Source organism: Coenobita brevimanus, chromosome 13 (assembly GCF_032717465.1).
Source record: "Coenobita brevimanus isolate Jiangsu-jjx chromosome 13, ASM3271746v2, whole genome shotgun sequence".
NCBI lineage: Eukaryota > Metazoa > Arthropoda > Malacostraca > Decapoda > Coenobitidae > Coenobita > Coenobita brevimanus.
The window spans coordinates 26,743,106-26,997,884 of NC_136966.1; the positions used below are offsets into that span (position 1 = coordinate 26,743,106).

At 41.9% G+C, this 254,779-nt stretch overlaps 1 protein-coding gene across 1 annotated transcript; it reads right to left on the reverse strand.

The window, feature by feature from the left end:
* Positions 1–47,551: 47,551 nt before the first annotated feature.
* Positions 47,552–241,110, reverse strand: LOC145415212 (adenosine deaminase 2-like). Its single transcript, XM_080284565.1, has 9 exons — positions 241,059–241,110; positions 235,221–235,338; positions 232,690–232,820; positions 229,045–229,214; positions 227,212–227,345; positions 166,884–167,074; positions 139,077–139,234; positions 94,466–94,668; positions 47,552–47,651 (listed from the first exon to the last, which is right to left on the reverse strand). The coding sequence occupies exons 1-9, from the start codon at positions 241,108–241,110 to the stop codon at positions 47,552–47,554; spliced, it is 1,257 nt and encodes a 418-aa protein (XP_080140691.1).
* Positions 241,111–254,779: the final 13,669 nt, after the last annotated feature.

Below are 254,779 nucleotides of genomic sequence, written 5' to 3' on the forward strand. Positions count from 1 at the left end.
GGGTGGTACTACTACACTGCGGCCAGGTTGTGTTAGGAAGAATACTGCCACCGTATTCCCTGCGTGTCGTAAAAGGCGACTAAAAGGGGCGGGGTGAGGGGACTAGGGACCCCCTCCTCTGTTTTTTAGTTCCTAAAAAGAGACAGGCCAGAGAAAGGGATGGGGGATGGAGTTATCCCCGTACCCTGAAGATTGGGTCTATGAATGTGCGTGGATATAGTACAATTGAGGCTAAAAGGGAGGAGATTGGAAGAATGTTTGTGAGAAGAAAGTTGGATGTGTTAACTTTGAGTGAAACGAAGATGAAAGGGAAGGGTGAGTCTATGTTTGGAAGTGTGAATGGAAGATTGTCAGGTGTTGATAAAGGAAGGGCAAGAGAAGGTGTGGCCTTGTTAGTGAGTCCGGAAGTACAGCAGTGTGTGATTGAATGGAAGGAGGTGTCATCGAGACTGATGTGGGTGAAAGCGAAATTTGAAAGTGAGTTGTGGGTGTTTGTGAGTGCATATGGGCCTGGTAGTGAAAGGGATGAAGAAGAGAGGGAGTTTTTCTGGAATGATGTTGATGAGTGTCTGTAGAGTTTTGGAGCGAATGTGAATGTGGTAATGATGGGAGATCTGAATGCTAGAGTGGGAAATGTAGCAGTTGAAGGTATAGTTGGTATGCATGGTGTGCCTGGAAGAAATGAAAATGGGAACGAATGATAGCGATATGTGTTGAGCGAGAAATGGTGATTGGAAATACCCTGTTTGAGATGAAAGATATTTATAAGTATACATGGGTGAGACAGGAGGGTGGAAGGGTTGTTGATAGAGCTTTGATGGACTATGTGGTTGTGTCTAGGAATGTAATAGGAAGATTGTTGGATGTGAGAGTTCTGAGAGGGCAGGGTGGAGGTATGTCTGACCACTACCTGGTGAAGGGAAAGTTAAGAGTAGGTAAGAGATGGGTGAGAGCTAGGAGGGTTAGGTGTGGCAGGGAGGTTTTGAAAGTGAGTGGGTTGGATAAAAGAGAGAAAAAGACAGAGTATCAGGAGAAATTGAAAGATGAGTGAAACGCACTGAAATATCAGGAAAATGGCAGTGTGGAGGAGGAATGGCAGTTGTTTAAGAGTGCTGTGGTGGGGCATGCAGAAGACGTGTGTGGTGTGAGACGTGTGGGTAGTGGTGTAAGAAAAGGAAGTGAATGGTGATGTGAGGAAGTAAGTATGGCTGTGGCTGAGAAGAGACGTGCATATGAACTGTGACTGCAGAGGAAGGATGAGATGTCATATGAAAGGTATAAGGAAAAGAGGAATAGGGTGAGAAGGGCTGTGCGTGATGCTAAAGTGGCAGCAGATGAGAGGTGGGGTAGGCGGCTTACAGAGAATTTTCAACAGAATAAGAAAATGTTTTGGAAGGAGGTGAAAAGGGTGCGAAAGGGAGAGTCTGGGAAGGAAGAACGAGTAAAAGCAGAGGATGGAAGGATGTTAATTGAGATGGATTCAGTAAGAAAGAGATGGGCAGAGTATTTTGAAAGATTGTTAAATGTAGAGGAGGAAAGGGTGGCTGAGATTCTGGCAGATGGAAGGGTGCAAGGAATAAATGTGTTGGGAGAGTTGAATGATTCTTTGATCACGAAGGAGGAAGTGGAAAAGGCAGTAAAGGAGATGAAAACAGGGAAAGCTGCAGGTATGGATGGGTGTGCTGTGGAATGTCTGAAAGGTGGTGGAGTGACCATTGTTGACTGGTTAGTAAGATTGTTGAATGTGTGCTCTGTGAAAGGTATGGTGCCAATTGACTGGGCAAGTGCTTGTGTGGTCCCGTTGTATAAAGGCAAGGGTGATAAGTATGAATGTACTAGCTTTAGGGGTAAAAGTCTGATGAGTGTTGTAGGTAAGGTTTATGGTAGAGTGTAAATTATGAGAGTTACAGAGAGTACAGAGGGAGTGATTGGTGAAGAGCAGTGTGGCTTTAGAGAGGGAGGGGATGCGTGGATCAGGTGTTTGCTGTGAGACAAGTGTGTGAAAAGTATTTAGCGAAAGGCAAGGATGTGTTTTGGGCATTCATGGATTTAGAGAAAGCGTATGATAGAATTGATAGGGAGGCTTTGTGGACTGTTTTAAGATTGTATGGACTTGATGGTAGGTTACTAAAAGTGGTCAAAAGTTTTTATGTACATAGTAGAGCGTGTGTAAGAGTGGGAAATGCTGTGAGTGACTGGTTTCATATGAGAGTGGGGCTGCGACAGGGATGTGTGATGTCGCCTTGGTTGTTTAATATTTACATGGATGGTGTTGTAAGGGAGGTGAATGCAAGTGTTTTAGGTGGAGGTCTGAGTCTGGTGAAGGTTGATGGTGGAGAGTGGAATCTGAAGCAGCTGCTGTTTGCAGATGTTACTGCACTGGTGGCTGATTCAGAGGAGAGATTGATACAGTTGGTAGAGGAGTTTGGAAGGGTGTGTGAAAGGAGGAAATTGAAAGTAAATGAGAATAAGAGTATAGTGATGAAGTGTACGAGGTTGGTAGATGGTAGGGGGATGAATATAGCTTTGAATGGCGAGTTGCTTGAGGAGGTAGAGTGTTTTAAATATCTAGGGTCACATGTTGCTGTGGATGGAAGAATAGATGCAGAAGTGAAGTTTAGAATAAATGAAGTAGGAAAGGTGCTGGGAGGAATGAAAAGTGTTTAGATGTCGTTCGCTTAGAATGGATGTAAAGAGAAGGTTGTATGAGGGTGTTGTAGTACCGACTGCGTTATATGGGGTTGAAACATGGAATATGGGTGTAGCAGAGAGGAAAAGTTTGAATGTAATGGAGATGAGGTGTCTGAGGAGTATGTGTGGGGTGACGTGTATGGATCGAGTGCGAAATGATGAAGTGCGAAGGAGAACTGGAGTTGTTCGGGAGATGGCTGGTAGAGTTGAGCAGAGGGTGTTGCGATGGTTTGGGCATATGGAGAGAATGGATAATGAGCGATTGGTGAAAAAGATAACTAGATCTGATGTGAGAGGTGTAAGGTTGAGAGGAAGACCACGAATAGGATGGATGGACAGTATGAAGAGAGCACTGGATGCGAGAGGGATGTCTGTTGAGCAAGGAAGAGTGGCTGTACGTGACAGAAATAAATGGAGAGAAATTGTGAATGAATAAGTGATGACGCAGCCCTGAGGGGATATTCTCCCGCATTTGGTCTGATCAGCTAGTCAGGTCAGGTGCGGGTAAGGGGATGGGTCTGTTATGATGTGGCAGGGGTAAACCAGCTCTGCTGTCGGGCCCTGCTGAGGATGTCACTGATTGCATTGCGCAGTTGACCCTTGTGCGATGTGGTGCGGTGAGGATCTGTCCGTTCTCCCCTTGGGGCTAAGATGCGAATGAATGTGTTTGAATGGATGAGTAAATGGGGAGTGTGTCGTCCTGTCTCGGCTACCTCCCTTTCCTTGGGGGAAGCAGCCTAGGTATATATATATATATATATATATATATATATATATATATATATATATATATATATATATATATATATATATACATATATATACATATATATATATATATATATATATATATATATATATATATATATATATATATATATATATATATATATCCATCCATCATCCAATCCTACATTGCCCCATAAGGAGCGTTGGAGCCCGGGGCTAGGCAGTTGCTCCTGATATTTAAGATAACAGTGACCAGCCTCACTCATCCCTGAGTGGCATTACATGAGCAGTCAATCCCAACCACCCCTTGGAAATAAGCCATCACCGGCTCAATCCGATTGGAGCGCAATAATTACCCACTAAACCACCAGGCACCAAAATTTGGTTATATGGTTACCACCCAGAGTAGTAAATGGTTTCTTGGTGTACAGGAAACCATTTGGCTTGTCATTCAGTGTAGAGTCACCCACAATAAGAAGGAAGAGGAAAGAATGAAGGAAAGAAAGACAGAAGAAGGAGTGGAAAGTTACCCGCAGGCAGAAGGATGAGGAAAGAATGAAGGAAAGGAAGACAGAAGAGGATGGAAGGAAAGAATGATGGAGGAGAGGAAAGGGCAGGCACCAGGGAGCAGCACTACATCGAGTGAGTGGATGTTGAGCGCCCCTACCCACCACAAAGGATAATATATATATATATATATATAAATATATATATATATATATATATATATATATATATATATATATATAGGTAGATATATATATATATATATATATATAGGTAATATATATATATATATATATATATATATATATATATATATAGATAGATATATCTATATATATATATATATATATATATAAAATCTCATCTTATCAGCCGTTTGGGTGTCCACTGCAGGACCGGCCTATCCCGGCCGAAGTGGGGATGATACAGCCAATGTATCTCTACCAAGTGGCTTAGGCTGTCTGGTAAAGACTGTATGTAGGGTGAGAAGTGCTTGTAAGTGTAATTGTTATGTTGGAGTGGCTTTGGATGTGTGGGTAGTCTGTGAACCAACTATAATCGGCCCATGCAATCCGAGTGGGTGCAAACATACTTTACAGTATGCGACACTGGTTCAACCACAGCACCCCTTGTGTCCGCCAATGCAGTACGTGGCCTGAAGAACGCTCCCAAAATTTATTACCCTGGCAGGGCGCGAACCCTCGTTCTTCAGTGTACAAAGATGCACACTTTACCACTGTACCACAGAGGCTCCGTACATATATATATATATATATATATATATATATATATATATATATATATATATATATATATATATATATATATATATATATATATATATATATATATATATATATATATATATATATATATATATATATATATATATATATACAGTAATCCCTCCAAGATCCGACGTGATAAAGCCAAAGGCTTGTCCGGGACTTGGTTTTTGTCTGGGGCTTGGAAAAAATGCCCCTGGACAGGTGCTTATAGACCCCAACCCAACCTAACTTTGAAAGCCACCAAAATAACCCCCTACTGCACACGCATAGCACCTATTTAAGACCCTATTCACACAAATAAGGGATAGAAACCTTGAAATAAATGAAAAGGAACCAGAGAATGAGAAATTAGAAATGAGTATGGAAAATATTTAGCAGTGGACAGGGTACTTACGACACGTCAATGGCCGTCACGAAGATCAACCCACTTCTTCTATGGCTCTGACAGTGGTGCAGGTGCACTTGAAGCACGTGTAGTAATCCAGTGTTGTTCTGCACTTAATTCTTTGCACTGTGAATTATAATTATTTAACACAGCACGTTCTGTTCTTACCTGCACCACGCCAGTTGCAACACACCAGGAGTTGCACTCTGCACTTAATCCTTTTCACTCTGAATTCTAGTTTCTTAACACTGCACAACACTCTAAATTCCCTTCTGGTCTAGTGGCGAGGTACTGCAGTTTATTCACTGTTTATTCACAAAAACGAGCATGTGGGCAACCATGGCGACGAGCATGCAGTCACGACGGTAGGTAGGTGGTAATTGGGGAGGATGCAAGGGTGCTCTAGTGGATGCTGGAAGAACTACGTGCCAAAATACAGCTGTTCGTCACTGCACGGCAAGTTTAAAGAAGGGGTGAACACATACTGGCTTTTTCTTTTTTGTATTTTTGCGTTTTTCGGCCATTCTTGGTGTCCAAGGATCCGAACCCAATATGTCCGGGACTTGAGGTGTCCGGGACTTGGGCATCTGGGTCTTAAAGGGATTACTGTATATATACTGTACAGTATACTGTGGTGTGAAGTGTTCAAAGTGCACTATGAAAACACAGAACAGTGTACAATCTAAGACGAAACCATCTTCCTAAAGTTTGACGAATATCTAAGGGAAAAATAGAACCATTTGAAACACGAAAAAGTAGAGATGGGTTTTCATTGAATTTCTCCAGGTGTAAATTTTCTTCAGATGGTTGTCTTAAATTGTACATAATTGTTCATTCGTTCGTTTTTGAAGGCTCCAATATGCTTGCATGCGTCTGCCTTGGTCACCCAATGGCCACTTTCCATGCTGCTCGATCTCTGGCAGTTTCCCTATTCCATCCCCTATCCCTGAGGTCACACTCAATGACCTCGTCCCAGGTCTTTTTCGGTCTAGCTCTCGCAACCCTACCCCTAACAATAACACTTCTCACTTTCTGCACCCAATTATCATCCCCCATCCTCTCCACATGCCAAAATCTCCTCAATCTACCTCTCCTCATCACAATACCAATACACACCAGTCCCATCCTACCCTTCAACTCTTCCATCATAAACCTAGCCTCCCCAGGGTTCACATTCAGGGGTGCACTCCACATCCACCTAATCATTGTCAATTCTGAACGTTTGAGCCTGTGAATATCCTCTTCCTTTACTGCCCAGGTCTCACAACCGACAGCATTATACTCCTAACAAATCTATCTATCTATCTACAGTATATACCTAGGCTGCTTCCCCCAAGGAAAGGGAGATAGCTGAGACAGGACGACACACTCTCAAATACATTCATTCGCATCTTAGCCCCAAAGGGGAGAAGGGACAGATCCTCACCACACCACACCGCACAAGGGTCAACTGCGCAGTGAAATCAGCGACATCCTCAGCAGGGCCCAACAGCAGAGCTGGTTTACCCCTGCCACATCATAATAGACCCATTCCCTTACCCGCACCTGACCTGATCAGCTGATCAGATCAAATACGGGAAAATATCCCCTCAGGGCTGCATCATCATTTATTCATTCACAATTTTTCTCCATTTATTTCTGTCACGCACAGCCACTCTTCCTTGCTCAACAGACATCCCTCTCTCATCCAATGCTCTCTTCACACTGTCCATCCATCCTATTCATGGTCTCCCTCTCAGCCTTACACCTCTCACATCAGATCTAGTTATCTTTTTCACCAATCGCTCATTATCCATTCTCTCCATATGCCCAAACCATCACAACACCCTCTGCTCAACTCGATCAGCCATCTCCCGAACAACTCCAGTTCTCCTTCGCACTTCATCATTTCTCACTCGATCCATACTCGTCACTCCACACATACTCCTCAGACACCTCCTCTCCATTACATTCAAACTTTTCCTCTCTGCTACAACCATATTCCATGTTTCAGCCCCATATAATGCAGTCGGTACCACAGCACCCTCATACAGCCTTCTCTTTACATCCATTCTGAGTAAACGACATCTAAACACTATTTTCATCCCTCCCAGCACGTTTCCTACTTCATTCATTCTAAACTTCACTTCTGCCTCTATTCTTCCATCCACAGCAACATGCGACCCTAAATACTTAAAACACTCTACCTCCTCAAGCAACTCACCATTCATCCTCCTACAATCTACCAACCTCGTACACTTCATCACTTTACTCTTATTCTCATATACTTTCAATTTCCTCCTTTGACACACCCTTCCAAACTCCTCTACCAACTGTCTCAATCTCTCCTCTGAATCAGCCACCTAACACATGCTGCACACAAAGATCTCTTGGCATGGAGGGATAGCCCTCTCAATGTCAGGAGAGGCAACAGCTCCCTGAACTTCTTCCAATCATTCCTCACTCTAGTCACAGAGCTAGCTCCAGTCACACCTCCAGCACACAGCATGTCTCTCAAATAATAAAACTCTTCCTCATACTCAAGAGACTCACCAGCAAGTTCAATCCTTTCACACCTGACAATCTCAACCTGCTCTCCTCGACACACTGCACACATGAAGTCAGCATTATCTCGCAGTCTACCTCTGATACCACTACATCTCTTATGCACCCACTTATCACAGGCACTGCAGAAGATAGAATTACTTCCAATGCCCTTGTGGCAAATCACACATGGCCACTCTCCCTCTACTTTGACAATACCGCCACCAGCCCTAGATACCATCACTTCTGTTTTATCTACATTTACTCTTAAGTCCTTGAGCCCCATACTATCTCCATATCATCTCTCTTCTTCCTAAATCTTTCCTCCACCTCCCTCTCATTTTCTGCAATCAACACCGATTCATCAGCATACAACATCTCCTAGGGGAGTCCATTTCTGAAGTCATATGAGAGGGCTTTTGGTTCCATGATAAACAACAAAGGAGATCAAAACGACCCTTAATGCACACCAACATCATCATCATCACCTGGACCTCCGCAGGGTGAGGAGTAGCAATGTCCAGATAGCCCAAATTTGCTCAGTCCAATGGACCACAATTGCATTCACTCATCATTCAAGCCCCTGGAAACCTGGATCTATCAGATACGGCAAAAACATTCACCACGTTCTAAAGCTTCACATAAACATATCCGATAGAGTCAATCCGGATGCTGCCACATTAAAAAGGGGTGCCAAATCCCTGATCATGCACTTCTCCTCACAACATTCATCCAGCCAGCTCGATCATGTGTCAGTTCCCTAGCCTCACCGACTTCCAAACCTCTCTTCCTCACACACTCATCCACCATATCTCTCCACCTTCTCCTTGGCCCATCTCGCCTCCTCCCTCCTTCAAATTCGCTCAGATATACCTTCTTCACCATTCTATTATTATCCATTTTCTCCACACGACCATACCATCTCAGTACACTCACTTCGATTCTGGTGTCCACAGACTTCCTCAATCCACATCTTTCACGAACCACATTATTTCGTAACCTATCTACCCTCTGTACTCCATATACAATCCTCAGTAGTCGTAGTCCCATCTCCAATGCTCGTACTTTTGACTTTTCAATTTCATGCCACACCATACTCTCACATACACATGTTAAAGTTGACACTAACACTCCTTCATGTAAGCCTCATGCAGCTGTGACACTCAAGCCTGTTTCTTACCAAGGCCTTCATTGCACCAGCTACTTTTCTTTCTTATGTTACTCTACTTTCCACTTCTTTTGCACATTTTCCTCTCTTTTCTATCTCTCCATCCAGGTATTTTAACTCTCTTACCAAACCCAGTCTCTCTCCATTCACTGTAACATCGTACTGGGAGTCACCTTCTCTTTCAACAACCATCACTTTACTCATTTTTGCATTTACTCTCAAGGCACGATGCTCACAGACATCAACAAAACTCTGCACTAACCTACCAAGTTTTTGTCCGGCATTTGCAAATAGTACTGCATCATCAGCATACAACAAATTTGAGATATTCCATCCATCACTGCTCATTACCAACGCCATCCCCTTCTCCATTACTCGTGTTTTTACTTCTCTACTCACCCCATCCATATATATATATATATATATATATATATATATATATATATATATATAGAACAATCATGGGGACATTACACAACCTTGTCACACGCCCACACCGATTGTGAACCATTCACTTAGATGCCCATTAACCCTTACACATGCTTCACTACCATCATAAAAGCTCTTGACGGCACCTAGCAGCTTACCATCTACAGTGTACATGCGCAAAACTTTCCACAATCCTTCTCTGTCCACTTTGTTGTATGCTTTTTCCAGATCCATGAATGCCATAAACACCTTATGGTCGTTCTCACAGCCTTCTCTGCTATCTGTCTCACTGCAAATATTTGATCCACACATCCTCTGCCACTCCTAAAGCCACCCTGTTCATCACTCACTAGGACTTCTGATATCTCTCTTACTTTCTCTACAATAATTCTTCTATATACCTTCCCTACAACACTCAGTAAACTTATACCACAATTACTCTTGAACTCACTTCGCTCACCTTTATTTTTGTTCAGGGGTGCAATCACAGTCTTTTTCCACTCTGCTGGCAGTTTAACTCATCCATGCCTTCTTACATATCTCCAACAAGCACTTCATTCCACTCTCTTCACTACACGTAATCTTTTCTGCATGCACCTCGTCAACCCCAGCTGTTTTCCCATTTTTCAGCCACTTCACAGCACTCTTCACCTGGGCGAGTGTCAAGTCTGCTGGCACTACATTCCTTCTCCGCACACCCCCAAAAGCAATCATGTTTACAGCCGCTCTGCTCTCTTTATTCCTATTCATCAGGCTTTCAAAATATTCTTTCCATCTGGTCCTTACTTCATCCCCATAGGGTATAATAATCTACCACCTAAATCCTTCACATTTTCACATTTCTTTCCGCATTCACTTCTACATTTCCACACCTCTTTCCACAATAACTCCTATTTCCAGAGTATTTTGCATTAATTTTTCTTCCTAGATCATCATTTACATCCTTCTTATTCCTCTTCGCTAGTCTCTTTACGTGCTTCTTGCTCTTAATATATTCAGTTCTTATTTCAAGTGAACCCCTGTCCTGTAACTAGTTTATCCGCTTCTTCCTCTTTGCCTCCACTGCTCTCTTAATCACATCATCCCACCATGCCATAACTTTCTTCTTTGTTGTTACTCTTTCCACACCACACACAACTTTAGCATTTCTAACTAAGCAATCCGTATATGTATTCTACAGGCTGTCCAGATCCATTTAATTCCAATTCACTAATTCTAACTCCTCTCCTACTTTGGTCCTGTAATCATCTGCCATTTCTTTTATCCTCAGCTCCTCAACTTTTAGTCTTTCTCCCTGACCGCTCCTCTCTCTCCTGATCCACCTCACTCCTCTCAGCTTGATCTTGCATACCACAGTCATCATATGATCTGACAGACCTCCACATCGTCCTCTCACGGCAGTAACCATTCCCAGCATCGACCTCTCTACAAGCACGTAAATCATTCAGGCTTTTTTCAGCCTGATCCCCGTTCCCTCTATACTACGTATATTTATGAGCATCTTTGTGTTTGAAATACGAGTTACAAACGCACAACCTCCTCTCCTGATGCATATCCTTCAGTCGCTTCCCATTATCATTTTCTCCTGGTACCGGTACTCCATTACAACCCATTATGTATCCTCAGGACCAGTGCTTAGTCTTTCGTCCATATTATCCATTATGATCACTTTATAGCTCCTGGGCATTTGTCCCACTACTTCATCCTGCCCATCCTAAAACCTGTCTTTCTCACTTCTGTCATTGCACGGTGCATACGCTACAATCACCAACATTTTCACCTTCTCAAACTTGAACTTGACATACATACACCTCGAGCTGACACACTTGTAGTCTCTCATTCCACTCTGCCACACCTCATTCGTCAACAAAGCAACTCCTTCCTTGCATCTTTCCTTCCCATTCATGCCTGATCTTAAACATTTCACCCCCTCCCACTCCTCCACTTCACACCCTTTCATCTTGTTTCACATAATGCTATCACGACAAATCTCGCACTCTTGAACACATTCATCACTTCCACCCTCTTGCGCTCCTCATTCACACCTCTCAAATTCCACATGGCCATGCGAATCTACCCATTTTGTTGGGACCTTGGGCAGGTATTGGGGCCTCCGAGTCTGTCCGTAACAACTGCCATGATTAAATGATTTTGGATAGGGGAATCTGGGGGACACTTAGCCCTGCCAAAAAACCCGGTTATATGGTTACTACCCAGCGTAGTAAATGATTTCCTGGCCACAGGAAACCATTTGGCTTGTCACTCAGTGTAGAGGTCATAAGGCATCTCTACATTGAATGAGTGGATGATGGGTGCCCCATCCACCACCACATGCATACAAAAAAACAATTTACTCAACTCTTCTTGACATGCTTATCTATTTATGTTGCAGTTACATGATGATCCAATCAAGCATATTCACTTCATAACTTTAGTTAACAGCAAATTGAAAACAGTTTGGCAAGAATACAGAGAGTCGACTTGGATAAAGAAGAGTGCAAAAAGTACTTTGCAGCTCAAATGTCCTGACAAAGAGCATTACCTGATGCTTGAAACCTGCTCTTCTACTGCAATTTGGCAAGTGAAACATGTATCTCTCCTGAGTGATGGTTAGTTTTAATCCCTTCCATCCAATGATGTGATTTTACATATTTTTCTAGCTACGTCCAAGATGGCTTCGTTCAACATTTACAAGATCTTCAAACTGGGGGGGGGGTTAAAAGTATCATTCATTAACCCCTACAACACAGGAACAGGACCTTAAGTTGAATGGAATCATATAATGGTGGCAAGAATTACAAAAAGTACACCACCCGATCAGAAGGATATAGCGTGATATAAACGCGTACTTACAGTACGGTACTGTACTCAATCTGTACCTGCGCTGCTATTGGGTTACCTAGTGCACTGCTATCATGGTGCTGCACAAACACTGGTATACTTAGTTAGGTTATAGTATTAACACTGGGCTGGTAGCATACAAGTTTACCGTATTAAGTATAAAACTTTTCTGAATTCATTACAAGTATAGCGCTACACAGCAAACAGATTTATTTGTTCAGTCTCAATATGCAAATGAGACATGAAGGAGCGGATAAACTAGATGTGTCAACGTACATACACCCGACTTCTGTCATAATGTATCCACTGATAAAACTGGTTCCCAGGCTATAAGCGTCCAAAACTGACGATAAACAAGATATTATCCATTCCCTAGTTATAATTTCAGGAAATCAGTGAAAAATGATTTTAACACCTCAGCCATGACATGCCTTTCAAGACATTTCTGGCAGCATTGGTATGCCTTCCAGATTCTCACCAAATCAGTAAATGTTACAGGTTTTCCTTACGATGCAAAGCATGCGTTCATGTTTGATAAGAGGCCAGACACAGGATAATGCAACCTTTGTGTCATACACTGGCGGTAGTAGCTGCTTCCTGTCTATTGGGGAATTAGTTGGCCAAAACATGCCCTAATGCCTCCAAATGGCCGAAAACTAGGTGTCTTCAACCCATCGCTACTGTAAGTGTGTATGGGGGAGTTTGAGTGGACACCAATATTCACAGAAAATCCATCACTCTAATCTCCATTCACCCTTACCTGGGTGCGGGCACCCACATACATGGCCGCAACCACCCTAACCAGCCACCCCTTGATCCCAAGCTTTCTCATTGCCCAGTTCACCACCTCTCTAGGGACTCTGTCAAAGGCCTTATCCAATTCAACAAAAACAAAGTATATACAATATCTTTTTCTTTCTTACGTATTTTTCCTGGATCTGTCAAACAATGAATATGGCATCAGTGGTCTTTGCCTAGCATAAACCCAAACTGCATAACATCAGTATTCACTCATTCTCTAATCATACCGTACCTTCTAGACCTCTCTCCATTACCTTTTTTATCTGGTCTAAAAGCTTTATACCTCTAATTTCCTCTTTCCAGGGCATCACTCTTCTCCTTGCATACATTTACAGTTACTCTCTTCAGCCAATCATCTCAAATATAATCGTATTTATCAGGTCGGTGACTAACTTCAGTCCTATATCTCCTGAGGCTTTCAGTATATCAGCAGTCAAACAAGACACACGTGCTGCCTTCCCCTCCTGCATCCTGCCTATTGCGCCACTCACAGTAGCAGCATCAATCAAAGGCCAAACTCTCAAGAGGTTGCTCTTGAGGGCCTGTACTGTTCATTAACATTTCTGTAAACATCTCCCTGTTCAGCCACCACTCTTTTCATCTCGCTATAGAAGACATTCTTTTCTGCTTGTTTTTTCAACTTCCATATCTTCCTCCTAGGTATACATAGATCCTCTTTTCCATCACCTGCTCCTTAGGTACCATGTCACATATATAAATTGTGTTTCTGCACCCAATCCTCGCTCCCTATAATTTTAACATCTCTCACTAACCCCCTATCAGCCCTCCTGACCAGGAAATAATTTATTTGGCTGTTATTTCCCCTAACTCGTATGCAATCACAGGCCATTCCATGAAAATGTCGACCTTTAGTGTTAATCTTAGAACTGATTAAAATTTTAAAAATATATACCCCGTATCAATTTAAAGCTTAAACACTGAATTTTATGAATCTAGTTTGAAAGTTTCTAAATTGTCTACTGAGAGTGGGGCATAAGAAAATGTACAATGTCACTGGAGAAAAGTTCATGCTGAAATTAGCGATTCTCTTATCATCATTGAGTAGTATCTATTGGTTTGAAATGGTGTCATTGGTTTTTATTGAAATGGAATCTATTTGAGTTGTGATTGCCATTACATTAGTTTACATATACTCTGTGGTCAGACTGTGACACGACGTTGAAGCGGAAGTTCTTCAGGAGTAACGTGCTTGATTTTTTTTTTTTTTTTTTTTACATTTTCCTCATATACAACTTATGAATTGGAGAAAACTAACATAACTTTATATTATAAACAGGCATCCTAGCACCTTACTAATGTAGCCCCGTGGTATCTGGTAAGAGACTCTGGTAAGCCATATGCGCCATCACACACGTTACATGCATGGAGTGAGGAACATTGCCGGAAAAGGACCTAATTTTTCTCACGCATACCTTTAAACAAGAAATCACTGCAGTTACAATAAATTCAGGGGAAGATGGGTGAGTACGGTGGGTGGGCTGGATGGTTTGATGTCATGGATGGCAATGTTTGGTGAGCAGGGTGGGTGGCATTCATGAGTGGGGAGGGTGGATGACCGTGGCTGGTATGTAGAATGGGTCATCAGAAAGTGTGGATCGCCAGGCTGTGTGGTGACACGGTGGGTTGTCAGGGTGGTTGAGAAGATTGTGTGGTCGGGGTGCTCTGCGTGGGTGGGTGGGGTTTAGGGTGGGAAACTGTGTTGGGTGGCATTGTTGGTGGGTGGCACTCGTGGGTGGGCAGGGTGGATGGCCGAAATCAGCGTGCTTGGTGAGTCGCACAGGTGGCTGGGAAGGGTGAGCGTTGGATGGGCTGAGTGAGCAGGTGTATATGTGGCTCCCCACATGACAAGGCAGAAGTGGAATTTTTAGGGCTAGTGATCATATAACTTGTCACTGTTAATATGTTGAACATTACGAATATGTTGAATTTTATGAATATATCATTGAATATGTTGATGATGGGAAGGGTGAGTGTTGGATGGGTTGAGTGAACAGGTGGATATGTGGATGGGTGGACATGTGGCTCCCCACTTGACAAGACAGAAGTGGGACTTATAGGGCTAGTGATCATATAACTTGTCGGAGATAATTAGACTTTAGTACATCGTTTAGATGACGAATTAATATTTGGAATATAATTCTATACAGCGAGATCATTCTATTCAAATCCGCTAAAGCCTCAACATAATTATTTCTCAGTGAGTTGAAGGTCGATGAGTTCATGTATTAATACTGTAATAGTTGAATGAATTACTGTATGCTAATGTTAAATGCGGCGAGACGTGAGAGAGAAAGCGAAGCATCAGATACCCGATCCATCCGCCTATCAAACCGGTGGTTACGTGAGGTAAGGAGGGGGAGTTGGGGGTGGAAGTGTGCGATTAACCTGCCTTCTGTCGTCTGTGGCATTTTGGAGCCGCGAACTGGGAGGCCCTCAGGCAGTACTTCTTTGATTTTCCCTGGAATGATTATTGCTTCCATGGCCGTGAGCCATCTGAGTGTGCCTTGCGCATTACGGAGTTTATTCTCTCGGGCATGGAAGCATACATTCCTTTCTCATATCCTTTGACTAACGCAAGAAAGCCTTGGTTTAATCACGCTTGTTCTAATGCTGTCCGCAACAAGGAGAAGGCCTACAAAAGGTACCAGAGCCAACCCACCCCTGAATCACATCATCTTTACGTTTCTGCCCGGAATCGTGCTAAGTCTGTTCTTCGCTCTACTAAAAATAATTTCATCCATACTAAATGCTCTCAACTCTCCAACTCGAATTCTTCCCGCTCCTTCTGGCACCTTGCCAAAAATCTTTCTAACAACTAAACCTCATCATCCTTCCCTCCTCTTTTCTACTCTGATGGTTCTGTAGCTATTTCTTCTACTGATAAAGCAGATCTCTTTGCACAGACTTTCTCCTCCAATTCCACCTTAGACGATTCCGGTGCTGTTCCTCCACCACTTCTCCCCTCTGACTTCCTCATGGCTGACATTAAAATTTCTTCAGTTGATGTATTTTCTGCCATCACTGGCCTCAGCACTAACAAGGCATATGGGCCTGATGGGGTCCCTCCTGTTGTTCTCAAGAACTGTGCTTCTGTGCTTACACCCTGCCTAGGCAAACTCTTTCGCCTTTGTCTGTCAACTTGTACCTTTCCTTCTTGCTGGAAGTTTGCTCTCATTCAGCCAGTCCCAAAGAAGGGTGACCACTCCCAACCCTCCAACTATCGTCCAATTGCTTTAACGTCCTGTATTTCAAAAGTTTTCGAGTCAATTCTTAATAGAAAAATTTTAAGGCATCTTTCCTATCACAACCTTCTTTCCGATCGTCAGTATGGGTTCCGTCAGGGACGCACCACTGGCGATCTTCTCACCTACCTTTCAGACTCCTGGTCATCCTCCTTTCGGGACTTTGGCGAAAGCTTTGCCATTGCACTTGACATCTCAAAGGCTTTCGATCGAGTCTGGCATAAATCTTTAATTTCCAAACTGCCCTCCTACGGTTTCTATCCTTCTATCTGTGCCTTCATCGCTAGCTTCCTTTCTGGTCGTTCTATAGCCGCTGTTGTAGACGGCCATCGTTCTTCTCCTAGATCTATCAGCAGTGGTGTTCCTCAGGGCTCTGTCCTATCACCAACTCTCTTCCTTTTATTCATCAATGATCTTCTAAGCCGTACATCTAACCCTATCCACTCATACGCTGATGACTCCACCCTTCACGTTTCCATTCGGTTCCCGCAACGCCCATCTCAGCAGTTACTTCAAGAAACAAGGGATGAGGCTATGGCACACCTAATGTCTGACTTGGCTCGTATCGCTGACTGGGGTAAAAATAATATGGTTGTCTTTAATGCATCTAAGACTCAGTTCTTACACCTATCAACCCGACAAAATCTTCCACAGGTATACCCATTAATGTTTAATAATATTCAGCTTAATCCTGCATCATCCTTGAACATGCTTGGGGTTTCATTTACTCGGGACTTATCTTGGAAAGACCATATTACATCTCTTGTAAAATCTGCTTCCAAGAGATTGGGTGTGCTAAGCCGACTCCGCTCTTTCTTTACCCCTGCACAATTGTTGACTCTATACAGAGGTTTTATCCGCCCCTGTGTGGAGTACAACTCTCATGTGTGGGGAGGCTCCCCACATGCAGCTCTTCTCAATAGGGTGGAGTCAAAGGCTTTTCGTCTCATTAACTCTCCTCCTCTTACTGACTCCCTTCAACCTCTGTCTCTTCGCCGCACTGTTGCATCTTTATCTCTTTTCTATCGCTACTTTAATGGTCACTGCTCTGCTGAACTGTCTGCTTGCATTCCTCCACCTCTACGACGGGCGCATAGCACCCGTCTGGCAGCAAACTCTCATCCCTTTTCCGTCCAACTCTCTAATGCAAGAGTTAACCGTTACTCCCAGTCTTTCATTTATGCAACAGGTCAGCTCTGGAACTGTCTCCCTCTATCTGTATTTCCTGCTGCCTATGATCTCCAGTCTTTCAAACGCAGTGTGTCCAGGCATCTCAAAATGATCGGATCTTGAATTTGGCTCTCTCTTGTATTTTGTTTTTCTCTTGGAGGAAACTGTTACTGCGGGCCATGGCCTTTGGTTCCTTCTTCCTCGCATAAAAAAAAAAAAAAAAAAAAAAGACTACCCTGTCCCCTTATTAGTGTTCACTGCTGTAATGCCTCATTATACAACCAAGAAGTTGCCTAAACATTATGAACTGCAGTCTGTGAGTCAGTGCCTCAAGAGGGCATGATCAAAGTTAATAACCTTAGAAAGAGAGACATCAACAGAGTGGGTCATACTCAGTTTCATTTCCCTGACAACCCAAACAGAGATGAGACAGAAGAGGACATGGTTGTGCAGGCTTTGCCAACCCCTCATGTATCAAGAAAGATACATATTTTCAGTGGGGTGACTTTTCCCTCCTTGATCAACCAGTCTATATTGATGTCATGTTGATGATGTCACATTAATATACTGATGTCACTTAAACATGAACTGTCTTCTGGTTAGTTCACTCAACCATTCATCATCCAATCCAGTGCTGTCCATGAGGCACGTAGAAGCCCGGAGTTAACCCGTCACGTCCCGAGGTTTTCCGCACCTATGACATCCCCCAGTCCCGAGCCTTTTAGGAAAAAAAATTTTTTTGCTAAAACTTCCGCTTAGGTCGAGAAACGAAGGAAAACCACAAAGAATGTGGTTCCCACGGTCTATAAGTGGTCCGTACAGGTGCGATTCCCCCCGGCAGGTATGGTGTTCTCTAATGGGCTGGATATGCGTTTACGTTTTCTATGGTAAGGAATAATGAGAGAAACAACACACAACACCTCTATATTTATTGAATTTGAACTAATAAACAATAACAGTAAGAATATAATGGATTTCAGACACATATATATGAAAAATAAGCATTGTACCATCGCGCGAGCATAGCGAGTTTGGTCCGAGTCGTAACATGCTATATGCTAAGTGTCTGGTATGAGTCAACCTATCATTTTTTCTACTTGTATACTTCTGTTTCAATGACATTTTACCAATTACAACTGTTTGTAAGTGTTTTCAGATGTTTTCATTCATTATGATGACATGCAGCATAAGTATAGCGCACATCAGCTTAGTAAGCGCACTCGCTATGACTCGTATTTCAACATACCAAATTGTTTTATCACTTTCCAATTATTTTCCCCTTTACATAGAACCTTTCCTCCACCACTGTAAAGGTTTTCAATTATTTTCATTCATTACGAGGCCATTTAACGATATGCTAGCGCATATTCACGTAGCAACCACGATCTCAAACACTCGTGTTTCATCATCTACTTTATTTATTCACTCCACTTATAATTTCCCACTTACATTACACACGTTTACACCCCTATAATGCACTGTACATACTTACTGCCATTATTTATTCAAGTGAGCGTGAGAATATCGCCTGAAAATACCCTCGCAAGGAATGTTTCCACAAACATAATACTCACACACTTATATACTAATTCACTCACACACTTATATACTAATTATTCATTTTATCACTTGCTGACTTTTATTTTGACTAATACGTGCCTTATTCATTCAACTGAGCGTCAGGAAATCGCATCTCTATACACACGCTTTGAATATTGGACTTAGAATATATATCAGCACTTACAATAATTTGAATTTATATTATACCCGTAAGAATTTCCAATAATAATAATTATGTAATTACGGGCCGTATTTATTGCACTGAGCGACAGAATATCGCATCATAAAACCCTCGCTATGTAAGTTTCAACTGAGGGCAGATTTATATACTTACATACAATGTTTTCACTTATGTTCTACCCGTATGCACTTTATACTAATATTTGGAGATCAACATGACTGATAATTTCACTGAGCGTCTGTCTGTCGCATTTACCTCATAATTTCTGCGTCCTTTCGCATTCACACCATACTAAAATTGCATCAACGTGTGATATTCACTAAAACATGGGTGAATACAGAGACCCACGTCACACTGCACGCACTCATAGCGGGTGTCCTTCCTCTGTGTCGTGAGTCTCACCTGGGAATTACTGCACACGTGACACCTGCGTTGGGGCCTAGGTCTGTTTGGCTGGGGAGGGATAGGAGTGGGGAAATGGCGGCCGGATATTCTCTGGGGAGTTTGGGCAATATGGGCAGTGCGGGTGCGATGTTGGGGCCTTTCAACAGCATGCTTTGCAAAGATTTCTCTCGTGAGCTCCCTCACAAACCCTTCAAATGTTTCCTGAACTCCTGTGGTCATGGCATGAAGGTGGTGGCAATTCAGAGCAGTGATATCTAGCAAGTGAAAGAACAGTTTTTTATACCACTTCATCGTGGTCCTGGCACACTCTACCGTCGATATCATGGAGTCTGACTGGTCCACGAGGCGCATGTTTATATTGTAATCCATAACACACTCAGGTTTCCAAACACGACGCCTGCTCTCGCTACGGTAATCTACTGAATCAGTACGGTGCATCAAGGGGCGGTGAACCGTGGACAAGAGGCTTACTTCTCTGTTGTGGTTCCACATTGTTGCAAGGATGTTGTTGGCTTTGAAGAAGACAACCTCATTCCTTGCAAGTTTCCGCCCTACCTTGGCCATGTGACGCCGGTTCACCTTTACGGTTCCACAGACTCCCCTTTCATGTGTGTGAAGATAACGAGCGAGAAGAGGGCCAGTGGTCCAATTGTCAAGGTAGAGAACGTGACCACGATGAAGGTAGTCTTCTATCATCGTCTTTACCACTGCTCCCGACAGTCCAATACTTCGATCTTCTATTATGTCTGTCTGTGCACCGGTGTACAAGACTATGTCTTGCACGTATCCAGTCCTACAGTCGCACATAACAAAGATCTTGAACCCAAAACGGTGCCTTTTGCTGGGTATATACTGTCTGAATGAAATATTGCCTCTCCACAACACGAGACTCTCGTCTATGACGAGGTCTCTGTAGGGATAGAATGAGGAACGTAAGGTTTGCCTGAGGTGATCAAAGACCAACCTAATTCGCCTCATTTTATCAGTGTTGTTTGCATTTGCAGGGTCATGAGCATCATAGAAATGGAGGCGACTTAGAATTTGTTGAAACCGACTACGGCTCATCACTTGACCAAATATGGGGGTAAACATAACAGAGTCCCTAGTCCAGTAAGCAGGAATTCTATTCTTTCTTATAATACCCATCAAAAGGACCAGGGCAAAAAATAAGAACATTTCTGGAAGGGAGACAGGGTAATCATAGATGATAGAATGCCTACTCCTTGTTCCCAATCTTTCACTCTCTAGGCACTGGGCGCTTGCAAACAGGTTGGTTTGGTATACGATCTGATCAACAAATGCCTCACTGAAAAACAGGTGGAAAAAATCCAACCTGGTGGAATTACGGTGAATTCCTGGAGCAATGCAGCCAGATCGCCCCTGCTCAGTGAAGGGGTGAATTAGGGGAGAAAAATCACTCCCATCATCCCAATCCCACGACACAAATCCCTCGTCCCCATCAGCCCCATCACCGCCTTCGTCTGGGTGGGGAGGAGATCCTGGTTGGGGAGGTGGGGGAGAAGGAGTGCGGAGGGCTTCCCCACTGTCACTCCTCTTCCCTCTGCCTTTACCCTTTCCCTTTCCCTTACCCTTACGGCCTTGAGGAACATTAGGGGGCTGTGGGGATGAAATAGGGGAATATTGGGGAGCAGAAGACGTGCTGGGGAGTGGTTCCTCCCCACCTTCCCCCTCCATGACAACACCACGTGCTTTCTCACGCACCCTAGCTCGACCACGTGTTAGGGGATATTGGGGAGCATAAGACGTGCTAGGGAGTGGTTCCTCCCCACCTTCCCCCTCCATTACAACACCACGTGCTCTCTCACGCAAACTAGCTCGACCACGTGTTAAGGGATATTGGGGAGCATAAGACGTGCTTTGGAGTGGTTCCTCCCCACCTTCCCCCTCCCTCACAATCCCACGTGATAAGGAACGCACCTGCACTGGCCCACGTGATCCACTACGCCGCCTCACACTACGTAGGGAGAGCAATGACTCACTCACGTCACTCTCACTTTCCCTAATCCTCCCTGGACTTTCCATTTCACTCCCCACTCCCTCCATTTGACTTCCTAGCTCCCCAAACAAAATGCTAGGCCCATACCTGCTCATACGACATGGTGTGCGCTCTGGGCCACAATGTGTTATAACCTCCCGTCCATACCACGTGGCAGCACGTCCCACGGCTCCGTCATCGTCCTCATCCTCGTCCTCATCCTCGAATTCTGGTTCCAAATCACGCTGGGGATAGGGATAGGATATTGCACGTGCCTTCTTTGCCTCCTGCCCCTCTCTAGCAGCACGGTAAGTCATGTACTGCCGCTTCCTGGGAGACGGAACTTCCTCTTCACTGCTGGTGGTTTCTTCCTCCTCCGGCTGCACATAATCCTTGTCCATATCCTCGTCGTCCAGTGGGGAATCACTGTCGCCGATAAAGGTGTCCAGGGCGACTTGAATTTCACTGTCTGAGAGACCTCTCTTAGCCATGTCTGAGCAGGACCGTGGCTACCAGGTGAGTGGACGAGTGGTGGGCTAGCGCGGGTCGCGCGGGGTCGCCGAGTGTTCCCGCCTGGTGGCAGGTAGGGGAAGGTCATGCGAGGGTACGTACCGCAAATCAAGTGGGATTTTTGAAAATTGTCGAAATTATGCAAATTGCAATTGCACGACGTACCGGTACGTCGCCGGGACTGGCAAATGCAAATCGTTGCAACGTACCCATACGTCGACGGGACGGGGCGGGTTAAGCAAGTTGGTCCTGATATTTAAGATGCGAGTGACCAGCCTCACTATCCTTGAGTAGCATTACGTGAACTGTAAATCCCAACCACCCTGCACCAGTTCAATCCGCTTGCAGCGCCCTAACTCCCCACTAAATGACCAGGTGCCATAAATTGGTTATGTGGTTACCACCCAGCATGGTAAATGGTTTCCTGGTGTGCAAGAAACCATTTGGCTTGACACTCAGTGTAGAGTCACCCTTACACAGCAGGAAAAAGAAAAATGAAGGGGGAAAGACAGAAGACGAAGGATGGAAAGGAAGGATGGAAGAAAGGAAAGGGCAGGTACCCGAAAGCAGCACTACATCCAGTGAGTGGATGGTGAATGCCCCCACCAACCACTTTCTGGTTAGTTTATCATATACATTTCACATCAGCACACGTTTCGCTTATGACTGTGATGCTTACAATTACTGTAACTGTAATAAGAGTTGATTGTACAATCATGTAAAAACTGCCAAAGTAATGTTTCTCATTTTGGGGGGGACGTGTCTTACGGTCACGTTTTCCTTAACAGCACAGCAGTTCCTAGCGATAACGAAATTTGCTGGGTATGGTTATGATCCTTATCTATCGACATATTACTGATATGAAGCACTCCTTGACTGAACCAGTCATATCACAGACTTACTGAAATTACTTATGCCAACTATAAGAGGGGGTAGCATCGTGGTAACGTTCCTCATGCAGCTTTTGAAAATCTATATAACATCCAGAATAAAACATTCGAACAATCCGATTGTGGTATGACGTAGGGTGAAGTGTTGGTTAGCCTAATAGCTTGCAAAAAACATTTGTTTATATTGCATATTTTTGCAGATATAACTGAGAGTAGCTCAATAACTTGTCTCTGAATGAAACGTTTCTCACGATGGAATGACCCTCATCCTACTGTCTCTCTTCCTAACCCTGGATAGGTAACCTTCAAATCATGTTTTTAACGGTAACCTGGTACCGAATGTGGTTCAGTAACTTCAGAAATAATGTGTTCGTAAAGTTGCGATCAAAGACTTTGTTTACACATGTCCAAAATTCAAGCAACTTTCCCTTAATACTAGGTAAGAAGTTCATGATAATCACATGATATTTAGTATTTTAGTTATATTTTTTACAAAAATAAGTGACGTAAAAAAGTGACTAGTAAAAAAATAAAAAAAAAACTACAAGTTCCCTGAGTGAGTTGCCTCTTGGTTGGTATGGAGGGTAAGGGTGGACGTCCTTGTGGTGGTAGTCTTGGCCCTGTAGTGCCCATAGGAGTCGAAATGGAAATAAAATAAAATAGTGTATGTTTTTTTTTTACCCCCCATATCATCCCCCATTTTCAAAAATTCGTAGGGGTACCTAATTATACAGGGATTGGCAGGAAAATCTATATGCATTTGCCCATATCATCTAAGAACACTGCTACCATAGAAAGAAGGGAATCAGAATGCAATAGATGCCACCAAAAATCATTATGTAAAGTTGTATCACGTGGCACAAACATCTGGCTGAGTTGCTTATGAACATCACAAACCAAACTCTATTACCCTGTGCTATAAGGCAGAAATTGGCAAGATAATGAAAAAAATAAAAAGTACTTACTAGGTAATGTGGGGTCGTTTTCGTTCCCAGCAGACTCGCTGTTGCCAAGGATATGGGAGGGATCAGAGCAGCATCTCCACTCACCATCCACTCAAGGCCTATACCGAATTGATGCATGTCAACCCACCAGGTATTGGCCCACCTGACTGTGTGAACGTGAAAAATGACTCTTTGCACAGTTGCCTGGGACCTTTTTGACCCCATTTTTTCTCTCCAGGGTAAAATGTGTGTTGCACACAATCATGTTCACTGCCTCTCCCAACTAGCGTATCCTTTTCCTTTCCTCATTTCTTGCATCATATGCACATCCCCCATGTTCTCCTTTATATCCTTGAGCTGCTTCACCTACATGACCATTCATGTCCCCTCCCAAAACTACAATCTCATCATCCCCCATACCACTTACTACACCTATTAAGTCATCCCAAAATCTGTCCTTCTCTACCTCATCATAGCCTGCCTGTGTAGGATATGCTGGTAACAGTAACCATTTTTCCACCGGACAAAATGTTCACTGCAATTATCCTATCACTTACTCTCATAACATTCATGATATATTCCACCCATTTCTCCCCAACCAACACACCCACACAACCATATCCATCTGTCCTACTCTGCCAAAACAACTTATAATGACAATCCCTCCCCATAATCTTTCTAGCTGATCAACCACTATACCAGACTTCTTGCACACATCCCACATCCATCCACCTCCTACCCAATGCCACAAACACTTCCCTCGCTCTACCCCTCAAACTTGCCACATTCCACGAAGCCATTCAGGATCTCCTGGGTGATTTAGTGTCCTCAGGCTTGCTTTGAATTTCAATCTTTAACTTTGTCATATTCAGTAAAATAATAAAGAGGAGATACATGCCACAGGCCCCACCCACTGCACAGTCCCTGGTCCAGGCAATGGATCTGGGATCCCTAGCCCACCAGCCTTGACCATTGGCTGTGGTAGTGGCCTCGGGGCACCCTGTCTGGACAATTACAGGGACACCCTCCAAGCGCAACTTAGCACTGTAACTGCCCAACTATTATACATCCAATGATAGGGCTGCTTCATGGGACACTACTTCCAGGTTTGGGCCCTTCTCTATTGGGCAGAACCGGCAACCTGGGAACTGGACTGCCCTGTACCCTCTTGCGCAGGTTCGAGCCCTATCTCACCCCCGCCCCACGATCTATGCTGGTGGAGCCCACGTCATGCCTCCCCTCAAAAGTTGTGCCATTAGGTAGTGGGGGCAAAGTTTTCTGGCCGCATGCTCTTGGTGGCGTCATCCCTTGTGATGCAGTTGGTCCATTGTGTAATATGTAAAGCACATGTGGTGTAGTGTATGAGATAGTTAGAGGAAGTGTTTGTGAGAGTATGCTGGTCATCTCTCCATATTCGTGTCACAATGAAAAGGTCAGCAAAGGGGGATGGACAGATAGCTAGTGAAACAGAAGCTCCAGCTCTCCGTATCACCAGCAATCCCATTCCCTTTGGGAGTGCCACCCTGATCGGCTTGTGCTGTATTGGGACTCCATATTGTAGTTACAAATCATAATAGATAGATAGATAAATAGAGAGATAGACAGCTCTATGCGAGCCTGGGAATGGGAAATGAGCTTAAATGTCATAAAAGGCTTTGTAACTCCTTTGTGGTTACTTGTAGTTGAGTTATATATAAATTAGACTTGTGGACGAGCGGTTATTATACTGGAGTAGCTTTGTAAGTAGGTAATCTTCTTTCCCATTTGTCATGTAGTGACAGGAGAGGTAAAGAATAGTATGGAACTATTTTTATTTGTCTTGGAAATATTAACAAGTCTCTCACACAGAGCGAAGTATAGAGTCCCGCTAGCTATCTCTCTGTCTCGCTCTCGCTCCCTCTCTCTCTCTCTCAAGTTGCCAAGCCCTTCTCCCTGCGACCTGTCTGTTCTATGGCCTGTCTCCTTCTGCCCTCTCTTTCCTAAATTCTGGTGAAACAGGAGACGTATCACGTGTGTTCCTTGTGGATGGAAAGTTCTAGAAGCCTGTGTGTGAGTATGTGTGTATGTGTGTGTATGGTCACTAAGGCTTTGTTCACCGGTGGATTGCTGACAAATAACTGCATTATCTCCTTACTGGCCACTGTCGTCAGCTTTCCTCAGTGTAATTTGCAAGCTCATTTCCCATTCCCAGGCTCGCATAGAGCTGTCTATCTATCTATTTATCTATCTGTCTATTATGATTTGTAACTACAATATGGAGTCCCAATACATTGCTCGGTCACGCGAAAATGGCGTACCATCGACAGTTAATAGTCCTAACATATTAATACATATTATATACACATTATAATGAACTTATAAGCTAATTAAGTGAAATACATACTATTGTAAAAGTAACATAATTGTATGAATATTGTATACATATAATATTTATAGTAAATAGTGATTATTCAGTAATATTACATTTTAAACAAGTTGTATACATATTTGAATAAATGCATTAAAGTAAATTATTTAACTGTAATACAGTATGTACTTGGATTTTTGTAGTGAAATGCATACATGTGTTGGCCTTATAATTGTAGTTACATTTTGTTAATGCAACTGTGACATAAGTGTCTTGGCCTTATAATTGTAGTTAAAGTTACATAAAAGTTACATCTTCTTAATGCAACTGTTACATAAATGGTACATAAAAGTTACATCTTGTTAATGCAACTGTTAATTGGCAAAGTGTAACATAATGCAATCGTTTGTCGTTACGTAATTGTTACATATCGTTTGTAGTTACATAATTGTAGTTAGTTACATAAAAGTTACATCTTGTTAATGCAACTGTTACATAAATGGTACATATTGTTTGTAGTTACATAATTGTAGCAAGTGTAACATAATGTAATCGTTTGTCGTTACATAATTGTAACATATCGTTTGTAGTTACATAATTGTAGTTAAAGTTACATAAAAGTTACATCTTGTTAATGCAACTGTTACATAAATGGTACATATTGTTTGTAGTTACATAATTGTAGCAAGTGTAACATAATGCAATCGTTTGTCGTTACATAATTATAATATGGAGTTACATAATTGTTACATATCGTTTGTAGTTACATAATTGTAGCAAGTGTAACATAATGCAATCGTTTGTCGTTACATAATTGTAATAATTGCAGTCCTAACATATGCTGCGGTCGATGATATGATGTGCCATGCCACTAGCTTGTGGAGACAACCGTTTGCTTTTTTGTTTGTAGTTTATGTGGTATTTTGGCATTTGTAGTAACACTTACACTTATTTTCATTTGTTTGTTATGTGATCTTACTCTATTTCTCTCTTTTTTCTTTCTTACTTTTTCTTTCTTTCTTTCTTTCTTTTTTGTATGTATTGATTTTCTATAGTTTGTTTTTCTTCGTTTGTCTACGTTTTTTTCAGTGTTGCTCGAGGTTGCATAATTGCTGGCTAATTTCCTTGGGATACTTTTTTAAAGTTTAGTTTATATTGCACAGATATTATTGAAAATGATATTATATAGTCCCATATATTGTTATTTTATATAAAAATATATATATACACTATATACAGTATTAACTATATACACTGACTTGTTGTTCACTTGTACCTATCGTGGGTAATATGTGTGTCAGCACTGTGTGGAAATCATTTTATTCACGATTGTGTGGAAGATGTTCACTCTTGCTAACGTCATTCGTGTTGGCCATTTTTTTTTTTCTCTCTAGTTTACCTTGTAACTTAATTTATATGTTTCCACTAGGTACCTTTAATTAATAAATGTTAAATACAGTTCTTTTAATCGCTCACTGAGTAACTGTGATGGTATATTTTCTTTATTACTTTGTAGATGTAATAATGTATAGCTGTATGTATGAAACACGTATTTTATGTAGGTATAAATAGTAACACTCGTTGGTAGTAAATAAATGTTCTAATAAATGAATGAATATATACAGTGTAGAATATTTATTGTTGGTGATTATTTAGTGTTTGAGTTATGCAGATAACTGAAGTAAGTATGTGTATTTAAGCTGTAACTATACAGCACGTTTTATATGTTTGTGCAGAAGCATATTGTCTATCACTGTGTATTGTATAAATGAAGTAACTATGTAACTCACTAATTTTTATCGTGGTGGGAATGGTGTGAGTGGTGGTGCAGGTGGTGTGTTGACTGACGTGGCGTCTTTTCAGCAAGCACGCATGATGACGTCGACTTCCCACACTGGTAGCTGTGGTGAGTGAATGAGTAGCGATGAGTAACTTGAGTGAAGACGAGTGAGTAAGATGAGTTGTGAATATGGACTTGGTATTTGCTTCGTCGTCTTGACCTCTTGACTCCTGCGTCAGCGTCGGGGGTTGGGTGGATGTAGCAGAGAGAGGAGGGTGAGGTCTGGTGTTTATGAGGTATGAGTCGTGTCTCACTCTTCGTTTGTTTGTTCCGTTTTTCTTTGTCGATGTTTTCTCGGTCCTTTTCTCTTGTGATTTACTCGTTGTGGGATGAAGACTGCGTCATCACTTATTCATTCACAATTTCTTTCCATTTATTTCTGTCACGCACAGCCTGATCAACTAGTCAGGTCAGGTGCGGGTAAGGGGATGGGTCTGTTATGATGTGGCAGGGGTAAACCAGTTCTGCTGTCGGGCCCTGCTGCGGATGTCACTGATTGCATTGTGCAGTTGACCCTTGTGTGGTGTTATGCGGTGAGGATCTGTCCGTTCTCCCCTTTGGGGCTAAGATGCGAATGAATGTGTTTAAATGGATGAGTAAATGGCGAGTGTGTCGTCCTGTCTCGGCTACCTCCCTTTCCTTGGGGGAAGCAGCCTAGGTATATAGATAGATAGATAGGATGAAGACTGCCGCTACTTGTAGGTGCGTGTAGAAGATTATACAGACGATTCGTAGAGTTGTTACTTGTAGTTGATTGTAGATGGTTGTAGTTTGTTGGTTCGTCGTAGAAGTTGCAAGATTGTTTGTATCAATATATTGTTAAACTACTTGCAAGGCGTCCTGTGACCTCTTCACCTCTGCATCAGCATGATGATCGGGGAGACGGAGGGGGCTGGTTGGAGAGAATATTGTCAGGAGCTGGTCGAGTTGTTGGTTGTGAGAGGTATTTTTTTGTTTTCAATCTTGATATTTTGTAGGAATTCACTGTTGATTCGTAGACGAGGTTCGTATACGTTCGCTGCTACCAAATGTCATAAAGACTTTGTAACTCCTTTGTGGTTACTTGTAGTTGAGTTATATATATATTAGACTTGTGGACGAGCGGTTGTTATACTTGAGTAGCTTCGTGAGTAGCTAATCTTCTTTCCCATTTGTCATGTAGTGACAGGAGAGGTAAATAGTATGGGACTATTTTTATTTGTCTTGGAAATATTAACAAGTCTCTCACACAGAGCGACGTATAACGTAGAGTCCCGCTAGCTATCTCTCTGTCTCGCTGTCTCTGTCTCTCTCTCAAGTTGCTAAGCCCTTCTCCCTGCGACCTGTCTGTTCTATGGCTAGCTTCTTTCTGCCCTCTCTTTCCTAAATTCTGGTGAAACAGGAGACGTATCACGTGTGTTCCTTGTGAGTGGAAAGTTCTAGAAGCCTGTGTGTGAGTATGTGTGTATGTGTGTGTATGGTCACTAAGGCTTTGTTCACCGGTGGATTGCTGACAACTAACTGCATCATCTCCTTACTGGCCACTTCGTAATCTGTCGTCAGCTTTCCTCAGTGTAATTTGCAAGATCATTTCCCATTCCCAGGCTCGCATAGAGCTGTCTATCTATCTATTTATCTATCTATCTATTATGATTTGTAATTATAATATGGAGTCCTAACAGCTATATGGATCACAGATTATGGCTGTTTGCCGCAAAAATATAATAAAAAGGGAAAAGGGGAGAAAAACGCAGTTGTCTTCCATTCAGGCGAAAAACTTTGGTAAAGTAATGCAGATTTGGAATGCATCGCCAACAACAATTATTAGTAATATTATTAAACGATGAAAAATTATTTTTAAATATATACCAGTGGACAATATGCAGCATATATATATCTTCCTGACAGTCAGGTAATTGTAGATTTTTTTTTTTTCTAAAGATCTTATGCAGCCACCATCTACTCGTATTGTTATCACCTGCTGTTGGAAAGCGGAGCGATAATGTTTTCGTTTGCCTCTGTGTGTGTGTGTGTGTGTGTGTGTGTGTGTGTGTGTGTGTGTGTGTGTAACTGTTCCCATTATATCTCATGAACGGCTTGAGCTATCAACATGAAACCTTCAGGATTTCAAGATATGGCCAAAATCCTGCCTGATTTCGAAAATGGGCACTCGGGGTCAATGTCATGAACACCAAAATGGCCGCCAAAGATCAACTAGTTTTTATCATCTGCCTTTAGCACCAATATATCTCATGAACGGCTTAAGTTATAAACATGAAACCTTCAGGGTATCAAGATATGGCCAAAATCTTGAACAAGTTCTAAAATTGGCACTCGGGGTCAAGGTCAAGGTCACCAAAATGGTTGTCAAAGGTCAACTAGTTTTTATTGCCCGCCTTTAGCATCATCATATCTCATGAACGGCTTCATCTATGAACATGAAACCTTCAGGGTGTAAAGATACGGCTAAAATCTTGGACGAATTCGAAAATGGGCACTCGGGGTCAAGGTCAAGGTCACCAAAATTGCTGCCAAAGGACAACTAGTCTTTACCACCCACGTTTAGCACCATTATATATTATGAACGGCTTGAGATTTCAACATGAAACCTTCAGGGTATCAAGATATGGCCATAATCTTAGACGAGTTCGAAAATGGGCAAAAGTCAAGGTCATCAAAATGGCGTCCGAATGTCAACTAGCTGTTATCGCCTGCCTTTTGAACCATTATATCTCATGAACGACTTGAAACATGAAACCTTCAGGGTATCAAGATATGGCCTAAATCTTGGAATTAGCCAACAGCATATTCTGGTGGGCGATTAGTGCCTTTCTTTCATTGTACTAGGGTTTGCTGATTAAATAGTCCTAGTTTAAATACGAATCTGACCAAAAGAAAATAATTAAATAACATTTCCAAAGTATTTTACTACCATTTTGCTACAATCACAGTGAAATGTGATCATTTTGTGGACATTATTGTAAAAAGTACGGTAGGTATCACCTGCAACATTAACATTATTACTCATTAAGCCCATACCTCTTGAAATATTTACAGGAGCCTGTTAATAAATATACATGAATTACAGTCCGTTCTAGGTGGAGCTTGATGGAGAAATACGACGTAGGAATAATTAATCCAATATGTTTTACTGGGGTTGGCGCTTCTGGTCCTCCCTTAAATCAGTCACTCATAAATATTGTAAAAGTAACCTATCACACTCCGATTTCAGAGCCTTTCTCGACCAAGAGTTAATACCTCGTTAGAATTTCTCTTTGCCCTCACTCTCACCATCATTCTTTCAGCTTTATATCAGAGGATATGAAGACAGGCAGAATGCGAAGTGACAAAATGTGGAGCAGCGAATTTACGTGATACCCCTTGGAATTTGCGCGGTATATGTCGTGAAGCTTCGTAATTAGCGTATTGGTCGAACACGCCAACGTGTCCCTGAGCCAGACAGCTCCGGCTTATAAGGGGCCGCCTTTGTCTGCACCATGGGATCAATAGGGTATTGTACAAGACTGTAGGTTATAACACCTTGGAACTAATAACCTTCTCGAGTTCAAGGAAGTGAAACTCGCTTATGCTGGCTATGCTATAATAAATACAAAATAAGCTGAAGTATTATTAAATTTGCACGTAATAGATTCCTGTCTGTCTCTCTGTCTGTCTGTCTCTCTCTCTCTCTCTCTCTCTCTCTCTCACACACACACACACACACACACACACACACACACACACACACACACAAGTTGAATAAGATCAATAGTTTCATCAGCGAAATCTGGACCATGAAGTACACAATATCCCAATCAGTGAAAGACCTTGTACGTGATCTGGAAATAAATTCTTTATTTGGGAAGTAAGGTGTTGGCGGACAGTATAAGAAAAAATAAAAATTGTTTCGTAGCAGATGAGAGTGATCAGAACCCCATTTATAATCAGTAATTTTCATTTGCATCCACCATCCCCTCATTTAATGTACTGCAGCCTTCGGGTGACTACATTGTGGCTAACCTCATGGCTTCCAGTTATCCAAGAAACATTTTCAGCGCTCTGCGGTAACTACACTACAAGTGGACTTCTGGTGATCTAGTCTAAGGAGCTTTAACCTGTTTAGGTTTATTAAGTTTTTCATCCGAGGGAAAGTAATAGTTTATTGTTTATAAAATGGCATTCGGTGTTGGACTTATCACACTCACATTAAAAGTCCAGGCCCAGTAGCATAGCCCTGTACCCTTGCACTCCTCCTGGACAAAAATATGCATGATTGATGAATGGAATGGATTGTAAGTACAACCTAACTAACATTAATAAATCAGGGACAAATACTGGATATAAAATATAAAAGGAAGTTCAAACATATCTGGACTACATTCTTTGAATTCCCTTTCAGAACAACGACAAAGAAGATAAATGGGAAACTATAAGTTTGCTCCTAAAGGAACTTGACATTCAAGTCTAATTCATATCCTATCACAGTTCACATACCGATTGTGTATACAATTTTCATCACAGTTAAGATGGTGCATATGTTTACTGTGGGGTAAAATCATGATAGCTTCGACTAGAGGACATTTTTTCAATATACTTTGGTTACTGTAAAACAACATCATTTAGCTTAAGAAAAAATCGTACTCGAAATGAAGGAACTAAATTAAAGTCCTTTAATACCCAGTGTCCAATTAATAATCCTATTCGGTCTACAACAAGAGTTATGAATTAAGGAATATCCTGTTATATAAAGCTGTGAAAGAAAGCTTAAGGGAATGTATGTTCGCTAAAGTGCAAAACAAAGGCCATTTATATGAACTGCAGAAACAATGCGTCACGCAAAAAGGGAGCTGGGACGGACTTTGAAAAGAGAAAAAAATCGGAGACCTCGTGGACATGTTCCATTCTGTTGCGGTAAGCGTTACCTACCACTCAGAGCCTATGACACGGTAGTTATTTAGAATTCTGTTCCCAGTCAAAAGTAGTTATAAAGCTGCTCGCAGGTAACATTTTTTATTATAAATTTATAGTTTATTCAGAATCTTCAGCGTTTAGTCTTTTTTAAACATTTGAAATGAATATCAAAATAAATGACATGCATTAAGAAGAGAAATCCAAGAGTAACTGATGACATTTCCCATACGTAGTACTAAAGTTGGCCAGTGACTGGGAAGGGATTTGTGTGGTCCACAGAAGAAGGATTACTACTAAAACGGTTTGGATACATGACCTTTATTTCATATCACGTATTGGGTATACTTTTGCATATAATTAAATATACAATACTATTTAATTGTCGGTTCGGCGTGTGAAAACACATGTACCTTTAATGGGTTATAATTTGTATTGAAGCAAAATTCGGCACATTTTGCCATCTTTCTTTAAGATGCTGTCTTTCGCTATTTGTTCTTGTTGCTTCCTTGCGAAAAATTCAGCTTAGAATCCTTTAAAAGTAAAGAGGTTTATGAAGGCTGAACCTATCATTTCCCGTTTGAAATGGTTCGCCTGGGATCCATGTCCAAACATAGAAGGAAAAAAAAAAAGCAACTAACGCCCGCAGCCTGAAGTGGATAATAGTTCATCTGTGTTAGTTCTGTGACAGCAATTCTTTTCTGAATGGGGCTAAGCATGGCATCTGGTAATGTTAACTGTGCGGGAATATGAAGGTCGTATAACTTTTTATTCTTCATATTTAGCCCCTCCCACCCCCAATTATGTATTTAATGAGTTAAATAAACGCTTGCTGCAGCCAGTATTAAAACTGGTTAAAAACTGATTTTCACACACACACACACACACACACACACACACACACACACAGAATTTAAGCATAAAATACCGCATTCGCATAGCGAGTGCGAGTATACATTTTTTTTCTCTCTCTCTCTCACGTCCTCTGACACTCCCAAGGATAGGCTGCTGCCATATTATAGAAGCAAGTTGGGGACCCCTTCTTAATAATTTCAGCAGAATTAAAGGATCTATTTACACCAGTATTGGGCAAGGTAATTGCTCATGTAACATACAGTATGTTTATCTATCTCTTGCCAAACACCTTTATCCCGATAGGATTGGTCCCTTGCCACTCTGCAGTTTGGCTGCCCTCCCCCCAACTCAGACCCTCTTCTCTCATATATCTCTTCTCTCCATCCCTCCAACTCATCCTTGATTTCTCCTCCTCCTCACTTTCATACACTCCTCAAGTAAGTCTCTTATTCTCAGACCTTTCCACATGGGGAGACCATTTCAAGGTACCTCTCTTAAAACTTTTAATAACATATAAATCAACACCACAATGCTTCTTCACTTCTTTGTCAGTCTGTCTCTCAATGTAACTCCACATTCTCCTAAGATAAGTCATTTCCACTGCTGTCATTCCTGACTGCTGTGGTGTCCTTCCAGCGGGGTTCAAGAATCACTTTTGTATGTTTGAACTGGGACCACAGTACTGTTATGCAGCGATTTTTTGCTTCCATGCTGTTTTCCCTGTTCCTTATCACTCCCTTCATTGAAACAACAACCTTTCTGCCCTGCTGTATCCTTTCAAGTACTTCATCATCACACTATCTAAATACTTCATTTCAAGCACTTCAATCATCACACTACCTAAATACTTCAGTGAGCTCACATTTCAGTCTTCCTATGCGTTCTGGGACTTCAATTCTCTCAGGACCATAAGTTTAATCATATCTACATTCGCTTTTACATTCCATTTGCCACATGCTCGTACACCCCAAACTCTTTCACCAAGCCTTGCTCCTACATTCCTCTTCACTTAATGCAGTATCATCAGCAAACAGAACAGGAAGTTTTCAACACACTGCACCCTCTCTTATTAGAAAGACTACAACATTTACTGCCCTACAATACTGAACAACCACGGAAACATGACACGCCCGTGCTTCAGTCCACCACTCAGGTCAAAGAACACACTGCTTTTGTTATCCACAAGTGCTGCAACCCTAGCGTCCGCACATATACTCTTCACAGCATTCAGCGATTTGCCATCTACTCCATGCATTTTTAATACCTTCCACATTCCGTCAGTCCACTCTGTCAAATGCTTTTCCAGATTCATGATGGCAGCATACATTTTTTTTCTTCCTCAGTTTCGTTTCCACTAAACATCTTAGAAATAATATTTGATTTGTCTGTCTATCTGTCTATCTATCTATCTATTGCCAGACGCCTTAAGCCCGTAAGGGGTGGCCACAAGCAAATCGCCTCCATGTCGCCCTGTCCCTCGCCATTTCACTGCCCTGCTCCCAGCTCACACACCTCTCTCTCATATACCTCTCCACTCCATCCCTCCATCTCATCATTGGCCTCCCCCTCCCCCTCCCTCTCCCCCCCCCTCCACCTCACTCACATACAGTCTCCTCGTCGGTCTTTCACTCCCCATCCTCTCCACATGGCCAAATCACCTCCATGTGTTTCTCCTAACGCTTCCTATCACATCCACATCCACACCATAACACTCCTTCACTGCCTCCTTTGTCAGTCTGTCTCTCCATGTGACTCCACATGCTTCTCTCAGATAACTCATTTCCACTGCTCTCGCTCTTGACTTGAGTCCCTCCAACAAGGTCCAAGCTTTTTTAATTCTTTCCTCGGTTGTTACCATAACTCTTTAATATATGTGTCTCTTACCATATATTTTTTTCTGTGCCACGTTGAAGAATATCCTCTATTATTACCACACACTGCTCTTTCCCTTATGCTTAATTTCTAATCCTTTAGGACCTTACCTTCCTCCGAGACCAGTCAGCACATCTTCCATACTCATTCTGTCACTAACTCTCCCCCAGACTCCAATATTTCACCATTCACTGCATCCACTCTTGGAGTTTTCCCCATTTTGACATTCTTCATCGTTTCTCATGCTTTCGTTCTACCGATCTCTGCCGTTCTACCCGTTTGTCTTTCTCACAGCCATTCCCCGAGCTCATATACTTGTGCTACTTTTGTTCTCCATATTCAACATATTCAACCATTCTTTAAAGCGTTCTCTCCGTCTGCTAACTTTTTGTCCCTTCTGGTATTTTTATCTTTCATTTCTCAACTGCTTCACTCTTCACCCTGTCTTACCTTCTTGACTTCCTTGCAAAACAGTTTTGTTCATTCCCTCCACTGTACACTCAGATTTCTTCTAAACCTCATCCACTCTTCTCTTACTCCATCATATTAATTTTTTACCTCTCTCCTCTTCCCTGCCTATAACTCTTTTCCGTCTCCCTACATCATCCAATCATCTACTTCACAAATCCCACCCTCTATGAGCTTTCTTTTCTATCACCACTTGTTTCACCTCTTCATTTGGCCATGCTATTCCTTGCGTCTAGTTACATCTGCTCTTCGCCCTACATACTACTTCACCTGCAACACACTCTTCTGTGAATAACCTATCACATACCTTCCCAGACCTCCATCTGCTCCAAATCACATCTAAACAGTTGGTCCTCCACTACTTATTTGTTCTGACTTTTTCTTCAATTCTCCTGCAGCTTTTTTACCCTCCATGCGGGAACTTCTTCTCCCTGACCTTCTCTTCTTCAGCTCACTCATAACTTCTGCACCCTTATCTTGGACACTGTTATACAGTGATCAAATAGTCCACTCCACCATCTTCAGTACACTCGTGTTCAACACCGACCTCAGTCGTTCATCCACAGACACTTAATAAATAATTGCCTTTCATTCATTCAGCGCACCACCTACCCTCGTTATCACTCACCATGTATACCTGTAGATCACTTTGTACCTAAACAAGGTATGATTTATTGCCAAGCCCTTCCCTGCACGAATGTCCACCAGAGCACTACCATTCTCAACCACATTAGCAGGTACACCTCACTTACCAACCATGCTGTCTATTCTGACATTCCTCGCTTTTCCATGTACCAGCAGAAACACTTCATTCCTTTGAAACATTTCCATGTACGCTTCCACTGACAGGAAGTAGACTATTGCACCAGTCAAACAGGGCGGTACCCCCGAGGTGGATTGGAAACTGGTGACAGGGAGAGCTGGAACTCCCGTTTCGCCAGCCCTCACGACCTACTCATGACCATCTCCATTTGCTGAACATTTTCAATGTTTTCATTAACTCATAATGCCTCTACCGCCAACACTCTACACCACATTACATGCACATTAGATATCATACCTTCTACTTGCATCACCTCAGTGCAATGGCTGCTGCATTAATATCAGGAAAATCGGAGGTACTTTGGAATGCCACCTCCGGTAGGGTAGGGCTGGAAGCACAGGGCTCTCCTGGTCGCAATCAGGCGACTGTGCCGACAGTGGTTATATCAAACACTGATTGTCGACAGAGGAGAAGTGTGTGTTCAGCCTTATATTTTATTAACACTCTGAATTCTGTTCGCTTTTCCCTCCTGTCTGTATCCCCTCTAACTCTATTCCTCACAGAAACCCAAGTCACCCCCTCTACTGATTTAGGCTATGTTACTTAATTTTTCTGGTTACCATCGCTTCACAAACTTCCATAACAAGGGTAGCACCTGTTGTTATATCAAATCAGAATATGCAGTTGACACTGTTTTGAACTTCACTTCAGCTACCTTATTCGTTATACAAACTAAATAACTTAAATATTACTAAATAAATCTGCATAGTTTTTCGATCTCCCAATACTTCTTCAGAACCTCGCGTAATTGACTTCATATCCACACAGTTGACCATCCTTAACCTCACCCTTACCAGTGAACTTACAATTTTGGGTGATTATAACATCCAGAAAGTACTGTAGAGTGGTTATTGCATTCTGTCAGGATTATCGATACGGGTCTAAAATGCGAATGTTTGCAGAATTGTTTAATCTCACGCAACTGGTAAAACAACCAACCAGAATACTAGATAATCCTTACCATAGCGACTTTCTCTTGGACATATTCCTGATAAACAATGCAGATCAATTCAGGATAGATATACTGTCACCACTGGGATGCTCCGACCACAATCTCCTAAAATCATTACTCAGTTTCCCCAAACCTCCCCGTTCTGAGCCAGTCAGGGTGACCAGATAACACTGATAACGCAGCAGGAGATGGATTTAGAAATTACCTTGCTCATATTCCATGACAGTCTTTTTTTTCCACTGGCATCAGTTCTACATTTACCCATGGCGTCTGGCATATGTTTCTGCTTAAAAATTTACATTACCCAGTCTACTGTTTCTTTGTAAGTAAAATATTTCTTTGCATGCCTTTGTATAGGTCAATTTTTATTTTTTGAATGGAGCTTGTATTGCATATCCACAGTCAGCTGAAATAATGCCATGAGACGTACTATAGACCTACCTAATGCCAATATATTACAGCTTACAATAATCCAAAATAATAAAGATATAATTATAATCAGATAGGTCCATTAGATTCACAACCAGTCTAGATACTTGGTTGTTCCTTCTCTTCATATTTATCTCTGAGCATACAGAGTGGTACATAATTCTTATCTTCCTTTAATGGGAATTCTAATGTAAGATTGATTGATACAACTGCCCATTAGTTGACTTAACAGAGTAGTGAATTTATGATGCTTATAATATCGCTGTCATCATGCATTGAACACTTCATATGTCGCAGAATGATGTCCACTTAATTTCATCATCACGCTGTTAGAAAATAATCTTTGATAATTTATCCCTGTAACAAGCAGTTGCTTCATAATTACCTGGTGTAGCAAGAAGCTCTCTCTCTCTCTCTCTCTCTCTCTCTCTCTCTCTCTCTCTCTCTCTCTCTCTCTCTCTCTCTCTCAACATACTCTGTAATACCTTTTCATGACTTCTTCTCACTGATATTAAGCTGTGTTATCCCCTTATCAGGATAGCTGCTTCACATTTTTCATAATTTTCTTATTTTTTCCATTTTCCTTAAAAGTAGGCACCTTTTGAATTTACCTTTAGATAAAGTAATTTCTGTAATAGCCTCATCCTGGTAATGTACAGTACTTCTCTGATCTCCCACCCCTGTCCGATTCTGACTTCACTGTTGATTGAAAAGTCAGTTTGATATTATAGGAAACTTGACAAATCCACTGGAATATTAAAGTACAATATTCTATAATCCTCTGTGTGTGTGTGTGTGTGTGTGTGTGTGTGTGTGTGTGTGTGTGTGTGTGTGTGTTTTATCCAAGGAAAAAGGAACGAAAGTCCCGGAGCCCGCAAATTGGCCCCTCCAGGGGAAAAAAAAAAAATAAGAGAAAGCCAAACTCAAGATCAGCCCATTTTGAGATGCCTGGACACACTGCGTTTGAAAGACTGGAGGTCATGGGCAGTAGGAAATGCAGATCGAGGGAGACAGTTCCACAGTTGACCCGTTGCATAAATGAAGGCTGGGAGTAACGGTTAACTCTTGCATTAGAGAGGTCGACAGAAAAGGAATGAGAGTTTGTTGCTAGACGGGTGCTACGCGCCAACCAGAGTGATGGAGCGATGCAAACAGACAGTTCAAAGGGGCAGTGGCCATTTAAGTAACGATAGAAAAGTGATAAAGATGCAACAGTGTAGCGAAGAGACACAGGTTGAAGGAACCAATTAAGTGGAGGAACGTTAATGAGACGATAATCCTTTGACTTCACTTCGTTTAGAAGAGCTGTATGTGGGGAGCCCTTCCACAGAGAAAGTTGTACTCTACGCAGGGGAGAATAAAACCAGTGTATAAAATCAACAATTGTGCGGGGTAAAGAAGGAACAGATCGGCTTAGCACATCTAATCTCTTGGAAGCAGATTTTACATGGGAGGTAACATGATCTCTCGAAGATAAATCCTTAGATAATGAAACCCCAAGTATGTTTAAAAGTAATGTAGGATTCAGTTGGATATTGCTAAAAATTAGAGGATACTCCTGCGGAAGACTTTGGTTTATAGATGTAAGAACTGGTTTTTTTATGCGTTAAAAAACAGGATGATTTTTATCCCAATCAGAGATATGAGCAAAATCAGAAATTAGGTGTGCCATAACCTCATCGCTTGTTTGTTGACGCAGCTGCTGAGATGGACGCTAAGGGAAGGTGAAAGGTGAAAATGTGAAGGGTGGAGTCATCAGTGTATGAGTGGATAGGATTAGATGTACAGTTTAGAAGGTCATTGATGAATGAAAGGAAGAGAGTTTATGATAGGACAGAGCGCTGAGAAATACCACTACTGATATCTCTAGTGATATCTCTAGGAGATGAACGGAGGCCGTATACAACAGCAGCTATTCAAAGATCAGAAAGGAAGCTAGAGATGAAGGTGGAGATAAAGGGATAGAAACCGTAAGAGGGCAATTTAGAAAATAAAGATTTATGTCCGACTCGATCGAAAACCTTGGAGATGGCAAGTGCAATGGCAAAGCTTCCGCCAAAGTCCCGAAAGGAGGATGACCAGGAGTCTGGAAGGTAGGTGAGAAGATCGCCAGTAGAGCGTTTCTGGTGAAATCCACACTGACGATCAGAAATATGGTTATGATAGGAAAGATGCTTTAATTTTTTATTTTTTTGTTAAGAATAGGTTCGAAAACTTTTGAAACAGGATTATAAGCAATTGGGAGGTAATTAAAGGAATGGGAATGGCTACCCATCTTTGGGGCAGGCTGAATGAGAGCAGTGATAACTAAGAAAAGGATTTTCGTGAAGCTTAGAAGAATCCTTGAGGTCCCAGATAGACCAGTTTCAGTTCCATGTAGATAGAAATATTCAAAAGTGGTGTTTCAGCCCTCTAATATAATTGTCCACACAGGTGCTACAACACACACACGTGAAGGAGACGGCGGGGCATACCCGTGAAATTTCATACGTCTTGGGGGTGGTGCTGTACATCTGCAATCTATAAACAGACGATTTTATTCAGCAGACAATGGTGGCAGCTTTAATGGTGATGGAGGTGGTGGTGGTGATGGTTTCAGAAACGGCTTTCATTTGGGCAAGTGCTTTACGACCCGATTGGGCGGTGAGGCTCTTGTCTTTTCTCCATGTTAAATTTAGAAGATTTCCCTAAGGGCATATTGGCCTTTCTGGATTAGATGTCATTCACCACAAGTATTACAGGTATATATAATTTTAAAGAAAAAAAAACGATAATGGTTATTTTAACTCTGGTCATTCTGTAATATAACTGCGAATGAATGATTGGTTGTAAGAAATAACTGTGCCTACTCGGGATTTATTCAGACTACCCAGTGTGTGTGTGTGTGTGTGTGTGTGTGTGTGTGTGTGTTGTACGGTAAATACTGTAAAAACTACAATTCTGTATTTGTGTGTGTGTGTGTGTGTGTGTGTGTGTGTGTGTGTGACTCTGGGCATAGGCTTTACAGCCCGTTCCGTGAGGCTCATCAGTCCTCTACGAACCTTACATCTTCACTTGTCATCAATACGGCGCTAACACCCACCATCCGTATTGAATATACGCTAAGGTAGTGTCATACAGGACTTGTGTATTGGTATTAGTAAAGATGTTTTAACGACTTGCCACCACGTCTTTGGTAGATCAGTGAAGCCTATTTTAACCAAATGCAAATCTTGTACACTGTTCCTTGTCCTAACCAGAATTCGAAACCTTGTCAACTGCGACAGTAGACCACCTGTCTACCTACTAGGCCACTGCTTCTCCCTAAATGAGTGATAAAATGCCTAAAAAGACATAAGCAGTTTACATGTGTGTCATAAGTGCATTAATACCACCTGTACCTATTCAATGAATTATTTTTGCTGCACCGACGTTTAGTATGATATTATAATGCACCACAGTGGTTACCGCATATATAAATGCAGTGAGATATACTTGATTTACCACCTTCACACTTGATGCTGCAGTTTCTGTAAGTTTATAGAAAATGAAAAAAAAAAAAAAAAAAGCGCATTCACGCCCAAATGACGCCAAAACAGCGTTCCAGACGTGATTTTTTCAGAAAAAAAAAAAAAAAAAGTGCACTCATATTTGACTCTCTGATCAAAATGTGTCCGGTTCACAAGTGCTAGTCTGATAAAAATCTTGGTTTCTAAATACTGCCGTTAAAGGCAAATCTGTTCTGTATATATTAATTCTTTTTAACATATTATGCATCACTGCTAATAATCATTCATTCTCCATAATCATATGAAAGTAGTTACTGTTTACGGACAGTCTGTCAGCCCATAATAATAAGATGCAGTATCATAATTATCAATTAACCCTCCAGAGCCCAGTGTCCCCTGTAGCTTACACAAGTTTGTCTGGATGTGGATTATTAACCTTTATTAGTTTGTCCTTAAATTTTGGTTTTCTATGGAGCTCAAGCATGTCTGTTTTCTTTGATATGATCAGTGTGACCCACTGTTTACATATATATGAAGCTGCAGCCAGAGGTGAAAGAGGGAGTGTTGAAGTCTTTTCACCAAATTATTGAGTACTTTACTCATTATGGCTACCAGAAAAGTAAAGGAGTAAGTGATGGTAACTCAGTGTCTCTTTTGAACAGCCTAAATAGTTGCTAAATAACAGCAAACCACCTAAATAACCATATGATGACTGACATCACCTCTATATCATCTTTTATAAAGCCTGTCACCTGTAGGGGACACTGAGCACAAGCTAATACTGTGAAACCTGTGTCCAGTAACAACAGATGATTTATGGTTTTCTATGGTTTTATTTCATGGTTTGCAGTTTATATGTCCTTGAATATATTGTAATCTTTGTTTATTTATTTGTTGATTATTGATTGAACTGCTATTTAGATTATTCATAGTTTCTTTTATTTTCAGTCTTGAACTGCTATTTAGATTATTCATAGTTTCCTTTATTTTCAGTCTGAGTCTTGAAGAGGCAGTTAAATTACTAGAGAAACTAGACAATGAGAACCAGGGTCCAGATGAAGAAATTAGAGGCAGAGATGTAGAGGAAATCACAATTTTCCCTCCAGTAGATGGGGCTGAAACAGATAATGATTCAGATGATGAAAATTCTGGAAACCTGAATCACCTTACTTCATCTCAGTTAGTGTCAGAATGTGAGATAAAAGTAGCTGTCAGGGAGGCACGAGACAGTACAAATGAGAATAATGAGGATAAATGTAAATCAAGGAACAAGAAAAAGAAAACAGACTGTGGAAAGCTAATGTAGAACTCCCTAAATTATCTGTACCTGAGCAAGATGTGCAAGTGAATGACACTCTGGGAGAGTTTATGACACCTATTAAATGTTTTGAACTCTGCTTTGACAAGTCATTGGTGAAGCTATTAGTGGATATGTCAAATAGATATGCATCTCAGAAAAACCATGAGCTACAGGTGACTGAAAGTGAGATGAAGGTGTATATAGGAATCCTTTTGTTGACAGGATATCTAACTCCAAAAAACATACGCATGTTTTGGGAGACAAAATCTGACACCCACAATCAACTGGTTTCAAATAGCATGGGAAGGGGGAGATTTTTTGAGATTCACAAATACCTACACACGTGACAATGAGCAACTCCCCGATAATGAAAAATTTGGAAAAGTGAGACATTACTCTGATCATTTGAACGAATGTTTTGTGAAAAATTCAAAGTATGTAATAACTAGTAACATATCTATTGATGAGACAGTGGTGCCATATTATGGGCATCATGGCAGTAAACAGCATATACATGGAAAACCAATTAGATTTGGATATAAATTATGGTCAGCTGCAACTCCAGGAGGATATCTGGTATACTTCATACCATACCAGGGATCAAAAACAGCCCCACTGCCAGATCAACTGAGGCTAGGACTTGGTGCTTCTGTTGTTTTGTCTCTCACATCTCACTTACCTAAGACAAGTCATACAGTCTTTATTTTGACAACTTTTTCATTAGTCTGCCACTTCTGGATGAACTAACTGAATTGGGACACAAAGGAACAGGAACAATCCGAGAACTGAGAAGTGTCCTTTGGAAAGTCCACAAGTGATGAAGAAAAAGGCAAGAGGATCAATGACCATGAGAACAACAAAAAATATGAGTGTTGTCAGGTGGAATGATAATAATATTGTGACTTTGGCATCTAACTGTCATGGATGTCAGCCTGTTACAAAAGCAGACAGAATAGCAACTGTGAATAACAAGAGACAGAAAATCAGAGTTGACTGCCCACATGTAGTGACCATGTACAATAAGCATATGGGAGGAGTGGATCGATTTGACCAAAATGTAGACTCGCAAAGGGTGGCATTTAGAGGAAAGAAATGGTGGTATCCTCTATTTGCATTTGGAATTGATGCAGCGTGTCAGAATGGGTGGCAGATTCATAAAGTGTGTGCTACTAGTAAAATGACATATTGTGACTTTAGGCAATCAGTGGCGCAGGGTTACCTTGGAACCTTACTGTAGTGGTAGAGGGGAAAAAAGAGTGCATCCCTACGTGTCAAGTGGGGTTGTTGGAGGATTAGTGCCCCTCCCTGTAAAACAATTAACTCTAAGCCCTTGGCCACCCCATTTGGGATACATGGCGTCTGGCAATGGATGGATGGGTGGAGAAAGTACGCACTGATGATGATATAACTGGTCATGTACAAGACTCGTGCAACCAAGCTCGATGTGCAGAGTGTCACAGGCATACCAGAATCATGTGCAAAATGTGCAAAGTACCTCTTCACATTCACTGCTTTTATGTTTTCCATTCCAAATAGACTACCATAGTTTACTGTTGGGTTTTTTTATCTCTACATTGATTACTTATATGTGTTTAGTCAAGTTTCATTTGCTTTGATTCAGAACCTACAGTATTGTTTTTATGGACAAATGGCATCACATGATTATGATTTTTTTCCTGTATACATAATACTTGTATCTATTGAATAATTCATTATGAATGAAGATATGAAATGTGAGTACTTTGGTATTTCAAGCAGAAGGAAATCTTTTTCTCTTTTGGCATAGTTTAGACACTTATAGTCGTTACTGTTCTGTAATTACTAATATTTTCAGTAGAAATGTGTGGCATCATGAACAAATATTGAAAAATAAATCTTCAGTAAGCACTTATAATGCATTTTATTCCATTTATCATGCCTGCTAATAACAAAAGTTATGTAAACTATGCAAACAAATATCAGTTTATATGTAATGGATGGGATAAAGCATTCCCCACATTAAGTTGCTCCGGCAAAAGCCCAGTGTCCCCCGTAGGTGACACCCATATTCTAGCTAAACTATGGCTCTTACAAAAAAAGTCATACCAGTAAACGTGTCTTGCAATTGCTTTCTAAGTAACATATCAAATTTTCGAAAAGATTGCTTCAAAAATAAATGAATGGGCTTTGAAGGGTTTGAGTCACTTTGGACACATCCATGTAATATACAACAGAGCAAATATTCATGAGGGGTAGGTTTTCCCTGCCATTATTCTATTTATTTTTATTTATTTATTTTTGGGGCAGCAATCACAAATTTACGGGAAACCTGTTCTACTGAACAGGCAACTGAGGGCTACATCTATCCCCTCAAAAAAAAAAAAAAAAAAATCTCCCATAACCTGTATAGAATTGTCTCATAAAAGCAAACATATTACAAAAACAAGACAAACAGGATAATTCTTTCACTCTACAACCTTGAAGCAAGTGAATGTATGAAAATTCTATCAGTTTACCAACGTGTACCTAAGTATGTTTCTAAGGTTAAACTCGTCTCTGCCATATTAACAAACTTCGTAGCCAACATTTATATATATGTAACTCATCTTGTAATAGGTGAGTCTTGAGTTTTGGTTAAAGTTATTTTGGTAATTGAAGAGCATGAGGAGTTAAAGATGCATGCAGGGAGTTGCTCTTGATTTATTATCTTCAGAGAAAGTCTAAGTTGAGCAGCATATGTATTACACAGGGACTTATTATACTAAGTCTAGTTGGACCTCTCTTCTTATTCCCTCTCTCCACTACCTGCCAGTTCTATGGTCAGTCCCCTTCTCAGCTCTGATACCTACATTTTCGTTTAGCAGGGGTCGTGTCACGTGTGCTACACTGTTGTTGAAATGTTCTAGAAGCCTGTGTGTGTGTATGTGAGTGTACGGTCATGAGGCGCTGTTCGTGGGCTATTTTGCTGGTGAGAGGCATTCTGGAGAGGTGCTAACGTCATTTCCTTTTGGCCCCTAGGTTTGACATTGCCCTAACCTCTAGACTATATAAGTATGTTGCTAGCTATTATGTATTAAGACATTTAGAGTCCTGACATCGCTCAGTCACGCAATTGGCGGTCCTCCAACAGCAATCATCACTGACATATGCTAATCTGTTAATACATAATATTCTTCTTCCTCACTCTTAATACATAATATTGACTTATAATATTGTATAGATATAATATGTTAATATTGCAATGATCCAGTAATATTACATTTTAAACAAGTTGTATACATAACTGAATAAATGCAATGTGGTTAAATTGGTTATTGTATGACATATTGTAAGATATGTATGTATAACAGACATACACATATAACTGTGCAATGGTAATACTGCTAGGTCATTACATTACATATGGAGTTATCCCTTTAATAATGTCTAATATTTCACCTAACTTGTGTGATGATTCTGGTAATACAGACTTGTAGTAACATTGTATGAATTGTTACATAATATTGTAGTAACATTGTAGTAATGCATAACTGTAACATTATATGAATGGTTACACGCACATATATATATATATATATATATATATATATATATATATATATATATATATATATATATATATATATATATAAACTCTCTCTCTCTTTATATATATATAGAGAGAGAGAGTTTGCATCATTAAAGTAGGCCTAGTTAATTATGAAGTCTCCGCCCATTTACGTTCATCGACTGCTTGGACTGGTTTTGAAATTATTCAGTAATGATATTTCACATTGCGTTTATACGCTATCGAATACGATAGCATGTAAACTTTATACATAGTTCCATGGAATTAGGCTAGTAAACAAAATTTTAAAAACTTTTCCTTAATTGTAAGAAAACATTTTTTGTTGCAGGTTGCTTGTGAGCTGCATTCACTGTTATGTTCTGCTGGTGTGATATCATCTGAATTATCTGTTACACTGAGCATTTTTTAGTGGTGTACGAGAAAATTATGCTTAAGTGATGCTGTATTAACACAACTGGTTCATTGCATCTGTCCTGTAATTGGATGGTTGAATTTACTGGTTTGAGACGGATTGTCTAATAAGACTGATAATGTGTTCGCCTACTAATTCTACCCATGAAGGTACATCTTCCTTCCAGTATTGCAAATTTTATCACGAATTAGGGAGCAGCGATGGCCAAGCACGGATTTAATGAGGGGTTAGGGCTTGGAGGGCGGTGACCCCTACCTCCATTTTCGTTAGACCAACCAAGATATATGCAATAAATATTTTACATTAATGTTGTCACAGGAATATTTCAATGAAAAAAGGGGTCTGATAATGCATTTTAAGGAATTTGATAGTGTATGATTCTGCTTGGAATCAGCCCCCCCCCCCTCTTTTATGATATAATGGATTTGGCCCTGTTGGTAGTGGTGGTAACACAATTCTTGTCGGGGTTAGGAGATAAACTAACTTCTCTGCAAACTGTTTTGAGGATGTAGTCACTGAGATTTTAATTCCCTCCAATATTACATTCACCCTAGTTGTGTTGCTCTAACATGCTGGCCACGAATTCCTTCCATTTTCCAGTCCATTGCCGCATCAGCTTGGTCTTCTTAGCCTTGTCTAGACTGCTGTACCTGGAATAGAACGGTATTGTCATGGGATCTGGGAACAAGAAACAATCTTTCATATATGATTTGTTAATTCCATGACGAAAAGACTCCGTAACATTGAAGGCTTCCTTGTGGAGGCATGAAACTATTGAAGATTGCAAAGTAACTGTCATAATATTTATTTTTTAGTTCCTACACTCACCATTGTTAATACTAAAGGGTAGTATGGAAGTGTGAGGGCAATGAAGATTTCGTTTGTCAGCATCTTGACAAAAAGCAGCGGCTGTGGGAGTGTCCATGAATACACACTGACATAACAAAATAATAACACCTGGACTGAACCAATTAATCTCAGGATCACAAATAATGCACAAAAGATTTCTTCATACTGAGGAGGGAAAAATATGGTAGGCTTTCTGTATGATTTTACTACTTTCAGCCAATATTTCTTAATCCCTATAGCCAGGCGTTGAATCTGGCATGCTGCTCACTGTACCCGTGGATTTTACAGAAATTGCTTGTTTTCAGACCACCATATCTCAGCATCTACAACAGCCAGAATATCAATAAGAGGCCAAAATACTCAACAATCCTCCGTTTCTCCAAGAAAGTGACCCCAGGTATCTAGACAGATGCATTGTGGAGTGCAGAGGTGAAGAAGAGAGGTCACTTTTGCAGTAGCACCGAGGGTCCTTTCGGATGGGCACACAAGGTCGTGGCTAGGACAGTCTGCACAGGATGTAAGCACAGAACAGGGCAGCCTAGATATAACATCACTAGCACCTCCAATTCCCCCCCCCCCCCCGTTTGACAGTGTCACTCAATCTCTTCCTACCATGGATGAATGGTTTAGCTGGGGTAGAGGTGGTGCAAAGTGGGTTGGCAGCAACAGTGAGCAAATCGCATGAAGCAGCTTATTTCGCTGGGCGTGACTACCATCCACTCACTCAATGTAGTGATGCTTTATTTCATGGTAACTGTGCACTGAGTGACAAGCCAAATGATTTCCTGTAAACCAGGAAATCATTTAATATGCTGGGTGGTAACCTTATAACCAACCAACAAGTGGTCCCTACGTGTCAGCAAGTGGGTTGGCAGAAGGTCAGTGACCCTCCTCGGAAAACAACTGAATAAAAATACGAACGAAATGCCTTGGACCAGGAGAAACCAACAGGTGACGACTAAGGACGGGGTAAAGGAGAAGGTACGGATTGCAATGTGGAATATGAGGGGTGCGAATGATGAGGTGAAAGAGTGAGAGAGAGAGATTGTCCAGGTGCTTGAGGATGCAAAAGTGGACATACGTGAATTGGCTGAGAGTAAATGGGTATGGGAGAGTGTGAGAGAGTGGGAGTATGGATGAGGAATAAACGCAGGAGTGGATGAGAATGAGAGAACAAAACAGACGTATGTATTGTGCGGAAGAGATGGAAGGAAAATAATAAGAGAGTATGGATCAGTTGGTTCGAGGATTGTGTGGGTAAGATTGAGAGTAGGAATACAAATGTGGGCGATTGTGTGTGTGTATGTGCCACAGCAAAATCATGCAAGCAAAGTGAAAGAAGAGTTCTGGGCAAATATGGAAACATGGAAAAGTTTGAAAGGAATGAGAGTGCTTTGGATTAAGGAGATATGAATGGAAATGCAGGGAATGTAAAGGTGGATGGAGTAGTTGGTGAGTGGGGTGTGCCTACAGAAGTGGATGACAAAGCAGTGCTCTAGTTGTCATTTGTGTGGGGAGGAGTTTGGTGATAGCCAATACCCTCTTTAGAAACAAAATGATCCACAGCTATACGGGGAGAGTGATGACAAGGGTGGGTGGTGAACTGAAGGAATGGAAGGCAATGACTGATTACGTGTGTATGGATGAGAGAAGGAGAAGGTATGTAATGGATGCAGGAGCATACAGAGGTTGGGAGAGTGGACTTTTGACCACCACTTGGTGGTGGTGAAAGTCAAGGTACAAATGCAGTGGATGAACACAAGGGAAGGATAGGAGGAAGCAGTCAATACTAGTAGGGTAGAATGGTTGCCTGAGGATGGAAAAAAGGCAGAATATATGAAACAAGTGGAGGAGCAATTGGTTAAGTATGATTTGGAGCAGACGGGGGAGGTATAAGGTATGTACAAGACTGATGAGTAAGGGTGGAAGCTTGGAGGATGAAGTGCTTGAAGGGGTAGAACAGGGAAGAAAGGTTGCTGGTTCTTTGAAAGCAATAAAAAATAGGGAAGTGAGCATGGAAGTAAAAAAGTAGCTGCATGATGGTATTCTGATACCAACTCAAACGCATGAAGTGAAGCTTGGGCATTATTGGAAGAACACAAATTAAGAGTGAGAGCAGAGGAAATGAGTTATTTGAGAGGAGCACGTGGAATTACATGGAGAAACAGACTGACAAATGAGGAAGTGAAGGAGAGTTGTGGTGTGAATGTGAATGTGACTGAAAGCGTTAGGCCATGTAGGGAGGATGGAGAACGTGAGACTAATGAGGAGAGTGTATATGAATGAGGTGAAAGGGGGGAGAGTGAGGGGAAGGCCGAGGATGAGATGGAGGGATGGAGTGGGGAGATTTATGAGAGAGGTGGTTGTAAGCTGGAAGGAAGGCAAGTCAAATGGCGGGGGATAGGACCAAATGGAGGATTTTTTTTTTTCTTTTTTTAATGCAGAGAAGAAGAAACCAATGGCCAGGAGCCGGCAAACCGTTCCCTCCAAGGAAAAAAAAAAAACAATACGATAGAGCCAAATTCAAGGTCCGTTCATTTCGAAATGCCTCGACACACTGCATATGAAAGACTGGAGATCATAGAAAGTTCGAAATACAGACAGAAGGAGACAGTTCCAGAGTTGACCTGTTGCATGCATGAAAGACTGGGAATCACGGTTAACTCTTGCATTAGAGAGTTCAACAGAAAAGGTATGAGAGTTTGTTGCTAGGCTGGTGCTACACGCCCGTCGTAGACGTGGAGTGGTGCAAACAGATAGTTCAGAGGAGCAGTGGCCAATGTAGTAGCGAAAGAAAAGAGTTAAAGATGCAACAGAGCGGTGAAGAGACAGGTTGAAGGGAGTCAGTAAGAGGAGGAGAGTTAATGTGACGAAAAGCCTTTGACCCCACCTTGTTGAAAGGAGCTGTATGTGGGGAGCCTCCTCACACATGAGAGTTGTACTCTACATAGGGGCGAATAAAACCCGTGTATAAAGTCAACAACTGTGCATGGGTAAAGAAGGTACAGAGTCAGCGTAGCACACCTACTCTCTTGTTAGAAGATTTTACAGATTATGATCTTTCCAAGATAAATCACGAGAGAATGAAACCCCAAGTATGTTTAAAGATGATGCAGGATTGAGCTGGATATTATCAAACATTTGTGGGTATTCCTGTGGAAGATTTTGATGGGTTGATAGGTGTACAAACTGTGTTCTTGATGCATTAAAAACAACAAGATTACTTTTAACCCAGTCAGAGATACGAGCCAAGTCAGACATTAGGTGTGCCTTAGCCTCATCCCTTGTTTGTTGAAGTAACTGTTGAGATGGACGCTGTGGGAAGTGAATGGAAAGGTGAAGAGTGGAATTATCAGCGTATGAGGGGATAGGGTGAGACATACAGCTTAGAAGGTCACTGATGAATAAAAGGAAGAGAGTTGGTGATAGAACAGAGCTCTGAGGAACACCGCTATTGATAGATCTAGGAGAAGAACGGTGGCCGTTTACAACAACAGCTATAGAACGACCAGAAAGGAGACTAGAGATGAAGGCGCAGATAGAAGGATAGAAACCATAAGAGGGCAGTTTAGACATTAAAGATTTATGCCAAACTCGATCGAAAGCCTTTGAAATTTCAGGTGCAATGGCAAAGCTTTCGCCAAAGTCCCGAAAGGAAGATGACCAGGAGCCTGAAAGGAAGTTGAGAAGATCGCCAGTGGAGCATCCCTGGCGGAACCCATACTGCCGACCTGAAAGAATGTTGTGATAGCAAAGATGCTTTATTTATTTAGTCATTTTTTTTTTTTGTTAAGAGTAGACTCGAAAATTTTTGAGACACAGGATGTTATAGCAATTGGGCGATAGTCTGAGGGTTGGGAATGGTCACCCTTCTTTGGGGCAGGTTGAATGAGAGGAGACATCCAGCAAGAAGGAAAGGTATAAGTTGACAGACAAAGGCGGAAGAGTTTACCTAGACTGGGTGTAAGTTCAGAAACACAGTTCTTGACAACAACAGGAAGGACCCCATCAGGCCCATATTTGTGGCCACCCCTTCCAGATTTTAGGCGTCTGGCAATAGATAGATAAACCAAAATGCATCTTTCTTAACCCTTCTGTGGTCCGAGATTGATACCCTATGCCTTCCGCCTTCCTCCTCTTCACTTGTGTTGCGCCGTGGTGACTAGAGAAATTGGCAATCACTTCAAACTGTCGGAAGAAAGCACTCATTACGTCATCTGGGCATTCCCAAACACCTTATATCCGACGGGCAGTGCCTTCAGCCAAACTTAAGGGGTTCAAGATGACAATTGCACTGTTTCCAAAAGCTTAAAGGTTCTGGAAATGTCTTCAGTAGAGAAAATCATCACACAAACCTTCTTTATTACTATATTGAAATAATTTTATTATAATTATTTTCAATTATTCTTTTTCTACAAGAAGCTAAACGGTATACGACTAATATATTTGTTGACGTTTCCATTTTGGGGGACCTTCTTAGGATATTTATTCTTCTCACAATATATTTTCATTTCCAAAATTAATACAGGCAATTTATTTTCAGTTTGTTTTCACTCTGTGCTAATTAGAATACTTTTGTACTAAATAAGATTTTTTTAAGTTTATCAGAATGATTTTCTGGCTTAAATAAATACAAATGACTGTACCTCAGGCGTCTTTCCATCTCTAAACAATCCCACTAATATGTGAACTAAAGTATGGAGGTAAAAGAAATAGAGTCAGAGCATTATTACCGTCATATTTCTGTGTGAGGAAATTCTAAGTAGTTTAAATCTCAGACTGGTACCAAATTATTATTCTTCAATGCATGATTATATATGAGGACACTATGGCACTATGGCTGCTGGGAGTGGCAGTGTGGAGAGTGAACTAAGTTTACTTTTTTTTTTTACCTGAATATTGGACCGAAACATATATGTGACATATCTCCATGGCTGTTCAATGTTGTCATAAAAGAGGTACAAAATAGTGCAATGGATGTTGGAGTGTCCTTAGTGAGAATGAGTAGGGTTGAAAACTCCATGAACTATTCTTTGCTGATGACACTACTGTTAAGTGAAGGTGAATGGGAGTTGTAAGGGTTAGTGAATATGTTTTGGAGTGTGTGTAAGAACGAAATCTAAATGTATGTGTACCTATGAATAATATTATGGTCGTTGAAAGATACGACGACAGAATGCACACTGAGGTTGGGTGGGCAGGATATGGAGAATGTGAGTGCATTAAAGTATTAAGATAGTGTAATGAGTAAAGATGGAAAGTTATAGGATTGTATGAATTATAATAAGTTACACAGAGACAACGAGACAAATAAATAAGTGAAAATAATTGTTTTGATGTGGGTGTGATTCAAACTGTTATGAGAAATACTCTTGAGATCCTCTGGTAATGTGAAGACGATGAAGAAGATCCTCTAGAAAACTGTATGAGAAAAGAGTGATGTGGAGGGGGGAAGGGAAGGAATGATATGAAGGGATGGGGTTGAGAGATGTATGAATGGAGGAAGAACAGCCACATGGAAGAGAATAGGGCGTAATGGAGGAGATCTGCTTTTAGACATCGCTTGCAGGATTAATGTGTATGTCTGTTGATAGACAATCAGTACGTGGGTGAGAGTAAATGAACAGAATATAATAAACCCAAGTCAGAATGATAGAAGAATCTTACAAAACAATTTTCATGGGTGACAATGTCAGGAAATATTACCTATGTTAGGGAGGGAATATAACTTATACTAACACTCAATACAAATATTTGTTTCTTTTTAGAAAAGTGAAATGAAAGTCAAGGCTTATTTCTGCTGACTACTATTACACCTTGTATTTCATACTCTAAACAAACTAACTTCCTGAATAGAGTCATTAAGCTGCTGCAAAACAAATAATAAGGAATAGAGGTACTTGTGTAGAGACAACACCGACTTGCGAACTATGGTACTGCAACATTTGGAGAATTCAATGAATGGGGACAGCATGTAGTTCATTACATCTACCCGTTGTGAAGCAGGGAGCAGTCACCCGTCACGCCACATCATAACTCGACGGCATAAAGTATTAGTCATCTCTTCATGAAACACTAATGTCGTTGTACTATTAATACATTTCGTGAACCCAGTGAACATGGAAGTTTGGCTTCGGAATATGTGGGTCCCTCAAGAAGTAGTCTGCCTAATCCAAAAACGTCACAGGAGAAAGATTGTTCTTTAATTTTTTCTCTGCATAGTCTCCCATAAATTCAAAGCATTTGGTCCACCGATGTTCAAGCTCTGCCACATCTCTGTGGAAGAAGGTCACATCTTGAGCTTTAAAATACGCCTGAACAGCATTAAATGGCTTCATCATTGCTAAGAAAACGGTGACCACGCAGGTGAGGTTTCAGTTTAGGAAACAAATAGAAGTCAGACGGAGCTGGGTTGAGTGGGTAAGGAACATGAGACAACAGTCCAAGGTCACAACTGACTGCTTCAGCCACTGCCATCTATGCCATATGGACAAGGGCATTGTCCTGGAGCACCACCACATCTGCTTGCAGCTTTCCTCTCTGATTCTGTGTAATTGCATATTTCAGCTGTACCAATTCTGATGCATAGTAGGCCTCATTAATGGTCTGAACATTTAGCAAGTAGTCATTCATGAGAACTCCCTCAGTGTCCCAAATCACTGAGGCCATCACCTTACTAACAGATTCCAAGTGATTGAATTTTGAGGGAGGCTGAGAACCGTGCTGTGTCCATGGCTTGCTCTGATTCAGGTTCAAAGTGGTGAAACCATGTCCCATCCTGGTCACAAATCTCCGCAAGAAATTGGCTGGAGCATCCTAGAAACGAGCCAAACAGTGTCCTTGAAATTTCTTATTTGTCTGTTGTTGACATTCTGGGCACCCATCTTGCAAACAGCTTGCCCTTATCCAAGATGTCAATAAAAATAATCGTGACCTATGCCCATGGTGTTAGGGGATGATTCTTGTTCATATTTTGGTCAATTTTTCGATTTTCAGGTTTTGAAATATTTATCAAGTTTAATTCCTATATTTCCATTTCTTACCATCAAAATAGCTGATATAAAACTGCATATATTTTATTTCGATTTTTTAAGGTATGCTCTGACGGCGTCTTTCCCGGTGTACATCATATTGGACCTGAAAAAAAAAAAAAAAAAAAATGTGGCTAGAAGGTAATTTGGAACAGCTTATTCAGAGATTATTGTTATTTTCGCTGTCATATTTAGCTAAATCCACCATAAAAATGCTTTATATATGTATATATAGATTGTTTTCGTCTTCATTTGCAATCATATGATGTAAGCGAAATAATATCGCGCAGCAGTCAGCTGCTATAGACAGCTTACAAATTTTATCTATACCCCCCCAAAACCTCACGTAGAGCAGTTTTCTCTAATGCAGAGGTGTCAAACTAGGGGCCCGCAAGCCACATAATTTATGGCCCTCGAAGAGGAAAAGAGTGGTCTGCGATGTCAAGGAAACCTATCACTCCAAATATTGACCAACTTGTGGAAGCAAAGCGCCAGCAGTGCAGTGGAAAACGATAAACGTATTTGATTCTAATAAACTTATGTATTTTATGTTTCATTTCAGTTTCTAGAATTATACTTAATAAAATTGTAGAGATAGCCCCCTCCCCCCACCTACAGTAAAATTACTTTAAAACATACCTCTCCATCCATCCATTCATCATCTTATCCTACGTCTCCCCATCAGGAGTGTAGGAACCCGGGACTAGGCAAGTTGGTCTTGACATTTAAGATGAGAGTGATCAGCCTCATTCATCCCTGAGTGGCATTACTATCTCTATCTATCTATTGCCAGACGCCTCAGTCCCGTTTGGGGTGGCCACAAACAAATCGCCTCCAAGTCGCCCTGTCCCCCGCCATTTCACTCCCCTGCTCCCAACTCACACCCCCCTCTCTCATATACCTCTCCACCCCATCCCTCCATCTCATCCTCGGCCTCCCCCTCCCTCTTTCCCCCTCCACCTCACTCACATACACTCTCTTCGTCAGTCTTTCACCCTCCATATTACGTAAGCAATAAACCCCAACCACCCCTTGGATATAAGCCTACACAGGCTCAATCCGATTGGAGCACCTTAATTACCCACTAAACCACCAGGCACCATAATTTGGTTATATGGTTACCACCCAGAGGTGTAAATGGTTTCCTGGTGTACAGGAAACCATTTGGCTTGTCACTCAGTGTAGAGTCACCCATAGGCAGATGGAAGAGAGAAGAAAGAAGGAAAGACCGACAGAAGAGGGAGTGTAAAGTCACCCGTAGGCAGAAAAAAGAGGAAAAAATGAAGGAAAGAAAGACAAGACGAAAGATAGAAGAGAGGAAAGGGCAGACACCCAAAGCAGCGCTACATCGAGTGAATGCATGGTGAGCGTCCTCACTTACCACTCAAATCTACGTTTACTCATATAAATTACAGGCAATGAAGAGGGAACAGAAGAGTATGAAGATAAAATTATATGTGTAAGCCACCTTCAATTGTTTTCTAAATAAATGTATTGGACACCTCATAATGTAGGCAAAGATAGGCCTCTCCTACTAGGAACTCTTATTTTTATCTCAGAAAAAATATGTGGATTGGAGGAGAAACTAAAAATATGTTAAAATTAAACCTTGAGGTGTAAACCATATTTGTATTTAAACAGTATATGTCTCACTTCACTATGTACTCTTTTTATATACCTACACAGATTTCGATAGAGTTAGGTAGAATTGGCCCGCAAACGATCAGCAAAACTGAAGTGTGGCCCTTGGGAAGGACTGAGTTTGACATCATTGCTCTAATGCCTAGTGTTCAGAGAATGGAAATACTTTGTTTAGTGATTGGCTGATTCTGATGGATATCCTCAGTTATTATTGGCTGAGAGAGAGAGAGAGAGAGAGAGAGAGAGTGTAACTTGGAGATATTCACTGCTTAGGGCTCACACTGAAGCTGTCCAAGTTTCGTACAATTATTCCCAATAGTTTCAGAAATACAAATGTTTTTCTATGTGTATTTTTAGTCTCGATTTCTCGCAATTTACATATTCTCACAGTAAAAATTAGTTGTACGTCAAGTTTTGTGGTGGATTTACAAAGCGTGGATATAAACTTACTCAGCAGGCTTATCTGCTGTGTTGGTAGATCTCATTTTTAGAAATACACAAGATTTTTTTTTTTTTCTGAATAATTTATAAAAGCTCTTTTACTTTTTCAGAAAATATTCACCAAAAATATTTATATTCTCTGATGTCAATTATTTTTCTACCAAGGATTGAAAATGAGTTGATAATGAAAATGCCACCAAAAAAAAAAAAAAAAAAAATCACAGAAGCTTAGATGATATAAGAGGTACAACTCAGGTTCAGGTTCACCTGTAAAATACAGCCTGAGAATGCGGCTTTGCCTCTATTCCAAATGTCAATCAAAACATCGTGACCTATGTCCATGGTGTCAGCTATCTGTTGCACAGACAAACGTCTGTAATTCAAGATCATGGTGAATGGCCATCATTCCATTGTCCGTGGTAGATGATCTGGGGCGTCCTGACCGTGGGTCATCTCTGGTGCTCTCCCTGCCGCAATTGAAATCAGTAGCACACTTTTTTATGGCGGAATAGCAAAGAGAGTCCTCAACAAGCGTGTTGACTATGTCGTCTTGGATATCCTTGGGGGTTATACTTTTTTTTTTTTATTTGACACACATGATCACAACATAGGCTTCTCTCATGTCCATGTTTCGGTTTTGCTATAACCTAGCGAATCTCAAGGGGCCTCACCTGCAAACAAATAGTGACAAAGATTTGAGTTCTTGTGTATTTTCATATGAGGCTTTATAAAATACAGTCATAACCAAAAGTTCTGGTTACCCTCCTTGTTTCTAGGCGAGGCCGAGAACTTTTTTAAGGATCCATGCACCAGTGCTACAAAACACTGGTGCCATACACAACACAGATACTGATCCAGGTCTCCGTATTTCTCCTGATCCCTTGCACGTACTGATGCAACACAGTAGAGCAATCAAATGACATTAGAAGAGCAACAACTTAGTATTAAAATGTTACTGCAGCTTGCTGAGTTTTGATAATCTAGGATGTACTGCTCTCAGTGAAATAACCTAACAAAACGTAAAACACTTCATGTGTCCACTTAGTCTCCACCGTATGAAATGAAGCTACAAGAAAGAGTGGTGATGTCAGTTAAATAATCGATAATATGAAAATATCTCGAAAATTAACACAAACAAACTTATATGGATGTAGATGTGTATGATATGTAGCAGGACTACTGGGCCTTGTGAGCAGGCTAAGAAGCCTATGCCCAGAGTCAAGGACATAAAAAAAAAAAGCCCACAAAATATCGAAAGCACCACCATCATCATCATCATCAATGACAATAACAACAAACAAGCACAGTAACTAAGTTTGGTGTGGTGTGGTGTTATATTCCTCACTAATTTACCAGACATTTATTTTTTTTTATAAAAAATACTTTGATATTGATTTTTTCTTTAATGACTGAAAACTGGTAACTGTAAATCAAGTGAGAACTGTCGTGCAAAGGAATGGAAATGTGCTGTGACATGTGGAAGTAATGTGGAAACTGTCAAAATCCTATCACCATTAATGATGATGACTCAGTGCTAAAGAAATACTACTACTACTACAACTACTACTACTACTACTACTACTACTACTACTACTACTACTGCTAATAATAATAATAATGATAATAATAACAATAATAATATTAGTACTGACTGTATGCTAAAGAAATATTAATAAAGTAATTGAAATTATAATAAAAATAACTAGAGGGGCACTCACTTGAGCACATCTCTCCGACAAAGGCAACGTAATTTCCAAACCACACATCATAATGGGTTCGGTTTTCTCATCACTGATTAGGGTTTCACAAATAAATGTTTTTCAGATCCAGAATCTGTAATACGATCCGGATAAGTCCCAAAAGTTCTTCGATTGATCTCTGGGATATGGGCTATCTAACCACCAAGTTTGGTCCAAATCTCCATTTTAGTTTTTGAGTAATCCTGCTACCAGACAAACTAACAGACAGACGAACAAACAGGGGTGAAACATTTCTTTTCAGAGAGAACAATGATAACTAGAAAGACTCAGAAAATGCATACTACACCAATGTCATTGCCATTAGAAAGGACCTAGATCCGTGGATATAGGATCTGGACCCTCCTCAAAATGTAATCAATTGTTTCATGGCCTTTGGCCAACCTTTCCACAAAATTTCATTGAAATTAACTGAGAACTTTTGGAGATATTGAGTGGGATACTCTGGATCCGAATCCTGATCTACTTCAAAATTAAAGGCCGATGGCCCACCCTTCCACAAAATTTCATCAAAATATGTTCATAACTTTTTGAGTAATCATGCTGACAAATCCTTGGATATAGCATCTGGATCCGGATCCTCATTCCCCCCCCCCCAAAAAAAAAAAATAATAATAATAATAATAATAATTTCTTCCTTGGTCCATGGCCCACTTTTCCACAATCTTACATTGAAATTATGTGAAAACATTTGGAGATATTCCGTGAAATACTCTAGATCCGAATCCTGCCCAAAACTTGATCATTTCTTTCTTGGCCGATGGCCCACCCTTCCATAAAATTTCATCAAGATTCGCTCATAACTTTTTGAATAATCCTGCAAACAGACAGACACACAAACAAACAAATTAACGAACAAACCAATGCTAGCAAAAAGATGATCTCCTTGGCAGGAGCAATAATAATAGTAATAATAATAATAATAATAATAATAATAATAATAGAGAAAGCACTCAGAGAGCACATACTTCCACCAATGCCACTGAATTAAATAGGATCCGGATCCGGATACATGGATATAGGATCCGAATTCGGATCCGCCCCACATAATTAATCAATTATTTCTTGGCCCATAGCCCACTTTTCTACAAAATTTCACCGAAATCCATTGGGAACTTTCTGAGATATTCTGCGGGATACTCCGGATCTGGATCCAGATCCACCTCAAAGTTTAATCATATTTCCTTTGGCAGTGGTCCACCCTTCCACAAAATTTCTTCAAATTCCGTTCATAACTTTACGAGTAATCCCGGATCCAGATCCGTGGATATAAGATTCGGATTCGGATCTACCCCCAAATTTAATTAATTCTTTCTTGGCCCATGGCCCACCTTTCCACAATATTTTATTAAAATTCATTAAGATATTTTGGAGATATTGTGCTGGATACTTCACATCCGGATCTGGCCCAAATATAATAATTTCTTCCTTGGCCCATATCGCACTCTTTCACAAAATTTCGTCACAATCTGTTCATAATTTTTTGAGTAATCCTGCTAACAACTAGACAAACCAACCAACCAACAAACAAACAAACCAACATTGGGTAAAGCATGACCTCCTTGACAGAGGTTATAATAGTAATAATAACCAGAAAGCACACAGAGAGTGCATACCTCCGCTAATACCATTGACATTAAAAAGGCTCCGGATCCGGATCTGTGGATATAGGATCTGGATCTGGATACGGATCCACCCCAAAGTTTAATCAATTCCCTCTTGGTCCATGGTCCACCTTTTCACAAAATTTAATTGAAATTCATTGAGATCATTTGGAGATATTGTGCGGGATACTCTAGATTTGGTTCCTCCCCAAAATTAAATAATGCCTTCCTTGGCCCATTGCCAACCCATCCACAAATGTTCATCAAAATCCGTTCATAACTCTTTGAGTAATTCTGCAAACAGATCCGTGGATGTAGGATCCGGATCCTGAACCAGTTCTGCCCCAAATCATTATTAATTCTTTGTTGATCCGTGACACATCTTTTCACAAAATTTCATTGAAATTCACCGAGCGTCTTTTGGAGATATTTTGTGGGATACACCGGATCCGGATCCAGATCTGGACCAAAATTTAATCATGTCTCCCTTGGGGCATGACCCACCATCCATAAAATTTCATCAAAATCTGTTCATAACTTTTTTAGTAATCCTGCTAACAGACAGACAGACAAACAAACAGATAAAAAAACAAACCAATGCGGGATAAAATATAACCAACTTCACGGAGGTAATAAAAACTAATGTAACTGATGTTTGTTTCTAAAAAGGGCTCGTTCTTCTGAATAATTCATTGGTACTGAAACCCTATTGTAAAGAAATGTTTTATTTCAAAAGTAGAGGTACAGGACAGGGTAGGGAGAGGCACCATTACATACTCCAGCTTTAGCTTTTTTTCTCCTCACATCCACCTCCTTACCTTTGAAGATGCTGTCAGACGTGTCAGTGGTTGGTACAAGCACTACTTTAGGCAGCTTGGCTTGCTACCCACTCAGTTGGTTTAGGATAAGGGGGTTATTGTGGGAAACGGGGAAATGCTGTTCCTCTGTGTGGGGGGGGGGGCGCGGTAGCACAGTGGTAGCGCGCTGGACTCGTAATCGGGGGATTGCGAGTTCGAGCCTCGCCCGGGCTGCCGTGCCGGGAGTTGTAGCTCGCTCCTGTAACCCTAGCGGGGCTATATAGTCCAATACAGGGCTTAGCTCGGGGGAACTCCATTTCTCCCATTTTTTGTTCCTCTGTGGTGGCTAGTGGGTGACTGAGTGATATTACAGTCAGGCAGGGTTGGGGAGGGGGTGCATGTGACCCACTCATCAAGCATAATCAGTGCTTAGGTGGGAGTAATTGAGCATGAAAAAATGAAATTCCCTGCAGGCTCGCAGAGGGACCATCACAACCACCTTGACAGCCCTTCTGGAAGGACCATGACAGTTTAAGGGCTTATATTTACCATCAAATACTTCATTAGGTATTCAATATTATTGTAACTTTCAAAATAAAACTGTGTTTCATATGCAGAGAAGTCACAGTTAACAATAAGGGCTTTCAGCAGGGATGACAGACTAGTATTGTGGACAACATAAAGATGCTGTCCGTCAACCACTGAGACATCCCATGATGCAAAGGAAATTATTCTGAAATGGACTCCGATCACCACACACTAAAACTGGCCTTAGGAATTGGACGAAAAAGTAAAAGTTCATTGTCACAGATGCCAAAAGTCTAAAGAACTTTAAGCAACAGTTTGTTATCGACTCTAACGAAGATTACAAATTGATCCAACATGAATAGTGAGGACATTCCTGTGCAGGAATTTAATACTATGTCAGTATGAAATTTACATAAGGTTTCTTTCTTTTGAATGTTGGTAAATATAAACAGACTGGACACGAAGAATTATGCCATACTCTTAGCAAGGGAAAGAAACTTCAGGACAGCACGCTCAGCATTCTTAAATAAAAAATATTATTAAAGGCACTCACCATCCACTCACTTGATGTAGTGCTGCTCTCGGGTGTCTGCCCTTTCTTTTCCTCTCACCATTCCTTCCTTCCTCTTTTGCCTTTCTTTACTTCATTCTTTCCACGTCCTTCTGCCTACGGGTGACTTCACACTCCCTCTTTTGTCTTTCTGTCCTTCATTCTTTCCTCTTCTTTCTGCCTGTGGGTGACTCAACAATGAGTGATAAGCCGAATGGCTTCCTGTACACCAGGAAACCATTTACTAAGCTGGGTGGTAACCATATAACCAAATTATGGCGCCTGGTGGTTTAGTGGGTAATTACGGCGCTCCAATCGGATTGAGCCGGTGAAGGTTTATATCCATGGGATGGTTGGGGTTATTGCTTACGTAATGCCACTCAGGGATGAGTTAGGCTGGTCACTCTCATCTTAAATGTCAGGACCAACTTGCCTAGCCCCGGGCTCCTAGCTCCTCATGGGGCAACGTGGGATTGGATGATGGTTGGATGGATGGATTAATGACTGCATGGATAATACTTACATCCACCCTCGCTAAATGAGAGCAGATGTTATGCCTTTTCTTGGTGTGTGTGTGTGTGTGTGTGTGTGTGTGTGTGTGTGTGTGTGTGTGTGTGAGAGAGAGAGAGAGAGAGAGAGAGAGAGAGAGAGAGAGAGAGAGAGAGAGAGAGAGAGAGAGAATAAATCAAAACATTCTTATCTGATTTTAACCAAACTTGGCAGAAGTGCTGATGGTCTGCCAAGGGATTCGCCTATTGTTTTTTGGTAATACCAGGTTAAAGGGCAGAGGTAACTAGGCTTTGTCAATTTCAGGCTAGGCCAAGTGAAAAAAAATAAATCTATACCAAGCGTAGTGAAAAGGTTAACAAGTAGGGCTAGACGAAGGACTTCTTTGCGCGCAGTCAATGAAACTTCAACGTCACAGGGCAAAGTTCAAAACGCGTGCCATTGTGTGGACAAAATAGCTAAAACAGCTATTATCTGATTTGGACCTGGCATTATAAAAGGGTTGAGACGAGCCCTGGGGTTAATTGAATATTTTCTCAAGGTCACATGGCAAGGTCAATTTTAGCTGTTTTGATCCGAATTAGACTGAAGGGAAGGGTTGAGTGTAAGGCAAGGACAAACGGATTTCATTTTGAGAACAATCCAATCAAGATCAAGGTCACAGGGAAAGGTAAAAAGATCGGCCCTATAATTAAGCACTTTGATTCAATTTGAAGGAAAATTGATTGACGGTTTGAGGGTCAGCCAACGAGGATGAAATTCAGTTATCAGAACAACGGGTCAATGGTTAAGCCCATAAGGTAAGATTAGCTCAAAGAGTTAAGATTTAAGTGGTTCGTGATCAGACAAGAATGAAGTGATTCAGTGTTGGCATGAATCAGTCGACGGTCAAACTTGAATGCTTGAGCCTTACTCGTAAACCAGCAGATGACCGAGAGTGGTCCACTGTGTGAGTGCTCTTTGTTATGTTATAACTGGTCTTCCTTAGCTGGTACTGTAAATATCACCAGAAACCTTTCTACGGTGTGTTTAGTTAATTGAGCTTTATACTGAAAAATCAGTGTGTCAGCAGCTTCTCTATGTTGCTGCAGATGATACCGACACACTCCTTAGTTTTACCGAAATTAAATCCTTCTTTATTGCCAAACAAAGGGGCTATTAATGGCATATAACCTCAATCCTCGGGCGTTTCTGGGCAGAGGGGAAATAAGAGACATCTAAAACAGGTTATTCCAAAAAAAAAAAAAAAAAATCAAAACATAATCGCGTAAACTGCCAACTTTCCATAGTTTTCTCCTTAAAACAGCTAGTTTCTAAAATTGTCTTAACCATTCATTTTCCTGCAAGTATGATCCCTTGAAATTTGGCCAAGAAAGGCCACAGTTAAAAGTTAAGGTCAGTTAATATTATTTGGACCAAGTTTGAACCACACTTCCTGAAAAGTTGAGGGACAGGTCAAGGATGAAGTGATTCAGTTTTGAAATTAACTATTAAAAGGTTAAGATTACACTAAGCGGTATAAAATTTTCATCAAATATTCGCCCCTTTAACTCAAACACTTTTAACCTGATTGGAATCAAGCTTGGAGGAATGATTTAATTTCGACGAGTATGGTATCTTTTGGTTTAAAAAACAATAGGTCCAAATTCAAAGGCAAAATATGAGGTTAACTAATATGTTCCATCCAACTAGACCAAACTTGATGGCCAGCTTGAGGATCTGACTTGGATGAAATACGTTTAGTTTGAGAACAATCGTTCTAAAGTCTAGATCAAAGGCAAGGTAATAGTTCATATTTTGACCCATGTTTCATTGAATACTACTTGTTACCTTCATTATACTGAGCTTAAGAGATAATTTTTTGAATGGGAAGAGGCTAATTAGAACCTTCATTAACCCACTGACTACCAGGATGCTCGCCCTAGTTGAAGATTATGGTGAAATGCAGCTCCGTAAAAGGCAAGCTGAATCAAATCAGTCAAATTAGCATAATACTGTATATAAATAAGTTTTATGTAATGTATCGAGATACTGGGATGCCAAGGTGCCAAATTGCATGGGAATAAGGCCAAGAGCGTATAAGAGTATGTTACTCTACCGATAGCCACTGACTTTCATTATTATTTTTAATCCAGTAAGTGACATTAAGCTGTAACAATTATACGTGTCCACTAAAAAAGACAAGTTTCATGAGTTTGGGATAAATCTTACTTTACAATATAACTGCTCAATATTATGCCATTAAATAAAAAAATACAATGCTGGGGTTTCATTTGCTTCAACTGCCTCTCGCCTCAGTTCGTAGATTTTTACAGTGTGACATTCCTACATCTTAATACCATTCACAAAACCTGATTTTATATATGTACACAACTGAGTACCGGCATCATATAAAAAAGCATGAGAATGTGCCAATAGTGTTCTTTTTCTTTTTTTTTTTTTTTTTTACACCACTTGATGGTGGTCAAAATCAAGGTCCAAGTAAAATGGAGAAATAGAAGAAGGGAAGGACAGGAGGAAGGAGTAGATGCAAGGAGAATGGAGAGGTTACAAGAGGATGAGAAAAAGTCAGAATTTAAGAGGGAAGTGGAGGAACGATTGTTTATATATATATATATTGGGGCAGATGCGGGACGTGGAAGGTGTGTGCAAGATATTCACAGAAGAAATATATGCAACACGTGAGGTGGTGCGTGGGGTGAAGAGAAGACGAAAGGGGGTGCAAGGAACACCATGGTGGAATGAAGAGGTGAGACAGGCTGTGGCACAACAGAAGAAAGCATATAATGAATGGATGAGAAATAGGGGCGTGGAAAAAGTTGAGAGACGGAAGAGAGACTTATATGTAGAAAGGAAGAGAGAGGTGAAAAGATTAGTAAGAGAGAGTAAGAAGAGAATGGAAGAGGAATTTGGAAGGAATTTGAGTGTAAAGTGGAAGGACTGTAAAAAACTGTTCTGGAAAGAGGAAAAGAGAGTTAGACAAAGTGGCAGTGAAGTTAGTAGGGGAGTGTAAGATAAAAATGGTAGACTACTAGTGGAGACGGGAGAAAAAGTGAGCAAATGGAGAAAACACTTTAAGGAATTGTTGAACATAGAGAATGAAAGTAACGTGAGTATAAGTGGCTGGGGAATGGCTGGGAGAAGGAGGGAGGTAAGAAGACAGGAAGAAATCAATAGGATGGAAGTTGTGGAAGCAATGAAGAAAGTTAAAATGGGGAAAGCCCCAGGAATTGATGGAGTGTGTGGTGAAATGCTGAAACATGGGGGAGAGATAGTAGTAGAATGGATGTGGAAGATGTGCAGATTGGCCTGGGAGGAAGGTAGTGTGCTGGAGGATTGGAAGTCAGGTATAATTATTCCCTTGTATAAAGGCCATGTGGAGAGGATGGAGGGTGAAAGACTGACGAAGAGAGTGTATGTGAGTGAGGTGGAGGGGGGAAGAGGGAGGGGGAGGCCGAGAATGAGATGGAGGGATGGGGTGGAGAGGAATATGAGAGATGGGAGTGTGAGTTGGGAGCAGGGCAGTGAAATGGCGGGGGACAGGGCGACTTGGAGGCGATTTGTTTGTGGCCACCCCAAAAGGGATTGAGGCGTCTGGCAATAGATAGATAGATAGACAAAAGAAAAGGGGAAAAAGAAGTGTGTGGTAATCATAGGGGCATTTGTCTTCTTAGTGTAGTAGGAAAAGTATATGGTAGGATACTTATTGACAGAGTTAGGGAAAGAACAGAGGAATTAGTTGGAGAAAACAGGGAGGTTTTAGGAAGGGAAGAGGTTGTGTAGATCAGATATTCATTCTTAGATCTTTAGTGGAAAATTTTCTAGAGAAGGGAAAGAAGTTGTATGCGGCCATCATGGATCTGGGGAAAGCATATGACAGGGTGAATAGACAAGGATTGTGGAAAGTGTTAAGAATATTTGGAATAGATGGGAAGTTGTTGAATGCTGTGAAGAGGAGGTATGAGGGTGCTAAGGCTGCAGTGCGTGTGGATAGTGAACTGAGTGAATTTTTCTATCTGAAGGTTAGGTTGAAACAGGGATGTGTCATGTCTCCATGGTTGTTCAATCTGTACATGGATGGGGTTATAAAAGAGATACAAGGTAGGGCACTGGATTTTAGAGTGGCCCTAGTGAGAGAGGGCAGTGTTTGGAAACTCCCTATACTGTTGTTTGTAGATGATACTGTGTTGTTAAGTGTAGACGAAGGGGAGCTGCAGTGCTTGGTGGATAAGTTTGGGAGAGTATGTACGAACGGAATCTAGAGGTGAATGTAGGGAAGAGTAAAATTATGGTGTTCGAGAGAAGTGATGTCAGTGAAAGTATAGTGAGGTTGGTTATGGAGGAAATGGAAAATGTGAGTACGTTTAAGTACCTGGATAGTGTGATGAGTAAGGATGGAAGTTTGGAGGATGAAGTGCTTGAAAGGGTACAACAAGGAAGAAAGGTTCCTGGTTCCTTGAAAGCAGTGATATGGAACACGGAAGTGAGCATGGAAGTGAAAAAGTTACTACACGACGGTATTGTTATACCAACGTATGAAGTGAAGCTTGGACGTTGTTGGAAGGACACAAGTCAAGAGTGAGAGCAGTGGAAAAGAGTTATTTGAGAGGAGCCTGTGGAGTCACATGGAGAGACAGTCTGACAAATAAGGATGTAAACGAGCGTTGTGGTGTGGATGTGGATGTGACAGGAAGCGTTAGAAGAAACACATTGAGGTGGTTTGGCCATGTGGAGAGGATGGAGAGTGAGAGACTAACGAGGAGAGTGTATGTGAGTGAGGTGGACGGGGAGAGAGGGAGGGGGAGGCCAAGGATGAGATGGAGGGATGGAGTGGAGAAGTAAATGAGAGACGGGGAGGTGAGTTGGGAGCAGGGCAGTGAAATAGTGGGGGACAGGGCGACGTGGAGGCGATTTGTTTGTGGCCACCCTGTATGGGATTAAGGCGTCTGGCAATAGAAAGGTAGATAGACGTGTAAAAAGTACCGCCGTAGCAAATATTGTAATATTTAACCTAAGTAGTTCCTATCTTTAAAAAATAAAAATTCCATGAGATATATTGTTACAATGTTGAAGGTATCTTTTTTTCCCCCTTGATACTGGATACGTGCTAATAAGTTTTTTTTTTTTTTTTTTTTTCTGAATGATCTAAGGTGTACTTTAGTAGAAGTTGAATTTATCTTTTTTTTTTTTTTTTTTTTTTAATATAGTTAGCAACATCAAAAACTACGTGATAAATCACTAGATTTATGATACTTGGTATCTCCCTACAAAGCCGTCGATACATGAGAGTTTGGCCATGCCTGATTTCATCAGGCCGAACATGATTGGTCAAGTCACGTCACCTCACCTCAAAGTGTCATAATTATTGCCTCCATCTTCTGCTTGTCTCTATCAGCCTACTTCGCTTTTCCCTGTCTGTCCGAGCACAGTAAACCACGATGCGTTTATGTATTAATTTTGAGGGACCATAGTACTGACATGGTTTGCTGTGTAGCAATATGTTGTGCCACACAACCTGGGATTGGCAGAAGTATGCACAGATTCTCCAGGAACTCGAAAAGAAGATGCCAGTTGGAATTTAACCCATTTGCACCAAGTGTGCTCAATATAGGACGGAACTGGGCATTTTAGAATGTTAATAAGGAAGGAAACCCCGGGGAAGGGACCTATGAGCTTGGCGACTATGAGCCTGTAGGCGGAGGGCAGTACACTTAGTACCCTTCCAGCACAATCCCTCACACAGGAACCCCTGGTGATAATGGGTTAAAGTCAAACATTATAAACCGAAAGCTCACAATAATACATATTTATGTCCGGTTAAGGATTTTTCTCATAAGATGCAATTCAAAGTAACTATCCAGGTGGTGTCGAAACCAGAGATCCATAGAAACATCAGTGCAATGGTAGACCGTAGCAATGATTCCAGTACACAAGCACACTAGCAATATTAGTACATGGTATCTTTGTTTTATTCTAGTGGTCTAGTCACATTTCTAGGAGTTGCCTCGCATGGAAAGTTTGGCCTACTTCAGCAATCCCCTTTTCTTGTATTCTTCATACTGGAAATGCTTGTTCTATAAGAACTAAGTGTTGTGTGTATGATGATATTTAACAGAAAAACATAAGTATAACAAAACAAACTAGAACGTTAAACATCTATATTCGTATTACGTAGTCAAAATCATTTTGGGGAGCTTCACTAGGAGTCTGTAAGGGCTGATGATTCGGAATGGCTCAAACCAATTGCTGTCCCTATAAAGTCTGCGTTCACAATTTCAAGTGAGTTACTTAAACCTCTTATATCATGCACAGAGCGCATAGATCGCCTGGCAAATCAAATACTGTACTAACTGAACCCTCATACACAGAATTTATGCTTAGGCCTAATGGTCATGAATCTGAACCACAAACATCGTCTGGTGAAGGCAAGTCTACGTTAGACAGTGCAGTCATAGTAAGTATTATATGTTAGACAGCGCAGTCATAGTAAGTATTATTACATCCATAATTTAAAACTACCATTTTTCACAACCGAAAGACTGAAATGCCCAGTATAGTACAGTGCTACTAAAGCACACACACACACACACACACACACACACACACACACACACACACACACACACACACACACACACAGTTATGCATACATAAATACATGTAGCTAGATAGATAGATAAATAGATAGATTATGAGATTTATAGTGACGGTGATTGGCCGAATATTTCCCCCAAAGCTGATGGTGGGTATTTTGACAGTAATGGAGCAGAAATTATTACTCCATCGAACAGCAGAAAAAAGGGAGCTCCTTACAAAAGAAGAAATTGTGTTTTAAACCCTGTAGGTCAGTGAAGGCAAATAGCAATGATGGCGACAATAAAACTTCTAAAAAAAAAAAAAAAAAAAATCGAAGAATATTGGAAGGAAAAAACGCAAAGATTTAAAGCACAAAGCAGCATTTGGAAATAACAAGTGCATTTACATCAGATACGGGGAGTGTAAAATGGGCCTTTCTGAGTGTAGTCGTGGTCATAAATAATCACCTATCCTTCGGTTCCCTGTGCCTCAGTCTGGCTCCTTTATGCGCGGCAAATCACACTGGAGTAAGAGGGACTCAGAGGTAGGGGCCAGAGGGAGAAGGGAAGGTGGGTGGAGGGACGATTGATGGTGTGAGAGAGGGGAGGGAGGGGAGGTAGGGGAAAGAGAATGATATGCAAAATTATGTTAACATAATTTTTCTATTTTCTTTCATTCAGGGCGTGATATAATGGAGTTAATATTCGGTAGATAATGCTGCGTTATGCCTTGTATAGCGGCGTCAGATAACAAACTTTAGATAGGTCATATCAAGGGTTGGCTGGTGAGAAAAATATACTGACGTGACAAACATTTGTACAGAGCCAGATAATTCTGTTTATCTGTGTATTTTGACTTCGGACGCAGAATGAAATCTGGATGGCTTTGACTTCCGTAATGTTTATATAAGGAACGTCCTCTACCATTACATGCAATTAAATTTTGGAAGTAAATATCATATGCATCCTTTGACACGGCAGTGTCCACAGTAAATATGATCATCCTCTCCATATATAAACCCTCTATACAGTCACCATCATGTCAGCTAATTCATGGCATCTCTATATGAAAAGGCTATTTAATAATTGTGCATTAAAGATAATTAAATTTATTGTCTATGCACATTTGTGATATGATATCGATACCTCTGATAATATGTTAGAAGGAAAATGAAACAAAATCCTACCCAAACTCCCAAAATATATCTCAGTCAATGTTTACCGACATTGTTGAAGCCAAAGCAACCAGGAAAGCCTTATTAAGTACAGTAGTCCAGTGACGTCCTGCCTCAATAACCTCTTGCAGTCTTCGCGGCACCGAGGAAACAATATTGTTGATGGTTTCCTGGTTTCGTCTGAACAGCTGCCACTCGTCACTGATGTGCTGTAAGAGGCAGGCCCGTGTCCTCTCGTTCTCTGGCTCCCACGCATTGACAGTCTGGGCCCACACAGTCTCGATGGCTCTGAACTAATGTTTGATCTGTCACGTCAGTATATTTCTCTCGCGAGCCAGCCCTTGATGTCACCACCTATCTGAAGCTTGTTATCTGACGCCGTTATACAAGGTGTAATGCAGCATAATCTATTGAATATTAACTCCTTTATATCATGCCTTGAATGAAAGAAAATAGACAAATAATGTGACCACCACTTCGCATATCATTCTCCCTCCCTTACCTCCCTTCCTTCCCTTCCCTCATTCCACCCCCGCACCATCACTCTCTCCCCACCCACCTTCCCTGATCTCTCTGACCCCTCCCTTTCAGTCCCTCTTACTCCAGTGTGACTTCCCGGGCATAAAGAAGCCAGCCTGAGGCACGGTATACCGGAAGATAGGTGATTATTTATGGCCACGACTGTATATCTGAAATTACTTGTTCACGTTACTGTAAAGAAGTACACGATTCTCCATTCTTAACCAAAAAAATCCTTCTACATCATGCACGATGTGCCAAGTAAAGTACGTGTGAACATCTCTAGAGAAAGGCAACTTATTCACCTGGGCAAAGCTGCTGTAGAAATAAATGAACAAGTATCGGAGGTGGTGTAAGTTGAGCATGTAAAGAAATTAGTAGTTTTTCAGGATGACAAAGATCTGAAGCCCGCGGTCTTATTAACATCAGTTCATGCTAATCCATCTCACTTTGAAAAAGATAAAATATCTGGTCCTTTAAGTTTCTTGAGCCATTTAGACTGTCAGGACTTGGCCACCAGACGGAGTGTAAAGAACAGTACAAACATACTTACAATAGCATGATTCATTGACCTGATAAATAAATTATTTGATTTAATGTCAAGTAGACACCTAATTATGGCACTAATTAAACTCCTTGTCTGGGCCTTGGTATGAATACCCCATTGAGGGGGGTTACCTTGACGTTGTGGCAGGGCTTGAAAGCGTGGGCTGGCAGTGCCACCAGCTCTGGAGGCCTGCCTACCTTTGTAGGGTTTTACATTTGTTGGTCTCGTGGACCAAGCACTCTCCTACATCACTGTTGGAGGAGGCCTGCCAGCAATGTTGCTCGTCCCTTTTCAATCCCCATCTCAAGCAGGGTTTTTACCTACCCTCGTGTTTGCCACGCATGGTGTCCTGTGATGCTTTGGAACGGGAGTCCTAGGGGTTGAATGATGCCATACAGTGCGCCCTGCAGCTACCAACACACATCTTTGGTCCCCAGTTCTGGCCTGACAGACGGCCTGGTTGGGCCTGACCAGGTCAACCGGCTGATCACATTTGGATAAGGTCAAATAGGCACTAGCAGTCCTGGTGGTTCCTATCATCCTGGGGTGACCCTTGTCCGGGAACCTCGGTGGTTAGCTGCATATACTCGCTTACTATGTTGTCATCAGCGGTGTTATCCCTGGCTTATGGCCTCCCCTTGTTGGGTTCCATGCTGGGTGTGGGGATGGGCGAGTGAAGTCACCCTTTGATGTACAGTCGCAGACACTCATAGTTGGTACAGTCAATGTTGTCAATCCTCTTTTTCTCAGGTGTGAATCCCGGGCAGCTCTACTCAGTTTCTCCGAATCATTTACTGGTGAAAGGGAGCGTCGCCGGGAGATGTCTGGGGCAAGAGTATGAGGTGGCAATGTTGGGGGGTGGAGGGGGTGGGTTGTGGGGTAAGTGACTGAGTAAATGCGGCACTAGTGTGATTCAGATGTGGCACCAGTGAATTTGTTAAAAACGCAAGTGTATGATGTGAATGAGCTGAAATTGTCGGCGTTTCGCTTAATAATGCCCTCAGCTGGACCTCTCATGTCAGATCACTTGGTAAAACAGCCTCAAAGAAACTTGTATTATTGTACAGAGTCCATAACTTCTTCACTGATGAGCAGTTAGCTATAATTTATAAGTCATGTGCGCTCTCAGCTTGAATACTGCTCACCCTTGTGGAATGGATGTGGAGGGGTTGCGTTAAAAAGACTAGACAAAATTCAGAACAAAGCTGTTAGAATTATTAACAACCCTGCCATTACAGGTAAGCCTCGGAGTCCCCAGATAAGCCTCGGAGTCCCCAGGGGGGGGACCATAAATGCCTCCACCATCCGCTCCTCTCCCAGTGACGACTCGAGGTGCCTGGAACCACTGTCTGACTCTCTTCTTCTTCATTTCTGCAACATTCGCAGCCTTTCCTCTAACTTTCGCTCTGTTGAGCACCACCTCTCCTCCTCTAAACCTTACCTTCTTTTTCTAACTGAGACTCAGCTGTCTGAGGCAACTGACAGCAAACCCTTTTCTGTATCCTCCTACTCTCTCTATACTCATTTCAAAGCCATAGGTGGCTGTTGAGTATATATATGCAACGACTTATCTTGCTCTCGTGTTCCTGAACTCGATTCTTCTGAATTCTCTACACTCTGGCTTTGGCTTTCCTGTCATTCTCTGACTAAATATATCTGTGCTGTTTACTTATCCCCTAATTCTACTGAATATCAAAAATTCTTTGACTATCTTACTTCTACGATGGAACACATTCTATCCATTTCTCCATTCTCTGAAATCTCCATTCTAGGAGATTTCAATGTTCACCACCACCTTTGGCTCTCCTCTCCTTTCACTGATCCACCTGGTGAACAAGCCTACATCTTTTCTATCCTTAATGACATAGAGCAGCTTGTACAGCACCCTACCCGTATCCCTGACCGCCTTGGAGAGAGCTCCAACATACTTGACCTCTTCCTCACGACTAATTCTTCTGCTTACTCTGTTAATCTTTTCTCTCCGTTGGGCTCCTCCGATCACAACCTTATTACCCTAACCTGTCCTATTACTCTGGTACGGCCTGTGGACCCTCCAGAGAAACGTCGTCTGTGGCATTTTGGAGCCACGGACTCGGAGGCCCTCAGGCAGTACTTCTTTGATTTTCCCTGGAATGATTATTGCTTCCATGGCCGGGAGCCATCTGAATGTGCCTTGCGCATTACGGAAGTTATTCTCTCGGGCATATAAGCATACATTCCTTTCTCATATCCTTTGACTAACGCAAGAAAGCCTTGGTTTAATCACGCTTGTTCTAATGCTGTCGGCAACAAGGAGGAGGCCTACAAAAGGTACTGGACCAACCCACCACTGAATCACATCATCTTTATGTTTCTGCCCGGAATTGCGCTAAGTCTGTTCTTCGCTCTACTAAAAATAATTTCATCGATGCTAAATGCTCTCAACTCTCCAACTCGAATTCTTCCCGCTCCTTCTGGCACCTTGCCAAAAATCTTTCTAACAACTTTACCTCATCATCCTTCCCTCCTCTTTTCTACTCTGATGGTTCTGTAGCTATTTCTTCTACTGATAAAGCAGATCTCTTCGCACAGACTTTCTCCTCCAATTCCACCTTAGACGATTCCGGTGCTGTTCCTCCATCACTTCCTCCCTCTGACTTCCTCATGGCTGACATTAAAATTTCTTCAGCTGATGTATTTTCTGCCATCACTGGCCTCAGTACTAACAAGGCATATGGGCCTGATGGGGTCCCTCCTGTTGTTCTCAAGAACTGTGCTTCTGTGCTTACACCCTGCCTAGGCAAACTATTTCGCCTTTGTCTGTCAACTTGTACCTTTCCTTCTTGCTGGAAGTTTGCTCTCATTCAGCCAGTCCCAAAGAAGGGTGACCACTCCCAACCCTCCAACTATCGTCCAATTGCTTTAACGTCCTGTATTTCAAAAGTTTTTGAGTCAATTCTCAATAGAAAAATTTTAAGGCATCTTTCCTATCACAACCTTCTTTCCGATCGTCAGTACGGGTTCCGTCAGGAACGCTCCACTGGCGATCTTCTCACCTACCTTTCAGACTCCTGGTCATCCTCCTTTCGGGACTTTGGCGAAAGCTTTGCCATTGCACTTGACATCTCAAAGGCTTTCGATCGAGTCTGGCATAAATCTTTAATTTCCAAACTGCCCTCCTATGGTTTCTATCCTTCTATCTGTGCTTTCATCGCTAGCTTCCTTTCTGGTAGTTCTATCGCTGCTGTTGTAGACGGCCATCGTTCTCCTCTTCTCCTAGATCTGTCAACAGTGGTGTTCCTCAGGGCTCTGTCCTATCACCAACTCTCTTCCTTTTATTCATCAATGATCTTCTAAGCTGTACATCTAACCCTATCCACTCATACGCTGATGACTCCACCCTTCACCTCTCCATTCGGTTCTCGCAACACCCATCTCAACAGTTACTTCAACAAAAAAGGGATGAGGCTATGGCACACCTAATGTCTGACTTGGCTCGTATCTCTGACTGGGGTAAAAATAATATAGTTGTTTTTAATGCATCAAAGACTCAGTTCTTACACCTATCAACACGACAAAATCTTCCACAGGTATACCCACTAATGTTTAATAATATTCAGATTAATCCTGCATCATCCTTGAACATGCTTGGGGTTTCACTTACTCGGGACTTATCTTGGAAAGATCATATTACATCTCTTGTAAAATCTGCTTCCAAGAGATTGGGTGTGCTAAGCCGACTCCGGTCTTTCTTTACCCCTGCACAATTGTTGACTCTATACAGGGGTTTTATCCGCCCCTGTGTGGAGTACAACTCTCATGTGTGGGGAGGCTCCCCACATACAGCTCTTCTCAATAGGGTGGAGTCAAAGGCTTTTCGTCTCATTAACTCTCCTCCTCTTACTGACTCCCTTCAACCTCTGTCTCTTCACCGCACTGTTGCATCTTTATCTCTTTTCTATCGCTACTTTAATGGTCACTGCTCCTCTGAACTGTCTGCTTGCATTCCTCCACCTCTACGACGGGCGCGTAGCACCCGTCTGGCAGCAAACTCTCATCCCTTTTCTGTCCAACTCTCTAATGCAAGAGTTAACCGTTACTTCCAGTCTTTCATTTATGCAACAGGTCAACTCTGGAACTGTCTCCCTCTGTCTGTATTTCCTGCTGCCTATGATCTTCAGTCTTTCAAACGCAGTGTGTCCAGGCATCTCAAAATGATCGGCTCTTGAATTTGGCTCTCTATTGTATTTTGTTTTTCTCTTGGATGGAATTGTTACTGCGGGCTCATGGCCTTTGGTTCCTTCTTCTTCGCATAAAAAAAAAAAAAACTACCTCCCCTACAAGTAAGAAGGAATGTTGCCTCCCTTGCATTATTTTACAGATATCTTTATAGCAAATGCTCAGACGAAGTTGCGTCCATTGTGCCACCTCTCCATGCCTTCCCTCGTGCTACATGGGCATCTGGTAGCGCTCATGACTGGAATGTCACTCAGCCATTCTGGTGAACTTCTGCCTATCAGAATTCTTTCATTCCCCGAACAGCATCTCTCTGGAACTCGCTTCCCCAGAGTTGTTTCCCTCCAAACTTCAACCTACAGCTGTTCAAGTCTAACTGTTACAGATATTTTATGAACAGAGGACACCAGTAATCTGGTGCATGGATTTTTTTTTTTTTTTCATTTGTTTTTCCTTCCTCTGTTCTGTTATTAAAAAAAAAAAAACTCAGTTAGGGATTCCACATATATCTCAGAATGCTACTACGATGTGTGTTGAGGTTAACATATACAGGAATTGTCATTTAACGATAGTGCTAGAAGTCTGATAAATGTTGACAGTTGGAAGTAATGGCATGTTACATATGTTTGACAGGGTAATGATCGGGGAAACTAATTACACTTTTAACGAACAAGCGGCAGAAGGTATTGCAGTAGCATCTGACTTTATAATAGATAACCCTTAAAGAACAACTACAGTAAGTTGTCCATAATATGACCATACCCACAATAATATGAGTTTTTCAAATGTGGTAAATGTAAGTCAGATTGCAGTGTATAGGAAATACTGCAGATATCGACTCCTTTATGGTTCCATAAATTTCGAGTTAGGTAATTTTAATGTTAATGGGGTTATCATGTTACGACCACAAATCATAAGATATCTGTTCTTTTATCTTCTCTGCATTCATGTAATCTTCGTAATGCGAGTCTCTTTCGCTGATTGTGGGAGTGACAACTGGCAATTTGTAACACTACGAGAACAAAGTAAACGCATACAATAGTATGGAAACGACAACACATGTTTTGTAATTTATATTCATTCAGTATAAATGTCCAGCCATCCTCCATTCTATAACCGCTTGGAGAATATTGGTGTTGTTGGAATCTTTCGTAGTGATAAGGCAAGTATAAATCAAACGGTTTAGACCGGGATAGAACCAATAGCTCCTCGTTCCAGCACTACCTAGGCCTTGTGCCAACTGCCAATATAAGTCTGCCGCAGGGGCCAACCTCCAAACCATCAATCTGGCGATTGCCTACACCATTCACAGTTCAGGATTCACAATGAACATACAGAAAAAGCAAGTAGCCCTACGAGGCCAGATCATCGGTCTGCGGAAAGGAGCCTCAAGTATTCGGGCCATCGTCAATCAGTTAGCCATATCCCCAACAACTGTGGCAAAATGGATCGAGAGGTGGGAAGAGACAGTTCTCACTAACCAGGGTAAGAAAGCTTAACTATGGAAGATTTGGTCAGTAGTTCCTTTTTTTTTTGCCATACGTGTATGTCCACCGTGTATGATGTGACTCTGTTTCATAATATTTTGGCTTACAGTAATATTTATATTGTCAACAGTCATATATTTTACATTACCCCGCAGTACAGCATCATCGATGCATGACATACCGGGCACTTTTTACCTACAAAAATGCAAACCAGCGTCAACGACATTATGTTGTACTAATCCTGTTGTATAGGTAACAGGATGCCAGTTTAGTGTGACGTCCCTTGCAATCCTCCCTCACACAACAGTCATCCAAAATTCTCCTCTCCCTCCCTGCCCACCCCAACTCTCCCATCCCCCCTGATCCCCTCCTCCTCCCTCTACCACCACTCCTACGAGCATGTAAAATAGTTGTTTCCCTTTAAAATATTTCCTCAGCCAGGACACCGCGCTCCCGTGTAACGACACCTCTACAGGATGAACGTATTATACAAGCGTGTGAGGAGCCTTCCATAATGAACACAGTGGCATTTCGGAACAGACTCCAGCTGGATGTGTCTGTCGCTACAGTCCAGAGGCGGTTTCATGAGGCCAGAATACATCACCGGGTTCCGCCAAAATGGCGTTGCACACTGAAGCGCACCGTGCTGCAAGGCTTAACTTTGCACGTCAGCATGTTGACAAAGGCCTAGACTTCTGGTCCAGGGTGGTGTTCTCAGATGAGAAAACCTTTCGATCTTCCGATCACGGAAATATACACGTGTGGAGGAAGAACGACACCCGGTAATCACTGAACTGTTGCAGAACATTGAAACAATAATATTAAAATACTTGAACCTGATAATTCACACACACACACACACACACACACACACACACACACACACACACACACACACACACACACACACACACACACACACACCTCGCTAAGATAAGGTTCACTGTTTAATCATTACGTGGTACATAAGTTCGTTTAATCACTATTTAATAACAAAGATAAATGAAAAAGACCACGGTTTACTTTCTAATCATAATGTGGTGTATAAGTTCATATCACTAATTACTAACAAAGATAAATGTGAAGGTCCTGGTGTTGGTGGGTGTTCTAAATTATTAAAATATTCTCCCTTTATTACTTGCAGACTCCTAAACGTCTCCGCAAGAACTTCCCACAATACAGAGATGCAACCCACGGATCACCTTCCTTTGATTTCCAAGGAGTCTGTAGTGAGATGAGTGTAGGCTAGAATTCAAATCAGTCCTATATTTTTTGTTTTAATTTCTATTACGATCACAGTATCTCTATTATATAATTTTTGTTCTTTGCCAGCTATGAACGAGACAATGTTTATGATGAGATGATAAGTGGGCATGTGACATGCGATGTGTGGGGTTATATTTCCATCCATGGGGCAGGAGAGGTAGTGAAGGTGGAGGGATGATTCAATGCACAAAAATATATTGAAATTCTGCAGGATTTCTTTCTACCTTCCCTACGAGAGAAAAATTTCTCCTTCCCTCCTGGACCAGTCATCTTTGTCCAAGATCGTTGTCCCGTACACAAAGCAGGAGCGGTTCAGGAATGGCTTAGTGGTCAAGAAAACTTGCAACTCCTAGATTGGCCGAGCAAGGGTTATGACTGCAACCCAATCGAAAATATCTGGGGAGCAATGGTTAAAACAAGGGAACCAGGACGAGAGAAAACGGCAGACCAGGTGATGGCATACATTATGACTCAGTGGGAAATATTCCAAAAGAAGCCACACCTCGTAAGGAATGATGTGGCCAGCATGGCCGATAGGCTTCGGGAGGTTGTGGAAAAGGAGAGTGGCTGGACTCATTACTGAGTGTAATGTCTATAAGATAATAAATTAAGGTCTGTCAAGTGACATTATATCCCCTAAATTCTTGTTGCCTTATGTTCTAATGCATTATCAACTGTCAGTATCACAGTAAACAATATACCCGTGCCAATGACGTTAGCCCTTCAAGGTCTGCTAAGAACTGGGGTATATTATACTGGCAAACACCGAAGGGGTTACAAAGATAAGATACATCAATCTAAAGTATGTGCCATATCTAATAGTGTTATTTGGGCTAAAGATAATCATGTTTGCTTATAAATACCTTAGTATCGAAAGATTAATGTAACAGTTATTCATGAACAAGCAAATATAGCATACTGCGCAATAGGAGTCCTCATGGTGAACATTACAATGACCTAGGTCAAAAGTTAAGGTATCATCAAGGATTCAATCATTGCAGCCTTTCTTAAGAAATGTCGAACACACTTGAAAAAACTCATATTACTGTGGATATTGTTACATTATGCAAAACTTAATGTTGTTGTTCTTTATGGGTTATTATTAAGTCAGATGCTACTGCAATACCTTTTGCCACTTGTTCGTTAAAACTGTAAATAATTTCCACGATTATTACCCTGTCAGACATAGGTAACATGCTGCCACTTCCAACTGTCAACATTTATCAGACTTATAGCACTGTCGTTAAATGACAATTCCTGTATATGTTAACCTGAACACACATTGTAGTAGCATTCTGAGATATACGTGGAATCCCTAACTGAGTGTCGTTACCACTAAAAAGAGGTTGTTTCAGCTCTTCCACATCGTAAACCTACGTTTTTAACAAATTCGCTGGTACCACATGTGTATTACACTAGTGCCCCATTTACTTAGTCACGTAAACCCCATTCATCCCCAACACCGCCACCCCATACAGCTGCCCAAGACATCTCCGGGCGACTCTCCCTCTCACAAGTAAATGATTCAGCGAAACTGAGTCGAGCTGCCCGAGATTCACACCTAAGAAAAATAGGATTGACAATGCTGACTGTACCAGCTGTAAGTGTACGCAATAGTACATGGCGTGTTCAATTACATATGTTGTTGGCAATGCTGCATCTGTCCCTGGACATACTTCAGACTCTTCTTCTCTTTTTGCAACTCTGGAGCCTTTCCAAGCCCCTTGGGACTGTCCTCCTTTTTCCAGCCTCCAACTGGAACTGGGAAGCGTTCATGTCAGGTTCGTGCAGCTTTGGCGTCAGACTTAGATAGAACAGCGCCTGTTGCATATGTGAAATATCTAGTGGCGAAATCCTCTGTGGGAGGGTCAGTGTCTGATTTTGATATTTTTGACCTTCACTGTGCTGTTGTTTGTGCCTGTAGCCGTTATCCTAATTCTCTTCCCAAGGGGATGGAAACATCCTTGTTGAGGTATCCTCTGCAGTTGAGAGCTCCCGTCTACTGGCGCGGACCTATGTATGTGAAGACGATATTTCTTGTGTTCCTCACGCTATCTCTAACCGAGGAAAGGATGAATTATTTTCCCGTGACCACCTCCGATACTCAGAGGCACAATTGTTGGAGGAACTACGATCTGTATTGGTGACTGTCAAGTGCCTGTAGAAGAAAGTAGATGGTATTCCAACTTCAAGTCCAACCTTATTCCTGACATTTGACAAGTTAACGTTGCCTGCTTCTATGAAACTCGCTTGGCTCTCACTTTCTGTGAAGCCATATTGTTCATGCAAACCCCAAAGAAGTGTTTCCGTTGTCAAGAATACGGACTTGTGTGCCGCTTTTGTCGCCGTGCACAGGCTGGCCTTCCTGGTGTCTGTGTCTCCTGTGGCAGCTTAAGTCATGACAGTGACTATTCAGGACACCTGAAATGCTACCACTGGGGGGGTACGTATGTTGCATTTTTTTGACACTGTCCTCGCTACTGCATGGAGAGGGAGATTTTGTCCATCCATACCCATGAGAAGCTTTCGTTTTCCGAAGCGAAGACAAGTGTCCACACTCTCTTCTTCCATTCAGGGGTCACCTATGCTTATGTCACTTCTTCTGCTCCTGTGTGCCGTCCAGTGTTTTGGAAGCTGCTTCAGTTTATTCCATTGCTGCCCTCCCCGTCTGATGATTTGCAGGACGGTGTTCCCTAGGTTAGGACTGCTTATAAAGGTGTTTGTCCACCCTCATCTCTGACTGTTTCTCCCTCTATTTCGGTGGCAGAGGGATTGCCCATTTCTGTAGTGGTTGTGAATCCCAATATTCACATGTCTCCTTGTCCTGCCTTGTTCAGCCTCCCCAAAACTCTATCTGTATCTGGTAAAGGTCACCGTGTTCTTCAATCTCCTCTGAACCTAATGACCTTCTTCCTAACATCTCAGTTGTGGAACGTTGGGTGGACCATTCTGCTGTTCCCCCCTGCCCTGGAGTCTCTGGAGTCTAGCCAGGCTGACGTTGGTGTTACGCCAGTGATCCGGTTCCCACAGGGGGATGGTGCTACACAGATTGTTGGCGCTTCAGTTTGGCTGCATAAGATGTCATCTCCACAGGGTTCTGGTCCTGTGGAGTCTGCTTCTAGTTATGAGGTTTCCGGTGGCGGCACTGGATACCCAGCTCCACCTAGGGCAGCCAGCAAATCATCTTTCAAACAACCTGTTCTTCCTGTTCAGAAGAGCAATGCTGTAATTTTTTTTTCTTCCTAGTACTCACGTTTGCCTTTGAATGGTCAGCACAATGTGCAGATTCCTGGTGCTGGGCAGATTCTTTCTCAAGGCCTTCCTAAGCATCGGTCAAAACCTACTCACTTGCCAGGGTCTGTCCCACACCTTATTCTGATCCTCCCTCCACTATCATTCATTGGAACTGTCGGAATTAGGTGCCAACTGGGAGGAACTGCGTCATCTTGCTGCACAATTTTCACTTGCATGCATGTGCAACCAGGAGACCATGGTTGGTCATGCTGTTCCATCTGGTCATTATGGTTACCATGCCTTTTATTCTGATCCTGTTCCAATTCGAGGGCATCATGAAGATATTGCATGCTTCCCTCGTCGCTATGTTCCATTCACTCATCTGGACCTTTCATCTCACCTGCAAGCTGTTGCGTATTGGTTTTTCTATGTCGTTCCTATACATTTTCTGGCCTTCATCTTCCTTCTAGTGCTACTGTCGACAGGGTGGATCTGGAACACCTTCTTCATAGCTTCCATTCCTCCGTTCTTTTATTGGGGGATTTGAATGGTCATCATCAACTGTGGGGTGTCAGTAAGGTCAGACCTCTCGGTGCCATGATGGCTTCCTTAGAGGACTAGGGGTGGGGTGTTTTGAATTCCAGTGAGATGACATATTTCCATAGCCAGACTGGGACTTTCACTACCAATGATTTGTCTCTGTGCTCAGCTGATGCTGTTTTAGATTTTAACTGGGATGTGTTGCCAGACCTGTTTGGCAGCAACCATTTCCCATTACTTTTACCTGCTGCTGAGGATGAACCTCGTCTTCCTCACTGGCACCTGGATAGTGTAGTCTGGCCACATATGGAATGAAGTTCTGTTGATTGTTCTGTGTAAGATTTGGGCTGTGATAATGAGGTGGTGTCTTATTTTGCTGATATGCTGCATTCGGCAACCTTGTTACTTACTTAAAAAAAAAAAAGGTGAGTTTCCTAAACGTTTGGTTTCTTGGTGGACCCCTGAGTGCAGTTCCGCAGTGAGAGCCAAATGAGTCACCTTTTCTTGGTTTTGTTGTATCTGTGGGGATCCTCAGAATCTGGTGATGTCTTGGAGGGCACGAGCTCGTGTGTGTCAGGCTTTAAAGGATGCAAGATATTCATCCTGGAAGGGTTATGTTTCCTCCATTAACTCGAGGACTTCCCTCACTCAGGATTGGAACTGGGTGAGGAAAATTCAAGGAAAATTAACCATTCCCTCCTCTCCAGTTTTATCTGCAGCAGGTTGGTCTGTGTCTTGCTATTGCAAAGTTGCTTGTCGATCATTTTGCTGGTGTGTCACAGAAGAAGACAGAATCTCCTTTGGCATACCACTATCGGGCGCTTAGAATCAATTGGTCTCGTTTATGTGTCGTCTGGGAGAGAGTTTTATAATGTCCCATTTTCAATTTCTGAACTTTGCCATAGTGCCATGAGTGCTCTCCTGGCTGTGATGATATTCCTTATGCACTTTTACGTCACCTGTCTGATGAGTCCCTTCCGTTTTTGCTGTAATTGTTTAATAGATTCTGGTGTACTTGTGAGTTTAGGGCTTGCTGGGATGCTGCAGTAATTATCCCCATCCTCTCACCAGGTAAGGATATATTGGCCAACTTCTCTAATGTGTAAGGTCTTGGAGAAGATGGTGAATGGTCAGCTTCTGTGGTTTTTGGAGAGAGGTGACTTCTTATCCACTGTTCAGAGTCATATCGGTAAATTGTGTTCCTAGACACGGTCTTCCCTCCCTATAACTTGAACATCCCTAACCAACCTCCTATCAACTCTCCTGACCAGGAAATTGTCTAAATGGCTACTGTTTCTCCCAAACTTCTATGTACTCAACATATTTTCTCTTTTCCTAAATTATGTGTTGCACAAAGTCATGCTCATTGCCTCCGCAGACTCGAGTATCCTTACCCCTTCCACATTCCTCATTGTATATGCACATCCCCCAAGTACCAATTCATATCTATGAGCTGCCTAACCCACATGACCATTTAATCCCTTCCCAAAACTACAATCTCATCATCCCCCATGCCAGTTACTGCATGTATCAAGTTGTCCTGGAATCTCTCTTTTTCTACATCATCGAAGCCAGCCAGTGGAGCATATGCCAATATATAAGAAATTGTGAGCCTACTAAACAAAATGTTCAGTACTATAATCCTTTCATTCACCCTTGTTACATTCATGACATATTCTACCCATTTTTCCTTAACAGGCACACCCACACCACCATTTCCATCTGCACTTCCCGGCAAAAATAGCTCAAACCTATAATCCCTCCTGGCAATAACTCTGGCTGATCCTCCCCTGTATCTATCCTCCTGTACACAAACATAATCCTCCCACCTTCTATTCATGACCTCAACTACTTCCCCTGTTCTGCCCTTCAAACTACCCACATCCCAAGATGCCACTCTAATTCCCTTGGGCGATTTAGTTTCCTCAGGCTTTCACCTTTTCTAAATTTTTGACATGTCGGTAAAATTAAATAAAGGGACAGTCCCAAGTCCAGACATAGGACCTGGGACCCATAGCCCACCAGCTGTGGCCAATGGTTGTGGCAGTGGCCTCGGGGCAACAGCCAAGACAACTACAGGGACACTTCCCGGGTGTGTCTTGGCACTGTAACTGCCCCACTATTATGCACCCAGCAACAGGGCAGACTCACTGGGCGCTACTCGTGGATTCGTGCACCTCACTATTGGGAGGAAGCAGCAGCCTGGGAACTGCAGTGACCTGTAACCACTGGCACAAATCCGAGTCCCATCCCACCCCGCCCCCAAAAGCTATGCTGGCAGAGCATGCGTCATGCCTCCCCTCAATAAGTTCAACACTAGGTAGTAAGGGCATATTTTTCTGGTCGCATGCCCTTGCTGGCATCATCCTCTGTGACATAGTGGGGTACACCGAGTGGTATGCAAAGCATATGTAGATTAGTGCATGAGATAGAGACAGTGTTTGGGAGACTATGCCGGCCTACTGTCCATGTTAGTGTCACACTAAAAACGTCAACAAAGGGGGATGGTCATTATACACTGATGGCTGATGAAACTGGAGCTCCAGCTCTCCCTATCACCAGCATTCCCATCCCCCATAAGAAGCACCACCCAGATCGACTGGTGATTTTATATATATATATATATATATATATATATATATATATATATATATATATATATATATATATATATATATACATATATATATATATATATATATATATATATATATATATATATATATATATATATATATATATATATATATATATATATATATATATATATTAGCAGGGGTACTCGTCATTCCCGGGCTAAAAGGTGAACACTGTAATCCTATTGTTCTAGTTTAATCTTTATTTCTACTCCTGAAAGACCATCTACCTTTTGTGTTTCTGAAGATGGATTATAAGAGGTCCAGGACCTTTCTATTAAAGCTTTCGTAGACTAACGTACAGTATTTGTAAGCACTTCTTTACTATTACGAGTACTGGTGACCTCAAATGTCCTCTGACAGGTAACCTCAAATGGCCAAGGAGGTCAATCTCTCATAGCCTATGTCCGAACGAAGGGTTGTGTGAGTCTCCATGCCAAAAATTGGGCTGCTGGGTGCAATCATTCGAGCGTGTATTACCGGTGACCTCAAATGACATCCAACTGGCGGACTTGAATCAAAGGTGGGCACCGCAAATGGAAATTCACTTCCACAACACAAATCCGCAAACTAAAAAAATTGCCTTCTCAACTGCAAATCTGCAAAATTCTTGAAATTAGCAGTTCTACAAATGCAAAATCGCAAACACAAACCATTTTTATCCCTTTCACTACCCCGGCATCAGCTTCATTTTATTCTGTATACCATTAGAGGATTATTACCCGTCCCCACCCCGGAGGGGCTTGGGGACAGATATTGTTTTCACACGGTTTTTCTGTCTGTTTATTTGTTTGCTTGTTTGTCTGTTAACAACTTTACGTGAAAACTACTGGTGCAATTCTGACTAACATTACGGGGAAATGGGCTATGACCGGATCACGTGATAAAATTTTGGGCCAAATTGGGCCAAGGCTCAGGCTGTAGGCCCCAAAAATGAAAAAAAAAAATTATATATAGTTTTTTCGCCATAACTCCTTTCAAATTTGCCATATCGACATGAAACCATAATCCAAAGGTGCATCTTTCAAATCTGCATCCTATAACATGCCTCATTACATCAGGGGGGTCACCACTGTCAGTTAGCAATAGGAGGGTCAGTGTTAGGTGGGTCGGGCCTACAATTTAAAATGGGCTTAAAATCGTCAATTTTCACTAATTTACTCCAAATTTGATATGTGACATCTTTGACTAGATATCATGTTGTGTTTATACGTCAGCACTAAAATGACGGCCAGGGACGGGTTTACTGTACCTTGGCACCGCTTCTTGTATTAAGTTTAGGATGATATTTTTTCATAATCAATGGGTTAAAAAAAATCTCTACAATTATATCTTTATTAACTCTATTCTGACTACCAATACGACTTTATGAAGCTTGGAAATTGTCTAAAGTAGTGAATGCGATCTATAAAAATAGTTATAGTAAAACTAAAAGATATATTTGTTATTATTATTAGTATATTAGACTGTTTTTACTACAATACGAGGGTAAATCTTTCACTGTTGTATATAAATGAATTAAATTATTACACTTCACACCTCACGCTTGACAAGTTGACACACCAATCCACCTCTATTCCTTGGCTCTAACCTCCTCAGTCCTCACTCCGTAGTCACAGTCTGATTCCTACTGCAACTGAGATAACTCCCACACATAGTATATCCATCTATCTGTCACTCTATCTATCTATATTGCCGCATGGGGAAAGGTGGTTGTCTGATAAGGAAAATGGTAAAATTGTGTTCAGTTTCATTTCGTGTGTTTCTTGTTGAATCTATTATTTATCTACGTGATTTTTGTTGAGATCAAAATACTGGCACTGGCAATGCTATAAGTCTGACAAATTTGAAATTTAGACTAAAGGTCATATTCTAGGTCCACTGGGAGGCTTCGTAGGACATCTTTGCACTTTTCATTTTGTTACTGACTCGTATGCTAAACAAGTCTTTCTAGCATCGATGTAGTTTAAATCAGTCCCATACATTATAACATCTAAGAATCTGGAAAATAAATTGATCTTGAATTAGGCTTTATATTTCTCTATATTTATTGGGGGGAAAAACATCTTTGCTGGCATTTATCCTCAGATTCTTATTTTCTACCCTCCCCCCAGAATACACACAGTATATCATTAAGATAATGTAGTGAGGAACCCTCCACTGTAAACCAGAATTCGACTTGCTATGACGATGTCATGCTTTATTATTTAATCACGTGTACGAACGTTGCGCCATCTTGGCTTATACCTATTCTCATTCTTTTCCTGAGAGTTTGGTATGAAGCCAATGAATATCAAAAAGAGATGAATCTGATTTTCATCCGTTCTCTCTCCCTCTCTCTCTCTCTCTCTCTCTCTCTCTCTCTCTTTGAAGGAATCGTAAAATTATCGTACAAAATGTACGATAATGAAAATGCTATTGTACATCGTACTGAGAGTGAATTTATCGTATATATTAAAATATTTAACGTACGTATGGCAACAGTGCAGGAGTGGCGGCCGGCGCCGGCGAGCCGGGAACACAGCCAGCCACCGTCTACCGGGCTAGGCCACGTACAGTAGATGTTTGCAGGCAGCTTTGCATCTGCGGAAGTGCTTCCTCAAGCGCAAAACCGCAAATTTCAGTAGACTTTGTCGCAGATGCAAATCCGCAAATGAATGACGCTTCCGCATTTGTGGAATTTGCAGTTTGCTGAAGTGATTGCGGAAGTGCCCAGCTCTGTCTCAAATGACCTCGGAGGTCAACCTCACATAGCCTCTGTCCAAACTGGAGGTCATGTGAGTCTTCATGCCAAAAATTGGGCTTCTGGGTCCAGTCCATCGAACGTTTACTACTGGTGACCTCAGATGACCCCCAACCAGTGACCTCAAATGACCTCGGAGGTTAACCTGGCATAGCCCATGTCCGAACTGGAGGTCATGTGAGTCTTCATGCCAAAAATTGGCTTGCAAGGGTACCCGGCAATGGCCTGGCCAAAAAGGTAAACTATATACCGGTGACCTCAAATGACCCAGATCTGAATTTTGACTGGCCTAAAACCCTCCTTAGGTCACTCTGATTTAGAATATATATGGGACTGGGGGTCTGTGGCCCTTGGTTTGGGCAGGACTCAAGGATGAACAAAGTGGCTCTTTATATCTATCTATCTATCTATCTATATCTATCTATCTATATATATATATATATATATATATATATATATATATATATATATATATATATACAGTATATATATATATATATATATATATATATATATATATATATATATATATATATATATATATATATATATATATACAGTATATATAAATTAGAGACTGGGAGATTAAACAAACTGAATTCCATGAAGATCTATGCATACAGTGTAAGAAGCCTCGCAGAAGACTACAAACTTCATAACTTAATGACTGACTTGGAAAACATTAGTTGGGATATTGTAGGTTTGAGTGAGACCCACAGAAAAGAAGAAAAAGTAATTCAGCAGGAGGACAGCAACAACCTATTTTACTACAGAGGAAGGCAAAATGAAAGAGTTAGTGGTGTAGGATTTCTAATTAACAGAAATCTTGCAGGTAACATTGTTAAATTCAGCAGTGTATCTGACAGAGCAGCATTGGTTGTAATTAGACTATGCAAAAAATATACCCTTAAAGTAATACAAGTACAGTACATGCACCGTTCGTTCGTTCGTTCAAAGATTCCCTGCACCTATAGTGCAGGCCGGGCCATACATTAGCCCGCTCAGTGGGATATGGGCTGGTTAAAAAACACAGTAAGGGGGGAGGATAGGACCTGGGGATTGACCAGCACACACGTCCTGTCTCCTGGCTGGCTTTGTGGTGTGTGTGAGTACATGCACCAACTTCTCAAAGCTCAAATAAGGAAACAGAAACATTATACGACGACACCTACCAGATTATGGAAGAAGAAAAGACCACATATGCTACACTCATGGGAGACTTCAATGCAAAAGTTGGGAAATAAAAAATGGAGAAGCATGGATGGGAAGATTTGGAATGGGAGAAAAGAATGAGAGGATACATGGTGGTAAAATTTGCTGAAATGTATAGCTAACATGAGAATAATGAACACGTTCTCTCACAAAAGAACAGGGAGAAAGTGGACCTGGAGAAGCCCAAATGGAGAAACAAAGAATGAAATCGACTTCGTTATAGCAGATAAGAATAACACGATCACAAATGTCACAGTTATCAACAAAGAAAATATAGGTAGTGATCATAGAATGCTGGGATGCACAGCCAGATTCAATTTCAGAAGTGAAAGAAAGAAGATAATTAAAGCTAAAAAGATATGCCCAACAAAAGTAAACGAAAACAAAGCAGCCTTTCAGTTGGAAATAGGGAACAGATTTCAGGCTCTAAGTAATGCTGAATATGACAATGGTGAGCTGAATGACTGACTAACAAATGTGTTAAGAAAATCAGCGGGGGTAGTAGGAAAACCTACTGTAATACAACCAAAGCCAAGAAGTATTCAGAAAAGAAGCTAGAGCTTATGAAAAAGAAAAGGAAATGAAGGTAGAAACAATGAAAGATGAAACAGAAAGAGCGGAATTAAATAAGCTTATCAACAGAGACAAAGAGAAGAAAAAAGAAAGAGAAACATGGATCACATCAAAGAAACCATCAAAAAAGGAAACAGTCTGAAACAGGTCCGAAGTAAAATGGCACTAGGAACGCAACAAATTACATCACCGGAAGACAAAAACGGTGAAGTCATTAAATGCAGAGACACTGTAAGATGGTGAAGAGAACTGAAGAATTTTACAAAGAACTGTATGCATCAAAGCCAGTAGTACCAACAGCTAACTTTTCAGCTGACATAAGTGAAATACCTGAGGTAACACCAGACGAAGTAAACATTTCTCTTAAAAATATGAAAAGAGGGAAGGGTCCAGCAGAAGATGGAATAGTAGCAGATTTGCTGTTGGATGCAGGAATAGAAGTGCAAAATAGGCTTGCTCACTTATTTACTCAATGTAGAAAAAAAAATCTAAAACATTGTGTAATGCAATAGTTATTTTACTTTACAAGAACAAATCTGGAGGAAAACCAACCTCGTGAACAGGCAGGAATCCGAAGCGGGTATTCGACTACTGATCATCTACACACAACGAATCAGCTAATTGAGAAAACTGCAGAATATAATAAACCACAGTGCTTAGGTTTTGTTGATTACGAAAAGGCTTTCGACTCAGTGGAGCACATAGCAATTATAAATTCATTGCGAGATCAAGGAGTGAATGAGAACGTTGTAAAACTGCTCGAAAACACATTTAAGGAGGGAACTGCTACAGTTAAAAAATTACATAAGGACTCGGAAAAAATTAAGATTGAGAAGGGCGTGTGTCAGGGAGATACAGTTTCACCAAAATTATTTACAGCTTGCTGGAAAGTATTTTCAGAAACCTAGACTGCGCGAAAAACAGAGTAAACATAGACAGAGAAAAGCTAAACCATTTAAGATTTGCAGATGACATTGTCCCAATCTCAGAAACAGCAGAGACGTTGCAAGAAATGCTAAATGACCTGAACAGAGGAAGTCTCAAAGTAGGGATAAAGATGAACCGGAGTAAAACTAATGTTTAGTCCACAAACACCAAAGAGCGTCATCAGAATAAGCATAGAAATTCTTGAAGAAGTCTAGGAGTACAATTACTTGGGGAAAATACTAAAATTACCGAAAGATCTTGATAGCGAAATAAAACGACGCATTACAATTATTGGATGGAAAGCTTTCGGTAAACATAGAGACATTATGAAAAGTAGCTTGCCAGTTTGTATAATACGAAAAGTATATTACAACGTATAAATCCAGCTATGACGGATGGTTGTGAGACCTGGAAACTGACAAAATCGATGGAAAATAAATTAATCCATTGTCAGAGAGCAATGGAAATGTCAATGTTCCGAATATCTTTAAGAAACAGGAAAAGATCAACTTGGGTGAGAGAGCAGACTAAAGTCAGAGATATTATAGAAGTCAATAAAGAACAGAAATGGAGGTGGGCAGGCCATGTAGCAAGAAAAAGGGATAACCGATGGAGCAACAAGCTGACTGACTGGACACCAAGAGATTGTAGGCGTAGAAGAAAAAGGCCTGACAGGAGGTAGAGAGATGAGATAGAGAAATCTGCACAGAAAATGTGGCAAAGATTGGCTCAGTCAAAGAAATCGCGGAGAAGGTTGGGGAAGGCCTTTGTTCAGCAGTGGACTTCTAATAACTGATTATGATGATGACACACACACACACACACACACACACACACACACACATATATATATATATATATATATATATATATATATATATATATATATATACAGGGTGTAACACGACGTATGACAAAGACTTACACCAATGATCTATCATGCAATTTTGAGTTTATTTTGTTCTATAACATATACTCTCTGCGACCCCAGTTCAGTACCCAGCAATCGGCTTTTAAGTGTTAAAGTTTGGTGGCTAGCATGCGCCATTGGATGGGTGCTTCGCAGGGCGACGGGAGACGAGTATTATTAGCTCATACTGTACTGTACGCAAAAATACCATTTCCTATTAGTACAAACGAGTTTTAAGAAGAAACATTACGTAGTCTATTGATTCTTTAACATCGTCATGCATTTCTGCAATTATCTTGCACATATCGACTGTAAATTAAGGATTAAATTCAAATTTTATGGCTTGTGAGGGAGAAAGGAGGGAGGAGAGGGGCTGGTGTGTGTGCCAGTTACGTAATGTGTGGTTTGTAGGATATTCCTAGCAGCATTATCATAACACCCACAGCTCATTCAGTGGAAAGATATTAGTCTAGGTAGTGACCAGGATCACACTAAGTCAGGAGTAATATTATTATTCATTACAGTTTTTCTGCTGCAAGTAAACGTGGCACCAATGCTTTCATATGATGTTGACGTGAGAAAAGTGACACAGGATTGCCAATGTAACGACTATGTAGCTAGACCTATTTTTTGCTTCTACCTAGCTGATTACTTAACATCTGACAGCATGGTATCTAGCTACATTTAGGATATTTTTTGCCATTTTTAGGTGATATTCTAGAGATTTAATCGTATTTTCTAGCGATGTTTTGCAGTGTTTACTATCTAGCGACATTCTACCATGTTTCCATGACTAAACTAGCGAGACTGATGATCAGGACTTGGCAGCCCTGTCCAGTGTCATTTGAACGAGAAAATTTGCAGGCGAGGCATGCACTTCAAATACTGTTCTCCGCGTTCAGCTGTTCACTGGGTTCATGAAACAGCATGCCACGTACGTACAGCAATCAAGAATATGCAGATATCGTTTATTTTTACGGATTCTGCGATGGTAATGCCAGTGTTGCAGAAAGGATTACAGGTGGAGGTACCCAATGGCGCCACGTTTACATGCAGCAGAAAATTTTTAATAAATAGTAGTCTTCCTGACTTAAAGTGAGGCTATTCTTCCATTACAATAACGTTTTTCCACTGAATGAGCTGTGGGTGTTACGAAAATGCTGCTAGCAATATCCTAAAAACCACACATTACGTAACTGGCAACAACACACCAGCCCCTCTCCTCCCTCCCTACTTCCTCACAAGCTATAAAATTTGAATTTTAATCCTTAATTTACAGTCGATTTGTGCAAAAGAATTGCAGAAATGCATGACGATGTTAAAGAATCAATAGACTACGTAATGTTTCTTCTTAAAACTCGTTTGCACTGATAGGAAATGGTATTTTTGTGTACAGTACAGTATGAGCTAATAATACTCGTCTCCCGTCGCCCTGCGAAGCACCCATCCTATGGCGCATGCTAGCCACCAAACTTTAACACTTAAAAGCCGAATGCTGGGTACTGAACTGGGGTCGCAGAGAGTATATGTTATAGAACAAAATAAACTCAAAATTTCATGATAGATCATTGGTGTAAGTTTTTGTCATACGTCGCGGTACACCCTGTATCTATCTATCTATCTATCTATCTATCTATCTATATATATATATATATATATATATATATATATATATATATATATATATATATATATAAACACACACACACACACACACACACACACACATATTAGCAGGGGTACCTGGCGTTGCCGGGCTAAAAAGGTAAACATTCAGATCCTATTTGTTCTAGTTCATTTTTTTTTTCTACTCCAGAAAGACCATGTACAGGCACAGACACAAGTATCTTGCCAAAGTTTGACAAATACATAGCGTAAAAATCGAAGCATCTGAAACACGCCCAGGTAGAGATAGGGTTTTCACTGTTTCGCCAGTTGTATATTTTTATCAGACGGAGCTGGGAAGATGAATGTTTCTGTGACTGTACTGCTTATGCTTTTGAACGGGGATTACAAGAGGTCCAGGAATTTTCTACTTCAGCTTTTGCAGACTAACGCACGGTATTTGTGCGCACCTGTTTACTATTACCGGTGACCTCAAATGACCTCCGCCAGTTGACCTCAGATGACCTTGGAGGTCAACCTCACATAACCCATGTCCGAATGGAGGTGATGTGAGTTTCCGTGCCAGAAGTTGGGTTTCACTGGTGCCCGGCGTTGCCCGGGCCAAACAGGCGAACACTTTACTGGTGACTTCAAATGACCCAGATCTGAATTTTGACCCCCCTAAAACCATCCTAGGGTCACCCTGATTCAGAATATGTATGGGTCTGGGGGTCTCTGGCCCTTGGTTTGAGCGCAATCGAAGGACAAACAAGCAAATATACAAACAACGCGACTTTTATACACACACACACACACACATATATATATATATATATATATATATATATATATATATATATATATATATATATATATATCATCATCATCAGCCGTTTTGAGTATCCACTGCAGGACCGGCCTATCCCGACCGAAGGCGGGACGATATAGCCAATGTATCTCTACCAAGTGCCTTAGGCTGTCTAGTAGAGATTGTATGTAAGGTGAGAAGTCCTTGTAAGTGTAATTGTAGTGTTGGAGTGGCTTTGGATGTGTGTGTAGTCTGTGAACCACGTGTAATCGGCCCACGCAAGCCGACTGGGTGCAAGCATACTTTATAGTAAGCGACACTGGTTCAACCACAGCACCCCTTGTGTCCGCCAATGCAGTACGTGGCCGGGTGAACACTCCCAAAGTTTATTACCCTGGCGGGGCGCGAACCCTGGTTCACCCATGTACGAAACGCACACTCTACCACATATATATATATATATATATATATATATATATATATATATATATATATATATATATATAGTGTGTGTGTGTGTATTCTACAATTCCTGAAATATATTAAGTCATTAACTTCATTCATTGAGGGAAAACATAGCAACATAACGGTATTTACATTTGTTTTACATCAACTATTAGATCATAGGATATTTTATTTTAAATTTGACAATGATGACATGGGTAAATTTAACTTGATCAAGGTAGTGTCAATAACTTGCAGGCCAAGGGATTAGCGATCTGACGAAATACAGCTAAAATTTTTTGCGACAGCTAAGGTGTGAGACGATGCAAAGACCATCATTTACCTGATTGAGTTGATCGCCAATTGTTTGAGGAACCTGAGATCAGCCTTGGCTCCCCCCAGTGCCATGAATGCCTCATAAAAGTCGTAAGAAAGCCCCTGCGACCCCCACGTTGTGACACTATCAGTGGAAACTACGAGGGGGAAGCCCTCTGCCACGAGGGAAGCTGCTGGGTGGTTCCTCAGGTCTGACACCAGTTGCAGCACCTGCGGGAAGGCAACTAGTTTAAATGGAACCGTGGAGAGGTCAGCGAAAGTTGCTGGTACCCATATTACTGGCTGGGAAAAATAACAGCCAGGGTTTCACACAGAACGAAGACAGGCAGCTGTTTGTCCACAGTCGCTCAGGATCTCCAGACAAATATTGTTATAGTGAAAAGTTTTTCATGCAGCCTCTCAGAGCTCTGTCCCACTTAGTACTGGCCAAGTCTTCGTTCGGTGTAAACCCTGAAAATAACTTCCCTCCAGCAGAAACTATGGCTGACAACTGTACATGCTGTACGCTTATTAATGCATGCGTACATACATACATACATACATACATACATACTATTTATAGACACCTGGTGGTCAAGAGGTCTGGAGTACTAGTTGGACTGGTGATCATGTGTCTTGCATGCATTGAATTGCTCTTCCGACTGGTGGCAAGAGATCATTTCAGGTGCACAATGCCTCCAGGGATTTAGGCAATATCATACCTTAAATGTTCTGGGCTGTATGTATCTAGTTTGAGCCCAACATCCTTCAGTGGGTAATGCAGAACTGAATGTTACATTTATGTTAACTGGTATTTCCTACAGCAATATGGGTATATGTCAGAAAACAAATCACAAAGGACACCGACAGAAGTACAAAGAAATGGAAACAGTAAAAACCTAATGGCCCTAAAAAAATAGATAAATAAATACATAAATAAATCATCCAAGAAAAGTCATTTAAACTTCATAGGAAGGGATGGGTTGTATATCATTCTACGTTATCATGATCTTTTGGGGAAATGATACATTCATTTTTAATGTTGTATCCTCCATGATGTACAGGAAAGATGGGAGTATTTTTTTTTTTTTTTTTTTAGTTGCAGGGGTAATTGCTGTGGATTACATTGCAATTTAGCCTATATTGTTTCTGTATTGCAGTTTGCTATATTCTTGTATTTCTCATACGTTTACACTCGAATTCAGGCGGTGAAGAGGACCCTTCATGTGCAGCCGCCATTCCCATGCCTAGAGAGAAGCAGATGCGGTTCTGGCCTGGGAACAAAACTTCCACATATGCCCTGCTTCCTGTGAGGACGGCGTCTCATGCAAGAGGGTACTTGTTCACTACGCTTTTTTTTTTTCTTTACATAAAGGGAAATGACTCTGTGAAGGTCATGTATCTGCTTTTTCACACTAACCGGAGCCACTGAGAGCAATTCCGCGCTCTAAACGCGATACATATGCTTCCTCTGCTCCCTATACATCACAAGCGCCACACAAACTCTTGGATCTTTTCAGTGTAACTCAGATGGGTCCACACCACAGGCACTGTACTTACAAATGTCAGGTGCAAATATGACAGGTGCAACATCTCCACAAACACTCCTCCTTTCACTCCAAACACCATTCCCTCCCCCCACCGCCCCACCCGTCCCTCTTAAACATCCACCCTACTCACAGCCACTGCCATCACAACTCTACCCCTCCGCACAAACACTATACATACAACACAGAGCCACACAAGACACACAACACCTCGAATACGCAGCATAAACGTTTTACAACCGCGGCACTGATGAAATCCAATACGTGGTAACAGTGTGCAGTCCGAGTAAAACATCTTTGGCGTCCACCCCAGAGCCAAATCTTCTCATATTACCCGACACTTCACCGAAGGAAGGACCCTGATACGACCTGGTGAGAATCCACGCACGATGTAGCGGTGTATGTACTGTGGTATACCCGAAGGACGGCCCCACAGAGGCAGTTGCTTCCCTGCTTAGCCAAAGAGGCTGGTTTAAACAACATAAACAGCAGAAAAAACTAAATTTTTATGACCTCATCAAGACATTATAAACTGAAAAGCTTCACTGCCACAACATAGTTACACATTACACTCCTACAAGAAACAAAGCTAACACGCACATAGAAAAGTACACTCATGTCATTTCTCACACATGCGCACAGACAAAGTAATGACCAAAAAGGAGCCCACATCATTTATATCTATTATATAATTCATCCTCTGGGGTTTGCCTGCTGAGATAGATAAGAATGGGAGTGCGTTAGTGGACATTTGTGCTGGGAGGGGGTTGGTGAAATCCAATACCTTCTTCAGGCATAAAATGATCCACAGGTATACAAGGCGAGTGATGAGAAGGGTGGGTGGTGAACTGAATGAAAGGAAGGCAATGATTGATTATGTGTGTGTGGATGAAAGGATGCGAAGATGTGTAAAGGATGCAAGAGTGTATAGAGGTTGGGGGAGTGGACTTTCTGACCACTACTTGGTGGTGGCCAGAATTAGAATTCAAGTAAGATGGAGGAATAGAAGAAGGGAAAGACGAGAGGAAGGAGTAGTTGCATGGAGAGTGGAGAGGTTACAAGAGGATGAGAAAAAGGCAGAGTATAAGAGAGAAGTGGAGGAACGATTGGGCAAATATGAATTGGAGCAGATGGGAGACGTGGAAGGTGTGTGTAAGATATTTACAGAAGAAATATGTGCAACATGTGATGTGGTGTGTGGAAGGAAGAGAAGACGGAGGGGGGTGCAAGGAACAGTGTGGTGGACTGAAGAGGTGAAACAGGCTGTAGCACAAAAGAAGAAAGCATACAATGAATGGATGAGAAATAGGGGCGTGGAAGAAGTTGAGAGGCGGAAGAGAGAGTTATATGTGGAAAGAAAGAGAGAGGTGAAAAGATTAGTAAGAGAGAGTAAGAAGAGAGTGGATGAGGAATTTGGAAGGAATCTGAGTGTAAAGTGGAGGGACTGTAAGAAAATGTTCTGGAGAGAAGTGAAAAGAGTAAGACAGGGTGGAAGTGAAGTTAGCAGGGGAGTGAAAGATAAAAATGGTAGATTACTAGTGGAGAAGGGAGAAAAAGTGAGCAGATGGAGAGAACACTTTAAGGAATTGTTAAACGTAGAGGATGGAAGTAATGCGAGTATAAGTGGCTGGGGAATGGCTGGGAGAAGGAGGGAGGTGAGAAGACAGGAAGAAATCAGTAGGATAGAAGTTGTGGAAGCAATGAAGAAAGTTAAATCGGGGAAAGCCCCAGGAATTGATGGAGTGTGTGGTGAAATGCTGAAGCATGGGGGAGAGATAGTAGTAGAATGGATGTGGAAGATGTGCAGATTGGCCTGGGAGGAAGGTAGAGTCCCGGAGGATTGGAAGTCAGGTATAATTATTCCCTTGTACAAAGGAAAAGGGAAAAAGAAGTGTGTGGTAATCATAGGGGCATTTGTCTTCTTAGTATAATAGGAAAAGTGTATGGTAGGATACTTATAGACAGAGTGAGAGAAAGAACAGAGAAATTAGTTGGAGAAGAACAGGGAGGCTTTAGGAAGGGAAGAGGTTGTGTAGATCAGATATTCATTCTTAGATCTTTAGTGGAAAAGTTTCTAGAGAAGGGAAAGAAGTTGTATGCAGCTTTCATGGATTTGGAGAAAGCATATGACAGGGTGGATAGACAAAGATTGTGGAAAGTGTTAAGAATATATGGAGTAGATGGGAAGTTGTTGAATGCTGTGAAGAGTATGTACGATGGTGCGAAGGCTGCAGTGCGTGTGGATGGTGAACTAAGTGAATTTTTCTCTTTGAAAGTTGGTTTGAAACAGGGATGTGTCATGTCTCCATGGTTGTTCAATCTGTACATGGATGGGGTAATAAAAGAGGTACAAGGTAGGGTAGTGGATGTTGGAGTGGCCCTGGTGAGAGAGGATAGTGTTTGGAAACTCCCTGTACTGTTGTTTGCAGATGATACTGTGTTGTTGAGTGAAGACGAAGGGGAGCTGCAAGGCTTGGTGGATGAGTTTGAGAGAGTGTGTAAGAAACGGAACCTAAATGTGAATGTAGGGAAGAGTAAAGTGATGGTCTTTGAGAGAGGTGAAGTTAGTGAATGTACAGCGAGGTTGGATGGTGAGGAATTGGAAAATGTGAGTACGTTTAAGTATTTGGGTAGTGTGATGAGTAAGGATGGAGGTTTGGAGGGTGAAGTGCTTGAAAGGGTACAGCAGGGAAGAAAGGTTGCTGGTTCCTTGAAAGCATTGATAAGAAACAGGGAAGTGAGCATGGAAGTGAAAAAGCTACTACATGACAGTATTGTGATACCAACTCTAACGTACGGAAGTGAAGCTTGGACATTGTTGGAAGGACACAAGTCAAGAGTGAGAGCAGTGGAAATGAGTTATTTAAGAGGAGCCTGTGGAGTCACGTGGAGAGACAGGCTGACGAATGAGGATATAAAGGAGCGTTGTGGTGTGGATGTGGATGTGATAGGAAGCGTTATGAGGAACACACTGAGGTGGTTTGGCCATGTGGAGAGGATGGAGGGTGAAAGACTGACGAAGAGAGTGTATGTGAGTGAGGTGGAGGGGGGAAGAGGGAGGGGGAGCCCGAGGATGAGATGGAAGGATGAGGTGGAGAGGTATATGAGAGAGGGGGGTGAGTTGGGAGCAGGGCAGTGAAATGGCGGGGGACAGGGCGACTTGGAGGCGATTTGTTTGTGGCCACCCCAAACGGGATTGAGGCGTCTGGCAATAGATAGATAGATAGATCCTCTGCAAAGACAAAACACAAATAGTACAATAGTTTTCCATAATAATACCACATTGGATATATAATTACTCAGTGTCGGTCCTGGTCAGGGACAAGAAATCAATATTTTTAACATTTACATTCTTTCTGACACCTCCCACACCAAACCAGTGTACTACAACCCCTTAACATATTCCCCTAAAACAGATCTCTGGTCAAATAACTGCTGCTAACTTTAATGGTAAATCATAACAGTCTGATATTAGCACACTGAAAACAACGTTCGAGGCCTCGTCATTGCACCACAATGCAACAACTTGTCATTCGCAATCCCATTTCACGAAACAACCACTGTATATACTTCCCACACCAAGCACGCAGAACCCCCTCTTTCACCCGAGATCATATTTTGTTAGCTCATATTTTTATTCACTACCTCGTGGTGGCGAGAACGAAAATTTCCCACAAATAATCTCTGTCCTTATCCTACAGTAATCACACATCAGTTACACAAATTACAATTAAGCAAACTCGACAAAATTCACAGAAGAATCAAAACAACAGTTCAGCATAATAAACAACACGCCCATCACCAAAACTGGCAGGCACATTACGAAATTAAACAAGACCATACATCACGAAGACTAACACAATATTCCATGATTCAGCTGGAGACAATACAACCGAAAGTTTACACTGGAGATTTTTCACTACATAAAACAACGTGACTCATTCGAACACAAGTCCCCACTCCCACACTCACAAAACAGCATCGCAAGATTTCGGCAGTTAAGAAAAGAGACTGACAAAATTAACACAAAACAGAGAACTGGAAAAACCTCTGTAAAAACTCCCATCCACCGCACACTCTTCTTAAGCTTTAAAAAACTAATGACAGTTTCACTAAATCACACACACACACACACACACACACACACACACACACACACACACACACACACACACACACACACACACACACACACACACACACACACACACACACACACACACACACACACACACACCTCCAGGAGCCACACCGCCATCTTCTTACATCTACTAACACATCCTTTCTTACGAAGAATATGCATACATACTTTTGAATAATATGCTAGGCTACGTCATCTTACACAAACACTGTCTGAGTTTGAAAAGTAAATCTCCATAGGTAGTACTTTCCACGTGACCACAACGTAACTCTCTTCTCTACAGAACAGACACATCACATTAAGAAGAAACAAGGAAGTCTATAAGTACAGGGCCAAATGGCATTAGCAAACTACAGATTAAACGTCTATGATTCCACAGCATCCAGACCGTCACAAAAACCAGCAACTACTCTTACCACAGCAAAGCATTTCCAAAGAATGATACATGGAAAAATCTTCATTATTCTTAAAGCAAACAAGGATGAAACACACCCTTCTTTGTACAGCTCCTAACACTACTTAAGCCATCGAAAATAAACACCATATTCTCCAGATAATCTCATTTCATGGACCCCTACCTCCCTCATAACAGTTTTCGAGTAATACACTCCACAAATACCCCACTAACTTAACCCCACACAACATGCATTGGACGGCATCAACTCTGCAGGAGCCACACAGCCTGTACTTCATACAGCAATACACTTAAGCCTTTGATATCAACCCTCAACACAAGCTAGTCACCAGAATCTACATCACAAACAAGGAGGAAAAACATCAAGCACTGCGTAATGGGGTCTATAAATGCCTGCGTTGCCTGTAACCAGTGGCGATTTTAGGGGGTGGCCTGGGGTGGTCACGGCCACCCCTGAAATCTTATTGGCCACCCCTTTGGCCATCCCAGATATAATAGGTAGTTGGTCAAGTTCAACACAATAAGGTGGAACAAACGCTGGTCATTTAACACCACTTTCTGCTTCCTGTGCATTAGCCAGTTTCCTCACAGTTGTTCACAAATACAGTGGTCGCCGCTTAACAAGCGGCCCCGTAGATCTACAAATTTGACTGTTCTTGCGTTTGGCACTTCTGCCAATGATCTGACGATTTTATTGTTATGGTGTGCGAGTTCCGCTGAGGAAGATCCCACGTGTCACACGATAGTTGGACGATTTCATCACAGGTGCAGTTTCTAGTTTAAAAGTTTGCATAACATTATTATATACACTTTGTTTGGAGTTAAGGTTTGTTTAGTTTATGTTATGTTATATGTTGGTTTATGTAATAAATGTTTCTTTGTAGTTTTCATATTTTGATCACCTGCCATTCATTAAAGTTCGTTATGCCATAGCCACCCCACACTAGCTCTATGTCCAATCTTGGCCACTTCAGTTAAAATGTCCTATATGCCACTGCCCATATCCAACACAGATGTATTCTGGCTCAGTGGTATCGTGTGCGTGATTAGATCACGAGGGCCAGGGATCAAAGCTTGGCCATGATGAGGTGATTAATTTGTTAAGTTTCATTTTGGTTATTACATTTGTTGGCAGCTGTATAGGATGTGTGGCGAGGCTTGTGGGGCAATTTGATGTTGCTCCTTGGTTAGCTGACAGCATCCTTGTCCTTACATCCTGAGGGATGAGCTGTTCGGTGTGGTCGGAGCGTTCCCAGTGGTAGCCTTCAATATTACGCTAGCATGTGTGTTCGAAGCTTACCAAGTTAATCACCAGTGGGGGAAAAGAGGGGTATAATGGGTTCTATAAATGCCCGTGTTCCCCGTATAACCGAAGTGAGGGTTCTCTGCCTGGCTCATTGGTAACGTGCGCGCATTTGGAGCGCTTGTCCTGAGAATCCCGACCAAGACTTGTGATGAATTTGTTAAGCTTCATTTCAGTTATTACAACTGGATTGTCAACTACTTATGTGGCAGACAAGTGCATGCTACACTTCCTCGCAAATCATCAAAAAACACTAAACTTTCCTAGCATGGGCTCCTTTCTTTTATACACACTTTTCAACACTTACATGCATGACATTCCTACACCACAACTACTGATAAATATTGTTTCATATACACATGATACTACCGTAACAACAACACATTACTATAGCTACAGCCTGTTCATGGGAACAAGGCTACCTCAACACAATTTGGGCATGGGTAGAGGACAACAGGTTGACGATCACTCTTGCCAAATCCACCACAACTCACATCGCCAGCATTAATCATGAGCAGAGGTATACTAGTAACATAACCCTTAACATGTACCTATGCCACATACCTTCATTAATATCGTTAGAGTGACATACAGTATAATACTGGATGCACCTTCAAGAATCACATACAAACATTAAAAATTGTAGGCTACACCATTAGACTCCATGGAAACAGGGCAATTACATGAACAGATATTGGTCAACATCACAGTATGACTTCCTGAGTTCACTCACACCTTGAAACGAAAGTACTCTCTGTCACAAAATATCTTTGGCATGACAGTCACACAATATGTGCGGCAGCCTGTGCTAATACGCAGTACCTCTGCCATCATACTACTGGCCCACCTGACACCATTAGATACAAAATAGTCAACACGCTAACTTTACCAGATCATATTCAACAGCATCCCACCTCAACCCACCTCTATATCAGCAACAAAAAAACACCTACATACTGTACTCATTTCATGCACAGGGATATAACTCCTCGATGAGAACACTATATTGCACTGTACAGTAACCTCTGCCCTCCTCGGGATCCACCCATCAGAGGGCTTCATAAACCAGTTGATTGCATTTACCTCGCTGGGCTTCGATCAGGACATCAGCCAGTTCTAAGTCATCAGCTTAGATCAGGGGTGTGTGGAATCACATTAGACACGTGCCCCACTTGTAGAAAAAAACATACAACTCCACATTATGGAACATTGCACATTACATGCCACATTAAGACAGACACAACATCAGTGTTACCGGATACCTATGGGACAACCCCGTAGGTGGCTTCCCGTACCTGTGGTCGATGGTTCTGCTTGTCCAGACATGAATTAAGGATATTGAGCTACATTGACCTACATTTGTTTCACTTGGTGGCTTGTCGCTTCTGCACAAGAGAACACCTTATGTACACTAATTTTAAAATGTTCTTTCTTGCAGTATTTTAAACATTGATTCCCTACTGTCTTCTATGTTTCCATTTGCTTACATTACCATTTAAATTAAAAAAAAAAAAAAAAAAGTATCTTGAGTAAGCACTGACATTCAGCTTCAATATGCCGTAGACTTAACGCTTTTATTTTGTTTGTGAGGTTTATGGCAAGCTACAGTAAGTGAAGGCAAGTTTTAGCAGCCTAAATCGAAGCTTGTCGTTACTCCTTTTAAGTTTCGTTTTCTAAGATGCCAGTGCTAGGTTTTCTTTTTTTTATTATAAGAATAACTATTTTAGATTTTTATATCTTTATTCTCCAGCATATTAACACACACACTCCTCAACCTAGGGCTTGCCGGCTTGTTAACAGAGTTGTTCAGTCACGTGAGTCCCTTTCCCCTCCTATCCACCACAATCTTGTGGGCTATGCCAACAACCTAGTTGATAAATGGTCCACCCAATCTCAACTGACATCCCCACCTCTCCCCATCAAGGCTCACCTCTCGGCTGCTAGCAGAAACAGGCTAGCACGCATTGCAAAGACTCTCTCCACGCCCTCTCTCCTCGCTGATCACCCCATCACCAGTGATGAGTTGCACCTTGCACTATGGCAAGGCACTGCAACTGTCCCGGGTGAATAAGGGATCACCTATGCCACACTAAGACACTGCTCAAGTCCCTGCCAATCCCTTACTTACACTGTTCAACCTGAGTCTTATTGATGAAGGTAGTCTCCCTGCAGAATGGACCCGTAGTACCATCATCCCCATCCGTAAGCTTAATTCCTCTGATTTCCGTCCAATCTCTCTAACTTCCTGCATGGCCTATACAAAATCCTAGAGAAAATTCTTTTAGCATGGTTCTGTGATCTTCTTCAGGACTAACTCCCTCCTCATCTCTTTGATTTCCTCTCAGGCAGTAGCACAATTAGGCCTTGCAGAATTACTCATTCACCTCACATCTTTCTGTTCAGCCATCATTGGCCTAAAGCCTATGTCCCACTGTCAGGAACCTTCCCACGACATGCCACGACCTTCATGTCTTCGTGTGTCACCGCATGTTATCATGAATAATGTGGCGTGACTTAGTGACGACGTAGCTCTGACGTGGAGAACTAGGTCATTCTTCGTGGTTCTTGGCACACTATGACAATTTTAGGAATGTTCAAAAATTGTCGGCATGGACGCCGACAGGGAGGAGAACGTGACATGTCGTGACAGTACGTCATTTGTCTTAGCTGTGACTTAGCGTGTCTTAGCTTGTCGTACGTTGTCGTAGCTTGTCGTTAAGTGTAACTTGACGTGTCGTAGCAATAACTTGGAGATCGGATCCCGAAGACCCGCTACGAGACACGAAGTTATACCTACGACAGGTAAAAATATACCTAAGACACGCCGCGACAACTTATGACATGCTATGTGGCGATGTCTTGGCGTGATGTGGAGTCAGAGTGGCCATTATTTTGTAACTGAGGGATGATCGTAGTGTGTCGTCAGGATAACGTGATGCTTCCATAGCGTGTCGTGTGATGTCGTAGAAGTCTTTTGTGTTCTTAGCACTAACGTGTCTGTGTCGTGAAATGGCCATTTAGGCCTACCGTTTGAGGTATGATTGTGGCATTTTACCAAGATCATACCTCGAGGGTAAGATCGTGGTAATAGGGACCATTCTCGAAGATGAACTTGAATATGGGACACTGGCCTAAAGCTGCCGTCACACTGGGACAAAAGTGGCTAACATGCGAGCCAGTTTTGCGACTCGCTAGCCAAACTGACTCATGGTGAGCGAGATTTTGCCTGCGAGGCGAAATGGATAACAATTTTCGCTCACAGCTTGTTGGTGGGATTAGAACTCAAATGAGCCTATATTAATTTTGTAATTGGTGAGAAAATATTCTGTTATTCACAGAAGGAAACTTTAACTAAATTGTTAAGTAAATACAATTTAACTCTTGTGGTTTTTATTCATTTTTATTTTTTTCTTGTAACATGAAATAAATACTCGGACACTCGAGTGCCCAGCTACGGAGGCTGTCTGTTTTGTCTCCAAACAACAAGTAAAAATCAGATTTCAATATGGATCCTGCGGCAAAGAAAACTCTAGAAGACTGCTTTGTGGCTCTGAAGGTGCTAAAGTAGCCTACGTGAGGCGGTTACAGAAATTGAGGAAAAGGGAGTGGGTACTCCGTGGTGCTTTGTTTACAAATGACCATGAGGCGACAAGGCAGACGACATTGATAGCCGTTTTGGCTCTCAAAAACACGCGAGTGTGACGGACACTCGACTTTGCTAGCCGTTTTCACTCGCAAAACTGGCTCGCATGTTAACCACTTTTGGTCTAGTGTGACGCCGCCTTTAACCTGCAATCGACGTCGCAAACCGTGATGTCATCCTTGCCGAACTTGCCCACCTGAGTGTCTCTGGTTACCTGTTCTGCTGGCTGGAAAGCTACCTGTTCTATCGCCACTCTCGGGTTCTGTTTTGTGGGGTGGTCAGTAATTACCAACTCCTCAATTTTGGCACACCACAAGGTTAGGTAGGTAGCCCCTTTCTCGTGAACAGACTCCTCCGTCTCTTAGGTCCTATCTCTGGCTCCCCTGAAATCCTAACCTATGCTGATGATCCACTATGCTTCATCCACTCCCCTTCCCCCGTCACTCTTCAACGTCTCCTGGTTAGGTTCGGCCAGGCTGTATCTACTCCCCTCAGATCCTAACCTATGCTGATGATCCACTATGCTGCATCCACTCCCCTTACCCTGTCACTCTTCAACGTCTCCTGGTTAGGTTCGGCCAGGCTGCATCTGCTTGTGGGTTGATTATCAACGCTGCCAAACTCAAACTGTTTACTCGAACTGTCACCCATAGGCATCCTTGCACAACCATAACCCTCCTCAGCTCTCATCTTGAGGTAGCACAGGCTTATACATATCTCGGAATCACTCTCTCTCCACTCTTTAACCATTCCCAGTATGTCTTCAGTATCTGCTCCCTCCTCCACTGCAACCTTAACTCCTTGTCACACTCATTTGTGACTTGCATGGTGTTAAGATCCTCATCGCTCAATCATTTTACCTGTTATAATTATATTTGCTCTCTTCTTAATAATTATCTCTGTGGAGGGGATAGCTGTGCACAGCTCCAACCACTTGAAGTTGTACAAAATCGGAAGATGCGTCTCATTCTTCACTCCCCTAGGTCTGCCAGAATAGGCAACATGCTCCCTCAACTCACTCTGTGTCCCGTTACCAATCTCATTCATATGCTTGGAGTCTGCTTTGCCACACAGTGTCTGACCACATTTCCGTTTCCTGCTCCATTCTTTTCCTCCCGACTGGTTGATATTCTCTACAATACCACTCACCTCGACCGGATCCGGCACGCTCACGTGCCAGGCCTGGCGTCCTGGCCAAAAAGACAGCACTCAATCGTCCTCTCCAGCTTTCTAGCCGAGATCCCGCCAGTATCCGTGCTGAACTTGTCACTCCAATCCCTACTGACCTTTTGCCCCCAACCTGGACACGTACACAACTCCTGCTATGCACTATACACCTTCTGCCACTGCCTCTGACCGTTTACTAATCTCTTCACAGCTCTCCATTGGTGAAACCCTTAACTCCATAGCCCGCACCTACCCTTCCCATCCTATTTACGTCTACACTGATGGTTCTTTCCTCACTAATGGTTGGGCAGGAGCTGCTTGCATTACCTTTACTAACTCTTGCTTCCCCAGTCTTCACCTCCCACCACCTTCCCAACTGGGCCAGCAGTACACAGTGTGAACTATCTGCTATACACTCTACCCTTGACTTCCTTCTTTCCCAACACCTACCAGGGCTCATCATCAGTGATTCCCAAGCTGCCCTTGCCCTAATTCGCAACGCTTCCCCCAGACTCGCCTCCCCTCTCTTCGTCTCTCTCTACTCCCGCCTCCATCAGGCTCACGCTCTTGGTCTCTGGGTTTCTTTTCTTTGGATCCCAGGCCATGTTGGTCACACCCACCATAACCAGGCAGATCGCCTGGCCCGAGCTGCCTGTAACCTCCCCATAGCTGCCATCCACTTCCCTGTGTCCACAACGATTGTCTGGAGAATTCTTCTCAAGGAGTCCAAGGAGGACCTTGCCCTCCGTGCTGATGCTGAACGTCCCATTAGTGTCACCCTACAACGCTATGACAACTACCGTGGCGTGAGACAGAGCTATGGCAGGCATCTCATCTTCACCTGCCACTGTGATGTGACTGTCGCCCACATTCGCTTGAGGTATCGCTACTCAGGGGGCGTAACCAAACGACCGGCCGCCAATAGGCCATGTAAATTCCATCAGTCCCATGGATGAAGCATTATCCCATCACATCGTTGACTGCCCAGTTATTGCCCACTTCAGACCCCCTGAATTATTGTTTTCTACTTTGTGTACCCACTTCATCACAAATCTTGTGCTCGAAGACTTTCTCACAGTTTACCCCGACTTCCTTTAATTGTAATGCCCTGGCTCTCTGAAAATGATGAAACATTTTAGTATATGCAAGCCTGTGTGTGTGTGTGTGTGTGTGTGTGTGTGTGTGTGTGTGTGTGTGTGTGTGTGTGTGTGTGTGTGTGTGTGTGTGTGTGTGTGTGTGTTGTCCACACACGTACTCATCAGGTGCATGTACAGTCGTGGTCATAAATAATCACCTATCCTTCGGTACTCCGTTCCTCAATCTGGCTCCTTTATGCGCGGCAAGTCACACTGGAGTAAGAGGGACTGACAGGAAGGGGCAGAGAGAGAGAAAGCAAGGTGAGTGGAGGGACGATTTATGGTGTGAGAGAGGGGGGGGAGGGGAGGGAGAATGATATGCGAAATGGTGTTCCCATAATTTTTCTATTTTCTTTCATTCAGGGCGTGATATAATGGAGTTAATATTCGGTAGATAATGCTGCGTTATGCCTTGTATAGCGGCGTCAGATAACAAACTTTAGATAGGTCATATCAAGGGTTGGCTGGTGAGAAAAATATACTGACGTGACAAACATTTGTACAGAGCCAGATAATTCTGTTTATCTGTGTATTTTGACTTCGGACGCAGAATGAAATCTGGATGGCTTTGACTTCCGTAATGTTTATATAAGGAACGTCCTCTACCATTACATGCAATTAAATTTTGGAAGTAAATATCATATGCATCCTTTGACACGGCAGTGTCCACAGTAAATATGATCATCCTCTCCGTATATAAACCCTCTATACAGTCACCATCATGTCGGCTAATTCATGGCATCTCTATATGAAAAGGCTATTTAATAATTGTGCATTAAAGATAATTAAATTTATTGTCTATGCACATTTGTGATATGATATCGATACCTCTGATAATATGTTAGAAGGAAAATGAAACAAAATCCTACCCAAACTCCCAAAATATATCTCTGTCAATATTTACCGACATTGTTGAAGCCAAAGCAACCAGGAAAGCCTTATTAAGTACAGTAGTCCAGTGACGTCCTGCCTCAATAACCTCTTGCAGTCTTCGCGGCACCGAGGAAACAATATTGTTGATGGTTTCCTGGTTTCGTCTGAACAGCTCCCACTCGTCACTGATGTGCTGTAAGAGGCAGGCCCGTGTCCTCTCGTTCTCTGGCTCCCACGCATTGACAGTCTGGGCCCACACAGTCTCGATGGCTCTGAACTAATGTTTGATCTGTCACGTCAGTATATTTCTCTCGCGAGCCAGCCATTGATGTCACCACCTATCTGAAGCTTGTTATCTGACGCCGTTATACAAGGTGTAATGCAGCATAATCTATTGAATATTAACTCCTTTATATCATACCCTGAATGAAAGAAAATAGACAAATAATGTGACCACCACTTCGCATATCATTCTCCCTCCCTTAACCTCCCTTCCTTCCCCTCCCTCATTCCACCCCCGCACCATCACTCATCTCCCCACCCACCTTCCCTGATCTCTCTGACCCCTCCCTTTCAGCCCATCTTACTCCAGTGTGACTTGCCGACCATAAATTAAGCCAGCCTGAGGCACGGGGTACCGGAGGATAGGTGATTATTTATGTTTGTTTACAACGTGTATTAAGACGCGAATGAGTTGGAGGAAACCAGGCATAGTGGTCAGGTACTGACAGCTACATTGCTATGATTTGTGTAGTGCTTATATTATATAAAAGATGTAATGTAATTGAACTTGTGCCTGTAATTCGAGCTTAAATTAAGGTGATGGTGTTGGGACCAAGCAGGGAGTTGAATGTTTCGTACTGCATGTTCAGGGGTGCTGTTGGTCTGAAGCACGCCTTGCTTTACTGAATGAGACGCAGGCCAAAATAAGACATGTCTAGCGCAACGTATAATGGAGGATGAACATATTCATCATATAACCTATATATATATATATATATATATATATATACAGAGAGAGAGAGAGATATGGTAGGCGGGGGTGCTCAACATCCACTCACTCGATGTAATGCTGCTCTTAGGTGCCTGCCCTCTCCTCTCTTCCGTCCTTCCTTCCTCCCTCTTTTGCCTTTCTTTCCTTCATTATTTCCTCTTTCTTCTGCCTATGGGTGACATTGCAATGAGTGTCGAGCCAAATGGTTTCATGTACTACACCAGGAAATTATTTACAACGCTAGGTGGTAACCATGTAACCAAACTATGACGCCTAGTGGTTTAGTGGGTAATTAAAGTGCTCCAATCGATTGAGACTGTGTAGGTTTATATCCAAGGGATGGTTGGAGTTTATTACTCACGTAATGCGACTCAGGGATGAGAGAGGCCGATCACCCTCATCTTAAATGACAGGACCTACTTGCCTAGGCCCCGGCTCCTACGATGTTCATGGATAACAAACGATTAGATGAACTATATATATATATATATATATATATATATATATATATATATATATATATATATATATATATATAGCATCGAAAGAATAATGCAAGCACAATGACCAGAAAACAATTTAGGTATGACATGGATGCAAAGTAATTTATGAAACTGTTCTACAGTGGGAAAAAAAAAAACAGTAAAATTTAAAGGAAAATAAGCAGTGATGAAATGCGGTGGTGTAACACAATAATACCTAATATCACACACCCAAATAGCTCAGGCAGGCCACCATGACAAATAAAAGCTGGTATATGATCATGGGCATAGTATACTCGTAATCTGAACAGCCAAGAGCGACGTATACAAAACCCAGCGGTTCTTAAGAACTAAAGGGGCAGTAGCCAATCAAATTTATTATCAGGCGTTGTAGGCAGCCAACCATGGGCAAACCGAGTTTTCGTCTGGGCATCATAAGTAATACAACGCCAGTCAAAGAAGGTGTTCGTCATGGACAGAAGAAACAGCGAGGTTGCAGTACGAGGACAGATCATCGGTCCTTGAGAGAGTGCATTAAGTATCCAGGCCGTCGCCAACGAATCAGGCTTATCTACTAAGACTGTGGCAAAGTGGATACGAAGATGGCAAGAATCTGGAGATCTGACTAATCTGGGTATGTAGGCATACGGTGAACAACACTGCATTCCTTTTGCACCATTTTTAACTAGTGAACTAATTTGGCCACGTTCCTCTATTGTTACCTCCGCCAGGAGGTTTATTTTCTGCGTGTTTGTCTGTATGTCTATATGTGTCGGTCTTTCTGAGTGTGCGTGTGTGTGTGTGTGTCTGAGTGTGTGTGTGTGTGTCTGAGTGTGTGTGTGTGTGTGTGTGTGTGTGTGTGTGTGTGTGTGTGTGTGTGTGTGTGTGTGTGTGTGTGTGTGTGTGTGTGTGCGTCTTAGTGTGTGTGTGTGTGTGTGTGTGTGTGTGTGTGTGTGTGTGTGTGTGTGTGTGTGTGTGTGTGTGTGTGTGTGCGTCTTAGTGTGTGTGTGTGTGTGTGTGTGTGTGTGTGTGTGTGTGTGTGTGTGTGTGTGTGTGCGTCTTAGTGTGTGTGTGTGTGTCTGAGTGTGTGTGTGTGTGTGTGTGTGTGTGTGTGTGTGTGTGTGTGTGTGTGTGTGTGTGTGTGTGTGTGTGTGTGTGTGTGTGTGTGTGTGTGTGTGTGTGTGTGTGTGTGTGTATGTGTGTGTGTTTGTCTGTGTGCGTGGGTATTTCTGAGTGTGTTCATGTGTGTGTCTGAGTGTGTGCGAGTGTTTGAGTTTGTGCGTGTGTCTGTCTGAGTGTGTGCGAGTGTTTGAGTTTGTGCGTGTGTCTGTCTGAGTGTGTGTGGTGTCTGTCAGAGTCTGTGTTTGTGTCTGTCTTAAAAGTGTGTGTCTGAGTGTGTGTGTGTGTGTGTGTGTGTGTGTGTGTGTGTGTGTGTGTGTGTGTGTGTGTGTGTGTGTGTGTGTGTGTGTGTGTGTGTGTGTGTGTGTGTGTGTGTGTGTGTGTGTGTGTGTGTGTGTGTGTGTGTGTGTGTGTGTGTGTGTGTGTGTGTGTGTGTGTGTGTGTGTGTGTGTGTGTGTGTGTGTGTGTCTTTTACGCAAAACTGATGAACAGATTTTCATGAAACTTGGTGGAGGGATGAAGCATGGGGCAGGAAGAACCCATTAAATTTTGGAGTGCATCCGGTTAAAGGGGCACTCTGTAGAGCGCATACATCCGTCAACTATTGACTGGATATTAATGAAACTTGGTTGAGGGATGGGCCATGGGCCAGGAAGTAACTCGTTAAATTCTGAAATGGATCCGGATAAAGGATCATTCAAATGGAGTGCATACCACCGCAAAGGGTTGTTGGGCCTTTACGGAGGTATGCACTCTAGTGAATGCCCTTCTAGAAAGTTATTATTGTATTTGTAGCTTTCCCATATTGCCCACCATGTTTGGGTAGGGGCACGTGGGTAAGCTGTCGTGGTCCAGATTTTCAAGTGAAAGGTGACAAGCGTGTCCACCTTCATGGGATTACGTGAGTCTGTGACCCCAACCCCCTCGGGGAGACTGGAACCTTTGCGCATGGCATGGCTATCTACCAAGGAATGTTTATAACTGTTTGCCAGTTCTATTTAGATCATATTTTTAGGCTTTATCTCTTTCTGACATACGTATATACCTGATAAATGTATATGTCCCTTAGAAATACTAAATAAGTAATATAATAAACAGGAACTGGGGTTGTAAATCTTCCAAAGAAGTTTGTCAGTTCGTGTGTTTCATCTATCCTACATACTGAGGGACACCGATTTTGTCCCCAAATCACCGCCTCACCCTAAAAAAGACAGCACTTAAATGTTAATGAGGGTTTGCATATGTAGCATTTCCTTAAGGGTCACAACACCGCTATTATTGAATCTCCTAGACACCCCAATGGCTCTCATATCACCCAGAACGGAACCTTTTCCCACACATAACCCCATTAAGCGGAATACAAATCCGCCCTAACTACTCATTCAGTGAAGTAGGAAAATGTTTACAGAGAGATCGACATATTTTCGATCGTCTGACAACGTAAATAACTGCATTTGACAACAAAACGACCACGCTCACGAGTGACGACGCGCCAGCAGGAAGAAGTGTTACTATGTGCGACACTGGAATCACCACAAACAAAATTTACAGTGGCACTCCGGGAGAGACTCGGACTAGAAGTCTCTCTCTACAGTCTGTAGGCGGTTACATTAAGAGGGAATACATCATAGGGTTCTCTGTTCCTGTGATAAAGGAGAGCCTCACAGAAGCGCATCATGCTGCCAGACTGGAATTCGCCCGCCAATATGAGAACCAAAGGCTAGACTTCTTGTCACGGGTTTTCTCAGATGAGAAAACTCCCCGATCGTCCGATCATGGTAGGACTCATGTGTGAAGGAGAAATAGTACCTGCTAAGATGTTTAATATTTTGATGTTTCACCTAAAAGCACTGCCGCAACCAGTGTTTCATATAGCTTTAGAGAGAGAGAGAGAGAGAGAGAGAGCGCTGGAGTAAATCTCGGCAATCGACATTCCCTGCTGGGGAGTTAAAAACCATCACACTCCGTGTTCATTATTGCCCGCAAAAACAATGTCTCCCGAGTCACATTTTTTTTTTTTTTTTTGGTATTAAAAGTAGGTCACCTAATGTAAGAAAGGCTGAATTTTCATGCAATGTAATCAAAATTACAATAAAATAATAACTTGGCAGTGGATAAATAAGGAGTCAGTACAGTTACACAGGCACCCTCAGACGAATGAAGAGAGATACCTTGCTGGGTTTAAACACTTATAATTTCATTGTTTTCTTTTAATTTAACCTTCATAATTTTCTTTTTTTAGACTGATCCTATATTTGCGCAACCTTCAGGAGAGGGTGAAAATATTTGGAATGGGTATATGGAAGGATCAAGCGAATCTGTATTTCTTTCCCAGGAAGAGTAGTGGGTATGTCAATCGCCAAAATTTGCGCCAGCTAGAAAAAAAACTGCTGTATTACTGTAATACATACACCATAATATCATAAATCACAGGATTAGGCCTACGAACTTGATAATTTACTGTGAAATAGGCTCAGAAAATCACATCAGCAACAATGCGAATGGTTTTTCAAATTAAATAAATCACTTTATATTAACCCCTTAACCGCGGGGCATCACTTTCGTGACGCTCAGGCGCAATGGATCATACCGCAGGGCGTCACTTTTGTGATTCTGTGTTATTTTGAATTATCCCGGGCTTACAAGTGGTGGCTTGTATCATCTATCATTACTGCCAAAGCCCATCACTAGTCAGCACTTCAAATCTCATCTGTACTCCCATCCATTGTTGACAATTTAGCTATTTTTCCCCATTTCTGACTCCCCTCCCTACCTCCCATCTATTACCCTGTCCTCTCACCTCCCCAGCCGCGCTGCGCTAAAGCAAATTTCCCCCGGAATTATCCACTGATTTCATCCATTGAAATAAGCCCTATGTCTTATTCTTATACAAAATAATATATACCAAAAAAAAATAAGGTAAGTGATAGTGCTATACACCTTGATTTGGCTAATTATCACCTGACAACACCTCACGTGCACTCGTTTGCTAATTTCCCACGGAAATTTCCCCTTTGAAATATGCCGTATAATCTACTCTCGTAAAAAAAAATTTATATAAGAAAGGAAGGGAGAAGCCAAAGTGACATTTACATTCACCTGGAACTACCTACTTTTTTCTGTATTTTCGAGATTTCCTACTAATCATTTTTTAGCATGTACTGCTACTGTCCACCAATAGTCTGCACTCCTAATCTCATCTGTACTCCCATCCATTGTTGACAATGTAGCCATTTTCCCCCGTTCTTGACTCCCCTCCCTACCTACCCTCCAGTACCCTCTCACCCCTCCCTACCTCACCTCCTTTACCCTTTCCTATCGCCTGCCATGCTGCACTGCGCTAAGCAAATCTCCCCCGGATTTTTCCACAGATTTCATCCATTGAAATAAGCCCTATGCCCTATACTTATACAAAATAATATATACCAAAAAAAAAAATAAGGTAAGTGATGGTGGTATACACCAGGAATTGGCTAATTATCACCTGACAACACCCCACATGCATTCATTCGCTAAATTCCCACGGTATTTTCTCCTTTGAATTATGCCATGTAATCTATTTCTGTAATAAAAATATATATCAGACGGGAAGGGAGAAGCCTAAGTGACATTTACATTCACCTGGAACTACCTATTTCTTTATATATTTATATTTATATTTCCGAGATTTCCTACCAATAATTTCTTAGCATGTAAGTTAGCAGCTGTCAGCCCCATTGTCACTATCAACCCTTGCCTTCTCAGATAAGCCGCGCCATTTAGTTCCTTGTCCTCCTCTGTGGTCAAAGCATGTCGCACTCGTGCCCCGCCATTTCTGCCACTTCTGCGCCCATTGCAAAGGGCCCCGTGACCTCTACACCCAGAAAAACTCGTGGGGAAAGCAGGAAAGGACTAAGTGACTCTGCAGTGGAACGTGAACTAGCCGAATTATCAATGATGATGATGGATAGTGACTATGACCCTTTGGGGGATTCGTGTGATGAGCCGGGTGAGGAAATCGTGCCAGAAACTACTAGTATGAGTGCTTCAGTGTCGGAAGTTATCCCTAGCTCCAAGGGAAAGGAGCCGTTAGTGCAGCAAGGGAAGGAATTTGGGAAGGGAATGAAAAGGCGGCGGGTTAGCCCCGGAACAATGGCCCCGCATGACCCAGCCTGCCATGAGTCCCGAGGTGAATCACCTCCCCGTTCCCCAAGTCCCACTTCACTCATTTCTTCCTCTTCTTCTGCTGAATTTTCTCTGGAGTCTTCATCGTCAGAGTCACCACCAGCATCAACAGTGAAGGCAGGCCGTAGAGGAAGAGATAAATCTCTGACCCGTAAAAGTAGAGTTGCCAGTAGAGTAAGGGCTGCTAGTGCTGTACGGCAACCCAGGGTCAGTGCGAGTGACCTTGAACCAGATAAATCTGCCTCACAGCCACCCTCCACCCTCACCCACCCTACACCGCCACAACAGGGAATCCTGGACGCCTTCGCATGGACGGAAGGGTCAGATTTTTTCCCTGAACATCTCCATTTCAACGAGAGTTCCTCAGGAATACAGCCTGCCTTCACTCTTGACGAGGATGCTGAGTGTGTGGACTTCCTTTTGGCCTTCCTCGATGACGAAATCATGCAGCACATATGTGATGAGACCAACAGGTATGAATCACAACGTGCTGCAAGTGGTACAGGTGCACCCAAGATGCAACAGCGGTCCATGCTGGGAGTGCAGGAGCTGTATGAGTTCTTCGCCCTCATGCATCTCATGCCACACTCAAAGAAGCATGAGTTGGAAGAATACTTGTCCATGGACCCCTTACTACCCTCACCCACCTTCAATAAGTACATGGCCAGAGATCGCTTCCGGAACATCATGGGACACCTGCACTTTGCCGACAATGATGTACCTTCCCAAACCGACTCACTCTGGAAGATCCAGGAGATTCTAAGCAGAATGAAGGATAAGTTTATGACAATCTTCCACCCCTTTCAGAAGGTTGTCATTGACGAATCCTTGGTTTTGTTCAGAGGACATCTTAGGTTTGTGCAGTACATTCCAAGCAAACGCCATTGCCTTGGAATCAAGTTCTTTGTACTGTGCGACTGTAAGACGGGGTACATCCTTGACTTCGTCATTTATTCAGCCAGCACTGTCGATCTTGATAAAACACACCCCGTTGGCTTCTCTGGCTGTGTAGTGAAAGTCTCCTTGAAAGGTATTTTGGTGGGAATCATGTGCTGTATAATGTGTAAATAGCAAGTGAAAGCAATGGATGTACAGGACATATGATTGAACAGTGTAATGTAGTTTTATGTTACTGCAAGTGACAGTGAATAACATAGTGTAAGTAAAATAGAAGTGTAAATAGTGAAAATACAATGGAAAATGTAAATAGAAATGTAAATAATTAGTAATATAAGAATATGAGTACAAATACTTGAGGTTATAACAGTGAAAGTGAATCCATGGCTCTCTAAGTATTTTACTGAATGAAAAATTGAATGACTTCAGTGACAATAAACTAATACTACTGAAGGAAACTTATGGATAAAGACTGCAGATATATATGTGTTATATAGTAATAGAAATATAACATGTAAGGGGTTTTATGAATAATAAATGACAGAATACCAACAGCGAACTAGCGCAAGTGGGAAGGTCATACACGCTCGTAATTTTCATTGCTTTCACAGTGTTTTTTTTTTTGGAGTATGGATCCCAAACTACTTGATAATTATAGAATAGTGTTTCTAGTGATAACATCTGGCTGTGGTAATCATATTACGGGTTGTCGGGAAGTGTAAAGTGGAGACTTCGTTACCCAACTTCAGAGGTCTCCACAAGTCCTACGGTAATCGACGAAGGCTCAACAAACATCCCAGGAGAAAGCTGAAGGTAAGTGCCATAAGCATATATAATTTTAATATTCTAGGACTAATAACTAATTTTTGGAAAATATTTTTTGAGAGTCTGCCGGAGCCCGAATGTGCCCGTGGGACACGCAAAACAGAGCAAAACAAGCCCGCGGTGGAAGGGTTAATATACTTATCTATTACTTAACAGAAACGATAATTTTGTTGACCAATGAATCGGTTACCCAGAACAATTGGGAAGGATAAATGAGTCTTTAAAATGTAGTATAGCATATACCACCCATAGTCTGTAGGGTGAAAGTATGCAAGATAATATAAGAAACACTGCTTCCACCTGTTCACTAGACTAGATAACTGTTATTCCTTCTATAACTACAGTATTATATATATAGCATTTTCCAAACAAAGTAGAGTAGCTTTCAACTAAAGGAGGAAGCCAGAACCAAAACTAACTCCTATAACGTAATATTCTTTTTTTTAGCTATAATCGAATGCCCAAACACCTTCGAGACCAGAAGTGGACATAAAGTGTGCAATGTATGGGGCTGGATATCTATCCATGGACTGGAAAATATTACGAGAGTAGAGGGACGGTTCACAGTCCAGAAGTATTTGGAAATTCTTGAGGAATTTTTCCTACCTTCCCTGCAGGAGCGACATCTCTTCCCACCAGGTCCCACCATATTCGTCCATGATCGGTGCCCATTTCACATGGCACGTGCAGTCCAGGAGTGGTTTGCTACACAGGATAATCTTCAGCTCTTGGACTGGCCTACCAAGGGTTGCGACTGCAACCCAATTGAATGTATCTGGGCGAATATGGTCAACACATGGGAGCCAGAAAGAGAGAGGACAGCTGAGCAGTTGATGGAACATTTAAGGCGAGAATGGGAATCTCTGCGGAGAAAGCCGCACATTGTGAGAAGTGTCGTCTCCAGCATGCCTGATAGACTCCGTGATGTTATTGTGCAAGAGGGAGGATGGAGCCGTTACTAAACACATCAATAAACTGTCTATGATCTACAGTCTCAATTTTCCTATTTCTTATTATATTGTTGCGGATTACCAAATGCTCCTAGTACTGTATATTGAGAGAGTCAGGTAATGCTGTTAATGTGAACCTAGTATGGCCGTCCATAAGGTCAGGAGTTAGGGTCCATGCCGTGCTACGAGTACATGGCCTTCGATGCCTACGCGATTATATACTCGTGTATATATATATATATATATATATATATATATATATATATATATATATATATATATATATATATATATATTTATATATATATATATATACACTGAAGACAAAAGTAGGTCTACTCCGTATACCTTGGCCATGAAATATGAATACTGTGGGTATCTAATTGGAGTGGGATTCAAATTTTAATGATAAACTTCTTTCTCCTCTAGCCGGCGGCAAAACCTACCGGTATGGCTATTCTGGCTAAATACATGACCATATTATTAATGTTAGTGATATTTTCACAGCTATCGATCTGTCAACCATTTCTGATGTTGCTTACCACTACACACGAAAATGCCTTTGGTTTCAATTGCCTGGTGCTATAATGTAATATTCTATCCAAGTCTGTTAACTGAACATTGTCCTGAATTTGAGTGTACTACAAGTACCTGATTATAGTTTTATAGCTTGATTTTTACTAGATTTATGACATAGCATACGTAGTATAAATGGCTTGCTGGAACCAAATTGTCTGAGCACAATAACGCAGTATGGTGGTGTAATGGGTTAGAGATGAAAGTAAGATACATGGAGGGAAGCGTAGTCTGGTAGATACTGTAAGAGCTGATCAAGGAGTGCTGAAATGGTCTGATAATGCGGAATTCATGGATAGTAGGACTGGTGAAATGGATATAAGAATCACAAGTGGAGGGCGCAACAGAGAGGAGAACGAAGAGATGGAAGAATACTGGGAGACAGGCTTTGTGTGGCTGGGAGACAGGCTTTGTGTGGCGGAAGTTTTTCAGATATTATGAATTTGACGACACTAGTCCAGAAGGACTAGGCCGATACGGCAATGCTGTCTTAAGATCCTCCAATATATTACCACCATGCTGGGGAATCGAACCCGGGACTCTCAGATGAGAGTCAGGCAGCAATCCACTACACCAGTACCAGTTAAAAGTTATCCCACATTATCACGATCTTCTTTCTACTCTCTTAAGAACACCGTAATACTTTTTCCCAGTATTGAACAGTTTCATTAGCGACTTCACTTCCTTCTCTTACCTAAATTGCATTACGAGCATTGTTCCTGCAACATAATTTCCATATATTTATAATGATATATACAGTAGAGAGAGAGAGAGAGAGAGAGAGAGAGAGAGAGAGAGAGTTTTACATATATATATATATATATATATATATATATATATATATATTTAGACTGATAGGTAGATAGATGGATAGGATGAATATGTTCGTCCTCCATTATACGTTGCGCTAGGCAAGTCTAATTTTGGTCCGCGTCTCATTCAGTAAAGCAAGGCTTGTTTCGGACCAACAGCACCCCTGAACATCCACTACGAAGCATCCAACTCCCTGATTGGTCCCAGCACCATCACCCTAAATTAAGCTCGAATTACAGGCACAGGTTCAATTACATTACATCTTTTATATAATATAAGCACTACACAAATCATAGTAATGTAGCTATCAGTACTTGACCACTATGCCGAGGTTCCTCCAACTCATTCGAGTCTTAATACGACGATGTAATCAAACACAGTGGTGGCACATCTGCCAAGACGCCACAAGTCGGTGTAGTACTTAGAAGTGAAGGCGACTGTACATGTATTGTCCTTGTGCTGGGTTTTGAATTGAGATAATGTTATCATACGTATCGTTTTTGTCTATCTATCCACCTGGGTTGGTGACTATTTATTTGTATCCATTTAGTTTGTATATATATATATATATATATATATATATATATATATATATATATATATATATATATATGAATATTATTCATATACATGTGTATATGCATATATTTATAGCCTATATATATGTATGCCTGTCTGTTCACATACCCATATCTATCCTGTACATACACAATGTCAATGGCTACATGTGTGAATATATACGTATATGTATAGATATATACTTATATGTATGTGTGCATATGTGCCTCTCTCTCTGCATACATATGAACGTATGTGTCAATGTATCCCTTTCCTCATTCCTAAAGTTATAATGATAATTACTGCAACAGCTTTGTACCATGTGTGTCATTGTATCTCTTTGTTCATTACTGTGCTTGTAATGATAATTACTTCTATACCTTTTATGGCATATGTGTCACACTAATCTTTTGCTCTCACGCACCCATCCCTGCTTCGCCTTCAGGGACAATGTTCCCCAGTGCTTTGGGGCTTGTACTGAATGGTTTGTAAAAAGCATAAATTAAAAAAAAAATAAAAACTTATTGAACTGGAATAATATTTTCGGTATTTCACATCACTATATGTCGAGAAAAAAAAAATCTGGTAGATTGTAGTAGTTTGAATGAATCTGAGCTTCATTTTCTTTTCGGAAATCACTCGTTTTGGAGATAGGAACAAAAACAAAAAATGAAGGAAAACAAAAAATGAAGGAAAGAAAACACCCAAATCACACTAAAACCAGAAAATCACATTTCTTACCTAACCTAACCCAATCTAACCTAACCTAACCCTGCCTCACCTTAAATGTTATCGTCAGAGGATTCAATATCCCCAACGGCCGTCGACTTCCACACTCAGTCCCGCCGAAAACCTATATCTGAGACAAGTGTCTGCCACGTCCAAACTTCGCCATTGCACAGCTGCTCTCGTTGATCTCCACTATATCTTCCCTGGTCCATCGATTGTCTCTTGGTTATAAAAACAAAAATCAGTCACTTCATTGACGTTTGATCTCCAGTTAACACTGGTTTCAGAACTCATGGCCAGGTTCTGTATTATTACCTCCGCCAAGGAGATTGTTTTCACCCCTGTCCGTTTATTTGTTGGTTGGTTGGTTGGTTGGTTTGTGAGCAAGATTATATAAAAACCACTAGACGGATTTCCACGAAACTTGGTAGAAGAATGGGCCTTGGCCCAGAATAAACTTCATTAAATTTTGGTGCTTATCCGGATAAAGGTGCGGATCCAGGATTTTTTTTTTTTTTTTTCACTTTCTTCAACATTGTGAGATAGGAAGTTTTCGACATTTTCGTAATTTTTTTCAGTGAATATTGCATGGATCTTGAAAAAAAATCAGGCATATTGAGGATGTTGGTATCTACGAATGTGTACAGTCTGGTGTGGATCCATATAAAGCTCCGGATCTAGTGGATTTAAATATGCTTTTATAGGGGGGTTGTCTTTTTCCAGCTGTCGTACAGTAACAAATACTGTAGGACTTGACTGAATTCAAAGGATCTGCATGTTGGGCATTGGCAGAGGTATGCGCTCTACTAAGTGCCATTCTAGTTATATCGTGGTTCCAAACTTTTATAAACCAGTGGCTAATGAAAAGCAGTTCCTTCCACGGTTCAAAATGGCACTTTTCAAGATAAGTTCCCATATAATCCGACACTAAAACCTCATGTCTTTCACTTCTTAGATTTGGCATAAATGATTTTCTTGATACAGTACCACAGTTGCTGGTCCTGTATAAAGTGTAGTTCACTTCCACACTTATTACACCTCGGGAAAGAAGGCAGAACACCGTCATGGCGTAGTTCACAGTTCTTTGTTATTCTTTAAAAAACGAGCAGTAGCCTTGTATTCCGTCAAGATTGCCTACACCCACTACAAGAGGAAGCCATCCTGCAACTGAATGAAGGAAGGAATATTTGAAATTTGACGATGTGCAAACGGTGTCAGGGGTTTCATTGGCCCGCCTTTTGGCCAGTTTTAATCCAATTGGCCGCGAGGTCCAAGGATGCACAGTAGTGACGTGATGTCATGCCCGGATGCGGCTCGTGGCAGGGGGAAAAAGCTCCACGTAAGTAAGAAATTGAATAGAGCCAAGGTAATTTGATATAGGGTTTTCACGTTAAATATACATTTTTGAAAACAAGTTTATAGTGGAACAGATTCAAATTCACGTGGTCTAAAATGTGGTTGTGTCAGATTTCCTAGATCGATTAAGTGAACTACAGAAAATTGACCATAAATTCTTTTATTTGCTTCTGTAGTGGAAGCCAACCGAACTGCTGCCCATGGCGGCTCTGATGGTTGCCTAAACAGTGATGTTTGGCTGGATACTGCTTTGTCAATAATATTCTGACTAACGTTACATTTCCGGCAACCAGTGCGACGAAATACCGAATCGGCATCGAATCGGAACTTCTAAAAGGAAACTTATATTTTTTTATCACCATATAAGTTCATACACACCCAGTTATCAGATATTCGGTCGAAAAATTGTGCTTAGTGGAACTGTTAATATAAAATAAGGATTCAGAACGAAAACGTGCATAGGTTAGCGGGTATTTCCCCTTTCAATTGCCAACAAGCCTTGACAGACTTTTATTTTGCATCAGTATTGATTTACAGTGCAAATAAATGTAATTGCATGTCCAAAGTATGTCATGGCGAGTTGTCGAATGAAAGGTGAAGCACCTCTGCTAACTTTTGCAAGATTTTGCTTTGAATTCTGAATTTTTATTAAGTTAAATTAAACCCATATATATATATATATATATATATATATATATATATATATATATATATATATATATATATATATATATATATATATATATAATTTTTTTTTTTTTTTGCCGGATTCAGATAACTGGGTGTTTATGAATCTATATGGTGATAAGAATTATAATATTTTCCAATTAACAGTGCTGATTTGGTAAATATGATAGATATTTCGTCCCACCCTTCGGCAACAGTAATGAATTCTGCGAGTCTGAATTACAATTTCATCAGAGTACTGACGAAATGTCTCCCATTTTTCGCAAAGAACTAGCTTTCATGCTGACACCCTGCCTAAGTAAACGTTTTGCTTTTGCCAACTTGTTTCCTTATGGCAGGAACTTTCCTCTCATTTAGCTTGTTCCGAAGACGGGAAATCAATAAGTAACCTCTAACTACCATCCTCTTGTTCTAATTTCTTGCACTTGGTTTCCGAAACCTTTCAGTTTGTTTTCTATATAATATTCTGAAGCATCTTTCAAGTAACTTTCATTCTAACCATCAGTAATGCTCCTCTTGTGATCTCACTTTGCTCTTTAGATCATCCACCTATCAAGACTTACCTGCCGGTAAAACCTTTGTCACTGCACTTATCAAAAAAAAAAAAAAGCACAGATCCATAATTTCCTGATTGTCATTTACCGTCGCTGTCCTTTCATATTTATGATTTTCCGACTGCCCCTTTTCTTTATGCTCCTGTACCTAGTTTTATTTTCTGACAGCCCTCTCTCTTCTCTCTCTCTCTCTCTGTTTGTGTTTGCAAGCCTGCCATAATCGTAGGATTGCCATACGTCCGGATTTTCCCGGACATGTCCTGCATTTAGGTGTCAAAATCTTCGTCCGGGAGGAATGTAAAAAAAAATCTCCAAAGTTCCGGAATTTCAGCTTCCATCATTTTTCCTCGAATAATTTAATATACCATTAAACTCTGTAATGACGAGAGAGAGAGAGAGAGAGAGAGAGACCTTTATTGTTCTCGACAGCTGGAAAGTGTTGCCAACGCTAGCAGCATGCTAAAATGTCTTGCCTTTTCCTCTTGTTCAGCCACGATTTTTTTTGCTTAGTGCTGTTAGAGCGATAAAGTATATGGTAACTGTACACAATTATTGGCTTAGTTTTCATATTTACACTGTAGCATTTGTTATACTTTTGATCTTATCCTGCATCTAAGGCCCTTTTTCAGTCATAAACTAGCTAATTCTGTACTTTTCCTATTGTCCATTATATTATTGTAAAAAGGTTAAAGATTATGGCACAGTACAGTAGTACTGGTGTATATATATATATATATATATATATATATATATATATATATATATATATATATATATATATATATATATATATATACAAGGTTTTGTTACGCCAAAGACCGAAAGTGTGTGATGGGGGGGGAGGTGAGGGGGGGGTGATGAAGAGCAGGGGTTTCAGCGGAGGCGTCCTGTATTTTGACTTCAGAAATTCTCGTTTACTTTTTGTTTGTTACAAAAGCTGTTGTTGGTCGTCACTCTTCTAAAGATATCACTGGTGAATTTCTCAATGTTCAGTCTTTTCACAATTTCTTCCAACCATCCAAGATTATCTTAGTTACCCTCCTAGCTCTATTCACATCTTCATTTAGGACTCCTTCATTTACTGTATTTTCCAACCCATGCATACACAGCGTATGTCACAGTGGTGAGTACCATGCAATTAATGTGTCTTAACCCACGAGTCCTCTACTTAGAATTCAGTTTTCGTATATGCATATCATTTAACGTATTAAATGGTTTCTTTGATGACAAGAAGCTGCTTGTCGTTCAGTGGAGTCACCTACATCAAGCAGTCGTCCCCAACCTACTGAATAAAACGTAATTACCTCCATTTTTCAACAACAAAAATCTGCCAGAACAAGAGTTCTCAACCTGGAGTTCACGAACCACCAGGGGTATTTAGATGGCTGACGTAAATGTATTTGAAGAGAGAGAGAGAGAGACAGAGCGGCGGTTATGGATGCGCATATCAGGTTGGTTTCCACGCAAAGTTCCCTGAATGAGGAAGGGGGTCTCATTGCATTCAACTAGGCGCAACTGATGCATGCATTTATTGACCGTCTCCAGATATTTTTGTTTATCTAATTGTATGTTGTGTTTTAGGTAATTTGTGATATGGTGCTAGTTGTCATTTTAGAATGTAGTAATGATTGTACTTTCTTAGTGATGTATAGCACTTTGGAAACATGACTTTATGAATGACCAACTGTGTGGCTACTCAGTACTCACTCAGCTGCATATCCTTGATTTTATTGGTGTTGACGGAGGTATGCACTTCCCAATTGCTTTCAGCTTTACGTTTATTAGTTTGACACCGGTGGTAATATAACTCTCGGAAGTTGTTTCGATTATTTGATCATATTGTTGAGAAGCGGGATTTGCTAGTTAGGCTGTCTGGAGGGTTGTCAGTACTTCTCGTATTTGAATGTTTCATGTCAGAGTTGCCAGTTAGCCTGCTGTTCTGAGGGAAGTTATATTGTAAAGCTGTACATTAGTTTCTGTGCTCTTTTTCTCTGTAAAGCTTTATTTATGTGACTGCTTGTCCATCCATCCATCCATTGCCAGCCGCCATGTATCCCAAACGGGGTGGTCAAAGGCTTAGAGTTAATTGTTTTACAAGGAGGGGCACTAATCCTCCACCAACCCCACTTGACACGTAGGGATGCCAACAGCATCTCAAATTATGTAATTTTATTTATGCTCAATAGTGTAGCATTGTGTAATGTAAGAAAACCACACCGAAAGGCTGACCATAAGAACAACTAACTCGTTCGTTCGTTCGTAGATTTCCTGCACCTATAGTGCAGGCCTAGCCATAAACGAACTCACTGGGCATTGTCCTTTCTATTGAATTACTGCAGTTGAAGCCTGTGGCAGTGTGGGACGGAGACGTAACAGTATGACTGACTGATGCTGTTTTTATGGTTTGATCTTTTGTCGCAATGACTACCTGAAAGTTTCTACTGTAGATGAAAACTTCAAGTTGTTTGTACTTCAGTGCGATCTTACAACGGTGGTCATAACGTAACTTCCTATGATTTTTACACTGACTTTTTGACATTTTGAGTGCCGGAAGCTGTTTCTGCTGCATGATCTTACGACAGTGATAATTAGATGAGTGCCTGATGGTGTTTTTATTGTGTAACCTTAATGACGATGGCGATTTATAACTGTGTGTCAGTATTAATATCTTTATGTATGACATTGCTTATATAAGTATTTTTATCACAATTCCAGATATATACTGTTATGGCCCTGTCACCGACGAAACGTAAGTATGATGAAAGCTACATTGTGTGGATTCACTACTACCGTCAAAACATGATGTGAAGTTCCACAGTGTGTTATATACCTCAAAGGTTTATCACTAGACTGCATGAAACCAGCTTTCTCATGCGACATTTGAATAGTTGTCATCCGAATCTGAAAAGTAAGAATGTTGCCTTCTTCATGCAAAAGGAAGAGGGACTGATGCGAGCACGCCATGATCTTTCGGGACAGTTCGGTCAATAAAATGAATCTGGGTTACGTGCATGTACTTGATATAACTGAGAATTGGACATGGAAAAAATAAAATAAAACATTGCAGAGAAGTTAATTGTCCCATGATGTAAAGGCATAGTCTGCTGTGTTTGTTGGATGTGATGCATAGCAGGTCACATACCTCTCTAAAATTATTTCAGTGACGAATATTAGATATGTCTGAAGATATCAAACAATAAGTGACTGCTGACTTAAAAAGGGCATCTTTAAACAGTTTGCAGTCCTTTTGATGAGTCGACTGAGATGGCTGCTTCTGCCAGCTCTGGTGTTTGTACATCAGTGGTGGAGATTTCGTGAAGGATTTCTTTTTCTATCATGCTTTGCAGTCAACTACAAGAGATGAAGTTATTTTCTATGGTCTCAAATTTTTTAGAGACTGAAAAACTTTCTTGGTATATTTGTGCGTGCACAACTGACGGAGCACCAGCAATGTTTGGCTGTTGATCAGAGTTTCGAAAAGGAGTGTATATGACAAATTCATAAACTAGGCATTTTCACTGTATGCTTTATAAGTATGCTCAGACATTAGAACTATCTCCCACCGGAGTTAAGATTAGTACTTGATGATGTGCCTATGGTAAATTGCATGGAGTGTCCTAAGTACACGACTCCTTCATCTTCTGCGAAAGAGTTTGGAGCAGATGAGGACGTGTTACTCTTACACACCGAGGTTCGCTGGTTGTCACGGGTGAATGTGGTATCAAAAGCAGTCAAGAAGGAGTAGCTTTCCGAGTTTTTCGGACGTGACAAGACAAAGTCGCTTGAGTTCACCAAGAAATTATCAGACAACCAGTTGTTTCAGAAGCTGAACTATTTGAGAGACAAATACTTATGTTTAAACTCGTTAAACCTATCCTTCCAAGGCCGTTTTACCACAGTGAATGATTCCATGAACAAAGGACAACCAAAACATTCACCTACGTATGTATATCGCCCGCCATCACTATAAAACTAGATCAGTATCCTTTGCTAAAATAAAATGGTTGCAGTTTAAATATGAGGCCTTATTAGGATGGGTGTTCTTCAAGTACAAACTAAGTTTCAGCGTAATATCTGTTCCTCATGTATGCCAAACAAATATGTGTTTGTAGCATGGAGGCATTAAATAAGAGACTGAGGTCTTCCGGCAATCGGAGGCAGATCATAGCAGCGTTGCCTAAACCTAATCAGTGAAAATCACATTATCCTGGCATACTGCCCCAATGCTTTAGATACAATATGCCCACTTGATTTTGAGATATTTTGGTCACACACACACACACACACACACACACACACACACACACACACACACACACACACACACACACACACAGGCGATTATATAACTGCCTTGCTAGGAGGGTGATAGCTAAGATTATTCATCTTGAAGCTAGCACTGTGAGAAGGGAAGGCCAAAGACGAAAATCTTAGCATGTCTGAACACCATAGTGAGGAATTTCATAAAAACAAAGGCAGTGAAAAAAATTTGTACACCTTCTTCAACTCTTCTTTCCTTTGAGGATGGAATCGCCGTCTTAGTCCCCGAACTGAGCGAGCCAGAATCAAAAATTATCAGAAACCCATTCACTGTGCATGCGCACCTTTTCCCAGATAACATGCAAGAATAATTCGTAGAACTGGTACCCGACTTTGTTGCAAATAAGAGTATGGATCTGAAACTTCTAACCAAGTCCTGGTCTAAAATGAGTGAGTTTGACCCTGCTTATACTAATGTTGCTTTGAGGCCTTTCATGATGTTCTCTAGTATGTTCCTGTGCGAGCAAGATTTCCAGTGCTGTTGAACACAAAAACTAATCACAAAGCACAGTTTAGTGTAGAGCTTGACCATCGAGTATGCCTGTCTAATACTCTTACTCGAATTCAGAATCTTGTTTGCTCAAAAAAGGTAGTTTCCACGATGAATTTTAATGGTGGTTGTCACATTAAACACATGATGTTCATGCCTACTTGTCAGATGAAGTAATTATAATTTCGTTAGTCTTGCAATAGATGGTATAGTACCATCCTACTCAGAATTAATGCTAATGTTTATTTTCACCACAAAGTAACTACAGTTTCACTCACATATAGTATCAGTGTACACTAACTATGATGTTCATGCGTAATTGCTTGATAACCCCTAAAGTCCTGATCACATCAATTGATGTGATTTGAGTATTATGCCAAAATGCTTAATCACATCAAGTGAGCAGGACCTATTAAAAACTGCAGAGCATTTCCTCCGTCCCGATTATGATATACATGGCTTCAGGCCAATAAGATCTCACTCCTGGGTGGCGTGAGGGAGGGATCGGACCATTATGGGCGGTGTGGGGGCACCTCCCCTCTGGGCCGCCTCCATGCCACCCTCTACCCCACTCCCTCACTCCCTCCTTGTCCCCCATCATCCTCCCACCCCTCCACACACCTGCATCCCTCCTCCCACAACCACCTGTGTCCCTTCCAACCCACTCTCATCCCTCCTCCCACCCTGCTAGCTTTGTGTTCCCCCTGAACCCCACCCCATCCCTCCCTCCTTGTCCTCCCACCCACTACAGACCCCCGAGCGGTATCAGGCTGCCAAGATGTTACAGAACACACTGAAGTGCTTTCTTTTCATGCAAAAAGTTGGTTGTATTTCCAACCCCCATACCAATAGGCCTACTCCCCACAGCCTACTTTATCTCCCCACAGCCTAGTAATCTCCCCACACCTACATGCACCTGTTTTCATGACTGGTGTGACAAAACACTTTGAAATGACCTGTTTCAATAAGAAAAATATGTAGTTGTCAAAATTGTCACGTTTTAGAGTGTTTTCGAGGGGTAACTATTATAAACTATTTTTAACTTTGACACGCAATTGTGCGGTAACCATCTGGCCTACAGGGGTGCAGATTGCGTTGTCAGGTGTGTAAATTCTTCCTCTTTAGCCAGAACACAGTCAATTTGCCCTTGGTGAAAGTCGCCAAAACTCCAGAATTGCGGTTGTGGGAGGTACCCTGCCTGAGATAATTGCAGTCTTTAGGCTATACTCGTATTATCGTTCTATATTCAGTGTCAGATTAATGGGGGTACGAGTCAATGGTTTGATAGCGCAGGGGGGGCTTGATGGGAAAAAGGTTAAGAACTCCTATGCTAAAAGAAATTTTCCTTCGTTTTTAACAGTACACAAATGTTGTTCATAACATTACCTTATTTTTGGAGTTTTTATCTCGGAGAGTAGACTATAGCACCAGTCTAGCAGTGTGGTACTCCCAAGGTGGATGGTAAGCTGATGACAGGGAGAGCTGGACCTCCCATTTCATCAGCCCTCAGGACCAGCTCCTGACCATCCCTCTTTGCTGAACTTTTTCAGTGTTTCAATAACACACAGAGCAGCCCAACATGTTCTCTGATACAACTTCCTCTGACTGTCAGTACCAAACTGCATGCACATTACACACTTCTCTTCCTATTCAAAATTTTACAAAAAAAAAAAAAAGAATGGCATCTACTAACCAAGCCTCGGAGTCCCCCTCCCCCCCCACCATTCGCCCCTCTCCTGGTGACAACCCAATGAAATGCCTGGAACCACTGTTTGATTTACTTCTTCATTTCTAAAACATTTGCAGCCTTTCCTCTAAATTTCTCTCTGTTGAGCACCATCTGTCCTCTAAACCTCACCTTCTTCTCCTAACTGAGACCCAGCTATCTGAGGCGACTGATAGCAGACCCTTCACTGTATCCTCCTACTTTCTCTATATACATTTCAAAGCCAAAGTGGCTGTTGTGTATACGTGTGCAATAACATATCTTGCTCTCGTGTTCTAGAACTTGAATCTTCTGAATTCCCTACTCTCTACAGTAGCTTCGGCTTTCCTGTCATTCTCTGACTAAATGTATCTTTGCTGTTTACTAGTTCCCTAATTCTACTGACTATGACCATCTTACTTCTAAGATGGAAGACATCCTATCCACTTCTCCTTTTTCTGAAATCTCCATTCAAATTTCAGTGTTCACCATCACCTTAGGCTCTCCTCTCTTTTCACTGATCCACCTGGTGAACAAGCCTACATCTTTACTATCCTTAATGGCCTATAACTGTTTGCACAGCCCCTACTCGTATCCCTGACCACCTTGGAGAGTTCTGACATACTTGACCTCTTCCCTGCAATTGATCCTTCTGCTTATGCTGTTAATCTTTCCCCACCGTTGGGTTCCACCAATCACGACCTAAGCACCTTAACCTGTCCTATCACTCCAGTAAGGCCTGTGGACCCTCAAAAGAAGTGTTCCTTGTGGCACTTTAGGGCTGCTGATTTGACGGCCCTCAGGCAGTACATATTTGATATTCCCTGGAATGATTATTGTTTCCATGCTCCCATGGCCGTGAACCAGCTGAGTGTGCCTTGCACATTACAGAAGTTTTTCTCTCAGCCATGGAGGCATGCATTCCTTTCTCATATCCTTTGACAAATGAAAAAAAAAATGTTTGCTCACGCTTATTCTAATGCTGTCCACAACAGGGAGAAGATTTACAAAAGGTACCCGAGTCAGTCAACTCCTGAATCTCATCTCTTTTATGTCTCAGCCCAGAATCGTGCTAAGTCTGTTCTTCGCTCTGCTAAAAATAATTTCATTCATACTAAATGCTGTAAGGTCTCCAACTCTAATTATTCCCACTCCTTTTGGCATCTTGACAAAAACCTTTCTAACAACTTTACCTCATCATCCTTCCCTCCTCTTCTCCACTCTTATGGCTCTGTAGCTATGTCTTCTACTGATAAAGCAGAACTCTTCACTCAGACTTTCTTATCCAATTCCATCATAGACAATTTCGGTGCTGTTCCTCCATCCCTCCCCCCTTCCCCCTTGACTTCCTCATGGCTGACATTGAAATTTCTTCAGTTGACGTATTTTCTGCCCTCACTGGCTTCAGTACTAACAAGGCATATGGGCCTGATGGGGTCCCTCCTGTTGTCCTCAAGAACTGTGCTTCTGTGCTAACACCCTGCCTAGGTAAACTCTTTCGCCTTTGTCTATGAACTTGCACCTTTCCTTCTTGCGGAAAGTTTGCTCTCATTCAGCCTGTGCCAAAGAAGGGTGACTATTCCCATCCCTCAATCTATCGCCCAACTACTTTAACATTGTGTGTTTCAAAAGTGTTCGAGTCTATTCTTAACCCCATATAGGCATACCCAGGTGAAATTCACTCAGTGATATTACAAAACTATTTTTCACCTGGTTCCTTTACTTCCAGAACACTCCCTCTCTCAGTAGCTGCAGTGTGTGTGTTGAGACTCGGTGATAGGTTGGTGGGTGACACTCTACGGCCACCTTGGTCTTCATATATTGTTTACAGTGGTCGGATGGTTTTCACCCGGCTATGCCTACAGTGTTAGTAGGGGTCGGGTGATATTTACAAGGCTATGGCTATTGTGTTTGTGGTGTTTGGGTGATCTTCACCTGGCTATGCCTATTGTTTTCAGTAATAAGCTGTAGATGAAGGTAAGAAAATATATAAATCCCATTGGATCCCAGGGGTGCTGGGAGAGGCATGGCACTGGGTAGGTACTAAGCGTACCGCCCTCCGCCTATCGGCTCATAGTCACAAAGCTCATAGGTCCCTACCCGGGGGTTCCTTACTTTAAACAGACCTGAAAAATCCCAGTTCTCTCCAATATTCCGGACACCGGGTTCCATTAGGATATATATATATATATATATATATATATATATAAAATTACTTATAAAATAGAATGTAATTTGGAAAAGGATTTATTTACATATATTACGTATTAGCACATGACTCACTTTTTGTGGATTACTACCGGGCCACCTGAAAATAAAAAAAATTTGACGTAAAATTTATGGTGTATGTTTACCATTCTGGGATGGGATGTTCGAAAGCTCGTAAGGGAAGCTAAGATCATCGTAGTGGATATGATAACCATAGCGTGCTCGTAAACCGCTAAGGTGTATGTTCAAATTTTACGATCCTCCATCCGCCATATTTGCTCATAACACTACGATTTCTGGCAAGCACCTTTAAGCTGATCGTAGGGTTGCATAGTGGATGTTTCTCTAATAAACAAACCATATCAAGTGATGCTGAGTTTGTTTATTTACCCTTTTCTGTGAACGAAGATGGAGTTACAAGTGGTTTCACAGGTAGAACTGGCAGTACGAAAAGCGAGGAGACGTGAGAGGAACTACAACGACAGAATGGATCCATTTGCTTAAAGTGACGAACATTTGTTGAGATATTTTAGGTTTCCCAGACCAGATCTTCTTCATTGGTGTGCAAGAGTTGAACCTCTAGTTGGACCAGCGACAAGAAGATCCTGTGGTGGGCCATGTCATTTGCAGGGGTTAATGACATTCAGATTTTATGCAAGTGGCTTATTTCAGAGTGTGTTGGCAGACACATTCGGCTTAACACAGTGATGTGTGAGCAGAATAATTAACGGAGTAACACGTGTTATACAGGATATCTCTTAGGGAAGTTAAGATGCCAAGCGGTAAGCAAAGAAGGGGAATTTTTCGTTTCTACTGCTTACACCTGTAAATATGCAGACCGATGTAATGTTCATTAAAACATGGTTTAACTCTGTGGGAGTTGCAGTGATACAGTCTGAAGCCCATTGTTTAATCAAGTAAAAGGGTCTCAGTTTGGATCTCGATATTTTCAAAATTATCACTTTTGTTGCTTGAGTGATGTAATGGCGTGCTTGGAGGAGTGTATTTGTTTACATTTTGAAAGTGCATTATGACTGGCTTACAATCTTTCAAGGTTTATGAAATATCTCTTCTGATTGACCCAGCAACAGTCAGCTGGGCTGCATTATGAACAACAGGAACGGAACGAAATGGGTTTTACGATCGCATCATTGTGAGCTACGAGAGTTGTTGCGAGCCTTAGAAGATACACCTCGGAGGTTGTAGTAGCTCACGATCAAAGATGGCCGCTACGAGCACGTTACGATGATCATAGTGGCGTCTCGCAAAGATCGTTTGAACATCCCAGTCTTGGTTTTCAGATACCAGAGGAACTAGAGGAACTAGCAGCCTGGGTTTGGGAAGTTTTGAAGATGCAGGCAAATATTCATAATAAAAAAGAAAAACTAAAGGATCTTTCCTCTCACAACCTTCATTCTGATCATTGATATGGGTTCCATCAGGGACGCTGCGCTGGTAATCTTCTCACCTACCCTTCAGACTCCTGGTCATCCTCCTTTCGGGACTTTGGCAAAAGCTTTGCCATTGCACTTGACATTTCAAAGGCTTTCGATCGAGTCTGGCATAAATCTTTAATTTCCAAACTGCCCTCTTAGGGTTTCTGTCCTTCTATCTGTGCCTTCGTCTCTAGATTCCTTTATGGGCGTTCTATAGTTGTTGTTGTTGTAGACTCCCACCATTCTTCTCCTAGAGCGATCAAGAACGGTGTTCCTCAGGGCTCTGTCCTACCACCAACTCTCTTCCTTTTATTCATTAATGACCTTCTAGGCTGTACATCTAACCCTATCCACTCGTATGCTGATGACTCCACCCCTCACCTCTCCATTCACTTCCCACAGCGTCCATTTCAGCAGTTACTTCAACAAACATGGGATGCGGCTTTCCTTTCACTTCTTATTGCTTTTCTTTCCTTTACAGGTGGCTTTACATTGAGTGACAAGCCAAATGGTTTCCTGTAAGCCAAGAAACCATTTACAACGCTGGGTGGTAACCATATAACCAAACCATACGTGCTCCCTACGTGTGAAGAAGTGGGTTGGTGGAGGGTTAGTGCCCCTCCCCTTAAAACAAATAACTCAAAGTCAAATGGCCACCCCTTAAGGGATTATGGTGTCTGGCAATAGATAGATAGATAGATAGACTTCAACAAACATGGGATGCGGCTATGGCACACCTAATGTCTGACTTGGCTCATATCTCTGATTGGGTTAAAAGTTATATTGTTGTGTTTAATACATCTAAAACTCAGTCCTTTTATATATCAACCCGACAAAATCTTCCACAGGACTACCCTCTAATTATTAACAATATCCGGCTCAATCCTGCATCATCATTAAACATATTTGGGGTTTCATTCTTTCAGGATTTATTTGGGAGAGAACATAATTATTACCTCTGTTTTAAAATCTGCTTCCAAGAGATTGGATGTGATAAGCCGCCTTCTTCCTTCTTTATCCCTGCGCAATAGGAGTGTTCGCGCGCCTGGAGAAATGCCAGAGGTCACCAATATTTAAATTTTTCAGATGGAAAAAAAATCACACGTCTGGCAATAATTTAATATCCTTTTTCATGCAATTACTTACTGTAAAAATACATAAATATTCTATTTCTTCTCTTTAAAACACTATTGTGTCAATGCAGCATGAACAAAAGTAATTATAAAAAAATATTCCACAGCGGTTCCAGTTTGGTTTATGCATGCATAGGATAAAATATGTATATCTGTATCCAATAACAGAAATTAGTTATAATTTATACTAACAAATTACAGTCCCTGTAAGAATAAAACCTAATTAATATCATGAAAGCATGTCGATATTTATATGCTGCCTCCGGTAAAACAAGTTTTCCGAGGAAACTGAAACAGCCGTCTTTCTTCAGTGGCTGATCTACTCCATCACCATGCTTGCTTCATACGTCTGGCAGCGCTAGGCTTCGGTACGCCCTAACATTGAAGGGTCTAATAAATATTAAACTATGGAGAGACCATATGTGCCATTTTTTTTACAAGTCATATTATATACAAATATCAATAATTTTTACTTCTTACAGTCCAAAAAAAAGTCTTTTTGGTAAATATTGCACTAATCCTCTTAGGAAAGAATATACAAATATATTATTTTATCGGCGATATTTTGGGTGAAATAGCATAAGTAAGAGTGATTTACATTTTTTAAAGCTATTTGCTTAACCATTATCGTAATTATCGATCAGAAAATAACACTGAAATTTAACTAAGAGTCCCTTAGCCCGCAGAAACAACAACGAGACATAGTTTCTGGCGGTGTCTGGCAGATTTTCCTAATCGCGCGAACGCTCCCATTGTTGACTTTTATACACCGGTTTTATTCACCCCTGTGTAGAGTACAACTCTCAAGTATGGGGAGGCTCCCCACATACAGCTCCTCTCAGCAAGGTGGAGTCAAAGGCTTTTCGTCTCATTAACTCACCTCTTCTTACTCTCTTCCTTCGACCTCTGTCTCTTTGTCGCACTGCTGCATCTTTTTGTCGCTGCTTCAATGGTCATTGCTCCTCCAAACTGTCTGTTTGCATTCCTTTACCAGTATGGCGAGTGCATAGCACTTGTCGAGGAACAAACTCTCATTCCTTTTCTCTCCAGCTATCCAATGCTAGAGTTAACTGTTACTCCCAGTCCATCATGTATGCAACAGGTCAACTCTGGAACTGTCTCCCTCTGTCTGTATATCCTACTGTGTATGATCTCCAGTCTTTCAAAAGCAGTGTGTCCAGTAATCTCGAAATTGACGAATCTTTAATTTGGCTGTCTGTTATTTTGTTAGTGTTTTTTTTTTTTTCTTGGAGGGAACAATTTGCAGGCTCATGGCTTTTTGTTCTTTCTTCCTTGTATAAAAAAATAAAAAATTGTGAAAGATCACTTTTCTTTCTTTTATAAATCTGTTTCATAGATATTTAATATGCTTAAACGATTCCATATATATATATATATATATATATATTTCTTATCTTGCACATTTGTTAACTTTCTACAATTGCTTTGCCTCTTTGTGGAATGCACCATTTACGTGTGGGGAGATCTCCACCACATACATCTCAAAACGCTTTTGCAGGGTGATCATATGGTTTTCTTCTCATTACCGCCATTGCACTTGCTTACTCCTTTCAGCCTCCTTTTTTTTCTTTTTTCATCTAGTAATTTACATTCACACAGCACACCACTCCTTGGGCCACCTTGCACCCAGTGTGTTATCCTGCACGTCTTTCCCCATGGGCTACCCAGCATTTATGAAGCCATCCTGTACAATATCCCATGACAACAACCCTATACCAACTGTGTCATTGCATAATTGCATCCATCATATTTATCATCCTCAGGATGCACAGACCATACAGAGAACGGGCAACAAGGAACCTAAGTTTTTTGGTAGGAGCAATATCCTATGTCCTGGAACAGAACTGATGCTTTCTGCATAGCAGTGCTGCATAGTATGAATTAACTGCTATTGCAAAGGGATAACAAGCATCCTCAGGGTAATAAGACCTTAGTTCCTAAAAGAGGAACTTTCACCAGCGATGTAGTTCTTTATGACTTACTTCTAGATGAGGGTCGTTACATTATATATCTCTCTATCTTGTGGTTCCAAAATAGGACAGGTGTATATTTCTCATTAGGTACAGTGGACCTTCGTTGTTGCAGTTTCCCTTCTCCAAACATCATCCCTCTTAAGAGGACTAGGTGGTGAGTGAAGGACGTCTGCATAAATGGACAACAGTCTGCAGTGTTACATAAGTGCCACTGCATGAACGCCTCTCTCTCCAGCACTGTAGTTGGTCCCTAATATATCTATACTGGTAAATCTACTGTGCCTCTGTATATGTGTGTGTGGGGGTGCAGGGGTGGACTGTCGAGTCATCTACATACATCTTACACAGACTACACTGGGTCAGGCTGTGGATGTGTAGGTGGGTGAGGGGTTGTGGGATAATAGGTTCATGGGAAACAGGTATATGGGATGAATAGGGTCCTTTGCGGAAATAGGCCTATGTGAGAGAACAGGTCCATAGGGAGTATATTCCTGGGGAAAATGGGCCTTAGGGAGAACATAGGTCCATTGGGTAAAAAGAGGTCTACGGTGGAAGTAGGTCCATGGAAGGAAATACGTCCAGGTGGGGATCCCATATGAGAAATAGGACCGTGAGGGTAAACGGGACTATGAGGGATAACAGTTCATCCATCCATCCATTATCCAATCCCACACTGCCCCATGAGGAGCGTAGGAGCCCGGGGTTAGGCAGTTGGTCCCGACATTTAAGATGAGAGTGACCAGCCTCATTCATCCCTGAGTGGCATTACATGAGCAATCAAACTCAACCATTCCATGGATATAAACCTTCACAGGCTCAATCCTATTGGAGCGCAATAATTACCCAATAAACCATCGGCGCCAAAATTTGGTTATATGGTTACCACCCAGGTTAGTAAATGGTTTCCTGGTGTACAGGAAACCATTTGGCTTGTCACTCAGTGTAGTGTCACCGACTGGCAGAAGGAAGAGGAAAGAATGAAGGAAAGAAAGACAGAAGAGGGAGTGTAAAGTCCCCCGTAGGCAGGACAAGGAAAGAATGAAGAAATGAAAAACAGGAGAGGATGGAAGGAAAGGATGGAGGAGAGGAAAAAGCAGACAGCCGAGAGCAGCGCTACATCGAGTGAGCGGATGGTAAGCGCCCCCAACTACCACAAGGGATAACAGTTCCAAGAAAAAAATAGGCCCTTGTCAAAAATAGGACCAAGGGGGAAAGGGGGATTATTGGAAAAATTGGTTAGTGGGGGCAAATAGCCCCATCGGTGATATTGTTCCATGTGGAAAAATGGGTTCATAAAGAAAACAGTTTCTTGAGCGTAACCAGGTTCATGGGGGAAAGTAATTCATGGAGAAACACGTCAACAAAGGAAGAAAGTACCTGGGGGGAGAATAGATGGGTGAATGACTGACACCTATGAGATGTGCCAAGAAACGGATTTATGTGGTAGTAATTTAGAAAGGTAAGATAAGCTTACATATTTACCTGCCTTAGTCACGTTTTCATACAGGGTACTATCCAGGCTGTACAATCTATTGCTGCATCCTTGTTATGCGATGGTCAAGCAAAATAACAGAGTTTAATTATAGTGATGTTGAGAATAATAAAAAATTAATATCATCATAATGATAATATTCATCATTGTCATTATTATCATAACTTGTATCAAATCCATCTCCATCCTTATAATCGTAATCGTTATTTAAATTTAAATTTCAGTGAGGCGAAGCAGATCAAGATATAAACAAAGGAAATCATAAATTTAGTATTTTTCAATAAACTGCTTTTTATATTTCTCCTTAATAGTATGAAAGTTTGGATTTTCCAAATTTTCTATTGCTATAAATATGTGCCATTTCTGATTACTGGGTTCTGTTCGAGCATTTATCAACAGCGATCCTAATATTTAGTAAGTTTTATAAACAATGTTTTTGGAAATTCTTTATTGATTAACTTACCTAAGACCAGCAGTATTCAACTTCCAAAGCGGATGAAAAGAAAACACAATAATCCACAAAAGCATTTGCTTGGTGCTTCCACCTCTCAAGTGATCTGGTAAAAATAGGTAGCATACCACATCACTGATAGAAAAAAGGGTTGAAAGTGCTCTCATACTTTGGAGTCCAGCTTCATATTTCTGGAGACTCAGACGTATAACGGATATATTCAGTTTCTATGGTACCCGAGCACGGATTGTGTCCATAGGTCACCAACATGGCATATGTGCTAATATTTCTTTACACAGTGGTTAGGAAATTTAACGGACGAGGTAAGTAAATACATGTGGTGGGAGAGCTGTGAAAATGAAGGAACTGTAAAACAAGGACAAAGAAAGCGTATGACAATTTAACAACTGGGTCTGTACGTAAATGAGTAAATAGAAGAAGGTTTGACAAACAAAAAACAGGGTGGGGGGAAAAGCTGTACCTGGTTTGATATGGGGCATACTTCCAGCGGGATATTCTTCTTCTTAGCGAATGCCTTGGCTACTGGATGCTTGACGATGGCATACCCATGACCCAGTCTTGAGGTGTTGAGCAGTAGTGCATCAATCACATTTTCGTCCGGGTCCAGTCCCATCCAGGCTGTCAACATAAACGGGGAGAGAAGGTGAGTACCTCCTTTATCTCGATTCAAAACTGTCAGAATCCAATCGAGATTATGTGAATGTATTTGGAATCAATGTCTTTCGAATCCCGTTTGCTTTGTTCTTTGACACTGTCTGATCCAAAAAATACTTGCAAAACCGATGTCATTTAAGTCTGTATTTAACTTCATTTGCCATTATATCCATAAACAAATAAATAAATAAATAAATATATATATATAAATATATATATATATATATATATATATATATATATATATATATATATATATTATGCTAGAAAGAAGGAACCAAAGGCCATGTTGTTCCTTCCAAGAGAAAAACAAAATACAAGAGAGAGCCAAATTCAAGATCCGATCATTTCGAGATGCCTGGACACACTGCGTTTGAAAGACTGGAGATCATAGGAAGCAGGAAATACAGACAGAGGGAGACAGTTCCAGAGGTGACCTGTTGCATAAATGAAGGACTGGGACAAACGGTTAACTCTTGCATTAGAGAGCTGGACAGAAAAGGGATGAGAGTTTGCTGCTAGACGGGTGCTACACGCCCGTCGTAGAGGTAGAGGAATGCATCCAGACAGTTCAGAGGAGCAGCGCCCATTGAAGTAGCAATAGAAAAGAGATAAAGATGCAACAGTGCAACGAAGAGACAGAGGTTGAAAGGAGTCAGTAAGAGGAGGAGAGTTAATGAAACGAAAAGCCTTTGACTCCACTCTATTGAGAAGAGCTATATGTGGGGAGCCTCCCCACACATGAGAGTTGTACTCCACACAGGGGCGGATAAAACCCCTGTATAGAGTCAACAATTATGCAGGGGTAAAGAAGGAACGGAGTCGGCTTAGCACACCTAATCTCTTGCAAGCAGATTTTATAAGAGTAAATGAAACCCCAAGCATGCTCAAGGATGATGCAGGATTGAGTTGAATATTATTAAACATTAGTGGGTATACCTGTGGAAGATTTTGTCGGGTTGATAGGTGTAAAAACTGAGTCTTTGATGCATTAAAAACAACAAGATTATTTTTACCCCAGTCAGAGGTACTGCCAAGTCAAACATTAGGTGTCCCATAACCTCATCCCTTGTTTGTTGAAGTATCTGCTGGGATGGACGTTGTGGGAACCGAATGGAGAGGTGAAGGGTGGAGTCATCAGCATAGGAGTGGATAGGGTTAGATGTACAGCTCAGAAGATCATTGATGAACAAAAGGAAGAGAGTTGGTGATAGGACAGAGCCCTGAGGAACACCACTGTCGAAAGATCTAGGAGAAGAACGATGGCCGACTACAACAGCGGCTATAGAACGACAAGAAAGGAAGCTAGAGATGAAGGCACAGATAGAAGGATAGAAACCGTAAGAAGGCAATCTGTAAATTAATGATTTATGCCAGACTCGCTCGAAGGCCTTAGAGATGTCAAGTGCAATGGCAAAGCTTTCGCCAAGTCCCGAAAGGAGGATGACCAGGAGTCTGAAAGGTAGGTGAAAAGATCGCCAGTGAAGCGTCCCTGACGGAACCCATACTATCAGAAAGAAGGTTGTGACAGGAAAGATGCTTTAAAATTTTTCTATTAAGAATTGACTTGAAAACTTTTGAGATACAGGATGTTAAAACAATTGGACGATAGTTAGAGGGCTGGGAATGGTCACCCTTCTTTGGGACTGGCTGAATGAGGGCAAACTTCCAGAAAGAAGGAAAGGTACAAGTTGATAGACAAAGGCGAGAGAGCTTGCCTAGGCATAGTGTAAGCACAGAAGCACAGTTCTTGAGAACAACATGAGGGACTCCATCAGGCACATATGCCTTATTAGTTTTGAGGCCAGCAATGGTAGGAAATACATCAGCTGAAGAAAGTTTAATGTCAGCCAAGAGGAAGTCAGAGGGAGAAAATGATGGAGGAACAGCACCGGAATCGTCTAAGGTGGAATTGGAGGAGAAAGTGTAAGCGAAGAGATCTGCTTTATCAGTAGAAGAAATAGCTACAGAGACATCAGAGTAGAAAAGAAGAGGGACGGATGATGAGGTACAGTTGTTAGAAAGGTTTTGGCAAGGTGCCAGAAGGAGCGGGAAGCATTCGTGTTGGAGAGTTGAGAGCATTTAGTACGGATGAAATTATTTTTAGCATAGCTAAGAACAGACTTAGCACGATTCCAGGCAGAAACGTATAAAAGATGTGATTCAGGGGTGGGTTGGCTCTGGTACCTTTTATAGATCCTCTCCTTGTTGCGGACAGCATTAGAACAAGCATGATTAAACTAAGGCTTTCTTGCATTAGTCAGAGGATATGAGGAAGGAATGTATGCTTCCATGCCTGAGAGAATAACCTCCATAATGTGCAAGGCACACTCAGATGGCTCTCGGCAATGGAAGGAAAAATCATTCCAGGGAAAATCAAAGAAGTACTGCCTGAGGGCCTCCCAAGCAGCAGCTTCAAAGTGCCACAGACGGCGTTTCTTTGGAGGGTCCACTGGCCGTACCGGAGTGATAGGACAGGATAAGGTGATAAGGTTGTGATCGGAGGAGCCCAACGGAGAGAAAAGATTAACAGTGTAAGCAGAAGGATTAGTAGTAAGGAAGAGGTCAAGTATGTTGGAGCTCTCTACAAGGCGGTCAGAGATACAGGTAGGGTGCTGTACAAGCTGCTCTAGGTCATTAAAGATAGAAAAGGTGTAGGTTTGTTCACCAGGTGGATCAGTGAAAAGAGAGAAGAGCCAAAGGTGGTGATGAACATTGAAATCTCCTATCTATCTATCTATCTATATACCTAGGCTGCTTCCCCCAAGGAAAGGGAGGTAGCCAAGACAGGACGACACACTCCCCATTTGCTCATCTATTCAAACACATTAATTCGCATCTTAGTCCCAAAGGGGAGAACGGACAGATCTTCACCGCACCACACCACACAAGGGTCAACTGCGCAATGCAATCAGTGACATCTGCAGCAGGGCCCGACAGCAGAGCTGGTTTACCCCTACCACATCGTAACAGGCCCATCCCCTTACCCGCACCTGACCTGACTAGCTGATCAGACCAAATGTGGGAGAATATCCCCTTAGGGCTGCGTCATCACTTATTCATTCACAATTTCTCTCCATTTATTTCTGTCATGCACAGCCACTCTTCCTTGCTCAACAGACATCCCTCTTGGATCCAACGCTCTCTTCACACTGTCCATCCATCCTATTCGTGGTCTTCCTCTCAGCCTTACACCTCTCACATCAGATCTAGTTATTTTTTTCACAAATCGCTCATTATCCATTCTCTCCATATGCCCAAACCATCGCAACACCCTCTGCTCAACTCTACCAGCCATCTCCCGAACAACTCCAGTTCTCCTTAGCACATCATTTCGCACTCGATCCATACGCGTCACTCCAAACATACTCCTCAGACACCTCATCTCCATTACATTCAAACTTTTCCTCTCTGCTACACGCATATTCCATTTCAGCCCCATATAACGCAGTCGGTACCACAACACTCTCATACAGCCTTCTCTTTACATCCATTCTAAGTGAACGACATCTAAAAACTTTTTTCATTCCTCCCAGCACCTTTCCTACTTCATTTATTCTAAACTTCACTTCTGCATCTATTCTTCCATCCGCAGCAACATGTGATCCTAGATATTTAAAACACTCTACCTCCTCAAGCAACTCACCATTCAAAACTATATTCATCCCCCTACCATCTACCAACTTCTTACACTTCATCACTTTACTCTTATTCTCATTTACTTTCAATTTCCTCCTTTCACACACCCTTCCAAACTCCTCTACCAACTAGAATGGAGATTTCAGAGAAAGGAGAAATGGATAGAATGTGTTCCATCATAGAAGTAAGATAGTCAAAGAATTTTTGATAGTCAGTAGAATTAGGAGATAAGTAAACAGCACAGATATACTTAGTCAGAGAATGACAGGAAAGCCGAAGCCAGAGTGTAGAGAACTCAGAAGAATCGAGTTCAGGAACACGAGAACAAGATAGGTCCTTGCGTACATATACACAACATCCAGCTTTGGCTTTGAAATGAGTATAGAGAAAGTAGGAGGATACAGAGAAGGGTTTGCTGTCAGTTGCCTCAGACAGGTGAGTCTCAGTTAGAAAAAGAAGGTAAGGTTTAGAGAAGGAGAGGTAGTGCTCAACAGAGCGAAAGTTAGAGGAAAGGCCGCGAATGTTGCAGAAATGAAGAAGAAGCTCGAGTCGTCACCGGGAGATGGGAGGAAGATGGGGGCATTTATGGTCCCCCCCCCCCCGGGGACTCCGAGGCCACGTGTAGTGCTGCCATGATTTTTTAATTTTGGGAAAGGAAGTGTAGTGTGTACTGTGCATGTAGTTTGGTGTTGATAGAGAAATTTGTATTGGAGAGCATGCTGGCCTACTCTCTGTGTTACTGAGACACTGAAAAAGTTCAGCAAATGGGGATGGTCGGGACCTAGTCCCGAGGGCTGATGAAAAGGGAGCTCCATTTCTCCCTGTCATCAGCTTTCCATCCACCTTGGGAGTACCGCCCAGCTCGACTGGTGCTACAGTCTACTCCTCACAATATAATATATATATATATATATATATATATATATATATATATATATATATATATAAAACATCTTCCTTTGGTTTCAATAATAAAAGACCTGCTACTAGTTATATAAAAGAGGTCAACATGAATTTTCCACGCAAAGGGTTGTATCGATGTAAATTAAAGTCTACATAGCTAATTAATTAGTAACCATGGTATTAAACACACACACACACACACACACACACACACACACACACACACACACACACACCTCCCAATTCCCGGCAACAACTCAGAAAATGAGCCATTGGAACACAATATTCTTGTTTAATATCTCATTTACTACACTTCACATACACCTGTTGGATATAATTTATCTATCAATTATAAGGTTAAAAACTGAGACAATGCCTGCCATTAAAAAGGATCCAGATCCGGATCCGTGGATATCGGATCCGGATCCGGACCAACCCCCAAATTTAATCAATTGCTTCGTGGTCCTTGACTCATCTTTGCACAGAACTTCATAGAAATTCACTGAATACTTTTGGAGATAATGTTCGGGATACTCCGGATCCGGATCCACCCCAAAATTTAAGCATTTTTTCCTTGCTCCATGTCCCACCCTCCTCAAAATTTCATCAAAATCCGTTAATAACTTTTTGAGTTATCCCGGATCCGGATTCGTGGATATAGGATCCTGACCCTGATCTGGATCTGCCACCAAATTTAATCAATTTTTTCTTCTTCCATGGTCCACCTTTCTACAAAATTTCATCGAAGTTCATTGGGAACTTTTGGAGATATTGTGCGGGATACCCCGCATTCGGATCCGGGTCTGCCCCCAAATTTAATTATTTCTTCATTGGCCGATGGCCCACCCTTCCACAAAATTTCATCAGAATTTGTTCATAACTTTTTGAGTAATCCTGCTAACAGACAGACAGACAAAAAAACAAACAAACGTTGACTAAAACATTATTTCCTTCGCGGAGGTAAAAAAGGGTATAGCCTGTCATAGGCATTATCAAGATGCAGCATTTCAAACAGCTGTTTAGAAGTCATTTCAGTTACTTATCGTTCTCACCCAGCATACCCATTAGCTCTGGAAGGAGGTTGTTTTACCCTGCGTTGGCTTGTCTGTCTATCTGTCTGTCTGTTAGCAGGATTACTCAATAAGTTATGAACGGATTTTGATGATATTTTGTGGATGGGTGGGTCATTGGTCAAGGAAGAAATTATTAAATTTGGGGGTGGATCCGGATCCGGAGTATCCCGCAGAATATCTCCAAAATTTTTCAATTAATTTCGATGAAATTTTGTTGAAAAGTGGACCAAGAAAGAATTGAAGAAATTTGGGGGAGGATCCGGATCCCCTATCCACGAATACGGATCCGAATCCATTTCAATGGCAATGGTACTGGCGGAAGGATTCACTATCTGAGCGCTTTCTGGTTTACTCATGCTTTTATTTTCCAAATACACCTGTCTTTGTGTTGGCTTCCCATGCCTGATCCCACCGTCAAACAATCCAGCATAAAGCATTTCCGCCACTTCGGCACTCTATCAATATTTGGTCGATTTATCGACTGACAAAGTTTATCACACCCTGGGAGGGTGAAAAAAAGTTGCGATGGTTATTTCGTTAGTAGAGCCCGAATGGCAGAGGTAAAAAATTACGACTGCAGACTTATATGGTGGTAAGGTCACTGCCTGTTATTGGAAACGAACGGAGAAGGCTGAGAAAGTATTGCTTATACTGAGCTGCATGAAAATGATAACAGAATTTGGTGAAACTGAGGATTGTATCAGTGAAGGAAGAGGGGAAGAAGAAGGGATGTACACGTACACTCATGATCACTAATCTCTGACCAGAGAGTTAGCCAAAGTCGTGGGCAGGCGTAGGCTGCACAGTCAGACACACTCCACCATCGTTTCAGAAAGGTTTAGTGCTTCAATGAACAATTTTCTAAGCATCACTGAAGCATTTTTGTTTCACATTTTATATTACTCTCTCAAGTAATGTATGCATGGTAAGAAATAGACAAATTTGGTTATAGCTGTTATTTCTAGTCTATGATGAGTGCGTGATGATATTTGAATTTCATACTGTGTTTTATTAATCTGTTTATTATTTCACTGACCTACAGTGTTTCTTGAGGCGAGCTTTTAACCGAGTTGTTGGTAGGTGATAGCAGAGAATTATCCACGATTGCCACAGCAGCCGGCATTCACACGACATATTCTAAGTAAGAATGCTTTATGATACTGAAAAAAATTTACTATTACTACTACTTTGAACTGAATGTTTTTCTCCAGTGATAACAGGCCCCGTTGCCCATAGATATAAATAAGCCTAGATGCCGCATGACACTGGGGACTTTGATGCATGGTCGTGAGGAGCGTAGACGTGTTTTCTGTTGCGGTCTTCTCTAGTTTTCAGGGCTGCCTCACCGGCAATAGCTTTTTTTTTCACCCTTCTGGTGACGTTTAGGACTAGCTAGTACTAATTTTCCTCCCTACCCTTGCTAGAGATATAGTAAGTGTCTATATCTATTTACTAAGATTGCCTTTGCTTACTCGCCCACGGAGGGTCCCCCCCACTGATCACTCTGGGGTGTGAAGTAACACGGTCAGGCCTCCCTGGAGTGGTTTGAGAGGGCAATCTTAGCCATAGGTGTGTTGTCCTGGTTTTTTTGTCCCTTGTTTGTTTTTTCTCTTTCTTCCCACTTCCCCCTTTAGGGGGAAGTGGTTACTATGGCGGACGCCACTGCTGCCTCCCCCCCCCCTTCAGGGGGGGAGGTAGTCCTGACCGACCCCCGACTGTCTCACGGACGGACTACCCCCAGACTGAACGGACCCGGACACGCCCTCTGCTAGACATTGATGTAAAAAATGCGAGTTTTGTTTTGCTGCACGCGGTTGGTTCTACTCCCCTGTCCAGCCTCAATCCCTTCATTATCAAGAAGGTGATTGATGGGTGTGTAGGAGAGCTAGAACAGGTCAAAAAACTTGCTAGCGGAGATCTCCTAGTAAAGACTGCAAACTCGTCCCAGGTTAAGGATTTGATGAAGATCAGCAAATTCCATTGCTATGATGTTGTGCCGACGATCCCTCACTCCATGAATTCCTGCAAGGGAGTCATCACTTGCAGGGACCTCATGGTCATGGAAGAGGACGACATCATACGTGAACTTGCTCATGAAGATGTAATTGAAGCCCGTTTCATCACGAGATTTTCCGAGGGCAGGAGGACGAAAACGGCAACGGTTATATTGACTTTCGGTAAAGTGACTCTTCCAACCCATATCAAAGTGGGGTATGAAATTGTTAACGTAAGGACATACATCCCTAACCCACTTCGTTGTTTACGATGTCAGTTATATGGACACCATGAAAAATCTTGTCGGGCTTCTCAATCAGTCTGTGGCAAGTGCGCAACGCAAGGTCATGATGCTGTCCATTGCACATCAGAGGGTGTCAGCTGCTTTCACTGCAAGGGTGCTCACTTCACTTCCTCTAGGGATTGTCCCAAGTGGAAGGAGGAGAAAGAGGTCTGTGCAGTGAAGGCGACTGAGGGCATCTCTTTCTACGAAGCAAGGAAAAAGGTGAAGGAGTTGCATGCAACTCCCACACCGAATAGGTCCTATGCTTCGGCAGTGATGTCCCGCCCTGTAATGTGCACTGTGGAGACGCAGACTGATCTCGTGCTTGTTAATCAAGTCTCTCACTCTACCTCCACATCCACCTCTAAACCTCCTGTACGATCCAACTCTCTAACTGACCTCCCTAAAGCTTCATCATACTCACAGGCCGCTGCTGCTTCTCAGTCAGTCAAGCCTAAATCGAAGCCTGACAAGACTGTAAAACATAACTTCACCACCCTTTCAATGCCACGTCCTCATGTCCTACCTGCTCCTAGCCCAGCGAGGGAGAGGAAGAATAGCTCTTCCTCGGTGGAATCTGGGAGCCTTGTTATTGCCGATAATATGGAGGTTTCCGTCAGCAAGCTCCGGGAAAGGTCCCCCGGTAGCCACTCGTCTGGTTGCGGGGGGCATAAAAAAACTAAACACACTGGCCCCCCTCGTAAATCTTAAACCGCCGCATTCACTATACTACAGTGGAATTGTAGAGGTATTGGGAATAAGTTACACAATATAGCAATCTTGCTTTCTATACACAGGCCAGACATTGTTTGTTTACAGGAGACGCGCCTGGAGGATCACCCTGATCCTCCACAGTTAAAACACTACCACTCGTATAGAAGATATGAAGGTCACGGAGTAGCCATATACACACACAAATCACACCCACAAACGGAAGTGATTCTAAATTCTACTCTGGAAGCAGTCGCGTGCAGAGTAAAATTTAATAACACGTATCTGTCTATTTGCTCTCTGTACTGTCCTCCACATGGCCCCATTGATAGTGATGCTTTAAATTCACTAGTTAAACATCTCCCTGGGAATAAGTTAGTGTTGGGCGATTTTAACGCCCATCACTATCAATGGGGTAGCTTGAGGATTGATGGTCGTGAGGAGCAAGTAGCCGACCTAATACTACAGTCCAACCTTTGTCTTCTGAACGATGGTAGAGCGACTCGTGTAGATGATCGTACTGGTAACTTTTCGGCCATTGACTTATCTTTGGCCACCCCTGGTATACATCAAGATCTCTTATGGGACCCTTACGACGACTCCTTGGGAAGTGATCATTTACCCATCTGTCTTTCTTATACACACGACATCATTTCGGACCCTCCACCTCCAAAATTTAACTATAAGAAAGCAGATTGGGGATCCTTCTCAAGGATCGCCAATTTAGATATATCTGGGGAGACCATAGATGTTAAGGTCGAAAATATAACTACTTCCATATTACACGCAGGTGAGGCTGCTATTCCCAAGACTTCTACAGTTCATGCAAAGCATAGAGCACACTGGTGGACGCTGGATTGCCGACAAGCATTAAGAAAACGCAATAGGAGATACAGGATTTTTGATAGTCAGCCCACTGAGGAAAACTTTATTGCATACAAACAGGCACGGGCTGAGGCAAGGAGAATAATAAGAAGGGCCAAACGTGACTCCTGGCGGTCCTTTGTGTCCACGGTGACTCGTACAACACCATTACGTAAAGTCTGGTCCACCATAAGAATATTAAATAATAAAGGCCCATACTTCCCAGTCACCACCTTGCAAGTAAATAATAACATCTATGACGAGCCCGTGGACGTTGCTAACATCCTCGCCAGGAGTTTTTCTCATGTAAGTAGCTCAGCCAATTATGACCCGCGTTTCCAACATCATAAACGCATGGCTGAGCTACAGAAATTAGACTTTGCCACAGAAGATGTAAACTCCCCGTACAACCAAGAGTTTACGCTAGATGAACTGCTCCTTGCCCTTAAATCCTGTAAAGACACCAGCCCTGGACCAGACACCATCACGTACGGTATGATCCAGCATCATAATCAGGACAACCTGATTAAGATGTTAGCATTGTACAATGAGATTTGGGCGTCTCGAACGTTCCCAAACTCATGGCACTTTGCGCACGTCATACCGATACCCAAAGAGGCTGGTCGTCTTATGAATCCCACTTCATTTCGTCCTATTGTGTTGACTTCTTGTCTATGTAAGGTCATGGAATGTATGGTTAACAATAGGCTTCTTTTTGTTTTAGAGTCGAAGAATTTGTTAAATGATCAACAATGTGGCTTCCGTAAATACAGAAGTTCACTAGATCATTTAATGAATTTGGTGCATTGTATTGCAGAGGCATTTGCCAATAAAGAATTCATGATAGGGGTGTTCTTGGACATCCATAAAGCCTATGACATGACCTGGCGACACGGTATACTAATGAAGCTCTATGCTTATGGTTTAAGAGGAAATTTGCCTGTTTTTATTTCAAATCTCTTAAGGGACAGAACTTTCTCTGTCAAATTGCCCCGTAACGTAACATCGGATATATTTATCCAGGAAAACGTGGTGCCACAGGGAAGTGTGCTTAGTCCTACTTTATTTAGTATTATGATCATTTATTTAGTATTATGAGGTGGTTTGGCCATGTGGAGAGGATGGAGGGTGAAAGACTGACGAAGAGAGTGTATGTGAGTCAGGTGGAGGGGGGAAGAGGGAGGGGGAGGCCGAGGATGAGATGGAGGGATGGGGTGGAGAGGTATATGAGAGAGGGGGGTGTGAGTTGGGAGCAGGGCAGTGAAATGGCGGGGGACAGGGCGACTTGGAGGCGATTTGTTTGTGGCCACCCCAAACGGGATTGAGGCGTCTGGCAATAGATAGATAGATAGATCAATGATATTCTGTCATCAGCTCCCATCCCGAGGAATCTTAAATACTCACTCTAAGCTGACGATTGTGCAATATGGCACTCTTCCCATAATGCACAATTTTTGGCTGGGCGGATTCAAGCAGCCCTTGACTCCGTCCACCAATGGGCCTTGCAGTGGGGATTTAAGTTTTCCGTACGTAAGTGTGCCGCTATAGTTTTCACTAATCGTAACGTACCTAATTTGTGCTTAACTTTGGATAATCAGGCGGTACCTTTTCAAAATTCTGTAAAATTTTTAGGAATACATTTTGATCGTAGAATGAATTTTAAACTTCACGTTAATACTTTGCCTGCTCGTTGTGATAAACCGTTAAATGTCCTCAAGTACCTAGCGGGTACTACCTGGGGTGCCGACAGAAAATCTTTATTAATGGTGTATAAGTCCCTTATTCGATCGAAGCTAGACTATGGTGCACAGGTGTATGGCTCGGCATCCGATGCCACTCTGAAAGGATTGGATGTGTTACAGAATAAATGTTTGCGAATGTGTCTTGGAGCCGTCCGGTGTACCCGTGTGACTCGTATGGAAGTGGAGGCGAATGTGCCTCCCCTCCGTATTCGCCGTGACCACCTGACCTTGTCCTACGGCATAAGGACGTTAAGGAAAAGTAATATCGGCAATGTGGCCTGTACCCCCCTGTGTCAATACCACCACCTTCTGCAGGGGGTGCGTCGGCCACTTGCCGCTCGCCTCCACTTACTGACTCAGGAGCTTGATGTGGACCCCAGTGACTGTGACAAGTTGGTGCTTAAAAATATAGCGCCTTGGGAGCCACCCGGCTTTACAGTCGATGTTACATGGCTCCCAGCACCAAAGGCCAAGGCGCCGGAGGCGGAGGTCCACCACTTGTTTCGTAACATCATTGTTCGTCACTTGGGGTCCCATCAATTGTACACCGACGGCTCCAAGTCGAGTGAATGTGTGGGTGCAAGTGTGTGGGTGCAAGTGTGTGGTCGACTAAATGTGCCCTCAGGTATCAGTTGCCGACTCATACATCTGTGTTTACTTCAGAACTTTTTGCTATTGACAAAGCCATACGGTAGACTATGCTCTCAATTCTAGGCATGACTCATTTGTCATATTTTCAGATTCAAAATCAGCTCTTCAGGCAATTGCATCTTGCACTACGGACTCTCATGAGATCCAAGGCCGCATCGTTAATAAGTTGCATTCATGCAACAAGTCATTCACGCTGATCTGGATTCCTGGTCATTGTCGTATCTATGGCAATGAGCAGGCTGACTTACTTGCAAAGTCGGCTGTAGAGCTCGAGGAGACTTGGGACGTTCCTCGTGATCTACGGTCGAGTCTATCTCTCGGAAAGAAATCAATAAATCATCTGTGGCAAGGTCAGTGGACCAGACTAAATATTCCAACTTGTAAGCCGTACCTGGGCGACTGGGACACTGTCAACCGTCCCAGTCGCCTGGAAGAAAAAGTGTTGGCACGGTTACGGCTTAATGCCACCATTTTAACCCACATAAAATCATATATCGAAAGACGCTTCCCACCGCACTGTGATATCTGTAATGCGGTGTTATCTATTAGTCATATCATCCTGCGCTGTCGGCGATTTATTCGTGAACGTGCTTCACTTATAAATTACTGCGGCGCAGTAGACGTCCCCTTCACCCTTTCCACCATCCTGGGTGATGGGGACATTGTTATGACTGATAAATTGATGGCTTTCTTGAGAGAGACCAGACTGATCAGAGTAATGTGACTTTTTTACTGTGTGGTTATGGTTTTTATGAACAGTAAATATGTATATATTGTAATATTAATTAGGGTTGACAGTTGACATATTTTAAATAGTTCCTCCTCCCACCGATCTATTTCTAATATAGATGTCCCCTACATTATACCCCGTTCCTCGCCTGACAGTCACCAGCTGATGAGTGCAAGTGTGCAATATAGGAAGGTATTGGGCACTTGTAGTCGATGGTGGTCTGCTGGGCGAGGTTCTTCACTTTCTGTACAAATTATGTAAATACATTATATTATCTTGTTTAAGTTATTCTAATTAGGGACGACAGCTGACGTATATGGAAATGTTCCTGACTCGTCTGGTTCCCTTTCATATACTGATGTCCGCTATATTAGGTTGTGCCTCGACTGACAGTCACCAGGTGATGAGTGCAGGTATGTAATGTAGAAAGGCATTACGTATCTGCAGTCGATGGTGTTCTGTTAGTCGAGGTATTTTTACCATTAGTGTAGGTCTAGCTATTTGTCTCTGTAGGATTTAGTATAGGTTAGCGATTTGTCTGTTAGGTGATTAGTTTTAGGGTCTTTAGATTAATTTTTCTTTATAATATAAGGTATAACAAATATAAAACCAAGAAAAAATTTAAAAAATAAAAATACAAAAAAAATAAATAAGATTAAAATTATATATATATGTACGTTTGCATGAAAGTGTGTCTGTATGTATGCATGGAAGTGTGTGTGTGTGTGTGTGTGTGTGTGTGTGTGTGTGTGTGTGTGTGTATGTATGTATATATGTATGTTTGTGTATATATGTATATATGTTTAAATGTATATACATACATATATATATATATATATATATATATATATATATATATATATATATATATATATATATATATTTATATATATATATATATTTTTTTATATATATATTTATATATATATATATATATATATATATATATATATATATATATATATATATATGGCCTTAATAACCAGGGGCTTCGGCCCCAATGGTTGATAAGCCGGGGGAAGAAAAAAAAAAAAAAAAAAAAAGCATGACACTAGATGAGTCTGCGCGGCCGCCAGCTTGGAACGGTCGAGGCAGACGATATCGTGTTCCTGACGATGATCAAAGCTGACCATTATTTACCTAGAAATGCAACAGCACTGTGCTGCTTTTGGGTGTACAAAGCGTCGGAATATATCTTTCGTGACACCGATAGCACGAGCGGCTCAACTGTCTGGTTATGCAAGCTTCCCTCAGCTGCTTCCCTATCCTCCGAAGGCAGGATGGTGGGTTGCAGAAGGGAAATTTAAGCCTGCAGTCCACCGAGTTCACGTTTCAGATGAACCAGGAACCACAACCAATACTACCACAACAGCCACCACCACAACCACCACCACACCCACAACAACAATAACTACCACTACCACCAGCACCACATCCACCGCCACAACCACCACCATAATAACAATCACCACCACAACAACAATCACCACCACAACAACCACCACCATCACAAAAACAACCACCACCATCACAACAACTACCACAAACATCACCACAACCAACAGGACATCAATCACCACCATCATAACAATAACCACCACCACCACAACATCCACAAAAACCACCACCACCACAACAATAAGCATCACTACAACAACCACCACCACAACAACCACCACCATCACAACAACCACCATCACTACAACCACCACCACCACAACAACTACCATCACAACAACAACCACAACAATAATCACCACCACCACAACAACCACAATCACAACAACAACCACCACAATAACCACCACACCAACAACCACAACAACAATCACCACAACAATAGCCACCACCACAACCACCACAACAGCAGCAACCACCACCACCACCAATGCAACCACCACCAACACAACAACCACAACCACCAAATCAACACCAACAACCAATACACCACAACCACCACCACCACCGCCACCACAACAACAACAACGACAACCACAAAAAGCATCATCACAACAACCACCACCTCCACTACAACCATCACCACAACCACCACCACCACAACAACAACAGCAGCAACAACTATAACCACCATCACAACCACCACCACAACAACTACAACATCCACCTCCACCACCACCACAACCACCATAACAGCAACAACAACCACAATCACCACCACAACAGCCACCATTATAACCACCATCACAACAACAACAACCACCAAAACAACCACCACCACCACAACAATTACCAGAAACACAACAACCACAATTAACACAACAACCACAAGTAACACAACAACCACAACTAACACAACAACCACAACTAACACAACAACCACAACTAACACAACAACCACAACTAACACAACAACAAAAACCACCATCACTACCACCACCACCACCACAGCAACAACCACCACTACCACCACAGTAACCACCATCACCACCACCACAACAATAACCATCACCAACACCACCACCACAACAATAACCATCACCACCACCACTACCACCACAACAATAACCACCATCACCACCTCCACCACAACAACATTCATTTTCATAGTCTGAATTCGCTCTAAAACAAGCACCAACTATTACATGCTTGACCGCTCCAAAATGGAGGCCGCGCAGACGCATAGCCGCTGTACTGAAGAATGGGCGATGCGGCATCTAGTCTTATTTATATTTATGGCGTTGCCATCCAGTGGGAATGGTTGCCCTATTCCCACGCGACGTCTTAGCTGCATGCCTCCGCTGGTCAAAATGTGTGCCAGTTAATGCCGTTAAATCAAAAATAATTATTACCGTATATATAATCCCAATACCCACATATAGTGGCACATGTTCTTTTACTTCTTGGAAATTGCTAAATTGCAGACTGATTGAAGAAATGTCGGCCCCTGACAAAAAACACAGATTATTATATTATGGAGGAGAAACCATAAGGATATGGCGATATCAAAGATATGAGGAGTAGTACGCTTCAAATCACCTGGTTACAGTTCTTTGCCCCGCCCAGTAGTGCAGAGGCTGTGTTCGAATGCGTGGCTCGTGTGTGGTCATAACACTGCCCGCCACGCACCTCTGGTCAGAGATTAGTAATCGTGACTATACACTCGCAGTCCAAAGAAAGCATCCGGGCCTTGTCGATGCCGTGGCCAGGACACCAAAAATGATCTGGTGTTCGGACACAGCTTTAAACCCCCTTCCCTCCTCCTCGTCGCTCCATCCATTACCAACTACAACCACCTTCCTTGATTATCTTGATCGAGAGGTGGCTTACTCCTTTGTTTCCCCCCCCCCCCTCTCTCTCTCTCTCTCACATACAGACACGCATATTGAGAGATTTTCTGTTTGTCTTTTTCCTTGTCCGTCTGCCCAATTGCCTATCACGTTTTCCTCTAGGCTATAAGAGGGGTCTGTTATCACTTAATCTGAATAAAGTCATCTGGTGAAGTCAAGAATATAATGTAATAAGTCAACGTGAATTTACGTTATGTTGATACTTCAACCCATTCTAAGCATCGTAAGATGCTTCAAACCGCGAGGTAAAGGAGTCAGCTACCATTCGATCAAGCGGGGTGGTGAGAGAGAGAGAGAGAGAGAGAGAGAGAGGGAGGGAGGGAAGGAGCATCTATATAACGTAAATATGTATGAAGAATTCTAATTACGCAGTAACATAATAAAAAAGCGTGATGCAAAATGGAGTGAGCGTTATACTCGTACTGACTTCAAATGAAAAATATTGTAATGTTCTTCTTAACATTCAGGCTTTCTTGGAAATCTCTCTGACAGAGAATCATACTGCTGAATGTAAGTCATCCTCAGAGAAACAGAAAACCTGACGGAAGGACAATGATATGCTTTACAGATATTTGCCAGTGTTGTTATTTTATTCAAACTATCAACACATTTAGTTAGCCAGGTTGAATATAAAATATTCCCGGAAGGAAAAAGAAAGATAAAGACACACGCCATTTGAGACTATGTGTAATTGTTATTTTATTCTTGCTAAAGACAAACGATTGCATGCATCTTCGAAAAGAAATGGCCTTCAAATTAAGACAGACAGACAAACAGACAGACACAAATTCTGGATTATTGATTCACGTTGACTTATTATAGTCTTCATTTCACCAGATGACACTATTCATATTAAGTGCTAACAGACCCTTCTTGTAAAGGAAAACGTGACAGGCAATTGGACAGCCGGACAAGGGAAAAGACAAGCAGACAGTATCTCAGTCATCATATCAAATTGATTGCTACTTCACTCCTGCTAAAAACATGCGATTTTGTTTAGCATAAGACTAATTTTTTTCTGTAGATGAAGACGTAAAAAACTGAGAAGCAGGTAAAACAAGAGAGCTGCGCCAAGGCACAGCAAACCCTTCCCCGGCAGTCATTTTAATGCTGTCGTAAAAACACAACAGGATATCTATTCAAAGATGTCACATGTCAAATTTGAAGTAAATCGGGTGAAAATTGACGATTTTATTTCCATTTGAAATTTTAGGCCCGACCCATCTGACACTGACCCCCCCTACTGCTAACTGGCGGGGGTGACCCCCCTGATGTAATAAGGCATGTTATAGGATGCAGATTTGGAAGGTACACCTTTTGGTTTTGGTTTCATGTCGATATGACGAATTTGAAAGGAGTTATGACGAAAAATCGATTGTACCCATCCCCATTTTTATTTTTTACATCATTTGGGCCTTCAGCCTAGGCCTTGGCCCAATTTGGTCCAAATTTTAATCAGGTGATCAGTAGTTCATAGCCCATCATCCCTGCAATTTTAGTCAAAATTGCACATGTAGTTTTCGCGTTAAGTTGTTAACAAGCAGACAGACAGACAGACTTTCGACAATCATCGGGCATGATGCATAGGATCTGGCGTTTTAAAGCTGATTTTCTCCCCCTCAATCTCTCTGATGTCAAGAAACATGAGGGCCATTTCCAAATACTCCCTGTAATCGACCCGGACTGTTCCCTTCCTGATTATGTCAAGAACAAAGTCTACCAGCTCTTCTCTTTCTTCCTCTGAGAAGCTTTGTCTTCCACCAGGTTCATATTTGGCATGATCAACGTGTGACCAAAACTTATGGAACCGCTTGAATAGTGAAACTTCTGAGCTGGAAGTGGCAACGAAGTATGCTCGAAAGGGGTTTTTATATACCAGTTCCATGATATGGTGCCTACATGGAGAGTATAACAAGTCATTCTCGAATTTCTGCTCAAGGAGCACACATGAGCCAGTCTGGTGTCTGGCTATAGAAACCTACTGTTGAAACATATTCTGACCACTTGATATGCGATTACCCATTGCTCTAGCTCAGCTACAACAGCTGCAGCCTGGGCCTCTTTCAGTCCCAGCAGGAACCTTGGAGTGGCTTTGGATGTGTGTGTAGTCAGTGAACGAAGTGTAATCGGCCTGCGCAAGCTGCCTTGGTGCAAGCTTACGTTACAGTATGCGGCAATGGTTCAACCACAGCACCCCTTATGTCCGCCAAAGCAGTACGTGGCTAGAAGAACGCTCCCAAAGTTTATTACCCTGGCGGGGCACGAACCCTCGTTCTACCATGTATGAAAACGCACACTTTACACAGAGTTTTATATATATATATATATATATATATATATATATATATATATATATATATATATATATGTGTCTGTCTCTCTGCCTGTCTGTCTATTGGCAGCATTATTCAAAATGTTATGAATGGATTTTCATGAAATTTTTTTGGGGTGGTAGGACATGGCGCAATTAACAATTGTTTAGATTTTGGTTGTTATCCGGAATCATTTGTTTGTTTGTTCACATAATATCTCCAAATGGTCTCAAATGAAATTCAATGAAATTTTGTGGAAAGGTGGGCCATGGACCGAGAAAAAAAATATTAAATTTTGGGGCGGATCCGGATCAGGATGCGGATCCTACAGTAAAGTAACTCCAAAAGTTCTCAATGAATTTCAATTAAATTTTGTGGAAGGGTGGGCCATCGTCCAAGAAAGAATTTTTTAAGTTTGGGGGCGGATCCGGATCCGGATCCTATTGCATTGTATTTTCAAAAGTTCAACAATGAATTTCAATGAAATTTTGTGGAAGGGTGGGCCATGGGCCAAGAAAGAATCGATTAAAATTTAGGGGCGGATCCAGCATTGGCGGAGGTATGCGCTCTCTGAGTGCTGCTCTTTTTTTATACTTGTACGTTAAACAGTTATAACACTGTTTCAAAAGGCTTACTATGTAGGACTGAAAAGATCAACCTTTTAAAAAATTGGTTGCATTGTTCTTATCTACCGCATAAAAAAAAAAAAAAAATGAGTGAGCAGTAGCTGAGGAGATGCAAAACTTAAGGTGGTTTGATTTATTAGAATCTACGGTAATTTCATTTTTACCTGTATCATTACTTCAGATGCTGATTAGTAATGGGTGACTATGTTGTTGGAAGAAAAATGTATCACCCTTCATTACATCAAAACCATAACTCCTACTGAGCTCATCTTCGTGGGGGCAAATTCTTATTTCCATTCATTATTTTACAGTACAACTACAGCTCACCATGCTTACCCACCTCATCTGATTTCATTCTTCTTTCTTAATTCGAAATAAAAATCTAACCAATTATTCTTCTCCTATGACATTTTTAATAGGGTATATTTTCCTGCTCCATCCACATGTCCACCACATTTATAGTCCATCGCACCCAACCCTTTGCTCATTATGGTCATCTCTTTACACGCTTTTGTTAGTTTCATGGCATGATGCAGGTCACAAGGTCGATAAACACGCTTGTCAGACTGTCACAAAAAAAAAAAAAGGATATTTTTGAGGTGCTTTGTATACACTTTCTTTTTACTCTTATCACCGTAGATTGTAATAACTTTTGACTGAAATTATTGTGTCAATACACATTGCCAACTGAAAATACTCTTACTTTAAACCCATATTTATACTTTCAAGGCAGCCAACATGCATCAAGGTAAATACATTCATCAAAACCCCCACCCTGGTGCAACGCATACTGACGATCGGAAAGAGGGTTGTGATAGGAAATGTGTTTTTAAGGGTAGATTAAAAAAAATGAAATACAGGATGTTACAGCAACTGGGCGATAATTAAAGGGCTAGGACGCTCCACTGGCGATCTTCATACCTGCCTTTCTTACTCCTGGTCATCCTCCTTTTGGGACTTTGGCGAGAGCTTTGCCATTGTATTTGACATCTCAAAGGCTTTCGAACGAGTCTGTCATAAATCTCTAATTTCCAAGCTGCCCTTTTATAGTTCCTATCCTTCAGTCTGTGCTTTCAAATGGTAACCCTTCTGTGGGACATGCTGAATTAGAGCAAACGTCCAGCAAGAAGGAAAGGTACACATTGCCAGACAAAGGTGAATGAGTTTATCTAGGCAGAATGTAAACACAGTTCTTATGGGCAACATAAGGGACCCCATATGGCCACTATACCTTGTGCGTATTGAGGCCAGTGATGGCAGAATATACATCAATTGAAGAAATTTTAGTGTCAGCCATGAGGAATTCAGTAGGGGGAAGTGATGGAGGAACAGCACCGGAATCATCTTAGGTGGAATTGCAAGAGAAGGTTTGAATGAAGGATTCTGCTTTACCAGTAGAAGAAACAGCTACCGAGCCATCAGAGTGAAAAAGAGGAGGGAATGATGATACGGTAAAGTTGTTTGAAGGGTTTTTGGCAAGGTGCCAGAATCAGCAGGAAGAATTTGAATGGGAAAATTAAGAGCATTTAATACAAATGAAATTATTTTTAATAGTGATGAACAGCCTTTGCATGAATGTGGGCAGAAATATATGAGATGAGATTCATGGGTGACTTGACTCTGGTTTCTTTCGTAGGCCCTCACCTTGTTGTGGACGGCATTAGAATAAGCGTGATTAAACCAGAGTCTCTCTCTCTCTCTCTCTCTCTCTCACAGGATAAGAAAAAGGAATGTATTCTTTCATGTCCAAGAGAATAACTTCTGTAATGCACAAGGCTCACCCAGATGCCTCTCAGCTATGTAAGCAATAATCATTCCAGGGAAAATCAAAGAAGTAATGTCTGAGGGCCTTCCAATGAGCAGTTCCAAAGTGCCACATCCACTCCTTCTGGGGAGGGTCCACAGACCTAACTGTAGCAATAGGACAGGTTAAGGAGATAAGGTTGTGATTGAAGGGGCCCAATGGAAATAAAAGATTAACACAGTATGCAGAAGGATTATTTGTAAGGAAGAGGTCAGGTATGCTGAGATTATCTCCACGGTGGTCAGGGATGCGGGTAGGATGCTGTACTATGCTCCAGGTCATTAAAGATAGCGAACATGTAGGTTTGTTCACCAGGTGGATCAGTGAAAGGAGAGGAGAGCCAAAGGTGGTGGTGAACATTGAAATCAATTAAGATCAATGGAGATTTTGGAGAAAGGAGAAATTTAAAGGATGTATTCCATCTTAGAAGTAAGACATTCGAAGAATTTTTCATAGGCAGTAGTTTTGGGGGATAGTAAACAGCACAGACATATACAGTCAGAGAATGGCATGATAGCCGAAGCCAGAGATTAGAGAATTCAGAAGATTCAAGTTTAGGAACATGAGAGCAAGATATGTTGTTGGGTACATATACACAGCAGCCACCTTAGACATTGAAGTGAGCATTTAAAAAGTAGGTGGATACATGGAATGGTTTACTATCGATCACCTCAGACAGCTGAGTCTCGGTGAGGAAGAGAAGGAGGGGTTTACAGGAAGAGAAGTGGTGCTCAACACAAAGAAATGTAGGTGAGAAGCCAAGAGTGTTGTAAAAACGATTATGAAGTGAGTCAGACAGTGGTTCCAGGCATTTCGCTTGGCCATCATTGGGAAAGGAGGGGATGGTGGGGACTTTCATGCCCCCCCCGCCCCCCAGGGACTCCGTGGATTGGAGCTGAGATGCTATTTTTCCTAAATGTTTACTAGTATGTGTAGAGTGTAATGGGCATGTAGTTTGGTGATTACAGTTACAGGAACTTGTATCGGAGTGCATGCCGACCTACTCTCTGTGTTACTGAAAGACTGAATAGTTCAGCAAAAGAGGATGGTCAGAAGCTAGTCTCCAGCGCTGATAAAAAGGGAGGTCCAGCTCTCCCTGTCATCAGCTTTCCATCCACCTTGGGAGTACCGCCCTGTTCGACTGGTGTGTTGTAACACCTCTGTGGCAGCGACCATTTCTCATCACTTTTAAGTGCTGCTGAGGGTGGAACTAAACTTCATCTTCCTCATTGGTGCCTACATAGGACAGATTAGGTCACTTTTCATGAAATTACACCCCACTGACCATTCCATAAATGATTTCGGCTGTGTTGAGAGGCAGTGTCTTAATTCGCTGATGTGTTGGACCCGGTGGCCATGTTATCTATTCAGGAGATGAAAGGTCAGTTTCCTAAATGTCCAGTTCCTTGGTGAACTCCTAAGTGCAGTTCCCCATTGAGAACCAAACGAGTTGCCTTCTTTCGGCTTGATTGCCATCGTGAGGATCATCAGTATTTGGAGGCATTTCTGAGGGCGGGAGCTCATATGCATTGGGTTTTATAGGAGGCCAGATGTTCTTCCTGGAAGAGGTATGTTTCCTCCATCAACTGTAGGACTTCCCTCTCGCCAGAGTGAGGCAAGTCATAGAGCGAGAAAATTTAAGGAGAATTACCATTCCCTCCCCTCCCGTTTTATGTGCAGTATATGGGACTGTGGCTATTCCTTTTGCTGTTGCAGAGTTGCTTATCGATAATTTTACAAACCTGTCACAGAAGGATACAGTTTCTCCTTCGCCATGCCACCACCAGTGCTTAGAATATCTTGGTCTCAGTTTTGTTTTTTCTGCTGGGAAAGGCTTATAATGTCTCGTAATTATAAACTTCAGGCGGCCTTGTCACAGTGCCATGATGCCTCTCTCAGCTGTGATGATATTCCTTATACCTTTTTACGTCACCTGTCAGATGAGCCTCTTCAGTTTTTTCTGTCATTCTTCAGTACGATCTGGTGTACTGGTCAGTTTACGGTTAATTCGGGTGATGCTGTAATTATCCCATCTCCAAGCCAGGTAAAGGCTCATCTACAGGCGACAAATTATCGACCAATTTCTCTGACTTCTATTATGTGCAAGGTCTTTGAAAAGATGGTGAACGGTCAGCCTATGCAGATTTTGGAGAGGCGACTTCTTATCTTCTAACCAACTTGGTACTTTATTAATGCGGTTTAACTATGATACATTCCTGTCCTTGGAATCTTCTGTTTGTACAGCTGTCTCCACCAAACAAAACCAGGTCACGGTTTTCATTGATCCGTAGAAGGCATGTGACACTGTCTAGCGTCATGGCATTTTACTTTCTCTTCATGAGTTTGATCCTCACAGATGCTTTGCTATTTTTTTTTTTTTATACCGGGTATGTTTTATTGCAGCAGATTATCTTTTTTAAGGTCGGAATGGGGGGGGGGACGCCTTCTAATGCCCGTGCACTTCAAAATGGGTGCTGCAGGGTAGTATCCTTAGTGTTACTCTCTCTGCTGTCGCCATCGACAGCATAATCAATGCTTTCCCAAATGGTTGTTCGCTGTTTGATTTGTCAATGACCTTTCGATTTCCGTCAGTGCATCTCGAATGTCTCTGGTTGAAAGGAAGCTGCATCTGATTATTGATAAGTTTCCCAGTGGGCTGTGTCTTGTGGTTCCTGTTTCTCATCTACAAAGACTGTTGCTATATATTTTTGCTGTCTTTCTGTGGTTCATTCAGACCTTGACCTGTACCTCTATGGTTCCAGAATCTCTTGTGTGAAACAAACTCGGTTTCTGGGTCTTCTGTTTCATAGACAACTGACCTTGGTTCCTCATATTCGTTAAGTTAAGCTGCTTGCATTAAGGCCTCGAGTCTGCTGAAGGTTGTGGGTAATACCTCCTGGGGTGCTAACCATCAAACTCTCTTCCTCTAGCATCGATCTCTTATTCTGTCTACCCCTGAATATGGATATGAGGTCTACTCCTCTGCTACAGATGCCCTTTTTCGGATGTTATAGTTGGTGCATCATGCTGTTGTTCACGGGCAACTGGGGCATTCAGGTCATCCCCAATTTCGAGTTTGTTGGTGGGTGCTGGTGCCTTCCCTTTGGATTTACATTGCCAGTCATTGACGATGATTTGGTGTCGACTTCAACACCCCCCGTACTCAGTGTCTGGTACTTTGATTTCACAGGATTCGCAATCTTCTGTTTATGACACTCCTCCTAGTTTCCCAAAGCCCCTACATAATGTCAGCCTTTTCTGTTCCTAGGTTCACATTTTGACTGCATCGAATCACGAGGGTGGGTTTCAGTTTCTCCTTCTATGTGACATTCTGTAGGTCCATTGTTGGTAGAAAAAGATATTGCATCCCTCTCAGGTGTCCCTCTCACTCTCTTTTCAGAACATGCCTCTACTCATGAGGACTCTGTCCCTATCTGTACTGATTGATCGAGGATTGCCTATGGAGTAGGCTTTGGTGTCGTCTTCCCTTCCTTCACTCTGGGCGATAGTCTTCCTGGTATGGCTTCAGGTTTTATAGCGAAACTGGCTGCAATTCTACTTACTCTCCAAATAATGTTTACTCTCCCTCAGTCACTTTTGTGGTTTTCAGTGGCACCCACAGTGCTCTATGTGCAGTGGAATCTTTTATTTCATGTCATCCACTGATTCATTAGTTATAGAGTGGCTTTTCGTCATTGGCCAACATGTAAGGTTTTGTTGGGTTCCTGTCCAAATAGGGGTGTCCGGGAATGAGTAGACACGCCCTCCTACTACAGTGGGATGCTATCCTCCTCTTCATCAGCTGCCTGCATAAACTTTTGCTGCTGAACAGATTCAATGCTGTTGGCAAGAACACTGGGATCTGGTGGGGGCCAACAAAATATGTACCATTTGAGACCAGATGCGCTCCTTCACTTACTGTGGCTTGTCTTGCCAGTGGGAGAAGACTTGTTGCCAGCTGTGAACTGGCCACAACTAGTTCTCTCATTATTTTTTAATGGAGGGTTTTCCCCCCTCCTGTAAGGATTGCTTGGTACCCCCTGACTGTTCAGCACTGTCTGGAGGAGTGCCCCAGTCTTGGGGATTTACGCCATCAGTACCCCTCTGAGCGCCAGGCGGGTGATGACACGAACTGTCTTTAGTCGAAGCCTGGGGAGGTTGTCTGTTGTATGAATGGGGAATACCTCACCTTTGTGGAGGCTGCTGGACTGCTTCATAAGATTTAGTATTTGATATTTTTTCTGCTTTTAGTGTTTAACTATTGTTTCGTGTGTGTTTTTAGTGATTTTAGTACCTTTATTATTTAATTACTGTATTACTGATGTCTTAGATTCTTGTCTCCTTTTATTCTTTTTTGTCGTCTGTTGCCTTCATGCCTTATGACCCTAGCAGTTGTGCTGCCATTTTTTTTCTTTCTTTCTTTTAATCAATGACTCAATGTTATACGTCAACAAGTCGAACAAAGAAGATAATCAGTAAAGAACCAATGTAAAGAATGTAACGAAATACTCTGTGAAGCACCATGGTGGTATTGCATCTTCTTTCATTTAAGCTTAAGTTACGCAGTGAGGACTTTGCACACGGTCTTAATTCTTCTGCTTACTTCAGGAAGAAATTTAAGCCATATGATGGAACAAAAAAGAGGGGTAGCATTGGTATTTGGGTCAGTTGCCAATGGAGGTAAGACCCTGAAAAGGATGAGAACCACTGCTCTACTGGAAAGAATGGTCCCAACTCTGCACCCATGAAAGAACTTTGCATTCGTACTGATGGGGTGTTTTGCAACATTTGCTCCATCCATGTGACTTTTCAGCATTGTTGGAAATAATTTCATATTAAACAGGGCTTAACTTGGCATCATTCATTACTTTCTGGTCATTGTTAATGATAGTGATTTATTTGATAAAATTCCAACTTTTAAAACACTAATTGTAACTTGTAGTAGACATGGACTGCAATGGTTCTTATGTCTGATTCATTGGCATTGTTTTAAGTGCGACACATTCATCAACATGTAGTTAACCCTTACAACCGGACAACATTACGGTTTTCTTTTCAGATGGTACCCTAGTCTTTAGCAATCTGTTACTGCAACCGTAATTATAGTAGAAAATTCTAATTTCAAAGAGGAACTGTAATGTAAATGAATGTTGTAATCATAATCGTAATTCTAACTGTAATAAAAAAAAAATCAGGCTTGTATTTGTAATTTTAACTGATAGTAATAGCTGTCATTGGTCCAGCCCTCCTTGTCTGTCTAGGTAGGGTAGTTTTTGATCAGTGTATATCTGGTGGATCATCCTGAAGGATATTTGGCTATAGTTGCTGGATGGCTGTGATGGCAGTGTGTTAATGCATGTGTTCAGGAATGTGGTGTAAAGTGGAGATGGTAGGTTGCTGAGATCCTCTATGTAGTGTTGAGCAGTTGTTATCGTCTTGTTTCTTTGTTGAAGGGGGGGGGGGAGGTATTGGAATATGATGAACAAATGTGATGGGGGAAGGGCCTAGGACTGAAGTAATGAACTGTGTGCTTGTTATATTCATGTGTTCACCGATTAGAATTATTATTGTTTCTTGATGATTGTGATATATATTCATGGTCTTCGTGTATCTAATTATTATTATGGCTTTCTTTTTTATTTCTAGCTTATCCATGTTTTTTCTTGTTAATGTCTCGTCTCAAACTGAGACACAATAAGTCACAGTTGTTCAAATGAATTGTTTATAGACAGTGTACAAGGATTCTTTCTGCTGTCAAAGAGCAGTGGCTGTGAGTGTCTTCTAGGTCGAGTTTCCGGGGTACTTTTACACGAATGTTACTCGTATGATAGGAAAAGTTCATGTGTGAGTTTAGAATAAGTCTTATATTTTTTAGTGTCTCCCGCTGGATTGGTTAATTTAGGCCGCTTTCACACGAGGCCACCAGTGGCCGCAATTAGTTGCCTCCCATAGTTTTCAATGGAGCCTTTCATACGAGTCCACTGCGGTTGCCCTGCCAGCAACCAGCTCCCGGCGGTGGCTTGCTCGCGCAACTAGTGTCCGCCACTGGTGGTTGCTGCCACTCGCTGTAAAGCATTTTTTCAAATTGGAGCTTTCATACGGCTACACTAGTTGCCGGCCCCTTCACACTGGGCCACTGGTGGCCTCGTGTGAAAGCGGCCTTAAAGATCGCAGGGATAACATTATATCATCTAGCATCTTACACTGAAAATAAATACTTCAGAAAGAAGCATAAGGCGAGAAGAAAATAGTTTACCCGAATTATTTCTCAACTTTCCTTTCTTTGTTTAATGATTTAATATATTCTATATCTTAGTTTTTCATTTTGCTGCAAGTTTATATGTAATAGTACATTTAATTGAAAAAGCCAATATCAATTCATAACAATAGGTTTTATTAGTACTGGAACCAAACTGAAACGAAGTCTATATCAAAGTTTCCATTTTCTTATTATATTTTTTATGTCGCACGAAAAATGTATTTAAACAATTCCAGTGAAACTTGGAGGAATTAGTGGTTATTCCATCATAAGCAATATTTAAACAAAGAAAATATTATTCAATGCAGGAGCTTCAGGCCACTCAGTCAGTGCCATTGTCGTGGTATATGGTAGAGTGATTATGTATGGTGTTGTATGGTGTACTGTGATTTGGCTTACTAAAGTCTTTATAATATCAATGGAACTGATACCCCTCACACTGAAAATCGTTAGAGACATGAACACAGCCGCTCCAGGAGATTCGCCATTAAAAAAAAAAAAAAAAAAAAAAAAACGTGCATTATGGTATGATAATTAATTTCTTTGTAAGTGCACTCGTGTCCCAGTAATTCAGGAAGATGGTGGAAGGAGTGGTCGTTACTGGGCAGCGACAGAAGTGACAAGTTATTATAGAAAGTTCTCCCCTCACAGAGGAGGCCACAGACATAATACAAAAAGTTATTCATGACAAGAATAATAAAAATCAGTTTAACCTGTTTCTCCCGCATGATAAAAGACGGGAATGCCGGCTGCTGATATCTTAAGAAGAGGCTCCAGCAGGTTCTTGAGAGGCTCACCCTTACTTTCCTGATCCACGATGTCGAACCCAGCTATTAGGTCCGGAAACAAAGCCCTTAGATCCTTCACTAGTTGGAAGTATTCTTCCACGGTGGCATTATCAACTCTGAGGATAAAATCAATGTTAGTGTTTCATTACTTTTGGAAGTATGTTGGTCTTAAGGCATTATTTATTGGTTATATCAATTAACCCACCATCTCCTCGTTATCTGCTTCTTTTGGCATAGGGCCAACCAGTGTTCACTATAGTCGCGGCGCACGACTCTGAGGTTGTCATTATCGTACTCTGGCAACCTACAGGAACATATTATACACGAATGACATGCATCTCATATTATACACGAAATCAGATGCACTTTTGAATGATAGGTTGCCAGCGCACGATAACAACAACCTCAGAGTCGCGCGCCGCGACTATAGTACGTTATTTATATAGACAGTTTTAATAATGAAAGCACAATATATTATAGCCGGGGTTCACAACCTGTGGGTCGTGACCCCCCCAAGGGTCGCGAGATAACATGATGATATAAAAAAAAAAAAAAAAGAAAATGTGAACATGTGTTTTTGTCTGGGGGGGAGGGGAAGGGGGTTATCCTTATAATATGATATATGTAGCCACTCTAATGTTGGGAAAACAGTGAATGTGTAAAGCATTTTTTAAAAGCAGCATTAACCCCTACACCGCGGGCTTGTTTACCAATGTTTTGCGTGTCCCGCGGGGTTATTCGGGCTCCGACAGACTGTCAAAAAATATTTGCCAAAAATCAGTTATTAGTCCTAGAATAATAAAATTATATATGCTTATGGCACATACCTTCAGCTTTCTCCTGGAATGTTTGTTGAGCCTTCGTCATTACCGTAGGACTTGTGGAGACCTCTGAATTAGGGTAACGAAGTCTCCACTTTACACTTCCCGACAACCCGTAATATGATTACCACAGCCAGATACAAAAACTATAAACACTATTCTATAATTTTCAAGTAGTTTGGGATCCATACTCCAAAAAAAAAAACACTGTGAAAGCAATGGAAATTACGAGTGCGTCTGATCGTCGCACTTGCGCTAGTTCGCTCTAGGTACTCTGTCATTTATTATTAATAAAACCCCTCACACTTTATATTTCTATTACCTTATCACACTTATATATATCTGGAATCTTTCTCCATAAGTTTCCTTCAGTCGTATTAGTTTATTGTCACTGAAGTCATTCAATTTTTCATTCAATAAAATACGTAGAGAGCCACGGATTCACTCTCACTGTTATAACATAAATTATTTGTACTCATATTCTTATATTACTAATTACTTACATTACTATTTACATTTTCTATTAAATTTTCAATATTTACCCTTCTATTTTACTTACACTATGTTATTCACTGTCACTTTCAGTAAGATAAAACTATAATACACTGTTCAATCATATGAAATGAACATCCATTGCTTTCACCTGCTATTTACACATTATTTGCACATTATTTACACATTATTTCCAAATCATTCTGCTTCCACACTTGCACTTTTAGAACTGCTTCTGTATGTGGTAATCGAAGAAGCAGGTAACACAGAGGGGAACCTGGCACTCAGTGCACTGCCAAGAGGTGCGTTTATGCTCAGGTGTGCGGCGGGTGGTATGTGCACATACCTGACACCTGCGAATCGCAGCCTTCCTTTTCCCTGTGGCAGGCATAAGCTCAAGTCTGTGCCGATCCATATACGCCCTCTGCTCAAGTTGGTCGGGAAGGGTTACTGGATGGCGCCTTGGAGTTGCTGATGTCACCCTACCATATCTTTCCAGCAGCTGCTGGACACAAGTCCTGGCGAACAACCTCAGGGAGAAGGACTTGGGTGGCTTGACCTTCATCTTGTACAGGATGAAGGCGTTCAGCATCGTCATATCTATCAGATGCAGAAAAACTTTCCTGTACCACCTAGTATTCTTCCTGAGGCAGTCGATCTCACCAATCATCATGTCGGACTTGTCCACCAGCCGCATGTTGATATTATAGTCCAACACAGCATCAGGTTTCATCACAGGTTCGCCTGTCCTACGGTCGACCTTCCCACTGTCTCTCATCTCCCCGTTATGTACGGTGGTGAGCATGTGCAAGACCCTCTTGTCATGCCACTGTATTGCCAGCATCTTCTCACACTTGCGTAGGTGCACGTCTCCTCACTGCGAGGTTCCCGCCTCTGGGAATTTGGGGAAGTGGGCACGATTACTTTTCACAGTGCCGCAGGAGCCAATGCCTTGCTCAGAAAGGTATTTGGCAAGTTTCGGTGCTGTATAGTAGTTGTCTGTATACAGCACATGATTCCCACCAAAATACTTTTCTAGGAGCACTTTCACTACACAGCCTGAGAAGCCAAGGGGATGTGTTTTATCCAGATCGACAGTGCTGGCTGAATATATGACGAAGTCAAGGATGTACCCCGTCTTACAGTCACACAGTACAAAGAACTTAATTCCAAAGCGATGGCGTTTGCTTGGAATGTACTGAACAAACCGAAGACGTCATTTGAACAAAACCAAGGATTCGTCAATGACAACCTTCTGAAAGGGGTGGAAGAATGACATAAACTTATCCTTCATTCTGCTCAGAATCTCCCGGATCTTCCAGAGTGGGTCGGTTTGGGAAGGTACATCGTTGTCGGCAAAGTGCAGGTTTCCCATTATGTTCCGGAAGCAATCTCTGGCCATGTACTTATTGAAGGTGGGTGAGGGTAGTAAGGGGTCCATGGACCAGTATTCTTCCAACTCATGCTTCTTGGAGTGTGGCATGAGAAGCATGAGGGCAAAGAACACATACAGCTCCTGCACTCCCAGCATGGACCACTGTTGCATCTTGGCTGCACCTGTACCACTTGCAGCACGTTGTGATTCATACCTGTTGGTCTCATCACATATGTGCTGCATGACTTCGTCATCTAGGAAGGCCAAAAGGTAGTCGACACACTCAGCATTTTCGTCCATAGTGAAGGCAGGCTGAACTCCTGAGGAGCTCTCATCAAAAACTAGATTTTCTGGCACAAAATCTGACCCTTCCGTCCATGCAAAGGCGTCCAGGATTCCCTGTCGTGGCGGTGTAGGGCAGGTGGTGGTGATTGTGGTGGAGGTTGGCTGTGAGGGAGGTTTATCTCGGTCAAGGTCACTCGCACTGACCCTAGGTTGCTGTACAGCACTAGCAGCCTTTACCCTACTAGCTACACTACTTTTCACTCTCCTTGATTTACCTCTACCTCTAAGGCCTGCCTTCACTGTTGATGCTGGTGGTGACTCCGACGACGAAGACTCCGGAGATAACTCAGCCGACGATGATGAAGAAATGAGTGAAGTGGGGCTTGGGGAACGGGGAGGTGAATGCACTCGTGACTCATGGCGGGCTGGGTCACGTGGGGGCATTGTTCTGGGGCTAACACGCCGCCTTTTCACTCCCTTCCCAAATTCCTGTCCTTGCTGCACTAAAGGCTCCTTTCCCTTGGAGCTAGACACTGATTCACACACTGTAGCACTCGTTGTTGCTGTTTCTGGCACGATAACCTCACCCGGCTCATCACAAGATTCACCCGAATCATCATAGTCACTGTCCATCATAATCATGGACAATTCTGCCAGTTCACGTGCCACTGCAGAGTCACTAAGGCCTTTCCTGCTTGCCTCACTACTTTTCTTAGGAGTAGAGGTCACGGGGCCCTTTGCAATGGGCGCAGAAGCTGCAGGAATGGCGGGGTGCGAGTGCGACATCGTTTCTCTACAGCGGAGGAAAAGGAACTAAATGCCGCGGCTTATCTGAGAAGGGAAGGGTTGACAATGACACTTTAGGCTAACTGTTGCTAACTTACAAGCTAATTTTTTATAGGTAGAAAATCTTGGCAATACATAAAGAAATAGGTAGTTCCAGGTGAATGTAAATGTCAATTAGGATTCTCACTTCCTTTCTGATATATATTTTTATTACAGACATCGATTACAAGGCATAAATCAAAGGGGAAATTACCGTGGTAATGTAGCGAATGAATGCACGTGAGGTTTTGTCAGGTGATAATTAGCCAATTTCTGGTGTATAACACTATCACTTACCTGTTTTTTTTTTGGTATATATTATTTTGTATAAGTATAGGGCATAGGGCTTATTTCAATGGATGAAATCTGTGGAAAAATCCGGGGGAAATTTGCATAGCGCAGCGCGGCGTGGGAGGTGAGAGGACAGGGTAATGGAGGGCAGGTAGGGAGGGGAGTCATGAAGGGGGTAAAATCGCTAAATTGTCAACAATGGATGGGAGTACAGATGAGATTTGGAGTGCTGACTAGTGTTGGACATTGGTAGTACTGATAGATGATACAAGCCACCACTTGAGAGCCTGGGATAATTCAAAATAACACAGAATCACAAAAGTGACGCCCCGCGGTATGATCCATTGTGGCCGAGCATCACGAAAGTGACGCCCCGATGTTAAGGGGTTTAATAATGTACTAAATGCTTCACGAATTGTTGCAGATGTGGACGGCATTTGGAATATAGGATGAAAAATGCATGCCAAATCTGTTGGAAAATCACTGTTGCATGTAAGAAACGTCAAACAACATGTACCGTAATACAGAGGTTACTAAGCCTGCATTTGCAATTTTCATTACATCTTGTGCATGCTTACCATTGAAATATATGGTAAATTTTGAAGGAAGTTGAGATTGTTTGTCAGAAAATATAAAACTAGAATATTTGCTCATCACCGTTTTAACCTTTCGTGGTTATGGGTGCGGTGGAAATTTCATGCACTCATTACCGGTTGACGTAGGCTGCATCTGCGCAGATTTCAACTGCTCATTACCATTCAATGCCGGTTGCGTTGAATCACAAAATGATTTTCATCCATTTCTGGGCAAGAATAAAGCACTACTTGCATCCTCGTGTATTCATCTGCCAAACTCAACCCACCCAGCACTCAGCCTCGCCCCACTGCTGCAGTGTGGCCCCAGTCAGTGTGCTACAAGCCTTGCTCGAGTGTAAGATAATTTCTTTTTGCACTGAGTAAAATCGGCCATAATTGACCTACAGTAATTCTTAATACACTAAAATGTAACCATATAAATTCACTATTACTTTTTTCTCAGTAACATTTACCATAAAAATTATATTTCTATGAGAAAAACACTGGAAAGAAAATTAAGGCATAATTTATGTTCGGCTGCTCTTTTTTGCAACACCATAAGCAAGTACATTTATTCAGGATTATGGTGGAAAAATTACGATTATCGAAGCTAAACAAGAGTGTGAGGATAAACTGTTTATGAACTATCGAGTGCGCGAGAATAGCGTAGTGACAAGGGAGGTCTCTGCGTGTGGTCTAGGGTGCCCAGGACTGTGTCCCAAGTACTCACTCGCGTTTGGAAGCAGCCTGCGTCGATTGGTAATGAGAGGATTCATTATAATGCATGTTTTCAATTTCCTTTGCTAGAGTCCCAAGAGATAACTGATGATACAGGTATGCATTCTATGAGTATATCATAATGCCCAGGACCAAGATACTCATTCCTCCCCCCCCCCCTCGTCCCTCACCATTTTATCCTGCCCATAACTCAAATACATCAGGACCTACTGGTGCCAAGCTCCATTGGAAACATGACTGGAATGCCAGACTTTCATGCATTTTACTTAAAACTTTTACAATTTTGGAAATATCTTGTCTACGATATATTTCTGATAAAAACTGGTTTCTGAATTTCAAGATACGAAATTTTAAGTGCATGTTTGGTATTAGACATAGCTATTTTGGTACCAATTTGGCGACATGTGGCATCTGTCCGCCGCAACGCAGCGCAGTGCGACACATGTCATCAAGTAACAGTTTTTAATAGCTGTCTGGACTGGATGTTCATTTTTCATTAGTGTTATCAGCAACAGTGGCTAATCTGTACTCTCATGAACAAAGATAAGAAAACAGACAACAAAAACTTATTTGAAACAATTGCCGACATTCCTTCAGAAAGACCTACTTTGAACGAAAATACAGGATGTGAGAAACGCAAAGGTGAGATCCACGCATCTGACCATACATTCTAACACTGGAAGTACCAGAAGGAATTTATACAGTACGGATTCATAGGCTGTGATATCAACGAGATGTGTCACCCCCAGTACGTTTAATGTTCAAAAAGAAACAAAAATGCAAACGAAAGACTTAATTCAGTGGAAATGAAAATGCATTTTCAAACCAAGCATTCCTCATGCACTGATAAACCAATAAACTTTTCTGCTGAAAGGAAGAACAGCTGCGTGGTCAATAGCAAGTGTTTTCTCTACAAACCATAATCACTACTACAGGCTCAAAGCCTACATAACTGCACGGTCACAAACGCCTCACACAGTTGGAGAAACTCTGATCAAACCCACCGCAGTGGCTGTGAATCAGGCTTTGCATGGTGATAAAATGACATGTGAGCTTGCAACTGTCTCCCTGTCTAATGACACATTGTTCGACGTTTTAAGGACATCATAGATGACAATACGTGTCAGCTGACAAGGTGAAAGACGGGAAATATGCTTTGCAGATGGACGAATCAACAGATATCTAAAATACTTCACAGTTGCATGTATTCATCAGGTACAGTGTTGATGGAATGCTTCACGAAGACATGCATTTTTTGCACTGCACTGGCGGGAACTTGCACAGGAAATGATATTTTCATAATGCTGGAGAACAAAGTACAAGAGAAGAAACTATCTTGGGACAAATGTGTTAACGTATGCACAGCGGTGCACGGGCAGTGCTAGGTAAAAGGAAAGGACTAAGAGTAAAAATCTTAGAACGTAGCATCTCACTTTAAGTTTACGCAATGCCTTATTCAAAAAAAAAAAAAAAAAAAAAAACACCGGTAAAGCCCTCGTTCCAGTTACACAACATCCTTCAAGCTACCGTGAAAATAGTAAACTACATCAAATCGGGTCCCATGAACATCACGGTGTTCACAACACTTTGCAAGGAGCTGAGTTCAGATCATGAAGCCCTTCTGTTCCATACACAGGCCTGGTAGCTTTCCAGGGAGAAAGTTTTCAACTGCCTGTACGAGTTGCGAGATGAGGTGGGTTTTTTCCCAATCAATTTCTAGATGGATAGAATAGATAGATTATGGATCTCAACTCACTGACCATTTGACTGAACCTGACTAGCTATCAGGTGTAGCCAATTTGTCTTGCATATCTGAAAAACGTAAGCTGCTTATCACCACGAGGATCAAACACAAACATCTTGTCCATATCTGATAATGTCGACGCATTCACAAGGAAGCTAGAGCGATGAGCTGTGCGAGTAGATGTGAGTAGTGTGGACATTTTTCCAGAGCTGGAAGAATTGATGTAGGGGAGTAGACTGTGTGAGGCTAACATTTAAGTAATTATTACCATTCACCTTCGGGGCCTAGTGGACCACTTCAAGAGGTACTTCCAGAAAGAGACAAATCCAGAAAAATGTGACTGGATACAACAACCGTTCACCGTCGCTGAGGATCAGTTATCATCAGACCTGCAGGGCACACTGCTGGAGCTGTCCAGTGAAAGGACTTTGCGGACATAGTTTGCAATGACAACACTGGCCGAATTCTGGATTTTCTCGCATGGGAATATCCAGGATTATCCAAGGCTGCTTTGACTACTAATTGCTTTTGGACCGATGTGTTTGTGAAGCAGCATTTTCTGTACTACCATACATTAAAGCCAAATACTGGTCACGACTCGGTGTGCAGGAAGGTCTCAGAGTTGTTGTCTCCAGTATCAGACAGAGGATGGAGGCATTACTCGTATTTTCCAAAAAGCAGGCCCATTCATGTCACTAATGCCGGTAGGTTATTCACTGGTAATCGTACTTGTAAACTTGTCTGAGAGGACAAAGGATAATGTATCATTTTAGAGCTACAACCCGAGATAGAAGGAATATACTGTATTGTGTATGTTTAGAGGGTGAAGTGGTTGAAAGGGTGCAACAGGGAAGAAAGGTTGCTGGTTCCTTGAAAGCAGTGATAAGAAACAGGGAAGTGAGCATGGAACTGAAAAAGCTACTGCATGACAGTATTGTCATACCAACTCTAACGTATGGAAGCGAAGCTTGAACCTTGTTGGAGAGACACAAGTCAAGAGTGAGAGCAGTGGAAATGAGTTATCTGAGAGGAGCATGTGGAGTCACATGAACAGACTGACAAAAGTGGAAGTGAAGGAGCGTTGTTGTGTGGATGTGGATGTGACAGAAGCATTAGGAGAAACACACTGAGGTGGTTTGGACATGTGGAGAGGATGGAGTGAGAGACTGACGAGGAGAATGTATGCGAGTGAGGTGGAGGGGGGCAGAGGGAGAGGGAGGCCAAGGATGAGATGGAAGGATGGAGTGGAGAGATATGAGAGAGGGGTGTGTGAGCTGGGAGCAGGGCAATGAAATGGTGGGGGACAGGGCGACATGAAGGCGATTTGTTTGTGGCCACCCCTTACGGGATTAAGGCGTCTGGCAATAGATAGTGTGTGTGTGTGTGTGTGTGTATTTGTGTGTGTGTGTATGTTGTTTGTTTGTGTGTGTGTATGTTGTTTGTGTATGTTGTTTGTGTGTGTGTGTGTGTGTGTGTGAGAGAGAGAGAGAGAGAGAGAGAGAGAGAGAGAGAGAGAGACAGACAGACAGACAGACAGACAGACAGAAAGACAGACTTAGAGAGAGAGGGGGAGGGGGGGTTCGCACATCTTGCCAACATTATTTGTGGGGTCGTGGGCGAAAACGTTTGAGAACCACTGTATTCATACAGCGCGCCTTACTGTAATCGCTAAGTGTAGAATAATTATGTGGTTTTGGTTAAAAATTCTAATTATCTATGTATCTATCTATCTATAGATATAAATATGACAGTCATGTGTGGTGTCGCGAGGCTAGGAAGTAAGAAGGGAATTACATCTTGGTACGATGAGGAGGTTGGGAGAGCAGTTGAGAAAAAGACGATGAAGTAGCTAGTGTAGATATAGGTAAGGGTTTCAAGTAAAAGATGAAGAGAATACATTGAAAGTATGAGGCGTGCAAAGAGAGTAGGACGTAAATAATGGTCTTGAAAAATACATGCAAGGAACTCTAAAAATAGGAAGTTGTTCTGGAATGAGGCGTGAAATCATAGAAGTGGAAGTGTGGGGATGAAAGCAGAATAATTCAATTCAGTGAAAGTACACCAAGGAAGACAAAGTAATAATATTTTGAAAGGCTGCTGAATGAGACTAATGAGAGCAGAGCAGCTGTAAAAATGACTGACACTGGCGGTGCACAGAAAAGAATCGTAGTGCCGGGAAATGTGATACTGGCAGAGGTGAAAAATGTTGTAATCAGCCTGGAAAACTGGGAGGTAGAAGGTGCTGATGAGGTGTCTGCAGGGATGATTAAATACAGTGAAGAGAGTGGAACAAAAGTTATTCTTTGAGATCTTTAGGAAAGCTTGAATGAATGAAAATCTACCAGTTGAGTGCAAAAAGCTGTGATTATAAACCTGTACAACATACATATGAGATAAGAGATATAAGGTTTTGACTAAGTATTTGGGCTTGTCAACCCGAAATGAAGTTGGCCAACAGTAGTATAAAAACGCCCATTAGTACGCATGCGTAGTGATGGGCATGCCTTCAAGCAGTCCCCCCCTCCCCCTTCCTCCTCCCTCTGCCCATTACTATGCTCGGTTCCACGGAGTCTGACGCACTGATTTTGCCAACCGAGGACAGGTGGATTTGGTAACACTGCGCGATGCACTCGGTCGGTGATTGCTTTTCCGTTGTGTTTGAATGTGCTCCAAATTGACTTTGTATTTCCTAACAAGGCACCTCATTGATTTGTAAAATGCCGGAATATATAGATACAAATTAAAGCAATGATATCATTAATGATAAGTATGTACCTTCTAAATACTAAAGATAAATCTGAACGACAGAGATAACAAAAACTAAGTATAGTCGCAACTGGATGCATACGAACACAGTTAGCGACTGCGGCCGGAATTCAGACGTTCATAGCGAGGTGGTTCCGAGGTCCTGTAAGGGCTTGAATGTTTTTCCCACCACTACTACACAGTGTCAGTCTACAGTCAACACCATGCCCTTCATTACCTCATCTGCTAATATACAACCTTATCCTAGATACTCTCAGCTTCTAATAATTATGATTTGTGTGAGCACACACACACACACACACCTCACTGGGGTCAATACATGCTATTCTCAATACATACAGTATAGTGTACATAACATTTTCATTACCTTCATAGATAACAGTAGCTTTAAATATTTGCATTTGTTTGTATTCCCAGTCAGATTAAGTAAAATTATTTCTTACATGAATAAGTTTGGTGTTGGATTTTCCCAAACATTTTCGTATCATGAGACAGACATACATACAGACAGACGGACACCCTATCCCTGGCCACCGTGCACCCTTTCCTCAAGCATGTATCTCTGTCCCCTCGACAGAGCCGGGAAAGTAATGGATTACATCACTGTAGAATGAATCGAATTTTTGTTAATGATGGAAGGAGAGTAAGATAAAAGCAAACCTCATGAGAAAATAACAGTTTAACTCTGCTGCCGTAATAAAACCGCGTGCAATGTGAACGAAATCAAACATAATGAAATGAATTTAAATAAATCGGTCGCTGACTCTTGTCCGTATGCGTCCAGTCGCGACTTTACTTAGTTTTTGTTATCATTGTCGTTCAGGTTTATCTTTAGTATTTAGAAGGCACATACTTATCATTAATGATATCATTGCTTTAATTTGTATCTATATATTCCAGCATTTAACAAATCAATGAGGTGCCTTGGTAGGAAATACAAAGTCAATTTGGTGCACATTCCAACACAACGGAAAAACACCAATCACCGCCCGAGTGCATCGCGCAGTGTTACCAAATCCACCTGTCCTCGGCTGGCAAAATCAGTGCGTCAGACTCCGTGAAACCGAGTATACGTGCGTAGTAATGGACATGCCCATTACTATGCGTGCGTAGTATTGGGCATACCCAAAAGCAATCCCTACCCCCCCCCCAACAATTATTTGGCCATACACCCCCTGTCCAAATATACACAGGCTGAAGATGTTTTAATCACGAGAGCACACACGTCCATCCCGTAATGTAGCTATTTGGAAAATGTCCAAGGGACGGAGAGACCAAAGTGAGTGAGTGGCCTTGACCAACTTTCATACCCGGGTAGCTTTCACCTAGGAAAATTCTCTCTCTCTCTCTCTCTCTCCATTCTGTTTTATCCCTAATTTCTTCTTATCCTCTCTGTTACCACAGTCAAAATTACTATAAAGCTAGAAAAATAATTAAAGAAACTTAATAGTTAAGAGCAAGAACAGTGATCTCCATTTTGTGTGTGTGCATCTGTAAAAATCTGATCACATCTCCATAGGACCTATGGAGCATACAGCTGGCAACTAAGCAATCAGGATTTATAAGGCCAGCGAGGAACTCTGGGGGTTCCCTTTCATCATGGTACGACTAGAGATCCTCTGTGATAAGTGTGGCAGCAAGATTAACATCAAAACCGCCCATTCCAGGTTGTGGGCGATTTGTCAACATATTCTTCCAACACTATCAAAGACAGTCCTGTTTACAAGGTGACTAATTATAAACACTGATGAGTCAGTACCCTACATACCTCTTATTGTTAATGGTTCAACATTATCAGGAAGAAGCCTTAAGGAAAAACACTGCTGTTCATGGGTGGGGTAGGGGGAACTTCAAAGCAGTTAAGACGACCCCATCTCCCTGGAAACACACCGACTAGTAGAGACGGTGTGGGTTCACCTACTAGCAGGAACGATGGGGCTATACCTTCTACTAACAGAGACGATGGGGCTACACTTCCTACTAGCAGAGACAACGGGGCTACACCTTCTACTAGCAGAGACGATGGCGCTACACCTTCATCATCTCTACCTACAGCAGTAAGCAGAAGACTATTTTTCTACTGCCTGCTACACGAAGTTAGATTTAGCCCACCAGGAGATTACATTCAGGACCCTCTAGTGTTCTTAACAGACTTTGCTCCATTTTTCATAATCATATTCAGAATGTAATGAGACAGATGCAAGCAGCATCTGTTGGCATATACCTAGTGCTGGTAGTTGTATTAAGATAGGAACCTGTTTTAGAGGAAGAAGATACAACCAGAACTCACTATATTCACACTCCACGAGTTTTCGTTACTCTCAGTACTATAGGACAAACACTGGAGGAGTTGAAATAGTGCATATCAAATCACATAGAAAATGTCCTTTCTGCTACTGAGGAAGTGGGTTCATATTAGACAACACCAAATACACTAACATTATAAAAAATGTCCTTCCTTAATTTATGGATATGTATGTAGAATTCCCCACAAGAGTAAGAGGATGCAAGCAGATCTTTCATCCTCGACCTATGAGAGGAGTAAATAAAGATGCTTGCATAATACAGTGCTTGGCTGCTCACAAGATAGTTTCCGTCCATAATAAGTAGAGGAATATGCAGCGTCAAGTGAATTCATAGGAAAAATGTAGTACTTTGATAAAGTTTCCTAGAGGGAAAGAGATTTCTTGGTACCCCCTTGATCAGGCAGAATTTCAAAATCAATTAAGTGTTAATATTAGTTTCAGCATCAGTACAGGTAAACATTCCTACGAATTGGCTATAGTCAGAATAGGGAGCAAGAAGTATGTGGACGAAGTTTATTTACTTCTAACAGACAACAAACACTGTTGTTTGATAAAAGATTTAAGAAATTTCTTTAGGTTTTGCTACATAAACGTCAATCTATGAGTCCCTTTTTCTGTGAGGTGTGTTTTTCGGAATTTCCTGGGGAGGAGGAGGTTTCGCAATCCCAGTTTTACTTCACCCAACAAAAAGAAGTAGTTCCTGACCCAGATTCCACATTTAAATTTAAAAATTGGTGGAAAACAGTGTCCCATGATTTTGTGTGCTTCTACTGTATGATTTTAAAAGCCAACTGAAGGATGAAGGTAATATGGATCATTGTCAGTACACATTACGCTGTTGCATATGCCTATATCATTGTGGATAAAGATGAAAATTTAGTAGATTCATACACATATGTTGCACCCGATGCAGCCACACATTTCATATATAAATGATGAGGAAAACTTCCAAAGGCAAACTGTGTGTCAATTACGTGAGTCAGCAATTGTTAGCGGTAGTGACAAACACAGACATCATCAGCACTTTAAGCAGTTTAACAATTATGTAGGGGCTATGTGTAGGAATGTAATATGCAAATAAAAGATAACTCTAATAGACTAATTACCATTGTCCACAATATGAGTTATGATTTAGGATTAGTCAGGAAATGAACCAAGATCTCCCCATTAACCTGCTTTGCAAACAGGCTCTTAAGTTTTTAAGGCTGATATTGGCAAGCTGAGATTCATCGATAGTTAGAGCTTTATGAGTGGGAGTCTTGCTGATTTGGCTAAGGTATACATTCAGTCTGGAAATTCTCCTAATTTCACTAAGGAAATACCTGAAGAAATGAAGGAATCCTTAAAAGAAACGTTAATTTCTGGGAAGCAAGTATTTCCATGTGAATATCTTTTCGAGACTGATAAGCTTGAAGATCATAGTTTACCACCCATTAATGCATTTTACAGTTCATTAAAAGGAAGCTGCAGTACAGAGGAAGAGTATGATCGTACATCATATGTTTGGTCAATGGCAGGTTGCTCTAGTCTGAAGTACTATCTCATGCTGTACCTTAAAGTAGACTGTGGTCTACTAGCTGAAACGTTCACAGACTAACAACTTTGCAGCAACAATACCATTTAGATATAGTTAATTATGTTTCCCTCCCTTCATTCAGCTTCGACAGCTGGCTGAAATCTTCAAAAATAAAGTTCAACTCATCAGTGACAGGTCTTTGATTCACCTCACTCAGAATAACATCAGAGGTGGTTTCACTATAGTTGTTCGCCGCATCACAAAAGTTAATAACCAATTCACCAACCCTAATTTTGACTACAATTCATATTTCAATTTTTAAAATTTATCTCGACTTTAATTCACTCTATGCCTCTGTAATGACAGAATCACTTTCCACTGGTGATATAAAGAAGCTTAGTGACAGTGAGATGAAAACATTTCTTGATATGGGAATTGAAAGGCAACCTACTGAGAGTATGTTTGGGTGTGACACTCTGCCAGTGTCTGCAGAGGATGCTCAGTTAGCAGATGATTTTTCGCTGGCCTTAGAGCAAAAGGAAGGTAGAAAACATCCTAAATTTAATCAGAAACTTGAAGCGTCACACTCAGCAAAGTACAACTATCTTATAGCTCTACCTTTGCTGTAGTTATATATGAGTCATGGGATGAGATTAGTTAGAGTGATCTCACTGTTCATTTTTAGACAGGAACTATATTTAAAAGACCACATAGAACTAAACATTCAACTATGAAATAATGCGTCAACAAAAGACAAAATAGTTATATACAAGCTAATGTCAGATTTTATTCAATCTCCAGAGATATGCAACCAATACTAAAGTTTGCTGAAGAAGGAAAGGATTTCTAAAGAGTGTTAGAAATCTTTTCTTCAGAAGGGTGATAGTCTTAATAGAAAATCGAGTAATAACGATCTCTCAGTCTCCAAAAATAGAACTGTCTCATCCTCAGTTTGTGGGATTTCAATTTCTTGATTTGGCCAAGGTGAAGATGTATCATTTTATGTATGATGTTCTCAAATCACAATGGGGAAAGAGTAAAAGCAGTGTACTCATATACAGACAGCTTTGTATTTTCACTTAAGTGTGATGATACATTCGGTGAAATGCAAAGGTATCCTCTTGTGGACTGGATGGATACATCTAATTTCAGCCCCCAACATTCTTTGTACAGCAGTGCATGTAAAGGACAGTTGGGTCTGTTAAAATGTGAGGTAGGGGGGAAACTGATAGTTGAAGAATGTTGTTTGAAGCCAAAATTATACGCAGTACTCTTGCAATTATATGCCGTACTCTTGCGATCAGTCGAGCAGTGCAATAATCCCAAGGTGGATGGAAAGTTGAAGACAGGGAGAGCTGGAGCTCCCGTTTCATCAGCCCTCGGGACTAGTTCCTGACCGTCCTCCTTTGCTGAACTCCTTTGCATCCTCCTTTCAGTGTTTCAATAACACAGAGAGTAGGCCAGCATGCTCTCAAATACAACATTCTCTAACTGTCAGCACCAAACTACATGCACAGTACACACTACACTTCCTTTTCAAAATTAGAAAAGAACAATTGCGACAAATAACCAAGCCTCGGAGTCCCCCGGGGGTGGGGGGGGACCATAAATGCCACCATCATCCGCCCCTCTCCCGCTGACGACTCTACGAGCTGCCTGGAACCATTGTCTGACTCACTTCTTCATTTCTGCAACATTCGCGACCTCTCCTCTAACTTTCGCTCTGTTGAGCACCAGCTCTCTTCCTCTACTCGTAAACCTCACCTCCTCTTCCTAACTGAGACTCAGCTGTCTGAGGCAGCTTATAGCAAAACCTTCTCTGTATCCTCCTACTTTCTCTATGCTCATTTCAAAGCCAAAGGTGGCTGTTGTGTACGAGTATATGTATGCAACCACTTATCTTGGTGTCTTGTTCCTGAACTTGATTCTTCTGAATTCTATACTCTCTGGCTTCGGCTTTCCTGTCATTCGCTGACTAAATATATATGCGGTTTACTTATCCTCTAATTCTACTGACTATGAAAAACTCATCGACTGTCTTACTTCTATGATGGAATACATTCTATCCAGTTCTCCTTTCTCTGAAATCTCCATTCTAGGAGATTTCAATATTCACCACCACCTTTGGCTCTCCTCTCCTTTCACTGATCTACCAAGTGAACAAGCCTACATCTTTTCTATCCTTAATGACCTAGAGCAACTTGTACAACACCTAACCCGTATCTCTGACCACCTTGGAGAGAGCTCCAACATACTTTACCTCTTCCTTACAACTAATCCTTCTTCATACACTATTAGTCTTTCCTCTCCATTGGGTTCCTCTGATCATAACCTTATTACCTTAACCTGTGCCATTCTTCCGGTACAGCCTGTGGACCCTCCAAAGAAACGACGATTGTGGTACTGTGGAGTTGCGGATTGGGAGGCCCTTAGGCAGTACTTCTTTGATTTTCCCTGGAATGATTATTGCTTCCATGGCCGAGAGCCATCTGAGTGTGCCTTGCGCATTATGGAGGTTATTCTCTCGGACATGGTAGCATACATTCCTTTCTCATATCCTTTGACCAATGCAAGAAAGCCTTGGTTTAATCACGCTTGTCCTAATACTGTCCACAACAAGGAGAGGGCGTATAAAAGGTACCAGAGCCAACCCACCCCTGAATCACATCTTTTTATGTTTCTGCCCAGAACCGTGCCAAGTCTATTCTTTGCTCTGCTAAAAATAATTTCATCTGTATTAAATGCTCTCAACTCTTCAACTCGAATTCTTCCAACTCATTATGGCACCTTGCCAAAAACCTTTCTAACAACTTTACCTCATCATCCTTCCCTCCTCTTTTCTGCTCTGATGGCTTTGTAGCTATTTCTTCTAATAATAATGCAGATCTCTTCACTCAAACTTTCTCCTCCAGTTCCACCGTACTTGATTCTGGTGCCGTTCCTCCATCACTTCCCCCTTCTGACTTCCTCACGGCTGACATTAAAATTTCCTCAGCGGATGTATTTTCTGCCATCACTGGTCTCAATACTAACAAGGCATATGGCCCGATGGAGTCCCTCCGGTTGTGCTCAATAACTGTGCTTCTGTGCTTACACCATGCCTTGGTAAACTCTTGCCTTTGTCTGTCAACTTGTACCTTTCCTTCTTGCTGGAAGTTTGCTCTCATTCAACCAATCCCAGAGAAGGATGACCATTTCCATCCCTCTAACTGTCGTCCAGTTGCTTTAACATCCTGTCTCAAAAGTTTTTTGTCAATTATTAACAGAAAATTTTTAAAGCATCTTTTCTATCACAACCTTTCTTATCATCATTATAGGTTCCGTCAGTGACGCTCCACTGGCGATCTTCTCACCTACTTTTCAGACTCCTGGTTATCCTCGTTTCAGGACTTTGGCAAAAGCTTTGCCATTGCACTTGACATCTCAAAGACTGTCGATCGAGTCTGGCATAAATCTTTAATTTCCAAACTGCCTTCTTACGGTTTCTCTCCTTCTGTCTGTGCCTTCATCTACAGTGTAGCTTTCTTTCTGGTCATTCTATAGCCACCGTTGTAGTCGTCCATCGTTCTTCTCTTAATCTGTCGACAGTAGTGGTCCTCAGGGCTCTGTCTTGTCACCCACTCTCTTCCTTTTATTCATCAGTGACCTTCTAAGCTGTACCTCCAACCCTAACCACTCGTATGCTGATGATTCCACCCTTCACCTTTCCATTCAGTTCCCGCAACGTCCATCTCAGCAGATACTTGAACAAACAAGGGATGAGGCTATGGCACACCTAATGTCTGACTCGGCGCCTATCTCTGGGGGAAAAAATAATCTTGTTGTTTTTAATGCCTCAAAGTCTCAGTTCTTACACCTATCAACCCGACAAAATCTTCCACAGGAGTACCCACTGATGTTTAACAATATCCAGCTGAATCCTGCATCATCCTTGAACATGGTTGGGGTTTCATTCAGTCGGGATTTATCTTGGAAAGATCATATTACATCTCTTGTAAAATCTGCTTCCAAGAGATTGTGTGTGCTAAGCCGACTCCATACCTTCTTTGCCCCTGCACATTTGTTGACTTCATACACGGGTTTTAGTCGTCCCTGTGTGGAGTACAACTCTCTTCTGTTGGGAGGCTCCTCACATACAGCTCCACTCAGCAGGGTGGAGGCAAAGGCATCTCATCTCATTAACTCTCCTCCTCTTACTGGCCCCCTTCAACCTCTGTCTCGTCACTGCATTGTTGTATCTTTATCTCATTTCTGTCGCTACTTCAATGGCCACTGCTCCTCTGAACTTCTGCTTGCATTCCTCCGCCTCTACGACGGGCGCGTAGCACCCGTCTAGCAACAAACTTTCATCCCTTCTCTACTCAACTCTCTTGTGCAAGTTAACCAGTTCTCACATTCCTTCATTTATGCAACAGGTCAGCTCTGGAAATGTCTCCCTCTGTCTGCATTTCCTACTTCCTATGATCTCCGGTCTTTCAAACGCAGTGTGTCCAGGCATCTCGAAATGAACACATCTTGAATTTGGCTCTCTTTTGTATTGTTTTTTTTTTTTCCTTGGAAGGAGCAGTTTACGGGCTCCTGGCCTTGGGTTCCTTCTTCCTTGCATAAAAAAAGAAATGATAACTGGTAAGGTAATTCCTCATTATGACAGAAAAGAAAACTTAAACATCAAGAATACAAGGCACTCTTCTGGGAACCAATAAGCTTCATTATTTTACAGCCACCAGTATATCTAACCGCCAGGGGCAGATCACCGCACTATCAGTAAACGAGAAAGGGTTGAGTGAATTTGAAGATAAACTTTAGTATTTGTCCCCTACTCAGTCAGTCAGCTATGGTCATCCTTTGGGTAACACTAACAATGTTCAAGTAAATGCAGGGCAAGAAGAAGAAGAAGATGAAGAAAGAGATGAGAAGAACCTTCCAACTCTGTGGGGGTCACGACTCATCCCAGTTACCCAACAGTATTTCCCACGCAAGCGATATCAGGGTCCAGTGTCTTATGACAAAGGAAAAAACAAAAATGTTGGAAGAAATATTTCCTAGATAGGGAAGCTGCTTCATGATCTATGTGGGTGTTTGTATCATTCGTTTTATAGATCATTTGTATGCAAATCCTATATACTGAATATACTGTACTATATAATCTTTACGGATTTTTAAAAATAAAGTGTCAGCAGTGTTCCTGTTTTGTTTATAAGAGGAGGACAATTTAGTTTTCTTTCAGTAAGTGTTTAAAAGCCATGGAGAACATCAGAATATACAGATATATTTCGTGATCCTGCCAGAATTATTGTGGCGGGGTTTTCAAACTCAGGAAAAACCGTACAGATATCTAAACTTATCAAATACTATGCAGAAAATTTTTCAAAAATAATTGCCTGTGGTGTAAAGATATCACCTTCTTCAAGATGAGCCAGGCACTGGTTATAAAGGTTCTGTGCACAGAGATATAATAGACACTTCAGTACACTCAAGTCCTCAAGAAAAATCACCACTCATTTTAGATTATTTGTATTTAAATGATATGCAAAGCCAGATTATAGCCGAAGCTTTCATCACGGGATGTCAGTCAGACCTAAGTGTTGTATTAATATCTCAAAACCTTTTTATGGGAGGTTCCTTTTCTCGTGGCGTATCCCTTAATGCTACAGTTTTTTTCTCTTAAGAATGCGTGACTTGGGTCAGGTGGAATGTTTAGCTCGTCAGATATTTGGTAAACAACATGTGCCAGATATTCCTGAAATATGCAGGCGAGCCGTTATCAATAAACTTTAAGGATATTTATTAATTATCTGTAAAAACTCTCCCACAACTGCAATTTAGGTCAAACGTTGTTGGAGAGCCTCCTTGTGAAGTCGTCCATTCCATACCTACTGAAATAAATAGCTTATTTCGATACATATACTATGATCCTACATCTGCATCCTTGGGTAGTATTGAAAAATTATATTGGGCTGCCAAAAAACTAAACACTCTAGTGACTAAAACAGATGTGAAGAGATTTTCAAAAGGTTCTAGAGTTTACACTCTGCATACATTGCAAAGAAAAAGATTCCCCCGACGAAACACTGTGGCAGCAGAACCCCGCATAATTCTGAAATGTGACCTGGCTGATTTGAGGCACTTACAAAGGTAAAATAATGGTGTACAATATTTACTGGTATGTGTAGATGTGTTCTCACGTTTCATGTTTGTCCATCCCATTCAGCGAAAAACTGGATCTACTGTAACGAACGCCCTTTCAATCATATTAAGTTAACCAGAATCATAGGAGACTATTCACAGACAAGGGGACAGAATTTTAAAACAAAATGCTGGAACCTTACCTGAAGAGGAAGAATAATACTCTGTATAGTGTTTACTCACAAGAGACAATGGCTAGCCTCTGTGAGCGTGCCATAAGAACTCTGAAGCACAAAATATATCGATATTTAACTGCATTCAGCACTTTGAACTACCTACCCATACAGTGTACGGTACTCTGGTATGCACACTTTCCCACCTCATCGAGGCTTCAGGGGCAAGACACCTAATGATATTCACAACCGAAAAGAGCCCAGACACTGGTGATAGCACTTGACATTAATGTATAAAAAGCCTATCAAACGTAAAAAAACAGTTAGTTCAAACTTGACTGTAAGGGACTTAGTATGAATAGCGACTTCGTCCAGGAGTAAGAGCTTTGCAAAAGGATTTATCATACAGAATACTGATGAGATATTTCGCATTACTAAAATACACAGGAGTAAGAATTTATACCTATGAGCTGGATGACTGGGGTGGAGAAGCAATCAAGGGAACATTCTACAGAGAAGAAATAATCCCTACTTTAGCCCCAGAAACCTTCCCCATTGAGATATTAAAGAGACGGAAAAAGAAAGACGGCTCTTTGTAGTATTATATTCACTGGAAATCATATCCTGATCGCTTTAACCCCTTAACCGCGGGGCGTCACTTTCGTGACGCTCGGCTGCAATGGATCATACCGCGGGGCGTCACTTTTGTGATTCTGTGTTATTTTGAATTATCCTGGGCTCTCAAGTGGTGGCTTGTATCATATATCAGTACTGCCAATGTCCAACACTAGTCAGCACTCCAAATCTCATCTGTACTCCCATCCATTGTTGACATTTTAGCTATTTTACCCCCTTCCTGACTCCCCTCCCTACCTGCCCTCCATTACCCTCTCCTCTCACCTTCCACGCCGCGCTGCGCTACGGAAATTTCCCCCTTCTCTTTCCACAGATTTCATCCATTGAAATAAGCCCTATGCCCTATATTTTTACCCAATAATATATACCAAAAAAAAAAAAGGTAAGTGATAGTGTTATACTCCAGAAATTGCCTAATTATCACCTGACAACACCTCACGTGCATTCATTCGCTACATTACCACGGTAATTTCCCCTTTGATTTATGCCTTGTAATCGATGTCTGTAATAAAAATATATATCAGAAAGGAAGGGAGAATCCTAATTGACATTTACATTCACCTGGAACTACCTATTTCTATATTTATTGCCGAGATTTTCTACCTATAAAAAATTAGCATGTAAGTTAGCAGCAGTAAGCCTAAAGTGTCATTGTCAACCCTTCCCTTCCCAGATAATTTACCCCCTTCGTGACTCCCCTCCCTACCTGCCCTCCATTACCCTCTCCTCTCACCTCCCACGCCGCGCTGCGCTACGGAAATTTCCTCCTTCTTTTTCCACAGATTTCATCCATTGAAATAAGCCATATGCCCAATATTTTTACCCAATAATATATACCAAAAAAAAAACAGGTAAGTGATAGTGTTATACTCCAGAAATCGCCAAATTATCACCTGACAAAACCTCACGTGCATTCATTCGCTACATTACCACGGTAATTTCCCCTTTGATTTATGCCTTGTAATCGATGTCTGTAATAAAAATATATATCAGAAAGGAAGGGAGAATCCTAATTGACATTTACATTCACCTGGAACTACCTATTTCTTTATTTATTGCCGAGATTTTCTACCTATAAAAAATTAGCCTGTAAGTTAGCAGCAGTCAGCCTAAAGTGTCATTGTCAACCCTTCCCTTCTCAGATAAGCCGCGGCATTTAGTTCCTTGTCCTCCACTGCAGAGACAACATGTCGCACTCGCGCCCCACCATTCCTGCCGCTTCTGCGCCCATTGCAAAGGGCCCCGTGACCTCTACCCCCAAGAAAAGTGTTGAGGCAAGCAGGAAAGGCCTCAGTGACTCTGCAGTGGCACGAGAACTTGCTGAATTGTCGATGATAATAATGGACAGTGATTTTGACGATTCCGGTGAATCGTGTGATGAGCTGGGTGAAGTTATCGCGCCAGAAACAGCGACAACAAGTGCTCCTACCAGTGAATCTGTGTCTAGCTCCAAGGGAAAGGAGCCTTTAGTGCAGGAAGGAAAAGAATTTGGGAAGGGAGTGAAAAGGCGGCGTGTTAGCCCCAGAACAATGCCCCCACGTGACCCAGCCCGCCATGAGTCACGAGAGCATTCACCTCCCCGTTCCCCAAGCCCCGCTTTACTCATCTCGTCATCATCGTCGGCTGAGTTATCTCCGGAGTCTTCGTCGTCGGAGTCACCACCAGCATCAACAATGAAGGCCAGCCGTAGAGGTAAAGGTAGATCTAAGAGAGTGAGAAGTAGTGTAGCTAGTAGGGTAAGGGCTGCTAGTGCTGTACGGCAACCTAGGGTCAGTGCGAGTGACCTTGACCGAGATAAGCCTCCCTCTCAGCCAACCTCCACCACCACCACCACCACCATCCCTCCACCGCCACGACAGGAAATCCTGGACACCTTCGCGTGGACGGAAGGGTCAGATTTTGTCCCCGAAAACCTGGTTTTCGATGAGAGCTCGTCAGGAGTTCAGCCTGCCTTCACTATGGACGAAAATGCTGAGTGTGTCGACTACCTTTTGGCCTTCCTAGATGACGAAGTCATGCAGCACATATGTGATGAGACCAACTGGTTCGAATCACAACGTGCTGCTAGTGGTACAGGTGCAGCCGAGATGCAACAGTGGACCATGCTGGGAGTGCAGGAGCTGTATGTGTTCTTTGCCCTCATGCTTCTTATGCCACACTCCAAGAAGCATGAGTTGGAAGAATACTGGTCCATGGACCCCTTACTACCCTCACCGACCTTCAACAAGTACATGGCCAGAGATCGCTTCCGGAACATCATGGGAAACCTGCACTTTGCCGATAATGATGTACCTTCCCAAACCGACCCACTCTGGAAGATCCGGGAGATTCTGAACAGAATGAAGGATAAGTTCATGTCATTCTTCCACCCATTTCAGAAGGTTGTCATTGATGAGTCCTTGGTTCTGTTCAGACGACGTCTTCGGTTTGTCCAGTACATTCCAAGCAAACGCCATCGCTTTGGAATTAAGTTCTTTGTACTGTGTGACTGTAAGACGGGGTACATCCTTGACTTCGTCATATATTCAGCCAGCACTGTCGATCTCGATAAAACACACCCCCTTGGCTTCTCAGGCTGTGTAGTGAAAGTGCTCCTAGAAAAGTATTTTGGTGGGAATCATGTGCTGTATACAGACAACTACTATACAGCACCGAAACTTGCCAAATACCTTTCTGAGCACGGCATTGGCTCCTGCGGCACTGTGAAAAGTAATCGTGCCAACTTCCCCAAATTCCCAGAGGCGGGAAACTCGCAGCGAGGAGACGTGCACCTACGCAAGTCTGAGAAGATGCTGGCAATACGGTGGCATGACAAGAGAGCCGTGCACATGCTCACCACCGTACATAAGGGGGAGATGAGAGACAGTGGGAAGGTCGACCGTAGGACAGGCGAACCTGTGATGAAACCTGATGCTGAGTTGGACTATAATATAAACATGCGGCTGGTGGACAAGTCCGACATGATGATTGGTGAGATCGACTGCCTCAGGAAGAATACTAGGTGGTACAGGAAAGTTTTTCTGCATCTCATAGATATGACGATGCTGAACGCCTTCATCCTGTACAAGATGAAGGTAAAGCCACCCAAGTCCTTCTCCCTGAGGTTGTTCGCCAGGACTTGTGTCCAGCAGCTGCTGGAAAAATATGGTAAGGTGCAAGCAGCAACTCCAAGGCGCCATCCAGTTACACTTCCCGACCGACTTGAGCAAAGGGCGTATATGGATTGGCACAGACTTGAGCTAATGCCTGCCACAGGGAAAAGGAAGGCTGCGATTCGCAGGTGTCAGGTATGTGCGCATACCACACGCCGCACACCTGAGCATAAACGCACCTCTTGGCAGTGCGCTGAATGCCAGGTTCCCCTCTGTGTAACCTGCTTCTTCGATTATCACAGCCAGAGGCAGTTCTAACATTGCAAGTGTGGAAGCAGAATTATTTGGAAATAATGTGTAAATAATGTGTAAATAATGTGTAAATAGCAGGTGAAAGCAATGGATGTTCAGTTCATATGATTGAACAGTGTATTATAGTTTCATCTTACTGAAAGTGACAGTGAATAACATATTGTAAGTAAAATAGAAGGGTAAATATTGAAAATAGAATAGAAAATGTAAATAGTAATGTAAGTAATTAGTAATATAAGAATATGAGTACAAATAATTTATGTTATAACAGTGAGAGTGAATCCGTGGCTCTCTACGTATTTTACTGACTGAAAAATAGAATGACTTCAGTGACAATAAAATAATACGACTGAAGGAAACTTATGGAGAAAGACTCCAGATATATATAAGTGTGATATAGTAATAGAAATATAAAGTGTGAGGGGTTTTATGAATAATAAATGACAGAGTGCCTAGAGCGAACTAGCGCAAGTGCGGCGATCAGACGCGCTCGTAATTTCCATTGATTTCACACTGTTTTTTTTTTTAGTATGGATCCCAAACTACTTGAAAATGGTAGAATAGTGTTTATAGTGTTTGTATCTGGCTGTGGTAATCATATAACGGGTTGTCGGGAAGTGTAAAGTGGAGACTTAGTTACCCTAATTCAGAGGTCTCCACAAGTCCTACGGAAACAGACGAAGGCTCAACAATCATTCCAGGAGAAAGCTGAAGGTATGTGCTATAAGCATATATAATTTTATTATTCTAGGACTAATAACTGATTTTTAGCAAATATTTTTTGAGAGTCTGTCGGAGCCCAAATAACCCCGCGGGACACGCAAATAATTGGTAAACAAGCCCGCGGTGTAGGGGTTAATGAGTGGATAGATGCCTCGGAGATCCAGAAAACCATTGATTTACCATCATCGTGAATGTATTCAGTTTCCGAAAGAAACCAAGCCAAACATGAGGAGGAAATTAATTCCCAGGTGTTGTTAACCAGAGTTAGATTGCTTATCAGAGATATTTGCAAATTTCCTGAAGAAATACATAACAAGAGTTAGAAAAATATCAAGGAAACTTCGTCCACACCAGGCAATAATTCGAGAGATTGCTTTGAAACAGACACCTTTAAAAAGAAAAAAAAAAAGACAGATCCTTACCTCTACTACTGGAGGGTCTATTCTAAGCATCTTGCTACCCATAACCACTACTGTATTAGGGAGTCTTCTTAAATAATGACACGAAGAATTCCGCCTAGTACCGAGGTCTCAAGCGGAAATCATCCTTTATACATCTGCCATTCAAAGACTCCAGGAAACTGCTTATCCTAAATCTTCCCAAGTCATTGCCCCCAGTCAGCCTTCAAATACAGAACCTCGTCACTCACTCAAGGACACAGTCAAAATGGTACTCAAACCAGAAGTCCATCAGTAGGCTTTTGGTATCTTATATTTACGATAATATCCTTTAGTACACTGGGATGATATGGGTAATATGATGTCTCCAATTCGCATCATTAATGATACAGATGTAACTCAGTAATGGTTAGCCTGAAACAACACGTTTGCTTCAGGTAAAATAACTGACTTACGAATTTTGGTGAAACTTGTAGATTGTCACGAGTCGGCTCGTGACATCATTTGGTGGGAAACCGCAAACTCTAGTGGAATCCCAGTGTTTATCGTTCAGTTTAACCGCTACGTATTCACCCGGTCAGGAGTGTTTTCAGAACAATTTTTCACTGTGTCATAAATGATCGTCTTTGTGCGAGACATTAGCACTTCCACTGAGCGATTTATTATGGGCGTGTTTCACTCATTCTAGCCATTAGCAATGCGGCTGGACACTTGCCTCTTTCCCATGATTTGAAGTCAGTCAAGATTTGCACGCCGCAGAAGCAGGTTGTGTGTGGCAGTGTCCTTCCTCAGCAACGACACCCAGTTCCCGCCGCTGCTGTTGAATTCCAGAGGCTCAGCTTGTGCAGTGTTCTTCCTCAGTAACGACACCCAGTCATCCGCTTTGTCCACTTTTCTGACCAGTATTTCTTTTCGTTTTCCTAGGCTTTAAGAGTTAGCTTTTGAGTGAGCGAGTGAGTGCGATCTCCTTATTTTGAATTCATTTTGAAATGTAACGTAAATTCATTTCTTTGTAATCAATAAATTTAACAGTTCTTTTTCTCGAGCTTAATGTGATGTAAACTCGTCTTTTATTTTCCATATTAAGCTTATTCTAGTTGTAGCTCCTAGCTTGCATAAACGCTTTGCTATTCATAACTGGTGCTTAGGCCAGTCCTTTTTATTAACTAAAATCCGTTTTGCAACTAGGAGTTAATGCATCAGCAAGAATCTGTTATCATTAATAGCATCAGTTATTGATTGTCAGGGGTGAAGTCACTTTCTCCAGAGGCTAACAGTACTAACAAACAGCAATTGTGAGGAATTAGTCTTTGCTGTGTACTGTTGAGAAAGTTCATAAATTCTCGTCCTTAGAGAATCGGCGAAGCAAGGCAGAGTAAAGTAATCATTGCTTGATTTTCACAAGACAATTCATTGTCCTGCTCTAAGTATTATTGAATATTATTCTTTAATATTATTTATACTTTAAAAACCCCGTGACAATTGGCGACCTCATTCCAGGATATTAACTCCTAGCTCTAAAGCTATTCACAAGATAATACTCTTTCACTCACACTTAGGTATTTATCATTAAAGTCTATAGGCACTATCTTACTGGTGATTATTAATTCATTTTTATTAATTTACATAATAGTTTTCACAGTCAGTTGTTTGTTTAATTTTCTTTCTTTACCAGTTTAATTAGATAAAACTGGTCACCACTAACCTGTGCCTATATTCTTTATTCTCGATTATTGACATCTTTCTCTGAAAATATTGCAGTCAGTACTGAGTCGCTACTTTACTTAGACTGAGTTAGCATCATGTCTACCAGCATCTTACAGCAAGCCAAAGATATGGGGCTTACAGATCTGGAGAAAATTAAGGACTTTGTCCTCTCTCGGTTTAATTACGAACAGCAACGCGAGAATGATGCTCGTGAAGAGCATCGAATTCAGCGTGAGGAACGTGAAAAGGAGCGCGAATACGAGCGAGAACAGCGCGATCACGAGCGAGAACAGCGCGAACACGAGCGAGAACAGCGCGAACACGAGCGAGAACAGCGCGAACACGAGCGAGAACAGCGCGAACACGAGCAAAAACAACGCAAACTCGAGTTAGAACAATGTGAGAGAGAACGTCAACATGAGTTAGAACAACGAGAGAGAGAACGTGAATACAAGCGAGAACAACGAGAATACGAACGTGCCGAGCGAGAAGCACGCGAAAAACATGAATTGTTGAAGCTCAAGCAAGATTCTTTGGCTTCAGACACATCTGGTGCAGCTGGCCCAAGCTCCACGAGCGCTATCCCTGCACATATTATGGTGACCCCACACATTAAGCTTCCCCCATACAAGGAAGGCGAGCGAATCGAGCCATACATAGTTCGTTTTGAAGACATGGCTCAACTGTACCAGCTGGATGATGCAGCTAAGCGGCTTCAGTTTCTTAGCCTGTTTGAGGGCCCTGCCCTCGATATTCTCCACAGAATTTGTGGAGACAATCTCACGTATGAGATGATGAAGGCCGCACTCGTCAAAGCATACGGTCTCACAGTTGACGACACCAAGAGTCAGCTCATGAGGGCGCGTTTACAGGAAAAAGAGACTGCCATTCATTTTCTTGACTGGCTTACTGTTTACTTAGATGAGTGGATGGAGAAAGATGAAACTCCTTCCACACGTGAGGGGATAATTGACCTTATGCTGCACATGCAGCTAGAAAAGTCGTGGCCTACTGAACTTATGCCTCAACTTAAGATCTGCCAGGTAAGAGATCCAAGCCAAATGGTGAAGAAGGCTGACGCTTTCTTTACTGCATATGGGTATCAAACTCACAAGCACCATACGTGGAACAGGAAACCTGATAAATCTGGGAAACCATCTCAGACTGAACCCCAGCAAGAAGGCCGTTTTCAGATTTTTTTTTTTTATGCGAGGAAGAAGGAACCAAAGGCCATGAGCCCGCAGTAACAGTTCCCTCCAAGAGAAAAACAAAATACAATAGAGAGTCAAATTCAAGATCCGATGATTTTGAGATGCCTAGACACACTGCGTTTGAAAGACTGGAGATCATAGGCAGCAGGAAATACAGATAGAGGGAGACAGTTCCAGAGCTGACCTATTGCATAAATGAAAGACTGGGAGTAACGGTTAACTCTTGCATTAGAGAGTTGGACAGAAAAGGGATGAGAGTTTGCTGCCAGACGGGTGCTACGCGCCCGTCGTAGAGGTGGAGGAATGCAAGCAGACAGTTCAGAGGAGCAGTGACCATTAAAGTAGTGATAGAAAAGAGATAAAGATGCAACAGTGCGGTGAAGAGACAGAGGTTGAAGGGAGTCAGTAAGAGGAGGAGAGTTAATGAGACGAAAAGCCTTTGATTCCACCCTATTGAGAAGAGCTGTATGTGGGGAGCCTCCCCACACATAAGAGTTGTACTCCACACAGGGGCGGATAAAACCCCTGTATAGAGTCAACAATTGTGCAGGGGTAAAGAAAGACCAGAGTCGGCTTAGCACACCCAATCTCTTGGAAGCAGATTTTACAAGAGATGTAATATGATCTTTCCAAGATAAGTCCCGAGTAAATGAGACCCCAAGCATGTTCAAGGATGATGCAGGATTAAGCTGAATATTATTAAACATTAATGGGTATACCTGTGGAAGATTTTGTCGGGTTGATAGGTGTAAGAACTGAGTCTTAGATGCATTAAAGACAACCATATTATTTTTACCCCAGTCAGACATACGAGCCAAGTCAGACATTAGGTGTGCCATAGCCTCATCCCTTGTTTCTTGAAGTAACTGTTGAGATGGGCGTTGTGGGAACCGAATGGAAAGGTGAAGGGTGGAGTTATCAGCTTATGAGTGGATAGGGTTAGATGTACAGCTTAGAAGATCATTGATGAATAAAAGGAAGAGAGTTGGTGATTGGACAGAGCCCTGAGGAACACCACTGTTGATAGATCTAGGAGAAGAACGATGGCCGTCTACAACAGCGGCTATAGAACGACCAGAAAGGAAGCTAGCGATGAAGGCACAGATAGAAGGATAGAAACCGTAGGAGGGCAGTTTGGAAATTAAAGATTTATACCAGACTCGATCGAAAGCCTTTGAGATGTCAAGTGCAATGGCAAAGCTTTCGCCAAAGTCCCGAAAGGAGGATGACCAGGAGTCTGAAAGGTAGGTGAGAAGATCGCCAGTGGAGCGTCCCTGATGGAACCCATACTGACGATCGGAAAGAAGGTTGTGATATGAAAGATGCTTTAAAATTTTTCTATTAAGAATTGACTCGAAAACTTTTGAAATACAGGACGTTAAAGCAATTGGACGATAGTTGGAGGGTTGGGAGTGGTCACCCTTCTTTGGGACTGGCTGAATGAGAGCAAACTTCCAGCAAGAAGGAAAGGTATAAGTTGACAGACAAAGGCGAAGGAGTTTGCCTAGGCAGGGTGTAAGCACAGAAGCACAGTTCTTGAGAACAACAGGAGGGACCCCATCAGGCCCATATGCCTTGTTAGTACTGAGGCCAGTGATGACAGAAAATACATCAACTGAAGAAATTTTAATGTCAGCCATGAGAAAGTCAGAGGGGAGAAGTGATGGAGGAACAGCACCGTCATCGTCTAAGGTGGAATTGGAGGAGAAAGTCTGTGCGAAGAGATCTGCTTTATCAATAGAAGAAATAGCTACAGAACCATCAGAGTAGAAAAGAGGAGGGAAGGATGATGAGGTAAAGTTGTTAGAAAGATTTTTGGCAAGATGCCAGAAGGAGCGGGAAGAATTCGAGTTGGAGAGTTGAGAGCATTTAGTATGGATGAAATTATTTTTAGTAGAGCGAAGAACAGACTTAGCACGATTCCGGGCAGAAACGTAAAGATGATGTGATTCAGGGGTGGGTTGGCTCCGGTACCTTTTGTAGGCCTTCTCCATGTTGCGGACAGCATTAGAACAAGCGTGATTAAACTAAGGCTTTCTTGCGTTAGTCAAAGGATATGAGAAAGGAATGTATGCTTCCATGCCCGAGAGAATAACCTCCGTAATGCGCAAGGCACACTCAGATGGCTCACAGCCATGGAAGCAATAATCATTCCAGGGAAAATCAAAGAAGTACTGCCTGAGGGCCTCCCAGTTCGCGGCTCCAAAATGCCACAGACGACGTTTCCCTGGAGGGTCCATAGGCCGTACCGGAGTGATAGGACAGGTTAAGGTAATAAGGTTGTGATCGGAGGAGCCCAACGGAGAGAAAAGATTAACAGAGTAAGGAGACGGATTAGTTGTGAGGAAGAGGTCAAGTATGTTGGAGCTCTCTCCAAGGCGGTCAGGGATACGGGTAGGGTGCTGTACAAGCTGCTCTAGGTCATTAAGGATAGAAAAGATGTAGGCTTGTTCACCAGGTGGATCCGTGAAAGGAGAGGAGAGCCGAAGGTGGTGGTGAACATTGAAATCTCCAAGAATAGAGATTTCAGAGAAAGGAGAAATGGACAGAATGTGTTCCATCGTAGAAGTAAGATAGTCGAAGAATTTTTGATAGTCAGTAGAATTAGGGGATAAGTAAACAGCACAGATATATTTAGTCAGAGAATGACAGGAATGCCGAAGCCAGAGTGTGGAGAATTCAGAAGAATCAAGTTCAGGAACACGAGAGCAAGATAAGTCGTTGCGTATGTATACGCAACAGCCACCTTTGGCTTTGAAATGAGTATAGAGAAAGTAGGAGGATACAGAAAAGGGTTTGCTGTCGGTTGCCTCAGACAGCTGAGTCTCCGTCAGAAAAAGAAGGTGAGGTTTAGAGGAGAGGTGGTGCTCAACAGAGTGAAAGTTAGATGAAAGGCCGCGAATGTTGCAGAAATGAAGAAGAAGAGAGTCAGACAGTGGTTCCAGGCACCTCGAGTCGTCACCGGGAGAGGGACAGATGGGGGTGGCATTTATGGTCCCCCCCCCTGGGGACTCCGAGGCTTGATTAATCGACGCCATTTTTGTTGAATTTTGATTAGGAAGTGTAGTGTGTACTGTGCATGTAGTTTGGTGAAGATAGTTACAGAAATTTGTGCTGGAGAGCATGCTGGCCTACTCTCTGTGTAACTGAGACACTGAAAAAGTTCAGCAAAGGGGGATGGTCAGGAACTAGTCCTGAAGGCTGATGAAACGGGAGCTCCAGCACTCCCTGTCATCAGCTTTCCATCCACCTCGGGAGTACTGCCCTGCTCGACTGGTGCTACAGTCTACTCCTCCTGGTGCTACAATCTACTCCTCCAAGGTCCAAAACCGCAGAAGAAGGACCAGGGGCAAAACATTCAGAAATCTAAGTGGAAGCGGTATGATACGCAGAACCCTAACCAGCAGCCGTACCGTTATTCCAAGCAGCAGCAGGGCAAGGACAAACCACGTAACCCTTAGTCAGGACAATCAACTTTAGTGTATCGGAGGCAGGATGCAAATGCAGCCCTTATGCCACAACAAGCGTACAGTGGTGCCAACCCCACCAGTACAGGTACTTCCCCGCAGTTCACTAGTTCCCCAGTGACAGCGAACCCTCCTTCACAGGTGGTCAATGTTCCAGCTCCTCAAATGGTGAGCACGACCCCTCAGGTATCAAGTTCTCAGGGCACTACATTTGCTGCATCGATTGTTCCGCAGTCTCACCAATGACTGGCTGCTACCTCTTCAGACCCTTCCACCAGTAACACTGCCTTTCTTGTTCAGCCAGGGTTTGTGGGAGGTGTTTCTGTAAATGTACTGAGAGATAATGGTTCCTCAGGTTGCTCTGTCAAGCAAAGTTTAGTTCAGCCTGACGAGTACATGGGTAAGCAGATCCAAGTTAGACTTATTGATGGGTCAGTGAGATTGTTCCCTGAGGCACGTATCCAGGTGGCATCTCCTTTCTATACTGGCTTGACAGCTGCTGTTGTCATGCCAGAACCCTTGTTTGACCTCATTATCGGCAACATACCGGGCGTCAAAAACAGTTGCGCTGTAGATGTTGCTACTCAGACTTCGGCTGTTGCAGTAACACGAGCCATGGCCAAGGCTCCAAATCGTATCACCCCGCTGACCGTCACAACACCACAAGATTTGATTCGTAGTCAAGACGTTGTCCAAGAACAACAGTCTGACCCAACACTTGCCTCAGTGCGTAAGAAGCTGAGGGTAAAGTGATTAAGTATTCACAGGTAGGTCAAGCCAGGTTCCTTCGCAAGCGAGGACGGCTGTACCGTGAGTCACGAACACCCCAGGGAGAGGTTCGACTGCAGTTCGTCATTCCCGCAAAGTATCACCGGGCAGTGTTCGAACTGGGTCATTGTTCAGTCATGGGAGGTCACATGGGTTAAAAGAAAACCTCTGACTGCATCCATGCTGACTTTTTCTGGCCAGGATGGGACAGGAAATAAAAAGGCTTGTGTGTTCCTGTGATGTGTGTCAGCGTACCACTGACTGGGGACGTGTCCGTCCTGCGCCATTGAAACAAATGCCTGTAATTTCTGAACCATTCGAGAGAGTAGCAGTTGACATTGTTGGGCCAATCTCTCCTAGGGGAAGTGATGCATCAAAGTATATCCTCACTATTGTTGATTTCAGCACATGGTGGCCTGAAGCCGTGGCCCTTAAGAATATAGAGGCTGTCACCGTTGCTGAGGCATTGATCGAAGTGTGCTGTCGCGTACGTATCCCCAAAGAGGTCTTAAGCGACCGGGGTTCGCAGTTCACCTCTGCAATGATGAACGAAGCATTCAGGTTGTTGTCCATCCAAGGCCTGCGAACTACGCCTTATCATCCCATGTGTAACAGGCTGTGTGAGAGGTTCAATGGGACTCTCAAGAAGATCTTAAAGTGCATGGCCGCCGAACAGCCAAAGGAATGGCCACGGTCCATTGCTCCTCTTCTGTTTGCTTATCGAGAAGCCCCACAGCACTGCTTGAAGTTCTCACCCTTTGAACTGGTGTATGGAAGGTCGGTCCGTGGACCACTTCAAGTCCTTCGTGAGTTATGGGACGATGAAGAACCCGACCCTGAAGTCAAGACCACCTACACCTACGTCTTTGATCTAGCTGACCACCTCCAGTCGAGGAGCGAGTTAGCTAAGGAAGAATTGACCAAGGCACGTGAAGTTCAGAAAGCCTGTTATGATAAGAATGCAAAACTTCGGAAGTTTAGCCCAGGCGATAAGTGCTTGGTGTTGCTCCCCACTGCCCAGAACAAGTTGTTGGCACAGTGGAAGGGTCCATTTGATGTAGTAGAGCGCATTTCAGACCTCAGCTACATAATTCAGATGGGGAATCTTCGCAAAAGGTTCCACATTAACATGTTGAAGGCTTATCATGAGTCAAACCCTGAAAAGACTGGCCTACGAGTAGCTGATGATAGTGACCAGCCACTGGAAGAAACCAGGGCAGCCGCGGTGATCCCAGCTGATGACCATGATGACGAGCCCTTAACCGCTCAGTCCCGTCAGGAAGAGACTGTCAGAGATGTTTTACTTAACGCTGACTTAGCATTAGGCGATCAGAATGCCATAAGGTCACTGCTCTGTCGGTATGCTGATGTCTTCTCCGACCAACCTAGACCTGCAAAGGTTGATTGTCACAAGATTGAGTTGACCAGCGATACTCCCATAAAGGTTAAGCCATATCTGATTCCCATGCGACTACTGGGCGCAGTAGACAACGAAATTGCTGACATGGAGATTGCAGGTATTATTGAAAAGTCCTCATCTCCTTACTGCAGTCCAATGGTAGTAGTTTGCATGAAAGATGGTGGAGTCAGGATTTGTGGCAACTATAGGAGGCTCAATGCAATCACCAAAGTGGATGCTGAGCCAATGGGTGACCACATTGCCATCTTCTCCAAGCTGGCAGGGTCACGATATTTCACGAAGCTTGATTTGGCGAAGGGATTCTTCCAGATTCCCCTTCACCCCGAGAGCTGTCAGTTCACTGCCTTTGCTATTCCTACGGGGTTGTACCAGTATAAAGTTCTCCCATTTGGACTTACCAATTCCCCAGCAGCATTCAATCGTGCCATGAGACAAGTGCTCCATGGTATTGTAGGAGTAGAGATGTTCATTGATGATGTCCTTGTTCATTCTGCCACGTTGGAGGAGCACCTCAGACTCTTGGAAATTGTCTTCAGTAGACTCCAGAGTTTCAACATGACTGTGAAGCCTAGCAAATGTAAGATTGCTCACAGTGGGGTGGAGTTCCTCGGACATATTGTTGGCAACAATCACTGCAGGTGTCAGGGTGACAAGATCAGGAAGGTTAGAGAAGCCCAGAGACCCGTGACCAAGAAACAGGTTAGGGCATTCCTTGGCCTAGTAGGGTATTATAGGAGTTTTATCCCCAACTTTGCTCTCATTGCCCAACCGTTGTACGAGGTGCTACGGAAATATGCTCCAAACACCATTGAATGGGGAGAAGCGCAAGAGAGATCTTTTGCCGCTCTTAAGAACATGTTGTGCAAGGAGCCTATCTTGCAGTTGCCTGATTCCAACAAACCTTTCATACTGCGCACTGATGCTTCACAAGATGGAGTAGGTGCTATATTGATGCAGGAATCAGAAGGTAGAATCTTCCCAGTGGCATACCACAGCCGTAAGCTAAAACCTATCTATCTATCTATCTATCTATAGCCCGACGCCCTAATCCCGCAAAGGGTGGCCACAGACAAAACGCCTCCAAGTCACTCTGTCACCCACCATTTGACTACCCTCCCCCCAAATCACCCCCCCCCTCATATACCTCTCAACTCCATCCCTCCACCTCATCCTCGGTCTACCCCTCCCTCTCCCTCCCTCCACCTCATTTACATACACCCTCTTAGTCAGTCTTTCATTCTCCATTCTCTCCACATGTCCAAACCACCTCAGTGTATTTCTCCTAATCTTCTCAACCACATCCACATCTACCCCACAACGTTCCTTCACTTCTTCATTCATCAACCTGTCCCTCCATGTCACTCCACATGCTCCTCTCAAGTAACTCATTTCCACTGCTCTCACTCTTGACTTGTTCCCCTCTTGCAAGGTCCACGCCTCACTTCCATACGTCAGGGTAGGGATCACAATACCATCCTGCAGTGACTTTTTAACTTCCATACTCACCTCCCTATTTCTCATCACTGCTTTCAGTGTACCAACAACCTTCCTTCCCTGCTGTACCCTTTCACGTACTTCATCCCCCAAAGTTCCATCCTTACGCATCACACTACCCAAGTACTTGAATGCACTCACATTCTCCATATCTTCACAATCCAACCTCACTGCACACTCTGTGACTTCATTCCTCTCAAACACCATAACTTTACTTTTGTTTACATTAACTTTCAGCTTCCTCCTACACACTGTCCCAAATTCATTCACCAAACCTTGCAACTCCCATTCATCTTCACTCAACAATACTGTATCATCAGCAAACAGCAACACAGAAAGCTTCCAAATCTCACCCTCATTCATTAGGGCCAGCCCCACATCCACTGCCCTACCTTGCACCTCCTTTACAACCCCATCCATATATATATTAAACAGCCATGGAGACATCACACACCCCTGTTTCAGTCCCACATTGAGATCAAAGACCTCACTCAGCTCATCATCCACTCGCACCATAGCCCTAGCTCCCTCGTACATACTCTTCACAGCACTCAACAATTTCCCCTCCACTCCATATAATCTTAATACCTTCCACATACCTTGCCTATCTATTCTGTCATAAGCTTTCTCCAAGTCCATGAAGGCAGCATACACTTTCCTTCCCTTCTCTAGATACTTCTCCACTAAACATCTTAGAACAAATATCTGATCTACAAACCATTTTCCCTTCCTAAATCCCCCTTGTTCTTCTCCAACTAGCTCCTCTGTCATATGCCTAACCCTATCAATGAGTATTCTACCATATATTTTACCAGTCACACTAAGAAGGCAAATACCCCTATGGTTACCACATACTTCTCTCTCCCCTTTTCCTTTGTACAGAGGAACAATTATACCTGATTTCCAGTCCTCCGGAACCCTTCCTCTTCCCAAGCCAATCTACACAACTTCCATATTCACTCCACAACAATCTCACCCCCATACCTAAGCATTTCACCACACACTCCATCAATTCCTGGGGCCTTTCCTAGCTTAATCTTCTTCATCGTTTCCACTACTTCCGCCCTACTGATCTCTTCCTCCCTCCTCTCATTTCTTCTTCTCCCAGCCATTCCCCAACCACTAATACTCACACTGCTCTCACTCTCTACATTCAACAAATCCTCAAAGTGCTCCTTCCATCTCCTCAATTTCTCTCTCTTCTCCACCAACAATCTATTATTCCTATCTTTCACTCCCCTATTACTTCCCCTGTCACACTGCCTTACTTTCTTTACCTCCTTCCAAAACAATTTCTTACTCTCCCTCCATTTCACACTCAGATTCCTCCCAAACTCTTCATCCACTTTCTTCTTACTCTCCTTCACCAGTCTCTTAACCTCCCTTCTCCTGCTCACATATACCTCTCTCTTCTCTCTCTCATCTTCTCCCCTACCTCTACTCGCCAACCATTCACCATATGCCTTCTTCTTTTGTTCCACAGCTCGTTTCACCTCATCATTCCACCATGCTGTCCCTTGCACACCCTTGCATCTCCTCCTCACTCCACAAACCGCCTCACACGCTGCGCCTATCTCTTCCGTGAATATCTTACATACGTCTTCCACCCCTTCCATCTGCTCTAGCTCATACCTTCCCAATCTTTCTTCCACTATGCTCTTATACTCTGTCATTTTCTCACTATCTTGCAATTTCTCCACTCTTCTCACAGGAGCTGCTTCCTCCTGTCTTCCCCTTCGTCTCCTCAACCACTTTCTTTGCATCTTTACCTTGGCCATCACTAAGTGATGGTCCGAGACTCCATTCCCCCACCCTCTCCACACTCTTGCATCCAACACTTGTCTTCTCATTCGCTCATCCACACACACGTAGTCTATCATTGCCTTTCGTTCAACAAGTTCACCATCCATCCTCCTCATGACTCTCCATGTATACCGGTGGATCATCTTATGACGAAAGTAGGTGTTGGCTATTGCCAACCCCTTACAAGCACAAATGTCCACCAAAGCACTACCTTTCCCATCTACTTCAGCTGGCACACCCCACTGACCAACCACTCCATCCACTCGTACATTCCCAACTTTGCCATTCATGTCTCCAATCAACAGCACTCTCTCGCTCCTCTCAAACTTGTCCATACATGCTTCTACTCTCGCCCAAAACTCATCTTTCACTCTTGCCACTCGATCCTCTGTTGGAGCATACACACATACAATCGCCCATGCTTGTATACCTACTTTCATCCTCACCCATAAAATCCTTGCACCCACTGTTCCATACTCTCTTATATTCTCCTTCCACTTCTTGCTTATCATCAGACATACTCCCTCTCTTGCCCTCTCATTCTCACTGACTCCTGCACATATACCTACACCATATTCCCGTTCTCTCACCCTTTCACCTTTCCATTTAGTTTCAGTCAATCCACATATATCCACTTTTGCATCCTCAAGCACCTGAACAATCTCTCTCTCTTTCACTTCATCATTCACTTCTCTCACATTCCATGTTCCCACCCTAAGAATGTCCTTTGTCTGTTCCTTAGTCGTCAACGTATGGTCCGTCCGGGTCCGAGGCGCTTTATTTGCTTTTTTAGTTGGTTCTTTTTACAGGGTGGGGCACTAACCCACCACCAACCCTTTTAGTCGCCTCGTACGACAAGCAGGGATACTGGGGGAGTATTCTTGAAACCCCCCTACCGCCAGGGGGGGGTACAGTACTGTTGAGAAGGAACTCTTGGCCATGGTTGATGGTGTTAAAAAATATTATTATTATTTATATGGGGCACCATTCACTCTGGAAACTGATCATATGCCAATCAGTAATCTAAGGACGACCAAGACGGCTAATGCAAGACTGACACGCTGGACACTGTATTTACAGCAGTTTAACCTTGTTGTGAGATACATCAAGGGAAGTGATAACGTAGATGCAGACCTGATGTCTCACCTGCTAACTGCTGACTAACACGGGCAACTGTTGTGTGCTTGGTTCCGTAAGATAGGCGGCCTCAGAGATTTGAGTAATCCAAGGACCAGCCTGGTTTCCAGTTAGTGTACCAGTAAGACCTGACGTCTCGCCTGCTGGCCCTACAGGACACAGTATGTCCAGGGCCTGTACATACATATGTATACCATAAGTTAAGGGGGAAGTTTGAGAACCCTGCAGAGACAGTCCGAGGCTGTGTATGAATTACCTTGTGGAACATCTCGAGCTGTGGGCCTCTCTGAGGATTCCCAGAGAATGCGCAATATCCACACGAGTGTTCACACCCACGGTGGGTGTTAAAACGTGACCTGCCCGAGATTGCGTAGCGATTCTCAGCTTCTTGTCATTAATCGTAAGTGTAGAGTTAGGTTAACCAGTAAATTGCCCGTTCTAAGAGATTTGAGCAATTCAAGAACTGGCACTTTCCTGGTTAATAATGTTAGGTTAACTAGTAAACTGCCTGTTTTAAGAGATTTGAGCAATTCAAGAACTGGCACGTTTCCTAGTTAATAAGTGTTAACCAGTAAGCTATAAGGGTTCTAAGAAATTTGTGAATTCAAGAATTACGTTTCCTGGTTAATAATGACATAAGTACTGATTGCTAGGCAGAGAGAGAGAAATGACACTTTTGATGCTCCACCTTGATTCCTTTTGCAGGTGCAGCTGGTGGGTGCAGCATTACCGTGCAGATCAGCTGGTCATCCCTGTCGCATGCTGCTGCCCCGTCTCTTCTGCCTCGTCATCATTATTTACTATAAATTTTATTACATGATTTTACACGTTGGCACAGTTACACCACAACTGTCACACCTACACCATGTATTACATATATCACACTACATAACAATTAGTTGTTAATGTAAATGTAGAGAATTTTTCACTTACTTTGACCTGAGTACAGGATTTTTCACCGTCATCACGGAGTTTTTCCCTCAAGCTTGCTTCTATTAACGTAAATATGAGGTTTTTTCGCTCACTGGCGACTGTGACTTTCTCCTGTAGCAGGATAGCAAACACACACCACAGTGTGAATCTTGTGTGATTGAGTAGGATTTATATGTATATATTGACATTTTTTTCCTGTGAAAAAATTTCACTTTTGATGGGGCGTAATGTCACGAGTCGGCTCGTGACATCATTTGGTGGGAAACCGTGAACTCTAGTGGAATCCCAGTGTTTATCGTTCAGTTTAACCGCTCTGTACTCACCCAGTCGGGAGTGTTTTCAGAACAATTTTTTACTGTGTCATAAATGATCGTCTTGGTGCGAGACATTAGCACTTCCGCTGAGTGATTTATTATGGGCGTGTTTCGCTCATTCTAGCCATTAGCAATGCAGCTGGACACTTGCCTCTTTCTCACGATTTGAAGTCAGTCAAGATTTGTACGCCGCAGAAGCAGGTTGTGTGTGGCAGTGTCCTTCCTCAGCAATGACACCCAGTTCCCGCCGCCGCCGTTGAATTCCAGAGGCTCAGCGTGTGCAGTGTCCTTCCTCAGTAACAACACCCAGTCATCCGCTTTGTCCACTTTTCTGACCAGTATTTCTTTTCGTTTTCCTAGGCTTAAGAGTTAGCTTTTGAGTGAGCGAGTGAGTGCGATCTCCTTATTTTGAATTCATTTTGAAATGTAACGTAAATTTATTTCTTTGTAATCAATAAACTTAAGAGTTCTTTTTCTCAAGCTCAATGTAATGTAAACTCGTATTTTATTTTCCACATTAAGCTTATTCTAGTTTCAGCTTCTAGCTTTCATAAACGCTTTGCTATTCGTAACTGGTACTTAGGCCAGTCCTTTTTATTTTCTAAAATCGGTTGTGCAACCAGGAGTTAGTGCATCAGCAAGAATCTGTTATCATTAATAGCATCAGTTATTGATTGTCAGGGGTGGAGTCACTTTCTCCAGAGGCTAACAGTACTAACAAACAGCAATTGTGAGGAATTAGTCTCTGCTGTGTACTGTTGAGAAAGTTCATAAATTCTCGTCCTTAGAGAATCGGCGAAGCAAGCCAGTGTAAAGTAATCATTGCTTGATTTTCACAAGACAATTCATTGTCCTGCTCTCAGTATTATTGAAAATTATCCTTTAATATTGCATACTCTTAAAAACCCGTGACATAGATATACCCAAGGCTCATATCAAGAATCCAAAGGCAAAGGGAAAAAGTACTATTTGGTGATGGAGCCACATCTCAACATAAAAAATAAAGCAAAGCTTTAAGAGGTGGGTCTTCTTACAGCCTGTAGGAACCGTCTGCCTTGAAATCTCGAGCAGAATGGATGTCTGTGGGAGAGGCTTGCAAGTCCATGATCAATTATTGAAATAAGTTTGGCCCATGCTCTTGCTAGACATAGGACCACGATTATTAACTCCCTTTTTGAGACTTATAACAGACTAGCTGAAAATCTAAAAGAGTATTAATATAAGCAAGATACAGATTTAGATGTTTTCACTCTAAGGATGAATGATATGGATATAGACACTCAACGTCAGTATGCTGGGTTCCGTAAGATAGGCGGCCTCAGAGATTTGAGTAATCCAAGGACCAGCCTGGTTCCCAATTAGTGTACCAGTAAGACCTGACGTCTCGCCCGTTGGCACAACAGGACACAGTATGTCCAGGGCCTGTACATACATATGTATACCATAAGTTAAGAGGGAAGTTTGAGAACCCTGCAGAGACAGTCCGAGGCTGTGTATGAATCACCTTGTGGAACATCTCGAGGTGTGGGCCTCTCTGAGGATTCCCAAAGAATGCACAATATCCACACGAGTGTTCACACCCACGGTGGGTGTTAAAACGTGACCTGCCCGAGATTGCGTAACGATTCTCAGCTTCCTGTCATTAATCGTAAGTGTAGAGTTAGGTTTACCAGTAAACTGCCCGTTCTAAGAGATTTGAGCAATTCAAGAACTGGCACGTTTCCTGGTTAATAATGTTAGGTTAACTAGTAAACTGCCCATTCTAAGAGAGTTGAGCAATTCAAGAACTGGCACGTTTCCTAGTTAATAAGCGTTAACCAGTAAACTATAAGGGTTCTAAGAAATTTGTGAATTCAAGAATTTCGTTTCCTGGTTAATAATGACGTAAGTACTGATTGCTAGGCAGAGAGAGAGAAATGACACTTTTGATGCTCCACCTTGATTCCTTTTGCAGGTGCAGCTGGTGGGTGCAGCATTACCGTGCAGATCAGCTGGTCATCCCTGTCGCATGCTGCTGCCCCTTCTTTTCTGCCTCGTCGTCATTATTTACTATAAATTTGTATTACATGATTTTACACGTAGGCACAGTTACACCACAACTGTCACACCTACACCATGTATTACATACATCACACTACATAACAATTAGTTGTTAATGTAAATGTAGAGAATTTTTCGCTTAGTTTGACCTGAGTACAGGATTTTTCACCGTCATCACGGAGTTTTTCCCTCAAGCTTGCTTCTATTAACGTAAATATGAGGTTTTTTCGCTCACTAGCGACTGTGACTTTCTCCTGTAGCAGGATAGCACACACACACCACAGTGTGAATCTTGTGTGATTGAGTAGGATTTATATGTATATATTGAAATTTTTTTCCTGAGAAAAAATTTCTCTCTTGATGGGGCGTAATGTCATGAGTCGGCTCGTGACATCATTTGGTAGGAAACCGCGAACTCTAGTGGAATCCTAGTGTTTATCGTTCAGTTTAACCGCTCTGTACTCACCCAGTTGGGAGTGTTTTCAGAACAATTTTTTACTGTGTCATAAATGATCGTCTTGGTGCGAGACATTAGCACTTCCTGCTGAGTGATTTATTATGGGCGTGTTTCGCTCATTCTAGCCATTAGCAATGCAGCTGGACACTTGCCTCTTTCTCACGATTTGAAGTCAGTCAAGATTTGTATGCCGTGGAAGCAGATTGTGTGTGGCAGTGTCCTTCCTCAGCAATGACACCCAGTTCCCGCCGCCGCCGTTGAATTCCAGAGGCTCAGCGTGTGCAGTGTCCTTCCTCAGTAACAACACCCAGTCATCCGCTATGTCCACTTTTCTGACCAGTATTTCTTTTCGTTTTCCTAGGCTTAAGAGTTAGCTTTTGAGTGAGCGAGTGAGTGCGATCTCCTTATTTTGAATTCATTTTGAAATGTAACGTAAATTTATTTCTTTGCAATCAATAAACTTTACAGTTCTTTTTCTCAAGCTCAATGTAATGTAAACTCGTGTTTTATTTTCCACATTAAGCTTATTCTAGTTTCAGCTTCTAGCTTGCATAAACGCTTTGCTATTCATAACTGGTACTTAGGCTAGTCCTTTTTATTAATTAAATTCCGTTGTGCAACCAGGAGTTAATGCATCAGCAAGAATCTGTTATCAGTAATAGCATCAGTTATTGATTGTCAGGGGTGAAGTCACTTTCTCCAGAGGCTAACAGTACTAACAAACAGCAATTGTGAGGGATTAGTCTCTGCTGTGTACTGTTGAGAAAGTTCATAAATTCTCGTCCTTAGAGAATCGGCGAAGCAAGCCAGTGTAAAGTAATCATTGCTTGATTTTCACAAGACAATTCATTGTCCTGCTCTCAGTATTATGGAAAATTATCCTTTAATATTGCATACTCTTAAAAACCCGTGACATAGATATACCCGAGACTCATATCAAGAATCCAAAGGCAAAGGAAGAAAATACTATTTGGTGATGGAGCCACATCTCAACATAAAAAATAAAGCAAAGCTTTAAGAGGTGGGTCTTCTTACAGCCTGTAGGAACCGTCTGCCTTGAAATCTCAAGCAGAATGGATGTCTGTGGGAGAGGCTTGCAAGTCCATGATCAATTATTGAAATAAGTTTGGCCCGTGCTCTTGCTAGACATAGGACCACGATTATTAACTCCTTTTTTGAGACTTATAACAGACTAGCTGGAAATCTAAAAGAGTTTTACTATAAGCAAGATACAGATTTAGATGTTTTCACTCTAAGGATGAATGATATGGATATAGACACTCAACGTCAGTATTATTAACAATAATACCATCGTTTATAGAATGGTGGCTCTCCAATTTTTGTCTGCCAAGTCTTAATTGGATGAGCTTTGAGCCATACGACAAGATCTGTATTTTACCCACTTAGGGGAAAAAAAAAAAAAAATAGACGAGGGGGAATTCCCCACCCAGTTACAATCTTCAAAGAGGTGAGTGAATGAGTTTGTTGGTTATCACTCCCCATAATAGGAAGGCCCCAGGAGTTCAGCCACCACACTTCACTCCTTACACTCTTTAACACTTAAGAGGGTTGGGATGGAGGCTGAGGGCACTTTCATAAACACAGTACATGGTGAAATAACTGATGATCAATATGACGTCAGAGATAATGCCATTTGTCATATTGTGAGTGCAGTGGGAGTACGAAATTACGGTCTTTGTGTCATAATTCCTGCAAAGTACCCTTATGCTAATTAATACTCCACTCGAAAACCCCTTTATATTCATAACAGAGCCTTGGTCAAAACACGGGATAAGGTTGGGTCTGTTTTACAAAGAAACTAACAGACCCTTTATAATTACTTTAGTAGCCCACTGGGGTCCTGGCTCTGAACTAGAGACCAACCAGTTTGCCCAAGAGTTAATTAAAAAATCGTCTATCATTACATTCAAGGTCTCCAACTGGACACTCTGAGTGGATGTGTGGGTAACTTAGCTCTATGTACTGAAGAGCTAAAACGTATCCTACCCCATTTAGGAATAAAAAAATAAAATTAATCATACCTACGGGGACTGGAATTGGTCTGGGTGGGGATACGTGGGCTTTGAAATATTTGCATAGCTTTGAGAAGCTGACGAAGTACTGCAAACGTATCAACAAAAATTGTACAGTCGTTGATAGGAGAAATGTCTCTGATCATAAACCTGCAGTCAGAATATGCGAGTTGCATCCACCACAACAGCCACTACCACAGCTTCTGCCACAACCACAACCTCTACCACAGCTTCCACCACAACAATCACAACTTCTACCACAGCCACCTTCCTACGAGGAGGTGTGGCTGAAGGATCCAGTGTTACTACCCCTCCTTCAGCATGAACCACTGCAGCAGTGGCAGTTGCCCCTCCCCTAACATCAGCCACCGCAGCAGCAGCACAAGGAGCACCATGTACAACGCAAAGACCCGCGAAAACGACCTACAGCAGCCTCAGATATAGTCGAACCAGTCAGTATCATTAAAAAAGAAATCAATACAAAAGAAAATGTAAGCATATTAAATACATATTGTTACATCAATCTGTACATGGATGGAGTAATAAAAGAGGTACAAGGTAGGGTAGTGGATGTTGGAGTGGCCCTGGTGAGAGAGGATAATGTTTGGAAACTCCCTGTACTGTTGTATGCAGATGATACTGTGTTGTTGAGTGAAGACGAAGGGGAGCTGCAAGGCTTGGTGGATGAGTTTGGGAGAGTGTGTAAGAAACGGAATCTGAAGGTGAATGTAGGGAAGAGTAAAGTGATGGTCTTTGAGAGAGGTGAAGTCAGTGAATGTACAGCGAGGTTGGATGGTGAGGAATTGGAAAATGTGAGTACGTTTAAGTACTTGGGTAGTGTGATGAGTAAGGATGGAGGTTTGGAGGGTGAAGTGCTTGAAAGGGTACAGCAGGGAAGAAAGGTTGCTGGTTCTTTGAAAGCAGTGATAAGAAACAGGGAAGTGAGCATGGAAGTGAGAAAGTTACTACATGACAGTATTGTGATACCAACTCTAACGTACGGAAGTGAAGCTTGGACGTTGTTGGAAGGACACAAGTCAAGAGTGAGAGCAGTGGAAATGAGTTATTTAAGAGGAGCCTGTGGAGTCACGTGGAGAGATAGGCTGACGAATGAGGATATAAAGGAACGTTGTGGTGTTGATGTGGATGTGATAGGGAGCGTTATGAGGAACACACTGAGGTGGTTTGGCCATGTGGAGAGGATGGAGGGTGAAAGACTGACGAAGAGAGTGTATGTGAGTGAGGTGGAGGGGGGAAGAGGGAGGGGGAGGCCGAGGATGAGATGGAGGGATGGGGTGGAGAGGTATATGAGAGAGGGGGGTGTGAGTTGGGAGCAGGGCAGTGAAATGGCAGGGGACAGGGCGACTTGGAGGCGATTTGTTTGTGGCCACCCCAAACGGGATTGAGGCGTCTGGCAATAGATAGATAGATAGACATCCCCGCCCACACTGTCACAGGCTCCAACAGCAGTAGCACAGTATAGGAAGGACGTTGCCCAGTAAGGTGTTCATCCTAGAGGCATCCTCTCTGTGTACAGCTCACAGGATCAGCTCAGGTGTCGTAAATAAACACTGGCTTCTTAAGTTCATGGTCTCATTCACACTTAATGCTTTCCAACTTCACTATATTTACAAGCACCGAAGAAACACAAACTTTATTAACTGCAATTAAACTTAATGTTTGACAACAACACTTCACTATTTTCACAAAAACCGATGATGTACAAACCACTGCACTGACACTATACTACACTCAAACTGAACTGAAAACTGACTGAACCTACTCTAGTCTCCTCCCCAACCTTATATAAGCTTGCAATGTTCTAGAACGATCTACATTTCTCCACAGTTCTGGTGTATTCCCGAGGGAGCACGGATACAACAGTTACCAATTCGGAGACATCCAAATTCGAGAGTTTTCCTACATTACATAACACTCTAAATTATTTATCATACAGGCTGAGATAAAATTACATAATTCAACAATGACGTAAATAAAACATTAAAGAGAAAAAGAGCACAAAAATTAATGTACAACTTACAAAATAATTACGCTCATAAACAGCAGGCTAACTGACAAATCTGACACGCAACGGTACAATACCAGGAACATCGAGAAACTTCTAGACTACCTAACTAGCAAATCTCGCTTCTTAACACTACCTCTTCCCTAGATCTTTGTCATTCTGACAAAATTACACAATGCATACAAACATAATCGTTAATCCAATTAATTATACACAAAGTTATCGTTCAACTTATCAGGTCTTCTCTTATGCTGCTTCCGACAACGTCCCTGCTCCTCCGCACAGTCCACTTCTCCTGGAATGTCTTGGTCCTCTTCCTGATGCACTTCCCTCGGGAAACTGTCACCATCCTCTTCCACTTCAGCTCCTTGGTCTCCCTAAACATCCTCGGTTGTGTGAGAGCATGATTCCTCGGAGACGTCCCAGCTGTACTGTTCTGGCCCATGGTACTGCCACAGATGATTCACGTGTACTACCTTTGGGCAAGATTTCCTGTCTCCCATAATCTGGTACCTTACATCTGACAGGTGATCCAACACAGTGTAAGGCCAGTACTACGGGCTCTGCAGCTTCAGCGACTGACCCTTTTCCCTGAAGATTGTATAATAAACTTGGTCACCATCCTTGAAGCTCACCTCATTTGCCTTGGCATCATTCTTGCATTTCATCACCTCTCCTGAAAACTTATGGGCACCTTGCACCTGATGATATACCTCAGCCAGCCTTTCCTGAAGATGCTTTCCATAGCTGGAGGTGTCTGTTGGCAGCTCTTCACCAGGTGGTCTTCCCATTAACAAGCCAACAGGTAAGCGTAACTCGTGGCCCAACATCAGTTTTGCAGGGGTGTAGTTGGTAGACTCATGGTATGCAGACCAATATGGATAAAAAATGCAGATTAATTTCTGGTCCCATTCCATTTGTCCATCCATGCAGTACTTGGCCAGTTGCTGTCCCAGGGTCCAATTGAATTTCACCACCATCCCATCTGACTGTGGCCTTAGTAGAGTCGTCCTGGTCTTCTTGATCCCCAGTAACTTCCAGCATTCACAGAACACAGCAACTCGAAGTTTCTGCCCTGGTCTGAATGTAGCTCTCGTGGCATCCCAAAACGACAGAAAAACTGGTCAACCAACACCTAAGCAACAGTTGCAGCCTCTTGATCAGGAATGGCATAGGCTTCTGGCCACATTGTAAAGAAGTCCATGGCAACACATATATACCGGTTTCTTCTTTCAGTGAGTGGGAGAGGTCCAGCAATGCCCACTGCGACTCCATTGGTGCTTCCACTTAGTACAGCTGGAGAGGGGCGCAACCACGTTTCTTGGGTCCCTTCTTGCCACAGCGTACATCACGGGCCCGACACCACTCTTCAACATCCTGACACATTCCAGTCCAGTAGAACCTCTATCACGGACAGCTTAGAGTTTTCTTCACTCCCAGGTGCCCACTAGTGATCTGGTAATGAGACTCATCCAAGTTCCCAGACCTCATTTTCTTCAGAACACCAGTTGCCAATGCTTGCTGAGGCCATCGGCTGTCTCCCACTGACATTCCAGTAGTCCATTGTTCAAACGAAGAAGATCCCACTGACTCCAGTAGCTCTTAGTCGCAGGGCTTAACCTGGAAACTTCTTCCCAAGATGGTCACATTCTCCTCTGCTGTAGCCACTCTAGCACTGGTTGTAAATCTGCATCCTCCATGTGCATCCTCTTCAGGTCTTCTCCATCTGAAGCTGGCCCTGGCATTGCAATACGGCAGCATTTCTTGCTATTATTTTCTTTTTTTACTACACTGCCGGCACTCTGGGTATCAGGACCAACGACTCAGGCTGTCAGCATTGCCATGTACCCGCCCAGGATGGTGCTGTGCTTCATAATTGTGCTGGTCCAGCTTCCTGAGCCAGCATGCCAGTTGTCCTTCCAGATTCTTTAACATCTTCAGCCACTTCAATGCTGCATGGTCTGTCCTGATGATAAAGTAGGACCCATACAAGTAGCAATGGAAGAAATCAAGGCTCTTCATCACTGCCAAGAGCTCCTTATGGGTCACACAGTAGTTCCACTCTGGTGGCCTGAGCTTCTTGCTGAACTACGCCACTACATACTATTGTGATCCTTCTGCGACAGGACTCAACGAATTCCATGGTCACAAGCATCACAGTCCAAGACAAATGGCTGACTCTGATCAGGGTACAACAATACTGGAGCACTGGCCAATGCACACTTGAGTTTGTTGAAGGCTTTCTGAATCAATGTTGTCCACATAAACTTCCGCTTCTTCCCCAACAGCTCATGGAGAGATGCAGCTATTGTTGCAGAGTCCTTGACAAAATGCAGATAGTTGGTGCACAAGCCCAGAAAACTCTGTAGCTCTTTCACATAAGTTGGAACTGGCCAGTTTTCCACAGCTGTCACCTTTTCTGGTTCAGTATGGATGCTGTTCTCGTCTACAGTGTGTCCCAGGTACTTCACTTCCTTCTGGAACAAGTAGCACTTCTTGGGGTTCAGCTTGATGTGCTCTGCTTGGATCTGTTCAGCACCTCTGACAGCTTCTCCAATTCCTGGTCGAAAGTCCATCCAAACACAATTACATCGTTCAGATATATGAGTGCGGTCTGACAATGCAGTCCTTACAGTATACGATCCATGAGACGCTCAAAAATAGCTGGGGCATTGCATAGACCAAATGGCATCACTTTAAACTGCCATAATCCCCGCCCGTATGAAAAGGCTGCTTCCTCCTTGTCCTTCTCTGTGACCTTGACCTGGTGATATCCTGCCTTCATGTCTAGGGTGGAGAACCACTTGGCACCTGGCAGAGCATCCAGGGTGTCATCAATTTTTGGCAAGGGGCATGCATCCTTCACTGTCACATCATTCAGGACTCGATAATCTATGCAGCACCTTACTGAGCCATCCTTTTTCCTTACCAGAACCACTGCTGCTGCCCAAGGACTGCTGGATTCTTCTATCACTCCTTGACTTTGGAGATTCTCCATCACCTTCTCCATTTTTCGCTGTTGGGTTGGCGCCAACCTCCATGCTGGCTGTTTAATAGGGCAGTGATTCCCAGTGTCTATACAATGCTCCACCAGATCAGTGCACCCCAGGTGTAGGTCTCCAGAGAAGACATCAGCAATTTTTGTCAGCAGCTGCCTCAATTTCAGCACTTGTGAGCCATTCAGGCATTGGCAGCTCCTTGAAAATAGGTCTTGTAAGTGGTCTGGCAGGTGCCTGTCTTCCTTGACTACGCTTCTTTTACAGACCTTCCTCTGATGCCACTCATGGTCCACCACCTGACACAGTCCCACAATTTCTCCCTCACTGATCTTCTATGGCTCACAGGAGATATTGGCCACCACAACCGACACTTCACCTGCACCTGTTTCCACCAAAGTTCTCCCCACCATCACTCCAGTCTTCATCTTCCACCATACATCAGGTTCCACCACCCCTAGACACCTGTCAAAACGAGCTGCTCACCTTACAATGAAGCAGTAGTTGTACCACTTACAAAATAACTACGCTCATAAACAGCAGGCTAACTGGCAACTCTGACACGCAACGGTAAAATACCAGGAACATCGAGAATCTTCTAGACTACCTAACAAGCAAATCTCGTTTCTTAACAATATGAAGATTACCCTGCCTGTCAAGATGTCAGAAATGGAAGCTGTTATATAAAAGAGGCCATTGATCGATCCAGATTTAAAAGGAAAATTGATAATATTGGGAAATTACTTACCCCAAAGTTGCTTAAGAAATGAATACTTATCAAAACTATGCATACCCAAATTTGATTACTAATAGTAGTGTGCAAGATGTTCTGGGGAGATGATATATAATTCTAAGTACTGAGACACAGATTTACTTAAGAAATTAAGACTTGTCAAAACTATTGTACATCCACTCTTGATTATTACTAGCATTTACTCGTAATAGCCTGTAAGATGTTCCTGGGTGATATTATGTAATTCCAAGTACCGTTATTTATTTTATTTATTTTTTTTTTTATGTTGATAGAAATTCATATGTAAGTTGTTAATAATAATAATAAAAAAAGATTTATAAGTCGTTAGTTTTCTTAACCTGTAACACAATGGTATATCGTATTTTTTTGTTAGTATATATTCTACAAGGGAACAGACATGTCACTGAAAGACACTGATGACATATAGCTCTATGTCTCTTCCATTGCAAGTAGAGATGTTTGTCCAGATAATACCACAGCAAACTTTCAGCATCACATTATCCCACTGCAGCTAGACAGAAATCATGAAGTAATAGTTTATTCCCAAAATATCATTACTGTCTCAGAAATGTGATCCAGATTGTAAAATTGGTTTTCATGCACGAATAAAGAGATCTGAAAACGAAGAGTACGAATAAAATTTTCATAATTATACACTTGAAACATACTGTTCCCAACTTGAGCTCTCGTAATTTAGTATCTATTATCGAATCCATTAATTATCAAATGCTGAAAGAATTTAGGATATTGTTGAAGAAAAGTTTGCTGATTATTTCCCTTACCAGCAGATAATACATTATTATTACAACAGAGAAAGGGTTGCTGTCCAAAAAATGGTAGTCGGGGCTGATACAGATCGTACGTACACCGAGTTATCAATGGAATTTGCTCCTCAAATTGCCATAATGCTGGGGTTTGAGCCAAGAGTTCGTTATTCGGTATTTCAAAAAACTGAAAAGGAAAGTCCTTCATCCTCGAATTCCAATCCTATTTAAGTTACAGGTCCATACCCACCCAGATCTGATGGTTCCAGTGATTATTCCTATGTGTTCTCTGGCCTGGTTAACCCTTTGCGATGTAGGGGGAGCAAATTGTGAACATCCATGATGCTATATCCCTACTGAATGATCTCATGAGTTAGGGTGTTAATCCTATAATGTACAAAGCAATTAGTGGTTCAACCATAGAAAGTGTTGACGTAAAAATTACTAATCAGAATGGTGGACCAATGTACTTTGAAGACAATCACAATGTTACCTGTGTTTTACATGTAAGATGTAGGTAAAGATGCTCACAGACTCATTACTGTTTTTGACACCATGATGCATACTACCCTGATTCCTCCTTCCAAAGTCGAATTCTTGTTATTATTCAAAGACCCATTCCCACTCAAACGAGGAGGAACTCTAAGTGATAAAACAACTTTTAGGAGTCCCGTATACTACCTACGGGGAGCTGGTATTTTTGACTTTCTAAGGTGCATAAAGAAACGGGCAATTCCTTTTTATATAAAAAATGTAGTTCCTGAAGCTCTGGGTATGGGACAAGGAGGACTCGAGGATGTATCTAGTGGCAAGGCAAATCTGAATGACTCTCTGAAACTGAGAGGTATTACAGCCCTGAGAGGTGTTGCCCGAAGAGCTAGCATGAAAGGAGGACGTAAACGAAAGTCAAAATGAAGGCAGAAATTACGGAAATGTCATAAAAAAGGATGTTTTTTGACTTAATATTGCTTAGTTAGAATAGTGATTTGATTCTGGTAACATGTCTCTTGATATTGCATCGGGAGTACGGGTAAAATCCCCTCTCAGCAATTATTCGGCTGCCATAACAGAAATGTTTCCTCGTCCTCACAATGTCCGGATGATAGAATCATCAATTGCGTCAAAGCAGGATATGGATGTTCTACCCATAAATGCAGGCTTTTGTCAAAAAATAACTGATAAATATGTGCAATTTCGCATGCCTAGAGCTAATGGGTCATTCACTGATATGAGCACTCAAGCCCTCGAGTTGATAAGAGTTACAAAAGCAGACGAGACTTCAGTACTCGTAGAAGAGTACGGCAGTATTACCATCAATATATAAATCTGCATCTGTGTTTTTAAATTTGATTCAGGTTGAAAATAATTATATATATAATTATACAGCTTTTATAAAATTGCTTACAACACTTAGTCCCTCCAAAGTAGGGACTATTGGTAAAAATTGTTATTTACTTCATAATGAAAATGGTAGTGGGATTGGAGATACTTATACTGAAGACCATTTTGTTGATCTCAGTGATCATGGAAAAAGGTTTCTTACTGTAGGGAACATGGATTTCATCTATGTAATCCACTACTTGATGGACTTAAATAGGTTGGATGAATATCTACTTGATAATATTGACGTCAATATTCGACCTGAATTTGCTAATCCGAGTTTTATTATCAGCACTCATCGAGATGGGGGCAATATGAAGTTCCACATAGATTTGTGTAAACTGCGGGTTATTCGTGTCTTTCCTCATCCAGCGGCTATGGCTGCACTTAATGCTTCGTTATCTGATCCAGGTTTGTTTGTGGAGTACAAGTGATAAAATCATACGTCATTGCTCAAAATCAAAGTTCAGTGACTGCTGACAACCCTTGGGGGAAATGTATTCCAAGCAAGCTGTATCTGTGCATAGTTGATATGACTGCTTTTTCTGGATCGTATAATAAGAACCCTTTGTATATGACTCATGCCGACTTGTCAGGGCAGGCTGTAAGTGCCAATGGGAGAAGTCTGTATAACTTCACATTCTCTTTTCCTTATCATTTCTAATCATTGTACCATTATACCTTGAAGGCTGTAGGTCCCAGTCGAGATCACTTACTTAACTATAAGGTCTATACCAATGGAAGAATGATTTTAGTTTTAGACCTATTACCTGAGGACGTTAAAGATGCAATTGATCCTGAATACACAGGAAATCTGAGAATAAATGTAACATTCAAGAAAGCTAGTGGGTCTAATCGTGTCCAGCTGATGTTTGGAGACACTCAAGGAATTCTAAGAATAAATATTGATTGGCAGATATATTCTGATATGAGAGCTTAATGGAAAATGAATGATCAAGAAAATGAAACTGTGATTCGTAAAAATTTACCCCCCTCACTGTGTTAAACAATTCTGGGGGGTGTCGCAGTTGATGAAATGATACATGTGAAAATACCTGACAAACTTGGTTCTGTGTTTATCATCGCTAACATATTACCCACTTCAAAATCTGGAGAAATGGATCACTGGGTTTGTTTTTTCATAAAGAATCACATTATATATTTCCTTGATTCATATTGTCCTCTACCTAACCCGTACTCTGAACAATATGTAACTTTTAAGAAATCATCAAACATTTAAATTGTGCACACAATCCTACCACCAGCAGAGTGTTTCTTCTTATGTTTGCTGGGCCTATATATTATTTTTCATACATGTCATGTGTGCAGAGGGTGTAGATATATTGATGATGATAACCAAAAAACAATTCTGCAATCATAATAATGTCGAGAACGATGAACGGGTACTACAATATGTGTATAACGGGTACTAAAATATGTGTATAAATACTTTCCTGTTCTTCTCCCTGACTGCTGACGCATTTTCTGTCTAATTAATATACTTACAAAGAATGTGCATTTTGCCTATGCAAGAATCTTCCCTGAGGAGTGCAGTCACTACATTCTGGTAAGTATCAGTCCTTACAGTTCCATAATAGTGTTGGGTGGATGACAGTACTTGATAATAATCTAGAGATGGATATATAAACCCCTGGAGGTGAGACTCCGACAGACATCTATGGAAGATGGGAGACCCGGGTGGGTAAGGTATCTTAGAGGGGGGACTCACGAAGTGTTTGTTTTAGGGTATCTAAGGGTGATTGATTAGACTTTTTTTTTTTTCTTTCTTTTCCTTAGGTACAAGCCTGGGATTTGACCTATGGACGGCTATCAAACTCGAGCATAACTTTGCAAAATCACCCTTAGCTAAACTGTGGTATGATGAGCATTTGGAAACACTGTGTGACGCACACAAGATACCCATGATATTTTGCTGTAAATGTGCAGACCCATCGTACCTGAGTGATGCACAGTGCCTGATATGTCCTGGATTAGGATGTATGCAATAGGAAAACATTATTAATGAATGTCTTCAAATGTTTCATTTTGTTTTGATTTGTCCTTTATATGAAAAGACGTGTCCTAAACCAGGTAATAATGGTGGTTGTTAATTCCAGCTGTATAGTGATTTTGACTGTGGTAACATAGAGGATAACAAAAAAAAAAAAAAAAACAACGAAGAAGAGAGAGAGAGGGAGGGGGGGGGGAATTTCGCTAAGTGAAAGTTACCTGGGTAGGAAAGTTGGTCAAGGCCACTCGCTCACGTAGACTCGGCTTTCCCTTGTTCATTTACCCAGTAGCCACAGTACGAGATGGACGTGTGTGTTCTTGTGATTAAAACATCTTCAGCCTGCGTAGATTTTGGACAGAGGTATGTGACCTAATAATATTGGGCATACTCAGTACTACACATGGGTGGGAGGAGGAAGGGGGGGATTGCCTGAGGGTGTGTGTAGTCATGGGCAGAGTTGTACTACTTTTGTAATGTAAGCATTCATTCTGCTGTAATTAATAAAGTTACAGCTTTTCTTTTGAACTCGATTAAATGTAAAATCGTGTTTCACTTTTCCAAATTGTTCTTACTTAATTTACTTTGCTCCCAGCTTCCACAAACTTTTCTTGACATTAATCACGACTTGTAGCTGTGCCAGTTTTCTCATATTAATTTATAATAAAACCGTTCGCGTAAGCCAGGAGAGGCGAAAGCAAGAGCCTGGTTTATTATTACTAAGTTCCAGGATGAATTATCAATTGTCAGGGGCAGGCTCTTTCTCCAGAGGCCGACAGTACTTACCAGTTCAACATCCATGAGTGATTATTTTTTGCTGAACACTATTTCAGGAGAAAGTTTATAAATTTCTCGTTTTCAAAGAATCAGCAACTTAAGCCAGAATAAAGTAAAACTTAAGTCTTTAATTCAGTAAGTAAAAACTTGTTTAAGCCGCCCCCCCTTTTTTGACAATCCTTGCCTCCTCTTTTCATCTCTGATGACTATATAGCTGTTTCTTCAACTGATTAAGCAGAACTTTTCATTCAGACTCTCTCCTCCAAATCCACCTTAGATGCTTCCGGTGCTGTACCACCATAACTTCATTCCTCTGACTTCTTCAGGGCTGACATTAAAATTTCTTCAGTTGATGCGTTTTCTGCCATCACTGCCCTCAGTACTAACAAGGCATAGGCTATGGGCCTGATGGGGTCCCTCCTGTGACCCTCAAGAACTGTGCTTCTGTGCTTGCACCCTGCTTAGGTAAACTCTTTCGCCCGGAATCGTGCTAACTCTGTTCTTCGCTCTGCTAAAAATAATTTCATCCGTACTAAATGCTCTCAACTCTCTAACTCGAATTATTCCCGCTCCTTCTGGCACCTTGCCAAAAACCTTTCTAACAACTTTACCTCATCATCCTTCCCTCCTCTTTTCTACTCTAATGGCTCTGTAGCTATTTCTTCTACTGATAAAGCAGATCTCTTCGCTCAGACTTTCTCCTCCAATTCCACCTTAGACGATTCCGGTGCTGTTCCTCCATCACTTCCCCCCTCTGACTTCCTCATGGCTGACATTAAAATTTCTTCAGCTGATGTATTTTCTGCCATCACAGGCCTCAATACTAATAAGTATATGGGCCTGATGGAGTCCCTTCTGTTGTTCTCAAGAACTGTGCTTCTGCACTTACACCCTGCCTAGGCAAACTCTTTCGCCTTTGTCTATCAACTTATATCCTTCCTTCTTGCTGGAAGTTTGCTCTCATTCAGCCAGTCCCAAAGAAGAGTGACCATTCCTAACCCTCTAACTATCGTCCAATTGCTTTAACATCCTGTATCTCAAAAGTTTTCGAGTCAATTCATAATAGAAAAATGTTAAGTCGTCTTTCATATCACAACCTTCTTTCTGATCGTCAGTATGGGTTCCAACAGGGACGCTCTACTGGCGATCTTCTCACCTACCTTTCAGACTCCTGGTTATCCTCCATTCGGGACTTTGGCAAAAGCTTTGCCATTGCACTTGACATCTCAAAGGCTTTCGATCGAGTCTGGCATAAATCTTTAATTTCCAAACTGCCCTCTTACGGTTTCTATCCTTCTATCTGTGCCTTCATCTCTATCTTCCTTTCTGGTCGTTCTATACCCGCTGTTGTAGACGGTCATCGTTCTTCTCCTAGATCTGTTAACAGTGGTGTTCCTCAGGGCTCTGTCCTATCACCAACTCTCTTCCTTTTATTCATCAATGACCTTCTAAGCTGTCCATCTAACCCTATCCACTCATACACTGATGACTTCAACCTTCACCTTTCCATTCAATTCCCGCAACGTCCATCTCAGCAGTTACTTCAGCAAACAAGGGATGAGGCTATGGCACACCTAATATCTGACTTGGCTCGTATCTCTGACTGGGGTAAAAATAATCTTGTTGTTTTTAATGCATCAAAGACACAGTTTTTGCACCTATCAACCCGACTAAATCTTCCACAGGTATATTCACTAATGTTTAATAATATTCAGCTTAATCTTGCTTGGGGTTTCATTTACTCGGGACTTATCTTGGAAAGATCATAGTACATCTCTTGTAAAATCTGCTTCCAAGAGATTGGGTGTGCTAAGCCGACTCCGTTCCTTCTTTACTGCTGCACAGTTGTTGACTCTATACAGGGGTTTTATCCACCCCTGCATGGAGTACAACTCTCATGTATGGGGAGGCTCTCCACATACAGCTCTTCTCAATAGGGTAGAGTCAAAGGCTTTTCGTCTCATTGACTTTCCTCCTCTTACTGACTCCCTTCAACCTCTGTCTCTTCGCCACACTGTTGCATCTTTATCTCTTTTCTATCGCTACTTCAATGGTCACTGCTCCTCTGAACTGTCTGCATGCATTCCTCCACCTCTACGACAGGCACGTAGCACCCGTCTAGCAGCAAACTCTCATCCCTTTTCTATCCAACTCTCTAATGCAAGAGTTAAACGTTGTTCCCAGTCCTTCATTTATGCAACAGGTCACCTCTGGAACTGTCCCCTTCTGTCTATATTTCCAGCTTCCTATGATCTCCAATCTTTCAAACGCAGTGTGTCCAGGCATCTCGAAATGATCGGATCTTGAATTTGGCATTCTCTTGTATTTTGTTTTTCTCTTGGAAGGAACAGTTTTGCGGGCTTGTTGCCTTTGGTTCCTTCTTCCTCACATAAAAAAAAAAAAAAAACATGTACCATTCCCTCTTGACAGAAGTTTCCTCGCATTCAGTCTATCCCAAAGAAGGGTGGCCATTCCCATCCCTCTAACTATAGCTCAATTGCTTTAACATCCTATATTTCCAGACTTTTTGAATCTACTCTTAACGAAATTATTTTAATGCATCTTTTCTTTCATAACCTTTCCGATCTTCAATATGGGTTCCGTCAGGATTGCTCCACTGGTAATCCTCTCACCTTCCTTTCAGACTCCTGGTCATCCTCCTTTCGGAACTTTAGTGAAAGCTTGACATCTGATAGGCATTTTATCTAGTCTGGCATAAATCTTTAATATCCAATCTGCCCTTCTACAGTTTCTGTCATTCTATCTGTGCCTTCATTTCTAGTATCCTTTCTGGTCTTTCGATAGCTGCTGTTATAGATAGCCACCAGTCATCACTTAAGGCTATCAGTAGTGGTGTTCCTCAGGGCTCTGTCCTGTCACCAACTCTCTTCCTTCTGTTCGTCAGTGACCTTCTAAGTGGTACATCTAATCCTATCCGCTCATATGCTGATGACTCCATCCTTCACCTTTCTATTCACTTCCCACACTGCCCATCTCAGCAGTTACTTCAACAGGCAAGGGATGAGGCTATGCACACATAATGTTTGAGTTGGCTCATCTCTCTGATTGGGGATAAAAGTACTCTTGATGTTTTTAAAGCATCAAAAACTCTGTTCTTACAACTTGAAACCCGTCAAAATCTACCACAGTAGTATCGTTTAATTTTTAACAATGCCCAATTCAATCCTGCATCATTTTGAAACATAACTGTGACTTAATATTCTCAAGATTTATCTTGGAAAGATTATATTACCTCACTTGCAAAGTTTGCTTCAAAACGATTAAGTGTACAAAGCCGACTACTTGTCTTCTTTAACCCAGCACAGTTGTTTTATCTATACATGGGCTTTATTCGCCACTATGTAGGATACAACTCTCATGTGTGGGAAAGCTCCCAACACAGAGCTCTTCTAAACAGGGATGGAGTCAAAGGCTTTCCGTCTCATTAAGCCTCCTCTTCTTGCAAGCTCCCTTTGACCTCTATCTCTTTGCCGCATGTTTTCATTTTTATATTTTTTCTGATGCTACTTTAGTGGTCACTGCTCCTCTCAACTGCCTGCTTGCACCACTACAGAGGGCGAGTAGCACTTGTCTAGCAGCAAAGTCTCGTCCTTCTTTTGTCCAACTCTCCAATACATAAGTTAACCGCTACTCCCAGTTCTTCACCTATGCTACAGATCAATCCCGGAACCGACTTCTGTCTGTATTTCCAACTACCCATGGCCTCCTGTCTTTTAAACGCAGTGTGCCCAGGCACCTCAGAATGAACGGATCTTGACTTTGGCTCTCTGTTATAATATTTTTTATTTTTTCTTTGAGGGAAGAATTGTGGACTTCTGGCTTTTGGTTCCTTATTCCTTGGATAAAAAATAAATAGAAATCTCTCTCGCTATGTAGGTGGATAGATACGATTTATCCATAGTGTAAAAAAAAAATAATAATAATTTCTGAGTCACTCTGATGAAGGAGGATGGTAGTGTGGTGCTCAGCGACCTGCTTAGATTTTTTTTTTTTTTCCGGAGGACACTGTATTGTGGAAGGTCTCTAAATATCTCATCACAGCTAAGTTGTTTAATCATCTCATCCCAGTGTGACAGTCGGCTGTAATAGGCGCAAAATATGAAGCTCAAGGGAACTCCGTTGGGCAGTGATAAAAGCTATTAGGAATCTTGAAGATGTCTGGTTCGTCATTCCCAGCAGTGGAGAACATGAAGGGGACATCAGGGACAAGCAAGTATTGATATATATCGTGCACATCACACAGGAGGCCTTGTGAGGAAAGGTTTTGAAATACCGAGCAGACCTTCCTTTCCTTTTGTAACTCCTTTTGGAAATGTGATAAGGGTACTGTTTGTATTTATAATTTCCGGGTGCTCACGAGCTCACCCTCAGGAAAGGTACCGCCCTTGGCTGGAGGGCTCGAAAAACTTCCCTGTTGAAAGTGGTAGGGCGAGAACGCATTCGAAGAGGGCTGGTTTACCAACTGACTCAATTTCTTTAAATTGTCTTAGCTCCTTTTAATCTGGTACACTGTTTTGGCCATGTGATCAGCGGCCCACATAAATGTTAGGAATATCTGGTATGGGCTGGTGTGACGTTCGACCTTTCATGCTACTCCACACTGCGTTTTATGAACATTAGCATGTGGCAAACTCTTAGAGTGGATACAGTGAAGCCACTGCACTAAAAAGATACGTACAATTTCAGTATTCCGACCAACAATGTATCATTTTAATTAGCTGTAAGAAATCCTTATCAATCTAGAAATTAATAGATGGTAGTCGTGATAGGTCGTGGCGACCATCATCCACTCACTTGATGTAGTGCTGCCTACTTCTTCCTTAGCCTTTATCATTCTTTTTCTGTGCCTGCCCTCCCCTCTTCCTATTTCTTCCAACTTTCCTGTCAATTCTTATTGCTTTTCTTTCCTTTACTGGTGGCTTTACACTGAGTGACAAGCCAAATGGTTTCCTGTAAGCCAAGAAACCATTTACAACGCTGGGTGGTAACCATATAACCAAACCATACGTGCTCCCTCCGTGTCAACAAGTGGGTTGATGGAGGGTTAGTGCCCCTCCCTGTAAAAAAAAAAATAACTCAAAGTCAAATGGCCACCCCTTAGGGGATTATGGTGTCTGGCAATAGATAGATAGATAGAATCCAACCCACTCATCATGGTAGGGCACCCCATATTTACCCCTAAATAAAAGCTTATGGAACTAACCAGACAAGAATTTTATAGTAATTAAGGTGTCATTGTTGTGAAGGGGTTATGGAATTCCTTCCTTCTGCCTACTGAAATGGTTTCAAATAAATGAAGTGTTTATGTAGGGTTGGTGTTGACATTGTTATCTGATTTAATCTCTGCAGTCTGACGTTTCTTGTTTAGCTTTTGTAAAGTCAGGGAGGTGTTTGCTCATTCAATACTCTCATGTTTTTTTTTCCCTCGATAAAGCAAGAAAATATATCCTTAAACCCCTTTAGTACATTGTCACATTTTTATACTTGCTGCTGCTAAGTGATTATATTCTGTAACGCCTCTCATTATGAAGTAGTTAAGCTGTACATACTTCCTGGATGGGCTGTATATGAATCGAGTGCCGTAATAGAGATGAGCATGGTCATTGAGAAAGCGGTGCACAGTATTGTTGTTGACAGCCATCGTCTCCTCCACTGTCAGGTGGGTTCCATTTAATTCATACAGCTGCAACACACACATTAAACACTATAGTATTTCATTCATGATATTGGAATACAATTTATTTCAAAAATTTTAGATATATTCCTACATTCACAAGGCTAACACTCTCCTCGATTAATCCATTATTTAAAACTTGATATTTATAATTGTGGTAGGTGAGGGCTCTCACCATCCACTCACTCAATGTAGTGCTGCTCTCGGATGTCTGCCCTTTCCTCTCCATTCTTCTTTCCTTTCATCCTCTTCTGTCTTTCTTTCCTTCATTCTTTCCTCGTCCTTCTTCCTACAGGTGACTTTACGCTCCCTCTTCTGTCTTTCTTTTCTTCATTCTTTCCTCCTCCTTCTGCCTGTGGGTGACTCTACAATCAGTGACAAGCCAAATAATTTCCTGTACTCCAGGAAACCATTTATTGAGCTGGTTGGTAACCATATAACCAAATTTTGGCGCCTGGTGGTTTAGCGGGTAATTACGGCTCTCCAGTCGGAATGAGCTACGGGAGTGAAAGTTTATATCAAAGGAATGGTTGGGGTTTATTGCTCACATATTGCCACTCAGGGATGAGTGAGGCTGGTCACTTTCATCTTAAATGTCAGGACCAACGTGCCTAGCCCCGGGCTCCTACGCTCCTATGGGGCAACGTAGGACTGGACGATGGATGGATGGATATTTATAATTTATGGTGTGGTAGCAGGGTTGCCTATTTGGGTCGGAGGCAGTCAAATCTTACGTTCTAGAGATTGAATCTTATAGGTGGTAGAGTTTTTAATTCATAATAACAGCCTCTGGCAGCGTATGTAGGTCTGCTACCTATAAGTAATAGGGTCTATGGTATGCCAGCATCGGGCCTCTACGCAGCAAGTGGAAATATAGATATGGTCCTTTGTCGTTCATTTCCATTAGATATTTTACTGTGGTCAACAACAGATAATTACGTTCAGGAAAATGAAGTTCTGTCACCCCAAACATTAATAGTTATCAAGATAAATCTTACACTGCTATGTCGGACGAAACTGTTTTCTTTCAAATGAGAAGAAATAATTTGCATGAAAAATTGTGATCACTTTTTTGGGGGACATTATAGTTTGAGACAAAGGTTGAGAAAGAATGAATGAATATTAAATCAGAAGACGGTAGTTGTAAGATTCGAGTAGTGTTAGTAAATGTAAGTTTTACGTTCAAGATATCATCGACCATTTTAATACAGGGCAGACAGTCTAAAATGGTTAGGATGGACGGATGGGACTGGGCAGAATAAGCGTGGAAGGGGATGGGTGGCGGGGCACGGAGAGAATAGTATTACAGGAGAAAATCTGCCCAGAATTTTCCATGGTATAACCTACGAATACTGCAACTATAAATTAGGACACATCATTAGAATATGAAGCCAAAATAAAGACGAAGAAACGAAGATGACACTGACGACGAAGACGATGCAAAAGAAAATGAAAATAAAGATGAAAATAAGGACTAGAAAATCATGAAGGAAGAAGACGACGAGTAAAAGCTACAAGGGCGATGGAAAACACAAAGGTGAAGGAGAAGACGAAGATAAAGATAGTGACTGAGATAACGACAAAGAAGTAACAATGTAAAAAGCGAAGCTAATGGTGAAGAAAACGAGGACAAGGACGATGACAAAAGCTGTTCCCATCCCATATGCCAGGCTTCTTATGACACAATAAGAGGACTTGGAGAGATTACCGGAGGAAGCCTGACGCGAAGCTCAAGGTAGAGAACATTGTCGTTGCAGAATTCTTTGAGTCCCTGGTAGATGTAGCTCTCCCATGCTGGCCGGTACGTCACTAGGTGGCGCAAGACGGTCAGGGAGTCCACAAAATAGTTCCACACGATGTCGTTATTAGGATACTTGGCTGTAGAATACAAAGGAAGAATGAGACTCGGAGTTTCGATACACGTCTCCAGCAATACCATCGGTATTACTACTGTGTTTTATAACTATTTCATTCTTACTATAGCAAGACTATTTTATACAACTCTTATTGGGAACGGGTGAGTACAGTATTCTCTGATTTTCCATATAACTAACTGTTTGTCATTAAAACCATCATACTGTAGCTCTTTCGCTCTAACTTGGTCTACATTTTTGTCCTTTTACAGCTTACTTCCCATAGCTCAGTGGCAGAAAAAGACAATACTCCGGCTCTACATCCTAGCCGTAGCACTTCCTCGAGCCTTGTATCATAGTGTAGTGTTATTCTGTCGTTACAACTCAGCATTGAAGATGAAAAGGTGACATTTTTAGGCCAAGTTAAAGTAAAACAAGTATAGCTCTGACTGAGTAGTCCTAGTAGTACCTCCAGCGCAGATGGCTCAGTATAAAATGCCGAAGTAATGACTTGTTAAATGACTGAGAAGACTGGAAGGGTCGGGGAATGCAATGACTCGATTATAACCAGAGTCGGAGTTCATAGGTACATGAATGAAATATGCAAGCAACGTCTACAAAACTTCACATTTACAAGCATACAGAAATAAATGCTAGTAACTGAAATCTTACTATGAACTACAGAGTAAAATTACAATGTAACTACATATACTCATACAAAAGTTTATCAGCTTTAATAATGTTTCAGGTTTGCCAAATATACTAATTTAGCATCCATATATCCAGGTTTTATTTCATTCTTTTTGATAATTCTGTGAAGTTCACGTTATCAGTTAATTCCGTAATTTCCACAAAAGCTGTGCACGGGCATAACCAAAACTGCACGAGGCGGGGTGTGTGGGGACTATTCATTAAGAATACATCCTCACCCCAGATAACGGAAAGGGAAGAGAGAGTATAATAACAAGTGAAGAGGGAAACGAAAAGTAGTGTGATTTTGTGGGGACACCCATTTATACTAGAAAATGCCTGGAATCATGTGCAAAAAGTACGAGTACATAGCACTAGATGTACAATATGTTATTCATGGAGGAGGAAGGAACAGGGTTTTTCAAGGATGAAATTCTCAGACATAATAATATACGACCAATTCTTTGTTGTAACCAAGATTTCCTTTCGAGGAAGAACTATAGACGGGGGATAATTTCAAATTTTACTTCCTTTTTCGTTGCGACATTTTTTTTTTTTTTTAATAACAGAACAAGAAAAACATATGAATAAAAAAAATAATGAATACACCAGATTACTGGTATCCTCCATTCATAAAATATCTGTAACAGTTAGACTCGAATAACTATAGATTGAAGTTTGGGGGAAACAACTCCGGGGAAGCGAGTTCCAGAGAGATGCGGTTTAGTGAATAAAAGAATTTTGATAGGCAAAAGCTCTGCAATATAACTGTGTGACATTCCAGTCATGAGCGCTACCAGATGCCCGTGTAGCACGAGGGAAGGCATACAGAGGTGGCACAATGGATGCAACTTCGTCCGAGCATTTGCCATAAATGTATCTGTAAAACAATGTAAAGGAGGTAAAATTCCTTCTTGCTTGTAGGGAAGGTAGTTTGTTTATGATAGCAGGGTTATTAATAATTCCAATAGCTTTGTTCTGAATTTTGTTTAGCTGTTTTAGTGTAACCTCTCCACATTCATTCCACAACGGTGAGCAATGTTCAAGCTGAGAGCACATATGACTCTTATAAATTACTGCATATGTAACTGCTCGTCAGTGAAGAAGTTACGGACTCTGTATAACAATCTATTTCTTTGAAGCGGTTTTAGCAAGTGATCTAACATGGGAGGTCCAGCTGAGGGCACTGTTTAGTGAAACACTGAGAATTTCAATACTTTTCGGGATGGGACTATTAGTAGCATTGAAGGTAATATACGAATCTGGCAATGTATGTCTATTAGTAAACTGTATATGTTTGGTTTTACTAGCATTAAATGAGACAGAGTTATTTTGTCCTCATCCAATGATCTTAGATAAGTCTTGATTTATGGAAATGGTGGTACTGAGTTGAGAGTTACAGATATTAAACTTTATAAATGGATGTTTGAGTGTGAATGCACTGTGAAGTGTTGAGTCATCTGCATATGAATAGATGGGATTGTGGGTGACAAATAGGAGATTATTATTATGAACTAGGAACAGGGTTGACGTCAGAACTGATCCTTGTGGCACGCCGGCGTTGAGTGGAAATTAAAATATACATCATCTACTTTTACTTTTCTGCCACTGAGATATAAGGAAAGCAGAGAAACAAAAGACGTTAGTCCATAGCAAGGGAGCTTGGACAGCAGGGAATGGTGCCACACTCTCGAAAGCTTTAGAAATATCAAGGGTTGCTGCATGAGTTTCCACATGTTGGTCGATTGGTTGATGGATGGTAGAGTCAAGAGATTATGTCAGTCGTGGATCTTTCGTGACGAAAACCATATTGTCTATCACTAATCGAGTTGTTGGATTCAAGACGTTTAACTATATGCTTATTAATTATAATTTCAAATACTTTACCAAAAGAAGATGTGATAGCTATTGGTCTGTAATCAGTGGGGTCAGAGGAACTTCCTTTTGAGGGGATTGGTTGGATATTGGCTTATTTTCATGAATTAGGGAATGGAGAAGTACGTATGCATAGTCTAAATAACTGAGCTAGAACAGAGGCGAGTTCTGGGGAACACTTTTTCAAAACTGGGGGAATTCCATCTGGGCCTGGGGCTTTGTTGGCTGGTAAATGTCTAGGATGGATTTTATGTATCTACTCTGTAATTTATGTGGAACAATTTCGTGGGAGTTAAGTTCATGTAGAGAAGGTTGTTGTATTGATGTGGATATGATAAAAATTGATATGAGAAATAGTTTGAGATGGTTTGGCTGTGTGGAGAGGATGGAGACTGAGTGACTGACTAGAAGAGTGCAAGTATGTGAATGAGGTGGAGGGGGAGATGGGGAAGGGGAGACCAAGGATGTGATGGAGGGATGGAGTGGAGAGAGATAATGACTGAGGGGGTGTGAGTTCGAGGGAGGACAACCAAATGGCGGAAGACAGAGGGACGTGGAGGCGACTTGTTTGTGGCCACCCCTTACGGTTTAACGGCGTCTGGTTGTACAAATAAATAAACAAATATATCTTTATTGTAATTTCCTCTAAGATTTGCTTTTGCAGAAGATATAAACAAGGGAAGATTCTTTACTTTCATTGTTCTTCCTGCAAAAACGCATCAGACTTACGACGGAAGCGATCGTCATTTTGTGTGAGCATGTCACCCCAAGCTACCATTCAAATACATACATATATGAATACATACATACATGATCTGTCTCTGTCTATCTGTCTGTCTGTCTGTCTGTCTGTCTGTCTATCCGTCTATCTACCTATCTAAACAGGTTATTAGATTAAATGATATATGTATATATATATCCTGGTAGTTGCTAACCTTCAGGATCGTCAGTGAGCAGCGATAGGTGACGGTACAGGAAAGCATCAAACTCCTTAGCTGAAGGGTACGAGGCCCTTACGTCCCTCACCAGCCGCCATGAGCATGACTGGTCCGGATGCTCGAAGAACCTAGGATGAGATGGTGCTGTCAGTTGGAGGGTGCTGTGAGATGGAGGGTGCTGTCAGTTGGAGGGTGCTGTCAGTTGGAGGATATCAAATGGAGGGTGATGTCAGTTGGAGGATATCAAATGGAGGGTGATGTCAGTTGGAGGATATCAAATGGAGGGTGATGTCAGTTGGAGGATATCAAATGGAGGGTGATGTCAGTTGGAGAGTGATGTCATTTGGAGAAGACGCTGAGATGCATGAAAACACTGAGGTTTGTAGACATTTTGTTTGTGGCCACCTACCCAAAATAAAGATATATGACTTTTAACCGATAGATAGATCGAATTATGACCAAATGAAAGTATAGGTTAATTTTCTCTGGTTAGTCTGACGATACTTCTTTTACTTTTTTTTTATTTTATCTGTAACCTACCTACCCAGCTTTTGACAGTCATACGGAACATTTGTAACTATAAGATGCAGTTAGCTTACATTTTGTATTACTGAGCAGTGGTAAAAAACAGCAGACGTATTTTGTCATTAAAACATGCATTAAGAATTATCATTATTAGTTAGAGAAATACCTTTACTAATGCGGCCACATTGCATGGACATTTGACTTGTGAGTTCAGCAAAATTTTACGTAAAGAAGTGTATGTACGTGATGCTGGTGGGATAATCAGGGTAGAATGGCATAGTATGGGTATATGACAGAGTGCGATTTTGGAAAGCAAAAATAATGAATTTAAACAACGAAAATTCAGGACTTTTGCAACAATGCTCTAAAAACTCCGGAACTTGAAGTCTGATAATATATTGATTAATAGAATGTTAGCCCCTGTTTCGTGACCAAAATAAGTACGAGTGTATTTGTAAAATCTTAAGTTTCGTTAGTTTGTCAGGTTAAATTCACTTTCCGGTGTTCATGTGTGGTTGGAATGAAGATTACTTGAGAAATGCCGTTTGTGTGGATGAACACCATTGCCTTCCTTATGTCAAGCTATCACTCTCCAGGTTTCAGAAAAGACGTACCCAAATTTTCTTCATACAACATCACCAATGACTTAAATTTCCACGTGCTTTTGAACTCCAATCCTTCCCTGCACTGGTGCGAAAATAATGGGTTGGTGCAAGGTTGCTCACTGGTCCTAAGGGAGAGAGAGACTGCAGAAGCCCTAAATATAACATTGGAAATTAGTACAGCTTACCTTCCATGAAGAAGTCGTGCCACTGCGATATATATATATATATATATATATATATATATATATATATATATATATATATATATATATATATATATATTGTTACATAGCCTATGATTTCATCATCCTTTGTGTAATTTTAACGCACAGTATGCTGCATGTTTGATCACGAGCGTGTTCTGCCTCAGTCCCCCCCTTCTACCGTTATAGTAGAGTAAGTCGTCCTTTCTGTTGTTCAAAGCGGGATTGTCAGCTCTTTGTCCCCATGGCTTCATTTGCGCGTCCTTCTTACAAGTTGTATCATGCTCTGCCGGCCCCTATATAATGAGCTCAGTCTTTGCATCATTGCCACTTAGATCTGCTCCTCATTTTGTTCACATATCTGTCCTCCCCTGTACAGTTATTATTGAGTGCTCAGGAAGTCTCCAACCATCTAGCAGCTGTGTAATTTGAGTATAAGTGTTGTTGCATTTTGTTCTTGTACTGTATAGCATAAGTTTAATTTGTAGGCCTAGTGAAGTTTTTGTAATTCATGTAGGGATCTTTATGTCCATCACCATTAATAATATTTTGTATCTGTAATAATTTATCTTGCATTAACTGAGCATTACCCAGTGTATTTTCATTTTATCAGGGCTGACTTAGATAAATTTACTCTTGCTAATTTCGTGTTAATAGAGGCTATTGCAGTTAACCATATATTTAACCTGTTTTTTGCCATTACATTATCCTTATGAGTCCTGAATGTTTTGTTGTTAATTTGAGCATTAAACTTTAACTTGTAATTTTACCTAACTCTTTTGTTTTGAACCTGGAACTTTACAGGACAGTAGTGATTTTTAGTAATCTCACTTAAAGTATACATTATTTTTCTCTGTTCCGTAACTATATATATATATATATATATATATATATATATATATATATATATATATATATATATATATATATATATATATATATATATATATATATATATATATATCGGCCATCTTGAAAGTTTGTCCAAATAATTCTTCCATTTCAAATGAAGGTGTTAAGTGTGCATATACATTCGCGTACGAAGTGTTATTCCCTTGTGTGTGTGTGTGTGTGTGTGTGTGTGTGTGTGTGTGTTTAAGATTAGAATATCAGTCCAGTATTCTTTGGCACAGATATCACCTGAATTCTGCATTAACTCCAACTAAGCCAGTAAGACTGTGACATGAGTGTTTACCTAAGCTTGAGTTTGCCCTGTTGAGTACAGCACATGTAGAGGTCTGGCCAGTAGGTCAGTTCCTCTACCACCCATTTGATCGACGTCATCGAAGTTTCATGCTGGTGAAGGACCGCACCTGTCAACATCAGTTTGGTTAAGTGCATAACAAAATGGGGGCTGACCTGCGAATGGATGGAATTATACAAGAAACATTTGGTAGCGCAGTGGATGCTAGATTATCCCTTATGAGAGAAGGCAGAGTTTGGAAATTGCCTGTGCTGCCTTGATTATAGGATACTACTCTATTGCTGCTGTTGTTTAGTAATCCAGGTCTGTCTGGCCGAGCAGACCCATCAACCACAGGCAAACAAGCACCCCTGCAAGGCAGTCCCGTGCAATGAACAATGTTCCTTTGCGTTAGAAAGCGCTCTGTCGCAAAGAAGTGGGAGGAAGAAGGTTGAGGTTAGGTTCCCAGATGGGCGCTTCTCTCCATCAAGTTAACATGGGCACCATAATGGGCTCCAAATCATCCCGTAATTTGGTTATATAGTTACCACCCAGTATTGTAAATGGTTTCCTGGGTTAACCATTAGATTTGTCGCTCCATGCAGAGCCATTTGCATTAGAATGTGTAAAAAAATTGAGAGGAAAGATGGGAGAAATGGAAGAGAAGAGGGTAGACAGAGAAAAAGAATGATAAAGGTGATGGAAAAAGTAGGCAGCACTTCATCAAGGTATGAGGATGATGGTTGCCACCACCAGATAATATTCAGTAAAACGGAAGATGAGTGGAAATTACATGATTTGGTGTTTGAAAGTGTGGACAAAAACAAGACTGGAAAGCCAATGTACAGCCATGAAGAAAATTCACCTTCCCTTCTTTGCCGGCTTAGGCAATTGAAAGTGTTACATAATGCATATCATGGGACTGTATTGTGAAACACTCAACAAAAGGGTATGAAAATGCTGGATACTGTCCGTCATTTGGGAAGGAATGAGAAATATGGAGGCCAGAGTACAATGTTAGTGTAGGACTGTCGCCAAATAATTTTGGCATCGGTATACAAACAGAAAAATATAAAAGTTAAGGTCTCAAAGAGGAATGAAGTTGCTGGGTGCATAGTGAGGCTGAATGGTCAGGGCAGGGAAAACCTGAGTGCCTTCAAATATTTAGGTAGTCTTATAAAACAGGATACAAGTTTAGAGCATGAAGTACAAGAGAGTATTACAGAGAAATGCGAGTAATGTTGCAGACACGCAGATGGCAGTGATAAGAGATAATGAGCATGGAAGTAATGAAGATGTTGCACGACAGAATTACGATCCCATATCTAATGGAAGTGAAGCTTCAACCCTGATAGAAGGTCACAGTTGAAAAGAGAGAGAGAGAGAGAGAGAGAGAGAGAGAGAGAGAGAGAGAGAGAGAGAGAGAGAGAGGCTTGGAAATAAGATATCTTAGAGAGGGGATGTAGAGTTGTATGAAGCAGGCAAGTAAGGAAGTTAAGGAGCTTTGTGTGTTGAAGTAGATGTGCTGTAAACTGATATGAGAATTACCTTGAAATGGTTTAGCCATGTGAAAATAATGGAGAAGAGTTTATGTGAATGAAATAGACAGGGAAACCCTAAGGCCAAGATGTAAGGGGAGGAGGAGGGATGGGGTGGCGGAGTAAATGAATGAGGGTGGTGTGTGTTGGAGGGGAAGATGGTGTGTGTTGGAGGGGAAGATCCCTAACTTTGTAGCCACCCCTTCCGTGACTAAGACTTCTGGTTACAGACAGACACATAGTTAACAGGCTGAAAATTTCAAGGCCTAAAATGAGAAGCCAATAAAGGTTTGACCATTTTTTGGATATTTAAAGGATATTTCTTCAAATTTTGTTCTCTCTCTCTCTCTCTCTCTCTCTCTCTGTTTTCCTGTTTCCTGGTCTTACTCTTTTCATGCATAATAACTGGAAATAAATAATTTAATGATGATGGTGATGATGATAATGACGATGATAACGATAATGATGAGAACACTGGACTTTTTTTTTATACACTTTTCTAAAACATTATTTGAAATAGAGGGATGAAACTCAGTGCATAGCTTTGATACTCAGTTAAGGCTCTTCAGGTCAAGGGATGTATTATACAGTGTCAATAATATTTTTTTAAGGCATATTGGACTAACTATATTTCCACTACTTCGCGGAACTGCAAAGGAGATTTATATTGATGGAAAAAAAAAGTGCTAAACAAATAGCTAAGATATTAAAAGAAGGACAGTACAAATCGCACATGAATCGTGAGGTTCATCTTTTGTGGTTATTGTTATGAAGTCCTTGGTAAAGAATGCAGTTTTGAGGATAGGCTGCAAGGAGACTGCATGCTTATGTCTCAATGGTGGAGGCCTACTTTATTTACTATTTTTTTTTAAACTGTGCTGAAGATGCAGGAATGGGAATTGCGTTTTATTGGTGTGTGTGTGTGTGTGTGTGTGTGTGTGTGTGTGTGTGTGTGTGTGTGTGTGTGTGTGTGTGTGTGTGTGTGTAAACAATGTAAATCAGTTTCTGTCCTATTTTAACAAAGCCTGGTGGAAGGACTGCGAGCCAGCCAAGGTTTTGACCAATTGTTTTAGAGAAAAACATCATATATCAAGGTAACACCGAAACTACTTGCTGTGATGGCTTTCTGCAAGATTGACAGAATTATAGAAAATTTCCATTTATACACGGTTGCCTTGGAGAAATATGGTCGTGTCTCGTGTGTTCGTCGCTACGCCAGCGTAAACTTCAAAACTGAATATGTAGCCTGTTCATGCCGCAGTTGCAGTGATAATCATCACCCAGTGCTAGGCCCTGAAACTCACAGGTCCATTCTACAGCATTTCTTCCTCATGAATGGAGACCCCCCTCTCTGGCACATACACCTCCCGGGACTTGTTACTAATAAATCAATCACAGTTCGTATCGTGACCAGCCTGTCACTGTTGTTTTTTTAGTTAATGGAAACAGTGTTTGATGGCGAAGTATCTGGTATGTGGCATACACTAGTTCAGGGGTTCTAAACCTTTATCACACCAAGTACCCCTGATTTATCAGATCATCGACCTATAATCCCAGTAATCTGATACTGAATATAAAATGGAAATATATTAAGACTAATTAAATACACAGTGGAACTACAATGGATATTATCCAGTGGTTGAAAGTGTAATGACTCTTAAGAAGTTAAGCATTAGCATCATAGTCTATGTACGAAAATACTACACAAGAGTGAAACTTGTTATCTTATGAAGAAAATAAACATTAGCACTAATTCTGTGTAGAATGGTACTATACCGACTATTGTGTTAAATTGTCATGTTCATCCTTGCTCTCACAGGTAAGTACTAGAGAACATCAGCAAAGACTTCGCAGCAACATCAACTACAGATCATTCATTTTAGGCCATAACTTGGTCAGGGGAAGTGTTTCAAATGCATCTTTTGCAACAAAGTCTTTCAGAAACGGTAGGAACTCTTCTTGCTTGTTATTGGGAGGAGGCGCACAGTAAAAATGAAAGTGTTACTAATCAATTTTGATTCCAGCTCCCTCGGTTATGGGAAATAAAATGCACCTCCATCTGCAAGGAAGAAAGGTATGTTTGCACAAGGTGCACCAATTTTAGTTTTCCAGTGCCTTTGCTAAGCTTTTAATTTTTGACGTTCCGTTGCCACAGTTCCAGCTTCATGCTGAATGATCTTAGTTTGCCCATGAAATCTATCACTGTGGTAAAACGGCCTTGGAGGGATTAACTTAAGTAGTTTAGAAGAAAAGAATATATCCTTCAAGTAGGCCAGCTTCTGTAGCCACTGGTTGTCTGACATTTATTAGTGAAATCAGGTAGCTTTGTCTTGTTTTTGAAGAATTCGGAAAGCTCCTCCTTCAGTGACACTACTTTTAATACCACATTCCCCAGTGACAGCCAGCGAGTCTCGGTGTGAATGAGTAACACTTCATACGTTCCAACTCTTGGCACAGTAGAAGGAAGAGTCATGTATTTAAGGTATTTTATTTTAAGGTATTTACCATGTGCACATCATCATCAAATACTAGTCATAACTCTGGTGGGAGAGGTTTAGATGACAGAGCAGAACTGTGAAGCATACAATGAGGATGTAATTTTTCAGGACTCGCCTCATTCACTCTTCCTAGAAATCATGATCATCGGCCAAGCATTGCTGATTTTCCGTCAGTTGTGCACGCACATATATTATTCCAAAAAAAGTCCTTCAGTTTCTAAAAAAATAATATGAGATCACTGATAATGTCTTCATCACTTGTAGTCGACTCCAAAGCATGGAAGGAAAACTTCTCTTTGATATCTCCACATTGATGTATCATAAAAACACCAGGAGGTAGGAACAAGCAGCACCTCAGTCGACTCTATCAAGCTAAACTGCTGCATTGCATAAGGATGCCCTTTTTACTTCAGCAGTCACTTGTTGCTCGATATCCTCATACATATGTAATACTCATAGATGAACAGCATAATTTGAGAAGGATACTGATGTGTACCTCTACTCAGCATCACATCCAGTAACACAGCGGACTAGTTCTTACAGAATGAGACGATCAACTTTGCTGCAGTGTTGTGATTTTTTTTCTTGTGCCATTTTCAGTGATACCATGTATGACGCACGTAACCCAGATTCATTTTGCTGACTGAACTGTACCGAACACTCAGAGCGTGTTCGCTTCAGTCCCTCTTCCTTTTACTTGAGAAAGACAACATTCTTACTATTCATGTTAGTATGAAAACTATTCAGATATCGCTTGAGACTGATTTCATGCACTCTAGGAAAATATCTTTGAAGTATGTAGCACACTGTGGAAATTCACACCCTTTTTTGACAATTGTGGTGAATCCATACTAAATGTCGCTTTCATCATATTGTTGTTTCTTTGGTATTGGGGCCATAACGGTATCTGAAATTATAATTTAAGTATACTCATATATCAAAAGTCATACATAAGCCATTGACACTGACACGCAGTTATGAATCGCCACCGTCATAATATTACACAATAAAAACACTGTCAGGCACTTATTAGCACCGTCGCAAGATCCCACAGTAGAAACACGTCCAGACAGTCATAATGTCATAAGACCAGCCAAAACGTCACTGAATCATTTTATTAACACCGCCGTAAGATTACACAGTACAAACAACTTCAGGCATTCGTCACATAGTTGGAACAATTTCAAACAGCCATAATAACAAAAGATCAAACAATAAAAATACCATCAGGCAGTCATATTATCACTACCATCGTAAGATGACATTAGAAAACAACTTCACGCGGTCATAATACATCCACTGTCAAAAGAATAAGCAGTAACTAGAAAGCCGCGGGGAGTGCATACCTCCGCCAGCACTAGTAAAATTTAAGATTTGCTGCTGAGTAGTGACACATACGACCACAGTCATAAACACGAGTTTCCAAAATTCTATAACATCGTTACCTAATGATAATCATTACCACATTGAAAAAAGACAACTAGCATACATATCATCTTATTATCAAAAATACCAGCACACTGTTGGAAATGTTGTGAACATACCTCATGCAGGTAAACAAAAACATCAGCAGACGTGCCTCAGTTACAGTTTGCAGACTGTAATGAGAAAGTACCCCCCATCCTCACTCAGATTTCTCTCTCTCTCTCTCTCTCTCTCTGAATATTTTACTACATTTTCATCATCCATCTAAGTACCCCCTTGAAATTCTCCTGTGAACACCTTGGGGTTCGTGAGCCCCAGGTTGAGAATTCCTGTGCTAGTTGAAATGGTAACGTTCCATAGTTTCCACAAGGTCCATTCCATTCACATACATAAGAACCCCACAGTTCCTGTGAGGAAAGTGAGGCCCAGAAATTTGGCCATGTTTGCGGCTGGTACTGAAAGCCATTTTCACTCTAGCCGCTTGTTCCCCCAAATCTCCTGGCTTGTATACATGTTTGATTCATTTGAAAGGTATTCCAGTATCCATAGGTAACAAAAAAGGGAAAATTCCATGTGGGAATTAAGGATGTGGATCTTCATCCCAGGATGGAGATGTAGTGATCTGGGATTGTCAGTCCAGAATGCTGTAGAAAATGAAAATGATGGTGGGGACTTTGTAAATGCTAGGAGAGGGAAGGTGGATGCTGGTAGAGGGGAGGTTGATGCTGGTATAGGGGAGGTGGATGCTGGTATAGGGGAGGTGGATGCTGGTGGAGGTGGAGTGGGCGCTACCGAAAGTGAAGATGTCGAGTTCTTATGCCGTGGCACATGAGCACGTTTACACTGGGCAATGGGTAGTGCGACGATTGCTGGTGCCACTGAGAGCGCGCCTCAAAGGTCCATGAGTATGCAGCACACGTGGAGTTTCTATTCTCAAGAGGGATACCTCACCACTTTCACCCGGCACGTCACTGGCATCATCACTGCCATGACTCATACTCTCTGCTTCAAACTCACCACCACTATCCTTCAGAGGCCTTTGCATTTTAGTGGGGGTCACAAGAACACAGGCGGTACATTTTCGTCCGTGGGAGGCAGTTGAACCCTTCACACTAACACTTGGCAACTCTTTCTTCTTCACTCACTGATCATCACCCTCAGAGCTTGATAGTTCACTGGCAACTTCATCAAATCGGGCCCGGCATTTAGAAGGCATAATAAAAAGAAGCTTGCTCCTCAAACTGGTACTGACCACCATTTCCATGGCTAAGAGTTCTAACTTATCTATCATTGTCTTATTTTATTCCATAATGCTACAAGAATACCCACTGCATACTCAATGCTAAAACCACTGCACATTCATTTAATACTGTAAAGTTACAAATTTTGCAACATAATACTTATAACTACCGTAAATGGAGACAAACTGAGCTTGAGAGGTGTTCCGCACTAGCACAATGCACCTACGTAACTAAGACAGTGTGAGAGTGGGCAAGCGTGTCCACACTGGCAAGTGGAGGGGGAATAGTCGTACACAGGGAGCTCAGGCGAGCAGTGTTTTTCTGTCCCGTCGGGCAATGAGCGGTTGAATTGTTCGAATGAGAACACGGTCATCGGTAACATGCGGTTATTTTATGTGCAACAACTGTCATCCGCAAAAGGGTTAATATTACAGTCGTTAACTCGATATCAACTTGTAAAGTTTCGGAGAGATTTATGTAACTGAAATAGTTGATATCCCTTCATTTTACCATTTATTTATAGATCTTCTGTAAGTTGAATATAAACGTGTGTAGATTGGACAACAATGTGAGATAAATAACGTCGTAAAATAATAATAATAATAATAATAGTAGTAGTAGTAGCAGTAGTAGTAGTAGTAGTAGTAGTAGTAGTAGTAATAAAAATATTAAATATGTCGAAACAGCCTTCGTTTCGTACTATCATGATTCATATCGGTGCATTATATATATATATATATATATATATATATATATATATATATATATATATATAGATAGATAGATAGATAGGTAGATAAATATATAATATATATATATTTATATAGACAGATATATATATATATATATATATATATATATATATATATATATATATATATATATATATATATATATATATATATATATATATATATATGCAGGTATATAAAGCCTAACATTCATCATCGTCATCCGGACCTCCTTTCTCACCCTAGGGCAGGTTGAGGAGTAGCAATGTCCAGACAGCACAAATTTGCCCAATAAAATGGGTCAAACTTCCATTTGTACGCAACGACTTAACTGGCTCTCTTGTTCCTGAAATTGATTCTTCTGAATTATCTACTCTCTGGCTTCAGCTCTCCTGTCATTCTCTGATTATATCTGCGCTGTTTACTTATCCCCCTAATTCTATTCACTATCAAAAATTCTTAGACTACCTTACTTCGACGATGAAACACATTCCATCCATTTCTCCTTTCTCTGAAATCTCCATTCTAGGAGATTTCAATGTTCACCACCACCTTTGGCTCTCCTCTCCTTTCACTAATCCACCTGGAGAACAAACCTGCATCTTTTCTATCCTTAATGACCTAGAGCAGCTTATACAGCACCCTACCCGTATCCCTGACCATCTTAGAGAGAACTCCAACAAACTTGACCTCTTCCATATAACTAATCCTTCTGCTCACGCTGTTAATCTGTTCCCTTTGTTGGGCTCCTCTGATCACTACCTTATTACCTTAACCTGTCCTCTTGCTCCGGTACGGCCTGCAGACCCTCCAAAGAAACGTCAACTGTAGCACTTTGGAGCTGCGGATTGGGGGGACTCAGGTAGTAGTTCTTTGATTTTCCCTGGAATAATTATTGCTTCCATGGCCGGGAGCCATCCGGGTGTTCCTTGCACATTACGGAGGTTATTCTCTCGGGCATGGAAGCATATATTCCCTTCTCATTTCCTCTGACTAATGCAAGAAAGCCTCGGTTTAATCGCGCTTGTTCTAATGCTGTCCGCAACAAGGAGAGGGCCTATAAAAGGTACCAGAGCCAACCCACCTCTGAATCACATCTTTTTTATGTTTCTGCCTGCAATCATGCTAAGTCTGTTCTTCGCTCTGCTAAATACAATTTCATCCATACTAAATGCTCTCAACTCTCCAACTTGAATTCTTCCTGCTCCTTCCGGCACCTTGCCAAAAACCTTTCTAACAACTTTACCTCATCATCCTTCCCTCCTCTTTTCTACTCTGATGGCTCTGTAGTTATTTCTTCTACTAATAAAGCAGATCTCTTCGCTCAGACTTTCTCCTCCAATTCTACCTTATACGATTCCAGTGCTGTTCCTTCATCACTTCCTCCCTCTGACTTCCTCATGACTGACATTAAAATTTCTTCAACTGATATATTTTCTGCCATCACTGGCCTCAATACTAACAAGGCATATGGGCCTGATGGGGTCCCTCCTGTTGTCCTCAAGAACTGTGCTTCTGTGCTTACACCTTGCATCGGTAAACTCTTTTGCCTTTGTCTTTCAACTTATACCTTTCCTTCTTGCTGGAAGTTTGCTCTTATTCAGCCAGTCCCAAAGAAGGGTGACCATTTCCAACCTCTAACTATCATCCAATTGCTTTAACATCCTGTGTCTCAAAAGTTTTCGAGTCTATTCCAAACAGAAAAATTTTAAAGCATTTTTCCTATCACAACCTTCTTTCTGATTGTCAGTATGGGTTCCAACAGGGACGCTCCACTGGCAATCTTCTCGCCTACCTGTCCGACTCCTGGTCATCCTCCTTTCGGGACTTTGGCAAAAGCTTCGCCATTGCACTTGACATCTCAAAGGCTTTCGATCGAGTCTGGCATAAATCTTTAATTTCCAAACTGCCCCCTTACAGTTTCTATCCTTCTATCTGTAACTTCATCAACAGCTTCCTTTCTGGTCGTTCTATAGCCGCTGTTGTAGACGACCATCGTTCTTCTAGATTTATCAACAGTGGTGTTCCTCAGGGTTCTGTCCTATTACCAACTCTCTTCCTTTTATTCATCAATGATCTTCTAAGCTGTACATCTAACCCTATCCACTCGTACGCTGATGATTCCACCCTTCACCTTTCCATTCGGTTCCTGCAACATCCATCCCAGCAGTTACTTCAACAAACAAGGGATGAGGCTATGGCACACTTAATGTCTGACTTGGTTCGTATCTCTGGGGTAAAAATAATCTTGTTGTTTTTAATGCATCAAAGACTCAGTTTTTACACCTATCAACCCGACTAAATCTTCCACAGGAGTTCCCACTAATGTTTAATAATATCCATCTCAAGCCTGCATCATCCTTGAACATGCTTGGGGTTTCATTCACTCGGGATTTAGCTTGGAAAGACCATATTACATCTCTTGTAAAATCTGCTTCCAAGAGATTGGGTGTGCTAATCCGACTCCGTACCATCTTTACCGCTGCACAGTTGTTGACTTTATTCACAGGTTTTATTCGCCCCTGTGTAGAATACAACTCTCATGTGTGGGGAGGCTCCCCACATACAGCTCTTCTGAATAGAGTGGAGTCAAAGGCTTTTCATCTCATTAACTCTCCTCCTTTTACTGGCTCCCTTCAACCTCTGTCTCCTCGCCGCACTGTTCCCTCTTTATCTCTTTTCTGTCACTACGTCCATGGTCACTGCTCCTCTGAACTGTCTGCTTGCATCCCTCCACCTCTACAACAGGCGCATAGCACCCGTCTAGCAACAAACTCCCATCCCTTTTCTGTCCAACTCTAATGCAAGAGTTAGCCGTTACTCCCAGTCCTTCATTTATGTAACAGGTCAACTCTGGAACTGTCTCCCTCTGTCTGTATTTCCTATTTCCTACTATCTCCAGTCTTTTAAATGCAATGTATCCAGGCATCTCGAAATGAACAGATCTTGAATTTGGCACACTTGTGTATTGTTTTTGTTTTTTTTCTTGGAAGGAATTGTTTGCGGGCTCCTAGCCTTTGGCTTCTTCTTATTCGCATAAAAAAAAATCACTCATTATTCAAGCCCTCGACATCCTGGCTCTATCGGATACTCCCAGAACATTCACCACGTTCTGTAGCTTCACATAACGTATCATGTAGAGTCAATCCAGACGCTGGCACGTTAAAAAGGGATGCCAAATCCCTGATCATGCACTTCTCCTCACAACATTCATCTAGCCAGCTCGATCTCTTATCATCTCACTAGCATCACCGACTTCCAAGCATCTTTTCCTCACACACTCATCCACCATATTTCTCCACCTTCTCCTTGGCCTACCTCGCCTCCTCCCTCCTTCAGATTTGCTCAGATATACCTATTTCACCACTCTATTCTTATCCATTCTCTCCACATGACCATATCATCTCAGTACACTCTCTCCGATTCTGGTGTCCACCGACTTCCTCACTCCACATCTGTTACGAATTACATCATTTTGTATGCTATCCACCCTTTGTACTCCACACAGATTCCTCAGCAGCCCCATCTCCACTGCTCTTACTCTTGACTTTTCATTTTCATGCCACACCATAGTCTCACATCCAGATGTTAAAGTTGGCACTAACACTCCTTCACGTAAGCCTCGTGCAGCTGCAACACTCAAGCCTCTGTTTCTTATCAATGCCTTCATTCCACCAGCCACTTTCCTTCCTTGTGTCACTCTACTTTCCACTTCTTTTGCATAGTTTCCTCTCTTTTCTGTCACTGCACTCATGTATTTGAACTCTCTCACCTATTCCAGTCTCTGTCCATTCACTGTAACATCACACTGGGAGTCATCTTCTCTCTCAGTAACCATCACTTTACTCTTTTCTACATTTACTTTCAAGGCACAACGGTCGCAGACATCAGCAAAACTCTGCACTGGCCTACCAAGCTCTTGTCCGGTATTTGCAAGCAGTACTGCATCATTAGCATACAACAAATTTGAGATATTCCATCCTTCACCATTCATTACCAATGCCATCCCCCTCTCCATTACTCGTGTTTTTACTTCTCTCATCACCCCATTATATGTACTGAACAACCATGTGGATATCACACAACCTTGTCCCACGCCTACACCGATCACGAACCTTTCACTTAGATGTCCATTAACCTTTACACATGCTTTTGCTACCATCATAAAAACTCTTGACGGCACCTAGCACCTTACCATCTACACCGTACATGCACAAAACCTTCCACAATCCTTCTCTGTCCACTTTGTCGTATGCTTTTTCCAGATTCATGAATACCATAAACACTTTATGGTTCTTCTCACAAGACTTCTTTGCTGTCTCACTGCAAATATTTGATGCACACATCCTCTGCCACTCCTAAAGCCATCCTGTTCATCACTCACTAGGACTTCTGATATCTCTCTTACTTTCTCTATATTAATTCTTCCATATACCTGCCCTACCACACTCAGTAAACTTATGCCGCGATAATTCTTGCAGTCACTTGGCTCACTTTATTTTTGTACATGAGTACAATCAGTCTTTTTCCACTCTTTTGGCACGGTTTCACTCATCCATGCCTTCTTACATTTCTCCAACAAGCATTTAATTCCACTCTCTCCACTACACTTAACCATCTCTGCATACACCTCATCAATCCCAGCTACTTTCCCATTTTTCAGCCGCTTCCCAGCACATCACCTGTGCGAGGATCACGTCTCCGGGCACTGCATTCCTTATCTGCACGACCCCCAAAATAATCATGTTTACAGCCGCTCTGCTCTCTCTATTCTCATTCACCAGACTTTCAGAATATTCCTTACATCTGGTCCTTACTTCATTCCCATGGGTTAATAATCTACCACCACACCATCACATTTCTTTCCGCTTTCACTTCTACATATACGCGCCTCTTTCCAGAATAACTTCCTGTTATCAGAGTAGTTTGCATTCATTTTTCTTCCTAGATCATCATTTACCTCTTTCATTTTCCTCTTCACTAGTCTCTCTATGTGCCTATTGCTCTCTCTCTCTCCCTCTCTCTCTCTCTCTCTCTCTTTCTCTCATTTTGGAAATCACAATGTCATTTCTCCATCGCATGACAAATTATTGATACCTAGCTATCAAGTGTAGTTCAGGGTTATGGCCAATGTGTCTGTCCCATACCCGTTACTAAACACACACACACACACACACACACACACACACACACACACACACACACACACACGCACATAGTCATTGATAATTATTATTTATACTGATCTGTGAAAGTCTGATATGCAAAACTGGTACAAGAAAAGTGTTCCTTCGTTCATTTTGAGATTTCCTCCACCTATAGTGGAGGCCTGGCTATACATAAGCCCGGTCGGAGGGGGTGAGCTTTTTCATAGTCAGGGGGAAGACAGGGCTGAGGGGCCGCCCAGCACACACGCCCTGTCTTCCACTGTTTTTTTTTTTTTTTTTTTTTTCTGTGTATGAGTGTTCAGCCAACTCTCATTAAGAAAAAAGATTATGAAGACCTACTGTTGTCTGGGACTTGTTATAGTAACACTGTGTTTGAATAAAACGTCGTTTTTGAGCAATGTGATGAGAAATGGAGTGACTTATTGTAGGAATTAAGTATGTATAAATCCTAACATAAAACGGTTTATTTGCTGCTAAGGAAATCTACTTGATTACCTGACAGAGTTCTTATTGCCTGGATACCTCCGTCGGACGTTTTGGAGACTACGGAATATTATTAATGTTTAATATTTTCACACAGGGTAATGTTAATCCTATCACTTCACCATAGGTCAGAGTTGAAAGTGACTTAAAGCCCGACCGTGTCTACAGTGTGGATAATGAGTTTAGCCCTATTGTTAAGAACAAATTGTTTATGATTCTTCCGATACTATGGATTACAATGAACATATTTCCAAACTTAAATTCATGTGACGAGGATGCACTGTAACCTAAAGAAAAATGTCAGACATAACTCACGAAAAAATATTTACGTTCAATACTCCACCAGTTACTCGAATGCTGTAACAGTCATTTCACAAGGTGACAAGGCAGCACGATTGAAGATATGAACTGCATGAAGGAGGATTCAGCCATCATCAAATACTATACAGGGTATAATTACTCTCACCACGAAGATTGGATCCGAGACATCAGTATTTAAATCTGACATTTAACTCCTCTATGTCCGTGCCTTCAGACATTAACTGGCTCCCCTGGCCACCGCCGGGACCATTTTTTCAGGTTTCGAAAATCGATATTTTTTCTTTATCAACTTGTAGGGAATCGTCAGACGCACCTGGCAATGTTCTTTTTAGCTTTAGCTTGCTAAACCCATTCTGTGATTTGTAATGAATCGCGATAGTTTTTTTTTCTTTTTTTCTGGCCTATCAACCATTGGGGCCAAAGCCCCTGGTCATTAAGGCCGTATATATATATATATATATATATATATATATATATATATATATATATATATATATATATATATATATATATATACACACACACACTTCCATGCATATATACAGACATTTTCATGCACACGTACATATATATAATAATTTTTATTTTATTTATTTTGTTTTGTATTTTTATTTTTTATTTTCTGTTTTTGTTTTATATTTTTATACCTTATATTATAAAGAAAAACCTAATCTAAAGACCCTAAAACTAATCACCTAACAGACAAATCGCTAACCTATACTAAATCATATAGAGACAAATAGCTAGACCTACACTAATGGTAAAAATACCTCGACTAACAGAACACCATCGACTGCAGATATGTAATGCCTTTCTACGTTACATACCTGCACTCATCACCTGGTGACTGTCAGTCGAGGCACAACCTAATATAGGGGACATCAATATATGAATGGGAACCAGACGAGTCAGGAACATTTCCAAATACGTCAGCTGTCGGCCCTAATTAGCACAACTTGAACAATATGGTATAATCTTTTTACATACTTTGTACAAAAAAGTGAAGTACCTCGCCCACCAGACCACCATCGACTGCAAGTGCCCAATACCTTTCTATATTGCACACTTGCACTCATCAGCTGGTGACTGTCAGTCGAGGAACGGGGCTTAATGTAGGGGACATCTACTGTTTATTAGAAATAGATCAGTGGGAGGAGGAACTATTTCAAATATGTCAACTGTCAACCCTAAATAATAGTATATACATATTTACAGTCCATAGAAACCATAACCATATAGTAAACAAGTCACATCACTCTGATTAGTCCGGTCTCTCTCAAGAAAGCCATCAATATATCAGTCATAACAATGTCCCCATCATCCTGGATGGTGGAAAGGGTGAAGGGGACGTCTCCTGCGCCGCAGTAATTTATAAGTGAAGCCCTTTCACGAATAAATCACGGACAGCGCAGGATGATATGACTGATAGATAACACCGCATCACAGATGTCACATTGCGGTGGGAATCGCTTTTCCATATAAGGTTTCATGCGTGTTAGAATGGTGGCATTGAGCCGCAAACGAGCCAACACTTTCTCTTCCAGGCGACTGGGACGGTTGGCAGAGTCCCAGTCGCCCAGGTACGGCTTACTCGTTCGATTATTTAGTCTGGTCCATTGACCTTGCACAGAAGATTTATTGATTTCTTTCCGAGAGCGAGACTCGACCGTAGATCACGAGGAACATCCCAAGTCTCCTCGAGCTCTACAGCCGACTTTGCAAGTAAGTCAGCCTGCTCATTGACGTAGATGCGACAATGACCAGGCACCCAAATCAGCGTGAATGACTTGTTGCATGAATGCAACTTATTAACAATGCGGCCCTGGATCTCGTGCGAGTCCGTAGTACAAGATGCAATTGCCTGAAGGGCTGATTTCGAGTCTGAAAATATAACAAATGAGTCAAGCTGAGAATTTAGAGCATAGTCTATGGCTTTATCAATAGCAAAAAGCTCGGAGGTAAACACAGATGTATGAGTCGGCAACCGATACCTAAGGGCACATTCAGTCGACCACACACTTGCACCCACACATTCACTCGACTTGGAGCCGTTGATGTACAATTGGTGGGACCCCAAGTGACGAATGATGATGTTACGAAACAAGTGGTGGACCTCCGCCCCTGGCGCCTTGGCCTTTGGTGCTGGGAGCCATGATACATCCACTGTAAAGCTGGGTGGCTCCCAAGGTGCTATATTTTTTTACACCAACTTGTCACAGTCACTGAGGTCCACACCAAGCTCCTGAGTCAGTAAGTGGAAGCGAACGGCAAGTGGCTGATGCATCCCCCGCATAAGCTGGTGGTATTGACGCAGGGAGGTACAGGCCCCATTGCCGATATTACTTTTCCTAAATGTTCTAAATCCATAGGACCAAGCCAGGTGGTCACGGCGAATATGGAGGGGAGGCGCATTCGCCTCCACTTCCATACAAGCTACACTTGTACACCGGATGGCACTAAGACACATTTGCAAACATTTATTCTGCAACACACCCAATCCTTTCAGCGTGGCATCGGATGCCGAGCCATACACCTGTGCACCATAGACTAGCTTCGATCGAATAAGGGACTTATACACCATTAATAAAGATTTTCTTTCGGCACCCCATTTAGTACCCGCTAGGTACTTGAGGACATTTACTGGTTTATCACAATGAGCAATCAAATTATTAACATCAATTTTGAAGTTCAAATGACGATCAAAATGTATTCCCAGAAACTTTACAGAATTTTGAAAAGGTACCGCCTGATTATCCAAAGTTAAGCACAAATTAGGTACGTTACGATTAGTGAAGACTACAGCAGCACACTTAGGGACGGAAAACTTAAATCCCCACTGAAAGGCCAATTGGTGGACGGAGTCAAGGGTTGCTTGAATCCGCCCAGCCGATAATTGTCCATTATGGGAAGAGTGCCATATTGCACAATCGTCAGCAAAGAGCGAGTATTTAAGATTCCTCGGGATGGGAGCTGATGACAGAATATCATTGATCATAACAGTAAATAAAGTGGGACTAAGCACACTTCCCTGCGGCACCCCTTTTTCCTGAATAAATATATCCGATGTTATGTTACGGGGCAATTTGACAGAGAAAGTCCTGTCCTTTAAGAAATTTGAAATAAAAATAGGCAAATTTCCTCTTAAACCATAAGCATAGAGCTTCATTAGTATACCGTGTCGCCATGTCATGTCATAGGCTTTATGGATGTCCAAGAACACCCCTATCATGAATTCTTTATTGGCAAATGCCTCTGCAATACAATGCTCCAAATTCATTAAATGATCTAGTGTACTTCTGTATTTACGGAAGCCACACTGTTGATCATTTAACAAATTCTTCGACTCTAAAACAAAAAGAAGCCTATTATTATCCATACGTTCCATAACCTTACATAGACAAGAAGTCAATACAATAGGACAAAATGAAGTGGAATTCATAAGACGACCAGCCTCTTTGGGTATTGGTATGACGTGCGCAAAGTGCCATGTGTTTGGAAACGTTCAAGACACCCAAATCTCATTGTACAATGCTAACATCTTAATCAGGCTGTCCTGATTAAGATGCTGGATCATACTGTACGTGATGGTGTCAGGTCCAGGGCTGGTGTCTTTACAGGATTTAAAGGCAAGGAGCAGTTCATCTAGCATAAATTCTTGGTTGTACTGGGAGTCTACTTCTTCTGTGGCAAAGTCTATTAACTGTAGCTCAGCTGTGCGTTTATAATGTTGAAAACGCAGGTCATAATTGGCTGATCTACTTACATGGAAGAAACTCCTGGCGAGGATGTTAGCAACGTCCACGGACTCGTCATAGATGGTGTTATTCACCTGCAGGGTGGTGACAGGGAAGTATGGGCCTTTATTGTTTAATATTCTTATGGTGGGCCAGACTTTACTTAATGGTGTTGTTCGAGTCACCGTGGACACAAAGGACCGCCAGGAGTCACGTTTGGCCCTTCTTATTATTCTCCTTGCCTCGGCCCCTGCCCGTTTGTATGCAATAAAATTTTTCTCAGTGGGCTGACTATCAAAAATCCTGTATCTCCTATTGCATTTCCTTAATGCTTGTCGGCAATCCGGTGTCCATCAATGTGCTCTATGCTTCGCATGAACTGTAGAAGTCTTGGGAATAGCAGCCTCAGCTGCATGTTATATGGAAGTAGTTACATTTTCGACCTTAACATCTATGGTCTCCCCAGATATATCTAAATTGGTGATCCTTGAGAAGGATTTCCAATCTGGTTTCTTATAGTTAAATTTTGGAGATGGAGGGTCCGAAACGATGTCGCGTGTATAAGAAAGGCAGATGGTTAAATGATCACTTCCCAAGGAGTCGTCATAAGGGTCCCATGAGAAATCGTGATGTATACCAGGGGAGGCCAGAGATAAGTCAATGGCCGAAAAGTTACCAGTACGATCATCTACATGAGTCGCTCTATCATCGTTCAGAGGAAGAGGTTGGACTGTGAAGTATTAGGTCAGCTACTTGCTCCCACGACCATCGATCCTCAAGCTACCCCATTGATAGTGATGGGCGTTAAAATCGCCCAGCACTAACTTATTGCCGGAAAGATGTTCAAATAGTGAATTTAAAGCATCACTATCAATGGGGCCATGTGGAGGACAGTACAGAGAGCAGATAGACAGACACATGTTATTAAATTTTACTCTGCATGCGACAGCTTCCAGAGTAGAATTTAGAATCACTTCCGTTTGTGGGTGTGATTTGTGTGTGTAAGTGGCGACTCCGTGATAGTGTTTGAACTATGGAGGATCAGGATGATCCTCCAGGCGCGTCTCCTGTAAACAAACAACGTCTGGCCTGTGTATAGAAAGCAAGATTGCTATATTGTGTAATTTATTGCTGAGACCCCCACAATTCCACTGTAACACAGTGAATGCGGCAGTTTAAGATTTACGTTGGGGGCCAGTATGCTTATTTTTTTTATGCCCCCCTCGACCAGGCGAATGGCTACCAGGGGACCTTTCCCGGTGCTTGTTCATGGAGATCTCCATAGTCTCGTCAATAACAAGGCTCCCAGACTCCACCGAGGAAGAGTTATTCTTTCTCTCCCTAGCTGGACCAGGAGCGGGAAGGACATGAGAACGTGCTGGCTTGGTGAGGGTGGTCAAATTAATCTTATCTGACTTCTCAGACTTTTGTTTTTGCTGCAGTAACTGCGAAGGAGTACGGCAGCCCGAGAGTACGAAGTAGCAACAGGGATGTCCGTCAGAGAGTTGGTGCATACAGGGGGCTTAGACTAAGAGGTAGGGCGTGGGGCATGAGAAGCGAATGTAAGGTCAGTCTGCGTTTCCACGGTGCACATCACGGGACGGGACACAACCGCCGATGCATAGGAGATATTAGGCTTGGGAGTTGCATGCAACTCCTTCATCTTCTTCCTTGCATCGTAAAAGGAAATGCCCTCAGTTCCCTTCACTGTGCAGACCTCTTTCTCCTCCTTCCACTTGGGACAAACCCTAGAGGAAGTGGAGTGAGCATCCTTACAGTGAAAGCAGCACTAAGTCTCAGATGTACAGTGTTCAGCGGAGTGTCCTACAGTCGCACACCTGCCACACACGAAGTTGGAAGCCCGACAAGCCTTTTCATGATGCCCATAAATCTGTCATTTTAAGCAATGAAGGAGGTTCGGAATGTATGGTCTTACGTTAAGAATTTCGTATCCAATTCTCATGCTGGAAGGTAAAGCAACTTTGCTGAACTTTAGGACAACAGTGGCGGTCTTCTCCTCCTGCCTTCCGAGAATCTAGTTATGAATCGTGCTTCTATAACATCCTGCTGAGCAAGTTCCTGTACGATCTCTTCCTCCTCCATAACCACAAGATCCCAGCAGGTGATGACACCCTTGCAGGAATTCATGGAGTGAGGGATCGTGGTCTGAACTTCATAACAATGGAACTTCCTCAGTTTAAGCAGATCCTTTACCTGGGCTGAATTCATAGTTTTTACGAGAAGGTCTCCACTCGCAAGTTTTTTCACTTGTTCCACCTCTCCTGCACACCCATCAATCACCTTCTTGATGATGAAGGGATTGAGGCTGGACAGGGGGGTGGAACCAACCGCATGAATATGTACAAACATGGCGTTTTTAACATTTATGTCAAGACGGGTATGAGTCTGGGGCAGTTCAGTCTGGGGGCAGT

What these genes read in the sequence shown, in the direction of transcription:
- LOC145415212 (XM_080284565.1), bottom strand. Translation starts at nt 241,110, where the DNA reads ATGGCCAAATTTCTGGGCCTCACTTTCCTCACAGGAACTGTGGGGTTC. An exon ending in GCTCACTGACGATCCTGAAG is followed by an intron (nt 229,215 to 232,689) that starts GTTAGCAACTAC and finishes TGTATTCTACAG; the next exon opens with CCAAGTATCCTAATAACGAC. An exon ending in TTATCATGCGGGAGAAACAG is followed by an intron (nt 139,235 to 166,883) that starts GTTAAACTGATT and finishes TTATGTTGACAG; the next exon opens with CCTGGATGGGACTGGACCCG.